The sequence below is a fragment of the Astatotilapia calliptera genome, chromosome 9 (assembly GCF_964374335.1).
Source record: "Astatotilapia calliptera chromosome 9, fAstCal68.1, whole genome shotgun sequence".
Taxonomy (NCBI): domain Eukaryota; kingdom Metazoa; phylum Chordata; class Actinopteri; order Cichliformes; family Cichlidae; genus Astatotilapia; species Astatotilapia calliptera.
The window spans coordinates 22,508,179-22,760,161 of NC_137430.1; the positions used below are offsets into that span (position 1 = coordinate 22,508,179).

At 40.9% G+C, this 251,983-nt stretch overlaps 10 protein-coding genes and 1 long non-coding RNA gene across 15 annotated transcripts; 7 read left to right on the plus strand and 4 right to left on the minus strand.

The window, feature by feature from the left end:
- The first annotated feature begins 34,357 nt into the window (after window positions 1-34,357).
- LOC113029217 (regulator of G-protein signaling 20-like) lies at window positions 34,358-44,367 on the plus strand. Of its 2 annotated transcripts, XM_026179971.2 has the most exons (5): window positions 34,358-34,390; window positions 34,480-34,640; window positions 39,691-39,774; window positions 39,859-40,093; window positions 42,197-44,367. In XM_026179971.2, exons 1-5 carry the CDS (start codon window positions 34,373-34,375, stop codon window positions 42,389-42,391), a joined length of 693 nt encoding a protein of 230 aa, XP_026035756.1. In that variant the 5' UTR covers window positions 34,358-34,372; the 3' UTR covers window positions 42,392-44,367. The 2 variants fall into 2 exon arrangements, with proteins under 2 accessions (XP_026035756.1, XP_080162205.1); XM_080306079.1 differs by lacking the exons at window positions 34,358-34,390; window positions 34,480-34,640 and adding an exon at window positions 37,336-37,436.
- On the minus strand, window positions 44,034-48,160 carry LOC113029216 (lysophospholipase 1). Its single transcript, XM_026179970.2, has 9 exons — window positions 47,795-48,160; window positions 47,645-47,676; window positions 47,475-47,540; window positions 47,249-47,296; window positions 47,089-47,159; window positions 46,929-47,002; window positions 45,101-45,202; window positions 44,567-44,743; window positions 44,034-44,478 (listed from the first exon to the last, which is right to left on the minus strand). Exons 1-9 carry the CDS (start codon window positions 47,861-47,863, stop codon window positions 44,419-44,421), a joined length of 699 nt encoding a protein of 232 aa, XP_026035755.1. The 5' UTR covers window positions 47,864-48,160; the 3' UTR covers window positions 44,034-44,418.
- Window positions 48,161-49,314: 1,154 nt separating this feature from the next.
- Window positions 49,315-52,140, plus strand: mrpl15 (mitochondrial ribosomal protein L15). Its single transcript, XM_026180837.2, has 5 exons — window positions 49,315-49,495; window positions 49,639-49,796; window positions 50,641-50,806; window positions 51,446-51,569; window positions 51,688-52,140. Exons 1-5 carry the CDS (start codon window positions 49,391-49,393, stop codon window positions 52,023-52,025), a joined length of 891 nt encoding a protein of 296 aa, XP_026036622.1. The 5' UTR covers window positions 49,315-49,390; the 3' UTR covers window positions 52,026-52,140.
- A 5,816-nt stretch (window positions 52,141-57,956) lies between these two features.
- Window positions 57,957-59,427, plus strand: sox32 (SRY-box transcription factor 32). Its single transcript, XM_026180161.2, has 2 exons — window positions 57,957-58,318; window positions 58,466-59,427. Exons 1-2 carry the CDS (start codon window positions 58,018-58,020, stop codon window positions 59,101-59,103), a joined length of 939 nt encoding a protein of 312 aa, XP_026035946.2. The 5' UTR covers window positions 57,957-58,017; the 3' UTR covers window positions 59,104-59,427.
- A 25,902-nt stretch (window positions 59,428-85,329) lies between these two features.
- On the plus strand, window positions 85,330-87,397 carry sox17 (SRY-box transcription factor 17). The gene is made up of 2 exons (XM_026179673.2): window positions 85,330-85,846; window positions 86,171-87,397. The coding sequence occupies exons 1-2, from the start codon at window positions 85,549-85,551 to the stop codon at window positions 87,064-87,066; spliced, it is 1,194 nt and encodes a 397-aa protein (XP_026035458.1). The 5' UTR covers window positions 85,330-85,548; the 3' UTR covers window positions 87,067-87,397.
- A 6,219-nt stretch (window positions 87,398-93,616) lies between these two features.
- On the minus strand, window positions 93,617-103,215 carry LOC145430962 (uncharacterized). Its single transcript, XR_013911320.1, has 2 exons — window positions 102,920-103,215; window positions 93,617-93,883 (listed from the first exon to the last, which is right to left on the minus strand). It is a non-coding gene; the product is annotated as an uncharacterized LOC145430962 (long non-coding RNA).
- A 937-nt stretch (window positions 103,216-104,152) lies between these two features.
- Window positions 104,153-115,039, plus strand: LOC113029763 (uncharacterized). Its single transcript, XM_026180759.2, has 4 exons — window positions 104,153-104,258; window positions 106,289-106,943; window positions 107,341-107,497; window positions 107,909-115,039. The coding sequence occupies exons 2-4, from the start codon at window positions 106,299-106,301 to the stop codon at window positions 114,343-114,345; spliced, it is 7,239 nt and encodes a 2,412-aa protein (XP_026036544.2). The 5' UTR covers window positions 104,153-104,258; window positions 106,289-106,298; the 3' UTR covers window positions 114,346-115,039.
- A 1,593-nt stretch (window positions 115,040-116,632) lies between these two features.
- Window positions 116,633-133,134, minus strand: LOC113029175 (uncharacterized). The gene is made up of 10 exons (XM_026179868.2): window positions 133,016-133,134; window positions 124,352-132,383; window positions 124,206-124,272; window positions 123,005-123,062; window positions 122,796-122,904; window positions 122,500-122,631; window positions 121,853-121,942; window positions 118,731-118,874; window positions 118,264-118,448; window positions 116,633-118,101 (listed from the first exon to the last, which is right to left on the minus strand). Exons 2-10 carry the CDS (start codon window positions 132,380-132,382, stop codon window positions 117,933-117,935), a joined length of 8,985 nt encoding a protein of 2,994 aa, XP_026035653.2. The 5' UTR covers window position 132,383; window positions 133,016-133,134; the 3' UTR covers window positions 116,633-117,932.
- Window positions 133,135-134,262: 1,128 nt separating this feature from the next.
- Window positions 134,263-156,232, minus strand: vps41 (VPS41 subunit of HOPS complex). 2 transcript variants are annotated; one of them, XM_026179871.2, is made up of 28 exons: window positions 156,020-156,232; window positions 155,694-155,732; window positions 150,096-150,203; window positions 148,550-148,627; window positions 145,923-145,997; window positions 144,861-144,923; window positions 144,706-144,771; window positions 142,872-142,991; window positions 142,640-142,786; window positions 142,486-142,552; window positions 141,233-141,330; window positions 139,830-139,959; window positions 139,579-139,694; window positions 139,359-139,477; window positions 138,923-139,004; window positions 138,700-138,792; window positions 138,489-138,616; window positions 137,717-137,861; window positions 137,575-137,616; window positions 137,435-137,485; window positions 137,213-137,350; window positions 137,080-137,134; window positions 136,859-136,999; window positions 136,623-136,759; window positions 134,965-135,064; window positions 134,832-134,876; window positions 134,659-134,738; window positions 134,263-134,547 (listed from the first exon to the last, which is right to left on the minus strand). In XM_026179871.2, exons 1-28 carry the CDS (start codon window positions 156,038-156,040, stop codon window positions 134,467-134,469), a joined length of 2,565 nt encoding a protein of 854 aa, XP_026035656.1. In that variant the 5' UTR covers window positions 156,041-156,232; the 3' UTR covers window positions 134,263-134,466. The 2 variants fall into 2 exon arrangements, with proteins under 2 accessions (XP_026035656.1, XP_026035657.1); XM_026179872.2 differs by lacking the exon at window positions 155,694-155,732.
- A 6,337-nt stretch (window positions 156,233-162,569) lies between these two features.
- pou6f2 (POU class 6 homeobox 2) lies at window positions 162,570-232,016 on the plus strand. 3 transcript variants are annotated; one of them, XM_026179875.2, is made up of 10 exons: window positions 162,570-162,738; window positions 163,565-163,752; window positions 179,563-179,660; window positions 185,426-185,645; window positions 201,944-202,290; window positions 215,032-215,169; window positions 220,390-220,599; window positions 222,353-222,506; window positions 226,402-226,570; window positions 230,892-232,016. In XM_026179875.2, exons 2-10 carry the CDS (start codon window positions 163,581-163,583, stop codon window positions 231,397-231,399), a joined length of 2,016 nt encoding a protein of 671 aa, XP_026035660.1. In that variant the 5' UTR covers window positions 162,570-162,738; window positions 163,565-163,580; the 3' UTR covers window positions 231,400-232,016. The 3 variants fall into 3 exon arrangements, with proteins under 3 accessions (XP_026035660.1, XP_080162207.1, XP_080162206.1); XM_080306081.1 differs by having other exon boundaries at window positions 231,000-232,016; XM_080306080.1 differs by lacking the exon at window positions 162,570-162,738 and having other exon boundaries at window positions 163,438-163,752.
- Window positions 232,017-248,794: 16,778 nt separating this feature from the next.
- otulina (OTU deubiquitinase with linear linkage specificity a) lies at window positions 248,795-251,342 on the plus strand. Its single transcript, XM_026179861.2, has 3 exons — window positions 248,795-249,059; window positions 249,194-249,315; window positions 250,778-251,342. Exons 1-3 carry the CDS (start codon window positions 248,946-248,948, stop codon window positions 251,178-251,180), a joined length of 639 nt encoding a protein of 212 aa, XP_026035646.2. The 5' UTR covers window positions 248,795-248,945; the 3' UTR covers window positions 251,181-251,342.
- The last annotated feature ends 641 nt before the right edge of the window (window positions 251,343-251,983 follow it).

Here is a 251,983-nt window from a genome sequence, read left to right on the forward strand (position 1 = left end):
ATGAAAGTAAAGCTGCTGCACATTTTATTGTTTCCTGTGTCTGCATGTCTCTGATAGTACTCTATTTATGTTATAACACAAAATCTTGTTCCTGAACAATGTTGGCTGGCTTGAATGCCTCTTGCTGCTGCTCTACAGATAAATATTGTAAATCTGTGACCAAGTTTGTGGAGTACTTTGAGGAGGATTTGTATGCCACCAGAATTTGAAATGTTAGATGTCGAGTTTGCTCCTGTGCAACATTACAAAAGGCCCCTGAAAAAATATCTGGCCCAGGACATAATGCAGAGTTGCTATACCTAAGGGATAGTATTAATCCCACGATCTATTTATTAATTTATCAATTCATTCCTTTGTTTTCTTCACACTTTCCACTGCCTTTCTTCCTTTCGAGGTTGGGCTATCTCTCAGGTCTGCAGCATGAGGCCAGCAACATTCAGACTAAAAAACATTATTCAAGGGCAGAGTCCATATTGGATGAAAATTCAGACTCCAGTTACTGTAGCATCAAACTTAAAAGGCTGCTCAAATTCATCAGAAGAGTGAGATCTTGAAAGAATGAGAGATATGCTATTTATGGAAGTGTGTGTCAAGACTGGCTGTGTGGCAGGCTGAGTAGGACACAAATGCAGGACTCAGGAACAAGGGAGTTAAACTAAAAAACAGCTTTATTAACTTTAAATTGAGTACAAAATAATACAGATGTAAACATCTGAAAAAATAAAATAAAAAACAAGAAAACCAAGTTATATATTCCAGGAAACCGTACTGTGAGAGAGGACACATGACGGTACAGCTGGGGTAAATAAAACACATGTGAGCAGAATCTAACTAACGAGACAAGGACACAAAATTAAACAACACACACACACATAAGATGAGGCACTATCAAAATAAAACAGGAAGTACAAACACTGAGACCAGGAGCCAGACACAGAAACACGAGGGAGGCAGGAATAACCAGGGATTCATAAACCAGACTGAAACCAAGAAATGCTACTGCCAGAAAGTATGAAACCAGAACACAAAACACTCCAAGAAAACCCTTAAGTCATGAAACAAAGATTATGAAAAAACAAAGCTAAAGAAAACTCAAAATCCTGTGTTCGACACCCAGGGACCATGACAATGTGCTGCAGAGTATCAGGTATCCCTTTCAACAAATAGATTTCTAAATCATAACAGATGCCCATTAATTCTCTACAAACAGGACTTAATGCAAATACAGATTTTAGTCATTTGTTTGCCAGAGGAATGATTTGTTGTACATCTGGGAATGGGAATAATCAGACAGTTTAAAGTAATTATCCTATAACATATACCAGCTTTTTCTCAGCTAAAATTAACCTTATAAATCTCACACCTGGCAGTTAATTCAATTCAATTCAATTTTATTTATATAGCGCCAAATCACAACAAAAGTCGCCTCAAGGCGCTTCATAGATACAGAGAAAAACCCAACAATCATATGACCCCCTATGAGCAAGCACTTTGGCGACAGTGGGAAGGAAAAACTCCCTTTTAACAGGAAGAAACCTCCGGCAGAACCAGGCTCAGGGAGGGGCGACCATCTGCTGCGACCGGTTGGGGTGAGAGAAGGAAGACAGGATAAAAGACATGCTGTGGAAGAGAGACAGAGGTTAATAACAGATATGATTCACTGCAGAGAGGTCTGTTAATACATAGTGAGTGAGAAAGGTGACTGGAAAGGAAAAACTCAATGCATCATGGGAATCCCCCGGCAGCCTATGTCTATTGCAGCATAACTAAGGGAGGATTCAGGGTCACCTGGTCCAGCCCTAACTATATGCTTTAGCAAAAAGGAAAATTTTGAGCCTAATCTTAAAAGTAGAGATAGTGTCTGTCTCCCGAATCCAAACTGGAAGCTGGTTCCACAGAAGAGGGGCCTGAAAACTGAAGGCTCTCCCTCCCATTCTACTTTTAAATACTCTAAGAACAACAAGTAGGCCTGTTAGTGCCTACAGTTAGTGAAATATTAAAAGCTACAAAGAAGTTTAACTTGGTTGCAGGAAAACTTCTGCAGTGGTGTCCAGTTAAAAGTAATCATCTATGCAAAATTAAGTCACTGTAGCATCACAAACTGTAGTATAAAAAATAGCAGCTTTAGGAAACACGGTATTACACTGAGAGGTTAATTAAAGCTGGTTAGGTTAAATATAATGGCCGGTGTCATGGAGACAGGTAAGTCACCACATTATTCTTCCTGCACCCTCTGCAAGATCATGTGTTCACTTCAACATGCAACTAGTGCTACAGAAGAGGAGGCAGTTGAAACAGAGTGCCTGTTTTAAACTGGCAAGTCATTTTGAATGCAATGTTTCAAACAGGCAAATGTGCCTGCTAAGCTAAAGCTGCAGTTGCTGTATTTTGCAGGGGAATGAAGTGTTAATGTGCGACACTCTCACAGATGCAAAAACGATGTAAGCATGAGAGGACAGACGAGGAAGAGAGATTCTTTCCTCGGGTAAGGACTGCTCACTAAGAGACATTTGATGAACTGGAAATTTCAATTTATAATTTAAAACGTGACGTGTAATGTCCATTTTTGGTTTAGATGTTTGTTTTAAATCAGCTGCAGATCTGTGCATAATGTATCGGCTTAGTTATGTGGTTGTTTGATACTGAGAAATGTTCCATCTTATTCAAAGGTTACACAGAAAGTAGGCGGTTTGCAGCATTGTGGTTCAGTTTGTAGTGATGGAAGCGGCACTGGTACGGTGCAGATTGTGGTATCTGAAGCTTTTTTTCACTAGCACCCACTCAGCTTCACTCAACTATACTTACTCAGTTTTGGTCATTATCCAATTCAGCACAAAGTCAATTTGTGTGGGAACGTTATGGCAAGGCTGCCTGAAAGTCCTGTGACATCATTAGTATGCAATGCAAATGCAACACAACAATGGAAGACATCAAGGCGACAGTACATCTGCTGCTCAGTCTATGGCTTTTCATCAGATTAAGGTACATCTGATACTCACTGTTGGAGCACTGTGTGGGGTGTTGTGTTCCTTGTTGCTGGGTTTCACACATACAGTGCTTTTGGCAAACATTAACATGCCGATGGATCCATGAGACATGCAGACTAGATGACCCTGGGATCGAACCACGGACCTTCTAATTAGCAGATGACCCGCTCTACCTCCTGAGTGGTGACTGTAGCAGGTTTGATAGAATATTCTCTACATGAAATTTGATGATCCTGTTTACCATTGAAATGATTGGTAAATTAAATAATGCTTCATAATAGCTGTCCATGTGTTAACATGGCAGCTGAGGAACAAGACCTGCTCCTGTTGGTTCTAATTTTAGCTTCTTCTTTTTTTAACATGCGGAAAAAAATGGGTTCAAATGGGTTTGACACAGCTCAACCTCAAGTTACTGTATAATTTAGTAAGTAGGCTATAACTTTGATATTTTTAGGATAGGTTACTAGAATTAATGTCGTAGTTGCACTTGTATGTAATTATTAAGTAATCGTGCCACATGTTTCATTTAATGATGTTTGAGCCTCTGATTTTCTGAAGTTCGAGCTTACAAACAGCTCATGCTCGAGACTTAGAGGACTTGTGTTGTCATATAAACCTTTAAAATTACATGAGAATCTTTATTAATTCATTCTTGCACTTTCTCCTGCGAGCTGCAGCAACTCTGTCTTTTACATCACTGTCAGATTTTCTGTTTTTTGAAGTATGGACAGCACAAAGTAAGAAACCTAATTATTCAGATATTCAAAGCCTGAATTATTCAAGGCTGATTCGCTCTCTGCTGGTCTGATTGTAAATGGATCCACCAGACAAAATCAATCAGTAAACAGCGTAAAAAGCATTTATTAGCCTGTGTTGACACAGATGTGTAACCTCCAGTGAAATTGCTTTTTTTTGTCTCTGCACGGTGTGCTTTTACCTTTGCTGACATAGAATCTTGTGGCCGGTGTACAGAAAAATCCTATTTTTATGTTTTATGTTTATCTCTTCCAGCATGTTATACCTCAAGGCCAGAGTGTGGTGGGACACTGGCTAGCCTTTTACTCTGCAATTGTTTTCTTCTTTCAGAAAAGAAAAACAATGTGCAGCCAATCTACCAAGAAAAGTTCCTTTGAAAAGTAAAAGCCATTTTTCCACAGTACAAACAGTGAAGAGAGTTCAGATCAGCTCAATAGACACAGCATTTTGGCCTTTCTTCTCCTTTGGTTTAATTATACCCGATACTCTGCTCCGTCTTACGGTCCACAGGATCACAGTCAGCTCATGTCAGTTATGTCATGTCAGCTCATTTGGAAGTGATTGAAGCTGACATCCTAGGTGTGTTAGACCAATTGCCCTTTCCCCTTCCTCAGCTGAGAAGAAACGCAAAGTGGTGGTGCAGTACTGGACGAAAGAGCGACTTTAATAAAAAAAAGATCTGATAGTTGTTGCTGAGGAGCGCCTTCCAGTAGAGCGCTTCCTCCCATCAGAAGAAGAAGAAGAAAGTGTACTTTATTGGTCCCCGTGGGGAAAATCACGCACCAAAAGTGGTTACACAAAGATTAACTAGATGCGCTAATTGCTAATCAACGTTAAACTACCAGCTACATTGTACAGATGGACATAAACTGATGGCCTCTTTCAAAACAAACACTTCAAATGTCTCCCAGAAATTGAAATTCAGCTGTGCTTCTCTGCCTCAAAGTTTCAAAAATGATTCCCTCTTGTTGGATCAAATGTCCAAAGTTCTCTCGTAAATGCAATCACACTGGCAGCTCTGGGCTCTCTGGTGTCCCAAAGGTTGATTTCCTTTAGGTGAGACTGATCGCTGCGGTGCTACGAGGTTAACCTGCCGGAGGTAGAGTTCAGTGGATCAAAAATAATATGAAAAAAGGGCTGTCTACTCAAAATTCACTCTCTGAAAAATGGGCCCACCTTTCACTTATTGACCTTCATTTGATTTTCTTTTTATTCATACTTTGACTGATGCTTTCACCCTCGTAAAGATTGCTATACATATTTATATCCAATAACGCTGGTGTTTTACTTTTCCCGTGGATCCTAAGAAAAGGTTCACAGCTAGGCTGTGCGCTAATAAATGCCCTGTTCAGGAGAATAAAACAGCATATAAATGTGTGCAAATAAATATCAAACAATCAGAATCTCTATGTGAATCACAACAGCTGAAGGTTTATTTGGAAGGAAATAAATAAAATATTTTTTATGAGCTGGGTCATATCAGAGCATGTCAGTGATGCTGAAGAGCACAGCCTAAAGAAAACAAACAGTGAAAAATTATTGACCTGCATTAATTGAATTTAATTGATTTAATCTTTTATTTGGGCCACTGCCAATTCGACACCAGACATTATTTCTATTTCTGCTTGAGGATGCATTTGAATTCATCTGAAGTATCAAAATCTGCAACACTGTTTTATCCTTGGACTCTACTACAGTAGCTATATGAGAATCACAGCTTTTTTTAGACAGGGCCTCGATGTAGCAGCAGCTCTATTCCTCCTGATGAAATGAGCTGGATGAGCAACCTAAGCTTCACGAGGGGGGCATTTGGTTCAACTCTCTTTGCTATTTCATTTTTTCAAAAAGTGCATTTATGCAGGTGCAGGTGTACTTGGAGTCACATGTCACAAAATAGAGGTTATAAGCTAAGATGCATGGTTAATTTAAAACAAAAAAGTGAATGTACATTTAAAATAGTACTGCAAGAGGCAATCATGTACTGTATAATTATAACCTATACACTGGGTTACCTTCACAGGTACACAACTAATTTCATCATAAACAACCTACTTTAAGTCCCACCGTGCACTGAGTATGCATAATTGCAACCAGTCACACAGCACACTCAAAGGGAAATGTAACCACAGTTATAAAAGTTCAAAGTTATCTGTCTTTGATGGTATAATGTGCAAAACAGGAAAGATATTATCTCTATGTGCAGAAGTAAATGTGAACTCCCCACACAGTTTGGGTCACTGACTGTGACATATTTCCATTTGCTTTGCAATTTTCGAGCGAGATCAGGCTGCTCAAGCTGAACAGTGAACTCTTTTTAAGTTCCAAAGAGACATATGAGGGGGAACTTCCCAAAGTCTGACATACATAAACTCACGTGATCCAAAGTTAGTGTCCTCCTCAGTTATCCTGCTGCAATCGCTACAGATGCACTAAGCTACAATTAATCCGATAGTTAGTGCAGCAACAATTATACTCATGCTAACTTATTGCTACTCACACCTTGGTTTTGGTGTTTAAGCTTTTCATTACCAAATTGCAGGATTTAATTTTACCAATTTGTTACTAAGGAGTGTTGCACTTTAAACAGGTCCTATTATGCTTTTTCTTCTCTCAGATATACTCCGAGGATTGGTAGTGTGGGCGACAGGAAGTAACCTAACACAATGATGAAGACCACGCAAGACAGCACAATCAAACAATTATATGTGACAAATGATCAAAGTAACAAATAATACAAAAAACCAAAAGGAGTCATAAATCCACAAAACTAAAAACCATAACAGCGAGGTTCTGGCTCCAAAAAGCAGGGGTGCGTCTAGAAAGGGGGTATGGGGAGGCATAGAATTAGAACAGAATTCAACTTTATTGTCATTGCACATGCACAGGTACAGGGCAACGAAATGCAGTTTGCATCCATCCAGAAGTGCTTTAGTGATATAGATATATTACAATATATATTAGCAATAGTATAGATATGTAAGTATATTACAGAAATGGGTCTATTATGGTATGTTATAATGTACACGGTATGAAGTACGTTGTGAATATTCTATAACTATAAGCAGTGTTGGGAAGGTTGCTTTTAAAATGTATTCCATTACAGAATACAGAATACATGCCCCAAAATGTATTCTGTAACGTATTCCGTTACGTTACTCAATGACAGTAACGTATTCTGAATACTTTGGATTACTTAATATCTTATCATGCTTTTTACAACAACGTGAATGTACTATTGCTGTGTGATTTATTACTATTACTGAAGGTCCGCGACTCCGAACTGTAGTAAAGGGACCTCTGACTAATACGGCGGGGTCCCTGTCGGCTCGTAGCCGAAAACTAGCTTTACTTTGTTGTGTGGGTCAACTTTTCTTGCGAGAGACAGAGAGAGGCGTTGAAAGACTGCTCCAACGGAACTTATTGTTTTCGGAGGAAAACACGAACACGGTGTACAGTCGAGTCTTAATAGCTTGGCTGAAGTGGTTATTATTATATTTACATGCTTCCAGCTCCCGTTTTTCCTTGATGACAACTCCTACCTTTCCACTCCCCTTTTTCTCTCTCCCTCCTCGCGCTCACAGACCCATAACGTGTATGGCAGTCCATTCTCTCTGCAACACGGACTACACTGCCCATGATGCTACATTCTTTAGAGCTATGCTTGTAGCATTCTGCCTGTTAGCTTAGCACAACAACAACAACAACGAAAAGGCGCTCTCTCACCTAGGAAACACACAGTCGCAGAGAGAGAGAGAGCGTCGCCCTGTAACCATGGCAACCGTAGCGCTGCCGCCTGGAACAACAGAACGTAGCTGTCAAACAAACCCAAACAGTCCTGACCCGCGACAAAATGAAACAGGAAAGTACCGCAGTGTAATCCATTTATTTCAACAAAGTAACTGTATTCTGAATACCACCTTTTTAAACGGTAACTGTAACGGAATACAGTTACTCATATTTTGTATTTTAAATACGTAACGGCGGTACATGTATTCCGTTACTCCCCAACACTGACTATAAGTCTGTGAAGGTTCTCAGTCATCCAGGTCATCATAGTCAAAGGAGCTTGCAAAGAAAAGCGTCTGGACTTCTTTAAGTTACTTCAAGACGTTTCGCCTCTCATCCGAGAAGCTTCTTCAGTTCTAAGGTCAAATGGTGGAGAGTCCCAGATATAAACCTAGTGGGAGTGACCCCCCACAGAGGGACAAAAGGACCCCCTGATGATCCTCTAATCGCCTGAGCCAAGGTGTGAAACTGGGTGTGGGTCCCAATCAGCCAGAGTTTCGGGTGAGTTCATTGTGAAACCTGGCCCCACCTTATCATGCGAATTCCTGAGATCAGATGGCCCAGGATGTGAGTGGGCGTTAAGGAGTCTGGGAAGGGATCTCAAAACTGGATTATAGATGGCAGAGAGTTGGTGTTGTAAACCACCGCCTCTGTTCAAAGATGGTCGCTCACAGTGGACATAGATGGCTTCTTTCACTCCTCTTTCAAACCATCTGTCCTCTCTGTCCAAAATGTGAACATTGGCATCCTCGAAGGAGTGTCCTTTATCCTTAAGATGCAGATGGACTGCTGAGTCTTGTCCTGTGGAGGTGGCTCTTCTGTGTTGTGCCATGCACTTGTGAAGTGGCTGTTTGGTCTCTCCAATGTAGAGGTCTGGGCATTCCTCGCTGCACTGTACAGCATACACCACATTGTTAAGTCTGTGTTTTGGCGTTTTGTCTTTCGGGTGAACCAGTTTTTGTCTGAGTGTGTTGCTGGGTCTGAAATGCACCGGGATGTCATGCTTGGAGAAAACTCTCCTGATAACTCCTATAACTATAAGTATGTACAGGCTGTAGTGAGTACAAGCTATGTGCAGGCTATGAACAGGATATAAATATGAAATAAATAACTTTACAGAAATCTGAGATATACAGCTATACAGAAATGGGAACTATGCAAGTTGTAAACAGTTGTAGGATTAAAAATTATCGAATGTACAGAATGATTATTTACACAGAGCTATACAGTAGTGCAGTTAAGATAAGTGAGGGTGTAGATAGTTTCATCCACCCCATCTGGCCTTTTTCCAAATGACAGAGACATGACTCAGCTCGATATCATCTTTCTTCGTGGTACGAACAAAGTTCTAAACATGTGAACTGGGATGTTCTTGTTTTTCTGTATTGCAAAGTAAAGCCTCTCAGTTGCTCATAAAGGTAAGCTCCAAAGAAGCTCATCCTGTAATTTTGAAGAATAAAGGCACAATTTCTTGGACCTTAAGATGCAGACTGGTACTGTCAGTGGTACTGTGGTCATGGAGCAACAACGAGATTCAGTGAGTTCTGACAGACATTAACTCACTGGCTCAGTAAAGGAACTGTTCACTTCTAAGGTAATTTTCAACTCTGTAGTTATTTCTGATTACCGGTGTGGCCACCATTGCTGATTCTTTGTATCCCCCCAACCTCACCACCACCTCATTAAATATAATTAAAACAACCAAGAAGCTCCCCTGCCAATAAGTCTCTGACTCTCATTCAAAATCTACTCAGATATTTGTATCATTAAATAGCTGGTTAGCTCCATCCTTCTGAACACTCCTGCTTTAGGTTACTTTGAAATTACCTAATTTGCTAATATAACATAATTAAATAAATATTAGTCCTCAAACAGATGTATGGAGTGATTCACAAGCCATGTGAATGAGGCAGACCGGCAAGGTTTAGGGAGATGAATTAAAGCTACATCTTTATTGTTTTGATATGATGACCTCTTATTTCCTCATCATTTATTACAGAAAATGTACAGCCTGCTCCTCATATTGGCTTATTCTTTGTAAGTATTTGTGAATGCCGTCCAGTTTTAATGCATCCTGGCCATTATAAAATATATTGCTAATTCTGTACACGTTTTCTACCCTTCATTCAGGTTCTCTCTTTCTCATATCACCCTGTTTTCCCATATTTCGAAGAGCCTCCCTCAACAACAATAGACGGGGGTTAACCACAAAGCTTTTAAGGTTTCAGTTTGGCTCCATTGTAAACCACTGACAGGCTTTATGTATGGAGTATAGTCTATTTACTTTCTGGTGCTGCACAAGCAGTGGATTGTGGGTTATTTGCTGAATACAGCTGTCTGCTGAAGCTTAAAGTACTGGAAATAGAAATGAAATGGAACCAAAAGAGTGTGTAAAAGAAAAATACATAATGGGAGAGTCAGATGATGACTGACTTGTTTTGTCTCTACTAGAAAGATTCAAACCTCTGCTTAATCAGTAGAAAACTTCAGATTTATATCATTTGCCCAGTCTAGATTGGACAGTTGGATGCTTTTTTAAGCAATAGATACAGTTTCTAAATGTCCAAACAGGAAGTGTCAAAACGTTTTAGGCTGTCACGAGCTGAGAAGCCATGATTGGAAATAATGAAGTCTGGCTTTTCCCATGCAGTGTTCAGCAGATTACCAAAAGACTGTGCAGGTGGTCACAGATCTTATTATTTTGGATTTGAGATCAATAGTCGGGCAGTAATCAGTTGGTTTGAACAGTTATAAGTTTCTCTTCTGTTCCTCACAGCCCTCATCAGCTGTCTCCTCTTCTTTGCTTTGGCGAGGAGACTTTATGTCAGTCCTACTGTACACCTGTTCATTTTATCTCAAGCTTCTCTCTTAGCCTGCCTCTACACACCCACATAACTGATCCATGTTGAGACTCCAAAATAAAATTTAAATGACCTCCCACATGTGTCATCACTGTGTACGAGACTTGACATGTATTTTTAATTTAGTATAAGAATAACACATTTCCTCACAAATCTAGTTTTTGCATTGCGGTGCATTACATGTAGACTGCACGCCGTTACAAGATGCAACAAAGCTGGAGTGGTCTTTGGTCCTGAGCCATGGCTGTCACGTAATTTCCATCCTGTCCATTTACTTTCAAAGATGTAATCCCAACACGGCAGCAATTTTTCTACTTTGATGTAAAATGTCCCAGCCAGCCGATGTGTTGACTGAAAGGCGGCAGTAAGAGTGATTTTAAATAACACAGTATGCTTAAACCAGGTAGATGCTCTGGGAGAGGAAGGGTAATTTTCATGTGACTCACTGTCATGAATTGATGCAGGAAAAAATTCAACCCATCACAGTCAAAAGAGGGGCCTGATATAGCTCATCAGAGCACAGCTCATCAGGTCGATTCAGCTGACGGAAAGGGCTCAGAATCGCAAAGAAAACACAAGATCAAAGACAACCTGATTACAGGTTTATGATACCAGAGATTAGAGAATGATACTGGAGATATTTTTGTGCTGCTAAAACACGTGTTAGATATCAGAAGAAAATTCAAATAGTGATTAACAAAGAGAAGTAAAAATAGGAACACCACAGTATGAAAATCACCTCAAAGTAAAACTGTGTATCAACAGTACAACTACTCATTATGTTGAAAAATCACTTTGACATGCTCTTTGGAGCTGATGTTCACTCTTCATGATCACACATGATGGTGATTTGCAAGAGAAAACTTGCTTGCTGAGATAAATTCCTGGGTAATTTCTTTTTTTATTCATCAGTACTACCTCTGTTTCCACAGCATTGGCACTTGAAGCACTAGAAGCACTTTGAGCAGCAATAACTTTAATTAATTGTTTTCTGTGTGACATTATCACTCCCTCACATCAATGTGAAGGAACACAGCTGTCTTAAGGTCCCACCACTGCATTTCAATCAGGTTGAGGTCTGGACCTTGATTCTTTTCTTTTTCAGCCATTTATTTTAAGATTTGCTGCTGTGCTTGTGATCATTGTTCTGTTGCATGACTCAGTGTCAGGCAACTTTTCGTTATTGAGCAGAAAAATTTGACTCAAGAATATTTTTAATAAACAGAGGAGTTCATGGTCAGTTCAATGACTGCAAGGTGCCCAGGTCCCCTGGCTGCAAAACAAGCCCAAATCATCATCCCTCCACCATCATGTTTGACAGTTTGGCTTCATGTATTCAAATGATATTGTTCCAGAAGTCTTGTAGTTTACTCAGATGCAACTTTGCAAAACTAACCTGTCATGTTATCTTAGCAAAGAAAATACTTTGCGATACAAACCAAAACCAGAGATTGTTCAACTTGAATTCAAAGGACTCAAAGCAATCACAAGGAAGTTGTTGGTATAATACTAATTTATTTCACCCATCAACAGCCAGATTCTTTTTCTCAAGCAACAAGGATTTGCCTTGGGTCACAGACCAGTCCCTCGGCCTAAGAGGTCACCCAAGTTAGGAAATCATCAAAACTCTTTTCAGTTATAAATGTCTTATTCAAAGAAATCTGTCTGCTACTTGCCGAGATATCTTATACATTCAGTGTTGAACCAATGACTCCATGGACTCCAGGAGAAATCTATCAATTTAACTTTTAAATTCACTTTTTCCTTATTGGAGTTTATGCACAACACTCTTCAAAAACTAATTACTTTAACTTGGAACAAACTAACCTTCTACTCTGTTGCAATGATCATTATTCATTTTGGCATTGGAGTTTCTTTGCCTTGTCTTGATTGATGTTTTCATATTGTATTTCGGCTAGTGCATATTGGCGAGGGCGTGCATGGAGGTGGTCTTAATGACATTTTCCTTAATAGATGATTAAATATAATATTATTTATGCACACCTTTCTGTGCTCTGGTCTCACTGGGTATCTTGACTGAGACTCATAAAGGGTCATTTTAATTGATAGTTCCAATATGAATTATAAACTTTATCATGTTGCTTTGACTCTTTTTTATTTTACCTTTTCAGCATTTTGTTGCTTTTTTCAATTTGCTTTCATAAGTGGAAGAAAATGAAAATGCTAATAGATTATGTTTGTTTTCCGTTTGTTAGCTTTTTTTCAGTCTAACTCACCCAAGTCTACCCACACCATTTCTCCAAGGATGTATGAAACCAGCTTGCCTTTATAGATGAGGCTCATTAAGGTAGATTATACTCCTAATCTTTTTTATAGTTTACAATAAACCAAGAGCAGTAAAAAATCAGTGGGTGGAAACAGTAATTTGACTTCCAACACTAACATCCCCGTGGCTTTTGCAGTATTTGCGGACCATGTGCACTCACTCCTGACAGGTGTACAGTAACACAGTGCTCAGATCCACTCTGACAGCTTCTCAGTCTCTGCCAGATGAGTTATTATAGGGAGATTCGACTCATCTCCTTTGTTGCAGCATTTAGAGGATTGCCTAAAAACAGTGATTCTCTGTGACAAACACATTTTCCTTTATAAAAATTATTTCAGGGAGTATGAATGCCAGAGCGAAATGTCATGTCAATTTTTGTTTGCTATCAATTAGAGATGGAGCGATTTGATATTACGTATCGGTATCGGTCCGATACTGACGTAAATTACTGGATCGGATATCGGAGAGAAATAAAAAATGTAATCGATCCATTAGATATCAAAAAAGCACCTCACAAAACTTGCGACACGGCGTAACTCTCCTCTTAACCGTAGCACGTTGGAGCAGTATGCTCACGTGATAGAGCGGCTGTGTGTATTTGTAGTTTCGCTACCAAACCAGCATTTCATCTCCGAGGAAGTGATCCCAGAGAGAAGTAAAGCAAGTGTGTAAGTTGATCTCTGAATGTTTGTAAAGCATTCCCACGTTAAGCTTAACAACCGATATATGGAGCGACTGCCTCTTCTCTCCCCCTCCCTCTCCTGCTGCTACTTCAATCATGAAACTGATCAGTGATCAGCTGATCGGCTTTTCTGTCGCGAGTCCGTCTCTCTTGTTTGTTTATCTTTGTTTTATTTATTTAATATTACTTTTTACACCAGGATCCTTTTCTATGTAGCTGACGGCTGGTAACTGTGCAGGGGCGGATCTAGCAAAGTTTAGCCAGGGGGGCCGATAGGGCATGAACAGGGAGAAGGGGGCACAAAGACATACTTTTCTTTCTTATTCTCATTTAAAATGTCTAGCTTTTATTAAATAATTATCTGAATCTTACACCCAAAGTTTTAATCTGATGTAAAATGAATAGAAGTCCATTACTGTATATAGTAACTATTAAGTCTAATATACCCTAGTAAGCTATACTACTTTTTCCTTTGGGAAGGTACCATCTGTGCAGTCTGCCGTTCTGTTGAAGAAAGATGTTGAATCTATTTAATTATTCTTGAAAAATAATTTATTTCTGTGCATTTTTTTTTCACACTCCATCAAATTAAAGTTGATTACGTCGATTAAGCATCATGAGGTGGAGGGTGGTTCCTTATTTTTTCTTTTTTCTTTTTTTTTTGCTGGGAGTTTTAGAGCCCTATTAGTTAGGTTGCTTACTCTTTAAAATACCAGAATAGGGAAGATGGAGTAGGTTTAAGTTTATTAGATTGATCAGTATTGCTGAACTATGAAATATTTTGGGTGCAATGCATTTTTTGCATACAGGTATAACAGAATAGCTTTAGTTTTTTTGTTTTGTTTTGTTTTTTTAACTTGAGTATGAACTTATACAAAAAGCAGCAAGATATTAAAAAACAGTTTTATTGATTAAAAAACACACTATATCGGAAGTTTAATTCATATCGGTATCGGCCGATATCCAAATTTATGATATCGGTATCGATATCAGACATAAAAAAGTGGTATAGTGCCATCTCTACTATCAATAGAAAGGCACCACAGAAACACTAGGAAGACTAAGAAAGAAGAAAACAAAAAAAATGTTCTGTTTGCATCTATATAATTGTTACTACTGAACATGTATAATATAGATAAATCCATTATAATATCAATGGACATGTTTTGGTTTAGCAACAGCCAAAGGGCGTCAAGTTTGGCATCTCTGATGTTGTCATCTTGTTTTGTGAAATCAAACAGGACATTTAGGGTGCTAATGCTATTGCTAGCACAGACTAGCTAGCTTGGTTATGAAGAACAGATTGTCCACTCCTGGTGAAGTGTGAATTTCCAAGCTCCCAGTTGGAATTTTCAATTGGAAAATCCACTTGAGTTGGACTTCCAACTCAAGAAGTCAAAGTAGTCCCACGTAAAAATCCAAGATGGCGGCAGTCAATTGTTGTCTATTAGCCATACACAGAGCACTGACCAGGCTCTATTTGTGAATATGTGGTGATGGTATTTTTAAGTGCCAAAAAAAGAGAACTCCCCAAAAAGCAAAGCATTATGCTGTATTGCTGGTGATGCATAATGCTCCGGCTTGCTAAGGAGCAAAACAAATCCTGTTTTTTGTTGCTTTTTCAACTTTGCTACTGAAGCGCCTTTAACTTTACTGAATGCAGAATTACTAAAGAAACTGATCTTAGTTCAACTAAATTGTAGAACAACAAAAAGGACTCCACCTCTTGCTAAAAGTAGCATGCAAAACTTTACACATTAATGCAATTTAAATTAGTGGGCTGGTTAAAAATTATGTTTTTTGTCTTGTGGGGGAAAATTAGACCAAAAGCCGAAATCCGTTTATTCCAGGCTGTTTATCTCTGCTGTACAGGTGAACATTTCACTGTGGAGGATTTACGGGGATTGAATCACAGTCAGCAGACTGACCACTTTTTCTGTAGCACCAAAAGTTGCCACTTTGTATTTGCACAGTTACTATCTTTGTTTCCAGGTTGCTGTATTATCCCCTATTTCCTCGTGTTTTAGTCTTGAAACTGTAGAACACAGCTGTTGAAGTTTAATCTTCTCGTGGTGTTAACAGAAACTGATTTATTTTTGCCTTAGCGTTCATGGATTTTTCATTGACATCAGTGACTTTTTTTGAAGGCTTTTGCAAATGTGAAAGTACCCAAAGTCTGTGCATGCTTATTATATAGACTTAGCGGTCCAGAATTTAAACAGACAAAAAATCCCATCTTTTTATGTCTTTTAACACTGTTATGTTAATACTACAGCTCTCTCATGTATCTGTTATTAGGGCTGCATGAAAAAGATTTGATCTAACAAGGGGGAAAGTGAAGGGAAAAACACAGTAGTACCTTATTTATGAATATCTACCAACAATTTCTCATTGTTTATATCACACCAAAAGTCAAAATGTGTTTTTGTGACAATATTCATTTGCTGTGCATGAAATAGAGCCACATCCTAATGAAATGAGAGAAAACAGCTGAAAGATTTTCACTCATGGTGCTTGAGAAATTAGCATTGCGGGGGACACTGTCACTGCATTTTCACTGGTTTAGTCAGAGCGGGCACATTTTTCTTGACAGGGGTGTCGCTTGTTCTTGTGCAAATTATCACAGCTTTATCACACTGTGCATGCTGTAAACACACAAAGAGTTTAAACGGGCAGAAATCGTGACACCTTGGACATAAAAATATTGGCAACATTGTTTGAAAATTACCCAACATTCTTATCTATCTGTGTGTTAACGAAACATAAACTGCATGCTTATTCTCTTCCCGCACATCACAGCTCTGCGTTTCAACAAGAAACTCTGTTTTATCTAACAGAAAACTCTAGAGCTCCTCTCATTTTAACATGTAAGACAGACATGGACCTATAGGGATTCTGCATTATTGCACTAATGAAAGACATAGCTCACAATGGGTCACATTCATCTAGCTGCTTTGAATAGTGGTCATTGAAAGCCAAAGGCCAACATTAGATTAGTGACCCCCTTTACTTTCTATCAAACAAAAAACTATTTGAAGTATCTACTTGAACCACTTCCTCTGGCTCTAAGGTGCATTTATTCCTACCTCTGACTCATCGCCATGTCACAGATTCTCCTTAAATGACTTCAGCATACACCACGCTGCCCAAGCTCTCACTCACAGTAAAATCACAAAGTTATTCATCTAAGCCAGGCAAACAGAGGACAGGAAACTTAAATAAACCTATGGATTATTTCTCCTAACACCTGATATGAGCATGAGGTCATAAGGAAAAGTGCATTGTTTAAAATAATTAAAGATGTACTTTTATTTATGAATCAAGGCTGCAATAATAAAATACAGTTAAAGGCTGAAGCAATGATGGCAACCAATTTAAAGTTGAATGTTTTGTTGACCCATCGTTCCACCTCAATTATTTTCCTTTGTGAGTTTTTCCATTTTCAGTCACTTTCATCATAATAAATTCTGTAACTAGAGAGCTCTGTCACTTGGGCACGAGGAAAGCTTGCTAAGATTTGTACACTTCATATCTTCTCTACAGAAACCTCACAGGGATTAGTTCAGCATTAAGTAACTTTTGGCTGTTAAAATGAAAGAGTGGACCCACTTTGCAGACCTCAGCATCAGTCCGAGGAACTCCTTGAAGTCACGTCACTGAATGTCCTCATTGAATTAAACTAAATTTGTGTTAAAGAATAATTTTCAACTATCATTTTATTGAATCGAGCAAAGTGAAGAAATGTAACACATATCATCTCAGGCTTTCGTGCCTATTTCTAATTGACTTTAAGCTCAACTGGTCCATCCCCGGGCTTATGACACTGACATCAGGGCCAGAGAAGTGATGGCTGTTTCAGTCAAAAACGTTCAGTTTATCATGTAAAATATGTGTAATGGCTTAATAGAGATATTTATTGTTTTAAAAAACACACTACAGTTTGTGTATGTGGAGACCAGAGACATTGTGTGGCCATCTGTTCACAACTATATTTAAAAAAAAGATTGTAATCTTCCTGACGTGAAGATGTATATTACCTCTTTGTGAACCATCTTTCTTCTCAGAGGGGACGGGCATTTTGAGAGGAAATTTGAGTCTACAAGTCCTTGAATGTCTGCATCCAAAAAAAAACTTGTGCCTTTAGAAATAAGCAGCCAATTTCACCAGTTAGAGTAAAAAAATTAAAAGGACTGAACATGAATCACTGTGAGTCACTCAAGGATAAAAACAATAACAAATAATTAAGACACTGGGCTGCTGCATGTCACAAAAGTCTAAACACAGACCCTGCATCCATTAGCAGTTTTGAAGTTATTCAGGAAGTCACAGCTCTGGCTTACCATAAAACACTGCAGCAACTTTTTACACGCCATAACTTTCAGCCATTTGCATGTTTTGGTCTTCCAACTCTCTTCAAGTGCAGGTAGGGTTGGACAGATGAGGGGCCGCCTTGGATTCCCGCTGTTCGGCTGACTCCCAGTCTCATTTTCAGCCAGTCCTTAGGACCAGCTCCAACACCAAGTTTCCACCACATGCTCTGCTTCATTAGTGGGAATCGGGCTCTTCCATAGATTTGCAAACTTTCAAGTTTAACATCTCTATTTCTCTGTTTCCCAGTGTTACCTCTGTAGCCAAAGAGCGGCTAGCTCTTCAGCGTAAGCTACCTGTTCCCATCAAGCTTGTCCTGTCCCTTTGACATCCCTCATCTGAAAACCTTTCAATTTAATTTTTTTATATACTGCCATATCATTATAACATCTTAGGCACAAAGAAAACCTCTCCCTCCTCCAGACATAAATCAGACTAGCGGTCCCCCCTCTATGCATTCTTCCCAGACAAACCAAGTGAGCCACCTCACCCACGTCAAACATAATCCTCTGGAATATTTCTGTGGAACTCCTCACCTGGACTAACCTCTCCTCTCTCTCAGTCTGCCCTGGGTTTTGCTTCAGTCCACTTTCCTTTATTGCCATCTTGGCATGTGACATTCTGATTAATAATAAAATAACTAAAAAGTTAAGAGTTACAGTTCCTGAACAAAAAGCTCGTAAATATTTTTAAAATGTGCTATTTTTTGTTTCACAGACACCCTTTTTAGATTATAGAAAATTTGTGTTTGTGTCATTTGAGGCACGCTTCTCTGTTGTGATTTCACTTCATTACTTAAATCACGCTGCTGTTAATGTGTATATGCTGCTGTTATTGTGTATATATTTATTTATATTTCTTCATACATTCTTATATAGTTCTATATTGTGTATTGTGTATTTTGTTGTACAGTTATTTTATTTTCAACTTTAATTTATATATTTTATCTTATTCTCCCAGTTAAATTTACCCTTCATTCTAATTTGTGTTGTACAGTTATTTGATTTTTAACCTTAATTTATATTTTATTCCTTCCTAGTTAAATTTACCCTTTTTAATTTTTCATATTTATTTCCTATCTTATTCATAGCCTTTTCCTTTTTTGTTTTCTTTAGGTCACGAGCAGTTGTCCAAGCATTTCACTACATATCGTACTGTGTATGACTGTGTACGTGACAAATAAAATTTGAATTTGAATTTGAATTTGAATAATAAAGGATTATGGGCCGCCAGCCTAGTAAAGGAACTGATGCATGTGAGTGGGCATGTATCTGCCACCCAGAGTCCTCCTGCTACATTTGTCATAAACAGACTGCTGAAAATAACAGGAAAATGCCAATGGTGTTAACTGTGAATTACCTACTGTTTTGTGGGCGCTCATGATGATGCAACAAGGCATTTTTCCAGGCAGTAAAGTAAAATAAGGAAAGATCTGCATCCAGCAATATAGAAGAGATTATATACTGTACTATGATGCAAAATATTAACTAAAACAAAATAAAAACAGCAGTAAGTAATAAATTTTAAAAAATGGTTTAATAGGACCATGAACAAATTCATATAAATTCAGTTTTATTTATATAATGCCAAATCACAACAACAGTTACCCTAAGTTGCTTTATAATGTAGGGTAAAGACCCTAACAATCAGATGACCGCCTATGAGCAAACACTTGGCGACAGTGGGAAAGAAACTCCTTTTTAACAGGAAGAAACCTCCAGCAGACTCGGGCTCAGGGATGGGAGGGAGACAGGATAAAAGACACACTGTGGAAGAGACCCAGAGATTAACAATACCTAATGGTTAAATGGAGAGTGGTGTGTTAGTGCACAGAGTGAAACGAGGTGAGTGAAGACGAAACACTCAGACTCAAACACAGAAGCAGAGACTACGTCTGTCATGCAAGAGGAGAACATAACAGAAGTCTTAACAAATAACTTGGAGAGGCTGAGCTACAGTACTGTGCAAAAGTCTTGACTTCTTTATATTTGTCTTCCAAGGTCTTGAGCAATAGTTCTCCAGGTTTTCTGAAAGACTTTTATGACCATTAACACTGAACATGAATCAGTCAGTGAACTATTGTGTCATAAAGCATAAAGCTCTTATTCAAAAACAAATTTTCTACAAAAAAACCACCAAAGACAACACAGATAGACAAGCATGAAATAATGTTTTTGCACTAACAACATTAATTCCCAAAGAGATATTGGCTTAAAAGTGAGATATAAGAGTCTGACTGGCCACTACTTCATTTTACAGCATGACAATGATCCTAAACACCCAAAACAGTTAAACGATACCTAGATAGAAAAACACACATAGACTGGTAATGGATTGGCCTCCCCAGGACCTAAACTTCAGCAAACACCCAAAGAAGACTTTGAATGTCCTTCAAGAAGCCTGGAGATCTATTCCAGAAGACTACTTAACCTCCTAAGACCCGAACTCTTCCACAGCATGCATTTTTAATTTCTCTTTGATATTTGGGCATATTGGGGCCCGATGAATGTACAAACAAAAATTACCAGATTTTTTTTTTACCTTATTTTTGTTTTTAAGAAAAATAAGAGCCACATATGAGGGTATTCATTTAAAATTTTGATAGAACAGTAGCAGTATGATGTCCTCGTAAGTGGATATCAGGCACATGTAGAGGAAAATTTGGTATTTTGGTCTAAATAACCCAAAATGTGATGTCCACATATGTGAACGCCAAGTCCTAGGAGGTTAAAGAAACTACAAGAAAGCTTGCCTAAGAGACACCAGGCTATGTTCAAGGATAAAGGTGGTCAAACCAAATATTGACTTTAAAGCTCATTAGATTTGTACAAATTCCATTTTTTCCCTTATATATGCTGTATTTCCATGTATCTCTGTGTATTTTTCCGATAAATCGCACAGTACTATATATATACACAATAATGAGATATAGGTGCACACAATCATCAACAGATGAAAACAATCAGGGAGTAAGAGGAGGGAGCAAAATTAATGTAAAGCACAAGAAGATCAACCTTCAATATAAATAATGTAAGAATCCAAAAGGCAGTAATCACAGAGACAAGAAGACTCACACTGAACATGAAGACAGAGACAAAGCAAAACTGGAAAATAAACACAAAGTCAGAGAGGAAAGAATTAGTAGGGAAACACTAAACCAAGAGTTTGAAAAACTTCACGAAAAATAGACATGAAACAACAAAATGACAATAACTAAGCATTCCTAGTGTGAGTACAAGAAAATAATTATTATAATATGATGTGTTAAATTTGTTTAGATCAGAGGAATAAGGAAGGATTTGTCTGTGTTTTAAGTTGGCTTAGCTGTAGCCCTGAGAGTGTGTGTAATTGTTTTGAGAGAAAGGAATTTATGGACACTGGGGGTCTGCCTGCCATAGAAGGAGACAGGAAGCTACAGTTGGGGGTTGCTGATGCTGATGCTTGTACTTTTATTAAAACTCATAATTGTTATAAACTTAGAAGTAGGTTTGTAGGAGACTCTCCACCATATCTGTAAATGTAAGACAACAAGAGGCCAATGGCCCAGTGGATGCAGAGTGGGGGTCTCAGTGTTTGTAATATGTTAGCTCTGTTTTGTATGTTGTCTAAAGGAATTTGGTGTAGCTTGGGTGAGGAGATTACTTTTATGACCCCCAGAAAGTCACGTATACAAAGACACATACACACACAGTGCTTTGACTGTTACGACACGCCCACACCTACACGCACACTCACTCACGTGCACTCACATAGACATACGGGTACGCGCAAATACAGGCACTCACATGGTCGTGCATACACACAGACACAGAGTTTGCAGCACACCATGGGGTTTTATGATGGGGTCACTTCTACAAAACTGTGTTTCACAGACAAAGCAGTGAAGATCTGCAGAGGGACACCGGCCTTGCACGTCTTCCCTTCTAGAAGATGCATGCTTAAATGAAGATGAATAAAGGTTTTGTGAAATGACTACTGAGTTCCGGTGCCGTCTCTGGATGCTTCGAGGAATAAAAAGAACCGGGGTGAAACTGATTTCGCAACACTAGCCCTAAGGTCCTTTCAAAGTTAGGTGGTGTGTTTTTCCCTGCAAGCTGTTGTCTGTAAATATAAAAGGTAATTTTGTTTAACAGGCTGGATATTCGGCTTGTTATTCTATAAATATGAATGAGGCTTCTGATAAATTTAATCAAAGCAGAGAAAACGCCCTTGCTCACTCACTCACACCCTCATCCATTGTGCACAGTTTGCTACAGAGTGGACTCGGTGCACTGCTCAGTGCAGCGCAGACCACTGATGATGCATTATTAACACTACAGCATGTAACACTGCTCCACAATAATGTGTCGAGTATTCACGATTGTCTTTGTTACATAAACAAACCAAGAACATCTGCACCACATTTGAGTCCATGGACACAACAACAAGGGCTTTTTTGTATAAGAACGTGTCATTTTATTTACACCCCTCCACCTACACAAGTGGCATGTTACTGGAGCTGCAACTACACAATTGTATTCTGTTTGACAGTTTATTAAATGTAACCAGTTTAAATGTGGTGGATACACTTATGAGTTATGCTTTTTTTTTAAATATATGTATGTAAGGTTAAACAACATGCATACATTATGTGACAAAACCTTGAGTGAAAACAACATTTCTGGGACTCTTTACGATTTAATTAAAACGTTTTAACACTCTGAAGAAAGCTTTTTATCAATATGACTTCACATTTTATCACAATAATGCTTTGTTGTTACAGCATTATAGAAACACAATAACTGGAATTGTTCAACAGGAGTAATTGAAGTGAAGGACGAAAATCTATTAGCATATTTAGGTTGACTTTGAAACAGTAACTCTGGAGCTATTAAAGCAATTTTGTGAACTTAATGTGTTTGTACAAATGAAACAGTTTCCATTAATATTTAGCAAAGAGTAACAAATCCATGTCCTGTTAAATTCTTTATTGTCAGCCACAGTTAGTGTTTTTTTTGCCATTTAGACTCCATAGTTTAGGGAAATAGAAATATATGTGTGCTTTTATCACTGTTTGTGCTAATCACTGCTACCACTACTTGGACTGAGCAAGATTAAGAGGCATAGGGTGACAGCGGCTATGATGCAGATGCCTCATTTCTTTAAATTTTGCTAGGAAGAGGAAAAATATGTGGAGCAATTTATTGAAACATGCAGAAACATACATGGAAATACAGCATATATAAGGGAAACAACTGAATTTGAACAAATCTAGTTCTCCAGGTTTCTTGAAGGCCTTTCAAAGTTTTTCCTCGATGCCGGCTGGTTTTTGTTCTTTTCTAATCGCACACTCCTTCAGTAATGTTGAGGTCTGAGATCTAGGGAGCGCAATCCATGGCTGAGAGGGTTTTCGAGTAAAGAAATTTTGATTCAACAAAAGGAAGTGTGATAAATTATGTGTTTTTGCAACAGGTGGAGGAGATAGCAGAGGCTGATTGGCCCAAAGAAGGCAAGCAACAAGATGACTGGACAGTATTAAGATTGTGGGTGATGTAAGGAACAAGAAACATCCTAACACCCAGGAAAGCAGGCAAACGAGTGATTATAGATCTTCCTTATTGAACTTACACATAAACTTAATTTGTCTGATACATGTAGAAACAGTGTTGGTTCATTCCTTAAATCAGGTGACTGAATGACTCATAGATGAATGTTAAGTGACTTAAAAAATTGTCTTTTTTGATCTACTTGAGCATTCAAAGCTCTTTATGTAAATGCCACACTCACCTGTTCACACCCATTCATTCAAGCAGTGTTTTCTGCACCTATCTATCTAACACTCTCACAAATTCATACACTGATGAATGCAATGGAGAGCGACTTGAAGTGTAGTATCTTGCCTAAAAACACGTAGACATGCAGACTGGTGGTTGGATCCCTGGCTGCTCCAGTGTCCAATCTTCTGGCTGGTAGATGACCTGCTCTGCCTCCTGAGCTACAGCCATCCCAAAATAAAGAAATAAGTGGTGGCTCAAGACTTTTCCACAGGATTGTATTGAAGTAAATAAATATATATAAAAATAAATATTTTTTAAAAATTCAGTTCATTTCCATATTCACATTCATCTCGTTTCTTTGTCAAAGCCACAGGGGCCCACAGTGGACACGGGCAAAAGAGCCACAGGTTCAAGACCCCTGAGGCAGACAATCATTTGCACCACCACACCTTCCCAACATTTGAACTTGGTGTCCAGTCCACAGCATGTGTATGGCAGCACCAAAGCAACTCCGAGATGCAAGTGACTGTGACAAAACAGCATATTTGACAACCTGGGAGAGAGAACAGCTGGCTTTTAGTCAAGAAGACGAGGCTTAAAGAGGCACGAACTAAAAAGGCTTTTTTCAGACGGATAATGAACCGAGGGGCTTTTTTGCCATGAATAAAATTACAAAGCTCTTGTGGAGTCTTGGAATATAAATAAAGGGTAGAATTGAGCATAATGAGCCCCCCCTTTAAGTTAACAACTGCTGCCAGTTTTGTTTTTTGGTTTTTTTGGTACCTACTGATTTCCTCTTGCATTTTATGCAGATTGTGTAGAAGTGCCTTGCAATTCCAGGCAAAAAGCTTTCAGGGAATCATTTCTGTGACCCGAAATGCACAAAAATGAACATAGTCAAATTTTACATTAGATAATTTAAAGTCTTGCCTGAAAAACTTCACTTTAATATTTCGTCACTGCTTTCATTTGCAATGATTTTCAGGGGGTAGAGCCAATCATACTGCTGCAGCAGAAATAAGAGTCATTTCTGGAGCCTGTTTTAAATGTACAGTACTATATATAATACATCTATATAGTACTGTGTATATATTTTTTTTTCATGAGAACAAATACAATGGATCCTCGACAAATCCTACCAACCAAAAAGGTGGAAGCCGAGTTGCTGACTTTATTTTTTTCTATGTCAGTGCAGCAAGCCATCACTTTCTCAGTCCAATTATTTTGGAGGAACATATTCCATTTCTCCCGACCTTCATTTTAACTGAGAGGGATCCCTAATTAGTTGCCATATTTTTCAAGTCGCTGTCCGCAGCAGATGAGGTGAGCCTTGTAATAGAGTAATAGCTGTGGCAGAACATTAAACCTTAACAGGCTTCCAGAAAGATGTTAAAAACAGCCCGAGTCCACATGACTGCCCGACTTTGAAGAAAACACCAAAATGTATGGTGTCACTACAGTCCTCTGCACAAGATGTGTGAGCATAGGAGACAGAGAGCAGGAGGAGAAGGATGGGGGGTGGAGAGGAAGGAGGAGGTATACACTCAGTTTATAATGGAAGCCAGATTAGAAATCAGAGAATGATGCAGTGAATCATTTTAGTTTGCAGAGAAAAAATACACAAAAATACACCAAGGAATCAGCGCCAAACGCAAAAGAGCTGCAGTTTTGGGGGTTCTTTTTGGGAGGGGGGTTGTCTGCTGTTGCCTTTTCATGTGTTTGCCTTCCTCCACCTTCTGCTGGAAACTGTTCCTCTTTGGCAGCGAATGAGGCGTGAATATGAAGTACCTTGGTACTTGTCACTCCATTACCTGCTCTCTGTGCTTCTCATTACAACTCCTTCCCCTGGGAATGCATTCTCACTGCAGGGCGAGTGTATTCAAAAGCTTTGTGTTATGCTAGGTGTTCCTGTTGTTCTTTGCCTATGAGTGTATATATAAGCAACAAGCACTTTTAAAGGAGAAAAGAAGCACAAACCAGAGCTTTTACAACTATATTATATAATGTATATTTAACACTGTGGCTGTATTGTGTCATTAGAGGACTAAGGAAAGTGTATTTGTTGGTGTAAGTGCTGAAAAATGTCAAATTCTGTTTGTAACTGTAACTAGACTTGCAAGAAGCAGTGGCAAAAATGCAAATGCAATGGTGTGAAAAAATGTTTGCCCCCTAAACCTAATAACTGGTTGGGCCACCCTTAACAGCAACAAATGCAATCAAGTGTTTGCAGTGACTGGCTGTGAGTCTTTCACAGTGTTGTGGAGATATTTTGAACTAGTCATCTTTGCAGAATTGTTGTAATTCAGCTGCATTGGAGGGTTTTCACCTTTTTAAGGTCATGCCACAGCATCTCGATCAGTTTCAAGTCAGGAGTTTGACTGAGCTACTCCAAAGTCTTCAAGAATTAGTATACTGGGACATTTATACTTGTCTTTAATGTGTGGTTTTATTCAAACTGTGAAGCACTTTGTCACTGTATGTTTTAAAAAGTAAAGTCAGAGTAGCCTTGTGCTGCACAAGTTGAACAACAGGGTATAACAAGAAAAGTGTCCTGTTGAAATTAGAACTTTTTCTAATTAAAACAAGAAGAATATCTCTTTTCATTCTGCACCTTTTTTGTTAATAACAAGGCAGTTTCCCTGATTTATATGTGAGCATCGTATTTTAACCAATGGACATTTCCACCAGCCCAGAACTGGTTCTATTCTGGTTTAATAGCTGAAATCTTGTTTCATGGAGAGTCTACGGTGGCTCTGAGAGGTCAAATGCACTGCACCTTAAGAAATCACCACCAAATAGAAAACCGCTGCAAAATTAATGGAAGCCAAATAAAACACCACAGAAATAAAAAAAAAAAAAAACAATGCAAAAGTAAAATGAAAAAATTATTGTCACGTTACTGGACGCAAGAAAATGACAAAACAGCGACAGAAGTGACAAAGTAACTGTAAATGGCTCATAACAAGTATTATATCAGTCATGAAATTAAAACTCACATTGCCTGCATCTTCTTCTTATTCACAACACGAGTTAATACGTGTCTCAGTGCAATCATTCGTTTTGGTTTCTGTCACTGCTTTTCTGTCACCTTATTGTTTCCCCAAAAAACATTGTGTTTTGTGAGATTTTCATATTTCTATTTCCACTGTGCTTTATTCCACTTTCTGTTGTGTTTTGCATGCTTTCGCAGCGTGTGTTTGACCTCTCAGGGCCACTGTACAGTACAAGGCTTTGACAGAAGTTACTTAAAAGGAAAGAACAAGACATTTTAGGTATCTGTAATATCAGTTCACCTGACTCAACTAAACCAAACTAAAGGATATATACCAGAAACTTGCAGTCAAACGATACAAACTACCACCTTGCTTGGTTTTCACTGTTTGCTGTAAAAAAAAAAAGTCTCTTATCATGTCGGAACGATGGATCTGCTACGGCTTGGTGGTAATGAGGTGACACCCTGGTTCACTAACTCCAGAAAAGAAAACTTTCTTTCTTTAAGTCTTAACTCTGATAGTAAGCCAGTCCTTATCTCTGAACATCAGTGTCCAGCATCACTAATGCCGGCTAACAGAGCAAATCCCTGCAGCCGAGGCTCCAAAATCTTCTGCAAAGCCTTCACAGAAGAGTGGAAGCTTTTAGAGGAGCAGATCTATGCCCGTGGCTTTAATGTGAGATTTTTACAACTCTCATTTGTGTTTAGTTTTAGTATTCACATATACTTGTCACCACAGTGCTATAGGTGTCATCAGATGTGTCAAAATAAGTCAAGCAAGTCATAATATCACACAGATACAGGAGGAATATAGCACAGTCTTCCACACGGGGATCTGGAAGGTGGATGAAGCATTAATCAGCATGCCTGCACTGTCAGTAAACATACATTTTTAATTCAGGTCCTGAATAAAAAATAAAAGTGTTACGCTCTACTGGAAGCCCTCCAAAGGTAATATTCATCATTATGATTCCACCTCCCTGCTGCAAAGAGTCATATAGCGGATGTTCATTGTGAGCATCTGTCACAGGGTATTGCTTTCCGCAACAACAAAGAAAATGACAGCGGCAACCAAAACTTTAAATATCTATGAAGGGCTCAGAGGGAAAACAAATTAAGACACTTCTGAAGTTTTCATTTCATCGAAATGAAAGTGTCTGCCGACTGATGACGCCCCTCCTTTAAGCTGTATGCAGTCGGAGGTCTTCTGCTCCTTCTGTTCTTCTGATCCCTGTAGTTGCCTGTGGCTGGTTAACATTGTGGCAAACCAATTTCCTCCAGTAAGAACAGTTTGCCGGAAACCAGCTGCAGTTCTCTGACAGAGGGAAATGTGTTTCTATAAATGCACTGAAGTTCAAAGAAGAGAGGAAAAACTTTCACTCATCTGTAAGTGGACTATTTTGTACACTAAAGACCAGATTTATAATGCAGAAGATGTGATGTTAGCCTAAAAGACGTTGTCTCTTTGATGCGAATGGTGAGTTTTTAATGTCCCCAAGTGGCCAAAACATCAGTGTCATCGTATCTTATCCGGCCCACAGTTCAGCACAATTCACAGGTTACTGTAACATGTGAAGTACTGAGAAGTCAAGGAGCTCACAAGCGGTCACACCCCTAAATGAAAGTGTTTGAGTGATATTATGTAATATGAGTAGTGACCTTGGCTGTAAAAGACATAAAATCTTCTAAAACATCACCATATCATGGCACTGACAATATTTATTGATGTCAGTGTAAGGCCCAAGGCACACAGGCCTAAAGACCAACTGGTACCCACCAGTCACTGTGGACAAATTTATAATTCTGACCAGCTGTGAGCGGTTGTTAGAGGTTGCTGGCAGTTCCTGTAAAAATTGATTGCTTGAGCCCCTATTACACAAACCTAGAGACCTCAAGATGTTTAAACATGACGGTTTCAACTGTAAAAAGGTGCAACTTCTACTTCAAAGTCTGATGTTCTCCATTTGCAGTTTGCACTCTTTCAAGTTTCACTACAGTTTGTTGGATAGTTAACAAATGTCAGTCAGTATCTTCCACGCAATCTGTGGGTGACTCTGGCAATGTGGTGGAAACCAAAGATAGCAAGACAGCCACAAAAGATCTCGTTAGTCCTTGGTTACTTATAGTTTAATAATACAATATTAACAATCGATCCGTTCTTTTTCTTCTACTTATCCATGTCAGGGTGACAGGGATGCTAGAGCACGTCCCAGCTGTCATAGAGTGAGTGGTGGAGTAACCAATAGCAACCTGTCCTAGAACTCATGCAGATGCAGAAATTCACACCTATGGCCAATTTAAAATCACCAGCTAACTTAACATGTGCATCTTTGGACTGTGGAAGGAAGCTGGAACACCCGAAGGAAGCCCACATGGGGCCTGAAGAACATGCAAATTACACACAAAGGCCCCTGCTGGCTGGTGGATTGAAACCCAGGAACCTCCTTGCTGTGAGGAAACGGCGCTAACCAGCCTTTCCCTATGCTGCCGAAAAGATTAAATACACGTTTATTATAGATTAAGGCGGGACATTCCTGATCCCAGGGGGAACATTAATGTGCGATAAAGTTAATCAAATTTGCTCAACCTTTAGCAGCTGCAACATTAAAGTTATATATGAGAAAATCCACAAGTAATTCCCATCCAGTAATATATGAGCAAGGCTTTCATGTGCTACTAAGTACTCTGCTTCTGCATGTCTACTTTCACTTAGAGTCCCAGGATTAAGCCACATCCGTCAGCTGTGTGGATGTGATTCACCCGAGGACACATTCAGGTATATTCTTCAAAAAAACATACTGTGCAGCAGTGCCCTGCAGGGGCCTTCGGGATATTTCTGGCTCCCACTCACTCAGATATGCAACAGCCCAACATGGCCAGTCAAGCTGCAGAGCTGATAATAAAAAAAAAGGAAGTGAAGTCATTATAGTGGAAACTTCTGCAACTCTGAGATAAACTCTGGCGAGGAGTTCGCAGTGTGTAACTCTATTTTAAATCACTGAGGAAAAAATGAGAGAAAAACAATTACTTTCAACTCATTTGAAGATTTTTTACTCACTGCCAAAGCAGGAGTAATGACTTTTAATGAAGATGGTGAAATGAGAGACATAATAACGGGAGCGAGTGTAGCTGCACATTTCGTGCGTTCCACTCTGCTGGAAACTGCCTCGACAGACAGCTGGGTGGGTGATTTACTGAATGTCTTTTGGAAGGCTGGATCATTTTGTACAGGGCTGCAAGCTTTGAGACTGATACCATACTGAATTGAAAATGATACCCATATCGGAGAGCCCTATTGGCTGTCAGGTTACAGGCGCTTGCATCCATGTGATAAGATTAAAAGATTCACACATGTGCTTATAACTGCATGTTCCAGCAGTAGATCACAGTAACAGTTATCTCACCGGAGAGCAGGCGGCATTAAAGAGGCAATTCCTCTTAAAGATTACTAGAGCGACGAGATGTTTGATTTATTGCGAACCTTAGGGCGAGAGACTCTGTGTGTATTGAATATGTTTTATAGCTGAGTCACACATACAAAGTGGAAAGGCATGGGCATTCCCCCTCTGCTGCCAGCCAAGCAGCTAGCATATTTCCACAGCTGCATATGCCAGTTCAGCTGAAGTGCATAATCTCATTTCACAAAATGTGCTGCACAGTGAAAAAATAAGCATATTCAGTGTGATTAGTTTTCCTCCCCTTTGCATGTACCAGGGCATAAACATGGTTGACTCTCATTTACAGTCAGGTATTTTAACATGGCAGTCTATGGAAATTGACTGCCAGCTTCAAGTGGCCATTCAGGGACAGCATTTTTTTTGCACTTGTGGTTTGGCTTCATTTTTGCAGCCTTGCGACGTCACTGCAGGATAGGACTCTACTGCAGGAAAACATTCTCTTTTGGTTAGATTACGCAACACTTCAGAATAATACAGCATGAAAAGCTGCTGTCTCCGGAATAGATTTTATCTTTTAAATTGGTGTCCACAAGTTCAAAGACTACAACTGCAGACAACAAAACTGTGTTTTCTATATTACCTTTTGCAGTCTGTTTTGTGTTCTTTTTTGTGACCCAGGGTGTTTTGCACTCTGCAAATAACACAAAATTTTATTTAAGGCTTACTTTGAAATTATTTTTGAACTCTGCCTTTAAACTTTGAATTACAGTGTTGAAAGAGCCACTAAGATCCTTCACAGGTATAAACACAGCATTTTATAGGAGTTGGAGCTGATTTTAACTGTATGCAGTTTGGTCATTTCACCCAATGGTTCACAACTTGAGGGCAATATTCATACAAATGGTCACCATGAGATGATAAATGTGGCAGGAAATGCTATTTCTGAAGTTTGTATTTACCTGTGAAGCTTTAGCTCCAAAATAGTTAATTGCATGTTTGCTCTACATGCAATAGATCCCTGGTTCAAAAGCAAAAGAAGACACAACCCCAACCTGAAATGGTCATGAGCCAGCGTACAACTAGAGTTGGTCCAGACCCTGGATAAATGTGACAGTTGTGTTAAGAAAGACTAGAATGAATGTCTCTATTTGCTAAAACTACTGATAAATAACATACATTTACAGTCCTGATTTCTTCCTGCATATTTTCTATGTACACATAAAACCGTACCAAGACGTCAGACATGGTGGTGGTGGTGTGGTGGTCTGGGGCTGCTTCAGGACATGGGTGATTTGTTGTAATTAATGGAACCATGAATTTTGCTCTCTAATAGAAGCTCTACCTGAAGGCAAAAGTCCAGCCATCATTGTGTGTCACGGTCCCTGGGTCTCATGCCCTTGGTTTTGCGTTTTCTGTTAGTTCATTATTCCTTTTGAGTTTTGAGAAATAATTTATGTTCATGTTCTGTGTTATTTTATACTTCTTTATTAATGGTGTTATTTTGTATTTTCTTGTGTTAGTTATAGATGACTTCAGATGTATTAGTTCCCTTTAGTGTTCCTGTTCTGTTCTTTCAGTCTTGTGTTTGGTTAGTTTTCTACAGCTGTGCGCCTGTTTTCTCTTCCTTCATTACCTTCTGTGTATTTTGTCTGAGTCTCCATGTGTCCTTTGTCAAGTCATCCCTCTAAGCTGGGGGTTTCCTAGTCCCATATTTATATGTTTAATGATTTCTGGAAACCTTGGATTCCCAGGCTTGCTTTGTTTATTACTAACACAGCATAACATGACAGTTTGGCCCCAAAGCTCAAGCACACTTGGGTTATGCAGAAAAGTAATGATCCAATATACACCACCAAGTCCACCTCTGAAAGGCTCGAAAAGTAAAAAGGAAGGTTTTAGAGTGTAATTAAGTCAAAGTCCAGACTTAAACCAGATTGAGATGCTTTGGCGTGACCTAGAACAGGTCGTTCATGCTCAAAAACCCTCCAATGTGGCTGAATTCAAACAATTCTGCAAAGAAGACTGGGACAAAATTCCTCCACAGTGAAGTGAAAGACTCGCTGCCAGCTACCAAAAAGGCTTAATTGCAGTATTTGCTGCTGAGCGTTGCACAATCAGTTATTAGATTTGGGGGACAATTACTTTTTCACACGGCGCCATGTAGGTTTTGGATAACTAAAAAAATCCTTAATACATGAAATCATCCTTTAAAAGCTGCATTTTGGATTTACTCTGGTTATTTTTGTCTAATTTTCTAATTTGTTTGATAACGTGAAATATTTAAATGTGAGAAATATGCAAAAAAAGTCAAATACTTTTTACAGGGCTGTAAAAAATGATTTGAGATGTTCTATATTCTTTAGCAATTTATAATCCAGTCACACTATTAAGCATTAGTGAGGTGATGTCATTTAGAAATACACCTATGTTTACCCATCTGTTACTGTGACACCATGTACACCTATCACTGCAGTACATGGTGTTACCACCCGACTCAAAAGCTGCAACAAAAGTATGGAGACTGACACCAGAGTTTCAAAAAAAATAGGTTTGATTTTAAATTATTTTAAATTACGTAGATTTACATGGATTGACGCACAATAAAAAGTAGCATTCATCTAAAAAGCTCCAGCGCATTTTCTTAACTGCAGCATTATATGTGACTCTGTTTTAGTTTTATGCACAAAAGCCTATTGCATATTCTGAAAAGACAAATAACTGAGTGGTTAAATGAACTGTGTAGAATAAATGGTTAATAAAAGCCAGAGATTTTTAGAGATAAAAACTGATCTAAAATCCTGGCTTCAGCCCAGCATGAGGACAGATGGGTTTATGCAGCCTGCTCTCTACATAAAGCAGAATCTTGTCATGGCTGAAGAAGTGCAGTGATTGCTTTTTATCATTTAGATTCAGTTTAGTTAACAGTCACTTAATCGAATTTTACTTCTCCTGATTTGCCCTCCATTGGGCTCAGCATCCCCTGGGGGTCTGCTGCTAGGCCCCGGCGTTTTTAAATAGAGCGCCGCTGCCCTCTGGTGGATTCAAGTGGTGCTGACCACACTGGGAGCACACTAGGTGCAGATGTTGATTTGGATCTTCCAGATGTTTGATTAAATTAGTCAGGGTTGTGACGTCTACAGCGTCTTAATATCTGCCACCACTGACTCCAGAATCCAAAAATGCACCCAGTAAAATAAATGCATTACCAACCAGATTATGAGTGATACAGGCAACGATTTAAGAATATATTACGTTTCTTCATAATTCAATTCAACAGAAATTGACCCAATCGCAGAAACTTTATTGATTATATACCAGCAGCATTTCATTGCCTCCAAAAACAAAACCCCCCATGAATAATAATTTACAAGAATCTCTGTTTATTATCTGTGCCACGCAATAGACTTCCTGCCCCATCTGTCAAGAAGAAGCCATTGCTGTAACAGACAGCGCACATTGTGTTCTGGCAGTTAATGCATGGACGCAGAAAAATCTTTTCACACTTGCAGGAAACGCATGCGCATAGAGGAAACCAACTGGTTTGTGTCAAGCCGAGGCAGACGGACGTGATCGAGCCAAAAATCACCTGTATTCTGGCATTCATGGTGACACAGTGAGTACACATTTATATTTTTATAACAGAGAGGGCGTCTTAAAAACGACTGAAAGCACGACTGGTTGTGCAGTTTTTCTTCTTCTTCTTCTTTTCTTTTTTGGAAAATAAGGCGGGTAGTTACAGGGTCCAGTGAGGCTGAAGCATTCTTATCTGGATGTTCCTCCAGCAACCAGGAATATTAGAATTAATTTCTAGACAATTTGTGCACACTGTCATCCGTGCTAAAATAAAATCATCGATCATTAAACGAACCTAGATATTAGCAGATCTGCTGCTTCTTTTTGCCTCTAAAGGGAGAGAGAATAATGTGAGTGGACGCGAAATTATCAGTATTTCTGATCATAATGATTGCATTATGTTCCTATAAATGGCTGCTTGCTGTAGGGAGACTGTTTTCCTTGTATCGTGTATCCTCCCGAGGATGCGATTGCTGCGGTCCAGGAGTAACGCCTTGTCGCTATCATTACTGCTCATCCCTCACAGACGGAGAGGGGAGATGAGGGAGAGAGGAGGGGGGGGACAGGGGGGCGGGGGTTGTTGCTCATCACATTGGGTTTTGTTACATTCAGCATAATCCAGCAAACCCTTGATTAAAAAAATCCACTGGCTTCTCGAGCTGTTTGCATTCATATATTTATATATTTCATGTCGATCGCTGTTGCATTGTGCAAAAGTTGATCGTGAAGTGTTCGCGCATTCCGCAAGACACGTTTATTCACCTCAGGTAGTTTCAATTTAGCAAGCACGGATTTCAGCACGAGATTTCCGTATCATTTAGGCTTGAGTCGCTTTTTTTCCTCCTCTCAATCCTCCTTAGAACTGCGCGCCGGCTGTCAGATCTCTAATCTCTTGCGATTTCTTGGACTGTGATGTTTTGCGTGTGATGCTTCCGCTTAATGCGGTAATGATCTTCCAGTGAAACCTCTCCTACCACCATCACCACCACCCTGCTTTCCGCGCAGCTCTCTCACTGTAGTCTTCTGCTTTCAGCCCATGGGCTCAGAGCGGGAGGAGATGCGTAAGACACAGGTGCAGGTTCATCAAGAAGCAGCTGCCAGTGTCCTCCAAGCGCGCACCAGAATGGGAAACACCCCCACCAACGCCTCAAATGCCTGCTGCTTCTGCTGGTGCTGCTGCTGTAGCTGTTCCTGGTAAGGAGAAACACTCCACTGAATCCCACACATCCACACACAGATTTATACACTGATGACTTAAGTCCTCTCATTAATTACATTTCCTTAAATTTCACGGGTTCATGAGTTTTGCATGAGTTGCTAGCTGTTGTTGTGTGGCCGAGATGAATCCTGAACTCACTCAAATTTGGTCCAGCAGGACTGATTGGTGTCAGCTGTAGCTAATTTCACAGCTAATAAGACTGTGGGACTTAAGCAAGCAGCGGGCATATGGCATGCGTGTGTACAAGGAGCAAGATGTCAAATGGTGTGGCTACGTACAATTCGGGAGGGAGGGTGTCGTTTGCAGCTGGTTGGGGGCTGCATGCAGTGAAAGAAGATAGTGAAGGGGAGGGTAGTTGCCTTCTTCAGCTAGTGTAGGGCTGGGCATAGGAATGCAAGGTGCTGTTGTTGCTCCTGAGTGAGCTGCTGCTTTGAGTGCCATTGTCTTCACGCATTATTCTATGTCTCTGCCACAGCCCCACTCAAGTGGATCTTGTTTTTGAGCAATTTTAGTATCTCTGTTTTGCTTTCATGTCTCCCACTGATCACCAATTGTTATTTTTACTTCCAAAACACGTGTTTAAGGCACCAAAGTGGCCTTAAACTAAATCACTTTAGTTGCCACAGAAAGGAGTGCGCCACGCTCGAAAAACGCTGAACAACCCTGCCCAGTGAACTGCACTAAAGCGTAGCCAGAATGTACAGTGTTGTATTTTATCTACACCTAAGTAAAACTAAAGAAGAAAAAATACAATTAGAAAACTAAAACAGAATGCAAGCACAACTACACAACTATAGCAATGCATAATAGATAGCAATAAGACTAAAAGGACAGTTCTTTTAAAAGCAATGAAATATGCACAGGAAATGAAACCGGTCTTAAAAAGAAATAAAAATATGCAGCAGTTTCCTTGAATTTCCTGTTCAAGTTAAAAACAAGAATATGACAAACAAAATAAAGCACTCATGCTCTATAATAAGATGGCGAGTATGACAAAATGTGTTACATATAGCCTGTCAAGAGGCATGAGAGAAGGGAGAGGTTCAGCTGATAAGCACCTGATGGGGAAAAAAACACCCAAACCTTAAAGTGTTCTGGTTTTGTGACTTCACAATGCCAATGTTTACGGTTTTTGGCAATGCTATCACATAGATTTCACAGACTATAATAGCATTTTTGTCATTTATGATCGATTAAACAGAAAAATCTACCGATGTAACACTGAGTTTATTGATTGCTGAGTAAGTGGCCCATGAAAACAACCAGTCATTACAATTATCCAGTGTTTTCACAACTCATTTCCCAACAGAGCTGCAGGATTCTCGAAATGCGATTCAGGATCCCTAGAGCTCTGCAACCAATAAGATTGTTGTATTACTAAAATGGGTATATCTACAGATAGGGACAGTACTGTGCAAAGTCTTGAGCCAGCCCTCATGGCTGTATAGCTTCCTCGGAAAATGGGAATTGGGTGCATGTGTTACTGAAATATGTGCAAACATACATGGAAACACAGTATATAAGACAAAAACTGAGTTTGTACAATTTTGATGAGCTTGACAGTTATTATTTGGTATGAACACCTTTATTCTTCAACACAGCCTGAACTATTTAGACAAGCTTCCTTGTAATTTCTTTAAGTAGTCTTCAGAATAGTTCTCCAGGCTTCTTGAAGGCCATTCAAACCCCACCCTGCTTCAGTAATGTTATGGTCCAGGCTACTGGGAGGCCAATCCATGACTCACAGACAACCACTTTGTGTTTTTTGTTTTGTCCAGGTATGCTTTTACTGCATTAGGAGTGTGTTTGTGATCATTTTAATACTGAAAAATCAAGCCATTGCCATTCAAATGTGATTCAGATGGTGGATCAAATCTGATGGTAATGTTTGGTGTTCATATTTCCATCAGCCTCGATGCCAACACCTGATGTTCTAAAAGAGGACTTTTTGTGCAGTAGCATGAGCTTAATGTTTTTAACTCTGAAGCTATGGAAACTCCCATATGATTTTGAGCCATCACATCACATGTCTGGAGTATTTTGCTTGAAAAGTTTTAGAATGGAAATAGTGCTGAGCATAAGAGTACAAATGGTAGTGAAGGTGTATATTCAGTTTGTTATTAGGACTATTTTGTCCTCTGTAAGTGGTCCCTGCTCCCAAAAAAGCTTCCACAAACAGCAAATCATGAAGAAAGTGGTCATTACAAGTTCCCAGAGCAAAAGTTTACACCGCCAACTGTCTTGGTTTGTCCAAACAATGATTTTTAATTTGCAGAGACATAAACCAGAAAACGTTAAATCAAATAAAAATCTAATAGTTTCCGTCTGGAATAAAATGAGACGTATGTTGTAGTAACAGCTCAACAACAGATGCACCTCACTTTTGACTCCAACCTCTCATTCATTTACCAGCACCATCCACACAGCAACCCAGAAAAACATAAACTCAGTGGCCCCGTGACCGGCGCCGGCTCTCGTCGGATGGAGGCCTCAGGGGGGGTTAAACCTGTTTTGGAATTATCAGCTATTTGCTTTTGCTTCCTCTGAGGACAGCCGACCTGTTGTATGCAGAACGTGGTCGCGATAATTCACTCCGCTGGGGATGAGTAATACGTTTTTTATTCTACATCTGTATGACTTTAATTTAATTGTTGCACAGCTTCAAACACCACATTCCCAGGTGGGATGGCTCACAATGGACTCTCACCTGAACCAATTAGCCGACAGCCAGCTGCTACTTCAGGCAGAGAGAAGGTTTTAATTCCACACAGGTGAGACTCACAGGATGAGCTGGACAGTTGACACACTATACTTTTTACAGAAACGTTCCCAGTGGATCAGCCTGAACGTGCTGTAAATGTTCTCTCATTTCAAATGAAGAAGAAACTATAGAATGCATAGTGCTCCTGCTACACTACACTGTAGGAAATCAGTGTTTGCAATAGACTTTTTGACTGAGGATTGCATGAAATTTAAAGTATTTCTGGGTTTTGATATTATCTCAGTCTAGTGTCTACATATAGGGTATGTAGACACCAGCCCATTTTTAATGTGTACCATTTGGGATTGGCTTCTTAGTTTTATTTAAGGGAAGTCATGAGGCTAGACTGTATAATATTAAACCAATGGTTCCTGAGGTTTTTGATTGTTTGCTGCTGGAGAAATTTTAAAGTCCATATAATGCATTTGGGGTATGTCACTTTCCCTATGAATGTAAAGAGTTAGCAGAGTTATAATGTAATATCGAAAGGAGTTATACAAAGAAAAACACTGCTCTTGAGCGCACACCATAAAAACGTGGCCATCACAACCATCACATTGCTTTTGGCCTGTGCATTTTGAGGCCTTAAGGTTAGTGTATTGGTCACCACCATGGTGGCTTTTTGGGAGCCAGAAGTAACTGTATCTGGACAAGAGGGTGGAGTGTTAAGTGATCAGCTAGTTCTAGCAAGCCTGGTTACAAGGCTCTAGCTATATGTGAAAAAGAAGATTTTCACAGGACTACATAGAGTCCTGTTGCTCCTGTGCTTGTGATCGTTGTCCTGTTGGATGAACCAAACGTGGGCCAAGCTTTAGCTGCTCAACAGATGGCCTCACATTTGACTCTAGAATACTTTTGGTATGCAGGGGAGATTGCGGTCAAACCAATGACTGCATAGTGCATAGAGTTGTGTGAAAAGTTTGGATCTACTAATAAGCGGTTTGAATGTCACAGATCCATTGCATACATTGTTTAACTGTCTTCATGATGTGAGAACCTGGCTATCTCAAAACTCTTTAACCTTGAATGACAGTAAAACTGAAGTTATTGTCTTTGACAGCCATATTCCATTGAACCAACTAACTGTTACCCTTTGACCCACTTCCTAGCTACCTCTCCCACGTTGTAAGACTCCCTATTGCCATTCGCTCTTCTGAGACTGTTCAGTCTTTTAAATCTCATTTAAAGACCCATCTTTTTACTCTGGCTTTGATGTAAGATAGTTTGATTATCATTTGGTTGGTTTCTATGTTTGTCTCGTCTTGCGTTGTATTTGTCTTATTTTTATTTCCTAATTTGTGAAGCATTTTGATCAAAACTGTTGTTTTTAAATGTGCTATATAAATACATTTTGATTTGATTTGAAGCCCAAAGTAAAAGGAAAAAAATACTACAGTTTAACTCAGCAAAGCTGAAGCACAAACATCTTGGATGGCTACACCTCACAGACATGACATTAGTGACATTAGTCATCATGACATTAGTCAGATAATCTATTTTCCACAAAAGTACAACCGCGGTGCAGTGCATTGACTTTTGGACAGCTGTGAATCTGCACAGCTAGGCTGCTAATGCCAGTATCCTGAACAATGAGTTTTACATATTAAAAAATACCATATTATAAACGTGCTCTAAATTTGGGCATTTTAACACGGAAGTCTGTGGGTGTTGACTCTATTATGGAGCCAGCCTCAAGTGGCCACTAGAGGAAATGCAGTTTTCGGCTCCAGAGGTTGCTACTTGCATCATCATGTAACATATTTACACAATGTCTGCTTTGAGGCTAGCTGGTACACCTGCAAACAAATTATGAGCAGTCGGCCCTTATTTCTAAATTGTTTAGCCACAAGCAAAATGTTAAAAATGTTCTCTTATTGGCTGTAAGGACAAATACAGTCGTGATGCACGTCACAGCGACTGAGGAACAAATGCATTACTTTTAATCCTGATGGTAATGTCAGCACACTGCATGGCTAATGTAGCTACGGATCCCATTAGTTCTGATCGTAGGCCCAGTGTGACACAAACTCAAACAACAGCAGGTGTTTTCATGTCTCCTTAAGGGCCTCCACATGTATTTTGCCATGCATTGAATTATAACATGTATTTATTCTGTCTGATAACAAATGGTCACATTAGAAGATTTTCCAATTTTGAATGTCTAGCTCAAGCTGCAGGGTGAAAAACTGAAAACCGGGTGACAAACTGCTTTAAAAACATTCATGATCAAAACGTCAAAGCTCTCCGTGTTATTTGTCTTTCAGTTTGACTGTTAGAAACGAAGACGAAACAATACAAAGGTCCACGTTTGAGAGCAGGACGGACAAAACCACTAATTGCGAAGAAAGGTGAGTTCAGCGATACAGAATCTGTGACATTGCTGTGGAAATTCGGTGACATGCCAACGCATCCATTATTCTTTTATTTTCCAGCCCAAAGCCTACTCTGGAAGACACTCGCTCCTGGGCGATGTCATTTGAAAGGGTGATGAAAAGTGCAGCCGGGCGAAGCTGCTTCAGGCAGTTCCTGAGAACAGAGTTCAGCGAGGAGAACATGATGTTCTGGCTCGCCTGCGAGGAGCTCAAAAAGGAGACGAACAAGACTGTGGTGGAGGAGAAAGTCCGCCAGATCTATGAGGACTTCATCTCCATCCTTTCCCCTAAAGAGGTGAGTAAATAATACTTAGAATGATCATATCTAAGTTTATCAACAGAACATCATAAATGTGTTCTCTAGCCTTGATCTTCTCAGATATGTTATGATAAGTTATCATTTTTAAAATATCAAAACATTTTTCATAATCTGCAGATTAGCTTATTGTAAATAAATTTTGGATGAAAGAATAATCAGCTCAGTTTCTTTGTCCCAAGTAGCAACCATATTATCACATATGTTTACTACAGTTCAAATGCTGACAAACAACACATTCTCACTCCTGAGGTGTAATATTGCAGATTGCTTTTGCCGCATTGCAGGCAGCTTTTATGTTCCTTTTTTTTAGCTCTAAGATCGACTTCACCAAAAGTCTCACAGTGGCTGTTTTAGGGTGTAGAGTGTATATAGAGTCAGGGTGTCAAAGTATAACAGCACTGACAACAAGTGGAGTATTATAAATATCATGTTAATGACAGGCTGCAAGAACAGTATTGTTAATAACCCACCAACAGCAAGTGTAGCTACCAGTAACATAAACCAGCCAACAGTCATAAAAAAGGAAAAAAGACTAGCTAGAGACCACTAAACAACATATAAAAGGCATGTGAACTGACAGGTTGAAGTCGCCTTACTAATTTATGGATTATGTCAAAAGAAGGCATGTAAGTAGATATTTTTGAGTCAAAAGTGGTTAAAGCAGTAATTTTACATTTTCAAGCTGGTAGCAGGAAGCCTCGTTGATATATACTCACTGGCTACTCCATTAGTTACATGTTGCTAGTACCAGGCTGGACCCCTTATGCCTTCAGAACTGCCTTCATTCATCATAGCACAGACTCAACAAGGTGCTGGAATCATTCCTCTGAGATTTTTTACATAATGACACAACAGCATCAAACAGTTGCTGTATTGTATTGAGATCTGGTCACCTTGGAATCTATTGCCATGTTCAAAAGACCAGTTTCTAATTTGAACACTGTGGTCATGAAGAGATGGGCGTGGTCAGCATCAATACCCAGGTAGGCTGTGGTGTTTACACGACACTCAGTTGGTATTAAGAGACTGAAAGTGTGCCATGAAAATATCCCACACATTATTAAACCAGAAGCCTGAACTGCTGATAGAAGGCAACAGAAATCTAAATCTTCTTTTGTCCAGTCTTGGTGAGCCTGTGTGAACTGTAGTATCAGTTTCCTGTTCTTAACGGACATCAGATCACTCGGAGTGGTCTTCAGCTGGTGTAGGCCATCTGCTTCAAGATTCAGCATGTTGTTTATTCACTCTTCTGTATATCTTTCTTATAACAAGCAGTTATTTGAGCTTCTGTCGCCTTCTTGCCAGCTTAAAGCAGGCTGACCGTTCTCTGAGCTCTGGCATCAACAAGGCTTTTTCACCCAGAGAACTGAGGCTCACAGGATATTTCCTCTTTTTCTCTTTTCCACTCTGCTTAAACTCTAGAGATGGTTGCGTGGAGAAATCTCAGTAGATTGGGGCGATCGTGGCTCAAGAGTTGGGAGTTCGCCTTGTAATCGGAAGGTTGCCGGTTCGAGCCCCGGCTCGGACAGTCTCGGTCGTTGTGTCCTTGGGCAAGACACTTCACCCGTTGCCTACTGGTGGTGGTCAGAGGGCCCGGTGGCGCCAGTGTTCGGCAGCCTCGCCTCTGTCAGTGTGCCCCAGGGTGGCTGTGGCTACAATGTAGCTTGCCATCACCAGTGTGTGAATGGGTGGATGACTGGATATGTAAAGCGCTTTGGGGTCCTTAGGGACTAGTAAAGCGCTATATAAATACAGGCCATTTACCATTTTTAGATCTGCAGTTAAAATATTTAGACCAGTCCAACTGGAACATTCACTTAAATCACATTGTGTTCTGATGCTCAGTTTGAACTTCAGCAGGTCATCTCGACCACGTCGACATGCCTAAATGTATTGAGTTGGTGCTGTGTGATTGGCTAATAAGGCATTTGCAGTAACGAGCAGTTAAACAAGCATCTGAAAGTGTCACGCAGAGTATAAAATCCTCGTGTGGAAGTTGTTTTGTCCTTTTATATGTGCATTTTTTTAAATCCATCATCCGTGCTATTGAACATTCTTCTGTCTCCTCGTCCTCTCCAGGTCAGTCTGGATTCACGCGTCCGAGAAGTGATAAACCGCAATATGCTTGAGCCGACCTCGCACACGTTCGACGATGCTCAGCAGCAGATCTACACGCTGATGCAGAGAGACTCGTACCCCCGCTTTATAAACTCATCTGCGTACGCAGATCTGCTGAAGAGCCTGGAGGAGTCTCAGTCTCCCTCTGAGCCATAGACTCTCCACTGCCACACAATGCTTTCTAGCGCATGCGTCCCACCCGAAGGAGTTTCGTGTTCATGTTGGAGTCCTGCTATTTAAAGAAAGACAGACGTGAAAATGAACACTACTTATCCAGCTGTAACTGCTGTTTATTTACCCACGATTAGCTTACCAAAACCTTTGGAGCAAACAAGAACAAATGCTCGGTTCAGCATCAGTTACTTGTCTAAAACATATCTATATTTTTATATACTCCCTAACGCTTGACATTGCACTTTTCTACCTTGTTTAATGAGGGAACGCATGTATCTGTGAGCACTGCATTTGTATTTAGGTATATTGTGAGCCTTAATGCATATCCAGTTCTTGTAGAAAGTAGTAGTTTTTATTTAACGGTAAAATTAAGAAGAAGGAAAGTGCCTTGGAATAAGATCTTCTACACTAGCACCTTTGGTCTAAAACGAATGGTGCGACAATGACTTCACACGTTGGTGCTTTTAGCTCTTCTCAAAGATCAAAGTTTTTACAACTTGATGAGCTGATACCCAGAAATAGATCTTGTCTTTGTGTTTCAATACTGTGATACTAGTCTATATTTAATTTAAGCAAAACAGGGAAAAACAAACTGAATACATGACCATGACCACTGATATATTTGTGTATTTAAAAATTTGTGTGAAATAACTATATGAATTCTCACATAAATAAAGCACAATCATACGTTGCGTTTCCTGTCATGTGTCATGAACATTCACAGTAGAGTCTATGCTTTCACCTCATTATGTATCGCACATGTAGTACTGTAGTTTTTGCAGTGTGTTAAGAACAGTTTTCAGAAACGACTTACACTTTAGGACAGCCAACAACATATTGGCTGTCCTACTTAATCAGGTAAGAAGGCTGATGAAATCCCAGGTGCTAATATTGTATCTACAATTATGTAAACCCAAATGCAGGAGGAGAGGAATGAAAGAAAGCAGAAGAGAAACTACATGTGTTTAAATGCGAGGGGGCAGGTGGAAAAGTGAAGGGGGGTGATTTTAAATGCCTGGGATCAACCATCCAAAGCAATAAACAGTGCACGAGAGAAGTGAAAGAGAGTAAAGTCTGGGTGGAACGGGTGGAGACCAGAGTCAGGGGTAATTTGTAAAAGATGGCTAGAGATAAGAGTCAAAGGGAAGGTTTATAATATGCTAGTGCTATGATGGTTTGGAGATTGTGGCTCTGATAAAAAGACGAGAGGCCGAGCTAAAGATTTTCACTGGGAGTGGCCAGAGTGGACAGGAGTAGAAATGAGTATATCAGAGGGAGTTTGGAGACAAAGTCTAGGAGGCAATGCTGAGATGGTTCGGTCATGTGCAGAGGAAGGATAGTGGATATGCTTGACCAAGAATGCTGAATATGCTAGACAGGAGGAAAAGACCTCAGAGAAGATTCATGGATGAGGGGAAAGAGGACATGCAGGGGGTTGGTGTGACAGAGGACGCTGGGATAGGGGGAGATGGAGGCAGATGATTCAATGTGGTGACCACTAAAGGGAGGAAAAAAGAAATCTGAGAAGCTGGCAGCAATAAATATTTGACCTTTTAGCTTGGCGATGTGCCTTAATTAATAATTCATCACCAGACCAGAGCTACATTAATGAAAAAGAAAAACATTTAACAACAGGCCATTTATTGTGAGAGAGTAGGTATTAAACCATGAAATGTAGCCCTAGTTGTTATAATACATACAATTCCTGCAAGAAATGGCTCGTCTCAATGAAAAGTAGCTTCACAATCAAGCAACTACTGTTAGTTACTCTACTGTAACACTGAGGGTTGTGTGTGGCTCCAGGTCAGTATGCAGCATCAGTACAGTCATGCCTCTTGCAGGCTGACAGCCCCGTTCTTATCTATGAGTAGCAGCAGGTTTCTTTTTTTTTTTCCTTTCTTTTATTTTTTAATTAAGTAAGTCAGTGGTCCTCGAGTCCGTGTAGTCTCACGGGAGTCAAGCTCAAAGGACTCTGTTGATGTTGATCAGGTGAGCGGACACACTCGTGTTCATTCGTCGCTGATAGGAGGAAGCTGCTTTTCTATGAATCGCTTGACATCCACCATTTCCTGTAAATACACAAAAAGATGCAAAAAGCATTTCAGACGGAACTCCACGGTCAAATGTGCCTTTTTTTTTTCTTATTCCCACCCTCACCTCTGGACACGCGCTGTGAGGTAGACCACGGTATGACTTGAAGGTAATGTTGGCAGGATTGATGAGACCTTTCATCTTCTCTGCTGTCTGGATGCCGAATGCGTAGGGAACCAGGGGATCGGCATCCCCGTGGCACTGCAGGACATGCATGTCCTTGTTAGCACTGTTGGCAGCCGCCTGAGAATAGAACAGATTAGGATTATTTTTATTATCTGATTATGAGTGAATGTGAGCTGGCTGTGGGATATCCTGGTAGTGTAATCCAATTGAAGGAGTAGTTTGCTAAAAAAATAAATAAATAAATTAAAAATTTGAAGCATTACATGTATATATACAGTGCTTACTAAATGTATTAGACATCAACCCAAAGTAAAATAAAACCCCACTCATATATGTGCTTATTATTAACCGGTCCAAAAGAAAATACTTGCATTCACAACTTTATGAAGTGTCAATTATCAAAAATTTTAAGAACTACAAATTTCAGGTGGATCTGTCTAAAAGCGTAGGTTGCACCCTCAGAAATGTTTCTACCTGAGGGAAGGATTTGTGGAGAGGAAGCCAGCAGCTGAGAGCGACCACACCGGCAAGTTTCTGTTGAGTCGTCAGAGCCGTGTAAAGAGACAACGCTCCACCCTGGGGGGAAAAAAAAACCACACACAAAAAAAAACATCATTCTCACAAAGATACTAAGCCTAACACCAACAGATTACAACTACACATCAACACAACCTCAGCTTGAGGACAGCACTTGATTAATCCACACTTGATTGATTTAAACAGTCCAGTTTTTATAGCAAAACCTAAGTGTGTGTCAGTTTTCATTGGATAAACGACTGAACAGACTTTTAAATCTATGGGATAATTCACAGGTGGGAGCTAACGGCCACATACCCAACTAAATAAAGAATAAACAACTCCCAGTGCAAGTATGACAGCTCCAAGAAAACACAAGTAACTCATCTAAGTCAGAACGTTTGTGACACTACAGGCCTTTCTCACTGTTAGAGGATACAAATACAAAGAATGCGGTTGTAGAGGAAACATGACAAATACACTTCTTCATTAATACACATTTGTCAGTCAAATAAAGGGAATTCACATTTACATACAAGGCTCATTTAGCAGTGTCAAAACATGAGTATGTTTGCATGATTAAAGGCTCTAGTCCTCTTTTGTTCTTTTAAAATAATTTATTTGGAAATAAATTATTTGTATTTTAAGTGCCTAAAGTACATGAAAACAGTGCCTAGTTGTTTTTTCTGCTTTTCTTGCCTAAATTTAAGATGTGCCTGGACACAAAATACATCCATAATTTAAATCAAGTTAATCTTTTCAGTTATCGTGCTGTTTGATATCAAATGAAAGAAACAGATTAGCAAAAAAATAGTCCTGCGCATAAGCATAAGAACAAATTGTTCAATTTTTAGTTCGTTTTTGTATAGATTACACAAACAGTTATTAAGCTTTAGATACGGTACATGTGTTTAACCTATTTTCAGTCTATGTTAGATGGCTGCTGTTGTATTAACTGCTTACAGCATAATAATACACTATATAATAACTGCCTCCTACTATGGCTCCATGGCTTAGTTATGTACACATTCAACTAAAAGGAGACACAAATCCCTTTGGGGTTGCATCAGGAAGGGCATCCGGTGTAAAATATCAGCCAAATCAAACATAAGGAGTGACCCAATGTGGCGACCTTGTGCATGAGGGAGCAACCAAAAGTAGCTTTAATATTTCCTTGATAAGTGCTTACTATTAACGGACCCAAAGACGTGGTTCGTATGATTATACTCACCTTCCTCACTGCACATTTGCAGTTGAAAGAAAACATCACCTAGCATCAAGCGTTTTTTCAAGATTAAAGTTGTACGCAGCGACTGGTGCTGTTACTCCAGGTCGAAGGAGTACATATTTTATTAGAACTGAGTGTAGCTTTTTGTCTGCCTGGATAAATATGACTGAAAAGGAAGTGCTGTTCATATTCTTTTAGTGTTTCTCATGGCTGTGAATTTCTTTCCAACTTAACTTTAAAAATCTGTAAATATCTTGTACTTGAAACAAAAAAAATTAAATGCACAACTTTTCCACGTTTTTTCTCATCAATTTGACACATTTCTCTGGTAAATCTGCTGTTTTCTTCCTATGAAATCACCAGTTTTTCTCTCAATTTTCTCTTATGTAAGTAAACTTAAAAGAAAAATAATTTTCCGCAAGATGTTACCAGCCCTCACCCAGTGATTTTTTTTTTTACTTTCAGTGGCAGTAATGCGCCATCATAACACTGCCTGTAAATCACACAAAAAAAAAACAAGGTTATATAACATATCATTCCTGCACATCCCACACTTACCTGCGAAAATCCGCCCAGGATAATCCTGTGTGAAGGTATCCCATTCTTCACTTCTTGGTCTATCAAAGCTTTAACTGAAATGAAATTAAGGAAACCCCTTATGTTTGAATATGACTAAAGAAAAGGCCTGAAAAGGATCAAAATCCTTCTTTCAACATACTGTTCTCTGACGCTCTCTTAATTCCAGCCTCGTCTTCATTTGCATTCGGGCTCAGCCCATAGATATCAAACCTGTAGAAAGGGAGCAGATACATGTGAGGCTCATCCGACATGCAACAGCCACACTCAATTGAAAAATGCTCCTTAACTGCGAGGCTTACCAAGAAGGCATGTTCATCCTCATGTTCAAAGTAACAGGCATGATGGGACTGTAATCAGTGGAAAAGAGTAACATTATGGCTTGCCCTAACTGCCCTACATGTGTCAACAGGTTTATACATTTTCACAGCCTTTAATACAGCATTCAAGTCTACTTAAAGCGCTTACGGACTTTCTGAAACTTTCCCAAAACCTGCTTTTCCTGTTATAACTGCTCTAAATACTTACGCATGTGGACAAATGTATTTCACATGTGGTATCCTGATGCCTGCGAAAGCTTCTGCCCAGCCATGTCTGTCATTTTGGACACAGTTATAGTTAAGGTGAAAGCAAAAGTGTCTTGGGTCCTAATGAACACCAATATTACACACAAGACGTAAACAAATCTCTCTACATACCCAGTGTCGCCAAGGCCATGCAGAAATATAACCTGTCAAAACAAACAACACCTATTCGCACATGCTGGTACAAACTAGGCTCTTTATTGTCTAATAACAGCTGCTTTTTTCACTAACATGTGAATGACCTGTGTCGCCTTGTTAACTCACCGCTGCAGTGGCTTTACGGGCAGCAGGCACAATGGCAGGTAAGGGCGCTGACATGTTATTGCCGCACATGCAGCGCTGAGGCAGCTGTTATGTCGGGAGAAGTTAGCTGTTCTTAGCTAATAACGGTGCCCTCCCCTTTGTTGTCAATCCGTGTCGAGATTTGTCCAACTCTGCCGTTCAAATATAAAACAGCTGAAGGACAAAATACCGACCGACCATGGAGGTCAAAGTATCGCTGCCCCCTGCCCCTGCTGGCAGTCGTCAATTTCTTCTTAGAAGTTGAAATGTGATGTTAAAAACAACCACACCGACGGTTAGGGTTCTACTCGCTAAAGACAGGCACGCTTCGTAGTCCCGCCCCCTCCGCGTTTTGATTGGATGTCGTTAGCGGCCCGATAACAAATGCACATCAGCCATTGGGTGAGCGAAATGTCGATGAGCGACTCTTTGAGGGCTGTTAAATCCTCCACAGCCCACTTCTGTATTTGAAAATTACAGATAATGTGACTGCACAGCTGAAGAAATACAATTCAAAATTTTATAAATAATGCTAATAAAAAAAGAAGAACCTTTACATATTTAAACATAAGCTACTTCCAAGAACAATGATGATCTGCAGAGCTGTGGTAACTAGATTGGATTGTTCCAGAAAACATCCAAAAGAGCCAATACAGATCTGGAAAAAAAATGTTTTTGAGCGATGAAACCGAGGTGAATTTGTACCAGGATGATCACAACACAAAGTGTACCACATTATCTGCCAAGAATGGTGGGGGCAGTGTTATGTGTGGATATGTATGGCTGCCAGTGGAAATGGATCACTAGCGTTTATTGATGATGTAACTGCTGATAGAAGCAGCAGGATGAATTATGAAGTGTACAAATACTCTCTTCGCAGATTCAGCCAAATGCCGCAAAAGTGATTACTGATAACCCAAAGCAAGCTACAAAGGCAACTCAAGAGTTTTGTTTAGGTTTGAGTTTTAAGCAAAGAATACTCTTCGATAGTTAAGTCAGTCAACTGATCTCAACCCAACAGAGCATGCTTTTTGGCTATGAAATGGAACAACTGGATGCAGAAACATCCACAAACAAGTAGCAACTGAAAGTGGCTCTACATGTTTTGACTTGGAAGACTTTTTTTTCACACTGGATGCTATTCCTGATGCAACCCCAAGGTAATTTTTTCCTCCTCCCCAAGTCATTTTTCACTTTTTAGTCGTTGCACATATTGATTGTTTGATTTAAAATCCACAGTGGTGGTGTGCAGAGACAATACTACGGGAAAAGTTGTAAAAAAAAAAATAATGGTGAATGTTGAATATTAGTAAGAATTCTGGCAACGTTTGGCTTTTGCTTGGGACATTTTCAAAATATGTTAATTAATGTTATCGTGAGCCAGACCATTTTGGCTGTTTTCTAAATAATAAAAATTGCATATTAACACGGATTATTTTGGAAAACAGGAGCGCCAAACCTCCCAAATCTTTTATTTTGGAACGTAACAGCGTCAACGAGAAATACTTCCGCTGCCGTCTTTGTCACGTGACCTCTATGCCCTTGGTTTGCTACCTTTGACATGTGAGCGACCGAAACATGTCTTTCCCTAAGAAACCAGGCGGTAAAGCACTGGATGTTTTGCAGAACCTCCCGCGGATAACCTTAGCGAACCTACGGCCTGAACCAGGAGCCCGGCAAACGGTAAGTTTTAATCTCTCGTAAATTTTGTAGCTATCTGTGGCTAACGCAGCTAATGTCAGCTAAAGTAATCCAGCGGAGATAGTTGTTCTCATGAGGTTATGTGCAAGCAAGAGGAGATGGTCCTAAATGTTCCTGTGTCGCAGGAGAAACGCCGGGGCAGAGGGCAGTATGGTGGCAACAGGAGCGGCAGAGGACACAAAGGAGAGCGGCAGAGAGGGAACCGACCTCGGCTGGGCTTCGAGGGGGGGCAGACCCCCTTTTACCTGGCCATACCAAAATACGGATTCAATGAAGGGCACAGGTAAAGGCGTCAAATGCCTTTTATCTGTGAAGCTAATCGATGAGTGCTTGCTTGAGTAAGAGGCACGCCGAATTTGCATAAATGACAGATGCACTTGGTTGCCATCAAGCTCGGATCAGAAAACACAAAGCTTTATTTATAACCTGTTTTATCTGTCAGTCAGTACACCTTATCTACACAGCACTACCCACACTGATCTCTTAATACCAGCATTAGAGTCATGCTGTGGTAGGTGGACTGCCATTTGTGAGTGCACACCTGGAGTGACTGGTCTGCCACTGGCACCTTGTTCTGTTCATAGATGAGAGCACAGACTCCACTGAAGAACATCAGGCCCTCATGCCACATTCATGGAGTCTGACAGCCAGAAATGTGCCTGAGCACCCTGCAGGAGGTCATTTTGTAGAGCATGGGCAATGCTGCTCCTCTCCTTCTTGCACAAAAGATCAAATTCTGCCCCATGTAATGTCCCATCCCCTTGTATGTCCTCCACAGTTTTGAAGGGAGGAGATATAAGGAGACTGTGGCGAGTGGCAGAGGAAACCTTCTCGCGATGTCACTTGCATATCTGTCATCTTGGAAGAGCTGGACTACCTGTGCAGCCTGAATGGACTGCAGTTACCATCTCATGCTGCCAGTAGCATTAAACAAAAGTTAGTCATGAGGGATAAGGAGAGAGCAAAGATGCAGGTGCACCTCGAATGAATTCACAGTGGTTTCCACTTCCTAACTAGACAGATTGATATCCCTGAAGTTTAACTCAGTTTGTGTTACGCTGCTATGATCGAGCGTTCCCTTCATTTTTCTGAGCAGTGCATATCGATTTGTACTTCTTCCTCCTCAGTCGCCGTCCGCAGTACCACCCTCTGACGCTAAAACGGCTGCAGTACCTGATCGATCTGGGCCGAGTCGACCCGACTCAGCCTATAGACCTGACCCAGCTCGTCAACGCCAGAGGAGTCACAATCCAGCCCCTGAAGCGCGACTATGGAGTCCAGCTTGTTGACGAGGTTTTTGATCTGTTCATCTGTTTCATAGAGATCAAATTTGGCAAAATTAGGAAGCTTGATTTGTCATCACAGCTGATTTTAAAATCATTTAACAATCATCTGAGGACAAACAGCTACTTCCTGGCGTATTTAGTGTCAACACAGAAACAAGACTTGAGAGACGTGATTATTGATGTTAAATAAATTATAAATGCTATGCTACAAACACCAGAGGATCTCCTTTCCATGGAAATTGAAAGTATAAGGTTTCTTAATGGATAACCTGTTCATTTCCTTTATCTGTTTTATGAGCAGAACATCTTAAATATTGATGAAATGTATTTTCTCTGTCATCAGTAGAGCCTGTGAGCTGAAGACTTTATGCATAGCTGCTGCAAGACAAATAAAACAATTTAAACAGCTTATAGTTTGACCAGCAAAGGTTTTATTCTTTAAGAATGGCTTCAAAATCACTGTGAGGTTATCCAATTGGTTAGAACTGAAGAATTTTAGTAGACATACCAGTAGGTGGCACCACATGACAGTGTTGTCACTGTGACAGTAACAGATTAAGATGCTGGTCTTGACTCCTCAGTATTTTTATTTAGGTTATTATTTTAGCCAGTTCTGACTAAAGCTCACGTGTTTGTCCTGTTCCAGGGCGCTGAGATTTTTGCTGCAAAAATCAACATTGAGGTTCAGAGAGCGACTGAAGGAGCCATAGCTGCTATTGAAAGGAACGGAGGGGTCATCACAACCAGTTTCTACGATCCCATAAGTCTCGGTAACTCATTAATGACTGATCTTATCCACTTGCCCAAGTCGATGTATTTTATTTATTATTTATTTTTAAAAAAAATTTTAAAGTAAAAGGCCTGAAAATGTGCTCTCACTTTTTGCAGATATCCTCATCAAGCCTGTCCCATTTTTTGTCCGTGGGCAGCCGATCCCAAAGCGAATGTTGCCCGGGGAGAATATGCTCCCTTATTACACAAGTGCTGACAACCGGGGTTATTTGGCAGACCCGGACAAAATCCAGCAGGCCCGGCTAGCCCTGGCACAGAAGTATGGTTACATTCTGCCAGATATTTCAAAGGATGAACTGTATCACATGCTGGCCATGAGGAAGGATATACGACAGATCTTCTTTGGCCTTTCTCCAGGCTGGGTTGTTAACATGCCTGAGAAGAAGATCCTGAAACCAACTGATGAAAAACTGATGAAATATTACAGTTCGTAGGTGTTAGGAGAAAAATACTGTTTATTTACAGGGAGCTGGGGGTGTTGAAAGCGTTTTCATTTTGTATGGAAAACTGTAGTCTGTGTGTTGCCATTAAACTTTATGTTGAAAAATATATTTTTCACTGTATTATCTTTTATTAATACAGTTAAATGTAGTCGATTTTATGCCACAAACCGTATGAGGAGTACTACTCGGTGGCCAACATCTGACGGCCTCGTGTCCAAGCACGACCGTGGCCCGTGCTGCATGATGGAAGGAACGTGAACTGTAACAGGTGAGGGGGAAATAAGGAAAATAAGATAACTCAAAGAATGAAAACAGGAAACAGATGCCTGGTGATGTGTGTTACTTGTGAAATGGGTTGCCTAGGCCCTAGAAGGGGAGTTTGAAATTAGTCACAGGCAGCTGTATCCTGGTGTGGACGTTCAAAAGATCCCTCCCCCTCCCCCCTGTTTTGGAACACAATCACAGGCAAAAAACATACATACAACCTTGCCTCTGTATGCTTTGGAGACATGAAAGCCGAATCAAGACATCATTCATATCTAATAAAACTCAAATGCATCCTGATGAGATTTCTATTTTGCCCCCTGTTCGCACTATAAATTAAGCCTGTGCCGGAGTGTAACCTCACTGGTTACAGCTTCATCGCATCTCTCCTGAGCTCACGATTACGCTCATGTTTATTTTTTTGGAGTCGAAATGGCACACTCCCTATAAATAACTTGGTATTTTGCACAGATATTGTCTTGAGGGAGGCTGCCATAGAATTTTTGCTGTTATAAAAACACTTTATCAAAGGAAGCATATGCCTGTGCGTGTGTGCACCACCACGAGCTTTGTGTTTGTCTTAAACCCACCCCCCACCCCCACTGCCACCTTAGTAAATGCAGGCAGATCTTAATTATGCAAGAATAGAAAAAGGACTGATGCAAAGTTTTCGTTAAGCGTTTAAAAAAAAAAAAGATAATTTTTCAGGTGAGCTTCAGTGAAATAGTAAATTTTCACCCCACGAGCCAAAGGTTTCACTTTGATGACTTTCCTTGTGGTTCCCTGAGTGTTTTCCTGAATCCTCAAGTATCCAATACGGCCGGTGGATACATACACAGCCGGCCCTGCCAGGAAAACCTGCCCAAATCCTTAAAGCATAATACTTTAAATAAATCACGCCACAGGAAAGAAACAGCACAATCATTGTTTATGGCAGAACTACAGCTCTTATCTTCAAAGCAGCAGATCCTTTTGAATTTGTATCAGGTCTCAGACGAGCAACAGAGAGAAAAGGAGCGAGCTAAACAATTTTTTTTTGTTATGTGCAAAGAGGCACAAACATCAGCCCTGTGAGCGTGTGGCTGCCTGAAGGTTTGCACAGAAGAATGACAAAGTGGAATCAAGTATTTTCCTCAATCAGCTGGCTAAAAAGATTTGTTTCAGACTGGCGTTTTGTGTCTGGTTTCTGCTCCAAATAATCTAATGTCTGAGTCTAACCATTTCACACTGTTTAATTAAACATTCAGACATTGTTGTCGGTGCTGAGCACGGCAGATCGATTTGATTATCTGCTGCCTTGAATGAGCCGTTTAAGACAGACGCTGTGCATGGCTGTGTCTCGCAAGTCTCAGGCCAGTGTCAGATAATAATCAGGGCTAATTACAGTTAAATGCACGACTCCTTCTCCGCTGTGTGCCGGGCACAGGTGTGAGGCGGAGGTCTGGGATCAAGTTTGGTTTCAAACTGTGGGACCGAGGACATCCAATGTCCAAAGCTCAGCTCTCTGGAAAGTAAAAGATGTCAACTCAGTTGTGCAATTAAGGCTCTTATCAGTGTAGGATACAATTCCTAATTTACAAAGAATGGAGCTGCTTCTGTGACGAGATCATAGCTTCGCCTCATTAGCCAGTCTCAGTCTGAGCAGCTCTGAATGACAGACAAATGAAATGAAGTTAGAAAGCAGTTTAAGGAGGAAGGAGATAGACAGAGGAATTGGAGGCTGTGATTTAATACTGTGAACACAAGAGCACTGTTTAATTTACTCATTAGTGATTTTTTCTTACATTAATTAGTCACTTAGTGCAGAAAATAAAATAAGATTCGAAAATGCCACACACACACACATACACACAAGTCAACTGACAAGCAGAAGGCCTTTAAAAAGGCTTCCTCTAAAACATTAAATAATTTCCTCCTTTGCACTTTTTACAAGACAGTTTGTCTCATAAAAAATTATATTACTGGATTTTTATTCATGCTGTTTGTGCTTTTGCCGTACTCTCAGTTACACGGTGAAGTGCATGTCCTCTTTCATTAAAATCTTCACATTTCTAGATGCTGAAATAGCACTTTTTCTCCTTTTTCGGCACACTTGGGCGACAAAGTCTGCAGTTGCTACTTAAAGTAGTGCAGAAATTCTTCAACTTCCGTGGCCTCGCCTGGACACTCTGAACCACCCGGGCTCCCGAGTTTGTCTGAGCTGTGTTTGAAGTCTGGATGAGCTCTGCTTATTATCTCTGCTCAGAGGTGGGGGCATCATTGTGCTCTGTTAATGAGGCCACATTAAGCCTGTCTACACCAGGGGGCATGTAATCCTCTCAGCTGGCTTGACGTTGGGCCAGCCGGGCAGGGCGCTGTTTACACGGGGAGTGTGGAGGCTGACGCTCGGGACCCTGCAGGCCTCATCTGCTGTTGAATTTGCTCAAACATGCGATTGAGAAGTGAAGCTGGAGGCGGGGGAACCAGACCACTGCATAGAATGGTGTCTGAGACTTGACAGAGTATATCTCAAGCTGGCCTGCTGTGCCCATACAATACTTCAACAATGCAATATAGCTTCTCGCCGCGAAGATCACGGTCACCTGAGACAACACTATCATATCCTCTTCACACCTTCCAGCTATAAAACAATGCAGCTCTTTATGAATGAGGCACTGTAAGGAAAGTCAATGGGATGACAGTGAAGCCGAGGCAGAATACAGTGCTGCAGTGTCAGAGGTCAAGACACGGGCCTCCTGCATTGCACCTCTGTGGCTTTGATCAGATTTCTCCTTTGGACAGAAGCCCGAAGAAAGCGTCTCCATGTCAGCAAACTTAAATCACTTTATATCCATAGTACAAGAAGAGCATGGGTGTTGGAGCACCTTCAGAGACGGAAAACTAGAGCCCACAAGCGGAAAACCACAAAACCAAATGAGTGCATGCTCCACATCTAGTAAATATCCAACCAAGGCATTGTCCAGCGTTTCCAAGAGCCTGCTGGCCTGTCCCTTCATAAGGTAGCCCTCTGGTATTCCTACAGGTCCTGACTGCACAGCTCTACCTGTGCCAGCCTGATCATCACTGATCCAAAGTGGAGAAGGAGAGGAGTGTCCCATATATGAGTTCTGTCCAATACAATGGCACATTGTGATCAGAAAGCCACAGAGAACAATCCCTATTCAGAAAGCATAGTGCCCATTCAGTGGCAGCTCGCTGCTTGTTTGGCTATGATACAATGCACTGATACCCTACTGTCACCTCATAGATTAGGATTCATTAATAAAGCCAAACATAAAGGACTTTTAACACGTTTTCAAACATTTTTCAGCAAAGGAAAGCCCTGCTGGTGGTGGAGTTTGGAGTGGGTTATACAATAAAAGGACACACACACACACAGAGAGGTTGTCTAATATTTAGCCCTCTCAGTTCGCGCTGATAGTCAGCCGAAACTAACATTATTGTATTCACGCTGCGCCATTCAAGGTAATTGATTAAATCCATTAGCGCATTTCACAGCACGTTGGAGCATGCGTCCCGCTCTACCCCGCGGATGTGGATTCAACCTATAATTCTGACAAGCTGTGAAACAAGGACACCCCCACCTCCCCCACCACCAAATCACCAGTTATTCTGACGAGTAATTCGACTTTAAATCTGACATATAACCTCCACATTTGTCATGGGTTTTTTTTTTTTTTTTAGTTTTTTTATTGGTTTCTTTACCAAAGCTACATACCAGCTTATCAGTTTCGACTCTTAGTTTTATATTTGGTCGCCAATAGTGGGAACACGGTTGAAACAACTCACCTTAATTACGTCTATTATTGAGTTTGCCTGCGTGACACATTATTGATTTTCTTAAAGATCTCCATTTCACCTGATTGACTGCGACGTTAAAACAAAGTCCAAAGCAAAAGCAAATAAAAAACCTCCTATTATGGGCTCATTTCGAGGCTCACTGGAAAGCCCTTTAAACTGGGGACTTGTGTTTTCAATATGTGTATTCTAGCAGAACTCGCCTTAAGATCAGTGCAAACCCTTGTGTATTAACCCTCTGTACTTTAAACAGCACCGTAGAACATTTACACTTTAAAGTTGCGCGTAAGTGACTCTGCTAAGTAGATAATGCAGAGCAGGTGCAGGTCTCACGGATGCACAATATATTGCAGACTGGTCAAAGGAGCTTGCAAAGAAAAGCGTCTGGACTTCTTTAAGTTACTTGAAGACGTTTCACCTCTCATCCGAGAAGCTTCTTCAGTTCAAATGGTGGAGAGTCAGGACCGCAGACAGACATATATTGCAGACTCAAAGTTGCAAATGTCTGCATAATGCACCTATTGTCTGTCTAATGCATGCCGTCAGTTGCAAAGACAGACATTCATGGAAACCGTAAAGGGGAAGCTAGCACCTGTAATGGCATCCAATTGCATTACAGAGGGAGCGCGAGCCTCCCGGGTTTCTGGGCTGGTCATTTCTATTCATTTAAAGTCACTTTTATCCCATTGTGTTTGTAAATGACTGCTGCTATCACTATAATGTCATTGCGTGGACTTAATTGGTGGCTATTTCCTTTTTTGTGTGTTATTGTAAAGAAACTGCGGTCCTGACAGTTTTCTTCGTTTACAAACTGTATAAAGTGTGAAGGAAAGCTTTAATATTCGCAGCAAATTAAATAAAATCTGTTCGTGTGTGTGTGTTGGAATTAAATTAGGATAAAACTTTGTAAAGAAGGTGGCACAGACAGTTTGAGCTGGAATTGGAGAGCGATGCGCCAACTGCAGTTTCTGTGCGTCTGAATGTCTGAGGATTTCAATCCACTTTTTTTCGGGGAGCCAGTCAGCCTGTCCCACTGTTTATTTCATCTTTTTGCTGAGACCGATAAGGTCGGGCAATTTCTCCTTCTTGCTGTCCCGCATAATGGCTCATCATGGGTCTTTGTGTGGGCCTATCAACGCTTTTCTCTGTGTGCGTGTTCGCAAACATTTGCGAGCAGTAATCGCGTTATAAACGCGCCTTGATCACGTTTGATTCAGTTGTGTAAAATGAACTTTGATAAAGACAGTGGATGGCCGATAAGAGCTGAAAGACACAGTGTAATTAGTAACCAGCCTTGCCTCCTGAAAACTTTTGATGTGGGCTCCTTCCCTGGCCCTCAGGCACTATTGATCAAAAGGCGTGATTTGGTTTTACTAATGGGGGTTTAATAGGTGGGTCAGAGGTAAAAACAACAAGGTGTGTGTGTGTGTGTGTGTGTGTGTGTGTGTGTGTTTGTGTGTCTGTTTTGTCCATTTAAAGAGCGCAAAGCTCACGTGTTTGTATCTGAGTATGTTAACAAGTCTTAAACCTTTTTTGATTATGTAGAAGATATAAAAGTGTCACGTTTTCACCTCACAAACATAAATCCTGTCCCAGTGCAGAACCTCCATTGTGTCATCTACACGTGGATAAAGACACAAATTACGTTGACTTTGAGTTTATTCCGTTTGACAATAAAACGGGTGAAACTTTATTTTTCTAATTAGATTAAAAAAACTGTGGGGTATAGACAGACTCTACACGGACCCCAATCTGAAGTTTCGTAAAATCGTTGATTGGGTCGCCGGGTCACAGACCTGAGAACACACCTGGAATTCACACCTTAAATCCACTCCTCCTGGCCTCCCATTGGAGGAGCGCCCACATATATAACTCTTCATCATCAGGAGGATGACAGCCAGCAACAGAGCCATCTGCAAACATGTACTTCGGTCAGGACCCCGCAGATTTCCAGTTCTGCAGCTCCGTTTCGTGCAGCGAAGAGTTGCCAATCGCAGACGGAGACCAGATGGCCCAGGTGTGTTCCCCGAGTTCAGGGCCTTCCAGCCCGCTTTCGGCGAACTCGGACTCCAGCTGCACCAGCCCCGAACCCAAATCTGCTGCGGCACAGCAGAGGGTCAGGAGGCCCCTGAACGCCTTCATTATCTGGACCAAAGAGGAGCGCCGGCGACTGGCACAGCTCAACCCAGACCTGGAAAACACCGACCTGAGCAAAATACTAGGTAAAATAATAATCTGTGTCTTTTGTTTCTTAAATAACACAACATGTTTCAGATATGGCCTCAAACCAGGATTTTATTTTATTAGTCAAAGGTCAGTTTTATCAAGCTAGTCAATGTATAGAGCTCTACTGCTGTGTTATTCTGCAGGGAAAGCCTGGAAAGCCATGTCCTTGGCTGAAAAACGTCCCTACATGAAGGAAGCTGAGCGTCTAAGAGTGCAGCACACCATTGACTATCCTAACTACAAGTACAAGCCACGCAGGAGGAAGCAGTTTAAGAAAAGCCCAAAGACTCCAGAAGCATCGACACCTTCATTATGCAGCTCAGGCTTCAGACCTCCCTACAACCTCACCTACCTGCTCCAGAATCACCAGCAGCCTTTCCAAAATGCACACACCTTCCCAAACTCCTCAGCTAACTACACCTCTTGTCACAGCAGCTATGCAAACACCCCTGACTTCCCAGACCAAGGAAAAGAAGCCACAGCCCCAAATAATCCTATCATATACTCAAACCCTCCTGTGTACGCTGCACAGGCTAAAGGGTATTTTGACCCTCAGCAGGGCCACATCCAGGAAGGTTTCTCCAGTCCTGCAGCTCCCATTGGGAATCAGAGGGAGTTCAGGGTCTATGGAGGCCCCCAGTGCCTTCCTGGGCCATCCCTGGAGTTCTACTTAGAAAGGGTTAAGGCTGATATGCTGTATGATCTGGATCGCAGCGAGTTTGAACAGTACCTGGGTCCAAGCCCCCAGAGGCCCGAGTCAGTGGATCCCGGCAGTTACTAAGAGCAAAGCAGCCACATACCCAGACGCTTGCTCTCATGAAACAGTTCAGAATGGCATATTTATTTAAATTATATTATATATCGTAGATCTTGAGTGTGTTGTCCTTCCATGTCATGTCATTAAAAATATAATGGAAATAATAATTAACAAATTCATTTTAATGATCATGTTGTTGTTGAGATCTTAAATTGAAAACGGTGATAGAAAACTATGATTATTTTTAATTAATTTAAACTAAAATAATCAATGTCAGTAACTTGAGGAATGAATCCTGCAGATTTTGTTAAAATCCATGCTGGTAAATAAACTTTGTGCTTTTTGGCATTTTTTAATGTCTTTATTTTATTAAATAAACACAAACATTTTTGGCTTGTACATATTCTCCACTGAGCCTTTTATAATGAAGATCAAATGGTTCAATCAATCAATCTTTATTTATAAAGCACTTTTCATACAAAAATGTAGCACAAAGTGCTTTACATGGTTAAAAGCAGCCCATCCCACCCCACCCTCCAACTCACTCCCCACACTCTCATTAACATAAACGATCATGGATACATCCCCCCCCCCCCCCCCCCCCCACACACACACACACACACACACACAAACACACTTAAAGAGTAAAATTGGGCTGGGCACACATGAGCCAGGTGAGGAAACGGTTCAATGATAGTATTATTTGTCCGAGGTTTTAAAGTGGCCACGGTGTTGTTTTGCAACCTTGCAACTTTTTACTGTGAGTTTTCCTCTTTATAATTCTTAATCAGCATTTAAAGGTTAATTAAATGATTAATAATGGTTTATAAAGCACATGTAAGCGTTAGTCACAGCAGAAACTGGTGTACAAGCAGATAACAAACTATTTTAAATATCTGTAACATTAAACTGTGTCAGAGCTAGCCTCTGGCAGTCTGTTGACACACTGTTTTATCTCTCTCCACATGTCTTTCATGGCTGAGCGAAGGAAGTAGGGTGGGCGGCGGGGCCATAAACTTCCCAACTTCCTGTTTCATTTTAAAACATTTCACAAAGGCTCTAAAAATATGCCCCAAAAATCGACATATCTCCAAACTCATATGACTTTGGCTGCCAAATGTTTACCCATTTAGGAAAATGTTTACTTCCCGTCCCATATTTTGTGTGTCAGAGCCTCGAGGTTGAACTCTGTGCTGGATGAATGTGAGGGGACAGAGGCCTGAAGTCTCCAACAAACAAACAAAAACATGTCCGAGACCACACGATTGAAACCTGAAATCTCCAGAAACTAAAAGTACTTCAATAAGGAGAGCTCTTTAAAAGGAATGGGCCAATAAGGGATGTCTAGACCCCCCAGAGTCTAGACAATGGTGGTGGAGATGAAGATGGAGGCTTAAATGGAGACTGACTGATGAGGGAGAGGCAGAGATGGGGAGGAGGTGGGTTGCATGAAGGCGTCTGCAAGAGAGAATGACAGATGTACAGTGAGATTTAATGTACGGGAAGTGAAGGCTGATTGCTTCGAAGAAGAAAGATGATACCAGTGATGTCACAATCAGCTTGACAGCATGAGAAAGTGGAAGTGATGTAAAGTTAGATTAGACTTATGCATAAGCTTCATCTGTACGCATGTTACTACTTAGCACTTCTTTTCAGTGTTTCAAAACAATTATCCAACCAAAAATTATGTGTAAACTCTTGTGCTGCACCGCTTTCACATAATAAACATGTAATAGGTCACGAGGCGTCACGTGAGCCTGGTTTGGAGGGAAGAGGGATGAAAATGTTGTGTGGTTGCAGCCGTGGTTCCTCATTAAGCTTGCTACCTGGTCGCTGTAGTTGTTAGACTATTGGATCACTGGCAAAACTTATTATAAGACTTTGACAGATTCTCAAGTGTTAATCATCGTGATTTGACAGGTAACTACTCACTTTGAAGACATTGAAAACATTTATTTACACGTGAAAATAGTCAACTTTTGCAAAATATTATTGCAAAAATAATATAAAGGTATCTATTTATTTTCTGCTGCCTGTAAAGGTCATTGTTGCAGAACGGATTGGAGCCTCTTCCAGCTGTGACAGGAGTGAGACACGTGTAACACGCTGGATGGACTCCCAGTTTATTTATAAAATGCTCCTCGACTCCACTGAAACTGAACTCCAAAGCAAATATATTCTTACCTGCTCCTTGAAAATGTCCTGGCTCTGAAACCTATAGTGTATTTGAGGATGTTTTTGCAGCAAAAAGCTTCAACATAGTACTAAAGGTGGCCCTAACAAGCTAAGTACAACCAATACTTCCTTACTTAAATGTGCCTGGCTAAAAGGGATCTGCATAAGGAAACATCATGAGTCAGTGAAAAGGACAAGAAATCTTAAAAGAGTTGGAAGGAAATGGATGAGCACAGAGGTCGAGGGAAGGACGACCCGTTCTGGAGGAGAGAGCAGAAGAGCTGATTAGGAAAATGAAGATCTAGTGCTAGAGTCCACCCGCCACCTGAATGAGAGGAAGAAATCTGACGTCAGTTCAACTCCCATGACAATATTACAAAACAACACGGCAAGGCGAAATGCAGAAAAACACGGTAGCGCACAAACATTCGGTGCAAGAACGGTCCATTAATGCAACAATAAAATCTACCCTCAGCCCCTATTTTCCCTCTTAAGTTAACTTGAACTTGGAGCTGGTGGTGCAGCTTGTTTTTCTCAAACTTTGGCCCCTCAGCAACAATTAATGAGCAGTTGCAGGAACTTCCTGAAGGAAAAACAACTGGATGATATCAGTGTTTCAGGTGAAAATATCATCAACAATAAACAGCGGTGGAAATGTCAGATGGGCAATTCAGATATCTTTGTTAGTTTTATGAAACTTAAATATTTACAGGCCTCTGTTTTATCAGGTTTCTGATTTATTAGAGTGAAAGTATTTTTTTTTAATCATCTTTAAACCTGAATTAAAGTGAGATCATCACCTACATCGAGCTTTAATTCTCACATGTGACAAAGACCGCAACGAATATGTGAAGTATTCACAGATTACAAAAGTCTCAGGTCTGAATTTCTGGACCATCTGCAAAATATTTTATGTCATCTTCTTCCCCGGGTATTTTTGCATCTGGATTGCGCCGGTAGGCTTACAGAAGCGTACTGGGAGTTTATCACCGGTGAAAAATGTGAGGAATCTCGAAATGTCAAACATGCTGTAATTCAGCAAAAGCATTCCTCGACCATAAAATAGTATCCGCGTCAGAGATTAAATATGTAATCTCTGCATGTTCAATATTGACACAGAAATAGCTGGGGTTTATATTAAACCTAAAAAGAGATCTGTGTTCACGAACGCGTGGAATTCTTGAGATTTTGTGAGCTATGATTAGCTTTTTTTCTCGTCTCACCTTCTACACGGGGGTCGTCAATAGTTTCCTGCCCTCGGTGCAGTTTGGATTAAGTTGAGGCTGCTTTCTGCAGATAATGCTCATCCGAGTATTATCCTGCAGGGACGTCTGCTCTGTGCGGAGCAGAGTGAGGAAACTCAAACAGGAAGAGCCGTGAAGTGAGACACTCAACAGTTTTTTTTAAATCCTAAAGAAATAATAAAGGCTTCGTCATTTCCCCCCTCTGCAACTGCAACAACATGTAGTCCAATAACATGACATTTCAGGCAGTACAGAAGAGTTTCCAGCTGAATTTAATGTGTTTGTCTGTTCACCTCATTATGATCCAGTCTAATAAAGCCTAACTGGGCCCATCAGATAACCTCACCAGAGCAGTCCTGATAGAAGGGCTTTTCACCAGCATGTCTAACAGGTTTGCATCCTCAGTAGTTGTGCTCACAGGCAGGATCAAGACCCTGGTCACCTTCAAGTAGACCAGCACACGAGCGGGATTTACTGCAGGCCGGAAGCTGAATGCAAAAATAAAACAATAACGCTACACCTCTAACTATGCCCCTATTGTATTATACTGACAAACGACAAACAACAGAGAGAACATGTTTAAAATATGTCTACATAAAACCAAAACGATCCTCATGAGAGGATATATACTCACCTCCCAGCTTAGTTGGAAGTCCTTTTTCCTACAGAACTAATGGCACAGATTCAGCAAGGTGCTGGAAACACTGTTAATGATGATGATAGCGTCGCACAGATGCTGCAGATTTGTCCACTCCACAGTCATGACAATAATCTGCTGTTCTACTGCATTATGCATTGAGATCTGGTGACTTTGGAGGCTATTTGAGTACGCTGAACTCATTTTCATGTTCAAGAATGAGATCCTTTAAGCTTTGTGACATGGTGTTTTATCCTGCAGGAGGCAGCCATCAGAAGATGGGTACACATTTGTCCAGTTCACTGCTGTCCAGTTTTGGAGAGCCCATGAGTTTTCTGTTCTTGGGCTGACAGGAGTGGCACTCAGTGTGGTCTTCTGCAGCAAGTTGAAATGTGTTATAAACCCATACCTTAATTTTAACAAGTAAATATTTGAGTTACTGTTACCTTCATATCAATTCAAAGTAGTCTGGCCACTTTCTTCTGACATCTGGCATCAAAAAGCAGCTGCAACAAGACATTTTCACCCACAGATATTCTGCTCACTGGATATTTTCTCTTTTTTGGATCTTTCTCTTTAAACCTTCGAAATGGTTGTGTCTCAAAAACCCCAGTAGATCAGCAGTTTCTGCAATACCAACATGCCACATTCAAAGTGTCTTCAATCTTTTTTTTTTCCCATTCTTATGGCTTGTTTCACCTTCAGCGGGTCACCTTGACCGTGTCTATATGACTGAATTTACAAAGCTTCTCCCTTATCTGCCTTTAAATCCCTTGACTGATCCGATATTTGCATTAACACGTGGTTGAACAGGTGTGCTTAATGAAGGGGCTGATGCAAGAAGTAAGTCCGAAGATACCTTTCTGTGGAAAACGGGCCCATATTTGGTTATAATGACCTCCGCCCTGTTTCCAGCCAAGATTCAGACAGCTGACTGGAAAGGCTCAAGCAGACTGAGAAGGGAGCTGCTGGGTGTGGCACTGTAACCTGCTGTGCAGATACAATACACTTAGCAAAGAAACTAATGCCTGTCAACAACACTCAGAGGATGATTAGCACAATCCTCAAACTGACCAGAAGCACGTGTGTTTATTTGTGTCTGGACTGATTTTTATATTTCTGTTAAGGTTTAACACCTCAGATGTGCATCTACTGTTCCTTCCAACTTAAAAACACATCAGATAATGTCATCAGAATGCCATGTACGTCATTTATACCATTTATTTTTTCATGAGAAAATAGCGTCACACCTTCTTCCTCAGTGTCTCCTGATGCTCCATGACTCACTGTGCAAGTATGTCCAGAGGCTTGGTTGCCAAATACACGTGCATGTTTGTGTGCGATGAGAGCGAGACACCAATTAAATGACGCAGAGCTGCCTAATGTCATGCTTTTAATTTTTCTTTTCCTATGCACATTTCATTTTTTGCATTTCCTATTATTTAATACTTTTTTTTTCTCTGGAATAATAACAGAGCTGTGAGGAAGAATTACTCTACTTATATTTCCCCTTTTTTTAAGGTCATTTACATTTTGCACATCCATAAACCTTAGTGCTACTACACCAGTCAAACTTCCACAGACCATATATGTAGTTTAGGAGTATGACTGTAACAGGCTTATTGCTGAAACATTACAGTTTTTGTTTTAAACATGAACATGATGACAAAAATGTGCATTATCAAGGCTGAAATGTAAAGCTGCACATGTCTGCATCCCCTCCTGGAAATGAGCCATTGGAAAATAACATCATTGTTCTTGAGCTATAATTACAGTGCAAACTTTGCTAGCTAGACAAATGTAATATCAGAACGTTAACTGGTTGGATTTATAATTTGCGTTATTGTTTGTTTAAGCATAAAGGAAGTAAAAAAGCATTTTTTTTCATGAGAAGACTTTTATTAGCATTATCCTGCAGAGGTTTTAGCCTTGGAAGTAAAGACTGTTTACTTGTGCACTGTTAGTTAGAAGCCGGTTAGCTGAACATGCTAGGTTGGGGCAGATAAACAGACTTTTCCATTATTTCCACTTTCATTGTTGTTTGTTTATTTTTATTTCGCTGATATGGGCATGTCGTGTTTTAGTTGTTTTAAATGTGACATATTTTTCTAACATATGTGCTCCGTGCAAGTGTGTTAAACGTCTAGAAAAATCCTGGTTTGTTCACTTATAGCACTAATATAACACGATTAGCATAATAGATACTAGTGTAGCATTGATCATGTTGTAGTAAAGTAAGATGGCAAATGCTTATGTTTATGTTTTATGCACAAAAAAGCTGCAGAGGGTTGTTGTTTCACATTTACATGTGTTTTGTTTGCAAGCTTTTTTGCACCTGCGTAGTATTTCCACACACTGATAACGCTGTATTGAACCCACTTTAAATCCACCACCTCTGTGCACTTCCTCCACCTCTCTCCAGCTTGTCAAAGGGAACCTGTAAGTTTGTGTTGTGGTGGCGTCTTTAACACCTCCGCTGATTGACTTAGCAGGGTCTAAATCCTAAGAGCTCACCAGGCCCCTCAGCAGGTCGCGGACTGTGTGCACGAGGCAAGTTGGTGGCACCTGACAGCAAAGCATTGTGTGCTAAGCTGCTGCTGTAAAACTGCTTTGGTTATAATGCACTGATATCGCAGTTACAGTGGAGGGAAAGCCTCATTGTCTTCATGGCCAGAACCCCCACAAAGGGTCACAAGGCATATCTGAGAGGTCACGATTAGCAGGAAAGCAAAACATAAACAGTCATTGTAAAAAGAAAGTGCAGTCTCAGTTCTACAGTTTTACATATCAGGACATAATAAAAAGTCTTTACTGCCACATAAAAAAAACTAACCCAAAACGCTGAAGAAGTGTGTGAAAAGCTAAGAACAGCTCATTATTTAATAGCTTGTCGAACCAACTTTAGCAGCAATAAAAAAAAAAAATTTAGCAGCAATAACACAAAGTAATGGTTTTCTTCATTGGTGTCTCACATCTACTTGGAGGAATTTTAACCCACTTTTCATTGCAACATTGCTTCAGTTCATTGAAGTTAAAGTAGTCATCATTGGGCTGCTCTGTGATCCAGTTTCAGCCACTTGACTCTAGAAATCTTTGGTATTCAGAGGAGTTCATGGTGGATTCGATGACAGCAAGGTTCCCAGGTCTTGCGGTGGCAAAACAAGCCCTAATCATCACCCCTCCACCACTCAGTTTGATAGTTGCTATGAGGTGTTTGTGCTGATATGCTGTGTTTGGTTTTCTCAAAACGTGGTGCTGTGGCTTATGATCAAAGATTTCAACTTTGCTCTTGCTTGTCCAAAGGACTTCTATAAATCACCATTTATAACCCTTCGCAGATTGATGGGTAGCAACAATTAGTTTTCTAAGATCTTTGCTGGTATCTTTCCTCCTTGTCATTGTGTTAACACACACCTGAATGCTCAGGCAATGACCACACTAATACTTTTTCTCTCCGTTTTGGCCGTCAAGGAAAACGCAGCGTTTTGAAAACGCTCTCGGAAAAGCAGATACATTTAAAAACAGCGTTTTCGTGTCGCGGTGTGGACAGCAAACCTGAAACTTTTCGAAAACCATGACACATCTTAGTCATGTGATGCAGTCATGTGACCAATTAAACTAAGCTAGCGGAGGGCATTATACAGCAGTTGTTTGTTTGCTCTCAATTTTGACTCCCTTAAAGATTAATATCAGTCTGTACATGATCAGATAGCTTTTCTTCAAATTCTTTCATTCTCACTTGCTTTTGCAACTTTGTACTTTTGTGTTACTCGCAGCAACAACTCCACCTCATTGTTAGTCCATTTAAAAAACTCGGTGCTTTTCCACGACATTTTGCCGCTTTTGAGCTGGAAAGTAAATAAACGGCAGACAGAAATGAGGCAGGTCGAATCGTCTTGCGTTTCACACATTTGCAGGACTGGAACATAAGCGTTTTTGGACGTTTCAATGTGGACGCACAACTCTATGAAAACAACTGAAAACGCTAGTGTGGACACGGATTTATCCGGGCTAGTGTGGACATGGCCTCAGAGACCTGCAAGTGCATCTTATTAACAGCACCTGGCTGCTACACACCCTCTTAAACCAGTAAGGCTGTAATTAGTTTTCAAACGCTGCTTATGAATTTTGGTTTTATTTTGTTGAAAATAAATAACAACAGGGTATAAAATGTCATGTGTTGTTGTTCATCTGAAGTTGTATTTACCTTATTTTAAAAACTGCTAGTGCTAGCTCACTACATCAAGGTATGTAAAACCTTAGACGTGACAGAGGGCGTACTCTCTTTTCAACATGACTGTAGAGTTGATTAGCTTTATAATCTGGTCAGAAACAAAAGGCATGAATCTGGGCTGCAAAATCAGTGTTAATGCTAGTAAATGCAATATTTTCTGCTTTGATCACAACTTTGCTTGACTAATCTGACCACGTAGGTGTCAGAATAACTGCAAAGTGTGGAAAGTTTTCTTTGCAAATATTAGCAGGAAAAAGCTGATTCAACACCCAGAGGCTGGTGAGATGAAGATAAGTCTGAGACAAAATACGTACAAGACAAGCCCAGCATGTCAGAAAAGTGGTCTTGATTCGGGCTTCAGCTCTGGCAGGTAACTCCGAGTAAACAGTTTTCGGTTTGATTGGCAGGTTATTGTTGAGTCTGCGGGGGTGCTGAGGAAGGCCGAGCCTTCTCTCAGGACGTAGCCTCACTTCCCTCGCTCAGAGGCGCTCAGGAGGAGAGCAGCACGCCTTTTAACTTTTTTTTAAATTTGTGCTGTGTTTGTAAAGGCCACATTCCCTGTGCTGGGCTGTGACTTGTGTTATTCTTCCTGTGCTGTTTGCCCTACTCTCAGCTGGAAGGACAGGAAAACCTGATCTGGAAAACTACTTCATGTATGTCATCGGTGATTACAGGACGGCAGCATCCGCCTGTGCCTGGTACTGGCAGCCTCATGCCCAGGTCTTCGGGACCGGGTCAGGCCTGAATAATACCGTCCCATGGGGACGATACTGCGCAACCTTCCTTGCTCAAGGCCTCACTTGTCCTTTCATGCAAGGAACTCTATGTGACCATGCAGCCCTGTTGGCGCTCTTCCTGTGGAGAAACTGGAAAGGAAGCTCCACCAGGCCACCTGAGGTGGCAAGAAACCTCTCCAACTTTCAATTTCTTGCTTTTTTCCGTTTAGTTAAAGCAAGCAGTTACACAAGATAACAGACTCTGCTCAAGCACAAGTCGTGCATTTATAACCTGACTTTGTCAGAGCATTTAACTTCTAAGTAGCAGATCATTTAGGTGCAAATGGCAGCTATGCAAGCAACCAAAACTTAAAAATGACAATTTAATTTCAACAGTAAATTTCATAAAAGCTGATGACTGCAACTAAAAGCAAAGACTGGTTGCTTTACCCCGTTATGCATCATAGCTATCACCATGTGTGCTAATGCTAGCTACCGTGGTTAGCAAAGTGAATCCACACGTGCTACTTCAGTGGTAAAAAAGTCTACAATAGTACTCATTAACTCACTCAAATAAACTAAACCACAGAATTTTCTGGAAAGCGTTAGCACTGTTAGCACAACAAACTGTACAAAAAGCCACTAACTTTGCATACAGCATTAAGAGGTTCCTTTTAGTGACTCACATCAGTCAAAGTTACCATTCCTCTGTTTAATGTCAAAGGGATGACTGTTAAAGAAAAAATAGCCTTCATATAATGAAGAGCTAATAGAGCTCAAAATATTTTTTAAAAATGCACTGTTAAAATAATTAATTTCTACCAGTTTCTAAAAGGTCTTCTTTGCTTATTTTATCCTTCTAGCACGCACTGCCCAAACATACAAGAGTGTTTGCTATCAGATTGGGGCAGTGTCCAAAGCATTTGACACAACTGGTGTATGGATTAATGAGTCAGCTGCAGACAAAAGTGAAGTGAACATAAAAACCCGTGTCGTTCATTGCCTGACAGTGAAACTGCCAACAAGTCATTAGTCAGCAAGTGGAAAATATGTCTGCTAATTCTTTGTCTTGAGACAGCACAACCAAAATGTATAAAATACATTATTTAGTCTAAATGACCCAAAACTCAACAGCAAAGTGTTTACAGAGGTCAGAGGAGAAAGTTTCATATAGATTTCTACAGCACCACAAGTCTTTTTGCACCCAGAGTTATTTCCATCTGGAAAGCTGTCAGACAAACTAATTCTTACTATCACATTGAGAATGTTAACATTGGAGTCTATGGCGTTTGACCCCCTTTGGAGATGGCCTCGACTGGACACTATAATGAAGGTTAACACTTGATTAAACCAAGTGAAATTTATGTGATATTTTTTAGGGTTAACCCTAAAACCTAACCCCCCTAACCTAACCTCTAAAACCATGTTAATGAAAGAGAGGATTGCTTGATAGCTGATAAAATACAATAAAACATGTAACACTCGCTTAAAAAAATATCAGACGTCAACACCTACCTCAAAACTGTACTTAGGAGCATTGCTTTAGTCAACATGCTTACTTATGTTGCATGAAAAACAACAATAGGATAATGCTTTTAGTTCGTATTACTTTTCACATGAGATCAGGTGGTGTTTCCTTTGATGTTGCAGGGTAAAAAAAAGGAAAAGCACCTTTAGATCAGCCTTATTTCTGGCATGAGACACATATTCTAATGTCTGATCCCCTTTTCATTGCTTCCTCTTTCCTCCGCTGCCGCTTTCCCAGGCAGCGGACCCAGAAGAGCAATGCAGGGGGGATCAGGAATGACAAGGCAGTCCGGCCTCCCATTGTACATGAGCGTTTACTCAGCATGGGAGAGCAAGGACAGTGAGCCTACAGGAATACAATAGCCTCATATTTATTTACTGCTTAGTGGCAGCCTGGGAGACTCCTCCCAACCCCCACAAGTTGCTGATAGCAACTTTACAGTAATAGACCACTAATAAATACATCAGAGGGCAAGTAGAGGCTAGACTCTCTGGCTCTGCCCTGAATGTGGAAGACTTCAGAGTTATAAAATACAGAGTTGTGAAGAAAACTGAGGCATATTTCTCATTGAATTATCTTCTCATTGAATAAATTGTGACTCAAAAAAAGCATGTGTTGGTCTTTGTACTTTTGGAAAGATGATGATGCTGCCGCCTCCACCGCCTTTGTGCGCTTTTTACTGCTGAAAATATGGTAATATAGTCTTAACTTGATTAACCAGTTTATCGTTTGAGGAAGTTTCTTATTTATGCACTTAAACGGACAAAAGGCCTCTGCATGTGCATTTTACTGCAATAGATAGAGAGATATATAGATAGATGTCTTTTATGTATTTAGTTATGTGCATTTGAAAAAAAGAAGAAAGATTAAAAGGGTTTAAGCTCAATCTAACCTGAAGTGTAATGCATGTGAGTTCCAGGAGAGGGCTCCCCTCTGTTGTGCTGACCTTCCCAATAGGACTCAACAAACCAAATGTAAAACAGAGAAGCAGAGCTGCTGATCTCAGAGAACAAAAAGACATTTTACTTAAATGTGTTTTCCATGAAAACTCTGCATAATTGTGCTGATGTGAATCCAATCCATCATCTTTGGACCGAAGGTGAAAAATCAAAGATCACATTCAGCCGAGCTGCTGTTTTCAAACACAGCCTGACAGATGCTTGACCCTCGCTTACATTTGTCTCTTCCCGTGTTTTAATCTGACTGAAAAATGCCTGTAAATCGACCAAACCGGCTTCCACTATCTGACCTACATGACCGCGACCCGAGCCTAAAAAAAAATTAATTTTGTGAGAGGCATTATGAGAGTGTGATTTATTGGTTGCCTTGTGGGTGTAATTGTGAGAGCAGAGCTGATGCTGAGTGGCTTTGATGCCACGTCCGCTCCCCTCCTCCAATCCCTTAGCTTCAGAGATTAACTCAGTCACTGGATTAAAATCTCAAAATAGAGAAATCCTTTTTAGATGAACAGGTTGATTAAAAATGAGAAAAGATGAGCGCGTGGTTGACCTGTACGGCCGATATTCTCACCTGGGAGTTCTCAAATTAAAGCTTAGCAAGTTTGCTGATTTAAAACCCAAACGTTTCAAGACGCGTCGTTTTTACTTGCAGGTGAAATCCTGTTTGACCTGAAGGCAAATGAAAGGTTTTCTCTTTATCTTTAGGTTAGCCTTATTTATCTCTCACTCAGAGCTGATAATGAATTATGTGCAGAGTTCTGTGGTATCACAACTTTTACTCAAAATAACCGTTTAACCTTTTGAGAAATACACTGGTGAGCTTTCTTTCTAAGAGTAAAATGAACACAAAGCTACATTCACCAGTAGCTTAGCACCAAGGCCAGAAACAAGCAGAAAATTCTTGTCTCTGTCCAAAGGTAGTAAAATGCACCTACGAGCACCTCTAAAGCTCTCGAACAGTGAAAACCATATTTAAAAAAATAGAAGTGAAAGATGAAGTCACGCATTGCTTTGTGAAATCCTGTTTTAATGATATGGCCTTTGAAATTTCACTTTTTCTGGTGCTACAGTGCTGTCTTGAAGTCTTGAACTACCTCTTATGTCTTTATATTTTGCAAAGAAAATGGGAAATAATTGCAATTTATAGAAATATGTGCAAACATTCATGGAAATACAATATAACAGGCAAAAGCTGTGTTTGTACAATTCTAATTAGCTGGAAAGTTAATATGTGGTATGACCAGCTTTATTCTTCAACACAGTCTGAACTCTCTTAGTCAGCTTTCTTGTTATTTATTTAGGTAGTCTTCAGGAATAGTTCTCCAGGCTTTTTAAAGGACATTCAAAGCTCTTCTTTGGATGTTGGCTCCTTTTTGTTCTGTTCTCTGTCAAGATGATTCCAGACTACTGCTTCAATAATGTTGAGGTCTGGAGTCTGAGTCTTTTTTTAATCCAGGTATGCTTTTACTGCAGGGTCAGTTTGTTTGGGATCATTGTCATGCTGAAAAATGACACTGATATTGCATAGCAGATCAAAATCTAACTATTTTCACAAAATCTGCAACACTGCTGGCTTAAATACAGACGTAAACCATGACAGAGCCTCCTCCGTGTTCTGCAGACGGCTGTACAGACTCATGTTGTGCCTCTCTCCTGACCTCCTTCTTGCATTTTAATGGTGGTTTAAAACTAACAAAAATTCAAATTTGGATTCATCACGCCATAACCTGCTGCAGCTGATTTTCAGTCCAGTTCTTGTGTAATTTGGCATACCTCAGCCTTTTCTTCCTGTTTCCTTTCTTAAGAATGGGCTTCTTGACAGCCACCCTTCCACTGAAGGGTGTAGAGAAATCCACCAAAGTGCCAGATGCGTCTCACGTGGCCCGCTCTTTTCTGAATTTTTTTCATATTTCTCCAGAGCATGACATTCAGATACTGTTCATATGCTGTAAATAGTTTTTATGCCTACCACTTTTTCCTTCCTTGGTCCTCTTCTTGTCCAGTTTCCACAATTTTCTTAACACCAGACTTGACACCATTCTGAGATATGTCAAGTGTTCGACTCTCAGCTCTTTGAGAATCATTTGTTTGTACAAAAATACAGTTTTATGCCTCTCAAACTGGGTTATCTTTGGCATTTTTCATAGAGTCAACTAAAGAAATTTTTCTTTGCTAAGTTGTGTTAAAATGAAATGAAAAAAAAGAGTGATTACAGTAAAAGGACATGTTCATGCTGCACATATTTTGAAGCATGATCATGCATATAATACAAACTGCATGCCTGCTCAAGCACATTTCAGTTTCAGAAACACTTGAGAGCTCTGATTTTAGGAAAAGCTGCAGGATAACATTGTATGTTTTCATATTGCTGGGTCTGGTGCTAACAGACAAAAGCCTGATGCTTGATATCGTCATCATTGTGTGGCCTGTTTGATTGCGGGAAGCAGGTGTATGTTAACGTGGCCTTTCAGACCAAATTTAGTCATCCACTCACTTCCCCCTGGACCCCAGGTTCCCTTTGCATTTCCTAGCAGAGCACAGCTCAGAGAAACAGTGCAGAGAAAATACACCACATAGCACTGTTTCTTTTTCTTTCTTTACTTTTTCCCCACTGCTCTGCTCCCTTTTCCTACATCTCTCATTGCCCTCATCCTCCATCTCCACAGCTCCCCTCTCTCCTTCCAGACCTAAGCTCTCTTCCTTCCTGCCCTCTCACAGCTTCCTGCTCCGGCTCTTATCACTCCAGAAAACGTGACACAGTCTCAGCCCAGTCAAACCAACGCTAACCTCTGTAATCCCCCTTTTTCCTTGGCCATCACTGCCTTAAATGGAAGTGATCCAGCCCTGGTGGGGACTAGCTGCTTACAAGGGGGTGATAGGATGTCATAGAGGCCCCTTTCACCCACCTGGGCCAAATCTGTTAATGGACTTAATTACTATAAACAATATAGTCCCTACTTCACAGCCTACAGAGGAACAATAAATCTGAAGTGGCCAGGCGTGTTTTTATTTATGTATTTATTTATCTGAGAGGAAGCCGTGGGCACGCAGGGACATTATCAACTCATTCTCCTCCAAGGGGTTTTCCTCTGAGCTGAGGAAATTCTCCGCTTTGATTTACTTTGAGACAAAATCTGGGACGTGGAAGTCAGGGACAGAAGATCTTCCAAGGCCATGGAGTCCACTTTTGGAGGGAAAAATACGAAAAAACATATTTGAGATGACGCATATTTAAATTTGTTTGAAAAACAACATTAATTCGTAGCATTCATCAAAGTAAAAGATTGCACTAACTAACCTATGTATCAGACTAGGTTTGGTATATTTCCTGCATTAAATCTCAGATTCAAGCAGCCTATCCCAGTTTATAGGAGCATCTTGAGTAATCTTATGTGAATTGCTGCATTTGTTATTATTCTGTGACAGTGCTGCCAGATAGGGGCCTGCTAAGGCATGATAGAGTCCTTGTTTTTGTAAGGCCACAAGGCCATCTGATAAGCCTTCATGCTGCACAGCCTGCGACGATAACACATGTTTTGGATGGTATCAGGCCAAAAGAGCTGAACCTGCTGCTGCACAGAATGCAACAATAACTGCAAAGTTCAAAGTCCACTTCATGAGTACTGATCAGAATATGTGGATGCAATTTTTCAACTGCAAATAGAGTCCTCTTGGGTCTCCATTGTTCCACGCGCTGCAGCATGTCAGCGCAGGTAGCAGGCTTTTGTTCGAATGCAGTCAGTGATGATATCAGGAGGGACTTTCCCCGAGTTTCCTGATGCAACTTTTTCCCAGGTTATCTAATCGAAGTATTCACAGGGAGGCTAATCGGCTGACATGCAATGCTAAAATGTGCTTTAGCTTTGTTTTTATGTAACAGCATCTACCACATAGCATCACTGTTAACCTTATGGCGAGTCTTAGCTTACAGATGACGCACATCGGGGCGGTAAATATGACGCTGGTGCATGCAACCGGTTAGCTTAGCTATGCAACTATAAACAAGTGGAACCAGCTAGCCCGATGCTGTATAAAGGTAATAAAATGCATAGTGTGTTTATATGATGTTTCCTTCGCCCACACCAAACCACAGCAAGCTGTGGTTTTAAGTTGACTGGCTGCTGGCTGTGCATGTTACAAATCAATGTGAAGTGTTCACAGGTTGCTCTTCAGTAGGCTACGTAACCCACCGCAAAACCTCGCATTGTGCACACTATCATGTTAAGTTACTGATCTTTAGAGGTCCTAACAGGTGGGTTGTGTTACCTTTGGACCAAGCTAGGGTAGCTGTTTTCTGCCACCAGATGCTGCCAGTGGTTTCATACTCTCTGCACAAGTCTAACCTTTTAACATTCACCAATTTAGGATAGAAAGTGAAGTTTTCAAAGGCTCGCCCAACTGGATGAGTGAACTGGATAGTCAAGGCCAATGTCCACTCCTGTGTTTCCCTCAAATGTTTAAATAAGAGATTAAGAACGTCTGACTCATAGGTTCAAAGTCTAAGATTAAAATGTAGAAAACAGTTTTAGCATCAACTGTTTTTTGGGTTGGTTTTTTTTTTTTACTTGAGAATAACTCCTAATCCTCTGGTTTGGCTGTAAATCCAGTTTGATTTGGGTTTAAGCATTTAAATCAAGTGGTTAGAGTTAGGATAATCCAGTGGCTCATATTTGGGTCTAATTTTGAGTGAATTTTGCTTAAAGATGACATTCGAGTTAAGTGTTTGGCACAAAGACGGCTAGTCCTTTGAAATCATTGGTCGAGAGTAGAACAGTTCACTTGGGGTGAGGTTAAAGTCAGATTTTGATAGTCATTTTAAACTCCAGGTTGTCAGGTTTAGCCATTAAAACATAACTTTAGGTTCAGGTTAACTTTCACCCTTTTACATAATTAGGCATAACCAAATTAAAAAGTTAAGAAAGGGTGTTATCTTTTATTTAAAAGATAAGATCTTGTAATTTCTGAAAACAGTGTTTATTTAGTGTGTGGCTAAAGCTTAACTTAACCTCAAATGGGTCAGAGGGCAAACTGGGGCTGCAGCTCCTCTTTGGTGCCTTATAACCTCAGTGAGCAGATATTGATGATCCAGACCATTGTGTGTAAATGAACAGAGGAGATAATCTTGATCAGGTGATTTCAGACTCTGAGAGGTTTAGTCAAACACCGGAGCTCCTTGAAGTTTAAGATAGGCCAGATATGTGAGATAATGAGCTGGTAAAGTGATCTCATGACGTAGTTTTCACAGTGACGTGCGTGGGTAAAACAGACAGGTTTCACTGTGAAGATGCGTTCCTGGAACATGTTAATATCAGCCCTCTCGATAAGGAACATTTTTAAAAAGGTGAAGGCAAAGTTTTCACACCTGAGGCTGATTTTTATTCCACTGACACCCATCCATCTGCCTCGTGATTGTTAATTAGGAAGACAGGGCATTAATTTGACAGGAGGATTGAGCTTGAGAAGAGAGGGTGGGTGGGTACGCTTTCAACCCGAAGAAACAATTTCACAGAAAATATGTGTGAATCCGATTAAAAGGTGGGCAGACTCTTCCTCTCAGTGACACTTGTTTCTATACAGCGTTAGTGTAAAGGGAACAACGCAGGGAGGAAGCACTCACACACACAGTGCATTTCCTCCATAAAACCACAGCTGTGCAAAAACAACACGAGGCGCATTCCTCTGCCATTTCTGTCGCTTTTGCACAATAAAACACAACAAGGTCTGCACATTATTGTAGCTTCTGGTATGTCTGAAGTAAAGCTGATTGGGAGCTCATTTCTGTGCATAAAATCTGCATCATTGACCGTTCAGCGACAGCATGCTTACATCAGTAACGGACATTTAAAGATCAAAGCTGATGTGGGAAAGCAGTTTCAAGGAGCTCTCAACCGCGGTCCATTAAAGGAGAAGTTGCAAAGTCTGTGAGGAAGTTCCAGGCATGACTTTTGGAGTATTTGTTCTGTAATCTCCAGAAATGTCATTATTATTTCACAGCAAGAGACACACTATGAAAAGTCCCCCATTAAAAAAAAAGTCTTATGATTTTGTTTCCACCACAGCTCAGGATTTTCTCTTATCTTCTGTTTCTGAAGTTCCCTGCATACCTCTATTGATCCAGATTCCTACTGGCTGCGATGCCACTGATCACACATGCTATTATTGATTGACTTTGGCCACGCTGGACCAACATGGCGTCCTGTTAGCACCTCGGGGGTATCAGCATTGTTGTTCCGCGGTGACGCTTTAGCGCCTCAACAAGGCAAAGGCCACACATGAAAGGATCGGGAGTGTTTGAGCGACTGAGGAATCAATTCACGCTCTGATTGTCATGTACAAAGGCCTCACTGTCTCCTTTCTTCCCTCATTTCCAAAATCTGGAGAGTCTAGAGAGTCCGATCAGTAATTAACTAATCAGCTTTCATTATAAAGACGCTGATTTCAGAGTTTCGATGATATTCTTATTTAGATTTATCGGAGAATGAAAGAGCAGCGTCTTCAAACTGCATCGTCACGTCTCTGCAAAACAGATTAGATGAATTGAGGGACTTCTACTGGCGGTGGGGTCAAATGCAGGTCAAGTTGCAGGGAGTAGTATTTATGTGGCCGGTGGCTGTCAGGAAAACAATAATGTGGCCTGAACATAATCTATCATTTGTTTTTTCACCAATAGTTACAAAGCAGTTCCTTATTTTGCCACACAAAGACTACAGTCAGTGTGGGGTTTATGTAAGTGTTGAAAATGACAAACAGCTCTTTGGGTGTTTGGGTATTGTTGGCACAGGAGTGGACTAGTTATTGTTTCGGAGCATTTCTAGATTCAATTAATCCGGAAAAATTCTTTATTATACAGCTAAACTTCTTTTTATCGTGTGGTTCAAGTTTGTAATAAGTGGATGAAAAATAAAGGTTATTTCAGGTACACGGTCATGTGCCAAGGACAAAAAGAAAAGACGGACCCAAAATAGACGAATCTTATCAGTTTGGGAATGGTCATAGCACCAGTGGAAACAATGCAGTGGCAAGATGGGAGCTGAGCTTGACCCTAATAATGCGACTGGTCTGTCATGAAAACCTGGAGAACAGGAAGCCCGCCGTACCCCCTGTCTTCTTGGATAAAGTCATAAAAATGATAAACACTGGTTTCAATTAGACTCGGTCGGGACAATGAGCTGCACCGCTGGTGGGGAGGATTTGGGCTGGGCCAGTAAAAGTGAAGAGATGAAAGCGTCCGCTCTCCCGTGTGCCTGACCCAGCTTTTTCGTCTCAGTGAGGAAACCTGGGTTTTCCCTTTCCCCTCTTGCTAATTGTAATTCATCCATCAATCATGACATTTTATTAATAGATTTTTCTGGGATAACAAAGTGGGAATGCAGTACTTTAAAAATAAGGAAACGTCACCCGGAGAGCAAAGGGTGCCTTGAAGTTAAATGTATGTAAGTACAATAAACTGCTTGCTAGGGCATGCTTAAGTGTCTGGTTTTAATAGAAAATACAGGAGAACTTTATAATAATCAGCTCGCCGGGTTAATGATGTGTCGATCTTCAGATAAAAGTGTTTCTTCAAGAGCTGTAACATCAGTTACAGCTTTTATATTTGTACTGTTCACATGTTGGAAACCAGTTAGATCGTCATGCTGTGCATTACAGCAATGAATCGCTGTGGCTTCCTAAGATGTCGGCATGGAGATTCACCTTAGCATCCTGACTTTTTGGTGTTAGTAGTGTGGATGAGGTCATCACTGACACGTTCTTGTCTGCAGTTAAGGCTCTGTCCACAAGTACATGGCGCAGGTATTTCTGAAAACTCTGTGTTTTTTGGCCTTTCGTCCACATTTTCAGAAACTCACAGAAAACAAGAGGGTTTTCTCTCACAATGTCAACGGTTTGTGCTATGTTTAAGGAGTTCTCTTTCCAACATGTATTTGTTTCAAGCGATGGATGGATGAACCACGATTAAAACACTATAAATGAACTGCAAGTATTTCTAGATGCAGTTCAACAAGATGTTTTTATTCCTGGGGAGAAGATCAGGTAAGGAGACCAAATATGAAACTAACAATACAATTAACAATATATGTAAGGGTGTGTCTTGGTTAAAAGAGCAATAATTAAGGAAATGTTGTTGATAAATTGTAAGAAAATGGACTGTAGTTTAGCTTAGCTTCTATGTTTGAACAGAGAAGCTAGTTCAGAAGCAAAGGATAACTCCTCTGGTTACAGAAATATTTTTTAGAAGCCAACAGGAAACTGAGTCTTTGGCTTCTTTTACTTGTGTCTTTGGTAAACATTTTCCTGGTGCATTTATGGTCTCAAGTCTTTTGAAACAACGCATGATGTTTATTTTGTCAAATTACAGTTAAACTGAAGATTTAGAAGATAAACCGTCCACTACGTGATTGACAAGTCACTCCATTATGACTGTGCAGTGTCCCTCAGTCCCTTGCTTGTCAAATTTGATGACAGCCAACATGAAACCCATTGATATAAAGTTCATCAACCTTGATGCTAAAGGATATCCAGTGAGTTAAAGTGATGCACGGGTCTGCGTGTGGTAAGAGTTACAGTATTTTTCCCTTTTCTTTGCGTGTAAAGGTACCATGTAGAAAGGTGAATTTTACCACTTTTGCCAGGATGATGCATTCATTTACTAGTCTTCCCACGTTTGCAGCCCCTCCTCCAAAGACTCATAAAATATCCTTGATATTACAGCGTTGCATTGCTGCATCCTCTAAGTGGCCTGAGTGAAACTTCAGCTCTATGGATGTTCTCAGGAAAGAGACTTTGATTATTTTACTTGTTGCTTCCGCTTTATTGTTGGCTGACCCCTGGCAGTGCGCAAACCCAGAGGTCACCTCAACTTGTGGCGAACAGTTTCCAAACATCCTCGTGTTAGCATGACTAAAAGCATATTTAAGATTTGTCTTGGACGCAGACTTCAGTTTTGTAAAACATACAGAGAAAGAGGGCGAGACGAGAAGATAAGGCGGATGTGCTCATCTCCAAACTGAGCGGCAGAGACAAACAAGAAATAGTTTTATCATTAGAGCATCTTCATGAGGCAGGAGGTGGGTGGAGGCAGGGTGGCGAAGATATCAAAATGTCCCCTTTTCTAAACGTGGAATGAACTGGCCAATAAACACAAAAAGGGGCTGAGTAGATTCCCACCTGATTCCCAGCAGATCCCTGACAGATTAACGCCTCCAGAACAATGAGACGAGAGCGTAGACGGCTTCCTCTGTGTCCCCCCTCTTGTCTGGGGCAGACAACATCCCTGCGCTACCCTTTCAGTGTGGTTAGAGTGTGTGCTCACGGGCAAGGAAACTTTCCCAGCAATCCCCAGAGGGAGGGGGAAGACTATACCACCAATAACACACAAAACATCTGTGTGTGCATGTGACAGAGACGCAACATTTAAGACAACGTGATCGTTTTCTCTCTCTCTCTTTTTTTGCGTCATTTGCCATAATTTCAAGTCCCCAATTTCTGTAACCAACAGTCTTGCTTAGCGGATTCTGGAAAAAACATGAACCAACACAGACTCTCACATCCTTCATGTGCGCATAATTTAACCACCATAGCCTGTGGATGATCTCTCATATCTACTATCTCACATGCGGGGTGATTTTCAGGCTACTACAGAGCAACCAGCAGCACAGCACGAGCTTTGAATAAGTGGAACTGCGCTTTTTATTGACACAGTCCCGTGTCTGGTCCTCAGCAGGCTTCTGTAGTTTGACAGGTGACAAGAGGAAGGACTAAAGTTGAAATGTTCCAGCTTCAGGAAAAAGTGTGATTTCTATTTACAGATTCAATCTCTGACTTTTGTCTCCACCTTTCTCCCTCACACACCTGTTACGTGCTTGCTTCCTTAACCCCCACACTCCCTCTTTAGCTAAAGAGCTCTTCCCCCCCCCCATCCTGAAACACCTCCTGCACCCCCGAGCAGGTGTTGGAGGAAGTCATAGCCTAATCAGACAATCTAAACAGTCGCTATCACGCAGCTGATAACAACAGGTGTCTGTACACTAGTGAAGAGGTCCAACGCTGAATGGCTTCCAATTTATTTTCTATCTTTAACAAAGCTTCAATAACCAGACACTAAACATTTACAGCCCGAAAGTGTGATACACGATCGAAACCAACTCTAATTTCAGTATTATTTATTTCCTGTTACATGATCTATTACATTGTTTAATCACTGGACAGAAATTTAAATTAGAACAACATTTTTAAAGCCGGTCCACAATAATGAAAATAATTTGTTGTTTTGCTGGTGGAGACTAAACTCCTGAGTGTAAAGGACTGCTTTTCCCTTAAACTCACACTTTATTACATCCCAATAAAGTAATGCATAATTCCTGAAACCAAAGAAAATCTAAAAAATTAAAATAAAGAATATAAACAGATTAGAGGCATAGACTGTATATAAAAGATGGCCATATCCACCTACACTACCAGCTGGTTAGTGAAATAATTTCTGTGATTTCTTGAATATTTTGGCCATGACCATCTTTCTCGTTTGTGACACTGTATGGTAGTACTCACATTAAACACACCCTCCATTATCATCTATTTTAGATGGGATTCTAACCCTAACCATAATTTACAACCTCAACATCATGTGGTGATTAATAAGACTTGAAACTAGTGGTTGAAACCATTAGCACATCAGGACAGTGTTTACTGGTGCCCAATTTTTTTCTTTCTTTTGTCTCACCCAACTTAGCCATTAAGCTCAATCCAAGTCCACATGCATAAGGGTATTTTATAAAATACCTTATGATATTTATAAAATATCTTTGTCTAAATGAAAACACAAAACATCATGTTAACTGCCCAGAGCATGCTAACGCAACAGGTGGTGATACATACCTAACAACATAAAAAAGTCTACACTGTTTTATGCAGTTAGGCCAAAATGTATATAAAACGCTATGACTACCAAAATAGCTGTGTACGTGTGAACAGGGAATCAGTCCCAAAAGCTACTGCCATCTTTTCTATACAGTCTGTGATAAAATACAAACTTCACAAGCAGCATGTCAGTTGTTTGTTTCGTTGTTGTTTTTTTAAGAAAGCACATTCATTATGATAACTTCCATTCATCCATCCGTTGTCTTCCACTCATAAGTGTTGCAGTGGGCTGGACCCTATCCCAGGTACCACAGGGCAAGAGGCAGTGTACACCCTGGACAGGTGGCCAGGTAACTTTAAAAAAGGTAATGATTCCTCCTTCGTACATTCATCCAACACTCTGCGCATGGATGAATGGATTTAAAACTCCCATTTCAGGGATTTTTTTTAGTTATATTATATTCTTATAAACTTTTAGGCGTAAGCTATGAGTTGTGAATATCTCCAGTCCCCGAGCAACAAGACAGCATCCCAGCTTTACAAACCAGCTCGAGTTTCCCACTCTTTCTAAGTACAAAATAGGTAACCAATAATCCCGTCTCCTCTTTGCTTGCTTCTCCCTGTTAATTTAAGTATCATAGCATGCTGCTAATACATATGCTAAACATACAGCTGTGGTGACTCTGAAACAGACCCTAAGAAGCAGCTCCACACAGGGGTATACAGGTAAGGCGGAGAAGATCATCTGTATTTTGAGGTCAGACTTAATATATGGTACACTCTGGAGATGTGTGACGTGTGAGACTAGCATATGTCTTAAAGTAAAACATCTGATTCAAAAGAGTTTGCATAATGATCTGAATTGCCTGGTAAAACTGCCCTCTATGTAACTATCTATCTATATAATTAGTTAAGTTAAGTTAAGTTAATTAAGTGGTAATGTGGTTTTATACGGAGGCAATATGTCCTTCTTTTTTTACAGCTTTTTGCCTTTATTTGCTAAAAATGTTTTTTTGTTTTTTTTAAGTTAATGCAAGTTTAAGTTTACATATGCAACAATGGATGACAAGCCATATATATATGTCTATGTTCTTAGGCATCATAAATGAATGATTTAATTGTATTCATCCCACTAGTGGAATAGGCAGAACCCGGACAAAGCTGTTTTTTCTTTCTTTATAAACTTTCTTGTAGGCAGACATTTTTCACATTTGAAGAGCTTAAAGTAGTCAATGTTTGGCACATTTTGTGCAATATGTGTGTTAAGCAGGTTTCAAAACCATTGTCAATCAGTTGATGTAGTTTTCCAGTCCACTCACCCATTTATGGCCATATTCTTTATAAGGATAGGGCAGAATATCTAGAACACTTGCTGCTAATTACCAGAGCATTGTTTAAACTTTGTGGCCTGTGCAGCTCCAGCGGCTCAGGGGATCAGCGTGGAGTGCTAACATATATATACCTTCCGTTCCTGTGATTTAAACTAACACTCCTGCCTCGCCGCTCAGCACAAAGGAGCCAGCAAACACATTGTGCAATTCCCAAGAAAGCCACCCACAGACATTTATACAGCAAGACTGGCGACCAGCAGCTCAACTGCGTTTCAGAACTCACTTGGAAGGCGGACAGTTTGTGCTGCTACGCCAAGGACAGGAAGTGCTTGCAGAGGGACAGGAAGTGCTCACCGCTGCAGTAGCCGAGGCTGGAACTGAGATAATGCCATTGTGTAAGCAAGCCAAGTGACCTCTCCCTGAGCGCAGAGTCCAGAGGCTGGCGTCGAGAGCCCTGGCCCCCACCCAGCCCCAGACTCCCCAGGCACGGGGTGGGGGACTTGGTGGAGGGACTGGGGGAGGAATGGAAGGAGGAGGGGGGGTATGAGGCGTGTCACCTCCACATTCCCCCCCCCCACCATCCCAACACCGACAACACCACCTCCCCTCCTCTGGGTTGACTCTGAACCTCACCTTGTAGAGGAAATGTGGCTACGACTCCAGACTTTATGACTTCTCCCATCAAAAGCCAGGGTTTTTCACTCCCACACAGAGAGAGAGGCCATCAGGGCACACTCATACCCCACGCCCATATCAACACACGCATTCACAGAGACACACAGGCAACCACCACACACACAGCGTCCCTCTTTCTCTTTTCTCTTAGGAACGGAGGGGGAAAACCCTATCAGGTCATCAGCGGTAAAATAGACGATGACAGTATTATAGTCCAGATCCTGTCCCATGCAGCTCCCAGCTGGACCTCCATCCAAAACACCCTCCTACTAACCCCTAGAGGGTCACCCAGCATGCTCCGGAGTACTACTGGTGTCTGCTCGGGGCATGAAAAGGTTGCATAAGCATCTGTCATATTTCTGTCAGCCCCTTTTGACATGTCAGAGAGGCCGTAGACCACAACAAGATGGGAATGGTCTGAGAAAAGACGGAGCTGACAGTTTGGGGTCTGCTGGCTCTGATAAGAAATCCCGTGGCCTGGGGGTGATGTTTGGATTTCTGACCACAAACATGGGCTTCATTCTCTGAGAGATAAACACACCATGTCTGGATATTTCAGGTGCAACAGGTTGCTTTAACCTTTGCCTCTGCACCATTACCCAGGTCTGAGTCGGTTGCACCAAAAAACAACAAAAAAACATTTTTGCACAATTCAATAGCGTGTGTGTGTGTGTGTGTGTGTGTGTGTGTGTGTGTGTGTGTGTGTGTGTGTGTGTGTGTGTGTGTGTGTGTGTGTGTGTGTGCATGTCATGCGAGTTTATAAAGTTTATATTTGACTACTGGCTGATGTCATCTCCATATCCGAAGAGAAGCTTGCCAAAGGTTTAACCTCCAGCTCAGTATGAGACTTCAAGTCACAAGGAAAGGGCAAATATAGAAAGCAAAAATATTCTTTGCATAGTAAAATCAGGTTTATCTTTAATTTTAAAACTCATACAAAGTATAATAGAGAGCAAAATGACAGGAATGAGCACCTAATGAGATGAAAGTAATTATTAGACGTGATATTTGAGATATTGCAGATTAAAAGTTCCTTGCGATGTTGAAAAGGGTGCAGTATAATCGCTGGGAATGAAATTAAAAAGCCCTTTAATAAGGCTGCCAAGCAAGCACGTTCTCAAGTGGATGGATCGAAGGGATGTGATTAAGAGAGTTTTGAGACCTCAGTTTAATCAATCAGCTGTTTGCTGACATCGAAGCCCAGACCCTCGGTGTGTCTACAGCAGGAGAAACTTGACTTTTTGAACATCGGGGTGCTGAGAGAGAAGCTGCAGCGCTCCAGTATCACAACACTTTGTGGTTTTAATGTTTATTTCATCCCCCCCCCCCCCCCCCCCCCCCGTCTTTTGTCCAGCGCGTCTTATTATGCTGCTCTCAAAGAAAGTTTGCATCGAGACAGCCGCGCGTAAAAGTTGCTAATGACGGAGCTATTAAGTCCATTAGATTGCAAGAGCCTCTAACGCAGTTTGGGAGCCAATACACAGATTGGTGATGAGGTATTGGTGTCTGACGCAAGAGCGAGGTGAGAATAACAACGCGACCGGCGCGCGTGGCTCTGCCTCTCCGTTTATTGTGGATTTAAAAGTTTTTTTGTTTAGTTTCAAGTCTTTTTAATCCAAACGCATAAATCCAAATGCAAAGTCTGACAATGTTGCACTAATGGCAGGATACGTGTTTAAATTCATTGCAGAATTCAACATCTAGCTGCACATGACTTTCTGCACCTATTTGAAATACCGCTGCTTCCCCCCTCCTCCCCCTTTGAAGGATGTCACCACACCAAACAAGGGTCGTGGGCGTGCTCTGAACTTTTTTACACCTTTGTAGTAGTGGGCACTCCCTCCACACGGCGATTGGCTGCTTCTGCGTTTATAGCGCACCGACATTCACGCTCACTGCTGAGTAGTCGGTATCTTTCGGTCCATGCGGCTTCTAAGAGACGCTAATGGATGTGACTAATTATTTTTCTTTCCACTCTGAAAGCAAGGCGCATTTGATTTTTCTTTGATTTGTTAAAAAAAACAAAAACTTATTATTAAGAATTTATTACTTGTCGTGTGTTGTCGCCTCTGCGAGCTGTCCGGTGGCTCTCTCCAATCCTCCCAGCTGGACAGAGATGAGTAGTCCCGATGCGGGTTACGCCAGCGACGATCAGACCCAGGGAAGGTGTACGCTGTCAGTCATGATGCCTGGAATGGGACACTGCCAGTGGGCCGACCCTCTCAGTCCTCTTGGGGACTCAAAAGTGAAAAACGAGCCGTGCGCGTCCAGCTCCGGCAGCCAGAATCGCGGGAAAAGCGAACCTCGGATCCGACGGCCCATGAATGCGTTTATGGTCTGGGCAAAGGATGAGCGCAAGAGACTGGCGCAGCAAAACCCGGACCTGCACAACGCAGAGCTGAGCAAAATGCTGGGTAAGGGCGTTCATACTTTTCTAAACAACTGTATTTGTCACATCTGTGCAGTCACGCTTTTATTTTCCACTGATTTTCAGTCTTTACGTGATTGCATTTTTACTGTTATGTCAATTTTATTCTCAGATAAATGTAAATAGTCCTTTCCCAGCAGATGACGTGACGTTTTTAAAAGTTACTCTTGTCTGAGTTGGCTGTAGGTGTAACCTCAAAAACCTGTCCCAGTCCCCTAAAATGGCAACAGGCTATTTTTGTGTGCATCACCAGACTGCACACGATATCTGCTGACATATCACTGATGTGTACTCTCTTCTTGACCTGCAGGAAAATCATGGAAATCGCTTCCTATAACAGAAAAGCAGCCTTTTGTGGAAGAGGCAGAGCGGCTGCGGGTCCAGCACATGCAGGACCACCCCAACTACAAGTACCGGCCCCGGCGGCGGAAGCAGGTGAAGAGGATTAAGAGGCTGGACTCTGGCTTTCTGGTCCATGGCGTGTCAGATCACACGGCCTCATTGATGCCCGGGGAGAACAGGGTGGGTGTGGATAGCCTTGGCATTGGCTACCATGAGCACGGCTTCCAGGTTCCTCCACAGCCGCTCAGTCACTACCGTGATGCTCAGGCTCTTGGAGGCCCCTCTTATGAAACCTACAGCCTGCCCACACCTGACACCTCTCCCCTGGACGCTGTGGAGTCAGAGTCCATGTTCTTTCCCCCCCAATCACAAGAGGATTGTCACATGATGCCTGCATACTCTTACCAGTCACAAGCTGCAGAATTTCAGCCCCAGGACCCCCTCTCCAACCACCACAGCAACGCCATCGTGCACCGACACCCAGCCTCGGCTCAAGAGCAGCCCCCTCAGCTCCCCCCTTCGTACATGGGGTGCCCCAACCCTTTAGCCATGTATTACCCTCACCACTGCAATCCCAGTCACACCAAACGGCACCCCGGTGGAGCAGGACAGCTCTCCCCACCTCCTGACGCTCACCCTCACTCAGCAGACAGCGTGGAGCAGATGCACCACTCTGACCTGATCGGTGAGGTAGACCGCAGCGAGTTCGAGCAGTATTTGAGTTCCTCTTCAGCGCGTGCGGACATGACAGGCTTGCCGTACGGGTCACACGAGGCAGGCATGCAAGGACCTGAAAGCCTCATATCATCGGTGCTGTCAGACGCCAGCACAGCTGTGTATTACTGTAGCTACAACAACTCCTAACCTCCTGCCCGGCCTGTTACCCTGCAACAAGGACACATGCTCTGACCTCAAATCTCTGTAGCTAAATCTGAACAAAAAATGTTTGGTTTTTTTTACTGAAGCAGGAGGTTTAGGAGATTTAAACCCAGCTTTGTACTGTACAAGAACAGTTAATAAAGCCATTGAGGATTTTAGTAGGAACACTGGCTTGAACTTTTCTCTTCCTCTCTCGCAGGGATATGAAGTCATTTTGTGATGATAAATATTGTACAGTCACTATTTTAAAGTTTATGTATATACTGAATGTTTTTTTTATACTTTTGCACTTTTGAGAAATAAATGTTTGCAAATAGTCTTGTTCTCTCGCGTATTATTTTGTCTATATTCTTAAATTCAGAATGACATTTGATGAAATGCATCGGATTTCATATTTTAATTTTATATTGGGGTATGTTTTATTTCATAAATATGTCAATATTTAGTTATAAAAATATTATAGCACAAATTCACCTTTTTATGCAGCCCAGCCTTATTCCTTATTATGTGGTTGTTTGTTTTTCCGACTTCCACACGGAGCTGAACGCGTTCCCAGCAGAAACGGTTGCTCACCTGGAAGCAGGGCAGCGGAGGGCTGCGACCCGGCTTCCTGGCCCGGACACAGTGGAGGCAATCTCAGTGCCTGTGTTACACATGGCGCCTTGTTTTCGCAGCATGGGAGAGCAGTTTATGCTCCGGATATCCTGTCTGTAAATGATTTAGTCTTTTCTGATTAATGGTAGGGGCCATTAAAATTACGTGTGGACAACTACACGTCTTTTGAACAATGGTGACCATTTATTTTTGCGTGTTTAACAACAGAGCATTAGGTATACGCTTCAATATCCATCCTCCAGCTATGCTTAATAACATGGCAGTGACATCAGGCGTTATTTCTGTGGGTATACCGAACGGCGATGATATATTTATCCACTAATGCCCGTCTGTCGCTTTGACATGAATCAAACTTATCGGGCTAAAATCTTTAAGAGATCAACCCAGACCTTGAGGGTAATTTGATGTATTTATAACACAGCAAGAGTCCCATTTTATAAATAGAGGTTTTTCCTATTTTAAAAGGAAGAGGTTCTTCTCTCAGGGGTCAATCACCCTGACCTCACGAGCCATTTTTAGCACTTCAGAGGAAACATGGTCCTGAGGTGTGTATATGTATTCGTACACTTTGTTCCCTCTGAATGTTCTAAGTATTCTCTTATGCAGAAACAGATGTTGGGCTCAGGGTAAATACTGACGCTCTTCCCACAGTTCGCTACGTGTTTTGCTTTCCCTTCTGTCACCCAAACCCGACGTATCTACCTCCAGGCCGTGCAGGAGAATCCAGCGTAATGGCTCTGAATGTGTTTAAATTCAGTCTGCAGCTGAGTGGCAGGTTTATCCTCCCTGTCGTTACCGCTAATAGGTGCATAACAACAGGCTCAGGCCACGATCCCCGAGGCATCAGCACAGTGGGTGGGGGTCACCTGCGCGGACTTAGGGAGAGGCAGACCCCCCACGTCAACCGTGATATTATCTCATTACGATAATTGACCCGGGCTAATTGACGAGGAAGAGCTCAACAAGGAAATCTGACAATTCAGACAGATGTGGGAGGTGTTGGATAAAATTATGTACATGTTGGAGATATGATGGAAACTTTTAATCAGTTATTTGATTGATTTCTTTTGTTTATATTTCTTTTTCATTTATAATTGAATCAAATTCACTTAAAAACAGCTTGAAAAACATTCTGCTTTTTATATAAAAAAAACAACATTTATAAAAACGTAAAATTTCTCAGCAGTAGAATGTAGATGTTGTAATTTTATTTCTGGTCTTATGTTTTTTGTTTTGTTGGTTTTATTGGATGTGACACAGGTGGTGATTGGTATCCTGAAAAGCACTGTATAAGTACATGTAATTACTTACTAATGTAAAAGACTTAATTATTATTTGCTTTTGTATTTAACAAGCTAGATACAGTTTATGGTGTTAAGAGGCCATTCAGTTCAAATTTATTTATATAGCCCCAAATCACAACAACAGTCACCAAAGGCATTTTATATTGTGAGGTAGACCCCACAATAACACAAACATGCATTTCTTAATATAATATTTTATACTATACAACTGGTTGTTTTCATATTGTCCCACATATAAGAAAGAAGAGCATCTATTTAATGTTTTTCAGCCTATTTATAACAGTGATGTTTGTACCTGAAATGTTTTCAGGTAAAAGCAAGAAATTCTGTCAGAGCAAAGAGAGCACAGCTCAAAGCTCAGGAAATCAGGGCTTTCATGATGTTCCCACTGCAGCAGTAGTGTGCACGTGTGTGTGTGTGTGTGTGTGTGTGTGTGTGTGTGTGTGTGTGTGTGTGTGTGTGTGTGTGTGTGTGTGTGTGTGTGTGAGGTTTTTTGTGTACCCGTGTGTCCTGGGGCTTCGCTGCCAGGCACTGCGCAGGGAGCCACTCAGAGATTACAGCAGCACGACGGGCTGCATTAACACAGCAGCACTTAATCATGGCACTGCCCTAATCTCATCTCAGGTAGCTGCCTTTCGCAAACACACAGACAAATACGGCCTCGTGTAGCCGCAAAGGAGACAGCTGCAGTTTGATTCAACAAACCGGCACCGTCGGCTGTATTTGACCTCCGAGAGGTTTTAGCAGATATTATTATGTCACCACAGCAGTGCGTGATTATGCTCAATAAACAGCAAACGCACAGTATAGATAATACAGCTCACCTGAGGAGCTGGCTCCAGGTGCAAGCACTTATCCCTAATTGAGTTCTCGCTCTTAACATTATACCATTCAGTAACAAGGAGAGCAAATAAAAAGCCATGTCACGTGAATGTCCCGAATATGATTTTACTATAAAGAAAAAATAAAAAGCTAATAGTTTATCAACTATTATATAAAAGTATTTTTTCCATAAAGTTATTTTATTAAGGTTGGTAACACCTTATTTATAGTGAGAAATAATCCATTCATTGTATTTATTTTAAAACAATTTCACTGCAGCTTGGTTTGACTTTTTTCAGCAGCTTATAGAATAGACTAGAATACCTTTTATAGTAACTATACAAATATACAATGAGATTTATGCAAAAAGGCTGCAGAAGACCTGGACTTTCTGATATTTTACCAGCATTTGCAGCATAAGCATTGCCCAAGGAGACTTTTCACAACCTGCCAAATTGGTTCTCATTAAGACCTTACAAACCACCTAAAATAAATAAGTATTTGATCTTGATTTGACTGTTGTAATAGGTTTAATTCAGGTGTCAATCATCCCAAACGCTGCGACTCGGTGCTTAACAACTGCATATCCCCCATGTTGGTTTCTTTACACTGGCTACCAGGCAGTTTTAGAATTGATTTTAAGATTTCACTGTTTGCTTTTAGGGCATTGCATAGGTTGGCGCCTCCTTACTTCTCTGATCTCTTAACTTTGTACACTCCCACTAGATCCCTGAAGTCTGCTGAGCCAAAAAACATAAAGGAGATCAGGCCTTTAGGTACACCTGAACTAACTCTTCACATCAGCTTTTAAGCCAGGCACGACTTTACGTGTGTGGTTTTACTGAAGTTTTCTCGTTTTGTGCTTTGATTTTTAAAATCTCTCTCATTGTTTTGTATGAATTTATTGTTTTAGCTGTACAACACCGACAACAATAGATGCTGCTTTTTTTAAAATGCTTGTAAACAATAAAGTAATCAAGTAATTAAAGTTATTATATTCAAGTTGTGTACTAAAATACTGTCCTATTAGGTCTTAATACCATTCATACAGAAAAAAACGAAACTGTGGCTCAAAATAACGTGAGGATCTGCTGTGTTTCGCTGACATTTTTCAACGTTGGTCCAACAAAACAAGGAATTTGATTACATCAATTTGTGCTACAACTCACAATGGTACAGTCTCACTATTTCCTGGCATTTTCTATTCTAAACAGTTAATCGGTCAATTGTATGAAGACTGATCAGCATGAAAATGACGCACAAATAAATTAAATCATATATGCATATGACACGAGGTTAGATTTCAACATGGTTTTACATCTGTAACTGACTTTGAAATGGGTTCAGTTTCAACACAAGTGTGACGCAGTAACGCACATAAATCAAAACTCTGTGTGCAAACTATTGAAAGTCTGGGTTTCAGAGAGAGCGACAGATAGGGGCTGCAAACTGATTAAGTCATTGATAGTAGATTGCAAATACAGCATGCGAGACAGCTGCAGGAGAGGGTGTGTCCTTTGTCTAAAGCAGGGCTGGTTGTTCATAATCCCAGGCATATGCTATCCCTCTCAGGCCTGATCGCTTTTATGGTCTCTGCCTGTCACACCATCGTCCAGTTGTGTTCCCACTATATATAGTTTCACAGATACAGTCAATCTCCACTCAATGCTGTGACCTAAAAAGCTTTCTTTTTTTTCTCTATGACGACAAAGTCAGATGTAAGCAATTTGTTTGTGATTTAATTAATTGAACAGGTATTCTGTGATAAATAATTACTGACTTGAAGTCTTTTTAATTGCATGGTTGCAAGGCAATGTTAACATGTTTCACAGGAAGGTGTTTTGTTTTATATAAATTAGTTAAAAGTTCAACTGCATGATTTTTGCTTCGTGCAAAAAAAGCTGGACATTTAGAGAAATTAAAACAATCACAAAATGTGATGCATAATACATTCATTCATTTTATATTACATACATTATGTAATTTCAAACACCAACAGGCCAATAGAAGGAGTATAGTAATATTTACGAGACATGAAGATGCTGCATGCAGGTATAAAAGTATTGGTGCTCAACCTAGCTTCAAAGCAGAGGTGGCCTACATACGTAAAGTGTTTTGTTTTGGTTCGTTTCTTAAAAAGGTGTTTCAAAAGAGAGTAAAAAATATGCAGAAATGATAAAGTGTTGCAGCAGAAATAAGTAAGATAAGGCCAACAGAAGCTAGGTCTGATAGTGCTGATTATAAAGTTGTGGTTTGGTGCCAGAGAACATTTTTCAAACTGGCTAGCACATTTGTTTCACAGTCAGGAATTGACTCAGGGAGCTGAATCAACTCCAGGCCTCTCCTGATCAGCTCAGCACTCACTGTTCTTTTGTCTGAATCCCCTTGTGGCATTCAGGACAATTTTTAGCTCATGTCCAGGCGGGTAGTGAGTATAAGATGACTACATCAGCAGTCAGTTTCCTCTCGGCTGTGTTTTTTCTTTGGGAGGCTAAAAGGTGTTGGCAGAGTGTTCAGCCACACTTTGCTTTCTTTAAGTTTTGTGTCCTCTTGTTACAGGATTCCCTGCTGGCTCCTTTCTTGAGAAACAAGTAAGGAAAGTGAGCAATGATGAACAAAGAACATTGTGTAATATGATTAGTCATTAATGAGTAACTTCAATTTGATGCCAGCGTTGAGAAGAAGTGAATGCAAAATCCAAATAATGTGGAAAATTACAACATGAATTTCAAATACACTTTAAAAGCAAAGTGAAAAGTTGAAAGGGCAAAAATGTATGAAATGTAGATAAAATACAATGGATATCCTAAAATATCGTCATGGAAAAGCTAAATAGTGTCAGTCTTATTTATATCGTACAGTTCATTAAATGTAAACTCAATGTGCTTACCATAAAAGATAAAAACACTTAAAAAAAACTGTGTAGCTCTACAAGAGCTTAAAGCTTTGAAAACAATAAAATAAAATACAAGTTAACTGACATACGCAAACTTACACTTCTTGGCCATTCGTTTTTGCTTAAAAGCCCAGATAAAAATCATAAAGTTATGTAGCTGAAATGTACTCAGTGAACAATTTACTGAAATCATTTGCTTAATTTAAGTGGTTTAATAGCTAAAAGTATTTAACAGACAAATACTAACAAATTAGATAATTATTTGGTTAGCTTAATTAGCTAGCTACAACTAACATGTTTATGGTAAAACAGATTTTTTTTAAAACATTTAATGTAATTGCTAGCTTATGGCAATTAACAAGTGACTGAAACAATTAGCAAAAGGTAATCATAAAGTACAACATTTAATGAAATATAATTAAAAGCAGCAGGCTATGTAAATGCAGATTAATAGTTCAGGAAAAGTAACCGAAAAATGAGGACTAAATGTTTGAAACAGAATCTAAAAACTGCTGAAATAAATAATAATTTCTGAAAGAAAAACCTGAAAAAATACAAAAACTTTCAGTTGCAGATGAAATAGCAAACCTAACAGCAGAAATACTTACTTAAATATAAGAAATTAGCCCTTAGCTAAAAACAACAGAAATGGTTTAAAAATAACTTAGCTAAGGATTAATAATAGTTAGGCCTTAGCTAAACAGTTTAAGCAGATAGCTAAAAGACAATGAAGAAGTAAATAAGTAAATAAAGAAAAACTGATGAAATAGGTTAAGTAACTGATTTATAGTTAAAACCAACAGAAGCTAGGTCATGGATTGTGAGTATGAAAAGACACTTGAGTAAAAATTGAGTAAACAGCTAAAAGAAACTGAAATAAACAGTGACATGAATCTTTCAGATCCTACAACAAACTGATTTAATAACATCCAAAATACTGCAGCTCAAGATAAACGTGGGTCATTGTCTGTAGCTCTGTTTTTTTTCTTTCTTTCTTTCAATCATTGAATCTTCAGAGAGCACCTGTCCCCACTTCCTCGTTCCGATGACTTCTGTTTGCTCCATCCATGAAAGATTGGCTGGGAACATCCTCTATCCGAGAGGAAACCATGCTCTGTGAAATTCACACCACTGGACCCATTTTGGGAATCACCGGTAGGACTTCCTAAAAAATAAAAATACATAAAAATATAGTCTAAATAAAGGGAGGAGAGGGCAGAGTGTCATGACCCAGGTCACCTGCCTTTGTTGTCGCATTGTTTTTGTGTGTGAATGAGTGTGTCTTTGAGTGTATGTCTGAGCTGCTGAAACTGGGGTGTTGTACAATTTATGAGATGTTTTTGTTGTTTGTGCATTTATCTTAGATTTTACCCACATTCAAGTCAACTTTACCTTCCTAGAAAACTGAAACTTGAGCTCAGTATCTCTTTTAATCAGTTGTTTCAGTTTGATAAGTGATTACAGGACAGTTTTAATGCTAACCTCTCGATATGAAATAAAAATACTGCATTCAGAATAAGGCAGCCTGCTAAATTAGGTAATTATTTTTGATGGCTTTCCAATAGTTTTCATTATAAAGACCTAACGTCTCAAGTGAGGCCTTGGGAAACTTTTGGAAAAAAGTTTTGATATTATATTTTGAGATAAACATTTTAATAAACTGCAGCACAACATTGTCTAGACATTGTTTGGTGTTTTTCTTTCAATAACACTGTGAGTCTGAAGGTTGTCTCTTACACAGGAAGCGTATTTGCGCTAGTGATATTGGATTATGAACTTCAAACAAACATCAAACACATTTCCACTGAAATAGCAAACAGCCCACTTCCAGTTCCTCAGGAGCTCATTCCTCCACCTGAAGGCCCTGTCTCCTCCACAGCAGGCCCCATCTGTTAGTGACGATGTGCTGCGTTCATATATTTTAACATATTTTGGTATTTAAAATCTTTTTTAAAATTCAACAGGTTTTTAATATTTGAATGCTGTTAGAGAGTGGTTGGCGTTTTCTGGAGGCTGTAAAGAAGCCATCTGTGTTGTTGGTTGTAGCCACCAGGGGTCAGCTGAGTGCTGGGCTACGTGAAGCTCACTGTTCAGCCTTTACCAAGTGTGTGTCTTTAAAACACATACTCTTACAATAATGTGGCAAGTTCAATATCCAAGCACAAAAACATCTAAGATAACATTATATGATTAAAGTTTAATATTAATGTTGTGATGTAATTAGGCAGGTATAACACTGTATGTATGTAAACTAAAAATAAATGTAAAACACATTGGCATATTGATTAAAATACTATATAAAGACGCTGTATATATAGTGGGGAAAGTTTTTTTGTTATATACTATATAACAAAATACTTCAAAATACTTATCTTGCATTTATACTGATTGTTACTAAACATATATGTAATATTTTTAAAAAAAACACCATTCCTTCAAAAGACATTTACCCATGTAAGGCCTGAATGATGGTATTGGTCGTCCCATAAGAATGTAACTGGTGATAGTAGATACCAAAGCATATGATTCACATAACTTTTTTATATCCATCAAAACACTCAGTGACCCTCTGTGACTCATGTAAGCGGTCATCCTGGAATAAACCACTCCTATCCGGATAGAAGTGTTTCATAGGATAAAGTTGATCACAATTTCCAAAGCTCTTAACGCTAGGGCTAAATAATGCCGTTTTTCTTTTAATTTATCCTGTCTCTTTAAATGTATCTGATGTACTTTAAACAGTAAGTTTAACTGCACAGTATACCTGATCAAAAATGTTGTAACTCGTGAAAAAATCAAACATTTAGCGATTTCTCTGTTAACATTGTTGTAAATGCAGAACATTGTAAAGCAGGGGTCTCAACTTGTGGCCCGGGGGCCACTTGTGGCCCACTTCACCCCTACTTGGCCTGTGTATTAACGGGAATAAATATAATGCAGTTACTTTTTGTGTTAGGAAGGATTTGTTTGTTGTTGAGTGCAATTTTAAAATAAGTTCTAAAGCATTTAATATAAGGGCAGTATGTGCAGAGAGCACAAACGTGTTGAGGGATTGGCTGTGTTAGTTCAGTCAGTTATTTGTAAAGAAAACAAGTTTCACTAGCAGTCAAAAGCTAATGTGTATAGTTATGTCTGCATTTTTATTTTGTTAAATATGAACAAAATTATAGCAGAAGTGCTGCCACGTGTCTGGCCTGGAAGAGAGAGCACCAGTTTGTTTATTTGGTAGTTCAGTGAAAGGCTTCAGTTAGAAAAAAATTGTGTTCATGTTTGCAGTTTTGCCTTTTCATACAATGTTTTAAATTTTCAAAAAACAAACAAAACACTACAGTTTTGGACATGTTTGTGGGTGTTTTCTTGTTTGTTTGTTTTTGTACTACTTAAAGACTAAAGTGGCCCTCACATAAGATGACAGTGCCAGCAGTGGTCCACAGCACATTTAAGTTTGAGACCCCTGTTGTAAAGTAAAAGGCTGATAATTTAGCCAGTCAGTGTGAGATTACCGCAGAGTGCGTGGGAAAAAGCATAGTGTGTGGTTAGTTGGGAGCACGTGAGCCTGCAGTGGATGCAGGTGAGGTGGGATAGCCGGGTAATCCCGGACAGAAGCCCTGCAGTGATGATGCACGGCCTGGTATGTTAAGCTCCAGCTCTGCGTTTGCTTTCAGCATTTCTTGCAACACACCATTGAAATAACTTATTTTAACACCACGAGTCAAAATAAACGTGACAACATAAATTATAATTACATAACTACGATATCTAGCATGCACACGATCACACGCTAAAATGTTTTGCTGCACATAAATTTTAAGTTAGAGCAAATATTTTAAATTCATGAAGACACAAAGGTTACTTGAATGTTTTGATTATAGTGTAATTTTTAATATACAGATAATGTGCTGATTTTTAAAATAGATTTTTTTATGCATGCTAAACAAACAAACAATAATATAATATAATATAATATAATATAATATAATATAATATAATATAATATAATATAATAAATAATATATTCATAAAAATACATTATTTTAAAATCTTTAAAACACAAGGACCAGAACCTGGACATCTCAGCCTACCTGCCCACCCCATATTTTAAAAAGAAAAAAATAGACTCTGAAAATAAAAATTAAAAAAAGGCAGCATGATGTTAAACAAATGGCTTTAGTGAGTCTGCATATGTGCCCCCCTCCTGATTTCTTTGTTATTTGCATACTTGTCCATATTTTATGTTTCAGATCATCAAGCAAATTTTAACCAAATATAACAAGCGAAAATGCAAAATTCAGTTATTAATGGAGAAAAACGCTATCTATAGCTACCTGATCTTATGTGAAAAAGTAAAATCCCAATCATGAATCAAGAAATCACTTAAGTAGACCCTGTCTGACAAAGTGAAGCAGGCTAAAAGATTCAAAAACCAACACATCGTGGCACATCACCGACTCATCCAGGAGGTCCCAAAAGACCTCAGAGCAACATCTAAAGACCTGCAGGCCTCTCTTGCTTCAGTTAAGGTCAGAGTTCATGATTCGACAATCAGAAAGAGACTGGGGGGAAATGGCATGACTCATCTCACATTTACCAGAAAACATCTGGATGATCCGCAAGACTTTTAGGAAAATATTCTGTGACCTGATGAGACAAAAACACATTTTTTTTTGGAAGGTTTGAGTCCCGTTACATCTGGTGTAAAACTAACAGAGCATTTCATAAAAAGAACATCAAGCCAACAGTCAGACATAGTGGTGGTAAGGTAATGGTCTGGGACTGCTTTGCTGCTTCATGAATTCTGCTTATTCCCAGAAAATGCTGAAGAAGAAGTTCAGGACTCGAAGCTCAAGCACACTTTGGTTATGAACATACCAGCAAGTCCACTTCTCAATCATACACACGCACACACAAAAAATGTAATAAAAAAAAAAGGTTTCAGTGTGGCCCAGTCAAAGTCTGGACTTAAATCAGATTGGGATGCTTTGGCACAACCTTAAACAGGCTGTTCATGCTGGAAAACCCTCCAGTGTGGCTGAATTACACGCAAAATTCCCCCACAGTGAAGTGAAAAACAGGGCCAGATAAATTTGGGAAACATTTTCTTCCTTTAATAAATAAAATCACCATTTAAAAACGGCATTTTGTATTTAATTATTTATTCAGTTAGCTGGTCAGTTTGACTGTCTGAAAGGCATGATGAGGACATCTGATAAAATCTTCACATTGTATTGTGTTACATTAAATGCAATGTTGTCTGTTTCCTGTGTTCTGAAAGTATAGATTTAACGACTTGCACAATAAAATCATTCTGCATTAAATATAAAACATTTTAATTTCTGATCATACTAGAGTCAGTAATTATTTGAGAAGTCTTACCTGATTAATCATTATTCATCTTTTTTGTTACAGAGGTCTTATCGAGTGATCATAATTAGCTTTTTATAGCAACTCAGAAACATGCAGCGATGTACGTGTGTGTGTTTGTGTGCACACATGTCCAGGCTGCTTCTATTTACTACCTCATGACATACTGTGCTGGCCGCACCATGTTTTGTACAGCTAAAAGGAGGAATTAATAGGGATCTCTGACTGCATACATGGCATCACACTCTTTATTTAGTGCTACAAACAGCTCGGGCCATCTGGATGTGCTGGTCTGAGCAAATAGTTGATGGAAATGTGGAGCAAAGCCTTTTGAATATTGCATAATTTCTATATCTGACATCACCATTTCCTGGTTTTGTCCTGTTTCCTTGAGCATTGGGAAGATTGTAAAAATCAGATGGGGGGCTGCGGCTGTAAACATATGGAAAAGCAGAGGATTGTTGTATAGTGTATTGTTTCAAGTTTCAAACTGCAGTGATAATCATTTAGAGTTTCCTCTGGCAACTGTTATCTGCCTATTTGTTGTGTGAAAATGTCTGCTGCACGTTCAGATAAAAAAGACCACTGATCATTAAAAAGAAAATCTGTTAGCTCAGATTTATGTGTTTAGATTGACTAAACTCCACAATAAGACAGAGCATTTTAAACCAGCCTGACTGTCAGAGAGGACGAACCGATGGCACGCCTTGTTCTTTTGGAAATTCTGACTATGAGAACAAGCCTGTAATTTCTTTCAGTTCACCATTCAGCAGCTGAAATGAAAAGAGAAGTTGAGTTTCACGCTCAAGCAGAAGTACAGTGTGTGATTTAAATATGAGTTAACCAAATTCTGCTCAACAGCTGCTTATTTACAAGTATTCAGGGTGAAAGGACCCACAACAACCACAACATAGAAAAGGGAAACTGTCAATAGCAATGCAGAACAACCCAACTGTATAGAGGAAGATGGGCCTACTTAAGTTGCTTAGATTTAAAGATATACAGATGAAATAATGTTTCCAATTAGCACCCAATTTACTGCTTTCATACAAGAGCTTAAGAGAGAAAAACCTCATACAAATACAAATATTAAAATAATCCCCAAGTGAAGGCAAGAGCTGATTTCAAGAAACAATGAGTGCATGAAAAAGTATTTTGGGTCATTTTTCTCTCACACGCACACAATAGACACGATCTCGGCTGAAATTGATTGAGGCGGTAACCTGTTTGTGAACCCTGAACATCAGGAGCACTGATCTTTAACAGTCCACAGAGACAAGTCAAACAGTGGGCGACTTGGATTCACCACATCCTTTTGTTGTCAGGTTCAGAGAAAGTCAAGGCCAACTCAATAAGTCTTTATCTTGGCTTTGGTGTGTGTGTGTGGGTTAAAGTGTGTGTAAGTCATGCATAAAAGAGTAGAAATAATGACTACGTGCACATTCCTGTGTATATGCCCGCTGGTAATAATGTGCATAAGTGCACGTGTGTCTATTGTAGGCGTGCAGTACATGTGCCGCTCGCAGCGTCTGGAAACTCCATTTGAGTGGCGGTCAGGATGCCAGTGTCTCAAACAGGGAGGCCGCCTGTCTCGCCCTCTCCACTCAGCCCTGCCGCTCAGTGACTGACCCTTAATCAGAGGAAGGTTGTCCGATGCGAGCACAGACGGATAAATCACTCCTCACCCTGGGCTGCTATCTGGGTCGTGTGTAGCCAGGGTGTCCCGTCAGCGGACTGGCCCTCAGCCCGGGCCCTCCAAAGCTAATAGCCATGCGGCACTGAGCCCTTTGGTGAGGAGGACCCTGCCTGCCACTGTCCTCCGGGGAATAATAGTCCACATTCTGTGCATATCAGTGTTTATATTTCTGTTGAAAGGCTTGGATGCTGATATAGTGTAGCCTCACAATCTGGGGACACTGCAAAGACACTGTCTACTGAACATTTTCTTATCCGCCATTGTATATTGTCTTTATTTCCTTATTTAATACTTTTTCCCTTCACACTGGCTCCCTCTTTGTAATACTGGAAAGAAACTTTGTTTATATAGTTATATTTACACTCTGCTGCTCAGATGAAAGATAAAGTCTGAGCTATTTATGTGCTGAACCAGTGTACGTAAATTTCCCCATTCAAGTAATGTGCACCCACTGGACACTTCATTAGGTACAACTGTTTCATTTATGGAAATAGTCCAATAGATTAATCAGCTGATCACATGGCAGCAACTCAGTGTATTTAGGCATTTAGACATGCTTAAGACGAACTTCTGAAGTTCAAACTGAGCATCAGAATAGGGAAGAAAGATAATTTAGGTGATTTTGAATGTGAAATGGTTGTTGGTGCCAGACAGGCTGGTCTGAGTATCAGCCGAGATGTACCGGGATTTTCTCGCACCACCAGCTTCACGGTTTACAGAGAATGGGTTGAAAACCCAAAAATATCCAGTGAGCGGCAGTTCTCTGGATGAAAATGCCTTGTTGATGTCAGATTAGAGGCGAATGGTTAGACTGCTTTGAGCTCACAGGGAGGCAACAGTAACTCAGATAGCCACTTGTTACAACCAAGCATGCAGAAGGGCATCTTTGGACATGGAGCACATCAAACCTTGAAGCAGCAGAAGACCTCATCACTCCTGTCAGCTAATAACAGGAAACATTTTCTGGTCTGATCTATCTCAGTTTCTACTGCATCATGTGGATGGTCCGAATTGGGTGTAAACAGCAGGATACATCCTGCCTTTTGTCAGTGGTTTAGGCTGGTGGTGGTGATACAATGGTATGGGAGATATTTCTTGGCACACTTTGGGGTCCTTAATGCCAGCCAAGCATCATTTAAATGCCAAAGCCTACCTGAACACTGTTGCTGATCGTGTCCGTCCCTTTATCTCAACAGTGCGCCCATCCTCTGATGGGTGCTTCCAGGTTTCTTGAACATGACAGTGAGTTCACTGCAAAGATGTACCTAATATAGTGTCCAGTGAGCTATAAGGCTAATGCTAATCCAAAGAGCTAATCCCCTAGTTTAACAGTTAACAAGATAGGCTGTTGCATAGCACCAGTACACGCCCATATCAGCCTTATTAACTGTTATTGGCCTTTTGAATAATAAGATGAGGTTTACATGAGAGATAGAGATGCTTTGCATTAAGTCAGTTTTCCACTGGTCATGATTTCAGACCACACTGATGAAAAACTGGAAGATATAACAAGACAAAGATTTCTGCTTTCTTGTCACAATAAAAGGAAAGTAGAATTATGATGAACTGTAATATAAAAATGCACATTTTCAGTTAATAGAAACAACCTGTGCTTTTGATTTCTTACAGAAAAGCAGTGTGTTAAAAAAAATGCGTAGTTACCGCTAAATAGGATTTTTGTTTGTTTTTATAATTAAAGGTGATGCTGTTGAAAGGAAAGAAAAAGATTCCAGCCATGAAATTATCGTGCACACCCTGCAAGCTTTTTACTGTAATTACCAAGAATGTTGGTGAGTTTGAGTACAACCTAATTGAATAATGGTGATATCAGTGAACGAGGGGGGTGCGGAGTGATTTACCGCACCGAAGAGTGTGCTTATCTCTCCCTCTGTCCTATGCAGGAAACACTGGGATGTCACCAGGCAGATTAAAAGCTTGGCACAGCTGATAGGGAGTGCTCAAAATGGACGGGGTGGGGACCTCTGACTGCTGTGCGAGGGGTTTCGGAGGGGTCGGGACGGGCGGTGGTGTGACCTTACGAGTCCTGTTTGGCACGGATTCATTCAAAATCTGGGAATTCCACTGGAAGTTGGGAGGGGGGAAATAGATATAACATCATGCGGCTTGAATGGAATTTTGAATAGTAAGCACATTTTTCTGTAAACGTCTGCCAAGCCACATTTTTTTAGTTAAACCAATCGACGCCAAGAGGAGGAAAATGGAATTCATCAACTTTGTCACACATGTTTAAAACTTCTGTAGGAATAGCGCGCCCGCATGGATGCAAGAAAAGTTAAAAGAGGTCATAGTTGCGGGTTCGGTTGCACGACTTTAATTTGGAGCGAATGTTTCTGGTTAGAGTGCAGCTGTATCATTGTTAATTGAATTTCTGACAGCTGCAGTGCCGGCAGGAGTTCCACAACTTACAAAGGCTAAACAGAGAGCATCGCATTTTATTTTAAGTCATAACACAAAGCCCAAATGTGGCTCAACATCAGAGGAAAACTATTATTATTTTCTGTGTAGCAGGGCCTGATGGAGGCTGGCAGAGGCTCTTGAATTGAGGCAATATAGGCAGACTGAAGAGAGGTGTTTGATGGAAACACGGGGAGACAGATCTGGAGGAACAGCTGCACGAGAGACGCTGGGCCAAATATAGAAAGGGGACAAGGGCCAAAACATATCCCACATTTTTTCCCATTAACAGCATAGGTTTGAATCTAACTTGGCGCCAATTAGTTGCAGTATAGGCGCACGGGCTTTAAATATAGAGCATGGCAAAGGGTGGCAATACACCCGGAACGCAGAGACAGATGTCTTCGTCATGGCAGCCTGTGATTTCACGTGAAGGAAAAACAACAGTATTCATGTCACCAGCTGGTTTGTTCTGACTGTGACGTGGAAGGTTATGTGACAAATGGAGCTTCAGAGAACTGTTGCTATTACCTGCCGCGCTCCGTTAAGTGCAGAGCTTCGGCTCAAGACTATTTTCAGTCCGATTCGTGCGTGTTTGGCGGGATCCGCACTGCTCTATCAGTGTAACCAGACTGTTTTTAACCCTCGCTCTCCGTTTCAGCCTATGCTTGTCTCTTATCTCTCTGCAGTGAAGGGCTGGAATGAGGGGCATGCAGGCTTCGGGCCTACCTGTTTACGCTGAGGGCTTCCTCCATTGTTCGCCCCCTGCTTCCTTTGAAGGATTTTTCACATTTTTGTGCTCGTTGTTGTTTTGGGAACAGGTCATGGGCTGAGATCATGGGAGCCTCCTGTGGCATTCCTGAATCCCTGTCTGGTCGGGGCTCGGCAGGAATTCTTTCCTACAGCACATATCGTGTGTTTCGTACACACCTGAGATATTTTTACAGCAGTAAAGTAAACAGTGCGACAGAGTGTCATCACTTTATCCTTTTGTACTAAGCTGAAACCCGATAACTTTTGTGTATTCCTTTGATTCCTTCACTTCAGCCCCAGGTTTACTGTGGAATTAAGTCATCCTTGCACACTAATCCCTTTCACTACAGAAATAGATTCAGTTCAGCCCATTTTTGGTAACTGTTATGCAACTCGTGATCGTTCATGGTTAAGGATATTCGTGACTGGCTAATGCCTGCAGTAATACCTTTTAACCTGATCTACAACTGGAGTCCATTACCCTTCTAAACCTAATTGTATTTCTGGAACAAACACTATTTTTGTTTAGTAAAGTCCTAAAAGTCTGCGAGTGTTTGTCATTGTACTTTTATGTGTCATGTAGTGCATTTGTTCTGCTCAGAAAGGCTCAAAACAAAGACAAAACTAACCTCTATTATAAATTATAAAGCAGTCATGAGATTTCTCAAGGAAAAAAGGTGCATGTTTACCCATTTCATTAAAAACAAGTGATCGTCTCTGTGGGTCCTGAGAATGGAGAGTCCCTTAATCCTTATTACTTAAAGAGGTCTTCAATGAGATTACAACCCTGCACAAATATTGTGGACATCAGTGGACCATCTGTTGCCACTTGTGAAGAAAACCAAACATTTTAACCTGTCTAACCTCATAATTCAACTTCAAATATGAGTACAAACACTCTGAATGTTGAAATGGTGGTGGGGAAAACCAAAGTTTTTCAGATTTTCTTCAGCCGCTTGCAAAATTTTCCCAGGTGAAGACGCACATGCATGACGTGTAATTACATTTCAACTTAAAACACATAGTTAATAAACCTGAGATCTTTCTGACTACTTCTTTAACCTGTTGTGACACCCCCACGTTTCTCTGTGACACACCTTTCTGGAGAGGATTTTCGAGCGCTGCACCTGCACCTGCAGCGCAGATTAACTCTGAGCAAAGATTAAGCAAATTAACTATGATGGAGTCTCCCGAAATACACTGTTACTGTGCAGTCAGTTGAACAGCAGTTGAACAGCAGTCACAATGTAGAGCACGGAATAACATTTCATGGATCCTCTTAAAAACATTTGGGACTTTTGTGATGCCAAAGAAGGTGAGTTCCCACTGAAATCATACAATTGTTTATTTGTTTTTACTTACTGAGCTATTGTTTAACCTATTTACTTACTCAGGTGTAGTGTGTTTATACTTGTAGTGTTTGTAACACCATAAAAATCCTAACAGATTATGTACCAATAGCATATATATACTTTGTCCATTCTGAAAATGCTTTTTTAAAAATCTATTTATAGTCTGCTCCAACTAACTTTACTATCAATAATAAATTAAATAGCTTAAATGGCACCGTAAATTTTTTAAAAAGGAAACTTGAACATTACATGTAACTGTGGCATGTTTACGTATATGCTCAAAGTAAAACTGGTAAGAGGGAATTTATTGTGAAATATTTCTGTCACTTATGCGCCGCTAAGCCAGGTAATCAGAAGCAGACGCCACGCAACTGGCTGGTTTCCCAAAAGTTAGATCATGTTACCTGATGGCAGCAGTTGAGCAAAGTAAACAACATATGCTCAGAAGACGTCATTCAGCTGTTTGCCTCGAACATGGTGTTAAGTTGTTTGTGTCGTTGCAAAAATCCCACGAGGTACAGTCATCTTTAATACAAATTCATGAAGCAGCTTTATAAAATACACCCTGAATGCAGGATAGCTGTATTTAAGATTCAGAGAAGAAAAAGGTCAAGTAGGTGTTCGCAAAGTACGAGAAAACCTGTCTAAATGGACAAAAAGCATTTGATTGTCAACGAACAATAGCTCCCAAAATTAGAGGAAGAATAATTATTAATATACTTAAATGTTAATTTAATGTACATCTGATATAAATAACTGGAAATGGTTAATTCAATGAAAAGAAAAAAAGACATATGAAGTTGATTCACAAAGAAGACCGAGTGTTGTTTGTTTGCGCGAAGATGCTTTTGACACATCAGCAGGAAACTACAGTGGGGCCTCACTCCCAGTGTCTCACATTTAGATGTGTGTTCAGGACGTATTGGAGTCATGGGTACTTAATGGTGTCATTTTTTAATGTGCAGGGTTAACTTTGTAATTGATTGTATATTAACTCTGACTGCAAACAGTCACACAGGCCTAGAGACCAGTTGGAGACCATCTGGTAACCTCCGGTCAGGAGGAGAAAATGTGTATTCACCAAATGGTTGGGAGTTGTAGACAGAGTTCATGGCAGTAAGTGGGAAATCAATTCAGGAAACCCTTTTTTCACATAGGCTTAGAGAACACTCGGTGTCCCTCCAGTAATCACTGGCTACGAGGGAAAACCAGTTGGCAAGTGGTTGCTGGGTGTCATGAAACTGGTTGCAAAGAGTTATAATCTGATTAGCTCAGAGACTAAGAGCGTTTGCAGACAAGTCAGTGTCTTCCATTCAAACTGCCAGCAACTGGGACAATTTTTCACCAACCACTCACTAAATACATATTTTTGTCTAGCACCGTAGATTGTCAGGGGGTCAATGTGGGTCTTGAGGTCTGTGTGACTGAGGTCTAACTTAACCAAGTAGTTCTGGTCCCAAAACCTAAAGAAACAGCAAGCACAAAAAAAAAGAAACCAACAAAACAAGTGAAAATTAATTAAATGCAAAAACAAAGACCAGCATCCTGTTGGCTGGCAGTTATATCCCCGCAGCCAATCCTGCTTTCATATATCGACATTGTTGCTGTATGACTATGGCAAGTGTGTCACAGCACCAGCAAAATGAATACCTTATGTCTATCTCAGAAACAGCAGCAGTGCAGTGTTTGACACCACAGAAACCACTTTAAAGAGTCCAATGGATGTTCAACATACATGGACTTTATATAGAAACTCTGAGCGGGGAGAGCCAAGGGAAGAATTCCAGTCACACTCTGCCAACATCAAAATCTAAGGTGTTTCATATTTTCATATTTCATGTGTAGTAGATTTGGGCTGCTTCTGAGCAATAACTCAACACTAGAGGAGCTTTTTGTACCAAAAGGCAACAATCAAAACCAGTCAAACACAACAGTAAAGGAAAATCCGTTGTTCTTGCTGAACTTCTGTTCCTCTCTTTCTCTCCTCTCACAGCCAATCAGCGATGATGAATGAGGCAGGACTTCGGAACGCCCTCCCTGACCAGTCATCGGGGAGTGGGCAAACTTTTGCCACCTCACGCCACCCAAGCGTCATTGACCCTGTCTTATCAAAGAGGGTCTGTTTCTACAAGAGCGGAGATCCTCAGTTCAATGGTTTGCGCCTTGTCATCAACAACCGCACCTTTAAGACCTTTGATGCACTCTTGGACAGTCTCTCCAAGAAGGTGCCCCTGCCGTTTGGGGTGAGGAACATCACCACTCCTCGGGGGATTCATGCAGTCAAATCTTTGGATGAACTTAAGGATGGGAAATCCTACATTTGCTCCGATAGCCGTAAGGTAAAGCCCATCAATCTGGCACTGGCCAGGAAGAAGCTGCCACCCTGGTACCACGCCAGACCGGTTAGCTCTCACCGTCGGACTATTCAGCAGGGTCGGTTTTTCCCAGGCCAGAGCATCCACAAACAGGAGCCAGTGCTTATTCGCACACCCAAGAGCCTACTGGTTTTCCGCAATGGGGACCCCTCTGTAAAACACACTGTGGTGCTTCACAAGAAGACTTCTCCAAGTTACGAGGCTATCCTGGAATATATCTCAGAGCTCATGCAGTTCCATGTGGTGAAATTACACACTCCTGATGGCAGACGTGTGAGTGTTCTCCTCTGTCAGTGCAACACATAGAAAAAGGATTTAAAAATTAATGAATATTCACAAAACATTTCCTCTAATTGGAAACAAATTAGTATCATTGTTGAATAGATTACACTTCCCATAAGAGACTGATTTAACCTTGGCATAAAATACCTGTCGCATGAGGAGAGAAAGTGTTAAGCTTCTTTGGCCACTCACCCTAATACCCAGAAAGGCCTTCTGGGATACTGCACTGTAAGGCTTTAGGTCAAGGAGCTAATACAATCAGAACCTGAGGGTGATTCACAAATAATAATTAGAAAATAATACTTTTTTCTAGTTATGCATGCAATTTGTGTTATTAAAATCAAGATTATTTGAAAGGACTAACTTCTTTATCTCTTGTCTGCTGCAGGTTGACGGTGTTCCAGGCTTGATATTGTGCTCTGGAACTGTGGTAGCTGTGGGCAGGGAGCCATTCAGGCCTGCAAACTACAGTGCACAGAAATCTCCATCTCCAACATGGCGGCGTACCAAGCAAATGAGTCTCAAGAGGCAAAAGGCTTTGAATCGTAAGTTTATATTCCAATAAACATTTTTTAATTAATTTTTTAAAGGTTTTTAAGACTAAATTATCGTATTTACATGAGGAGAATACATTGCAGGCACGATTCGAAGAGTAGCGTCAGTTCAGCAGACCTCTTTTCATATGACATAATCAGTGCGTCTGGAGTAATCTACCTGGCCTCATGGGATAAAGTTTGGAGAAGTGCTGAGGCAACGCTATGTACATAATACTGTAGATGACCTACATACACAGTCACTGGGTTGGCTGGCTAGTCTGCTTGATGAGCAGCACTCATATCATCTTTCTAATTTTCCTTTTGCTCTTTCTCTTCTCCCTTCATGCTTCTCGGGTGTCCTCTCGTCTTCAATCCTTGGATATTTCGACTCTTTTTTTTTTTGCCTGACTCCTTGAAAAGGTAAAAAGAAGTCAAGGAATTTTTCCTCGTCATCTGAGAGGTACATCGTTCATCAGATCCACAACACCATCGCAGAGAGTTCCTGTGATATACGCAGCAACCCCACAAACTCTGTTGAGTTGGAGTCAAATCGCATCCTGGAGTCTGTAGCAGAGACAGATGGCAATGAAGCTGAAGGGCAGGACTACATGCTGCCCAGCGACGACAATATTGAGAAGTCCTTCCAGGTGAATCAGGACGGCAGCATGACGGTGGAGATGAAGGTGAGGTTGACAATTAAGGAAGAGGAAGCCATCCACTGGACCACCACCCTGACACGCTCAAGCATGACCAGCCAGCATAATGCGAGCTCTTTACCGGAGACTGAGGCAGAGCTGGACATCTGCTCGCCTAAATCAAACTCACTGGATTTACAGAGTCTTGCTGCCACTGTCGACACCAAGTGGAACAAGGACAAAACTCAAGACAACAATGACGATGATCCACCATCGCTCGGTAATGGAGCTTTAAGTGAGAGCGGTAAGGAAGAGGAGATCGTCAAAAACCACTCAGATGCATTGTCCTCTGGGAGAGCTCCAACACCAGGATACAAGAAAATTAGCAAAAAGCAAGCCTCTGTGGAGAGTATCATATCAGTTACAGAAGATGGGATTCAGCAAGGAACTATTGGCTCTTATTCCTACAGTGAGCAGACAGGAAATGGAACAATGACAGAGCAGTATTGCATGGCCAAGCAGAGCAGCACTAGACCGGTGCCCAAACCAAGAAGACTCAGCTCTGTTGATGTCAACAGTAAAAATGTTTCTGGATTTAAATCTGCAGAAATGAGTGAGATCGTGCAGAGTGAATCCAGCGGAGAGGAGGTGACTGAGACAGTCATGCACATATATGAACAGCAAACATGCCAGGACAATTTCCTTGCAAATGTTTGTGCACACACTACTACGACTGTTGGAAGGCCACCTACTTCAGAAACAGGGCAGATGTCATCGAATAATAAATTTGAATCAGAACTCTGCAGACCGTCAACTGCATCCGAGTCCATTAGTATCTGGAAGAGTGAAAGTATGTCAGTAAAGTTGCAGCACAATGGTGGAGGAAAAAATAGACAGCAGCAGTTCCAAAATCCCAGAAAAATCCAAACAAAGACCCATCAAAAAGGCGCCAGCATGGATAAGAGGGCATCCTCAAAGCCCAAGGTGGTTCGGAGGCTCGCAACACCACGAAAAAGACTAAAACAGAATACTGCAGAGGCAACGGAAGCACATAAAAAAGTAAAAGCTTTCTCCAGTGCCGGATACATTAGGAGGATTTATGGAAACAAAATGAAGTCATCGAAAAACCTTAAAAAGAGACCAGCACAAAACAGGGACAGAGGTGTTACAGCAAAGAGCTCAGAAGTGTCAGATGAGACAACAAGAAGCACGGACAAAGATTCAAATGTGCAATCAGTATTAAAAAAATCCATAGAGAGAGTTTCTTTTGATACAAGCCAGATGAATGTTTCTCCCAATGAAGTCAGCCAGATACGGGGAATACTAACACGGCAGACATCGATGCATGTGGAGAAAAGGAGCGAAAACGAGCCCGATGATATTAATGGAAGCGTGTTGCCTGCTTTTAACACCTCCAGCGCTGTTACAAATGAATATGTAGAAAGCTGGCTGCAGAAAGCCCACCTCAACCACCCGTCTCACCTGCATGAGGAACGTCAAAAACTGGAAGCAGAAAATGGCAAGTATAAAGAGCCTAAAAATAAGCATGACCTGATCGATGTGGCAGAAGATGTAAAGTGTTCGGAAATACAAATGTGTCAAACTTCAGAACCTCCACCAGAGAGTTCACTGGCAACATCTGTCAAACTTAGAGTCCAGTCTTTTGAAAACAAATCGAGTCCACCCGTCGAGAAAGCTACAGCCAGGCAGCAACTTCATCATTCTCCAAGCACAAAAAACACAGGAAACCAGAAGAACGAATCCCAAAAAGAAGAAATAAACCATCCTGTGCCACCAAGTGATAAGATCTCAACAGAAACACTGTTAGACAGTGAAGTGGAAAATAAATCAAGCTCAGTCCGGATCTCGTTCCAAAAAGCAACGCCACTTAATACGCTTTCAATGGAGCTACCACCGCCACCTCCTCCTGCTGAAAGCACAGAGCTATCAAACACTGAATACTGCACGGAAGATGCGTTATTAGTGAACAGCAGCCCATTATACAGGCTCTCATCAGTGAGCAGTGAAGGGACAGATAATAATCCATTACCCATCAGTCCTACGTCATTTAAAGATGACACAACAGCATTGCTCTCAAGAACACCCTCTATTAAAAGGGCCCCTTTGGTCAGTAATCTGTCTCTTGAAAGGAAAATGTCAGTGAGAAAGGCTTCTGTTGATAAATATGCTTTAAGCAGTGAGGCCACTCCAGAGAAGACCACATCATTTACTGAGAACAACACTGTGGGAGGTGATGGCATCTGTTCAACACCATCGCAGCGATCAATCGAAGCCCAACTAGAACCGGCACACTGGTCAGGTCTGACGAGCTGCCCGTCGTGTGGTAATTCTGTGTCCCCATCTAGTTTAACATCTGATGAGAGGCTGTCATCGCCCAGTATCTCATCAAATGATGCATCAGTGCCAAGTAATACCCCATTTAAAGTGAGAGAAATGAGTAAAGAAACTCAAAAAGAGACATCAACACCTAAGATCCTGGTGAAAAAAGCAAAAGCAAAAACCAGCCCATCTCCAGAGAGGAAGTTCGAAAACCACCCCGTGGATAAAACTCTGTCTCCAAACATCAGACCACAAAAACATGCAGCTTCAGATGGCAGCCCCTCCACTGAGAGAAAGCAGACTAATAAACCAAAACTGCAAAAGAGACTCTCTCCATATTCCCAGTCTCTGGACATGGCGTCGCCGCCTGTCAAACACAAGTCAGGTAGAAAGTTGCTCTCCAAAGATCTCTCCTCTGACAACCCATCAGAGCAAACAACTATAAGACAAACGACAACATCAATCCTAAGAAAAAATCACCAGACACCACAGTCACTAAATTCAAAAGCCGAACTGGATAAAATGCTGACCTCTGTCACTTTCATGCCACTGGAAGCGGACCAGTGTATTGAAAAGAACGAGACAGAAGGTGAAGCAGCAGATCAAGAGAACCCTGTGACAAACATGCAAATAATAAAGCCATCAAACACTGCAAAGCAGCCAAGCATGAAACCAGTCCTTGAAAAGATTTGCTACTCAATCAAGTCAATAAGACAGATGACTCAAAACAAACGTCCATCCTGTCTGGAAAAGTCCAACAGCTTGCCAGACTTCTCCTCCCACGTAGCGTCTACGTTTGGCTCCTCATCTAAAGCTCTCCTCGCTTTCTTGGCTGTCATGACCCTCCAGGAAGGGCTTACAAACTTGAATAGGAATGAGCTGAACGCAAACAGCGTCAGCTGTGCGGAGGCTTTAAAAATGATCGATTCGCTCAGAGAAATTGCCGGAATCGAGGATTCCCACAGATTACAGACGAGTTTGTCAAATTTGCAAAAAACGGCCTCAAAGCAGCTCCTGCAGAGCTGGAAGGGCTTTCAGGAACTCAGTGACAAATGCAAAAGCCACAGCTCAACGCCAAATGGTTCAGAGGCAGAACTCCTAACTGGAGAGAACCCCGAACAAGAGCGTGTCGCTGAAGAAAACATTATTGACGAGATCATGGATAACCTCGATGTACCGGAGAAGCTGAAGGAGGAACTGGCTTCTCTTTCATTAAGTCCAAAAAGTGAATCTGACATTACAGAGTCGTCACCTAAAGATAGCAGTAAAGAAATTGCTGATCATTTCTTCAAAGAGAAAGCCGCCACTGTTTTGGATTCCACACCAGATGATAAAGTGGATGTGGATGTAAGGTCCATCATTAAGCAAACACAACAATCTGGAGCAGACAAATCTCACCTGATGGCAGAGGAAGCAAAGGACAAACCGACAATCCCAACCACTAAAGACAATGATCCACCAGCTAACCCTACTGTTACTGAAGAAAAGTGGCTTCACAGTAAAGCATCGATGCTACAAGAGAACAAGGAGGACTTGCAGTCATGTCAGGACACATCAAGGGAGAATATCATCAAAGTAGAAGTCGGGAGTAAGAAAAATTTCAAGAAGGACTCAGGTGCAGATGATGAAGGGCAGAAAAAGAACTCAAGTGCCAGTAAAGAATTAGCAGAAAGAGGGAGTTGTAAGCAAAGTGTGATCAGTTCAGATGCAGGTGAGCTGAAGAGCTCAGGGGACGAGTCGGAAACTTCATGTGAGGAGATCAAACACGAGAGTATCGAGGGTGAAGACCTGTCCAAACCTGAAAGTCCCTCTGAAGAGGAAGATAGCAAGCTACCAAGCCCCAGCCAATACGTGGAACTAAATGTAAGAGAGGAGAAAAGCATAACCAGCCAAGACAGAGAAAATCGGACAAAGGTCACGTGTACCGAGATGAGCAAAGGTGACTCGTCTGCCCCTGTGTGTCAGCCCAGCTCTGAGAAGGAACACCCGAGCCAAACATACAGCATGGGACTGACGGATGAAAGCACCGGAAACTCAGACATGGATGAGCCATCTTCAGAGGAAGAGCAGCCAGAGGTTGATAGCAAGAAGCTGCAAGTTATTGTTGAAGAAAGCACTGAGGAAGAGCAGGAGGACATGGAGGCGAAACAGCTTTGTGACCTTCCAGATGATCGCGAGCAAAAGAAAAGAGCTTCATCGTCTTTAACAGCTTTGATTGAAGAGCCAAATGAAGACAAGGTTAGCTCAGAAGATGAGGACCCTTACATTGAGGAGACATATATTTATGACAGGACAAACAGTGAGAGCACGCATAGCAATTTAATAGAAAATCAGACTTTAGAAAAAGAGAGTTGTGGGTTTAATGCAGACGATGATAGCGGGAACGATCACAACAGCTTTGAAGAGCACGCAGATGAAGAGGAGCCGAAGGTCCAAGAGGAAAAAATCACCAGCTCAATTGAAGAGTTAAGTTACTATGAAAAAGAGTCCAGCTCAGAGGAGGAAAAAGCTCATGTGGACAGATATAAAGGAGAAACTGTAACCGACCAAGCAGCTCCTGCACTGGCAACACAGTCTGAAGGCACTACCTCTGAAAAGTCTGTGGAGAAGGTCCAGTCTGAAGAAATGATTTCCCAGTCAGTTGCAGAGAGAGTAATTCTTCTAGAAAAGCGAGTTGCTGATGCAGAGAAAAGAAAAAGCACAACAAAAAGTTCTGCAGTCAGATTTTACTCGCAAAAAGAGGCCCCTCAGGACTCAGGCGACGAGGATTCACCCTGTGAATCACCCACATCTCAGGTGACTCTCTGCACCCGATCAGCTCCCCAGTCGTCATTATCCTTCAGCTACGACTCCAGTGGCGTTATAACCACCGAGCCCGAAGGCAGCAGGGTCAGATCCATCAGGGAGATGTTCTTAGCCAGGAGCGCCACCAACATCCAGCAAACTCGTTTCCCAATTCCTCACACATCAGAGCTGGCTGAGCTAAGAGCCGAGACCTCCGTCAGTGGTGGATATCAATCTCAGACTTCAAGCGAACTGTCGAGTGGGGAAGATGATTCGGCGCGGAAATCCATCACTAAAGGCTTTGTGAGGAGGACAATCGAAAGGCTTTACGGCAAGAAGGATGCTAATACTGCTGAGGAAGCAAGTGAAAGGCCCCCATCTGAGCCAAAGCAGGAGAAAAATGGACAGTCGGGCATCCTCGCTTCCTTCCACACAGCCCGATCCAAAGCAATGTCTGAGCTCTCATACTTCTACTCCACAAATGCCCTCGACACCTTAAGCGAAGCGACGAGATGCATCGCTTTTAATGCACAGGTCGGGCCCGGCGACAGCATTCCCATTGATAACGGACGCTGGCTGCTTAGAGACAACACCCTCATCCGAAAGTCTGTTTCAGATCCAATTGGAATCAACAAATCTTTTACAAACACTCCTGAAGGCAAAGGAGCGTTTGAGGACACAGAGGAGAAAAGTCCCTATTCTCTGTTCACCACAAAACCTGAACCAGAAGAAGACAAGACCAAACTGCTTTCCGGGAAGTGCACCTACTTTTCTTTGCCCCACGGCAGCGAGTCGGACATATATCAGGACGAGCTGAGCACGGTGAGCAAAAGCAGCGCATATGACGACAGCATCACAGAGGAAAAGGACAGCTCAGAAGACACCAAGACGTGGGCCGAGAGGAACGGCATGCTGCCTGCTGACTTTAAGATGATGGACAACAAAGTGCACCCAATGATGGAGCCTCAACCTGAAGGCGAAGTTGTAGTGGTGGTGCAGCCTGGAAAAGCTCAGGGTGTCGTTAATAGAAGGCTCCCGGAGCAGGACGTATTAGATGTACTGTACAATTTTTGTGGACAGCATTGTCCTTTACTGTAAAAGGGGCAGCTTTTTTTCACATAATCACAGAATATGGACGAAACAAGTGTTCATTATTAGGCCACAGTGAGAAATATTTTCTTTGGTGCCTACTTTTTTGCTGTTGCCATAGCTTTGGCATAATACACTATCATATGTCAAGTCTTTTGAGCCAATGCCAAGTGTGTAACAATGCGTCACAGATGCACAAGCTAGCGGATTAACCCTTTTCAACCCTTGCATTTGCCCGTGTGTAACAAGACCTTGTGCTTCGACTTGTCTTTTTATATTGCTTGTTCAGTACACAGAAAAAACAGTTTGATACATCAAGTGTATATTTGCCATTTTACACTCCAGAGCAGCTCTTCTCACCCTATAGGTTGCCTGTCAAAACAAGCACTCAGAGCATTACTGTAATCTCGTTTTAAAACTCTAAACACTTTAAGTCCCAAGCAGATGTCAGGCAACCCCGCAGAGTGAACAGGTCAGTTTGTGGCCTGGAACTCAAATTCTGTACTATACATATTGTATCAGTTGACTACAGTGTAAATAGGACCTTTCCTGGTTTTCGCTTAGTATCCATAGCTTAATGCATATTTGCAATAACCTGGTTTCTATCATTAGGACAAACTGTGTTATGGTTTACGATGTGGCAGCTGTGATGTTTCTGTCTTTTAAAATTGACATTTAAGAATTAAAAGTATGTGTTTCCAAATGTTCGTCTTCTATTTTTCACTTCTTTTACACTAAACTGAGTCCAGATTATTTTTATAGATCCTGGGTGATTAATGTCTTGGAGATTAGCCTTTTTTGGTGAGTAAAAGTGTAAAGGCCGAGGTGGGCGTCGTGTTACAGACACCTCAAGAAGCTCAGCTCGCTTGTTTTCTCTTGCTGATTAGCATCAGCAGATTTCTGAAGAGGAGCGGAGACCTCTGTTTTCTCACTCTGTTTGAGGAAGCATTTGTGTTGTTCTAAGGCTGTTTTTTTTCTCAGAAGTTGCCATCGAGCTGGCCCGTGTTGTGACAGGAGCGTCTAGGAATGCGCTAAGAGGGGAGTGTTTACATGTGCAACTACAAAGAGAAAACACGGCAGCCAAACATTTCCCACAATTTGAGACGATTTAAGACTATCTTTTCTGCTGAAGTTGATTTTTACATCAAAGCAAAGAAGGGTAAAAATCCTTCGACTATCACCGAACACAGATGCACCAGGACGATGATCACTAGATGGCATTACTCATAAAAAAAAAAACAGGGTCACGGGCAATTAAAGCAGACCTAGTATGCTGATTTACAGCTACGTATATTTATTTTCAATCTTAGTATAGTAGCTTTGCATGATTCACTATTGAAAATAATCCTTGTTTATCTTATACTAAGCTCAGATCACGGTCTGTACCTCCTTAAACTTTATGTTTGAACAGCAAGTGGGTGGGGCTTCTGTGCCTGAGATGACCACATTAGGGACATCCACACTCGCTGACATCGCTGAGAGTCGAGTCAGAAAAAAACGGTCTAAAACTGAGTGATTACGACATTAAGCCTAAACTGTTGGTTCAAAGCGAGTATTTGCACATACAATCAATCAACTTGAACATGCTGTTCAACTGTTTGTTAAGCTAAATGTCTGTTAGAGGTCAGAGGAGAATGGCCAGACTGCTCTGAGCTGACAGGAAGGAAACAATAACTCAAATACTTATTACAAGCAAGTTATGCAGAAGAGCATCTCAGAAGGACTGCAGCGGCAGAAGACCACACTCTGGAAACTGACTATACAAACAGTCTAACCAAAATCAGAAAAAGGGTTTCTGGTCTTAGGAGTTTTCATTAGGATCAGAATTTGACATAAAAATAAAAGCATGGATCCACCCCGCCTTCCAGTAACATTTCAGGCTGCTGATGGTGTGAGGATGTGGGACTTTTAATAGCAACTGGGCATCACCGAATCACCACAGAATTGCTGCTGACCATGTCCATTTGACCACAGTGTTCCCATCTTCTCATGGCTGCTTCCATGTCACAAAATTCAAATGATCACAAACATATTTCTTGAACATGACTCTTAATCAAGAGCTTGCTGAATTAAAATGGACCAAAATCTCTGAGGAATGTCGTTGATTCTAAGCCACAAAGAATTGAGGCAAAAGACTGGTAAGATGTACCCAATAAAATGGCCAGCGAGTGTATACTGACCTCGTTATTTGAAACTCTTTTAATATCAGAAGCCATGACTATAACAGCATTTACATGACAGAAAATTAGGAAAAATCCATACAAGGTCAAAAGCAGCTAATCAGAAACACCAAAAATGTTTTACATTTTACTTTTATTTAAATAAATATTTACATAACAGCTTCGTATAAATCAAATGTCTTTTTCTTACACAACCACATCGTTCTAAAATCAACCGCTTTAACAAGGAGGAAGAAGAAAATAAGAGGTGGATTACGATGATACTGTTAATCTGAAGAGAGGCGGGTTAATCTAAACCCCTCATGTTGATCACTGAGCAAATATCCCTGTTTTCAATCATAAAGGCTGAACCTGGTTGATATTTACCTTCACTCAAACACCATTTAACACGTGACACTTAAGAACTTGCCCATCTTTCATTATAAATCTTGTTATACTATGCATAAATCTACATGATAATTTGATATACATTTTAATTCATTGTTACTAAGGAATAGGAAGATGATAATCTACACTATTGGAATAAAAAAACAAAGCCAGATGCTACTTAAGAAGAACATGTGGCTAAAAAAGTAAAGAAAATAAATCAACAACTTAAGTCACACATGATTCATTCAGGCACAAACAAAGCAAAAGACAGCCTTGGTGAAATTTAAAGACACCACTCATACAGTTTAGGCTATAACGCCTCGCTAAACGGTGTACAGTATATGGCTCGGCTTGAGGGAAAAAAAGTCAGGTAATGTGATCTCAGAAGATCGGAGCACACAAATAATGCCCAAGCTACAGTTCTAACCCACATCTCTCTAATCAAGGTGTCGAAATTGTTTCTGAAATACTACAATAAAAACATGACAGTGAAATCAAAGTGTAGGAAACACAGCTTAACCCCTCAAAAGAAATTGTGCAGTTGTGCCCTTCAGGGATTATCGACGTCGCTTAAACACATCTGGAGACAACGGCAGCTTAACACACTCCACTACAGGAAACGGGTGTAAAAATGACAAAAACCGACTGAGGAACAAACTTGCAAATAACCATTTGTTTAATGCAGCAGGTTGATGGTTACGCTTCACGAGGATTCAAAAGATAAAACGATAAAATGCTCTTTGTTTTCTATTGCTGTCAGGTCATGCATGTAAACTCTATTCTCCTAATAAAACCAATTGTTTACTTAAAAATGTATAAAGAAAATACTCTTTTTCTTCAAAATACTATGCGGGGAAGGATTAAAGGGTGAAATATCATGTTTCAACAACACCTCGTTGTTTTCATCCTGAGATTTGAACCAATGTGTAACCCCTCCGAGGAGGTTTTTCTTTTTAAAACACACGTGAAGATTCAGTGTTTGGTGAGGATGTCCCACTGGTCGGTGAGTGTCTCAGATGAAGCCATCGTTACGGTATCCGAAGACCGTCATACTGCTTGGGTTTTGGGTTGGTGCGAGCGTGTCCCGCTCACAAAGTTATAAACCAAAAACTGGGAAGTGCCAAAATAATGCGTGGCGAAGAGTTTCCCGTCGGGAGTGGGGTCGGAGAAGGCGATCTCATCTTTGCTCAGGTATGAACCGTATATGAAATTATTCCTGTGCAGAAAAACAAACAAATACGAGTTGCATTAATATGACTTTGATTGTGTGTGTGTGTGTGTGTGTGTGTGTGTGTGTGTGTGTGTGTGTGTGTGTGTGTGTGTGTGTGTGTGTGTGATGATGACGATGAAATGACTGGCGGTTTGCAGCCGTACTGACCGGAGGCACTCGAGCATGCGCGAAGCGATGCCCTGACGTCTCATCACGCTGACCACCCAGATGCGACTGATGCCGCAGATGGCAGGCTCTGGCGTTGTGGAGCAGCACCAAGCTCTCTGACGTTCAAACATCAACTTCTCTCCCTCCGAACCCTCTGGCATGGGCTCTTCAATCACCCTGTACCCCTGTGAGCATGCACAATCCTCAGTAAACGTCACAGAATAAACGGACACTTACTGATAGCAGCGGTCGAACATCTGTTTATTGTATTATATCCATTTGGTCTGTCTAAATGCTCAGATACCTTAAAACTGTTACATGAGGAAGAAAGAAAGATTAGAAACACAAAACGCAATATTTTAGTTCATATTTTAAGCTATTTTAAACATCTGTATCAGCCAAGAATTTCATTTATCCCAATTTTTACATGATGATCATTCACAAATGTGCTCATCATCATCTCTTACCTCTTGTATGTGCTCAGCTATGAGACACCCAGCCACTTTCTTGTCATTAGAGATAAAGAGGAAGGTTTTGGTCTTTGAGGGACACTTGGTCTCCACCTGCTGGAAGCCGAGGTCATTGTCCACCATCTCCCGGATCTCCTCAACCTGAGGAACAGATTATTGTACATCCAAGAATCAGTATGCTAATGCAGGGATGATAAATATTGGAGCATATCTAAGGATACAGTCCAAGTGAGACTTGAGCACTTTTTTTTTTTTTTTCAAAGGCAGGGCAGACTTGGAGTATTGGTGTCACATTTACAAATGCAAGCTGAAAAACTGAGATACCCGGTTTTAAATTTCAGGAAAATATAACGAGCTAATCCAGATCCAGGCATTCTTGTGATGTGCTTTTCAGCCTTAGCAGAGGTTATGCAGTCTGTCTGCTCACATTTCAGCTGTTTACAGCTCTTTAAATTATTAAGTGCATAAGGGTGAATTCTCTGCTCAGACTCAGACAAACGCAGCAAAGTTGGCTGCTTACGTCACACAGAGACCCACAAACATGAATGAGCATTTTACTTGCTGAAGACAAAAACTGAGCGATGAAAGACCCTACAACAGTAAATAGCTTCAGTAAAAGCTTTGAGTTTCAGACCTTAGGCCCGAGCCACACAGGCCTAGAGACTGGCAAGGGATTCCCAGGTAACTGCTCGTTGCTAGCGGAAAAAAATTACCCAATCAGTTGGCGAGTTGTTGAAGGCTATTGGTGAATGAAATGCAAACACTCACCAAAAACTCACTAAAAAAGAAAAGAAAACATCCACCTTCAAAGCAAAGCCTTCACCCTTTAAAATATATTGGTTGCACCTCGACCCAACTAGAAAGAATGGCCCAGGACAGAAATCTCTTGAGATCTACCTGTGGCACCCCATACCCTGGGAGGGGTGGCGGGCAATAGTAGTAGTAGTAAATTACGACTTTTACTTTGAAGGGGAACATTCTCTGTTTCTGGTTTGTGTCCCACTTTCTCAAGTTTAACTTCAGCTTAGTGCTCAGTTATCAATTTGCAGGCAAGTCAACGTCTTCCTGTGTGATACTGCAAATGTTGGTATTGAACCAATACTAAGTAAATACAGAGCCAATACTAGCGATACCAATACTAATACTATTAACTTAAAAAAGCAGCTTATGTAAGGAACAGCAATGTGTCGCGATTTATGAGTCGAATCATCACTAATTTATAAATTCTGAACACATTTTAATGGCCACTAAATTGCTGTGATTTTTACTTTCCAAAGTACAAGCCACTTAGTAATACACACCTTTCAGTTTTTCATGCATTTTGAAACAGTTTGGTGTTTTTTTAGAAATGTAGAATTTAAATGCCTTCTGTTCTTTAAATGTGCTATAGGCTAGGGATGGGTATCGAAAACCGGTTCTTGTTGAGAACCGGTTCCACTGTTTCAATTCCTTGCAATTTTTTGCCATTTTTGCAAACGATTCCCTTATCGATTCCAGTCGCCCCAAATGACGTCACCACATTGCGGAGCGTCATTTACCTGGCAGGAAACATGGCGGCTCAAACGCTAAAAAGTTTGGTTATACTTTACGAGAACGGATTACAACAGGGCGCCTTGCAATACTTGCAAAGTAGATATTTCATTTAAGGGAGGAAACACTACGAATATGCAAAAGCATTTCCTCACAAAACACGTGATGACCTTAAATGAATGTCATGTTTTTAATTCCGCTCCGGACTCGTGAATCTCAACCCAGCAGCAGCGGTAACGTTTGCACGTCCTCTCCCTTTAATGCAGCAGGTAAATCATCAACTAACAGTGCATATTATGTTAGCGCGATCTGCCTTATTACAAAACCTGCCATTACTGTGCATTTAGGTGACCATGATGAGAGAGACAGAGTCTGGCTGGCTCAGATGCTGGCAGTTCTCGCTGCAGTCTGCCGGTAGCGTCTCCTTTCAGGCCAGGATAGACGAATGTCACCGAGCAGTGACTAAGTTTGTGGTAAAAGGCTTGCACCCATTTGCCACAGCAGATGCCCCCGATTTTCGGTAAGTGAATGTGTTTAATTGTAGGCAGGGACATTACTGGATATTCTTGTGTAATTGTTACAGAATAATTTATGTTATACTTTGTTATTGCTACAGAAGAATATTTATTTTATTATTTTACATTTACAACTTTTTTTCATGGGGACCCTGTGACACCCCATTGAAGAGCCATAGGCTGGATCTCTTAAGACCTCACTGTTGGGTTTGTAAGGCCATGCTACTCCTAAATTTCTATCTTGTTCAAAGAGAAGATATAAAACAAAGTTCTAAGCTAATCGACCTTAGTCGATTAGCTTAGAACTTTGTCTGAAACTCCTTTTTAAAAAAAAGAATCGATAAAGAATCGAATCGTTAAACAGAATCGAAAATGGAATCGGAATCGTGTAAATCTTGTCAATACCCATCCCTACTATAGGCTATAAATAAAATTTTAGTGCATGCTTGAGGTTTGTGTTTTTTCCATTTCCCCCAAAAATAATTTAACGCAATGCAGTGTGACACATACTGAACTTAGAGAGTGGAAACAAAATATCGATCATATCGTGCTAGTATCGATCTGATACCAATACCAGTGTTGGGATCGACACTATCAACACATTTGGATTGACCTGCCCACCTCTAGTGATCATGGGAATCTACTAGCAAGCAAAGCAATTGCAAGATTTTTGGTGCAGTACCTTCTTTGCAACACAAAGCAACCACTTGGCAACATGTCAGGGAATACACATTTTTCCCTAGTAGAGAAAAGTACCTATTGTTACCTTTTGCTAGGCCCGTGTGACTGCTACCTCAGACAGTCACTCCCTGCAAAGGATTCTCAAAAGAGTATTTTATTTAAATGTATTTATACTTATTATTCTGTTACACTTGAGGAGGTTGTTGCAACCTGTAGAATTACAGCAGTCTGTAATTCAACTGCATGCTGGCTATTTCATGTTAACTCGGTGGCAGTAAAAGACGGAGCCAAAAAATATAAAAACTGGGAACTTCTTGTTTTGGGGACCTAACTATCAATCCAGACATATAAGCCCTGAAGAGTTCACGCTAGCAAACGCTGGTGTAAACATACCTTCTTCAGAGCATATTTGGGATCATCTGGCAGGACGAGAATGATCTTGCCATCTGGAAACTCAGACAAAATCCTCTCCTTTTTCCAACCCTGACAAAAAAAAGGAAAGCAAAAAGAATAGAAAATATTTAATTATGTCATCTAAATGTCCTAAGTAGGTATTAATCCATTTTCTATATGCAGTCACTCCCAATCTTGGACAATTTTGGCAAATAGGCGCAAAACATTCCAGGTAATAAATCTTCTTATAAGCCGACAGAATCATTTGACGTAAACCAAATAAAATTACATTTTCAATTTAACTTTATTTACTGTCTCTTCTGCCACCAGAAAAGTCAGTAAGAATAAATCACACTTGAACTGAATAAACAAAGAGCTGTGCTGACCTACTTTTCTAGAGGTGGGAAGTTAGAAAATGTCCAACGGGCAATCCTAAGGAGGAATCTTATCAAATACCTGCAGTCTTGCTCACTGTAGTGCAGCATAGAGTGGAAGACGAGGGTCAAGACTCCCTTTATCAAGAATCCTCAGTTGTCCCTGCACTGCATTGTATATTTTTTGTAAACCATATCTATAAATTTGTTGGCATTTATTGCTCTGATCCAGGGAGTCAGTTTAACAGGCATAGGCATGTGACTTTCCCTCACCACATATTTGACGGCGCTGATGAACTGGTTGTGAAACAGCAAATGCTGAGATTCATCCTCGGGGTTGGCAGCAGAGTAGAGCATCCCACACACACTGCAGGCCACTGCTCCAAAATGCTTCTGTCCTGCATCCTGCGAGAACAAAGCAAAGCAATAAGCTCACTCTCAAGAATTCAATTTCACTTAGTTTTCCAGAGTGACAGAACACAGAAAGAACCCAACTTATGATCCATGTTTTCCATTGCAAAAGCGCAGGATTTAAAATGAGGTCAGAGGAAACTATCTCGTTCACTCACAATAACTGTTTGGGTGCCATCTTTGTCAGCCTCCTTTAGCTTCTTGACTTCTTTTTGCAGGCAAGCTTCGGAGAGAGGAGCCCCGCCATCCTGTGGCTTCACAGCTTTGCTGCGATTCAAAAACACATCGGGTTACTGAAGGTTTCAACCGCTAAGAAGCAAAAAACCCAAAATAAAACATGTCAAACAACTTTAGAAAAGCTTCTTACTCTTGACAAGGCTTTCCTGGTGTCTGCTCTGCTTCCTTCAAGCTTTCTGCTTTACTCTCTGGAGAAAGATCAACGTATAAAAGAAAGGATTTTACACAGCAACATAATTATACACACATTTAAGAAGGTTGTTGACAAAATACAATAAAAATAAAAAAAACTTAAAATATAAATTCCTAATTTACTTAAACAACATATTGAGAGTAAAATAAATAAATAAATAACATTTAGCGCTGATCTTGGAAAAGTTAATGCTTTGAAACATTAGTCAAAGATCCAAGACTGGACTTATATGACAACATGTGCTGCACTCGCGGTTAACTGATGAAAGAAGCTGAAATCTGAGGTGGACATAGTTTTATTGCCGTTTTTACCCTTTAAAGGAACGTGACCTTGTGGGTAACCTGTTCAGGTCCAGTGTTCGGCGATGTGAGACATAACACTACCAGCACAAAGCTGCAGACGCAACTAAGTGCACGCTGACAGGGGTGCTTACCTTAATGTAATCAGTATTTAGAGGCCTGAATTTCAACCTAACAGCTATCCAAACACTGCATGTTGTGTTTGCTGTCCTATAAGCAGGCAGATAAGAACCACGTTTATGCAACAGTGTCGGCCTGCCAGGAAGAATAAGCTGGTTAAAGATGAGAGATGTGAATTTCACTTTTTTAAAACATTTCTATGCATTTATTTTGATTAAGGTGAAGTAAGAAACAACCTAAAAGAGCAGGATTTAAAATGTGTGTTGCTTGCCTCATTATTTTGATAAATTATTCTAGTCTATGGCCTAATTCAAATCTGAATGATAAAAATTAACTTTTTTTTCTCATAAAAAATTGTGGATCGTACACTGGTAGTGCAGCCCTCTACCATAACTGAAAATACAGACTCTCTGGATGCTTGATCCAGATTAACTGGAGGTATTTTCAAGAAACCAAGATGATGCCTCCCAACTTTTCTTTTTTCCATTTCACATGTATTTGTGAAGCTTATGTTTTCTATTTTTCCTCAAAATAATAAAGAGTCTGAATCTGAATTAATCACGTCTACGTTGGGACACTTCTGGTAGCACTTTCAGGCAAACCTCTCCATGACTTTTTGAGTAATCCTGCTAGCAGACACTGGCACAGACAGGTAGACAATCTGGACGAGCTGATGGAGGTAAATCTGAGTCAGGATTGCAATTAATATACACAGATACCTGTAAGCTTGTCAGACACTTTGGCGCTCTCTTCAGGTGGAGCTGATGAAAGTGGATGAGCTGCATTCTGTGTATGAAAGAAAAAAGGTAAGTAACATGTACAGCGCCTGTGACACTGATCATAGAATAATTTATTTCTGACTTACCTTGCACTTGTCGTTTTCTTTACATGCGGGATCTGTGGGTCTCTGAGGCACTGAAATTGCACCAGCCTTAGAGGCAGCAGGCTTCATCCCAGATGTGGCTGCAACAGCAGGCCGAGCTGCAGGTGAAGCAGATGGTTTCAGCTGTGTTAGATTTGCATCGGCACCTGCAGTCTTCAGCTGAGGTGAAACAGAAGCTGCAGGCTTGGACTGAGCTGGAGCTGAAACAACTTTAGACTGAGTTGCAGTCGGGACTGGAGACTTTAACGGAGCATTCGCTGAAGAAGCAAGTTTGGATGAAGCTGCAGTTGCAGCTGTGGCCTTAGACTGTGTTGCTGGTGCAACAGCTGGGTTTAACTGTGCGGGCTTTAACTGAGCTGGAGCTGCAACAGAGGGCTTTGACTGACCTGAGATCTGCCCAGCAGGCTTGGTCTGAGCTTTGAGTTTTGCCTGGTTGGCAAGTTGCGCTGTGAGCGTGGGCTTTGATAGTAGAGTGGGTTTAGGCTGAGCCGAAGGGTTTGACTGGAGGCCGGGTGGTTTCGGCTTTGCTGGTAATGGGTCATCATCCAGCTCAAAATCGTCAGGAGAATATTTCGGCCTGGGTCTGTATGGCTTGTACTCAACTTCCATTTTCAGTTTCTGAGCATTAAGTCCGTTGGGCATGGGAGGTGGTATTGCTGGGAGGGTTCTCTTGGTTCCTGATCTTGTGACTTTTGGCGCGGGCTCTGGAGTAGCTGCTGCTTTAGTAGTCTGAGCCTTGCTTTGCCGTGTAGTTCTACGGTTTTCAGTACTAGGAGGCTCCGTTTTAGAGGCTTCAGGTTTGCCAGTTTCAGTTTTAGGGGGTTCAGTTTTAGGAGTTTCAGTTATCGTTGGTTGTTTTTTGGAGGTTTCAGCTTTAGTGGGTTCAGTTTTAGTGGGTTCAGTTTTAGATGGTTCAGTTTTAGCCAGCTCAGCCTTAGGCTCATTCTTGGGAGCTTCTGCCTTCGGTGTAGCAGGTTTGCTAGATGCAGAAGGACTCAGTTGGGAGGTTGCTGGACTGGCTGCAGGTTGAGGAGGAGGTGTGGTAACAGGGCTCACTGGAAAAAGAGAGGCAGCAGAAAAAGGTGCCTGCCAATCCATGTCTGAGAACATCTGATTTGCTTGGTCAGACTTTAGTTTCTTCACACGTGCCCACGACATTTTCTCTCTCTGCAGCTCGACCTGTCTGAGTCTTTGATATCGAGTCAGCTTCTTTTTCTCGTGGACTTTCAGCGGCACTGAAATCTGCGTGATGAAGAAACGTCTCTTTGGAGGCTCGGCGGAAGGCTGAGTTTCGGCTGAATCAGCCGTTGAGGGCTGGGCTGGGGGGGCCTCAGGAGCAGGGGTCACCGAAGGAGGGGCGCATCCCTCTGGTCCAGCAGGAGTTGCGACATTAACCGTGTTGGCATCTTGCGTGTTAACAGGCAGGCGTTCCTTCTTGCTGGCTTCACTCTTGGCTGCTGCTGCTGCCGCTTGTTTTTCTTCTTCTATCCTCTTCAGCAGCATGCTGTCTGTGGCAATGTCCTCTGCGATCTCCTGACACAGGGCTAAGAGATTCAGCTGCTGCCTATTTGCACTTCTCTTAGCTGCCGCAGCCTTCTGCTCAGCCAGAGCTGCGAGGCGAGCTTTGGTTCTCGCTTGCGTGTTCATTTCTTGTTTCTTGGGTTTTTCTGGCTCTTGAGCTTTCTTTTCCTCTTCGGTCTTTTCAGCTGTGCTGTTTTGCTTCATGTCAGGCCCACTAGTGTTACATATGTACTTCTCATTCACCTTTTCCTCAGGCAGGCCTGCCTCGGCTGTTTCTTGTGGCTTTTCTACTACTGCAATGTCACTGTCTTCATCATTCTCTTCCTCCACCACTATAATCTCATGTCCGATCTCGATGTCCTCTAGAATCTGCACTTCTTGTATGTCCAGGTTATCTTGAGCATCCTCTATCACCACTACATTAATGTCTTCAATCAGGCTTTGGGGTTCAGAGTCATGGGAGGTATTCATGTCCACCATGTGAGATGACTGGTGGTCAGAAGGCTGAATAACCTGAACGTCTTCCTCCACAGGTGAAATGTTTGTCTCCTGCTCTGCTACCTCCCCTGAACTAGCCGCCGCTTCAGTAAACACAGTTTGCTCGGAACCATTTAAAGTCCTCTCACTCTCCGCCTTCTCCTCCATCGACTCACTTTCTGGATTCACCTGCTCTGAAAGAGAGGCCGCCAGACCTGATTCGGTTGCAGCTTGAGTGACGATATCAAAGTGAATTTCACTCTGTGGGACTGGCTCTAAAATCACATATTCCTCAGATGCACCACCTGGTACCTCAAATTCAGTGGAGGATGTAGTCGTTGTTGGTGGAGTTGTTGTTGTTACCGTGACGCCCGCAGCTTCCTGAACGCCAGCATCGTGCTGCACCTGCTCAGAAAACTCAGTGGCTCTGATGCACTCTGAAATGCCATTTCCTTCACTTTTCACTGTCATTTCACTCTTCACTTCTGCAGCATCTCCTGACCCTCCATCTGCCACGCTCATGTCACTGCCAGAACTGATCGGTGCAACTTCTTTCACATCCACGGTAGCGTTAATCTGCTCCAACTGTGCTGGCTGCGCTTGTACTTCCATTTCAACCCCTGCCTGGCTGTCTGGGACACAAATTTCCTCCTTAGCAACCTCATTTACCAGCTGCATGCCACCAATTTCTCTGTTGTCTTCATTACTGGAAAAGTTTGTTTCCATCTGTTGAGCCTCTGTGCATTGTATATCTAATATAGAAACGGCATCGTGCTTCTCTGCTGCCGCTGCAGACACATCACGATCATCATTACTCTCTGGGCTACTAATGGGCTCGTACACTATCTGGTTTTCATGGGGCCCGACCGCTGACTGATTAACCATCTCAATCTGCTCCTCAGAAGGCTGAATTACGACATTGTTGTTGTCGGTTTGCCCACAAACAAAAAGCATTACTTCGCTGCTATCCGCTCCTCCTCCTTCAATGTTACCAACAGATCCGTCAGCCTTGACCTCATTAAACATTTGGCTCCCCGTTTCCTCTTCTAACACTGAAGCTTCCCTTTCTGTTGATTCACTTGTTATATCCACGTCAGCACGAGGCCCTCTCTGTTTCTGAATTTCTAATAAGGCTGTAGTGTCTTCATTTATTTCCTCAGTAACATTACTTTGCTGTTTTGTTAGATAAGGACTCCCTTCTGCAGTAGTTTCTAAAATGTTAACACATTCAGAAGCAGGCTCTTCCTCATTTCTAGTCTCACAGCGTGCAGACATAAGATCTTCCTGAACGTCACCGACCTCCTGATTTCCATCGTTGTGTACTTCAACGTCAGATCTTTCTTCTCCTGATTCTGTTGTCTGCACTTCCATTTCTCCTTGATTCTCAACAGCGCTTAAGCTTTCCTCGTTAACCTCGACATCCTTTTCCTCGCACTCTGTCCCGGTCAAATCTTTTTCCACTTCAGTGTCTGTAGTGAGTTCGCTGACCTCTTGACCTCTCTGATTTTGTTTATTTGTCAGATAAGTAATCTTCTCTGGTGCTTCTACTGTCTGTATTTCCATTTCTCCTGGACTCTCAGTAACACTGACACATTCAGCATCGACCTTGTCATCCTTTTCTTCAGTATTAATGAAATCTTTACCTGCCTCAGTGTCTGTTTTGAGCTCAGTGGTCTCCCGATCTTTCTTACTTTGTGTTTCTGGCACATTCTTTAGATCAGAAACCTCCTCCAGTGTTTCTGTTGTCTGCACTTCCACTTTTCTTTGACTCTCAGCAGCAATGACACAGTCGGCCTTAACCTTATCATCCTCCTCTTCACTCAGAGCATTAATAAAGTCTTTCTCTACTGTAGTGTTTATAGTCAGTTCACTGACCTCCTGACCTTTCTGGCTTGGGTTATTTGTTGGCTCAGATGTCTCCTTTGGTGCTTCTGTTGCCTCCATTTCCACCTGACTCTCAGCAGCAGTGACACAATGTGCTTTGTTGGGGTGATTTGTGGGATTCCTTAATCCTTTGTGGACTTCTTTAGATATGTCTCCCGTAGGTTCAGCGGCTTCCTGTATCTCCTGGCTGTGTGCTGAAATAGAAATATCTGCTATTAATGTATCCTGCTTTTTGTTTTCATTCTCTGCACCAGTAACAGGCTCTGTATGTACGTCTGTGCTCCGTTCACAGACATCTTTGCTCGTCTGATTTTGTATTTCCGCTGCAGGTGTGCTAGAAATCTCCTCTGATGCAGCTGCAGACTCCATGTCGACTTCATTTAGGCTGTTCTCACTTTGTATTTCCACTGAAATCTCTTGTGTCGATTTAGCCTGCTCTTCCATTTCAATTTCTCTCTCTGGGACAGCGACGGGCTGCGTATATGAATCTTCTGTGTGTTCACTGACATCCTGACTCTTCTGCTTATGCGTTTCTGCTGCTGGTGGGATACAAAGCTCTTCTGATGTTGTTGTGGTCTCCATCTCCACTTCAGATAGACTTTTGCCGCATTGTACTTCCACTGAAATCTCTGCCTCTGATATCGATGGAGCCTGTTTTTCCATTTCATTTTCATTCTCCGAGACACTGATGGGCTGCATGAGTATGTCTGTGTTATGTTCAATGACATCCTGGCCCTTTATTTCCAATGCAGGTATGCTAGCAACCTCCTCTGGTGTTTTCTGCTCCGCATCCACTTCATTTTGACTTTGCACCAGCTGGATTTCCACTGAGGTGGATTCTTTAGGGGAGTCTGGTGTTGATGTCACTGACTGTGTATGTACATCTGTGCTATATTCTGTGATAACCTTGCTTATCTGACTTTGGATTTCCACTGCAGGTATCTTAGAAACCTCCTCTGAAGGTGCTGCAGACTCCATACCCACTTCACTCTGAATTTTCTCACTTTGTGCTTCCACTGAAGGGACCACTTCGGAAATCTCTGGTGTGGTTTTAGCCTTTTCTTCTTTTTTGTTTTCATTTTCTGCAACAGTCACAGAGTCGATCTGCATGCCTGCACCATCTTCACAGACATCCTGACTCGTCTGGGTTTCTGTTTCCACTGCAGATGTGTCAGAAACCTCCTCTGATGTTGTTGCAGTTTCCATCTCAACTTCATTTTGACTTTTCTCACTCTGTAATTCCATCATAGAGGCATGTCCGGTAAATTCTATTGGCGATTTAGGCTGATCTTCTGTTTTGTTTTCGTTCTTAGGGACAGTCACAGACTCTGTATAAACTGTGTCTGTAATATGTGCACCAACATCCTGATTCTCCTGGTTTTGTATTTGCGCTGCAGGTATGTTAGAAACCTCCTCTGATGTTGCTGCAGACTCCATCTCCACTACTTCTGGACTTTTCTCACTGTGCACTTCCACTGAATGAGCTGCTTCAGAAATCTCTGGAGTTAGTGTCACACATTTATCTTCATTCTGCACAGTTTGGAAATTTTCAATCATTGAGTCTTCTGTAATCTCTTTAGGGATGTCGTCTGTATTGCATTCATTGATTTCATGATTTTTGTGACTTTGTATTCCTGCTCCAGGTGCAATGTCAGAACTCGTCCCCAATGTGGTCTGTAGCTCCACTTCTGTTTGACTTCTCTGGATTTCCACTGAAGCGGATGGATATGAAACCTCCATTGTTAATTTTGTCTGCATTTCCACAGATTGCACATTTTCAACAATTTGATCCATGTGTGATTCAGCTGTGGTAGATTCACTGTCCACCTGGCTCATCTGATGCGTTTGCTCAATGTTACAGATCTCCACTGATGTGGTTTCAGCCTCTACATCGTCTGGTGTTTCCATTCGTTTTTCCACAGCAGCAACACATTCAGCTTCTTTGCTGCTCTCATAGTTTGCAGTCCTCAGATCTTCCTGAACTTTGTCACTCGTGGCTTCGCCGTCTGGCCTCTCCTGGTTTTGTACTTCCACTTTAGCTGCTGGATTACTAACCTCCAAAGCTGATAAGCTCTGTGTTTGTATTTTCTCTTGGCTCTCAGACCCATCAGCACATTCAAAGGTTTTAATGTTGTCAGATTTATCATCCATAACATGAACCTCTGTGGATTCGGCTGTAGTAGCGTTGCAGATTTCCTGGGTCTCAAGAATTTGCACTTCTGTATTAGAAACTTCTGAAATCACTATGTTCTGTGTTTCTATTTTAGTTTCAGTCTCAGCTCCACTACTATGTCCAAAGCTCACAGAGTGTTTGTCTTCCATAATTCTACAGTTTTCTCCCACATGATCCTCATGAAAGTTTGTAGATATGTCTGCAATAGGTTCAGGAGCATCCTGTTTTTCCTGTCTTTGTATTTCCACTACAGAAATCTCCTCTGATGCTGCTGCAGTCAGTATATCCATGTTGATCTGGCTGCTTGCTGCAGTGACACAAATCATGCTCGTGTCTCCTTCTGTGCTCTCAGAATCTTCTTTAACTCCATCATCAGGCTTTTCTGCAGTGTTGTCAAAAAGTCTGTGGTTCTCCTGATTTTGCAGATCTACGCTAGGTGCTATCTGACCGTCTGGAACTGTAAAACATTCGGAAATCACTTCTCTTTGAACAGCCTCGCAATCAGGAGTCAATATTTCAGTGCAGCTGTCAGTCATCACACAGTCATGGCTCAGTTGTCTCTCAACCAAACCTCCAGGACAAGAGACGACCTGAGTCAACTGGAAGTCAGCTTCTTTTCCATCGCTTTCTTGAAGATCTTCCTCAGACCTTATGACTATTGTTTCCACATCAACACACGTGTCGGTAACTGCAATTGGCACGTCATCCTGCGTGTCTACAAGATTTGATTCCCCGTCGGAAGTAGCGAGAGCTCTGACAATGTCTGCTTGAGTCTCATTCTCTGGAATACCACTTTCCACAAGCAGCTGTTCTGATGCAGAGTTGAATTCGTTACTAAGGGCTGCAGATATGGTGGCAGATTCAGTTGATCCCTTAGCTGTACACTGAACACTCAATTTATTCTCTCCAGAAACAAACTGTGTGGTTTCATTTGTTTTAGTTTCAGTTCTCAGACTCTCTGACATGCAAGACTGTTTTTCATCTTTACACTTTGGATCCACCTCTCCAGCAGCCAAACTTAGTGTTTCCATTGATGATGGTAGTGTTTTATCATCTAAATCCTTTTGAACGAACTCTTCCTCATCCTTCTTTTCAGCCTCGGATATGAGATGGTCTGAAATGTCTCTTGATGATGCTGGTGTTTCATTATCTACACCCTTTTGGCTTTCTACATTTTGTAATTCTTTATGTTTACTTTCATTAGCTGAAGACTCAAATTTGGTGTCTGTTACAGAGACCGTAGTTTCCTTTGACACCTCCTGTGGTGCAATAGCTGATATTTGTGGTCTCTCTTGCTCAGTAAAAGATTCTGCAGATTCTTTTTTAATGTTCTCATTTGCCTCATCTGTAGTTTCAAGACATGGTGAATCTGTGAATATACCATAATTGTGGTCCATCTGTATGGGGTCCTTAGGTGGAGAAGATAAACCTTGACTCGTATCCTCGGAGACAGAAGGAGACTCTTCCGTCTTTCGCTTGGCTTTGACTCGATTTGAGTATTTTCTGATGCAGCGGGCCTTGTCTTCATCATCCCTTTCTCTGAAGAAGTCAGCCTTACTACCATCACTACTCAACTCGTCAGAGTCCATGGAGGCAGTTCGCTTCAGGGAGGTTTTGGAGTTCGCTTTCGGTGAGGGAGCTTCTCCACAGGAGGCACTTGTGGCTTTCTGGAGCTTGGCTTTTTTGACAGGTGGGTCAGGGGAAGTTTTGCTGGAATCCTTCAGAGGCGAGCTCTGTTTGGGGGACTTGGCTAGTTTATGTCCCCCTTCCGGTGAAGCACAGAGTTTTTTCTTAGTCCGTGGGGCTGCTGTCTTTTCTTTCATATTTCCTGTGTTGTTATGTGACTGATTATTGGCGGCTGGTACAGTTTTGGATGGCGCAGCCTCTCCGTCCTCATCCAACTTCCTTATCTTGGACTGCGAGTCTGGAGGAGCCGATCCTCTCTTTGAGGCCGGCATTCTGCAAAATATTTCACAAAAACATGATAAAGCTGAGGCGAGGACTTACAAGGAAAATAATCCTGTAGTTACAAAGTAATTCACTTTTTTTCCAGCATCATGGATTTTCTCAGTAAAATGGGAACACCTCCTTTCTTGGAAATGATAAGCAATGATAAGGTAATTATAAGCAAATCCATCAACTATTACCTATTTCTTCCACAAGCAACAAAGCTGGCTAACGTTTGACATAAACAGTGATAAATCGTAAACTAGGAGGCTAACGAGTCACACAATGTACGATCTACTTTCACGCACTAATTCCCCATCTACGCGCCTTATTTCATTAGCTGTCTGGCAGCCAGCAGGTTTTACTGTCACTCGGAGTTCATCAGACACTCAGAAATGGTCAGTTAGCTAGCTGAGCGTGGCTAGCGTGCTAGCTGGAAGTCCACAGTGATGGAAGCTAACAGCTAACAGCTAACAGCTAGCAGCAGCAGCAGCCAACTCGCAACAAATGAGCGAACCGAGCCTCGCTGCTCCAAATCAGCCTAAAGAGCGGCGGGACACACCGAACACAGCCCCCACACAGTAGTCCTCACGATACTAAAGTCAGCGAACAGGTAAAGCACGGCATTCGTCCATGAAACTCACTTTGATGTTTTCTTTTTCAACAACAGCTGTTTTTTTCTTTTTTTTTCCGTGAATAAAAATTAACTGTACTTCCGGAGGGAAACGGCGGATATGACGTAGAAGCACTCATTGCGCCCGCAAAATCGAGATTTGTAGTTTTTGAAGAGGAAAATTTAATCACCCAATTCAGTCACAGCTTTAAAACGGTTTCTACTGATACTGATAATTACAGTCTAATTATTATTATTATTATTATTATTATTATTATTATTATTATTATTATTATTATTATTTACCGAACGTACACACAACATAAATAATGACTCAAGTGCACACATATATATTTACATATATATATTTATACTGTTTACACTGTATTTGAAACTCTATTTTTGTGTTTTGCGAATATTCTTTTCGTTGGACTGAACGGGAGAGCATAATGGGAGAGCATATTCTGATGCTTGTTCAGAAATTCTTATAATGAATGATGATTTAAAAAATCTCTACTGTGGCATATAATTTCTTGAAATACTTATTTAATTCTAATGATCATTTAAATGAGACTGGATACTAAAGAAGAAGAAAGGGACTTGTATCAATTCGAAAGGATGTGCAGCATGTTCGTGTTATTAAGGACAGAAATGGAAATATACAAACATATGAAGAAAGTGTGCAGAGAAGTAGGAAGTATTACTTTGAGGAGCTAATGAAGGAAGAAAATCAAAGAGAGAGAAGAATGGCTTGAGGACAGTTTGTGAAACAGGAAGTGCAGAAGATTAGTAGGGAGGAAGTTAGGACAGCTGAGAGGATGAAAAGTGGAAAGGCAGTTGGTCCAGATGACAAACCTGTGGCGGTATCAAGATGTCTGGGAGATAGCCCGGTGCATTTTTAATTCAGTTGTTTAATGCAATCTTGAAGAGTGAGATGAGAATTGAGAACACCTTTAGTGTGCTGGTACTGGTTTTTAAGAACAAAAGTGAAGTGCTGAAGTTTGCTAAAGTTTATGAGCCGATAACATTTTAAACTCTACTTTTCAATTCAACTCTATTTATATAGTGCCAAATCACAAAAGCACTCAGCTCAAGGCCTTTCAGCAAGCACTTGGTGACAGTGGGAAATAAAAACTCCCTTTTAATAGGAAGAAACCTCCTGTAGAATCAGGCTCGGGGAGTGGCAGCCATCTTCTACCTTTGAATACATTTCTACCCAATTAGCTTGAAGTGGATTTTAACAAAGATGTGTATAATTATCAGACACAAACCACAAACTGCTTTAATTCCATTTTAATTTTCATACAGGTTATCACACACACAACAGAAGCAAGCAGACGTAAATGTACAGAGACAGTCAAACATAAATATTTATGATTTTTGCAAGTTTAGAGTAGAGTGACTGAAGGGAAGTAATATTTATTGACCAATGCGCTGAGTTGACATGAGAGTTCAGTAATAAGACTCTAAGTACACCGTTTATTACTTTTTCATCTCAAGTATTCCGCTTCCCGGCCCTCGTCTCTTCGCACTGCAGATGTTACAAAACTGCAACCCAGGAATCTGAGACAGGAAAGAGCGAAAAGTTACAGGAAGTCATATTTGAGCTTCTCAGATAAAATACCCCAGCACCAATGTGTAAAGAGTGATACAGCATATAGAGATGTCACTTACTGTTCCTGAAGATGGCAAACACTCCTTATGAAACATGTGCCTGCAGTGGAACACCACCACGTTGAAGGTTTTGGCCATGTCTGAAACACACGTTGCAAAAATTGGCAAAGAAGAGTTTTCAAATGCAATACAACATTAAAAACAGATGAATACACCTACATTACATGACTCACCTGAGGGTAAAATTGTAGCATGACATGACTCACAAATGTTCTCCTCTGAAAAGAAAAGCAGCAACGTTCTTAAGAGTCCAGTTTAATATAGCTAATCTCAAAAGGAGCTGCACGAACACCAAAGCGCACCCACCATCAACCCTGACGCCTCTCATCTGTGTTCGATGCATCTTCTGGAGCAGGGAGAGGGAGTCGGCCACCAGGATCTTTTTGCAGCCTTCCCTTAAAAGAATCTTAGAAACAAGAAATCAAACGAGCTGTCAACAAACAGGATAAGAGGTACAGAAATCGGTGAATTGAGCAATTTAAAACCACCCTCGAATGAGGTCAAATTAAATTCTAACAGTATAGTCATATGAAAAAGAACATACATCTTTACTGAATTAAGAAGATGAGAGAGCAGCCAGGTGCTGTTAATCAAACTCACTTGATTAACTGATCATCAGTGAGTGTGAGCATATCTATAGAAGCAGAAGTTTGAGCAGTTTGCCGGTCTGGAGCATTCAGGTGTGTTAATGCTTAATGTAAGTTAATGCCAAGGAGGAAAGACATCAACAATCATGACCTTAAAGTTCAGTGTTGGAAAGTTTATAAACCAATTTCCAAAAGATTTGAGATTCATCATTCTACTGTTAGTGGAAAACATTCATCACAGCTGCTAATCTCCCCAGGACTGGACGTCCCAGCAAATTCGCTCCACAGAGCACATAGAAATAGCAAAAAACCCAATATCTACATCTTAGACTCTACAGGCCTCTGTTAGCGTGTTAAATGGGCACGCCACATGGGCACACCACATGGGCACCTTGCAGTCATTGTTTGACCATGAACTAATCTGTAAACCAAAGTATTCCAGAGTCAAATGTGAGGCCAACTGTCTGACAGCTGAAGCTCAACTGGAACTGGGTCATGCAACACGACAATAACCCAAGCACAGCAGCAAATCTACAAGAGAATGGCTGAAAAAGAAGAGGATCAAGGTGTTGCATTGGCCCACTCAAAGCCCAGACCTCAAGCTGACTGACATGCTGCAGTGAGTCCCTAAAAGAGCTCTACATAAACAAATGCCCACAAAATTTAATGAACTGAACAGCGCTGTAAAGAAGAGTGGGTCAAAATTCAAGCACAATGATGTGAGAGACTGGTAAAGTTAAACAGAAAACAATTACTTCAACTTATTGATGTTAAAGGTGGTTCTACAGGCTGTACTTATTCACAGCACTGCAGTCAGACAGTTTATTAAAACCTCCAATGACTACGCCTGCAACTTAACTCAAACATATTTAAAATGTCTCTCTGGTTTTATATCTCTTTATACTCTGTATATGTCCCTTGATCTTAGAACCAACTATATTATTGAAAAGAACTGTCTTTTAAGCTTTAAATGATCGATAGGATCTTAAATCACGATTGCCCTACCAAGGGGGTCTAATCCGGACTAGTGATTGGCTTTTGCAGAGTTTAAAGTTGAGGAGGACATACTGTAGTTTGCACCAAGAAGCATTGTGATGCGAGTTGTCAAGAATAGATTGCATTCTTTTCAGAACTACTTTCAGCTTTCCATACCACACCAAAGTAAGATGGTTAAGCCAAGGAGTTGTGGCAATGTATTTCTTTGAGAAAGCAGACTGACAAAATGTGGACAAACAGAAGAACTGTTGAAATTTCCTTCACTTATTTCTTAAGATATTAAAGCATATGTCCTTTATCTTATAAACGGCCCAGTAAATTTGAAATGGGCTGAAGGGTGTGGAAAAAATTTCAAGATAATCTCCGGGACGCATGTCTGACCTGTAGATTGTAGTCATGAAGGATTTTCACGAGGGAATCTCTGAGGTTTGGGATCTCCATGCCTTCCTTTATGCGTCGGATGAGCAGAATAGGATCAACATGAGTGCCGATATTATTGAGGAGACCGGTGATGAATGCTGGAGTAAATAAAGTAAAAAGCAAGAGATAACTAAAGTTCAGATTTATTGATGCACAGGTTTACCATGACTGACTCGATAGGAGATTTGGTGACATACGTGGTTTGTCAATAGAGTAAGAGATGAGATCATCCCACAGCTCTGCGTCATCCTGGTCTTTAGCAAACTCTATGGCTTTGTCAACATCTGCCAGCTCCTCCATGATCATCTGCAAGGCTCGTCTACAGTTTCCCATCCTGCCTGAGAGAAACATGTCTGATTAGCTTCTTCCTTATCTTTTCAAATGAGAGTACGAATCTTAATCCTTAATCAACACTTACTGAGCAGGAAAACTGTCTCCTCCACAAAGTTTCTCTGCTGGCAAATCTCAAGAGCCTAAGGAGGTCAACAAAATGACTTATGTTACCCAACTTCACTTCTAAAGACGAGAATTTATGATTGGATGACATGTACCTTTTCAAGAGGGCAGTGGGTGCTATCTCTCAGGAAAGGTAGCAGATTTGGCCGGTCGTATTCGGCATATAGGCCTATCTGTCTCTCGTGGTACTTCTGGCCTTTGTGGTGGTCCCGTTTGAACAGTTTGTGGAGGTACTGTGGGCAAAAGGCTGGTCAAACTCCCTGCATTATAACATCTGTTTTGAATTCAGTAACCTAAGGTGCTCAAATATAACTCACCACATGCAGAAGTTCAGGTCTGTCTGCTAGTTCTTCCACCACCTTGTCTATCTGTTGGAGTCAAAACAAAATCCATCACTTAGAATCATCTGTTTAAATCAGGAAGATAAAGAAGATTCAAAGAATTCAGGGGTACTTACTGATATCTTGTCTTCATTATCGAGAAGCATGTCAACAGCTTTCTGACAACATGAAGTCATACAGTTTAAATGGTTTAAATGTATAAGAACAACATCTATAAGTAACAAATGAAGGGGAAATCAGTCGGTGATGACTTTTTACCTCTTTGTCAAAGTCCATGAGGAGTACGATCTTGTCCTCGATGGAAGAGAAAAGGTTGTGTTTGTGGATCAGCTGGTAAACATCTTTGTGCCTCAGTCTCAGGTAGATTTCTAAGGCTCTGTCGTATCGCTGGTCGTAGGTGTACCTGAAACAGCATCGAACACCAGCAACTCACAACAAATTTAACATGATATTTGAAATCCCCATATACCAGTATCATTTCCTAAATGTTGCCAATATAAACAAAGGCAGTCGAAATTTAAGCAAAGTGTTAAAGATGAAAGACATTTTTTTTTAAATTTCACCTTATTTGACCTTGAAGAAGAGGTCAGAGGTCCAAATATATCATTCTATATACTATATGTTATTAATACAAAAAGTAAGAAATATAGAATATAGTTTTAAATAGCTCTGTATAGCCTTATGATCACTTTGACCTTCAGATCAACCTTGAAGAACAGGTCAGAGGTCAAAAGTGATGTTTTAAAGACGTTTTTAAGATTTAAAATATCATGTCATGTCAAATCTTCATATGGTACTTTGTATATGTTGAGAAAACACAGCACAGGTGTAACCATAGCAGTTTCTAAGTTATATTAATGGATTGTTGACATTACCGCAATCTACACCCTTACAAAGTTTTATGAGAATTCATTGTGTTTACAGACTGAATGACACGCATGGAATCGCTCCTAAAAACTTAGCCTCCGTGCCGTAATATTCAATATTCAATATTCAATATTCAAGTAATATTCAAGTTAAGACCACTCACAACTCAGCCAACGTGGTGAGCAGCGTGCTGTTGGTGGGATCCCTCTTCAGGTGATCGGTGACAGCCTGAACGATGGCCATGTTATTATAAAGATCTCCCGGCCATTCCCGGATCAGGGTGGCAAAACCCTTTACAGAAAAAAGCAGCACGCACTATCAGCCGTCGTACGTTCATCACGCCAAGACTGCACACGGGTGGGGGTGTAACTTACCTCATAGTCAGTTTTCAGGAATTCATGAAGGATCATTTCATAAATGGCCGGCCTGAGACGCAGATCTCCTCTTGGCAAATACTGACTGATGGCCTGAAACATGACAGAAGTGGCACCACATACAGCATAAGAGACACAACTTTCCACAGGGCAAGCGTCGCACTTCATTGCAACGTTATAACCACTTTAGTGATGCCTTCAAAGCACAGCCGTTAAAACCTACCTTGAGCTGTCCAATGGTCTTGAACCTGTACACTTCATTCTCCCACAGTTCCATGTTTTTCCCCAGGACCTTTTGACACTTTCTGAATAAAAGTAAATAAATAAATACATTTAAATTAAAAACAAAACACTTGAATCATTTAAATGATAAAAAGAAGATTCTGATTTTTACATTTGGTCTTTTGAAGAGAAAGCATAAGTGGTCCAATTATATGAATAAAGATACAACATTTTAGTTTGTAATACTTCAAGCTCTAAGTCAAAGGTCAGGGTCACACAAATTAGGAAAAAGCGTTATGTTCTATGGGATCACCTCCAAATTTTAGAGCAGTCACTGAGGGACTTAAGCACTTTCTTTGGTTGAGCTCCTAAAACATTATCTTGTTCTTTACATATCTCATGCCAACACTGCTCACCTGCAAACATGCAGGACTTACCTCGCAGCGCTGTCATAGTCTCTCGTGTTCACCAAGTGGTTGATGTATTCCATTCCAATCTTCTGAACGTCGTGCCTCTTAATGTTTTTGAAGCTAATCTCCGCGGCCATCAGTGCCTCCTGATGTCATGGTTAAAAGCGCAGTAACAGGACACAAAATCAAACTCTGACCTTGCAGCCGTTAACCTTTAGCAACCCTCATGAAATTCAACAACACAAACCTCGTATTTCTTCTTTTGGACCAGCCAATCAATATGGTCGTCCTGGTCTCGCTCCTTTGCCACAACGATGTCTTTGGGACTGATGATATAGAAGAGTGACTCTCCCTCTGAATGCTCTGTTGATGAAAATACATTTATTCCTCTGCGTACTCCCACATTACAGCTGACATTTGATAATCGATGCATAATGAAATCAGGCTGCAGTAAAAGGCAGCGTGACATTTCTCTGGGAGCAGATTTTACAGTCTCACCGAGGCGGTAGTCTCTGCACTCATTGTCCTGGAAGTTGCGCACCGTCAGCGCGTCTGAAGAGATCTCCTCACAGCTCTCGGGGAGAGGCTGGATGATGTCGAGACGAGGCCGCGCACATAACTCCTCATCCTGCGAACATATGTAATGATTTTATATCTGACTTAGGTTTTTGAACACCTACACATTTGTTGTGCACACTTTTGCAGACTTTCAGCTTTAATTTAAGGGTTTAACAAAAACTTTTGCATTAATTGTTTAGAAATTACAGCTATTCTTATACAATCAACAGTAATTGTAAAACAAAAATTATAATTTTAAAAATTTGGATTGTTTTTAACACCTGGGTAAAAATCCTTTGTAGTCAAAGACTAAAAAAAAAAGAAGGGTTACTTTTGCAGTTTGCTTTGGACCGCTGTCCATTTTCAATATGAAGTTCTCTCCAATCAGTTTTGCAGCATTTGAATGAATCTGAGTATAGAGTGTTGTCCTGCACACCTCACAATTCATCCTGCTACTTCTATCAGCAGTCACATCATCAATAAACACTAGTGCCCTGGTTCCACTGGCAGTCATACATGCCTATGCCATAACACCGCCTCCACCGTGTTGGACAGATGATCTGGTATGCTTCAGATCATGAGTTGTTTCTCTTCCCATCATTCTGGTAAAAGTTCATTTTGATTTCATACCTCCATTTCTTTTTCATGACTCTTTTAGATATTTTCCAAAAAGTCTAATCTGGCCTTCTTCTTGAGTGTAACCAGTGGTTTGCACCTTGTTGTAAACACACTATATTTACATTCATGAAGGCATCTCTTGATGGTAGACCATGACAACGACACATTCATTGCCTTGAGAGTGTTTCCGACATGGTTACATGTCGCAAAGTTCTTTTTCATAACCATAGAAATAACTTATCATCAACGTCTTCTTTGGTCTCTCAGCCTTTTGGTGCTGCTCAGCCGGACAGTGGATTCCTTCTTTTTAAGAATGAACCAGATTGAATTTAGTTATTCCTAAGGTTTTTGCTTTTTAGCCTAATGATGACCACTTTGGCACATCTTTGGACTTCATATTGAGAATTTCACTAAAAAGATACCACATAAAAGTTCAACGCTTGGAATCAACTACAGATCTTTTATCTGCTTAATTTCTCATGGAGTGATGAGGGGTACAGGCCTCACCTGGCAATGAAACTCGCTGTCACTCTGAAAATTAGGTACTATGAATAAAACAGTAATACAACCTTTCTGGAAAACCCACTGATTTAAAGCTTAAAGTATGCACTTCCATCTTGACTGTTGAATTTACAATCCAGTGTCATAGACAGATGCAAAGATGCACAAAAAATGCCTAACACCTTATTGACTTTCTTGTATGTTAAAAGAAAAAATATTGTTACCATTTGATCAGAGTTTTCCTTCACAAAGAACAGAGTGACCAGCTGATCTGCCAGTGGTGCCAACCCACAGATGAAAAACTCGGTCTCAAAAGCAGAAACTAAAAGAAACAAAATATCAACAATCCACATTTAAAGAAAGTGAGTGAGAACAAGGTGAAATATTTCTTCCCTTTAATGCCTCACATTTTTGTGTAGTTATACGCAAGTGTCCTTCTGTTTTCATACATCGATTGAACTTAAAAGGATACGTGCATAACGCAGCCTTTAGCTTTACAACTACTAAAGTAAGCAACTATTAAACTTTTTTGTTTCTCAGTTAAAGACTTTAGAAAGCAGAAAAAGGAGATGAAATGCATTTATTTCATTTAATTGTTTTTCCATCTTAAAAGTATGCACAGACTGAACCTGAGCGCCATTTCAATTTATCTAAAGCCGTCTGAACAACAGGACCCTTTCTTCTTGCAGCACTGCCTTCTTCTGCAGTTGACGTGGTAGAAATTTCCCATAATATCATATTTACATCTATACTTTGTGCCCCGATCAGCCCCAAGCTTTAAAACCAAGCCACTCCCAAAAAGTTTTTGCAGTGTGAGCCTTTGTCTTGCCAGAGGAGCATGAACTGCAATTTAAGTTTTCAGGCCTTGGGAAACAACGTCATTCACATTCCCTGAATTTTTACAATCATCACTATATAAACTGAAACAAAAAGCCCCACAGAAGTACCTAAAATTCCATTTTCAATTCAATTAAGTTTAATTTATATAACGCTAATTCACTGCAGTCATCTCAAGGCGCTTAACATTACCAAGGACGCCAAGAGAGGGCTCTTTAATTCAGCATTTGGGCCATGTTAATAAAAAAAATTGATTTACAAAGAGATGACAAAAGAACCGAGAAGATAAAACTGAAGAGAGGCTGCTGCCATCGGAGAAGTATTGCCATGAGAGTGTTTTTGGTCTGCAACAACGCTGAGCTGAGAGGTATGTGTTAAAGTACGATGCACATAAATGCCAGAAGTTTTCCTCAGAAGCACAATCAATAATATAGGATTAACTAGGATGATCAATATCGTAACCACACGATTTCAACGATATGTAAAATTAGAGCTAAATTACGAGGCACAGAGGACGTTTGCAATCTCTAACTTATGTAAAAATATTACTCAGTGCACAGATTTCATTAACTCTGTGACTCAGAGTGTGCACATTTTTCAGTGGTCTCATATGTGGAAGACGAAATGGGGTGCTCTGTACCTATTTCCACATAGCGGCTGGGCAGGTCTCTCATTTCAGTTGGATTTCGCTCTTTCACAACACAAATCTGAAGAGAAATAAGAAGATTAGACTGAACGCACGCCACAGCCGGCGCCTGTGATTAATATTAACACGAGCAGGAAACAAAGCAAACCTTAATGGAAGAACCCCAGCCGACAATGAGAGTGGTGTTGTCCTTCCAGCACAGGCTGCACGGGTACATGTCGGGCCTCAAACTCACATTATCCCTCAACACATTGGTGATCCTCTGCTTTGTGCTGATGTCATATATTTTTACTCCCTGAAGGTAAACAAGCAGCATTTTTACATACGAAGCTGTGCATACAGAAGGATCGGGGTTTGCTTAACTGTCACGGAGATCTCACCACATTGTTGGCCCATGCAATCAGGTTAGCTCTCCATTTGATATTAGTGATTGTTCCCTCGCCCTCATGTAGAACTGAAGTCTTCCAGCGATTCAGCCAGTTTCTCTCATACAGAAGGAGCTTGAAGGGGGGAAAAAAGTAAGGACATTTAATTCAAGGGTGCAATATTACACCCCAGCCTACAGAGGGCAGTAGATGAACAGTGTATTATACTGGAACAAGCAGTTAGGAAGCTATGTCTGATAAAATCATGAAGTAAAGCCCTATTTTCCTCCACATGTGCAGACTTAATCCCACTTTGGAGCATTTAAGCACAAAGAAAATAAAGATGGATGGCTCAACGTGAGTCAACCTGAGGGAGAAGCTTCACCAGCTCCACTGGTGGACGAAAACATTAAACATCCACATGGCCGAGATCATTTGTGAAGATGGTGTTGAAAATATGAGGCATTACAGTTTTGATTTAATACATAAGTTTTCTTCGTCCCACTCCTTTTTCAGGCAATTTTTGTTTTTTGTTTTGTACATTTTATGTTCAATATAGGTATTTGTTGTGCCTGAAAATGAACAAATAACCAAATGAATGAATGAATCCTTCTCATCATAACATGGATACACGGTATTAACATAAGGTGCCGTGGATAACAATTTAAGATACACGAATAAGTAAGTTCATTACTTTTTGCGTGCACCATCTTTACTCTTGTGCCGTCTCGAAAAAGCTGTGAAAGCTCCGAGAGAGCTTTGAGTGATGTGCGTGGCTTGTGTGCTTTTAACCACAATGCAATGTGGCATTGACAGCCCTGAGAGCTATTTCATGAATTAAAGCTTAAGTTAAGTTTTCAGGCCTTGCACCGCACCTTCTGTGGAGGACAAAGTCGTTCACATTCCCTGCATTGTTGCGGTTCTCACTATATAAAGTGATACAAAAAGCCCCCCAAAAGTGCATATTATTACCAAGGCGGCCGGGAGAAATTTGTATAGGCTCTTTAATTCAACATTTGGCCTATGTTAATAAACAGTTTGCTCGACAAAAAGATGATATGACAAAAGAACTGGGGAAACAAAATTGAATTTCCTTTGACAGAATGTGGCTCCCGTTGAGGGGTATTGATTTTCATCACAGGCAACTTGTGGAGGCCTTCACAACTTGGAACTGAGAGAAATCAGTGCCAATTGAAAGAAAATAGCAAAGTAACAATAACAATGGAGTTTTGTGGTAAAAGTTTTTCCTCGCCCCTGTTGTATAAATGTCAGCACACTTTATTTATAGGTGGTTTGTGCAATGGCGCCACATCGGTGCAGCTTGTAGTAGTGTAATAGGCAAGCGCTAGTAGGTAGCTGTTTTTACCTCAAAGATGAAGAAAAAAAAACAGAAAATGACAAATCTAATGTCTAATATGCTTTTCACCTTCCGCGATGACATACCCAGCGGAGGCAACTTCCAGAGAGAGATCACCATATGTGCCTGGAAATCCTAAGACTATGTACCCTCTTGATAATGACATCTATTTGCTGTGCTTGTGAAGCATTGCCTTTCAAACACTGTTGAGCGAACAGCACTTTGTGAAAATGGGCAGCTCTCCCGAGAGCACTCCAGCGAAAAGACAGAAAAGTAAGAGCCTTTCACACCAGACAAAGGCCTGCGCGTCGCCCTCAGCCGAGCCAAAGCGAGACAGTGTGCAGGATTCGGTTTCACCCGGACACAATCAGGACGCATTATTGCGGCAGGAAATGTCTTGAAAATGGCGGTTTTAAAAAAATAAAACCCCAAAAAAACAAAACAAAAGTGGGTGTAACAAGCGCACAAGTAAAAAGTACTACTCAAACCTACCTTGTTGCCCCCGGTGACAAACTGCTTATAGTTGGATCTGGTGAACTGAGGGTGTAATGCGACCACCTGTGAAGAACGTTTAACAGTTTAGAAGAGCGAAATCTATTCATTCTATTTTCCATCCTATAACACTGCAAGTCTGCAGAAAAACTTACTTTGATGGGACAGTCAAAGTTCTCGTGGAAGCCCTCTCTTGTGTAGAGGCCGAATACTTGAACCTGGAACAGAGACGGTGCAGCAGAACAGCAAGCAAAGGTGAATAACTCAAAATTTCTCCTTTAATTGCTGCCTCTGCAACTATCTGAGGCCAGCGGGGGGAAGTGTGGTCAGAAAAGACTTTTGATTGGCTCCCTACTTCTCCGCTGGGTCACCAATTAGTGGGGCCAGTTGATTCTTCAAACCCTGCAGGGTTTACAGCAGAAATCCTAATCGTGGACTGACCACAGCCTCAGTTGGCTACAGTAGCCTTTAATGTACCATTAGAGTACATGACGCCCACTTTTCCTCTACCTGAAGCCCCCCCACCACCACCAAAAAAAGATGGGGAAATAATATAAAACTCTGACGCTATCTCATCTCTTGAACCGCAGCAGTGGTTAAGGATTAAGTTAGATTTCAAAGGATTATCAGCCAGCTGAATTGGTGAGGGCAAACAATTGCTATAGCATTGATTTTAATTGTCTGCTCCACTTTTTTTGCGCGACAAGATCTTGTTTTTGCCACCAGAGTGCTGGAAGCAGGGGGAGGGCGATATCAGAAAGCATATCTTGACTGCAAAATCCATGAAGGATGGTGGTAATGATGAGAAGAGACAAGATAACAGCAAGGTGGAGAACATGGAGAGGGTATCCATAGATGGGCTGATGGCTGACTGACAGCTCAACGGATCTGAGTGCAATCCTTCCCTCCCACCCCTCCCCACGCTTCAAAATTGTTACAAGCTTTTTATAAATTCCCGCATCATGAAAAAAATATGGGGCTTATGTGTAGATATGGAGAAGATAAAACTCCAGGTTAATGCACCGAGTGCGGAGGAAGTGCCGTCTAAAAATTCGCTGCTAGTTCCAAATCATTATGATAAAGTTTCAGGCTGATAAGGCGAGTTTATATGAATCAGAGGATGAATTATGAAAGATGAGAAGCACTGATTGGTGATTTCATTTTTTGCTGCAGGCCCAGAGATCACTAGCCAGCGGTGATGAGTGGAGAGATCTCACCTTCCCATCCTCGGAGCAGATGCCCACATGCTCTCCACTTTCATCCAGACTGATCTGGTTGATCTTCACTGAACTCTGCGGAGACACAATATCACGGCATCGTTTTTTTAAAGAGGTGGGCGAGTATCATAGTGGATGGCCAAATGTTGCTAGCTGACATTTTACCCCAACTAAGTGAAATGCCAGGAAAAAGAAAAAAAGGCAATGGATGCATGGTCCCATATGTGTCAATGCATAGAGAGTGCATTAATACTGAAAATGTTAGGGGTCCCTCTGCTGCAGATGCTTTTAAATTTAGGGCTCTTAAGATAAAAGGATCAACTAAATGGCATAAATTACAGCAAATGTTACTTTAAAAACGTCCCTAAAGTGAGGACGGTGCCTCAGTGTAGACTTGAAGAGGAAAGAAGTTGTTTTGCTTATCATAGATTTCCAATTTTTCCAAAGCAGTTGCTTCAGCTATTTGGTAATCATATTAAATCCAACAGCTAGAGCACAGCTGTGTCTCTCCTGTTCTGTGAAACAACCTCACTGTTTCGGGTTATGATTTTTTTTAAAAACTGGCAGTAAGTTTCTCTGGTAAGTAGCACTTGAATCAACATGCTCAGCAGGCGCACGACATTTGGAAACACGAGTGCAGGTACAGTAATGTAAACCCACTCCTCCCTGCCTACCAAATCAGCCCTGATTACTGAGTTTTTGTTTTTTGTTTTGTTTGGGGGGGTTTTTTTGGTTTTGTTTTTTTGACTTGTAAATGAAATTATTGTTCAGAGTTCATTCCCTCCAGATCAGTGGAAGTAATGTAGTAAAATAGTAGGAGTAAATTAGAGAGAGGCAAGCTCATTTCTGGGTGTGAAATCTTCCTTCAGGGTACTACGTGAAATCTCAAAATATCTCCTTTTGCTTCCACATGGGATCTAAACTGTATTATTTTGTCTGCAGGGCCCGAGTTAACACTGTTGACTGTTAGGTATTTTTTTCAGGAATATAAAAGTTTCATCAGCCAGGAGGAGAATTGCATTTTTACAATGAAAAAAAAAAAACAAAAACACCTCTTTGGGTATCTGATCAGCCAGTTGTGGTTTTCGACTCAGTGTTTACCTTTATTATGATTCCATACATACTCCACTTAGACCTTTAATGATTTAACAGCAGTATCAGTCTTGACCACAGCACTGTCTGTCTCACTACTAAAGCTTTCTGCGTCATTCATATAACAAAATACAGTTTCTGAAGACAGCAGAACTAAAAACAATGGCTAAAAATGGGGTTGCAAAAATCTATGTTATCCAGTCGTAAGCTTCCTCGAGCTGTGACCTCAGTAAACACTTTCTTGATGAGTTTGTGGTCTAATTTGTCAGTTTCCTATCTTATTTGTGTAGCTTGCCATCACCAGTGTGTGAATGTGTGTGTGAGTGGGTGGATGACTGGTTGTGTAAAGCGCTTTGGGGTCCTTAGGGACTAGTAAAGCGCTATACAAATACAGGCCATTTACCATTTATTTATTAGCTAATGATGTTCTTTGGTAAACTCTGGCTCCTTTTAGAGTCAAGAATGATAACAAAGCATGACGTGCTTATTTTGTTATTAACAAGTGTGCAGGGTACTTGATTGCTCTGGAATATCCATGTTTCTTTCATGTTTTAAAAAGCTAAAGGAAAATTTATAGTGCTGCTTTGAATTACTAATGCTGATGTCTCTTACATATTGATGTGTGCTGGTGTGCATGACTCAGGAGTGAAACTGAACTGAGCATGTTGGAGCTAATACATCTTAAACAGCAGCTACTAAAATGTTGGAGCTCCAACAGGTTAGGAAATGCATGGAGGAATGAAGACTTCAGTCTAAACACATACTCTCAGAGCTCGTAATAAAACAACTGTCTACACTGGCAGGAAAGTAGCTATTTTATTAATAATAATAATGATAATAATGGATTGGATTTATATAGCACTTTTCAAGGCACCTTACAATGCCACTATTCATTCACTCTCACATTCACACACTGGTGGAGGCAGCTACGGTTGTAGCCACAGCTGCCCTGGGGCAGACTGACAGAAGCGAGGCTGCCATTTTGCGCCATCGGCCCCTCTGGCCAACACCAGTAGGCGGTAGGGTAAAGTGTCTTGCCCAAGGACACAACGACCAGGACAGAGAGCCCGGGAATCGAACCGGCGACCTTCCGGTTACAGATACGCTTCCCAACCCCCTGAGCCACGGTCGCCCCTAGTTTTTTTTAACTTTATTTTAACATGTTTGTTTTTTGGATCAATTCTTTATTTCATGTGTTTAATATGTCTTGGAGTAAAAGTAGAATTGAATTCCAAGTACAGCAGATGAGTATCACTTTGATTTTACAGGTATTTAGTTACACAAGAAAGTAAATTCAGATTTCTAACTGATGACATCACTGGATGAAAGGTTAAAGTTACAGAAATCTCAGCGTTATTAAAACGTTTCCTCTCGGGACCATGACTGCCAACTGATAAACAAATAGAACAACAATATAATGTAGTTAGTAACATAAACAGCAGACTCTCATTGTATCCACTGAGCTAACAAGGCTAAAAAGTGTTTTAAATTAAAGTAATTGGTTAATGTAACCCAAAGCATTTTAATGTACTCACAATCTCAAACTTCTGAGTAATATTTCCTTGGATGTCCAACAGGAAGACCTTTCCAAAATGAGTACCTAAGGCAAGAAACTGAAAGGAGACAAATGTAATGTAAATTAAACCAGAAGACACCTGAAATCAATTCCAGATTTTCCAGAAAAAAAAAAAAATCTTGTGTTTATGACGGCTGTGGGAGAGGATAAAAAAAATATTTCCTGGATCTGCAGTGGCATGGGCAAAGTGGGGATTGGGTGGGCTTGGAGGCAAAACTGTGAAATTGCAGGGGGTGGAAAAGCCCTATTTATTAAAGCAGACAGTGTGAAATGGCATTTTTTTCCCCTCAAATTAAAATGCTTAAGCATAATAAATGCACTGTACATCTGACTTCTTCCCATGCAACCCAATCACCTCCCTGCCCAGCACAAGGCTATTATTTCTACTGAGCAGCAACTGGTTTCCGTGTCTTGTGCTTCGGCAGAAGCGCACGTGTGCATATGTATGTGTGCGTGCGAGTGTGTACACGAGTCCACTGGGACAAAAAAATTATAGAAACCGGGGGCTTTGGCATTAGATTAAGTGTGTGTTCTTCCACCCCAGCCCCTGCTCCATGCCCTCCTCCTAATCCCCCTCCCTTCTAGACCAGCATGTGGATGTGCGGCGAGGCCAGCATGCTTCAGTGCAGTCTATAATGAAATGCTTATATTTACAGGCACAGCTGAGCATGTCAGACAGAGCCCCTGCAATCTCCCCAAATAAAATAACCAAAAATAAATAAATAAAGGGTTCAACCTTGTGAGGCGGAGCGACTTTTAAAGGGATTTATCAGAATGGAATTGTTCAAATGAAATTCCGATTCAGACACTTAAAATATGAGGCAACATAAGGCAGTATGTGCTGTCGGTGGCTTTTAGGGTTGTGGGAGTTTGCCACAGAAGAGGAGGGGTGGGGAGGGTAGTGGTGGTGTGACCACACAGGTAGCTGGATGGCAAAAAGTACATAAGCATAGAAATCCCAAGAAGAAAGACAAGTCAGATCAAATTTTAATTTTCAGCAAAGCAGTCTCTCTCTCTGTGGCACAGTTGCTGTTTTTAGGTTAAAAGAAGGAAAAAAGGGGGAACAGAATCCTCAAAGTACAAACAAATACACGAACATCAATAGTGGTTAATAAAACATCAGGTGAGGAGACATAACTGGGTATGACTTTTGCTCTGCTCAGGCGTGCAAGTGTGCCGCTGGTGCCACGATGATTAACCATCTCGCCGAGAGTGGCCCTCTTAAAAAACAAAGGGAGACGAGGAGCAAAAAATATGTAAGAGTGGGAATAAAAAGAGGAGAAGACAATGGTGCCTGATGCCTTCTGATTCACCTCCCTGAGAGGGAAAAGCAGGGGAAGGTGAGAAAATAATGGGTCTGCCTTTACAGATTCAACAGAAGGGAAGAAATCCACCTTTGAAGCTGACGTCTCTCAAATGTGTACCTAAACAATGTGAAATGTCTGCGCGAGATGGGTGAACCTGACACGGAAATGCCCCTGCGGGTGGTGGATCATAACCTCTACCTTGTCATGGACGGTCATACAGCTGGCTGCATCGTTCTGGAGAATTTCTGTCATCCCGTTGGAGAGCCTCTCATACTTCAGCTTGGGCTCCTCCTCACTGTCCTCCTCCTGGTGAAGAAAGCAGTCTCTTAATGATATTTTCCAACCGCTATTCTTGTTCCCTAAAACCCCCCAAATCATCACTGCAGTGAAAAGAAATATGCAAAATCTCCACCCAACCTGATGTTGTATATTAAAATCAGATTTTTATGAAACACGTGCTACAAAATATGACAAAAATCACTATTTGTCCAACGTTACATCTTAAAGGTGCCTTATTTAGTTTTTGACCACTAGGGGCTCTATGGAGCAACATTTTTACACGCGAGTCCCTGATTTGCATCTTTTTTTATGCAAGCACACAAAAGGGTATAAAAAGATGTGCACCACAATACCAACAGACATAAAGACCATTTTACACCATTTTTGACAGAAAACAAATGCAGTGATGTGTGAACTAAGATAACAGAGGAGAAACACATCATTACTCTAGAAGACAAATTGAGCTTGTTTTTATGAGAAACAGTGAATGTCACTGTTACAAAAACAATCAAGAGGGCACCAAAAATGGTTAAATACTTGTTTTGGTTATAGTGATATGACTAATGTAAGCAAAATCACTTGAAGGTCAGTGAATTTACCTGTGCTTCTCAGAAGATACAAATAAAATAATAGATATCATAGTCTGTACATAGGCTGCAAGTCACCTGCCAACACAATTTGAAATGAATTTTATAAAGCAGTTTATGTTTAAGTAAATGAAATAATAATTTTGTTTTTATTTTCACCACGGTATTTAAATGGGCATTGAGAATCATTTAATACATTTGGTATTGGAACTACTCAATTTCTGGTATTGTGACATCCCTGCTTAATGTTTTTCTAAACTGATTAGAATTGGAGTTTATCACTTATCACACTTATCATAATGAAGTACTAACAGCCGATCAACAAATTGCTGCAAATTATTAGTTTTTGCATGAATTCCTAATAGCTGAACGAGACGATGATTACGTGGAAACACATTCATCTTCATTCAATTTGAAAATAATAAAATATTCATTTAAAATAGAGATGCACCGATATTCTTTCCCACACATCATTATCTCACTATAATCACATAATCATCTTATTATCATTATATGCCACTTCAAGCCAAATAGGGTTATATTAACCTAACCCTTAAAAGACACTGAGATAAAGAGTTGAATGATGTTTTTTTTTAGTTATTATAAAGAGCATTTCCTTTTATTCCTTTTCCCTTGGTACAATTGGAGGAATAAATAACAACAAAATGACACAAACACCCAAAATTTCTATTGTAGCCCAATCAGGTTTTTTTTTTTTACTTTGAATTATTATTCTGTTCATCAAAAGTGAGAAAACAGTTAAAAATATGACAACACTATAACAACAGCTATTTCAATCACTGAATTACATTATACTTAATGATGAAATGATGAATAAGATCCTCACATTGGAGAACCTAAAAGCAGACAAAATTGTCAAATGTTTGGCAGTTTTGCTTTAACCGATCTAATTTAATTCACTGCTATTTATCCATTTCTAATATGCAGGTAATGCACAAATTTACTGTATAAGCATAACTGGGATTCCTTTCAGCAGCATTTATTGCAGCTTTCAGTCTCCAATAACTGTGATTAATCCATTTTTGAAGCCTGTGTACATGAACATATGTGTATAGAGGGATGTATGCACAAAGACAAAATTTCCATCACCTTGCATGAAATGCTTGATAAAACAATAAAAGCAACATCTTTTCATGACACTGTTCATCCCCAGTGAAATACATGAATTTATAGTCTTTTCATAAAGCAAACTTAAGGTATTATACTGTGTTACACTTTCCAGCCTGAGTCAACATTTGCGGCCAGTCACAGCCTGAATATTACTCATAATTCAGTTTATAACCAATGCTGCACAGTCTGTGGCTGCCCAGAGGGTGCATCAACTCAAAACATTGTCTGCCATTATGTGCTACTGGGTTGGAGGTGGGGGACAATAGCGTGGAAAAAATGTTATTTTCAAAAACAATCCTTTCCCACTCAACAACGCCATATCTAGGCTATTTCCTGTGTATTCTGGTTGTGAGATTTCTGATGCGAGGGCATTTGTCACGGGTTTCAAAGGCGTATCAAACAACAAAGGCAAACTTCATCCCCACAGAGAAACTACCCATTTTAAAACTTTTGCCATCTCTTGTAAGTTGCTCTTTGTTTTGTCAACTACTCAGCTGGCCTTGATGTTGTAACCATTTTTGCCATTTTCTTTTAGTATTGGCTGTTAAAATAGAGCATGAAGGGAAACATTCAGCTTTAAATATACTGCACAGCGAGGACCACACTAGTTGGAGAAACGAAGGCGTGTACCCAGTATTATTAAGACAAACAACAAATCATCATGTGTCATAAACACAGTTTACACACAGGTGGCAAAGTAAGGGAAAGATCAACACATAGTATATATAAAAATTATATTAATCACATGCTGCAGCCTTTAAAGTCAACTCAACACAGCAGGCCATACACAGTGCTCTCCACCAAGATTGTCAAACCACCTCACTGAGTATTTCTGCTTCTAGGCATTGTGCTTGATCATAAATTATGATAGAAAAGACGCACTGCTACAGGTTTTTCGTTATCATTTTTTGCATGTTAACAACAATAAATAATTAATAACAGTAATCAACTGGGTATATTAAAAGATTACGTAACATATCGCTCACTTCCCACATTTCTTATTGCGAGGACTGACCTTTAATACAAAACAAATTCAATCCATTATTACAGAAAACAGCCACATGCATTATTAACACGGCTGGTTATTAGGTTCACACTGATCCACTGAATGATTCAGTTTATTTAAAATAATGCAAACAATATTCAAACCGAAGTCACTCATTTGCTGTTTGTTTTGTTTCTTTCCGGTTGATTAAGAAGGGAACGAATATCACTAAAAGAAGATTTTTGACCAAACAGTTTCAGGACAAGGTGCTTATGACACACTGTTACACAGTAATAACAGTTTTACAACTGTCATATATAAACTATCAATTTACATTTAAAAATATGATCTTCGATGAATTATGGCATTCAGAAACGTAGCATTTAGACACAAACTAATGAGCTATACATGTCACACCTGGGCATGTACAGGATAAAATACACAAAGTTAACATTATCATGTACCCTAGTTAAGCACACCTTGTATGTTTCAGTGCTTGCGTGGGTTCCTGCCTATATCAAACAAAATCAAGAGTCTGGTAATAATTTTTTTCCATCATTATATTTGCTTGTTTCAGTCCACTTGGGTGGATTAAAGCCATTTCTTTACAGCTCTGAAACCAATGTTTTCTAACTTTGCCCATTTGTTTGCAGGACTGTTCTTGTTTTTAAATAACTGGAGATCATACCTTTATCCTGATCATAACATCAGTGGCAGCTTTATACTGCCCACGATCCCAAATTCAGTAATAGACTTGTCAAATTCATACATCATCATTTCCTGTCAGTCTCACAACCTGCAGTATATTAACAGTGGCTGTCTTGATGTCATTATCAACATCTATATTGAACTTAACTGCATTTATGAATTTCAATCCAAGCACGCATGCTGGTGGCACTCCCACCAAACTCCTGATTTGCATGGGTCGTGTCCAAAGACCTACGTTTATGAAACCAGCATATAACATGCTATAAAAACTTTGCTTAAACTGTTTTCCCAGCTGACATCAGCTTGGTCCTTTGTCCATAAAATGAAAGTGTGTTCATAATGCTGTTTAACAAATTAGCTTTTAGATTTTGGTACTCAAAGTGAACTTCTAGTGTTGAGGTTAAATTATTGAAAATTGCTAAAATGAATTTAATTAATTTGCTTTTTCTTTTCCAACAGTAGCACAAAGACATCATCAATTATTGACACTTGAGGGTGTGAATGATTATGTTGTTCCCATTTATTCTTTCTGGAATTAAAAGATCGCAGTCTAGGCTTACAGAAGCGTTGCTTCTGCCTGATTCTGTTCAGTCACTACATGGTGCAGAGATCCTGATTTATTGTGTGCTGTTTACACTGTCTGTGCAATATGTGATGACTGAATAAAACTAAACTAAGCTAAAATATGCATTAAACCATTTCATTTGCTTCTAAAGGAGTGGCAGAATCATGTAGAGCACTTAGAGCCTTATAGTGGTCCAGCAAGTTGCTAAAAATACAATGCATGATGTCTTTTCTTCCATTTATTACCCTTCATTCTCTACCTTTTATGTGCTTTCGGGACCACAAAAGTACATTTTTTGACAGGCTTTTATGGAACTCACCCTTTCGTTTTTCAGCTGCTGGGGTTTCTTTTGATTTGTAACCATTTTTGCCATATTCTCCATCTACTGACAGCTGAGCTAAATGAGACTCCTCGTGTCATCATCTAGCTTAATGTTCAAGGTTCAAGCAAGACTCGCCCATTTGTCTGCTTTTAAGGGGAACGCTGTAGCTGTTAAATCTAACCATGTTAGTCTGTTTGAGGCAGAAAGAGGGGGAAATTGGTGCAATCAGTCAACTAATATGTTGCTTAAATCTATCGTTTTAAGGGTTTGATCCGCTGAGCATACTAAAAAGCACTTACAAATCAGACTTATTATTGTATTATGTTATTACAAATTAGACTAATCTAACCAAATCATGACGTTGATGAAGAGAATGCCTCTGACTTTCCAGAGCCACTGCTCAGACAGATTGTTACCCTGCTCATCTCTTCTGTTAGTAGAGTGTAGAGCAAACAGCCCCTCACTGCCTTCATCTAGCGAGGCTGCTGTCAAGCTGGTAACAACAGCAGCCAGCTACAGTATATTGCAATATTGTAAGCAAATAATCACCTGTTTGCAGCAGCCACTCAGAGGAGACTTGCAATCCCACAGTCCAGTGAGTGTTTGTCCATGACTACTGAACACATGGTGCACAGACAGACCACTATTTACAAGTCTGGTTTATTTTCTTGAGAAAAAAAGTAGTAGCTTGAGAAAGGTGCAGGTGTCCAAAATGCAGCATATATCTTATATATGATTCCATCCTCTGCTACCGATGAAGAAAAATTCTCCTTCCTGTCAGCGTGATGTGTAATGTTATATTTTATTCAGCCCATGTGAGATCCTCCGAAGCACAGGTGTACTGTAACATGCCAGAGTTCAGTCATAATATTGATGGATCTGGAAAGCTATATGTAATTCATGAGTGTTTGACACCTCTCAGAACCTGACAAAGATCCTTTAGGGATCAAGCTGTGCTGATAAAGGCTATGTTATGTATTACAGCCCCTTCAGTAGGCAGAGATTTCAAAAAGCATCCAAACCTGACAGAAATATGAACACTTCTGTCACTGACAGTATATTATTGGTGATGCATGTCTACACTGACATACTGGTGCAACTGCATGACACATTCAAGTCCATTTTTTCCAGTTATTATTTTTTTTAAATATATATCAAGATTTCTTAAAATAAATTCATCTTAGATGAGCTAAAATGATGAGGTATTTTTGATTCTTACCTCAGACTCATCTGTGGTTTCCTCACTTGGATGTCTGACCTAAAAGCAGAAAAATGTTGGGTTGCTTTAAAAAAATATATTAATGTTAAAGCTTGGTTTCAAAGGCCATGACTATTTATTTAGAGATTAAATATATACCAAACAACTGCAAAGCTAAATTAGCACCTAAAATGTTAGCTTTCCAAGCAGAGAATGGCTTGATGAGAAGCTAAATCAAATGAAACCACAGCAGACAGCTCTCACAGGCACACTTTGAATGCATTTTTGATGTAAGTGCGTTTAAAACAGAAACATTTAGCTAGCTAGCTTTAGCATTTTGAGCTTACCTGCTCCTCCACTTCCGCCATTGTGATATTATTTAGCGATATATCCAAAGGTAACAGCTATAATACTTTAACAAATATTTTTTAAAATATCCGTTAAATCTCCGCTAAAGGTTCGTTTCGTCTCAGAAACACCCGCTGTTACGTGACAGCAAAGTGATGTTTGTTGTCGAAACCTGCTTCCAGTCATAAGCTAAATCACATGACTTGAATTCGAGTATCAAGGCGTTATGGGTAATGAAGTCATTCAGATAGAGAAACGACAACGCGGATACTCCGACAGAATAAAAGGAGACGATTATTTAAAAAACGATGCCAGGTGACAGTTCATATGTTTTTCGTGGCAAATACTTGTAGCAAGTTTTATTGGGTTTTAACAATCCAAGTGTCTCTTTTCTTAAGTGTCAGACGGCAAACTTGTGAAGAAAATGTCTTTTTTTTCAGTTGAAGCTAACAGTCTTGAAACTGCAGCCAAATAACCCGCAGTAAAGCTAGGTATAACCATAAAGCACATCTTCACTGACAACATTAATAGACCAACCTTAAAAATTTGAACGGTCGCCAGATACAATAAATTAACCTGGACTAAAAGTCCTCCAAACTTTCCCCAAGGGGGATGATAAAAAGGCTGATTTCTGCTGTCATTAAAAGGTATTCAAATAAGAGGCTAAAAGGAGCCAGCTAAATCCACCCCCTTGTATACAGCTGAGTATTTTAATTTGTTGTATTAATTGTCTGAAACATATCAGTGGCAAATAGTGTAGTTTACTGCCACTAGCCAGATATACAGAAGAATGTGAGGTAAAATACACAAAATGTTCTTCTAATAATTGAGCACTAAATGAAGCAATAATCTCAAAATGATAACTTACAAGACTTTAAATTCATTCACAATCTCTCTTTGTCTTAATTAAGACAATTTGAATAAAACAGGACAAACAACACTAACTGAAATGATTAAGACTATTCGATTTAAGTATGTCCAGATTTGTCTGAACGTAGTGGCTAAATTAACCCTTCAGCTATTGTTTGAGTCCCCTGGTTTCAGAAGAATATTAAATTATAATTATATATATTTTGATACTTTAAATATGCATTTTACTGCCAAGACTGCATTGAAGATTCAAGATACTTTATTATCATTAAGCAAACATAACGAAATCAGGTAATACTTGCTAAGATGGTGAAAAAAAGCTTAGATAAAATAAACATTTTACATAAATACATAATATAAATATTATAAATATAAAATACAACATTTACTGACAAGCATTAAAGAGTAAAAAGTATTGGGACTTAATATTGCATGGTTGGACTGAACATGAGTTATTTATTTACAGGCTGTGCATCTGTCTGTGTAATGTATATGCCTTAGGGTTGTAATTGTGTGAAGCTGAGCAGTACAAAAGTGCACTTTACATGAGTTATTTTACATATTATAAAATGTACACAGTGAGGTATGTCCCGAGTTATGGGATGTGGAATTGGGTAGTGGAATATTGCACATGAGGGTTGTACATAATTACTGTCACATGGTGTTTAGCAGTGTTACAGTTGTAGGAAGGAAGCTAAATATGTATATGGGTGCATCTTTACTCTTGATGGTAAAGAATATGAATACTTTGTCCACTTGGTAATAAGCAGTAATTGCATCCAGATTGTGCGTTATTATGATGAGAAATAGCAGCTGAAAGTATTTATTGTGCCTCTTTTTGAAGTAAAATCTGTGGTAGATTTATATACAATTAAAAGTACAGTACTTTTCTGAGGTTGTTTCCTATGCCTGCCTTAATAAAGGAATGTGCATTCACTAATAAAGCAAACACAGTCAGCAAGACTTCCAGTAATAATTAGGCTATTTGTTTTATATATTTGCAGACTTCTCTGAACATGGTGGCTTCGGATATTGGTCGACTCGCCCAGTCCTCCGTCACTCTGCTGACAGCTGCTTGCCTGAGTCCAGATGAATGCCAAAGGTATGATTTGCCTCTTCTTTATTGAGATTGTCTCACACCCCTGTCTTGCCTCATCCATCCTCAGGAGAATCCTAATGCACTGATACCAAGGGGGAATAATTTTTTTTTCTTTACAATCTGCTTAGCAATGATTTATTGATTGCGGCTTCCACCCTCACAGAGAATTACCGATCCTTTTTGGGAAATCAGATTTTCACACCTTTCATGAGTGTGTATGTGGCGCAGGTCTCCAGAGACAGTGTGAGGGGAAACTGACTTTGAGGAGCAGCAGTGTGTGAATCTCTGCGGTGTCGCTCCTCTGCTGCTGCCAGTGGTACGCCCAATGGATGGCCCTGTGATTCTCTGTTTCTCTCTCCATCTCTCTCTCTATAGTTTTGCATTATTTATCACTCGATAAATACAGTATCCAAGCTTGATTTGTTTTCATTCCCTTTCAAACCTCCAAAACATATGCTTTGCCCGCTCTCCCATCATGCAACATGCAAGAGCCCCATCTAAAGTTTAAGCACCTCATGGACAAAAAAGTAAAATAGTAAAAACAACCCTCGCCCTCATAGGAGGAGTCAGATTAGTGCACCGAAAGCTTTGATGCTCCAGAATGTCAGCTCGGTGGATCGATCCAGCAGAAAACACACACACACACACACACACCTGACCAATCAGAGGCGTCTATCTGTTGTGGACCTGCTGGGCACTGTGGTTTACAAGCTTCAAAGAGCTCCTTTTAATACACTGCTTTGATAGCCCTCAGCCTTCACTGACCCGCCGACCGTCCGCTGGGGAGCGTTTTAGCTTTAGTGGAGGAGAGAGGGATAACTGTTGATCATATTAACGAGCGCGAAAAGAAAAATCATCTCAAGTCTCAGATATTTACACCCCTGACCCCACGAGTCCCGATAACAGTCTGTTAGATCAGCTGCAGATAAAATAATACAAATTGGCTGCATTTTTCCGAGAGTAATTTAACACTATTAACAGCACTTGTTGAGATTTAGATGCACAAAGGCATGAAGTGAAAGCATAGACAGAAGAACAGTTTGGTTAATAACCCTAAGGGGGAGACAAATCATCACCTAACAAACCACATTACACATCTCCATATGCTCGGCCATCACAGCACATCCACATATTCATAAAATATATAATGATCGCTTCAAAAAGTGTCGATACATTATTTCAGTGTAGACATTATATGTTTCATTTAAGGTGGAAAATAAAATGATTTACAAAATGTTAAAGAAACCTTATTTTAATCTTAAAGCAGATGAATACTCGCCGATATCAGGCGTTATTAATCTGAGCGTATGTGTCTGTTTGCATTACACAGGTCCAAAGAAAAATCAGATACTTAAAGTATTTACGTGCCTTTTACGTCACTCATAGCAGCAAATGAAGCTGTTGTGTGTGATTTCTCAGAGATTGGAGAACATTTGTCACCTCGGAAAGTCGTGTTAACTTACAGAGCGAGCTGATGGTTTGACGTTACATTAATGTTTAAGGACAAAGAAAGCATGAAAGAGAATTTTGTCTTTCGGGTGGATTATAAACCTCATTCTGTCGTGCGTTTTTCAGAGCAGGCTGGTGTGCTGCAGCCTGTCCCAGGTTGAAATCACCCTGCATATGCCTCCAGTATGTTGGAGATCATTTGAAGCTATTGAACTGTGCTTTAATTCCACACCTAATAATTACTCTAAACATGTTTTAACCTCTTGAATATTCTTCGTAATGCTGCTCAATAAAGTGTTTTGTAATTTTTTAAGTAGCGTGTGCCCATTGTTCAAACATAATATTTAGATTTTATACTTTTCTGGTTCAACTAATCCCAAATAGCTAGGAGAAATTAAAAATGCATCCCAAACAAGAGCTCGGGTCTCAGGAGGTTAAATATTTATATATGTACAAAATTAACCATAGTTGTTAAAGTTTCAACAGACTGTGTGGTTCTTTTGCACTTTTCTTCCACAATGCAACTTTTAAAAAAACAAAGAAGCTTCAGAAGATTACAGAATATTTAATCTCCAGGGTTTTTTCAGTCTCACTTCATAAGGCTGGTTTTGTGAGAGAAAAGTTTGTTTTGAGACATGTGGCTGCCACTAATGATCATTTTCATCATCAGTTTATCTCTAATATCTCTAACTTATTTCCTTTAATATTAAAATAATCACTAATTGCAAGGAAATACTGAGTGGTCCCACAGTGGGGTATATTACACGTTCACCTAATAAGTGAAAGAGACCCAGTTTAATCCCAGGAGGAGACACAAACCTCTTTGGTGTTGTGACAGGAAGAGCATCCGGCGTAAAAAGGAGCTACCTGCTGTGGTGACCCCTAGCTTTTTAAATACATGCACATGTTGAACATTTGAAATGTCTCAGAATCTGTGTATAGCAAACAAAAGGATACAATTCTTACATTTAAAAATTCTGATCAGCAAATTTTTGCTGAACTAATCAAACTAATCTACCATCAGACAGCTGCTTTTCAAATGGACTTTCTACCTTTGTTTATGTCATTACACAGTAACTATGTAACATCTTTTTTGTTCAGTTTTAATTTGACACTATTCCTGTTTCTGAAACATCTTCATTTGTTGCTTTTTTCCGCTGTTGATAAGAAAATAATGCGGTTTTGGAGTCACATATAATTTGGTATACTTTAAAACTACCGGAGATCATTTATTAATATAAAATGATGCCATGACAGTTACACAGGGTGTTATTTATTTATCTTTTCTTTCTTTGTGAACCAGGAGTGTTCACCTTGAGTGTTCGATCACATGCTGAAGACCGCCACCCAGTGACGTCTCACACTGGAACGGCACTGGTAAAACCACCAGCTCTAAGCTTGGATATCTGATGACACTCGGGACGCTCTGCTAACCACCGATTCTCCACCCACTGAGGGCTTTTGGTGAGCGTGAGGCGAAGAGCAGGGCATCAAGTGCTTTTTCTTGTTTCTGCGACCTGTTCCCGAGCCGAGGCCAGACTGGGTGAGGAGACAAACCTTCTCCAGTCTGTCCATGTCTGCTCTTGCCATCAGTAGCTCACGTTATTGCTAATCACAGGTCTCAGAGCTACTTATAATAATGAAGATAATCCGTTACATCCTTAGAAGCAGCAATGCAATTTCTGATGTCAACTTTTTAAATATCCCTTTTTTTATTACGTATTATTGTAACAAGATTAGCGTTATCTCATTACTCACTCAGCTTAAACGAGTCAAAAACATGCACTTTGGTTGGAGTGACTGCAATAAAGCAAAGCTGGCTGTTTTGAAGTAATTAACAGCTGTGTGAGATGGTGAGAGATGTGTTGCCCCCTTATCCTGGAGCCTCAGAGGCCAGGGGAAGATTAGAGCTCTGATCTCATTCCCAGCACTTGTTTGGAGTCTGTCAGGAAGAGAAATGCCAGCATTAGAGAGGTAGCGCCACACTCCTGATATGATGAAATAAGGAGAAAAAGGGAAAGGGAAAAAGATGGAGGGATGGACAGAAAGGACCCTGCCCTTCTCTGAAGTGTCAGTAGCTTGTTTATTCTATTTTTCATCGTAGCTGCTGGGGCAAAGATTCCCATTTTTCCTTTTATTCCCCCCCCCCCCCCCCCCCACCTCCTAACAAAAACCACTGCTCTCATTTTTTATAGGTCTTGCAAACTCTCATGCCCCAGTGAAAATTACATTGTGAAACGGTAGAAATTTCAGGGCTGCCTGTGCTCTCCGCTGTCCCTCTGAGCTTTCAAACAGTCAACAGACTGTGAAGAATAAATAATAAAAAACTATTGATTATTTTGATGACTGCAAGATTCAATTAGGTATTAATTTTGCCCTCCAGTGGACCTATCAAGCAACTCAAAGGAGAGGAGCTAGGAGGTGGAGGTTGGGGGGGTGGACCCACATGCATGCAGAGTGTGGCCAAGCTCAGACAGAGGGGAAAATGTGTTTACCTCGGCGGGCCGAGAGGTGCATTGATGCGCAGTGTCCCACATTTAAGTGCTGCACAAATGAAGCCCTGATGACTAGTGACATTGTTACCGGGGATATGAGTATTGACCAGTCGGCTCACGTTTTTTTAACAGCCTAAACTACCCCTATTGATTAACATTTTCATAGATTATCATGTGTCATATCAAAGAGGGCAGATTCTCGTGATGAGCACATTAAAAAGGCCCCTCTGGGTAGGAATTCATTGACCACCCTAATAGACGTTGTGGGGGTTGCTGATGGGTGCAGGGGGCGAGATAAGGCTCACCCTTCTTTTTCTTTTTTTCCTTTTCTGCGCCTGTATGAGCCGCATGGTCACCTGTCCTTTGCTCAGACGTATTTAGGTTGTACTCGATTCATAAATAAGAAAGAAGGCCGTAGTCCTGCTGCTCCGTGTCTGCGCCTCAGAGCCTGAGGTGGGATGAACGCTGTCTGAGGAGCTTTCCAGTGCGAAGACACAAGGAGGAAGGGACAGAGAGGGAGGGAGAGAGTGTGTGTGTGTGTGTGAACAAGAGAGGGAGAGAGAGGGAGGGAGGAGGTGACATCTCCAGGGTTTGTCTTAGGAAGCTACCTCAGGCTTGAACCTGTGGTGGCCATTCAAATGCAGGAAGGTTGAGGAGGCTGCTTCTGGTTCAGTAGAAAGCATGCAATAGCCAGTCCCTGTGCTGTGGTGGTTTTAGCAGGTTTTAGCTGCTGCTTTGACTCTTTTCAACATTTGGACTTTCATTAAACACTTTTTCCCATCTTTTCTGCTGGAGCTTTGTCTTGGTAAGAGAAGTTTTTCCTTTTTAAGAAAGTTTTCCATAAAATGAAAACAAAAAACAGACTTAAATAGGCGCAAGTGCTGCTGCTAAATTATGTATTTTTAGCACACTGTGTATTTTCCTCAGTTTAGGCTAATACTTTAATCGCGTCACGTTGATGCTTCTCATTCTTGTTTTGAAGTGTTGACAAAAGAAAAAGAAAAGATAATAATTGGGATAAAAATTTGGGAACATCGGCGACTTCATCTCTTGTTTAGATCAGGCCTTAAGTTCACGTTGTCCCACTCTGCTGCGCGGTGTCACCCTTAATCTCATCTGTTGTCGCAAACTATGTGAAAATTGATATAATCAGCGGTGTGTACTGTCGCTCATATGTTCCTTTTAGATGTAGAATTAGATTTATTTCATTTATTTATCAGCGCACAGTCCATGGACCTCTTTGTAGACTGCTGTCAGCTTAGTGTTTGCTGAAGATGAGGCACATGTCAGGTAGTAATGAGCCCTTGGAGATGGATGTATCACTGTTTTAGGACTGCAGGGTATAATGGCAAAGCCACGCGATCCGTAACAGTTCTTCACCAGGCAGCAGCCGGCAGTATCAGCGGGGTAGCACCAGCCTCAGATAAAAGAGAGAGCTGGAGAGGGAGGGAGCAGGAGAGAGAGGGAGAGTGATGAGTGAGCCATAGAAAGGAGAAGCTGGGTAGAGAGAGAGTGAGTAGAGGCATAGAGAAGGAGCCGGTGAGGGTGAGACCACGAAGCACATCTAACCAGGGGCATTTTCTCTTTTTTTCCCCCCCCCTCTCCTCCCTGTTTCCCACCTGGGCTTTCAGCTCCCTCCAGGATCCGATGATTACAGGGCAGCTGAGCAAGCCGCTGCTCTCCCTGCGCAGCGACATGAGCGTGGCAGAACTCCGGGCGGACGACAAAGCGGCCACCCCAGACAGCGATCTGAACGACGAGCCCCTGCTCCTGCCCTCCGAGGCCACGGACAGAGAGGGCACTCCCAACAAGCTTTACGGTAAGTCAACTTACACCTCACGTCCGTCCGTTCTCCTCCACAAAGCTGCTGGATGAGGTCTGGGTGAGAACTGGTACAAGCAGAGGGCTTCCAGTGCTGGGACAGGTGTCAGCAGCGGCAAACTAAGTGCAGCAACGAGCAAGTGCTTAGATTTGTTAATGGTTAAATTAGTGTTAATAGAATTCATTCACCTACAGACTTCAGAAAATGTGCACAAGTATTTAAGCTGCAGTATATTTTTATTTTATTGCATGTTAGTCCTGAATAAGTTATGATTGGAGGGAAAAAGTATTTAATATTGTTGTGTATTTTATGAAAGCAGCATTTTATGGGTCTCTTCTATTATAAAGTCAATTAAAAAGTTGATCTCAAACTGACTAATTTTTTCCAGTTAGAATATTTTTTGCTTTCACTCCAACTTCACATCTCTGAGAGTGTCTGATAATGTAATACAGTTCATCTTTAATCTAAATGGAGAAACTCTTGATTATTTATAATTTAAACAATGATGAATTTTATGCAACTGATCCTAATTATAACATGCATTCTTCCCAAAATTATTGTATTAATTCTTAGCACATCACATATAAAATCTAGCATCTGCATAATTGCTGAGACCTCTATTTTTTTTAATGCTGCTTGTTTTTAGTCTAGAAGTTGGGAATTGTGTTCAAAATTAGACAATTTCTCAGTCAGCATGCTCATTATTTCTGCAGTTATCTCATTAATTGAGTGTTGAGACTGTTTGGGCTGTGTTTAGATAAGTGTGTGCTTTTAAAAAAAAAACTCAATCACCAAGCCTCGTCATAAATCAATAAGCATAATGACAGAAATAATCATTTTAGCTAGTTTTCTAATTATAATTTGTAATGAAAAAATGAAAATTAGCTCTAAACGTTTGTTTTTCATCATTGCTTTTATTATCTGAATATTTGAAGATCTATTATTATTTTTTCTGTCACACAGAGGCAAATTGAGATTACAGAATTCAATGAGAATTATGTACTTTTATCCATATTTGTGAGTTTTATCCATCTTCACATATTAAATTATTATATTATGGAGTTTATTTATTCTGCTTGATTCTTTTTTTGCAAAAGACCTTTTAAAATGTTCTAGAAAGACATCTGAAGGATTTAAAAAGCTGATTATGTCATCATCTTAGCATTTGACCTTTTTATCTTTATTTTAATATTAGTTTATTATATTCTTTCTTTTTCCTTTTTCTTGATGTGGAAGAAAGCAAGTGACAAAATTCTCCTCTAATGGCTTCAGATGTTGGCACTGAATATGTATTCAAACTTCTCCTCAGCTTTTGATGGTCTGGAAGTTAGGCTGTCTCTGTATTTGTGGAAGTGGGTTTTGTGTGTGAGTGATTTTGATATGTAATTGCTTTTTCTGGTGCAGTAAACAGTGCAACTTTTTTTAATAAGAGGCGTTAATATGTTGAATATGTGCGTCTCTATCTGAATGTGTGTGTGTGAGTGTTGGAGGGGGGTGTGGAAGAAAGTATAGCAGCATGCCTATAGAGTGATGTGGCCAAATATTTGTGAATGAAGCAAAATATGAATTTAGAGGAGGGCGAGCCAAATTTTACTCTCAGACCCAATCTGAGAGAGTTCGGTTGTCTTTTAAATCCTTATTTCAAGAATAACCCGAGGCTAGTCTTCTAAACAAGGACTGCGTTCTGCAGGATTTGTCTCAAAAGTGTTGCAATTTGGTTTAATAAGCATCAAGTTTCTCCTTTTTTCTTCCTTTCTGATCAGTTCTGAGTCCTCTCACTGCTTTTTATTTGTCTTTTTCTCTCACGTGTGTACACCAAAATATAAGCAGATGCATTGCTAGTTTTTTTTTTTTTATATTTATTTGATGCTATTAATTTGCTTTGTTAATGGAGCAAATGCTTAGAAAAACATGCATAGATCCAGTAATTCCTGGAGCACTGCTTGATGTTTGCTGACGGTCTGTCATCATCGGACATGTGTCTAGTCGGAGCCGCTCTTCTTTAACTTGTGAATTTCGAGGAGACGTTTCCTCTCTGCCCGGTGGCAGAGCCCTGGGCTGTGCCAGCAGCAGGTTGAGTTTGGGAACCGCTGCCCACACGACCTGTCAGGGAATGGCGAGGAGAAGTGGCGTAGTCATGTCCTCTGCTGTGAGGGAGAAAGTGGAAAGAGTGGGGGTGAGGGTAGGGGTGAGGGGTTGGAGAGGAAGAAGAGAATCAGCATCTTTCTTTCTTGAAACGCTTCAGGACTGAAAAGGAAAGGCATGGTGTGGTGGTAATTTATGCTCCTGCAAATGTAACTTTTTGGTATTTTTTAGTTTTTAAGTAATTCTTTTTTGGTATTTGCCATTAAGATTCATAACAACATCTCTGATGCTTCTCCCAAGTCATCTTAGTCTAACACGTGTGCCCAGAAAGGTTTAAATAAACTAGACTGTTTAACTTAATTCCTTAAAAGGTGACAAATTTGACCAATTTTGAGTGGATGAATAGTTTAAAGAGAGAAAGATCTTCACCAGTAATTAACAACTACAGCTTTTGTTGTCATTATGAGCTACATTTGCTTATACCCGTGTTTGCAGGGAACTCTCGTGGCTGCAGAGAGATTGTATTATGTATTATGTATTATGATTATAAATGCTCCAACCTTGAGACAGGCCTTTAAACTCAGCCTTATATTTTCCAATGCTTTTCTTTATGTGTTTCAACTCTGTGTGGCGAGGAAGCGAGATAATGGCATACTTTCATTCCTCACATTCACAAGAAGAAAATACGACTTTGTTCTGTTTTACGCCTCTTATTTTGAAAAAATCCCTGACAGAATTGCTCCAGTTTTTTGATTGACAGACGTGCACGAATAGACGGCGCACTAATAGTTTCAAGGGAATGTAAATCATGTTGAGACTTCATTTGTTCCCCTGTAATTTAACCGAGTCTTTCGATTCATGATTCAAACAGTTTGAAATATAGTGACAGACTCCAGGTTATACAAGATATTTTTTTTTGTTTGTTTGCTGTTTTTTGGGGGGGTGGGGGTGGGGGGAGGACTGTTGATAGCAAACAGCTTTTGCTGAGTATCAATATTAATGAGCGTCTGCACTGAGATGTGGTTACATGTGCCATTTATGTGTTTTTATATTTGTAAGGACGACAAAAAGCTAACTTTTCTTTCCCGTAGGCCTCGTGTATGACTTTTTCATTGTAGCCTTAATAGTGTTTAAAAGAGTTTGTGCCAGAAGAAGTCAGGGGGAGACAATGACAGTAGCGGTCATGTTTGTCTACAGTAAATTGTCCATCTTCTACACCCACCACATGCTTACTGCAGTTGTGAAAGGGTCGTTCTCCTCCTAAAAGCTTGCCTGTGCAAATAGTCTTCCACTTCAGGTAACAGGGGCTACGAGGCACCACAAACATCCTGCTGCCTTGTATTTATTCCAAGTAGAAGTGGACATTAGGTGGGAAAGCTGTGGTTAGTAGGGCAAGCAATCTTTTTTTTTTTTCCAGAGGACGAGATGGTGTTGGATGCGTACAGTTTCTGTCTTCTCTTCTCAAGCAAATCTCCCCCTTTCAGACATCAACAGACAAGATAATAAGACACTCAGAGCACAATTCGGTATTATATTCAGCAACCAAAGGCTCATCTCTTGTCAGTTTGCATTTACTCTCCCAAGGATGTGACGCTTCTATCATCATGCTGTCAAAGAGAGCCAGGCTGGAACGACAGGAGCACTCATTTCATACACTTACTGTCTACATGAAATGGTCTGCACTTATACGGATTCTGGCAAAATGGTGGAACATTTTCACAAAGGTCACCTAGAGGCACGCCCCCCTCCCCAAAAGAACAAAACGAATCTTCATTGATTCCCAGCGCTGGAGGTCATTCGGAACAGAAAGTCCAACCCGAACGGTACGTCTGCTGTAACGCTCCAGCGTGCTGTTGGGTGTTTTCGTTCCCATCTATAATCAGATTGGACTCTGGATTACTGATGCTAATTTCATCTGGACTAAAGTCCGACCACTAGTGGACTTTTGAAAAATGTGATTTTCATAGAAACATTTCTTTAAATGTATATTGAGAAAGGAAAATCATAGTATACTTCAGTATACTTTAGTTAGACAGTGGCATTGTTGGATAACTAGAATCAGCAAATCTGTGATAAATCACTTGGGCTCTATTCTGTACAGTTTAACACTTATACTCAAAAACATCAACCAAAACAAAACAGTCTCAGCTAACTGAAAGAGGTCCAATCTGCTCGATTAACAACACTGGCCATCATAACTGAGGGTAACCTTCTTATGTTAAAAAAGACTTTAATAAGGTCAGTGTGAAGCAGCCTATAGTCAAGTGTTGATCCCAGCAAGGGATGATTTAGGAATAATCCCAAACTAGAGTAGGGAATTCACATCCAGCTTGGTTATGGTTGCAGCTGTTGCTGCTACTTGCAGACACAGGAAACACAGGAAGCTGTTACTTTGTCTTATAAAACATACTGAACGGTGCCATTTCTGATATGTTCACTTTTAAAGTAAAAAGGAAGAACATCGTAATTTCTCCTTGAGATGTTTTCCCATTCTAGTCGCTGAGCTGTAATTTGGACGCCTATTTCCAAAAATAACATTTACACTTTTAAAAAAAAATGAAGCCACACTCGAAGCTTCTTTGACAGGGCGTCAAGTCAGGTAGGAGGCAAATATGAGTAAACATTTAGTAAATGCAATGAAATTAAATTAAGCATGAAAATATTTTAAAAAGGATGTTTTTCTTCCGGAACACTTTTTCTGCTTATTTACAGCATCACAGGTAAACATATCGATTTGATGTAATTTCATTTTAACTACTTTTTAAAGAATTTTAATGTATCTGTTATCTCCAAGAAACTCAAAGAAAGCATCTCACAGTTCTCTGATTCATGTTTTCCATCCATAGAGCCCCTCAGACAAATCTAATTTGAATCCAGGAAAGAAATCATATCCACTGATTATTGATTTGTGTCATTACAGATATTGTAGTACTCCTATTTTAATCACATTTTGCAAACCAAAGGTTTCATCAGATTTTCTCTTTAACCTTTTCATGATGTTAGCTTCACATATTTTGAGTTTGACGATATTTTACCCCAAATTCATAATTTTACTTGATTGTTAAATGCTTGTAATTGTCACTGAAATTGAAGTTGGCATTTTGAAATGTATTTTAGGTCCTTTTGATGGAAAAGTGTTTCTCAGTGTAGTGGACATGTGAAAATATGACAATTAAAACGAATAAATAGCGAGCAGAGGTGAATCCTCTTCAAGAATTCTTAGAAAACAACCCAGAATAATGTTTTCAACTGGATTTGTAGATTGGACCTTGTTTCTCTGAATGCTTCCATGCTTGGTGATAGATATATTTTGCAGCTATGAGACAAAACAACTGTGTTGTGTAAAAAAATCTCTTTCATGCACACATATAATCACACAAAGGGGCGTGCACAAGCGCACACTGCTCGAGGCACGGGTTCTTATTATTTTTGTGTAATCAGCTTAGCGAGCGGGATGCATGGTGTGAAAGGCAGCTTGCTGATGCAGAGAGCCTCGTAACGTTGTGTGGTGAGGTTAAGTAATAAAGTGGCGCAAACCCGCCGTTGAATGGGCCACGCTGAGTAAATAAGAGTGGATAAAGGAGGCCGACAGGGAACAAGTCTCTCCCCGGGAGGTGGATCTCATTATGGGGATTTCAGCTGTCTGCGCAAACTCTAAAACAAGCTTAATGCATGCCTGTAAAGCAGGTGTAATACATTGGCTAATGTGCCCGCAGAGCCCGTGGCTAGCGCAACACAATCAGTGCATGGCGAGGAGGACAGGGAGGGAGGATGAGCGCAAGGCGGACTTCTTGTTTTTGCTACGAGCAGCAGCAAAGGTCATCACGTTTCTGATGCTTGTTTATGCAGAAATGACTTTGAGCAAAATGTAGAACTTCAAAATATCTGCCAGTTTAATTCTTCCCCATTCTTTGTTGGCTTAAAGTTGAGAAGATTGACTAGATTACAAGATCTATAGGTGGGCATCTGGGGAGAAAACAAATTGAATTTGAGTATGCATTTATTTTAGTTATCCACGTTCTTTAAGTTGGCAAATAATTTTCAAAAAAACAAAACAAACCATGCATGTGTTGCATCCACTCCATAACCAATATCTCTAAGCCTTTCATGTAGAGCTAACAAAGAGGCATCACATCTCCTGGCACGGACACGGTTTGTGTTGTTGAGATGTAATTGAAGCTGCAAGGGTCACATTTTCGGAATAGAAATTACAGTCTTGTCTTTGACTTGTGTGGCGTGAACTAGAGATGCATCCCAGAGCCCCTGTGTCCTTCACAAGCCTTTATTATTTATAACGCTCGCTCTTTGAGCAATGACCAGTACTAATGCATAACCTTCTGTCCTTCTGGCTGATTCGCTTCCTTTGAAACCAAAGATTGAGGCAGGAGAAGTGGGTGTATGGTGGATGAGGCAGGGGTGTGGGCGGGCGAAGGGGGAGAGCTAGTATAGGGCAGTGGAGATCCAGGCTATCGAGAAGTTATTATGTTTTTTTTCCTTTATATCTGAGGATGAGGAATAACACTGTGATGCTTCTTTCCTCCAGAACAGAGTTATGGACTTCAAAGCAATACTATTTCCTGACGTCCCTCCTTCCACTATTTGTCTGCTCCACCAGAATAATGTGCTGGGAGTGGTGGGCTGGGGTGGGGTGCCTTTTAGCTGTATGATTATTTGCTTGTTTCCACCTGTACCCACTCAGCTCTGTAAATATGGCCACAACAGGGCAATACAGTAAGAACTAATACTTTGGCCAGATAAACTCATTTCTAGATAAACTCCGTTTAGCTCAGGTTCAGTGGAGGTAAGATATACTTTTGTGCAGCCCGTATCACCTGATGTTATCCTGTGGTGATTGAGCCTGTGCTGCAGCGCTGCTGTGATCCATTGTTATTATACCTCTATGACAGAAGAAACGGGTGAGGAGTGGGGGAGGAGGAGAGGAGGCATTGAGGGGCAAGGGGTAGAAAGTGGGACATAGGCAGCATTAGCGCCAGATAGCCTGGGGGGCCGAGGCTGATGTGTCAGGCATGACATGTGGGTGTCTAGCCCCCCACACGTGCACACACAACTCATACACACCACGCTGGATTGGGCTCGCACCCCACCGGCTACTTCTATATGTCCTGCAGTTTACCAGATGCAGGTTTAAAAAAACAAAAGCCTCCTCTTAACCCGATCGTAGTGTGAAGATACAAGTTTGAAGCTCTTTAAGTGGGATGCATCAAAGTTTTTGTTATTTACTGCCCTCAGTTTACTTTAAAGTCAAAGACAAGGCTGCAGCTAAAAGTTGCTTCCAGTTGCTAATTTATTGGTGTAAAATCATCAGCAAATAGTAAAAAAGGAGTCATCACAGAAATTAAGGTTTAAATCTCTTGTTTTGTTCAACCAGTGACTTAAAATCCAGATTTATTCGTTTCACATGATAAAAAAAACAAAGAGAAGCTGAAATAGTTCGCAATAAACAGCTCAAGTCTCTATTTATTTATTGCAATTTTTTTGCTTTAAAATGTTTTTAGCTTTACTTTAAGAGCTGTAGGTTTACTATGTGGGTTTGTCTATAAAAACAAAGTAGAGTGGTATGATACTGAGTGCAAGGAAGGCCTTTTTTCATCACTGGCTTGCAGGCTGCAGGCGGGAGAATCCTATTTACAGCAAATATCATTTAAGTAATTTAAGAGGAGGAGCAATAGTGAAGCAGGCATCTCCTAAAAGGCTTACAGCTCTCTAAGACTAGTCTTCATCGCAGCGTCCCTCCTTTACTGATGGCCTTAAAAGGATGAAGAATAATTTAGATTGTTATTTGCCTCTTTCAACCCTGAGCTAATCAGGTTGACATTGCTTTGGGAATGAGGAGGACGCTCCATAACAGATGTGCTCATGTGCAAAGTGTCCCAAGTCCCCTGTGAGGATGCAACACAAAAGCCCTCTTTTCCCCTTCTTTTTCTTCTCCTCCTCCTCCTCCTCTTCCCTTCTCCTGCTTCCTCTCGTCATCACACCATCTCTCCTTCTTGACCTTTGAAATGGGCATTGCCTCTTCTCACCAATTTACCTCCCTCTGGTCCCTCTTGTGCTTGTGCCGCTTCCATCCCCACTCCAGCATCAAGGAAGAGACAGGTAAGAGCCGAAGCAGAGCACTCTCATGTCAGAGAGCCTTTTGGTGAAGACCTGTGGCCATGAGTGAGAGCGTAAGTGTTGGCGCACATGACCCTCGCTGCTTTAAGCATTGTTTACATGCATATTCCTCACCCGTTCATCACAAACTGCAGGCTTTCTTCTACAAACTGAAGTGCACTGTTTTCTGTTGTTTTCATACATAACCTGTCGCCTTCGTTTTTCATCCACTTCCTCTTTGTCTGTCCTTCGAGATCTTCCTCATCTGCTTCTGGCTTAAACATGGCCTCAGAACAAGTCGCAGAACTGCTGAGGTGTAAAATCCTTTCTGTTTGGCACCACCTCCGACGTAATTCCCTAACTCCATAATTCCACTTTGTGCCAGAATAACGAATGAGGTAGATTTTTTTTCTCCCCTGTAAGGTCTCCGCCCTTGCGCGATGAGGAATCAGGCTTTAATGCGGGAGGCCCGGAGAGATTGCCGTGGCCTCTTCTCCCTCTTGCCCCTCGCTGTGCTCTTAATTAAGGAAATGACAGCTCTCCTAGCGGCAGCAGTAGCCATAATGTAGCTAATAGTGTTACCGGCAGACACTCAAAAGTCAGTCCCTGGTGATTTTCTATCCCCAGAAACACTATTGACCTATCCCTTGCAGCTTCTCCACCCCAGCCTCTAAACAGAGTATTACTTCCCTGCAGGTCCAGAGGGAGCCATCTGACTAAGAGCACCTGGAGTTATTGGCAGAAGATTATGCCCTGTGTTATTGTTGAGGGCTTTGGTGGGAGTAATGAAACACTGAGCTAAATCACTGGTGATTTTGGCTCTCTTGCATTCTACAAGGAGTTAAGTAAATCACTATAAAGCTCGCACTGCATATTACAGGCTGCTCTCTTCTATAAAGCACTGTGCCTTGGGTGTAACATTACTTTTTAGACTTTATTCCACGCTGCTTGAGATAGAAAAATGAAAGTGAAATGGTCTGTCTCTCTCGGCTCTCAGCGCAATGCCACATCAACTTTCCAAGTGGTATTAACAAAATCAATGGTCAAACAATCTGGGACAATTGGTTGTGTATTGATGGAATTAAACCTTGTGTATGATGTGGCTTGTTGTCTATTCGCGCTCATCCTTTACGCTCCGACAGCCCGCATATCCCCGTCCAACATAAATGCTCCAAGTCAGCAGCGCAACACACTTTTGATGATGAAAACCGTATTATAGTGTCGCGTGTTGTCGCAGCGCCGCAGCAGCTCCGCTCAGCAAACAATTAAGGACATAATTAACTTTTAATCTTCACTCTTTTTTTTTTTTTTTTTTTTAAATGTGAAATTATTTTCCATGGATTAGATTTCAGTGGAAAAATGATTGACAACATCTTAATAGCAAACACACGCACTCAGCCAGACATTTTCAAAAGGACCATTATAAAAATGGGGGCCGGCTATTCATTCTGAAGAGCCTGAATCGTTACCGGGCCTCTCGTACATTTGACAACTTACATAATGCATTTCCACTAAAATAGCTTAAGTGTTAAAGCTTCTTTTATGGGCAAAAATTGATTCATAAATGCACTGAGGCGAAAGCTAACGTGAACACAAAGCTTTCAATAACACCCACTTTATACAGACTGTCAATGTGTGAAGCGGTTGCATTAGACAAGGTGGCGTGCTGATTGCTTTATGAAATCCAGGCTAATTGTTTTGTGGTGCAGTCCTTGGGGCTCGCTGCATTAAGACAGGCCGAATGAAGTCAAATAAATATAGCTCTTTGCCCCCCTGCCACCCTCCCTCCCTCAGCACCCACGTAGCCCTGAGAGGCCTTCTGCCTTGTGTGGCATTGAAAGTCACTCTCCAGTGGCCACTTTGGTGATCAATGAGAGAGAATTTATATAGTGGTGGATATTGGCAATATTTCCATGGCATAACTCACATCCAGCTGCACTCAGTGCTCTGTAAGAAACATAATTATTCCGCTTACATTTTTTTAAAAGAGCGAATTTGCTCTGATGTTCCCGTCATGTCACCGTCAGAAAGAGTTTGAATTTAATAAAGACTGCTTCGTGTAAGCAGTCAAGGCCACGAAGCCATGCATGTATGTACATTTGTGGGCTAAAGGGTGCTTTTGTTCCTCCAGATGAAGCTGTATTTTAAAGGCACTTTGCGCAGTTACAACGGCAATTAAAGCTGCTTAGGAATTCATAAAGTAAAAAAGGAGATGTACCCTGAATGTCCTAGATAAATGTAAAGCTATGCTGAATGCACGACGCTTGTTCTTTCATCCGTTTGGCCTCTTCTTTCATCTCTCCTCACATCAATACATCCATTCATTCCATTTTATCCATTGTGTGACCTGTGTATAATCACGGCATCAAAGGCGTTTCTTTTCAGTAAAGGTTTGATCGAGATATACTCTATTTTTCCTCTTCTGTATGCAGCATTAGTCTCCATCTGGAAATACATTTAAGAATCATTCACGTTGGACAAGAAGATTTTTTAAATTTATTTATTTATTTATTTTAGGGAAAGAAAAGCCAAACGTGTACGTGAGATTTTAGTAATAAAGAAGAATTGAAGATTGACTCCCCGGGTATTTCTTCTGTCAGCTATTTAATTTAGTTAAAGAAATTACACAAATCCTTTGGGGGGAGATGTGCATGTGTATTTATTTATTATCGATTTCTTCCCCAGCGATAAACATGTTAACGTTACAGATATTTGCAAGGGGGATGAAGCTTTCTAAGTTATTGTGAAATGATGCAATGAAAGGCATCAACGAATCGTTATTCATTAAGTCTCCCGCACTGTTTATCAGATAGAATCTATTATTCACAACCAGTATCTTAACTACAGTCATCAGCCCCACTCTCTGGAGCTTATAGGTGATTTTATAAAGTGTTGTTCTTTCATTATTAGATGAATATCCTCATTTTGCTAATTGACTTTGTTATGATGGTAATTGGATAATTCACTGGCGGAGAAGTTGCTCAGTAGCACTACTGGGTGTGTTATTGTTATCACAGCGTGGCAGCTGCATTTAGAGAATTGCTTTGAGATGCTTGGAAAGTTTGAGTTGCAGTAAATGAAAATAAGGCCGTTTCAAGTCTAGAGGAAGGAAAATTGCTTTCATTTGATAAGGTTCAAACTGAGAATTAACTGCTTGGAGACAATACGGCTAATGACATCCAGTGCAACAATTTATGGTCCTGTAATATTTATTCTCTGCTTTTCCAAATAAATAACAGCAGATTATGACGGCTTTTGTAGTATCTCTGCTTTTTATTGACTGTAATACAGCCACAAAGTATTTCCTGTATGTTCAGACTGATCTTAATTCCAGATACTGAGTGCACAGGGTGGGGCCGGGCACGGCATGATCTGTAATGGGTGAAATAATTGGTGAAAAGAGACTGGCTTGTCAAAAAAGCCACTGCGTCGCGAGGTTGATAAGCGAGAGGATGTGGACCTTTATCGGGAAGCAGGGCCAGCCAGCCAGAGGTAGAAACCAGCTAGAAAAGCAGGCTCCCCCTTGGGCTTTCACATCAACCATCAAATGCTTGAGGTTCATTTGTTGGGTCATGCCATTCACCAATTATTTGGATTTTATGCAAAGATGAAATGATTTTAGTTGGCGGAGGAGAGTTTTAAAATGTACTGCATAAATATACTTGACAGGCAATAAGATCTTGCTGGCAAGGCTATTGAATAGTACGTTTTGTATGAGGCTTTTATAAAAGTACTAGAAACCACTGCATGCCCAGTATATTTAACAAAAAACGAAAGGCCGTGAATAAAAAGACACAATGCATCAGGGATGTATTCTTTATTTAAAAGCTGTGATATTCCATTGAAGAAAATCAATTTTTGGAGTGGAAATGTGATTAATTTTTTTTTTTCAATTCATTGCCGACATTGTGCAGTTTAGCAAGGTTTTGTGGCCTTCAAAACCATTTCCACATGATTGGTTTGATTTCATCTACCATTATATTCAGGGGAAGACTTGTTTTATGAGGAATAAAGTGCATTTAAAGAGATGTGTTAACTTTTTGGGAGGCCTTTTGTATCTTACATTCAAAACATGGTCGGGTTTATTAAATTCCACATGACATGTAACCTCTTTTTGTGTACATCTGAAATAAGTAAGTCAGTTTTATTGTGCCTGTAAATTTACTTGGTAACTATGAGTAATAGAAGTATGAAAACCTTTCAATTTTAAAGCTCATCAAAAAAACAGGAACATTTTAGTCTATTGAGAGTCTACAAAAAAAAGTATTTTTCTTTCTTTCCACCACAGGTTGTCCAGTCCAGTAGCATTGCAACATATTCAACACATAGTTCAGCTTTCAGATGTTGGTTAAATTATGCAGACACACAGCTCTTAAGTCTGTTTAAGGATCAGCAGAATAGCAAGACTCATTCAGTTTTCTCATAACAAACAACAGCTGCTAGCAGGGCAATATCAGAATATCAGATTTTCTCTTGTAGCCAAAAGACTGCATGAAAACAACATTTTCCTCAGATGAGTCACCTTTAATGTTGTTTATTGTCTATTTGCTTTCATTTCTGCAAGTGATTCACACTCATAATACGAGTGTAGGGAGAGATTCTGTGAGTATAACAGTGCATAAGAGCAATAATTATCATAACTGTATTGTTAACATCAAATCACCATTTAATTTTCTAATATCATGGTTATTGTCACTTCTGGTATAACACAAGCCCGCTGACTGATGCCTGTCCAGAGAAATATGACACATTTGTGGACAAATTGACAAAGTGTCTACGACCCTCAAAGTTAAACGGTCTCTTTTGGGGTGGAGATACAAGTTTTATATTGTCTAGCCAATAAAAAGAGGCAAAACTGGAAGTGACAGATTTTAAAATGTTTAGATTTTCTTTGGGAGAGGATTAGATGCTCAGGTTAAGTGTTTTGGAGACAAAGTTAGAGACAGAGGATTCATGGATGTAGGGAAGGAGTACATGCAGAGAGTTGATGTGACCGAAGGCGATGCTTGGGATATAGAGAGATGGAGGCAAAGGGAAAGGGAGCAGCCAAATGAAGAAGAAGATCCAATGAGATGTCAAGATGAGGAAAAATATCATTTTCACAGGAAACATGAAGCAGGTGGTCAATGTTTGGTTTGCGGGGCTCTAAATGACCTTCAAACCAGCCAGCTAGCAAAACCTGGTTGCTTTGGAAGCATGGTAACTGTCTCTCATGGTACCATGGCTGCTGGCTCGGTCCAGGATTTGTTCAAAAAACAGCAGTTTACCCGCAACATCCTGAGTGCAAATGAAATATATAAAATCAAAAGTTTATTTATTCAAAAGATTATTCTTTAAGAAAAATATACTTCCATATACTTCCAGATTCCATATTTTTGGCATAAATATGTTTTTGAGTGTAGAAAAATAAAGTACTGCTTATACAAAGTAAATATTTTCTTCATGCTCAGCATATAATTGTAAGCACAAGACTGGATTTTATTATGAATTAGCCACAAAACTTAAAATGCATAGCGTTAGCGAGCACTTACACCTAAGTTCATCCAAAAAGAAAACATCAAACATAACATCAACATTATCTTTTTTTGTATTTCTCCACTGTGGACAATGTGAAATATTGCAGGAAGTGACACAGCCACAGTGCAACAAAGGGCAATTATTGCCACATGTCTTTATTTTTAAAAAAAAAGACACCGTCTTTGACATAATGTGACATATTTGTGACTAAAAATAAGCAGCTGTCAGTTCACGGTGAAGCTTTTTCAGGCCTTTATTTAGAAAAATCAGACTTGAAAAGAAGTGAGCCATTTCGCCTCATTGAGATAGGGTGGGTACAGTTGTTCAGATCTAATGAGAAACCTAAGCAGACATCAGTTTTGAATCAAATATTGCTGAACCCTAACTGATGCATGATAGCATGAGGCATCTAGTTTGTCCCAAAAGTGTCTGCTTCAACTCAAAAAGATGAGCAGAAAAAAATAATATGAATCTCTCAGGTGAAATCCACAGAGCTGATTTAACTTTGGCAGAGAAAGGAAGTTCTCACATACACTCCAACCCGTAAGTTGCAAAATAAGAAAATTCATGACATGGTTTTCATGACCTGTAGACTAATTTATAAGACACTTTTAATTTTAAAAAATCATGTATTAATTATCTGCACACATGGTACTCAGAGGAAGCGCGCACATTTTCCATAGTTTTTAGAAACTACTAAACTAAACTTTGTAAAAAGAGACAAAAAAAAATGTCCTTTACATACAAATCAATCAGAGCTGAAAAGGAAAGGACAGGATGTCACGCTGATGACATTTTTTTCTTCAAATTATTATACAATGTAAAAAAGAAAAAGAAAAATCCTCTAAGAAACCATCACTTGATCACTCTCCAAATAGAACTCGCAAATACCTCGAATAAGAGCTTGAAGGTCAATCAGAGGCAGCTTTGTTCACTCAGGTTAAGGTTAATATAATAAAACGTGCCATCAATAAGATTAATCTATGAGTAGAAATCTACTGTATTGACAGGAAGACTGTAAAAAAGTGAGGGACCTTGTTTGTAATAGTTTTGCAAGATTACATTTCTGCAGCGCTACACGTTCACTTTAACCAACTTATTCAAAACACATTAATCCTCTGAACCATGAAACTGCTTCTTTTCAACTCTCATATTTGAAGTCTTCTCATGAAAATCAATAGAAGGTTACTGTGTGTGTTGGGCCTTGTTTATCAGGTGTTTGTCAGCTTCTTTGATGTTGTTTTTAAGATCGTGTAATTGTAAAATCCGCACTTCTTGCTGCACTTTATCCTGATTTTTACTGCAGAGTCTTTCGTTTGTTTTTTTTTCTTTTTAAATCGCCAGAGTCGGATAGTAAATATTTAGGATCATTTAAGATTTTTCAAGAAGTGCCCTTAAGTCTTTGTGTCAATATTAAGGCATCACATGATCTCCATATCATCAGGGTCAAAGGGTGAGGGTCAAATCAGCCTTTTGGACCTTTTAGAGCAGTCCACACTCAGAGGACTGCTGGGAGATTCTCTCAGATAGGGATTGCTTTGATAACCAATCATCGGTGCCCTTTATTTTCCCTGCAGCCATCAGCAAGCTTATTATCATGTCCCTGTCTGCTCCGCTCCACTCTGCCCTCATAGCAAACAGGTCTAATTGTGTCTCATGGCTGCAGGCCCAGAGCAGGGGGGGTGGTGGTGGGTTTAGATGAGTGATACTCAGTGATGTAAATGGCTGAATAATGTGGCCCCTGCATTTGTGGTGGAGCTCTATCTCTCAGCGGTAATCTAGGCCATCGGGGACCCGCCAGTATGCATCATCCCCCATCAATGAGCCTCTCCGCTGGTTGGTAATTTATTCAGTGCTACAGCGGTTATTGATAAAGCACTTAAATACAAATTCCACCCCCCCTCTTTCCCCAGCTGCCCTCTTCTGTTCTGTACGAGACTCTATGTTGTAACATCGCAGTGCACCGTGTGCTGTGCATTTATCTACTTATCCAGCCTGCCTCTATCTCAGGTGGATTTCATTTTTGTTTCTTTGTTTTGTTCCCTTTTTCTTTGGACTCTGCTACATGGCTCTCTCTGCCTGTTGCTCTTTCAGGAGCTCGTGACGGATCGGTTCAATCTGACGCCAGCAGCAGTCCCTCCGAGCAGAGTCAGCTGGGCCAGACTCACCCAGCATACCCAATGGGTCCACAGGTGAGTGAGAAGATACACAAAAATCTGAACACAGGCTTGATGAAAACCTTTATTATCTTAAAAGTTAAAGACATTTACACAGTGCAAGCTGGGATACTCAGCTAAAAAAGTTGGATTTCTCATAAAGCTGACAGACTGTAGGTAAGATTTAATTAAAGGAAAACTAATAAGATATTAGACAAATAAAAGTAAAGGCATTTGCACTTTTCTGGCATTTGGTGAAGTAGTATCAGGAAATACGCTGACAAAAATAAAGGTAAACGAGGCTCTTCAAATGCACAAAGAACATATAACCCCCCCCCCCGAGAACCTTCCTTCAAATGTTAATTGTTCTTGAAATCATCCAGTTTAATTAAATAATCCAGACACAATGCCTTAAAAAAATAGAGATCTTTACTCCCCATTTCTTCTAGTTAGATGCTGAAGGCTTTATTTTTGCTGTATTTACAACTGCGGTGCCAAATTTCCAACCAGTTCTATACATTTCCACTCATTTTTTTTTTGCCACTGGTGCTGATGATGTCAGAGGCTGTAGGAGGAGCTGCTGCAAGAAATTCATTAACAGTTTGAAAGATGAAGCCTAAAACTTCTGCTACATAATGCTGTGTACTGTTCAGTTCTCAAGCCTGTTCTCAAAAGGAACCATCTCAGTGGATAAGAGATAACTCTACGTCCTTGACAGCTTTAATTAGACTCAGAGTCTCTAAAAATGATCCTTTTTTAAATTAATTGATCTATTTTCTTTGTATTTTTAGTAAGCGGGACAATTTCCGTGGCCAATAATGTCTTTCTATCTATTTTATAAGGCACGCTTTTATTTTCTTAAGTATACCAACTTTCATCAGAGTCACGGGTCTTCTAGTTATGTGTACTCGGATTACACACCCAGATTGAGATTGAGTCTTAGGCTACGTTCACACTGCAGGTCTTAATGCTCAATTCCGATTTTTTGATCAAATCCGATTTTTTTGTCTGCTCGTTCACACTACAAATAAAATGCGACAGCAAACGCGCTCTAGTGTGAACGCTCAAAGCGGCCCGCATGCGCAAAAGAAGATGTCACACACAACGCGCTCTGTTTAGACCCAGAGCAAACTATATTGTTTGACTGATGGCCCTTAATATAAAGACTTTGGACTTTACGTTTCCCAATTTTTGCTTTAAGTTATTTTGTTATCTACATAATAATGTAGATAACCTAATAATTATCCTTATTGCTGTTTTAGAGAGGAGCGGTGCTTCAAAGGATAGTTGCAGATTTCTGTAAGAGTCTGCAGATTATGCAGTACAAATAAAATGTTCACGTTTCTCCAACGTTGTCTTCCCAACAGTTTCACTGACATCTACACGGGATGGCCAGGAAGCGTTCGCGATGTCTTCTCAGGCGCTTCTCCAGCGCTGATAATTGACGTCTGTCTTGTATCAGTGACGTAAAAGACGGATTTAATGCGACTTGACCATTCACACAGCAGTCGCTTTCTGAAACATCGGATATATATCGGATTCAGTACCACATACAAAAGTGACCCAGATCGGATTTGAAAATATCGAATTTGTGCCGTTCACACTGTCATAGCATGATCGGATATGGGTCGCATAGGGTCAAAAAAATCGGATTTGATGCGCTTTCGCCTGCAGTGTGAACGTAGCCTTATTATCTCAGTGCATGTGATGACTGAAACACGCCTGAGCTGAATCCTCTGAATTCTTTTCAGCAAAATTATGAAATTGTGAAGTATTTAATCAGCACACATCATCTTCAAATGTTATTGAGTTGTGGCACTAATGAGCTGACAATACAGGGCCTGTCAAAACAACGTTGGGAGCAAAGAGCCTGCAGCCTTGTTAATAGCTCAATCAGGCATTGTCCTATTTGATTGGATTTATTGGCCTGGTGGCTCTGCGATGTTTAATGAACATCTATCTCATTAGCGTTGCTCAATGTCACCGCTCAACACACATGCACACTCGCAGAGTGTCAGGTTTCCTCCACCAGCTTTAATAAGGCCATTCTCCCTGCACTCAGTGTTAGTCAATGACAGTCAGTCCTCATCAGGAGAGACAAAAGAGGAAACATGAGACGTTGGGAGAGCAATTCAGGTCTGTTGGGAAGGTTTGCAGGGTGAGGAATCTCGAGTGAAAGACTCAGTCTGCGTAAGTGGCGATAAAAAATGTCCTTAATTAAAAGCGCTGTTCTGATAACATACCCTCCCTGGTCAAATCTGCTGTTTTACTATTAGATAAGAAATAAACAGAAGAATAAACAGGGGAAAGAAAGCTTCTCAAGCAGGCAGCAGTTACAGTCTGAGCCTCAGCAGGCGGCTCTCAACAGTCACCATCTAATATATTAATGCTGTCAGTACAGTCTCTGTGAAGCTAACACTTTTCAGAAACAAAGGCGCTCCGCATGCCATACCCAATTCTCTTGTTCCAGGATCAATATGTTTTGATAGATTCTCGCTCCAGAGCCGGATATTGTTCGAACAACCATTATCCGATGGTAGTTTACCCAACATGAATCTACCTTCCTTCTGTTTCCCACTCGCAGTTAGGATGACAAAAGTCTGCTATCTGGGTGATTATGGGCAATTTCTCAGTGCCAGAGCTGCCAAGCAGATAGAAGGGCCTATTCTCCCCTGATGGGCAGAGAGGCTGGGTACCACATCGAGTCCTGAGTGGGGCTGCTTCCCCTTCCAGAGCCGAACACACACACCCGGTCCGTGCGCCTGTGCGGCCCCTGGGAGACCACTTCTCAACACTCAGCTGTCAGGTCTGCCAAGCACTGTACAGCAGCTTTCCAGCAGCACCTATGGAGAAGACGAGTGAGAGGATCAGGTGAAAAGGCAGAGGGTGAACTGCCTGTAAAATCCGGATAAGCGACGCAGGGGATTCGCTCGCTGCGTGGCTGCAAAGCTGAGCTAATTATGTTCTCGCTAACTTCTTTCTCATCTCAGATTTTGACACGCACATATGCAGCCCTCGCACGGCAGATGAAGATCATAATCAGGCTTAAACTGGCGCAACAAACAGCCTAAACACCCAGAGCTCACTCGTGCTTTAAAGAATCTCCACAGTGCTTTCTCTTCAGCGCTGCCTCTGTGCCTAACAGCTGTCTGCTTCTCCAGAGCTGCCAGTAATGATAAATAAATCAGGGCTACATCTGATAATTGCAGAATTGTCTTTTAATGTTATTCCCTTCCATGTGAGGCTGTCTTTACTGTCAAGCCTGGCAATCTCATTTTGTTTGATTCAGAGATGAAATGTTCAAAGAGCGTCTTTGATTATGCGCCGCTTCGATTTGAGATTAAATTGAGTTAAAAAACTGAGATTAAACACGTGTCACTTGCAGCTAACAAACGCGTCGCCTTTGTTAGTGTCCTTTGAGGATTCTTTGAGCTCCCGAATTATTAATTCATTTTTTAAAGTTAATGGCAAATGTCATTTCGAATGCTGTCAGAAGCGTCAGTTTGTCATATGCTATGCACTGTTGCTGCGTATCAAAGCAAATGTTGAGAAAGAGGAATCCTTTACAGCGTGCGTGTGAAAACTCCTGCCAGCAGCGTTCACCTCTACAAGCTTTTCTCTTTTTTTTTTATCCTTTTAACGGCTCAGAAACACAAACTGGTGTTCATTTGTCTCTTAGTGCGGATATTTTAGCCATGCTTTTTGGCTTTAAACCAACGTGACCTTGTACCTCTTAAACTGCGATCACATGTACGTCGGAGTGGGAGCGGGCGTTATGCACCACACAAGGTTATCACAGTGACACGCCTGTCACCTATGAGCACCAGGCTCGAGAGCAGGGTGGGCCCGCTTCACACCAGTCAGCTCGTTCTGCATCCTGTGCAAGCTGCAGACACACCATGCAAAACACAAGCAGATAGCTGACAATTGGAGTTAAAGCTTTGTGAACTTAAAGTCGCACCACAGCGCGCCCAGACTCACCTACTAATGTCCAAAGCAGCCTGCTTTGTTGGGGACACAACACAAAGTGACAACGCGCTTTTATTATTTGACTCCCAAACAACTCAAATTCCACGTTTAAATGTTCTCAGTCCAATTTTAATCAATGATTAATGACAATAAATGCAAATTAATGTGTAATTTTGTGTGTATTCGTAGAGCCATGGCACAAACCTTCCTACTTTGGGCTCAAAACTCTCAACGATAAATGTGTAGGTGTATTTTTCCCAGCCCCACTTCCTCGGAAAATACATGAAGAGAGCTTCAAGTGTGCAAAATATCTCAGAGCGATACTTGTGATAACTTATCTTTTCTTCTATGGGTATGACTGCAGCGATTCCACTTTAACTAATATGAATGAATGGATACATGAAGAGACGAGAGTGATGTGTTATAGCACTCATCAAAAGGGCAAAGTACTGCTACGTTATAAAAAAAAAAGACTGTGTATTTCAAGCACATTATTCCGTGGTACCAGGGATTTGTTCAGTGGGATGAAACATGAATCACTGCATTTCTGTGAAAGGAAAAAAATCACAGCTCTTTCACAAAGATGGGGTTTGATTTCTGTCAGTACCAACAGCAGTGTGTTTTGACTGTCAGTCTGTGACACAGCAGAGCAGCACAGCTTTCAGCTGCAAAACAGCTGCATTCATCAGAACACACTGATTGGTTATGAAGTCAAGAAACATCTGCTGCACTTGTCTCCATTAAGCATGTCAGGATTTTAAAATAGCCCGTATGTTCAGCACTTAATATGCAGAGTCTTTATTTTCTGGGAAATAGGTGCAGTAATATATTGAAACACCTTCAAATATACATGGAAAAGTCGCATATAAGGTAAAAACAGAGTCAAGCTTAAAACTGCATATTTGGTGTGACCTACACAGTCTGAACTCTCTTAGGCAGCTGTTATTGTAATTTCTAAATAGGCTTCAAAGCTCTACTTGGGATTTTAGCTCCAGTTTGTTCTCTGTAAAGATCCCACGCTGCTTCAATAACCTTAAAGTCCGAGCTCTGGGGAGGCCGGTCCATGACTCTTTGGGGTCATTGTCGTGCTGAAAAACAAATTTGTTGCCAATCAGATGCTTTCCAGATAGTACTGGATAGTATATCAAAATGAGATGATACTTTTCATTGTTCATAATTCTATCGGTTTAGACAAGATCTCCAACACCACCGCAGCCTCAAACCATGACAGAGCCTCCACCATGTTTTACAGATAGCTATAGACACTCTGTGCTTTTCTCCTGACATCCTTTCATTGATTTCAAAGGATGACATGATGACATGGAAGTCTGACACCTTGAAAGCGAAATCTAAAGAAACAAGGGCCTCAAGATTTTAGCACAGTCCTGTGTCTTAACAATACGTTTAACCATATCACACTAAATGTTTTACTGTTTGCTTTATGAAATCATTTTTGGCATTAGTGTCTTCTAAAGTGGGTCTAAATAAAAAACTATAGCTTAAAGTTGCAACTTTAATCAAAATACTGATGTAAATTTATAATATTCATGCAGACTTTGATTGGTGTGTGTGTGTGTGTGTGTGTGTGTGTGTGTGTGTGTGTGTGTGTGTGTGTGTGTGTGTGTGTCGGTGTGGGTGTGTGTGTGTAAAATCTGAAATAACTGCAAGTAATAAGATCATAAACACAATTTATTTCGCACAAACATAGAAATATATCGAATGATGTATTAAACCTTACTTTTATAACATTTTAAAGAAAAGCATCCGCAATTATCTGACCTATGATGTTATGCGTGTGTGTGTGTGTGTGTTTTTATGTGTGCCCTCTTCAGTCTCTCCTGGTGGCGCAGCAACTGGCTAACGCGGTAGGTGGCGTGATGTCCGGGGCGGCGCCAGGCCTGAACCAGCCCATCCTCATTCCTTTCAACGCAGGCGGGCACCTGGGCGGGCAGCAGGGCCTGGTGCTCTCCCTGCCCACCGCCAACATCCAGAGCCTGGTGGCTGCTGCTGCTGCGGGGGGCATCATGACGCTCCCCCTCCAGAACCTGCAAGGTGAGAAAAAGGGAGCTGTAGACAAGAAGCTGCAGAAAAATGACCCAGCTACTCTCAGGAATTGTTATTGCCTCGTATTCGTGTAGAGCAGACGATTCGGGAATTATTAGTAATACATAAAACAAGTAAGAGTTTTGTGCGCATTCATTTTAAGCCACTGAACAATGTTTTTTCCCCAACAAAATGCTTTAGAGGTCTCGGCCAGGTAAGAGTCCTTGAGGGGTTTAGATCCCAAAAAGCAGCTATCCTCGACTTGCCCAGAGGAACCAACCATATTAATTACAGGTCAGCGTTTTGCAGTGCAGCACAGAAGCACTTTATGCCTCTTTCCTGTGCATAAGAGTGCACTGTACTTCACTTTTTTATCTCTTTTCCACCTCATCTGTCCATCCACATGGCTGTACTTATCCTTGCCTTTTAAACTTTAATGCCCAAGTGTTCTCTTTTGATCATAGTTGTAAATGGTTTTCATTTTAATGTTTAAAACATTGTCTCTTTTATACCATTAGATTGAGGGATGGATGGGGAAACCGTCAGCCATAAATCTTAGATGAGAGAGCCGCACTAATGTAAAAAGATGCCAGGCTACATGTAAAGCAGTGTGTTTTTAGGAGGGAGATTACAATAATGCCAGTGCAGCACAAAGTGCAGGGAAGTCTCCCTTCATGTGGGGGAAATGGATGGACAGATGCCCTGAGTGAGGAAATGTGGAGGTAGAGGCCTAATGGACACAAACATGCATAAATAACAGCAGCCATCGCTGTGGGCAGAGCTTTTAATAAACCCGCATCTATCCAGCGAGCCCTTCAATGTATCCGTCAGTAGTGGACGATAATGGGCCCAGCAGGCCCGTCTGACTCACACTTCAACACATCTTCCTCGTGGTGCGTGAGGGACAACCCAGAGGCTTCAGCGATCCGATGAACTGATCGACAAACACATTGTCAGGGTGTCAGAACACCAAAACAAACACCTCTCAGTCATCCATATTGTCCACTGCCAAACAAACCAACAAAGAATCTGAGTCCAATGTCCTGATAAAATTCTACAGCCATCAGAGACACAAAGAGAGAGACAGAGGGGAAAAAACTGTTGTGGAGAAATGCCTCTGTGGCAGATCTTTTTTTAAGCGTGCAGACTGACAGACTGCCTGTTCGCACGTCCTCTTATCTGAAGGGGATTCATTGAAGGGACCTCCGTGGAGAGAAAGTGACACAAGTCACGAGTGAAGCTAAATGTCTTGACTGTGTCCGGGCCCCTCTAGCCACGCTGCGCTCCTCCACTCTCCCCTGTCTGAGTTCATCACAGCTCCGCTGAATGAGGCCTGCTGGCACAGCACCTCTGTCAGACAACTGCAGCTCTGGCCTCTGCCCCCGTGTCCCCCTCGCTCGCCCTCCCAGACCCTCCAGGCCTGATTAATCACACATATAATACGATGCCGCACTGTCGCCAGGGAGCAGTCAGCTCATTTCACGACTTTGGGAGCGAGTGTAGTTTACAGCGTTCACACTGCTCGCTAATTAGTGTCAGATCAGACAGAAGACAACAGTGAGGCACAGTAATGAGACTCTGGGAGGAGCCCAGCCAATGGCTGTATTTAAATGTAATGAGGCAGCTAATGACCAACTAATAAGGCTGTTTGTCTTGTGGAGTGGGCGGTGTAGGACAGAGGATATTAGATACATTAAATCTCTGTACATTGTCAGGATGTCATGTTTCACTAGCTATATTAGATGAAATGAGGGATTTCAGTGCATGCACTTTTTGCATTTTTATATTAACCTTTAATGAGGGAAATGAAGTAAAAAGAGAAACAGTAACCGCAGCGTTTTTGATCAGGCTAATCAAAGCTGGCTCTGTGAGAATAAATGTTGACAGAAGGGAACCGACTGGACTTGTACTAGCTTTAGGAGGGCAGCTCTCTCAGACTGTGATGAATAACTATCACTGTAATGGGGTTGTGCTATAAAGTTGGAGCAGTTGCTTAAATAAAACTGAGCAGCATCTTGTGGCAGACTCAGTAAACACAAGCACCAGTGTAACTGGTTATTTGTCAGAATGATTTATGCCTGCAAACATGCAGTAAAAACAAATCCCCAATGAAACTAAACAAGGGAGAAAGTTATCTTTTGTGACAGAGTGCACACAATTCTAGCTGACTTCACAGAGGCAAAAACTAGGTTGGGTCATGCTAGAGGTCTGTAAATATGACGGCTGATAGGAATAAAAATAAAAGAAAATCATACATGATTTTCACAATTTCAGATCTAAGTATGCACGACTGATGCAGACATCTGCAGATTTCTGGTCTTGAATATGACGCTACCTTTCTGCTGCATTTTTAATAGGCCTTTACTTCATAACAAGCAAAGCATGATTACCATACTTGTAAAACTAGTTGTTTCAAAGCTCTATACATGTAATGCTCATTGGGAGGAAGCAGAACAAAGTCTCATCTGTCTACTCCTCTCCTCTACGACTCACTCAAAGGTAATGCAAGAAGCTAGTTTACCGGAGCGCTTTCATATTAATAAGCATATCCCATCTTATTTGCTCTCAGCAGAAAGCCAGGGAGCACATCACATCAGAGAGCCGAGTTCTAATGGTGAGGTGAGAGCATTGTTCCTCTGTACTCGTCCGCAGGAAACACAAAACAGCACTCAAGCTTCCTGATAAAGGTCGGCATCCCACTCACCTGCAGTAATGAGACCCCGTGTCAGTGCCAATCAAAGGCATGTCTGCCGTTTTGATGAAAACGCTCAGCGGTGTCGTTCGCAGGTTGTGGGTTTTGCCGTGATACAAATTAGGGAAATCACTCTGCTCATTACACCACCAAAGGGTGGGCTCCTGGGGGGGAAGAGCCAAATGTTTCCACACTAGTTAGACATGTCAGATTGCATCTCTTCTGCCTCAGCTGACTGCTGCTCCTTTAAGAGGTTAGCTCACCGGGCCAGGCCGCTGACTACCTCTGCCTCCTCTGTCCTCTGTGGGAATGCCTCCGTGTCCCTTTAGCCATTACATTAGCAGAGCCGGAGAGTTTCAGATATTCTTTTTGGGCTTGTTACAAACACAGCAGCCGTTCATTGTGCGGCTGCTTTTCTCTTGTGTATGTTTCAAATCATTTTGGGGGGTAGAAGAGAAAAGAAACGAGCCGCTGCTGTTTGTGGGCACATTCAGCCAGTAGAAGAGTGCATTAGGAAGCGCCACGCGCAAGCGGTTCACACTTCCTCACCCGCATCTGCCATCTTAACACAATAGAGGCTAAACCCATCCCTTCTCCCTTATCACTGTTTAATTTGAAGTGTTCTCGAGCAGTATGTATTCCACGTCGTCCTTTAATGATTTAACTTTGCTGTGGTTGTAAGATGACTCGCAGGGGAGAGAGCCGCATTAAATAAATAACAGTGATAAAATGTAGACCTCATACATTTCAAAGCTAATGCAACTAGCGGTGCAATAGGAGCAGCTGCACACAGTCCTGGAGCGGTAATTTGATTGATTTGTTGTGACAGCAGCCAAATAATTGAGAGTGAGAGGTGCTGCTGGAGATGAAGCGCAGGCAGAGGCAGGTTCGCCAGCCAGTCCCAGCAGATATGGCACCCGAGTTCTCATCTCTGCCATTGATATCTGCCAGTGGTTTATTGTTTGTCTTCAATAAGAAGCTCCGAAACGTGCCGGGTTAGTGCCTTCGTGACAGTTTGGCGACAGAAAGGAGAAAAGAGGGGGAAAAATCGCCAATCAGAACAAACAGCAGAGCATTAAGAGGGTTAGGATCAACCACACGGGTTTGATGCACATATAAACACACACACTCGCTCTCTCCCATGAGGCTCATTTATACTCTGATGTCTGTTTTCAAGCTGAGATGTAAGTAAATTTCACCTCCTGCTGCTTCACTTGTTGCAGCCATGCTAATCATTTGTTCTGTATTCAAGTTACATATTTTCCATAATTGCTTAAAAAAACAACGATCCTCTGTGTTTCTTGAATATACAGTATGATTTTTTTTTATGTATGCATCCCCAGACATTTCTGTGTTTTGTGTCTGGTAAGAAACCGTTGTTTTGTGTGTGTGTGTGTGTGTGTGTGTGTGTGTGTGTGTGTGTGTGTGTGTGTGTGTGTGTGTGTGTATATGTGTGTGTGTGTGTGTCTGTTAACCTTCTGGCTCTTGGCTCGTTTTTTGTTTCTATGGATGGTGGCGGTGTCACTCTGGTTCAGCCATGCCACAGGACAGCACGCTGCCAGAGCCCGAAATAGAAAGAAAGGAAAGAAAAAAGGGGGAGGCTTGGAGAGGAGGGGAGAGGGGAGGGGATGAGTCTTTATGGCGGTGTGGAGGAGGACAATAATATTGTTAATCAGATGTGGCTGTGTCTGCTCCTCCACAGCAAACCCTGACATCTGCCCTCACTGGTAAACACTGAGGGAGGCTCTTTGCAAAACCACCTGCCATAAACACACAGTCTACAAGGCGGTCGCTCACCATCGCACAGTGTCCGTCTGCGCTGTGTGTGCAGGCAGTGTGATGCATTCATTTTAATGGATTTTACTCAGGGTGGCAATAAAGCAGCGTGGATTAGGAGAGGATCGTTTTCCGAATTAGGAGGCGGAATTTCTAGATGGCAAATTCTGAAATTAGCTTCCAGTTATGTGAATAATCAAAAACACGTGGAGCAATCCGGCTATACGCTATTCCCCGAGCTCCGGAGCTAAAAGAGATTACCCTCTAGCTGCTGTAATTAAGTGTCTAAATGTGAAACAGCCACACTGCTGGCTTCATTTAGCCAAATTAACCGTTTTTGAATAAAATCTCAATTATCTAATCCTAACACTCTCAATGAAATCATCTTACACCATGATAGCTGTGCATGTTGATTAATATTCTAAACAATTATGCACAATCAATAGAGTTCATCTGTTTTAATCGTTCCCGTCGAGTGGACCAGTTAAATGAGGGAATATTGAATGGGGTATAAATTACAATACATTGTTTTCGTGGCATTTCAGCACTTGTAAAGTCTTTCCAGTAAATGCCTTGACCACTCGGCCCCAGAGTTGTTTTGTGGAAATTACATCTCACTTTTAGCCTCCCTCCTCTGACCACACCGCTTCCGAAAGATTTGCTAAAGGTCTGCCATATTGCTGAGGCGCAATTCAGGAGCTTTCAGCAACAATCTGTAGTCAAGCATTTTAAATGAAAATTGATTTGTGATTTACATGGTCAGTGAGGGGAAAATGAACTTATGAAATGTTGTAAATGAAATATTAGACAAGGTGCAGTGGGAGAGAGCAGACAGAGATGGTAATCTTGTGGAACTGGAAGTCCTGCCTGGCAGAACTGGGTGACATTTTACATTTATCTGTGTTCTGCATGAGTTGTAATGTTAATGGTAATTTTATGGGACTGAACTGGAATGAAAATGGTGTTATCACCGATTGCTTCAAATGTGGAATTGTGTAAAGCAGCACAGCGGCATCCTTTATTTCCCATTCCCCAATAATGTGAGTTATTGCGTGATGTGTCCTCTGAGGTTGAACTTGTGTGTTCAGCCTGTTTTTTATCAGTCAGGGTGCCTTATATCACATACCTGTGCCACCGGATGAAGCGTGCACGCTGCTGTGTTTTGATATTAGTAGAAAGGGCACAAATGTTTCTCCCAGATTTATTCAGCAGGTCTATTCTGCTTTTTCTTAATGATTTCCAAAGGTATTTGTGTTGTCACTGTTATGTTTTATACCTATCTGCATAATTGACTCACAGTAAGTACATATGTACATAACATTATAATATAAAGTAAAATGTTATCAAAACAGATCTATAATGGACTTAATAATACTAGCAAATCAATGTAGCATTACGCGCTGATCAATACTCCTTACACTGGGCCCAGACGTTTTAATTTTGTTCAATAACTTGTGCAGTGAACGTTTCCTGTTCCCGCTCTGACCGTGTACAACATGTATGGATTTTCATAGAGCTCGCTCTTTCGTGTTTGAAAGAGAAAAGAAGCAAAAAACCTGAGAGAAGAACAAACAAAGTGATCCTGCAGCAGCGGCGGCGGCAGTAGAGGAGCTGTGGGAGTCTGGATCACACAGAGGTCACTTTTAAACACAGCTCTCCGGTTCCCCGCGTGTGAAACCAAAGAGTCCGTGGTGACATTTGTCAGCAGATGGTGTGGAACCAAACCCCTCACCAGCTAAAAGCTATCTGTGGTTACTAATTGCTGACCAGGGCCTAATTACCTTAATTAATGGCTGAGGTATCTTGGGGCCAGATTTGTGGGGGCTTTTATCAGTATCAATGCAGCTTAAAAGGTCCCGCAGGAGGCCTGAGGAGTGCGCAAGTCCCGCGGGTGCTATTCCTGGACTAACTGCAGACACATCACAGATGGATCCCGTGGCATCAGTACAGGACGGCATGTTTGGAGAGAGGTATCTGATACTTACAGATCATAAGAAAGACTCACTAAGTACATGTGAGGGTATAGAGGGGAGGGGAAAAAAAGGCTTTTCTTGCATTTTTTTTCTTTTTCCTCTGGACATTTTTTCCTACTCTTGTCTGTCATACACAAGGCTGTTTCCTGAATTACACTGCCGTAATTCACAATGACAAAGTAGACTTAGCACCTTTTGCCACAGACCGTGGGGGGTTTTGTTCAGTGAGCTCTCACTGTGAAATTAGCCCTGGTACTTTCATTTTCCAGCTGCAGTGAAATGGTTAAAAGACACAGATCAGCCAGTATGGAAATAGAACTGATTCAACAAAATCTGCTGCTGCTGCTTCCCATTGCTTTGCTCTTCACCCATCCAGGAAAAAAAGAAGAAGGAAAAAAAAAGGAAAACCCTCCCCTCTTTTCTCTCCAGCCACCCCCCTCTCTTTTTCTCCTTACTATCCCCTCCGCCTCTCCCTTCCCCCAACCCCGTCAGGCACCTTGTCCGCATCCGAAGAAGGCTTGTAAGTTTCGGGTGCATACATTTCTTTTGATGATATATTGTCCTGGTGCGGAATTTCATTTACTGCCGCTGCCCTTTGCTGAACCTGTTGCTAGTCAGTGAGCACGATAAGCGTATAAGTAGCATGCTACTTCATTCATCATACATCGTTCTGGGCTCTCAAATATCTCATATGCGATTCAGGAAGAAACTACTAAACCGGCACAAAGGATCCCACCAGGATCAGCTGTGGTTCCATTAAATGCTGTGTGCAAAAATAAAGCACACTGGGCCGCTTGTTATCGTTGCATCTACAAAACATTAGCCTTCATTTTGCGGTGTACACATTGTTTATGTAGCAAGGAAAAGACAAAAAAAGGGGGGGGGGTGTATCTCAAGTGCTCAGTGCTCATGTAGTACATAATTCCATTCACATTGCATTTTGAATGCATGCATTTTGAAATCTGTTTTTTCCCTCAGTCATAGTGGCTGCTCTGTGTTGTATTAAACAGCATTAATAATCACAAGAGGCTCAGTGTCACTCAGAAGTCTCCACATCACTAAGGCAGACAGTGTTGTGCTGCTGGGCATGTTGTGCTGTGTGAAAGTGCTTACACGCTCCCTCAGACAACCAAAGGGAATAATTAAAGACAGAAGATGGAGGCAGAAGAATGGAAAGCAAATCCCATTGTTTGGGGTTATTTCATCCCACTGAATTTCTTTTTCTCACTTTCTTTTCGCTCTCTTCTCACATTCCTCCCCAAATGCACTGTGGGTATGCGGCACGTTATCAAAAGCATATGTAAGCGAAGCAGCGCAGAACAAAAGCCCTGTGATGTCCTCCTCATACCCACATTGTCTTTTGATTATTCTACAATCATTTTTATATCTGTGTAAGTTGGGAAGGAAGGGAAGGCTTAATAACCCCGTAATATACAATACTGTAGCTGCTCAGAAGTCACAATGCAAGATGTGCTCGAGACGATTTGGAAACAATCCTGCTTAGTCCTCTTTTTAATCTAATGGAGTAATTCTTCAACCCCTCAGTATTCAAGTTGTTACCAAAATAATCCACAATGAAATTCAAATTTAAGGTGAACTAGACTATTAGGGCGACTCTACTCCACTCCATTTCTGGAGCAGTAAATGCAGCCCCTCAATCTCTCTCAGCTTTTACTGTCAGTCAGAGAGCACTCAGTCATCTCCGTGCATCAGGCCCGCAATATTGATTTTTCCACCCACTGAAACAGCCGCATGAACATAAATTTTGCATGAGGCTTTTACTCGCGGCCTCCGCTTTGGTCTGACGACACATGATGGGACCATGAACACGCTGTAATAACCCGGTCTGTCCTGCCAGGCAGACAGGCTCTTTTCAGGAAGGGGGAGCGCGGGTGGGGGGGGCTCAACACCTTCTGGACTTTGAAGGACAAAAGCAGGAGACCCCATACTGGGTTTCACTGCATTACATACTGTTTATGTGGAGTGTGTTTGAATGGAGCCTGAAAATATCTCAGAATGTGAAGGTTTGGTCATAAATGAAGCCGTTGTAGTTGCTTTAGACAAAATAAAGTATTTCTTTTATTTATTCAAAGAGATTTTAATGAGACAGCTATAAAAAATGTTTGAAACCAGGATTAGTGCAGAAAGTTTGCCACTTAATTTAAGAAACTTTCAAGCAAAGCGAGATAAACTAATTAGTCGCTTTGGTTTAATCTTTAAAAGCCCTCACCTGTAAGATCACTGCACAAAAATGAAAAAATAAAAATCTTAAGGATTGAAATCAGAGGGAAAATAAACTCGGTCTCTCTCTTTTTGCTTGGGACCTCCTGGAACTTTATCGGGACCCCCCCCCCCCCCCCCCCTCCCCTCCCCAGAGGTTCCCGGACCACACTTTGGAAATCAATAACAAAGCGTAAGCAACACCAAAAGGGCAACGTTATCGAGCACACGGGGATTTTCTTGTATGTGTAACAACTCCATGGAGAGGATTTGATTCTTTGAAATGCTTCCCCCAGAGTGAGAATCCTGCAACACTGCTTGATATTGCCTTGCATCACAAAGTGAAAGCATTATCTCTGGATCCCTACAAGCGATGTGGTTTACTCTCCAAAATCCTGTAACTGCGACTCCGCTCAAATCTTAACTACCTATATTTTTTTTCTCTCTCTTTCTTTTTTGTAGTCGCTGAGTTCCTCCTGCAGCTGAAATGCTGATATTGACTGCTGTGGCTCTCTGAGTAATGTTTTTATTCAGTAGTTCTCCAGCTCCTTTAACGTTTCATTTTCCACGTGTTCATTCCAGCCATTGCCAACGCAGGTATCTATTCTCCATCCCCTTAACGTGATTACCAGCTGTATGCACTCGCCGGTGAAGGAATGTAACACAAATATGTTGCAAGCTGTAAAAAAAAGAAGCTCTGAGTGAGAACGTGTGTTTGTTTTTCTAAGCCTTTTTCTTTCTAACTCTAGCTAAACTTTTATTTCAGGGATTTAGGCACAAATATGAGATACTTCACTTGATTATTTGCATTTTTTTGCCAAAATACCAAACTAGATTGTTGCGTTTCATGGCCTTTAAGACTAAATGGGCCACTCGATGATTCGTAATTTCTTTACTCAAGGAAAGAGACGTTATTAATGCCAGCTGGTTGCTGCATGGAAAAATCGTAGTGTTTTCTGAAAGAAAAACCTTCACTTTAGCAGCAACATGTACAAACGCACTGAACAACTTTGACAAGCAGTTTGCAGCAAATAGATCAAACTAAATAGAAGCAAGCCTGAACAGGTGGGTCTAAAGTTTATTATTAAAGGTATCAACGGTGTCCACCGGGATCCGCAAACTCAAAAGCACCATCACCTTTGTCTTTAAGTTGGATCTAAGTACAGCCAACAAGTATTGATCAGCAGACATTAGAGATGTAGACAACAACAATGAATTAATATATAAAACTTTAATTAGCATTGTTATCATAGTTTCCACTGTATGAGGTGTAAACTATGAAGTATTAAGTATTTCATACTTTTACTTTTTAATACAGAGCTAGTATTGAAGTATTTTCAGTATTGCTGCCTTTATTTGACAGTCTAAATCAAGGGTATCAAACATAAAGTCCAGGGGCCAGAACTGGCCTTCCTAAGACTCTAATTCAGCCCACTGGATGTGCTTTAGAACAAGTGAAGGAAGGTACTGAATGAATTTTTGAAGTTTTAACTGTATTTTCATAAGTTTTACAGCTTTTCCCACCAATAAAGACCTTCCCAATGGTCGTTCATACTAAACCAAAGCAATTAAATGATTGATAAATAATTCAATGACATAAAAATTCATTTTCACTATTTACTATATACATTTCATATTTTTACAATGAGACTACAGTGGGAAAAAGAAATAGGAGGTTTTATGGCTAATGAACTCTTCCTGTAATTTTACATGTGGATTTCTAACTATTTAAGTCCAAAGAGTCATGCTGGCAGATTTCTTTCTTTACTACAGCAGCATTTCTTGATCATGTAGAAAAACGGAGACACACTGCTGAAAGTGCACTGCTAAACTAAACGTTTACCTAAACATCTATACACAAAGGGGAGTTTAGCTGGTTCGGCACATTTAAGATCAGAGTTTATGGGTGTATGTGGCCCACGGTTTAAACACTGACACTCCTGGTCTAAGTGTTTCTACCAAAACTGAACCAGATATGCTGCAAACCACACACGGGCAAAATACAGCCTGCGGGCCATCTCAGTCCAGCCTGCAGTGTCTTAAAAAACTGATTAAAACCAACCATTGTGTTAATAAATTTTAAGGTGAATGATTGTAATGAGTCTGTGCTACTTATTAAAAAAGGAAGCAATGATCCTCAGAAATGATCCATTATTCCTTTATTCATAAATAGTAAATGTAAGTCTAATTTCTACTTGATTCAGCGATGCAGGTCTGTATATTAAAGCTCAAGTCAGAGTAAAACAGTTGACGCAATATTTATAATGTATCGTGTTTCATGCAAGCAGTGGTCCATTGTCAGAAAATTAGATAGATGTAGGTGAATTTAAATGTTAGTATGATAGTTATGATAAGTGGATTGTTTTATGCAAGTCAGATTTTCATTTTGAACTCAGTGGGCACCAAATGAATGCTTTATGAAACATAAAGTATTTCCAGACTCTGAAAAAGCTATAAAATATTCTAGCATTTGTATTAAATGCAGGAAGTTTAAGATAACTGACCTCTATTGTTTGCTTATCTCACCAGTATGGCCTTTAGGAAACAAAAATAAATGTTTCCTGTGCTAAACTGTGTCAATTTACACAAATTCATGCCTTTTGTCATTTATCAGGTTAATACTAAATGCTCCACCTCTGATGCCACTTTCTTTCTTTCTTTTCATCTTTCTGTGTTTTAATAAATCACTTTTGAATTAAAAAAAAAGACAGACAGAATGACCAGTGATAGAAATAATTACCTTGAGCGTAATCAGTGTTATGAAAGTGAACTAAAAGTTAACATTTCACAAAGGAAATGAGAGCAGAAACAGTGATGTTATCCCCTTCATCAGTGTGCGAGCGCGCCGATCTAATCCACAGAGTAAAAAATGACCTTCCCTTGACCACCTTCATAATTACCAGATCTCATAGAGTCTAAATCTCCTTACCTCCAGTGGAGTAATTATCAGTGTGACTCACTGAAAAGGCAATTGAGACAGTGGTTTATGGACTCCCATAGAGGAACGTGAGGCAGAGCAGTAATGGGGAGCTTGTTTGTCCCCCCCTCACCTCTCTCGTCGGAGAATGACAGCCGTGTTTAGAGACGAGAGCAGTTCCTAAAGATACAGGGTGGGTCACATAGGACAATTTCATCAACCTGGAAAGGCTCCTCTGTAGCTTCTGATTAGCTCTTAATTTACTGCACTCCTCTCCTAAGTGAGGCTAAAGACATCCAGATAGTGCAGCAGTGTATAAGCAGCTAGATGAAAAACTTTTTCTTGGCTTTAAAGGAAGAGATGCATATGAAAGCCAGTGTGCATGCATGAATATACAAAAGGTACCATTAGATTTTATTCAGTCCTGAAACTCAGTACATTCTGTCCAAGCTTTGTGAACTATCGTTTCCTTTTTAACGGCTAGAAATACTGAATGCCTCCAACATGAGATCATCGTCTCCGACTCCTGTCCATACTTTATGCAACACAGATCACGTGCGGTTTGATAGAATGAATGATAGTCAAAGTCCCTTTGTGTAGATGTGATTGCTATGACCCTGCAATCACTCTTCATGCTGGCCTTGCCCGGGTCTTTTCTAAGCGCTATAACATGACGACCACCTATTTTTTGCTTTTCAGAAAGGCTAAATGCATCAACAGATGTTTTCATATTTCATTTAACTCGAAAAATGCACTGTGGATGTTAGGATGACACGATACCAACAGGTAGCCAGACTCATTTACATATGCACAAACAAGCACACAGGCAAAGGGTGTATAAGGCAATTCAAGGGAAATAGTTACAAAGGCAGGTGTTGTACATCGGGAGGAAAACAAGGCGCTTGAATCAGCCCCAGAGAGAAAAGTGCTGTAATAGGTGGGTTGGCAGTGACTACTGAGATAGCGCTGGTAATGAGAGAGCAGACTGCCCGCCCTCCCACCCCACTACTCAACCGCACAGGAAACAAAAATAGCATTTTGTCTGACGAACGAGCCGGCTTTGACCTAGCCTTTCGACCTCTGACAATCAGTCTCGCTTCGTCCTCCACTACTTCACAAGCCTGGGCCAGGACAGTCAGAGATAACAGTTGATTTCTACTGTGGCACTAAAGCGAAAAAAAAGAAAAAGAAGAAGAAGCTCTGAAAGAGAGATGGCAGACAGTTTCTCAAAGCGCTGAGGTTGAAGGCCTGAGACTTCTCAGCGCTGGTGTCTCGGAGTCCCAAATGATTGTTGTTAAAAGTTTAAAATTGAGTTTCGTTTGCATCTGATCATTGCGCCGCATGATCTGGCTCATTCCTCATTAGAAACATTAACATAGGCAAGTTGTGACAACACTGAAAGTGAGACCCTTGCTCTTCCACCCCTCAGGCGCGATGACTAAGTGGGAGCGCTGACTGCATCGCAGCAGACGAGAACTAGTGAATATGAAACACAACAAAGAGACAGTGGGAGATATAATGAGCTCTATAGGATCCCGGCACCCTTTTGCCCTCTCTCCATCACAAGTGAAGCTCCCGCTCTCATCCTCGGCCCTGTGTCTGCTGGAGGAAGGAGCACAAACAATTAGCTGAGACAAGCTGTTTGGATTATGTGCTCAACCAAAGCAATCAGACAGCTGTGGTTAAAAGAATGAGCTTCAAAATGCCAGTTGCCCAGTTAGAGAGGAAGGGAGGGTCAGTGGTCCTGACAGTCTTAACAAGATGACAGAATTTATAAAGCACTGCTGTTAAAGAATATAGTTACCTGCAGTGTAGCCCTTATAATAAGGCCACATGGGGCTTCTTCCATATTCCCTCTGTATTTGTTTTCTTCTGCTTCATATTCTTTTGTTGTGCCTCGTGTTCCTTGGCGTAATGGTTGGCGCTGGAGGAAATTCTTCAATCGTCTTTGATCTTCGCCTGGTTTCGATAATTTTTTGACAGAAATCTCATTTTGCCCCCCTTTTGTTTTCTCCGTCTTTGTTCCCTTTTATTCCATCTTTAAATGGGGCTCAACATTTTGTCGTTGTGAAGTTGCAAAGGAAAAGAGCCGGTCCTGTCAGGGGCTCAGCGCTTGCTAGACAACTTGCCCCAACATTTCAAGTGCGAATTGGACTCTTGCCGTTTGCACAGATGATATATAATTCATGGTGGGGGTGTGAGAGAGGTGTCAATGTGTCAGGAGGTAGAAGAAATGTAAAAGTGTGCTGTTTACTGGCCGAGAGATGCCGGCTCTCTTTGGCTGGGCTTCTGCAGAGTGAGGAAAGAGGAGGATGATCTGATCTTCATCAAATGTTCATCTGTGCCTGTCCTGGAGACGAAGTGACCATGCTAATCAAAGACTTGTCTGCCCTGATGTTTTATTCATCTTTTATGAGACAAGCATACTTAAATAATTTAAGTGCATTGATTCGGTGTGTGTACAAGCTTGTCTACGATGTGTTCACAATTGCTGGGCCGTATTATCAATAGATGTTCACAAGTCATTTTCCAGTGTTTGTTATCAGGGCCTTTGTGTTATAGACACTGTAAATATTTAGCTTAGCTTAGTTCGGCCGTGTATGTTAATATAGTATAAATACATTATCTGCGACACTTTATATGTTTTTCAGAATGACATCACAGTTTACACCCTAGTTTGTGGATTTTTAGTTTTAAAGCATGAACATTTGACTTAAAAGAGGCAAACGTAGTTAATTTAGTTATTAATAGAAGTTTAATTGAAGTATTTATTTAGTCTTTACTTTCCTAATTCTAAAAACAGGAAGTGTATTTTTCGCAAAACTTGTTAATTTAGCTTGTTTAGACAGCATATGCTTTACTCAGCATAATTACCTTGCTTTTTAGTATATGAGATTTTAAAGACCGATACCGATATTTGCTGATTTAAAAATCCGAAATTTTTTTAATTCAGACACACAACGCAGAATTATATGGAGTAATTTAATAGTGTAGTCTAAGATAACGAAAGTGATGTTTAAAAAGTAATTTTGCTGTTACAACAACTCGTGGATTATTCGTTTACCACCGCCCGATAGTTCTTGAATCAACTGCCTGTTGTGGTTGTTGCAACCCAGAGACATATTGTAGAGTGCCCTCTGGTGGGCAAACTATGCAACATCAACACTCATAGCATGATTGAAGGGTGTTTTTCTGTGTTTACATTTTCATTTTTCTGGATGTTTTAAGCACTTTGAGGCGACTGTTGATGGGATTTGTAAATAAACTGAATTGAATGGAATTGAAATGCTAGTACTGAAAGATCAGAGTCTACTTTCCATCCAAAGAAGTTGTAGGTTTTAAGATTATTTTTTGACTTTTTTTAAGAACTGAAGCGGCTCTATAGTGCAGTAGTTTACACCTTTGCCTAACAAGCAAATGAGGCTGAATTCAATTTTAGGAGGAGAAACAAACTCTTTTGTGGGTTGTGTTAAGAAGGGCAAATCAAACATGCAGAGCTACCTGCTGTGGTCACCCTCTTCTGAATAAGTGAGCAGTTGAAAGTAACTTTAACTGTGGAAACAATTACATAGGGCAGAAATGTCTTTTTATTGTGCACTACACTGTAAAAAGCTAGATGAAATATCTCCATACAGATCAGTCCTGTCTCCACTAAACCCAAATTATCTTTTGCAGCACAGAAACAGTCAAATGTTGATTTCACTCTTTTCTTTTCTGTCTAAGGCTGTGTAGCATCACCGAGCAGTCCACAGCAGTCTGCTGGAAGTCAAGCGTAGCAATGATATGTTCTGATATGTAAAGTTGTTTTTAAGCGGTTGAACTGTCAACATGTTAAGACATACACCGGTTTTAAAAAGTCTCTTCTATCCATCACATCTGTGTGTAAACTCAGTTTGTCCTTTCTTCTGTTTAGGGTGTGAAGGTCAGCTTAGATGTTGTTGTTTTTAGCCCATTTCGCACATATGGTGTTACGGTTGATTCCTTTAGTAGAAATCATTCGTTGTCTGTGTTGTGCTGTGGCTTTCGTCTGACATTCAAACATAAAGTGTGTGTTTGTGTGTGTGAAATGACAGAAGATCCACCAAGTTGTGTATTCGGGTGTTTGGAGTGAACTGCACAGCGGTCACACCAACATGTTTTTACATTTGTTTTATGTCAGGTGTGCTCTCTGGGTACTTGGTAGTATCTGCATGTCTGGTGTGGCTGCAGCTTGAGTGTTAACTGATTTTTTTTTTAAACAGCATAAAAATTTATAAGCATTTAAATGTTGGAATTACTTTCTAATGGCACGCTATTATTGGATCCAATTAGTTAATGGGTTTATTTCTGAACTCTTACAGAGAAGATGGATGTCTCTTTCTTATGAGATTTTGAGCCATTAAACCAAAGATTCTTTCTTTCTCCGAGTGACAATGACGACTTTTGGCTCCGGAGAGCAATTATATCAGTCAGGCTTGATAGCTTTGTCCTCCAACTAGCTAAATTGAATTCAGTGACTCCATCATGCAGGCTAAAAACCCAGGAGGACCTTGTTGTGGCTCCATGCAATTTACATCTGTCTTTCACTGTTTACCCTATGCATCCCACACTCTATGTGTGCATGTGTTTCTGTCTTTGGTGTGAAAATATTCTTCAGATAATGAAGGCCTCTTGTTTATGTGCTGAAACACTTCTGCAGCGTGTGGCTCAGACACTACGAAGAATCAAACTCCTATCCTTTCATCAACAGCTACCTCATCACTGAACTCCCAGCTCCAGCACCTGCAGCAGCTCCAACAGATGCAGCAGCACCACCAGCAGCAGCAGCAACAACAGCAGCAGCAGCAACAGCAACATCAGCAGCAGCAACAGCAGCACCACCATCACCAACAGTCTCACTCCCATAACCAGAACCAGCTGTCATCCCAGCATCACATGACCCCACCCAGCCAGCAGCAGCAGCAGACCTCCGTCCCGTCTCCAGCCTCCACCTGCTCCTCCACCTCCGGGCAGCCGCAGCAGTCCCCGCCGCACCGACCCAACCAGTCTCCAGCCCGCAGCCTCCCGTCACCCGTCACTCCACCCATGCCTTTGCCCGTGAGTCCACAAACTAACATGTATTTGTAGATAAGCACAGGTCCAGCTTCTCCTCTCTCTAAAACAACTTCTAATTCAGCACACTCTATTTGGATTTTTGGCTGGAGGTTGCTGGAAAATTAATTGCTAAGCCCCAGATACGTAAAAAATGTGTACTCCCTGACAAGTTAATGAGTGATTGGTGGAGGCCACTTGGTGTCACTAGGCAAAATCGGTCTTAAAGACATATGCAGTGTCAAAGACATAGGCGAGTGATTGGTGTCGTTAGATTAAATAAATCGCAAAGAAGGTGCAGCACCAAAATCCTCCTTGTGATTGCTTTGGCTGCTAGCAGATTCACATGTAAGATGATGACTTGTCTGCAAAGTCTCTCTAACAAACTGGAAATGGAAAACCACTTAAACTAGCATGTTTTAAAAAACCGAGCTTTTACTTTGAAGGCGAAGTTGGCAAGTTGGCATCTTCCTTGCAAACTACATCAATCTTCTAGTAACCAAAACAATCATGAGGAGGTTTTTGGTGCCGCACACTTTGAGATCTATCTATTCCAGCAACAGCAACCACTTGCCAACCATTCAGGGAATATACATTTGTCCTTGTCTCTAGAGGTTGCCAGGGGGTTGCCAACTGGTATGAGTGAGGGTAGATCTAAAGAGGATTTGGCACTTCTGATTGGTTTTAATCCAACCTGTTCACCTACATCAGTACTCTTATATTTACGTGGATTGAGGTTTCATTTTTGGTCTTTATTAGTTCTGTTTTGGTTTAGAATGTAAATATTTAAAGGCTATTTTAAATTACATCAGAACAGAGTTAAAACGTATTTATCATCATGTCACTGCCGTTGCCCATTAATTTGTTCTTTTTATTAATACAGATTATCTACGTCAACCATAGTAACAATAGCTCTGCTCACTGATCTTGCAGTAAGGCCAAGAAGTGTTTCTTTTTAAAAAGAAAAGTGCTTCATGAGCTGACATGTGGATGGGAATCGCATCATTGTGGCCTTTACCAGCAGCTGTATACTCTGCGCTCGATTGTTTGTCTGCAGATGATCTTTATCAAGTGGTGTCCATGTGGACCTATTAGAATATGCATGTTTTTATTGAAGCCTTGACGCACTTGAGCACATCCAACCTCACAGCCAGGCGAGACGCATTAATCGTATCCTGCTGCTGCAGATCGAGGAGGGATTCTGAGGTTATCTATCCTTAGGCTTTCCAGTCGTAATCAGTCCTTTAATCTTTGCTGCTCTTCCCACTCAACCTCCTTTTTAGTCACTTTGTCTGTCCATCCATCTCTGCCCTTCTGTCCGTCTGCCTGTCACTGTGTGACGATAATAACCTATTTTATATCCCTGTGGTTTCATTTCTGGTGGAGACTGGCCAGGGTCGCCTTTCTGTCCCTGGTCACATTCATCAGCGTCAGACCCTTATTGGGTTGTGGTGCAAGCTTCTTTATGGCCAGGATGAGTTGGGCTATTTGTTTCCCCTCGCAGCCCTCTCCGGCCCTGTCACGGCCTAGTGAGACTCAGCAGGAAAAACAGCCTCTGGATTTAATGGGCTCCAAAGGCTGGCCGCTACATCGCGCCAAACAGGCTGTCCGGTCTGACTGTGGATACAAGAGCTCCTGACCAACATACAGATCCACACATTAAGCTTGCATCAGACAGTGTGTAAATACCTTAAGTAACAGATACTCTCTTAAGCTTTAATATGCTAGGAAACCACCACTTGGTTAAATTTCCAAGAATCTAAACAAAAGCAGCAGAACCATTGTTATTTCGAAACAAGCTCACTGCGTGTCTGAGTTCCCGAGCTTTATCGAGGTGGTGTTTCTGTGAAGGAAGCAGGGTTGCTGATTACGATGGCTGAGGACAGACCTTCTTTGAGGGGGCCAGAGGGGCCACATCGGGTATCATTAAGATATTGCCTCATCAAATAGGATTATAGTGTGTGTGTGTGTGTGTGTGTGTGTGTGTGTGTGTGTGTGTGTGTGTGTGTGTGTGTGTGTAGAAGAAGAAGCAAAATGGCCATAAAAGGTTTAGTTTCTCTGGGTCATTGCTGGGATTTTCAAGGGGTGAGTTACACAGGGAGGGGCTCTCTGAAGGACAGGCCGCGGCCTCAGCACCCTCTCATGGCTGCAATAGGATTTAAACAGCAGCTCCGCCTCCCTCCGCCGCTTGGGTCAGTGATTGGATTTTCAGTCCCACGTCTCTGGTTCATTTACAGAAGTTTTTAAATTCAAAGCACTTCCCCGAGTGGAGACTTTCTCGTGCGCACGTGAGCACCGTCACCCCGATCGTGCTTTTGTATGTTTTAATGAACAGCACAGAAGGGCATTTCTGGTGTTTCTGTGTTTTACCCAGAGGAACCAGTGTGTGCAGTAAAGTGGAGTCATAATTACCATAATACAATGAGCATTTTGCAGATAACACCCCTATTTCCTACCGTCATTATTCAAACAAGTAGAATCACTCAGCCATTCAACTATTTGCAGAAAAGACTGCACAGCGCCGCAGAGAGACAAACACTCATTATGTTCCAATTAATGTCCCATTGTAATTCTCTTCTCATGGGAGGTGTGTGATATTCTTTGTAAACTCACAGAGAAGAAATCCTAAGCCTTCATTACATCCCTGGTGTTTTTGAGGGTTTGGCATTTTTTAATTTGTGAGTCAAATTTCATTAATTAGCTCATTAATACTCGTATTAGACTACAAATCGTACGGCAGCAGACCGAACCCCCTCGAGTCGGTGTTTTAAACTTATATTAGTGAAGCTAATGTGGTTAAATGAAGGGAGAATTTACCTTCCTACACCTTTCACACACTCTGTCTGCAGCTCCCCAACATGCAGAGTGCAGTCAGAGGCAGCCTGGAGCTGCCTGAAATAGCCACCACAGTGATGACAAATAGACAGAGGAAGATTATGAAATTTGCTTAAGTGCGTTAATGGGCTGATTGTGGGAGCCCGCTGGATTTTGCTGGAAGTTGATTGATTAGAGCTGCGGGTTTTCTCCACGCCCGGAGAGCTCAGGGATTTGACGGGGTAAAGGCGCGCCAAGTCTGTTACACCGGAATTGATCTTAATTAGATCTGAAAGACCTGCCACAGCAGAATGGTCTCGGCGATTAAAATGAAAAACAGGAGAAATTACTGATCAAATTAATCATAATGTCGGGCTACAGCTGTAGGTCTGGTGTAATTTGCCACTCCAGTGAGTTACATCAGCCCAGGCAGGGGAAAGGAGAGGCAGTACATACTGATCCATGGCAGCGGGAAGCTTAGGCCAGCCTATCAAATGTCTTATTCCAGTTCGTCTGCCCGGACCCTCCTGACCCTGCTGCGCCATCCAGCGGAGGCCCGGCATCCGTCTCTTTGTGCCTCTAATCTAATTAGTTGCTTTTTATTGCCCCTTTTTTCCCCCTTCTACATTATGTCTTCCTCCATCCAGAAACTGCACCCTTTACAGTGCTGCTGTTCTTGTCATGGCTGTCTTGTCACCAGCGTGTTGTGTGTTCACTAATAGCTTCTGACCTTGGTCCAGTGTCTGGCTGGCTGGTTTTCGGGGGGCCTGGCGGAGGTGGAGGCGTCCTGTCTTCCTCCTCCGTCAGACTCCCGCCGTCTGTCTCTCTCCCCTTCGTAGTCGTCTCCTTGATCGCTGTCAGAGCCCCACACTGGGCCTGTCCACTCTCCATCCACACACTCATAGGGGTAATTACAGCCTAGGGGCCTGCCTCCTATCCCTGTGCTCCACAATTTACCACCAAAGCGTCCACAGACATCTCTCTTCTTCCCCACTGCACCCCGACATCACAAGACTGCAGGGCCTCAACCCACAAGTGCTGCAATTACCTGAGTCTCTCCTCAATCCTTTTCTCTCTCCCTCTCCTCTCTCTCTCCCCCCTCCACGCTCTCCTCTCCACCCCTTTGGCTCCCTCACTATTCCCTGGCAATCAGCCTTCATTAGAAGCCTCTGGTGAAAACCCATCGTCACCAAGGTCAGCCGCTGCCAACCACAACGGCCTTTCAGAGGCCTGGCTGTCTGCACTCTCCATCTTTCCTCACCTCCTTGCCATCCTCCCATTCCTCCTCCTCCTCCTTTTCCTCCCCATTCCTGCTCACTCCACCATCCTCCTCAAATCTCGGGCCCATCACTGCTGCTTTTGTCTCCAGCTGAGGCCCCTTCAGACACTCATGTCACTGTTTTCCGCTGCAGTGCACTTTTACTTATGTCAACCACTGTTAAAATCACCACTGTCCAATTTGCTCCAAATGTCTCCCTTTTTTTTTTTGGGGGGGGGGGGGGGGGGGGGGGGGGGACATTTTTCCCATTATATTATCATGTGTATTAAATGAGTCTTGCACATCGATTAATTGATTTTCCAGATCAGCTCCGTGCTCATTGAATTTAGCAAAGAGGGAGCCGCCGTCATTCTGCAGGATATTAACTCAAAATTAAAATGACATGCTTAAATGTGGGCCCAGTGGCGCACGCTGGGCAGCGTTTACGTTAAAAGGGAAAAGTCGCTCTTAAATGTTGAAATAAAAAGAATTACAAAAACACATTATTTGAAATGATTTCTTCCAGTAAAAAGTGTTTTGAGTGTCTTTTTTCTGCCAGTTTTGGCGAGGAAGATACAATTAATGGAAATGACAATTAAAAAGACCATTTAAAAATATTTATGCATGAGAATAAAAGTTGGGCGTTCTTCTCTTATAATTTTACTTTCATGTAGAAGCTTTAAAGTGTCCTCACGTCCTGGCATTATCCGCAATAACACCTGCTTTAAATCCCCAGATTTCAAATAAAACTTTTAAATATATACTCGCGTTATATGATGGCAGGCTGTGTGTTTAAATGGCTGCTGGTAGCTGCGTGGTTTTAGAGCATGAGCGGGCCCTCGGCTCTCCAGCAGCTCAGCCTAGCCTCTTATTAATGCACAGGAGATCCGGCTCTTAAGAAGGCAGAAAATTGCCTTACATAACAAGCGCTCCACAATTTAGAAATACAAATGTGCACTGTTGACTGAAGCAGAAAATAAGACTGTTGCCCATCAACAGCACCACATTTCATATGAATAATTATAAAGCATGGGAGCTAGATGAGGAAAACAACCTGACCATGACAGCTCTACTACTTTTATTTACTTCAAATGAGGGATTAGGCAGGGAGAAAATCTAGAGACTTAAGGAGCGACGATGAGCCTTGAATTTCTAAATAAGGCGAAAGTTAAATTTATCATATTTCGCAAGGATCCTCTGGAAAACTGTGAGGGCACTTTCACTTTTAAAACTGCACCCACATTGCACCTTGCACTTACTTTTTGGCTTTTCTGGTTTTGTTGAGTTTTCAGAGCTCGCCAAGTTGATATTTCCGTCACTTTTTCTTTTTTTTCTTTTTTTAAATCTGCAATCCTTCTAAGCCTGGCCCCATTACTCTCGAGGTGGGCAGAGGGCTTGCAGCTCAGACACCCAGCAGAAAGGCACAGCTCCCTGATCAGCCCACATGGACACTGGGGGCAACACGCATTAGACGCCCACAGGGGAGCCCTCAGATGGAGCACCGAGCTAGGGCTCACCTAACAGTGGAAAAGGAATAGGGTTTCTTTAATTATGAGGCAGGGCTGTGACATTGAGTTCCCCCCTTTCTCCTCCAGCAGCCTCCCAGACACCGTCTAAGTGCTCCGCTCTGCTGAGGAGGCCAGTCCCCCCGCGGGGCGCGATTCCACTGCCTGTAATTTCTGATGCCCATTAGTGACCGCAAACAGAGCACCGGGCTCGCACGAGGAATACAGCTGCGCGGCTCTGCCACGCTGTAAAAAGGCCCTTTTAATGCAATGTTATTGCATTATACCCTCCTCATAGACCAAGTCAAAAGTCCCATTTGTGGTCTCTGCAGAATATTATCAGAAATTCTTCTCTGCAGTGTTTCCAGTCGTAGTAAGCCGAGGCTGGATTTGGTGTATATTTTTGTAATATGAAGTGGGCTGTGTGGGTTTAAATTCCTTTCATTTGCACCTGCACTCTCTGAGGAGCTTTTTTGCATTTTCTCCCAACCCCAACCCCCACCTCCTCTGTCTACCTGCCCTTTTTCATTATTAGCGGGAATGTACAATTGATGGGTTTTGTAAATAGACTCAACTGGAATCCAAGAAAAGTGCACTTCCTTGAGTCAACTCCTCAAAGGTGGGGGGAAACCTTTGAAGTCGAAACTGAGATAATCAATACAAATACGGCGGCATATTTCATCAATTCACTTCTCCACTTATGCTGATTTAGCTCATGCCAACAACTCTGTATTTGTTTCTTTTTCTTTTTTTTCTTTTTTGGGGGGGAGGGATGCGGGGGGAGCGAAGGAGACATGGACGGAGGGGAGGGAGGGTGGTGGATTTATTGATCAAGAGTGACCACATCTTAGCCACAGAGCTCCTCTCTTGTGATTAATCTTAGGGCTCAGAGTTGGCCAATGACACATGACAGGCCTCCTCCTCAAACTCCTCCATTTCTCTTCATTACTGGCCGTATTTTTGGACACCACTGTGGAGAGTAATCATTTACCTTTATTGTGTTTATAAAGCTGCGGCATGGATGACCCTTCCTATATTGAATTGAGGACATCAAAAGATCACTGGACATTGATTAGGAAGATATTAAAGTCATTCAAATGCTATATTTATATGTCAAACAACAGCAGAGTGAAAAGAGATGCCATTTCCACCTAAACGAAAAGCAATGGGATGTAATCAGTCCAGTGGAAATACAACTCAAGAATCAAGAAATATGGTTTATTAAACATTGAATATTTGAGGTAATGCTCATCTAAAGGCTGCAAAGAGTCTTTGTTGATTCTCCACAGTCGGATCGCCTAATGATTTGATTTTTCATTTTCTCCCGTGGCCAGGTACCCACTTTAAGAAATCATAGCCGGAGCAGCAGTATATTTTCCCGCAACGCTGGTCGCGGCTGTGATTTCCAGCCCAGCGCTAGTATGGTACAGAAATAACTGCACCAAATATGTCACATCATGAGCTGAAATGGTCAGCACTTTCCTGTAGATACTTAATCACCAAGTAGTTTCAAATTTAATACATCTGGAAACAGCTAAATATTATAGATCATTCTCCAGGAAGAGGAATAGTGTTGGAGGACTGTAGTATAACTTATATTTTTACTCTCCGAGTGTCCCCTAACCAGTGGAAATATACTGCTGCGGTGATTAATGACAAGGAACCCGCTCTGAACCGCCGTGCCTCACAATTATCAACAAATGGGCTGGAGCAGATTTTATGTAATGATTAAAGCTGCTGTTAATTTCACATGAAGGTAATGAGCGGGGAGATTGACGGCCACTGTCCGACACTCCATCATCCCTTTATAGTTAGTTTAAACGTTTTCACGACTCTTTTCCTCCCTCATTTGCATTTCGCCTCATTAGATATGGCCATTTCTGAGACCGCCCGCGATATCCATTTCCTGGAGTTAATGCATTTTATTTGATCAGCCAAACCGCCTCAGTTAACTAGCTGTCATTCTGGTCTTCCATATGACATCACTCCATTAGCACCCGCCATGCCACCTCGGCCACCTCCACGTCCACACCCGCTGCCACCACCATCCCTACGCTGCCTTAAGCAATTACAATGCCCGACTGTCACCGGATGCAGCGTTATTGTATTTTGCCGGGTGTTATCTGCCCCAGTTGTTCTATCTGTCTTTCACGTTCCAATATTTCTCCTCAAAAATGGCTCTTTTTGGGGTTTATTTTTCACAACGGCTGGAGCTGAGGCCCAGTGGTGAGCAATATTTGGCGCTGGGAGGGCTCAGAGTGCACAACCACGGTGCGAGGCCCCCGCCAACCAAGGGACTAGAGGTGTTTTGGAGGGCCTAATGGCATTTTGATGTTCATAAGCACAGCAGATGTGAGGAAGGGGAGACAGGGAGGTGGGCGAGAGGCTTTTTTGGGGGAGGAGGGGAGTCAGCAGAGGACTGTCAGCGGAAGACTTGCAGAGTCCTGACAGACACAGAACGTGTTTTCTCATGTCACAGCTGATTACATTCACTCCGGAGTGGGAAAAGAGGAGGGAGGAGACAGAGATGTGGGGCGAGGACGGACGAGGGAAGCTTCCATGTTGCTCCAGATAAAGGACATTCTCCTCATACAGAAACAATAGTGGTATTGACTGATGATTTACCCTGCTGGGTCCACTTTGATTCAGCTGTGGCTGGATGATTGAGGGTAAAACTTTCCGATATTTTTGTAGATGATTGTTTCTACCTGTAAAAAGTTTGTATGTAACCACTTTCAGCATCAGGTCAATTCTCTTTGAAATTTCCCTGTTAGGTTAAACGCACGTTTGATTCTTTTCTTGACTCACAGATGAGCAGAAAATACGCTTCGCACAAATCCCCGAGCCCGAGCGTAGACAAATCTGCCCCCCCTTCTTGCTTGCACCTCCACCACTTGTCCATTTATCTTTGCTCTTTTTTTGTCTAGTGCAGGCCCCGAAAAGGGGGGGGGAAAGCAATTAAGTTTAAAACGGCCACATGAAAAGAGCAAAAACCAAGAATAAACTCCAGTTGTTCGTGTCAGACGATTTTATTTTCAGGGGTCTCTCCACGGTTTGCGGGGACACTATTTTTCCCTCTATTCCTGAGATTACACGGGTTGCTGCACCAGGTGACCCTCATGGTCAAACAAGGCGACGGAGAGCCCGGCGGAGTTTAAAGACTCCCCCCTTCATACCGAGAAAGATGCATTTTTAACAATTTGCAGGCTTTTTTTTTCCTCCCCGCCAGACACATTTATTTTGTGTGTGTTTATCCCCGTGTATCCTTGCAAGTTTGCCTATATTAAACCAGGACAGCGAAGCAGCTAGAGGGGGCTAAAGGTGACAAAATGTTGTCACATGATATAATGGAGGCTTTGAATTTGCTGGCTTGAATTTTACCTTAAAACTGTTAGTTGTTTTTTTTTTTTAAATAAACACACCGACGTGAGCTTATTTCAACACTTGCGTTAAACCGGAGCATCCCGATCTGCCAAAAATCTTCTCAGACGCCCTTTTTCGTAGCGAATGAAAAGAATAAACCACAATGGTTAACATGCAGGCTCTACAAACTGGATGATCACTGTTTATCTCTTCCAACACATGCAATCAGTACAAATGCTAGGCCAGCTCTGTCATTTTGTGCCTCCCGCCGAGGTGTTGAGAGGAGTCACCGTGGCGGAAAATCACCTGTTTAGGTGTTGAACACAGCCTTGCCTCTCCTTATTCCTTGCTCTCCTTCCAACTGCTATCCATATTATCCCGTGCCAGAGACGCGGCAATAAAGCCTGCTCTCTTTTCACCTAGATTTACCCGAATAACATAGCATCTGAAAGGCCTATCATCGAATGAGGCTCAATGATAATATTTCAGATAAATCTGAAAGCTTCTCCAACAACCCATCACTCACACAATGACGCCGAGCGCAGCAGATTTTCAGGCAGACTCTGGGCGTGCTCGCCTGAGCAGATCACATTATCTGTGTGTTGATCTGTAGCCTCTGTTTAACTCTGTTTAACTGACCGTGTTGGCTCTTCTCTGTGTCCCCATTCACAATCGCAGCACCCTCAGTGCTGTGTTTTCACCCAAACGGCTCAAAGAACTCTCAAGTCAGCATTTTACATTCACAGCCTGTCTCACCTGGGCTACCACAGCGGCCGGAGCAGCTTTTATTTCTTCTTCAGGTAGACGAGGGGAGTAGATCGTCTGCCTCTCAGTTTCTCAGTCTCGCTACAAGTCGCTTCATACTTGTGGTATTTTTCAGGATTAGCAGTTTTTAGGCTTTGCTGCTGATGATAACGTGGGCGATAATGCTGCTTTATGTGCGTTCTGTGTGAAAGACAAAGCTGGTCAAATAGATCACGCCCTGTGATCTCCATTTCTTTTCTTTTTTTTTTTGCTTTTCTTTTTTTGTTTTTGTTTTTGAAAAGACATTTTAAAAGCCAAGAAAGCACTACTGGGAGCAGCATGCCAGAGGAGGATGTGGAGCCGTTTCAGCTTTCATGTGTCACCGACTTTTCAAAACATTCTCGACTGATTCTCAAAGTTTTTCCACAACAATCATCAATTCACATTCGCCTTTGAGCGTATACGAAGTCAGCGGTGATGACTCCTTTTTATCCCTCTTCCAGGAAAGCATTACTGCTGTTATTTTTTCATCACAATAAAGGTACTTTTGCTACGAATCTCTCTACAATTTTTGCTTTTGTATAATGATAGTAATAAAGGTAAAAGTATAATCAAAGCTTTTCCAGACACAAAATTGGGCTCCATACGGCACAGTTATTTTTTTGGCTATATAATTAATAAAATTTCATCTTATCCTATCGAGACTCTTCATCCTCTTATGGGAACATTACATTTTGGCTTTTCTGCCTCTTATACTTCCTTCTAATCAATAAATACAGTTTTTAAACAACGGTGACAGAGCTGTGCTATGCTGTAAAATAAACCCACTGTCCCCATCTGTGTCTGTTTAAATTTGATGCTCAGTTTTTATCTTTATATGGTCCAACTAATGCCAAATAGCTAGAGGAAATTATAAATGCACCCCAAACAAGAGCTCAGGCCTCCGGAGGATAAGCTTGAGTAAATTAAACCCCACTTAAAAGTTGCATCTGGAAAGCCAAAACCTGTTTAGTGGGAGCCAAAGTTTTCTGTACGTAGAAAAAAATCCATGTGTAATATAACCACTTACACTTTTATCAGGATATGCCATTTGTCAGTACAGTCACCGTTATAAATCAGGTTTTTCCTGGGTTATGTAGGAGCCTCTGGGGGGCTACTTTGTACCTAAGCACAATCGGTGTGTATGCAGTAAAGGCAGTGAGTCTGTGTTACTTGAAAGAAAACTGTGTTTCCCTGTTATTTATGACTGTCTGACAAAATGAAACCCAATTAACAAAGCTGGTTAAATAACAATAATGTTGGTTTTATTTAAAACCGCTGCAAAAAATTAAACATTTTTGCATGAAAAATCCTTTAAATATGTCACTGATAAGTAGTCACGTATAAAACCTAATTAATTGCTTACAGTGCCAAATGCTTCCAGCCCCTTGAGATTATTAATGTGCACATGAAATTTGAATTATAATTTATCAGTGTTTAGCAAGGATGTGGGTCAAAGGGCAGTTTAGTAAAAGCAAATGCATCTTTTAGAGAAAATATAAGAGTAAAGTCTTACTCTTGTTTTTTATCTTCTAATGGGGACATAATGGAGATTCAAACATACTAAAAATGACACATTGTGTAAGAAATACTGGCTGCCATATGATACGTACATGCATCTCCCATTGTTGCTTCTGTACATTGATGCTCTTTAATGTAGCAGCACTGTAAACTCAGATAATCCTGCCTGTAGTCGATGTGCTGTAGCTGTGCTGCTTAGGTTAGTCTTTATTTCAGCTTGAATTCTCTTATGCTACATATATACAGCTAAAAGTAGGCGCGCAGTTTTTCAGCGTTTTGAGATGTTCAGATATCCAAAGGACAACTGCTGGACACATAAAAGACAATCTTGCGATTATCGAGGAAAAACTGGATGACTTTCAGACGAGAGGAGGCAATATCAATCACGGCCAATTTGAGGCCACCAACATGAAATATGATTTCATAAGACAAATGCAGTGTCATTCTTAATGTGCTTAACCTTTACTGTCAATGAAAAAGTATCGATCGCTCGGTGGCATTTTTTCATCATTTGATTTCGAAAAGTGTAATAATATATATATGGTGGTGGGGTACGGTAAAAGATGAATGGCGACTGGGTGATCTCAGATGAACAGAGCTGAATTCGCTGCAGAGAAAGTGTGGAAAAGTTGATGTTTCTGGGGAGACTTTTTGTCGCAGCATGCTGTATTTTAAATCTTGTAAATAAACCCTGCTTTTAATTTAAGCATGTACCCGACCAGCATTAGCAGCGGGGAGCGGGCAGCCTGCTTCTTAAGCAGTGTTTCTATTATTTCTCTATTCTGTTGAGTAATTGGGAGGTCTCCTATCTCTTCTTGGTCTTTGATCTACTTACTCAACCTAATAAGACTTTGCTCTGCTGCACTACAACCAAATCAGCAGTGCATTTTCAGCCCCCTAATAAGTGGTTAGCTTGATTTATATGGGTAATCTCAGCAATGTGGCAGAGCTCTACAACCTCTCCCTGATGCACCGAGCCTCTTTTCACAACCACAGGCCAGACCAGATGAGTCCATTACAGCGAGGGCAAAGGCGGTCATTTTAACCCTCCTTTGCTTCAGCTGTAACAGTGAGTCAGAGGATTTCTGAGTCGAAGCATATTGAAGCGGTTTTACGATACAGTGATGCATGGCCACGCCGCCTGGCTCTATTGTGAGAGCGGGAAGCTGTTGGGTCATTGCTGCGGGTGGAAAGACTCGGCTCGGCCCGTGGGGAGCCCCGGGGGCCAGAGAAAGCACTTAGAGTGGTAAAATGGCCACTTATTCACAGCCGCCCTCCTGTTTTCGCTGCTCCTCCCTACCCTCGAGCCTCCCACTGGGTCCAGGAGCACAGACCTCTGGGAACTATATGATGGACTGTGCAGCCCTCACTGCAGTTGGCCTATTCTGGCCCCACAAACAATAAACAAAAGTGTGACGCTTGTAAACCTGCATCTGTAGGAATCTGTATTGTGCTGTAAACATCTGCACTGGTGCCATCAAACAATGTCTTCGCCCTCTCCAGATGAATCCTCTGGCCAGCCAGGCGGCGGTAGCGGCAGCAGCAGCCATGGGATCCATCGCCGGCTCACAGGTGTTTGGCAACGCCCTGTCAAACCTGCAAGGGGCCACCGGGCAGCTGGTCACCAACGCACAAGGACAGGTGAGTGCAACGAGCTTAAATATAGGGCTGAATAAAAACTCCAGAGAGCTCTAGAAGATGCTGGGAGTTCATCTATCACGTATAAAAAAGTGCAGCTCAGAATAAACAGTCTGATCTTTCCACGCAGACTTCTAGTTGCTAGTCTTAAAGTTGTTTGTCTACAATCCAGTAGCCGCCCCACATCATGTTAAGCATTTTGGGAATAAACAAAGCCCTTCCTTCTTTTATCCTCACGCGCAGCAAAACGCTGACCTTGTCATATTCACACGGTGGCTGCAGAATTGTTCCATCAGTAGCCAGAGGCTTGAACGATGATGCTTGTCATTGCAGGGCCTTATCTAATGAATCATCTTATCTCAGGTGCACACAGCACATATTAAAGGAAGATTGTATGGACCGCGTGCCCTTTCGTGCCACATCGTGTTATTTACTTTAACCCCTGTTTAATCGCTGTTTCACACTTGCACTGTATGCTGATGTTGAAGCATTTCTTAGCACAAAAACATGCTGGATTTTAAAATTAACCGACTGCAGGAGCATTTCAGAGCCACCAGTTCGACCGCGCTTCACTGCGTATAGTAAAGTGTGTCCGAACTCTTGATGCTAAACGTTGCTAATGAGACAGTATGGACTTCCCTGGCTCACAAGGTGCCTGGAGCACTGGGAACAGATCACTGTGGATATGGACTTGACGGGATGCTCTGTGCTTTTGTAGTGTCTTGGTGGCTGACACTCCCTGACATAATCAGGTCACAGAGACGGTCAAAGCCTTAGGCTACATCCTTTGCTCCCCACCTCATTATTCCTCAGCATTATTCAGACGGAGGGCTCTGAAACATGCACTGCCCTATCAGAAGGTCCTGCCCCTCCTCCCCCCAACCACAGAAAATATTATACAGGCTAATGCGTACCTCAAACAAGGCTGGAGGTCTAACAAACACACACAGTGGCTTTATTTTGTCTTTACTAGAGAGCAGCTATTATCTTTAAGATGTGTCTTAAACTGAATTTAGGGACAAGTTATGTGTCATGTCTGTAATACATGAGTAAAAAGTTACCTTTCCTTGAATTTAAATTGTGCCTCTGTGCCGCTTCCTCTGCCAACTCTCCCAAAAGACCTTTTCATAAGCAAGCGTTCTGAGAACCTTGAGAAGTGTCAGACCTGGTGGATGTTTGGAGTTCAGTATGTTTTTAAATCTTAATTATATTGGCCCAAGCTTTTTTTTATTCTCCAAGGGAAATCAATGAGGCTCTTTTATCCTCACTGCCTCTGCAACAGTGATTAACAGTTGCGGATAAAAGGCACAATTATTAAGTCACTGTCACTCCTGAGATCTTTTTTTTCTTTTTAAACAAATCTCTGGCCGTTTTTGAACCTCTTCTCTTCGGTGCAAATTCTTTTCTCACTGTTTTAAAATGCAGTTAAAACTGCATTGAGCACTGGGGACATTAAGGGCTGTTTCCTGACTTAAATCCCTGAAACGATCCTGGTATGGTTAGGACAGATTCCTTGGCTTTGTGCATGAACATCACATCTCTCCCAGCATCTTCTACCTTTCACGACATGTGCTGACGCAACAGGTAAGAGTTGCACTTGCTGTTAACCTGCAAAGTTAGTTAAAACAGGTGAAGCTGAGCCACAATACCATATAGGGTTAATTGTATATGAATACAGGAAATAGTGATAGAATAGAGGCAGATAGGAAACAGGAAATATCTTCTGTGGTGCACCATTATTAGTCTGCTGTTTGAAGCTTTAATTTGCTGTAAGCGCTAGCTTTCTTTAGACTTGTATGTTGACACAAGTCCAAACTTCCCAAACATTTTCCTTCCCGAGTTTCAATTCACTGCATGAACAGTGGTGGAGAGAAAATGGGCAGAGATATTGCCTGGCCACCATGGCTAAAGACACAGATTGCCCTGGCCGGAGAGATGAGATGGCATTTCTGCGGAAACAAGAGCAGCATAATCTTAATGAGTTCTGCTGGGTGGATAGAGGCACGTTTCTCACATGTCATTCCACGAACTGGAAAGGGAAGCAAACATGGGAAGCCAAATAAAGGCGAGAAAACGGAAAGGCATGCGAGGAGAGGGAGTTAGCAGTGAATGGGAGGAGTACCTGAAGGCTGCGTATTTATGTCTGTGAAGGTTCTCAGTCATCCAGGTCATCATAGTCAAAGGAGCTTGCAAAGAAAAGCGTCTGGACTTCTTTAAGTTGCTTGAAGACGTTTCACCTCTCATCCGAGAAGCTTCTTCAGTTCTAAGGTCAAATGGTGGAGAGTCCCAGATATAAACCTAGTGGGAGAGACCCCCCACAGGCGATTAGAGGATCATCAGGGGGTCCTTTTGTCCCTCTGTGGGGGGTCACTCCCACTAGGTTTATATCTGGGACTCTCCACCATTTGACCTTAGAACTGAAGAAGCTTCTCGGATGAGAGGTGAAACGTCTTCAAGCAACTTAAAGAAGTCCAGACGCTTTTCTTTGCAAGCTCCTTTGACTGCGTATTTGTGAAATGGTTGTGTGATGAAAGAAACCGACAGCTGGACATTTTCAAATAGGAAATGATTTTATTTATCCATGAAATTCAGGCTAGCTGTAGAGTAAGAGAATTCACTTCTGGTTGCTTCAGGGGACTGCAGGTTTGGAAGTACACAGTCAGAAAACATGAGCAGAGTAGCTTCATATATAAATATATTATCATAATAGCTTTAGCAATTGCTAAAAAAGACTCAAAAACAGGACTTTAACTGTGCTGTTAACTAGATAAATTAGTTTGTCACATAAAAACATTTTCTAGCTTCACTACTAGAGTACCTTTGGTTGAATCATAGTTCAGCTCCCTCCCCCTGCTCTTTAAGCCGCCTTTCTTCTGATTGGCTGTCCCTTACAAACAGAAGATCTGAAGTGCTGGTGGGTGGGGCTTCTATGCTCACTGCCAGAGATAACGTCATTCACTCATTCACTAACTCGTGTGTAGAAGTATGTTTTGGAAAAATGTAGCTTTCAATTTGTAAAACGTGCACCACTCAGTTTTGTTCACAACCAATTAACTTATGCTTGCTACCTGCAGTCTGCACGATGCCATCCCCACATTTTGTTATATATGGAAAAAGTTGTTCCAATAACCAAGCCTAAGGCAAAAACGCAGGAGAACTGAAGAAACGAAAACAACTGTGTCTGAGGAGAAAGACAGAAAAGGTGCATATTTTCCAGGTGTTTCCTGAGGAGTGATAATGATTAGAAGGAAAAAAGTTGCTTTGACTGACAGAGATCACTCACACATAAACTGACCTAATTGTTTGGGACTCTTGTTTTTTAAGGTAAATAAGGAAAAAGAGAGGTTCCTTTTCCTCTACTACAACAAAGTGTCTCTTGCATTACGGTTAAATGATGGCCTTTGACCAAAGCGTTCTGCTCAACACTCACTGCTAAAAGATTAATTGTGGTCATAAAAAAATCATTGAGGCTCAGTGCTCAGAAATGAAAAATAAATAGGATTAGTTGATTCAGGACTTCCCATAAGCTTATACAACAAAGCCCTCCCTCCTGACCATAAGTTAACACCGAGGTACTTCACTACACTGTCACATCCCTGCCCTGCCCTTCCAGCCTGAGTGAAGAGTTGTGACAGCGCCACGAAACATCTGCCTGAGATATGCAGATGGTGAAGGATGGCATAGCGGGACGGGGATGAGAGCTAAGCTGTCAGTCGCCTGCTCTTTTATTATGCTTATAGAACAACCACTTAGTCCAATGACGATGAATAATTGAGCGGAACAAGTTCCCTGCCACCGTGGCATGCAAAGCGGGATCAGTGGGACTCAGGAGACACAAGCGTCAGGCAGGGCAATAAAATATGCTAAGTGGCAGAAGAGCATTGCAGAGAATTTGTAAAGCCAGCGCAGAGAGAGAGATAAATTATCTCTCCCCTAATGCGAAGCAACGTAAGCAAATGAGCCGTGGCAGGGATGAATTACAGATTGTCGGCCCACCTTTCTCTCGCTGATCCCTCCCTATTATGTCAAAGAGACGGGGGTAGGGGGAAGGGGGAGGCGGACCGTGCGCTAAAACACATTAGCGGTGGTGGAAACAGGAGCTAGGGACCAGAGAAGCCTGTGCCTCTGCTTTGCTCTGGGCTGAGGTGCAGAAGCTCGGACTGAAATATAAACATAAAAAGAAAGCGTCCAAGACAGTGCAATCTTAGCAAAAGTAGCTCTTTGCCCGGTTGCCAAATAACAGAATTTAGAATGATGGGCGTCTCATCCGTGTTGAGCTGCTCTCTGGTGTAATGAGGCTTGGTGGAGGAGGGCGGCCAGCGGGGGGGCCAGGGCGACTGCTGCTCAGGAGCTGCCCAGAACCAGTCCCCAGATGACATTAACCTTCATCATGGTGAAGAGGCGCTAAGTCCCCCCTAAAGCGCCACTCTTGGCCACACTCTGGCAGCTCTGAGAGCTAAAATGTTGCAGTGACACTCTGCTGCCCCCTTTGATCTGCCCTTCCTGATTACAGCCACAGAGGAGAGGAGAGCAGGGGATGGAGGGAGGGAGGAGGAGGGGTGAAGTACCCCTGGGACCCTGAGAGTTGAATTAGAGACACGGGGTCCTGTCTCACTCTCTGCTGCTCCTCTTCTCTCCTCTTATTGTTTCTTTTCTTACTTGTTCTCTCCACTTCTTCCTCCCTGGCCTGGTGTGTGTGTGAGTGGGTGAAATGGGGGTCTCTGTCTCTCAGCAGCCTCACTGCTTCTCACCAGAGACAGACAAAGACACTTAAGCACAAACACACACACACACACACACTCACAATCATCCCAGTCTTGGCCTGGTGATGGATAATACACTCAGTGGTGTGCACCATCACACACACAGGTATTCAGCGCTGACCTTTGCAGTGCGCTCCCAGCAGTCTGCTTTGGCTTCACTTGCTCTAGGCTGTAAAACCACCTCAGTGACAGATGATCAGTGGACACTTCTGCATGTTTTTTCCTCCCCGAATCACAAACAGACCAGCTCAAAAGCAGAGCGCTCTCATTAACCACAGAACATGAGATATGACCAGTTTAAACTTCATTTCCAATCAGAAACACATTAAAAAAAAGCCTAAAGACTCACAGCAGTAGATATCATTACAACTGATACCTCCAGTAGCATTTAGCCTCTCCGCTCTTTCTACTTTTTAAAACCACCCAGCTGATTTTGTCTCCTCTCTTACCCCCTTTGTAGATAATTGGAACAATCCCACTGATGCCCAACTCTGCAGGGCCCTCCAGCCAATCAGGGGGTGGCAACCCAGCACTGCAGGTACAGCCAATTACACCTCAGCTTCTGACCAACGCTCAAGGCCAGATCATCGCCACAGTGATCGGCAATCAGATCCTGCCTGTCATCAACACCCAGGGAATCACGCTGTCACCAATCAAGCCTGGACAGCAGGTAACATATATGCTCATGTACAAACACACTCTCACACACACGTATAAAAAGGAGGAAGGCTTGCAGAGCAGCTTATTACATTCTTAAACTCGTACTCCTCAAGTGATCACGAGCTGTGTTTTAAAAACTGTCGAATGAGCAACACCTAGTGGAGTCAAACTAGAGTTAGCCTGTTTATTCATGAAAGCAAAAGCCAAGGCAGCTCTGTTTTATGATAAACACCTCATATTTTCCCGCTTCAACACTCATAATGCTCATTTGCATCACTCCACTTGGAAAATTGTAGCTCCTGGTACAATTTTCACAATGCATGCATGTGTGTGTGTGTGTGTGTGCTTGTCAACCAACCTTTCAGCTTCAGTCTCAGCGAGACTGCTAAACCCCTGCAGAGCCCAACATAAGAAAAAAAAACACACCACTTTTCATCACCCCACTTAAAACTGAAACACTCCTCGCTCTGTTTTCCACCTGCTTTCCGTTTCACTCACCCTCCTCCTCCTGCCTCAGTCACACTCTCCATCCTTACGATTTGTCCTTTCTGACCTGAACATGAAACATTTTGTTTTATTTAAAGAGAGACACACAAAAAACCCCAGCTCTGTTTTTTCCTTTTTGTTTGAGTTCACACTGTAAGTAGGAACACTCGAGCAAACACCTCCTCCCATTTTCGGCGAACGCGTGCAGCACCAGATGCATTCACGCCGACAGTGAAAAGTTATTGACTTGATAATGATGATGTCAGGGCTGAATTATAGGGTAAAAGTTCACATTGAAGGCCTCTACAGTCCAGGATGGATGAACTCTTAGCGGGCGGACACCTAATTGTGGGTCCCTCCCCCCCCCCCGAGAACGGCAGATCATACTCTTGAATGAATTAATGCATTTGTAATAATGTTTATGCTTTTGTCTCCACTTCAAAGCCCCGCATGTACACATTGTTCCGCGGGCATAATTTACGGTTGTCACAGCCTGCAGTCTCGAATATTTCCAGTGAAGCTAGATAATTCTCTGAGCCTGTCAACAGTCCTGACAGTGTGTGCATTGCTGTTGACACCCCCCACCATCCAAACAAACACATGCCACAGAGAAAATAATTAATAGCACAGAAGGAGAAGAAGAAGCCTGCCCAGTTTATGGCGGAGACAGCTTTTAAGAGTGGAGACACACCATCTTGATCTTGTAAAAGCAATTCAAATGTGCATAAAACATGAAAATACACTGTTTCTTTTTTTTTTTCATCAGAGCACGTAGCCTGCAGATCATGAATTATGTTTGATATGGGGACTGCTGTGTCCACATGTTTTTATTTAGGATTCAGGCTGCCGTTATTAGTATCAAGATACAGAGCAGAAGAAGATTCTTAATTGTTTTTCTGCAGATAGGCGATTATAAAGCTCACAGAGACAGTGGAGTGCCTGAGCTGAACAAGCTTCCTTTTAGACCCTCACTGCCAAATACAGTGGTAAACTACTGCTCTAGTCTATTGAGCAGACTATTGGCACTATAGTCTGCTCTGTCAGTGCAAATACTGCAGGCAGTAATCATCAGGTACAAGGTAAATCTAATTATATTCACCTTCTAAGTGGCTAATTTAATAGCTGCTGATTAATTGATTAGATTTGATATTGTGGCCCAATCACCATAATGACATGATTACTGTAAATTCTGATTATTGTGACGATGTGCACAGAGAGTAAAACATGCTGTCAGTATATCGTGTCAGCTCTCTCTCTCTCTGTGTGTTTGTGTCCAGCTGCCTCAGGCTCAGCAGGGTCAGACAGGCCCCGCATCATCTCAGCCCAACCTGCTCCACATGCCCCACAGACAGAGTCCTCTCCACCAGGCCTCTTCTTCCTCCTCCACCTCCTCCTCTTCCTCGGCTCTCAGCGTGGGGCAGCTGGTCAGCAGTAAGTGTCCAACACAGCTCAGCTCACAGCATTTTATAATGTGATTTATAACGAGAGGAATTACACAACTAGCAGAACGTAGCCATGGAAATATTTTTCTGTCATTCAATACAGCCGAGGTGGAAGGTTGTCGATCGCTGAAAGAGCAATGTGTTGTCATTATCCCCGGTGTTTCATGCCACATAACACTGCGGATTTCTCCAATTGTCAGAGATGTTTTTATTTCAAGTTGAGGCATGCTCTTATTTTCTTAAAGAATAAAAGTAACAACATTCCGTGTGTTAGTTCACATCTCAGCACTTTGTGACAAAGGTCTCTACAAAGGTCTATATCAAATGCTTTGTGTGGTTGCATTACATTATTGCATCGTTCTATACCTACAATCTTTATTTATTATATGTTTATTTAACTTTTTTGCTCAATATAAGTCCATTTATAAGGAAATAAAAGTAGAAATAATATATTTAGATGTCGACAGAATTTAGTGAAACTGAGAGAAGATAAGCACGTCACAATGATAAAATGAAATAAAGAAAAACAGAAAATGAAGTCAGCATCTAAGCGAAGGCAAGAACTAAAAAACAACCTTAAATATGCATAAATATGATTAAAAACAGGGAATAGTGCCATTATTGAACTATATATAAAAAAGTTAACCATAAGAGTTTGACTATGCTCTGAACTTGCAGTTTAAGAAATACCAACCGTAACGTACTGTAATACACAAAATCTCTGTCTGCAAACTAAGCAACCTGATGTGGTAAACAGGTACATCTGAAGGTTCTCATCTATACTATACATCAATACTATGGCAGTACATTGCCTAGCAACACAGCCTATGAACTACCTAACAACAGGCTAACATGACTCATTTTTAGCATTTATGCACATATAATACCTATAAACATTGTAGAGTTTTCATTTTGTTACAGTAAAATCAAAAACAACTACCTAACAATAGGCTAAAAACACAGGGCAAACAAAACCATAAAGTGGGCGTGTACCAGTCGCAATAACACACAACTACTGAAAACTGATCTAAAGCAGCATTTTTAAACAATCAAAACCAAACCAAAACAAGGAAATCCAACACAGAAACCAAAATTGAGGACCAAATTTAAAGCTGCAGATTAAAACATTTGGTGTTCTAGTTGGAATTTAAAGCAGCTGGATTTATATATGAATAACCAATAATAAAAAGATTTAACGATCAGGAGTTAACATAAGCTGACACAAACTCAAACTTGTAAACTGTTGCAATCTAATATGAACAGAATAAATATATATAATAGAAAACTATTTAACAAATAGTCCCTTTCAAATAAATAGAATCACTGAAAGAGATGTTAATTTAAATTTTTTGCCCAATACTGCAACATCAATGACAGAAATCTCAGAAACAAATATATTAAAACCAGAGAAAATAAAAACAAAATCTGCGTTGCTGCATTAACTACATGTTTCTCCTTTTTTTCTAATTCTAATAAACAAACCTTTAGCATCGCTACTTCACATCTTCATTACTCTCAGTGTAGACAGCTTTTGACTGATCCCTGCCTGCTAGGATTGTTTTATTTTTTCCTTTACTGTCATTTCTTTGGTTTATTAGACAATCTAAACTGGCGTCTGTTATGTAAAATGAGCATAAGTTTCATTCTGCCAGCGCGTGGGCTTTGGCAGGGCCTTATAAATCACTGGTCCACAGCCTGTCAGCGTGCAGCTATTGCCTTTAAAAACTCTGTTTTATTCAGATAAATTTCATTTGTCAGAGTCGATTCTCTTAAGCTCCATGTAAACTCATTTCAAAGGCAGCTACAATGCCACTGAATCTAATTTAAAAAAAAAGTCGCCATTGATCAACTTGTTGTGGACTTTGTGTTTAGTTTATGTTTACTTGCAGCTCAGAAAATATCTTATGAGGACAAAAATCATAGCGGGCCACTTGTATGGTAAATGAAATTAATGTTTTATGCTGAGTGCGAGCCATATCACTTCCTCTCAATATCACTTACAGCATTCATAGGCAAAGCAAAATCCCGTGACAGAATCAGAGCGACAGAAGCATTCGCTGGCCAAAAACAAAGTGCCAGAAACAGATTGAAAACCTCAGGATTTCTGTTAATAGAAGGACTAACGCCAGCAATATTTTTTATTGAGTTTGTTTTAATTTTTTTTATTTGGAGTGGAGAAGGACAGCTAAGCTATTGAAGCAGAAAAAAGTGCTCTCCTTAATATAATCTGGAAGAGTGTTAGGATTCATTTAAGCTAATGCAGGTGTGGATGCATATATTGCGATCAGACAGCTATTTGGAGGAGTAATGATCATTGATCACCTTCCTAATTTGAAGTAGACATTATTGGGTTTTGTGAACAAGAAACAGTTAATCAGAGTACTATTAAGCAGATACTGTAGATTCATCATCGTAAGCAACAACAATAACATTGTTTTTACATCATATCCATACAGCTGCTTCCAGAACAAAGATGCTTAAATAGCTTAAACCTTTTTGCGATTGCAGAGCCCCGTGGGATCAAATCACGTGTTCGGATAAATAGGATGTCTGATCATCAGGTTTGCCTGGTGTTTGCACTTTTCTGAGTCATGTTTTCCAAATTTCTACACTACAAACTTCATCATCAGTTATTAGCACTTCAAGTAAAAATAAAAGCATAAAAGAAGTATTTTTCTGCTAAACTGAAAGACAAACATTGGCACATAATAGCACAAGTCTAGCCTGTAATTTATGGAGGCAGCATTTTCTTCCTAATTTTCCTTTCAAGCAGATACATTGATTGCTTCACTTGTTTTTGTCCTGTCGTAATTATTAAGAGTAAAAAGTGTATTACTGTTGTAAAGAAAAGTCAGCCTCCTTTTCTTTGTTTCAGTGCTTTTAAAACTGAGCCTTTTGTCCACTAATCTGTCTGTTTTTGTGAGGCCTCTCATTATTGCGAGGTAAATGAGAAGGTCTTTAATCTTAAATCGTGTTTGGGTAAAGAAAAATATGGATCCGGCTGCCGCTAGTCTTTCAAACCGCTACGCAAATAGGCTCCAGTGGGAATGATGGGAGGATGCTCATCACTGTGAAGATGATAGGAAGCTGCGAGTCCTCTGTGTGTTCACACGTATGGAGCACGGCGCATACGCTACACGTCACTTATGAGGCACAGCGAGATGGCAGGCCCATAGATTTTTGCTTAAATACGCTTGGAGGATTCCTTTAATAATTCATTGATAATGACCAGGATGAATAATTCAGAGGCACAAACTTTGCTTTAGTAAGCAGGATGCCAGGGCACCTGACATTGATGTACAACGTGAAATCACTTTTTATTAGCGGAGAAATTCTTCAGTGAAGTTTTCAAATGTGGAGCTTCGCAAACAGCCTCTCTTTGTGTAAAAGCAGGGTATCGTTTGTGAGCGAGGCTCGCCGCTGCTTTGTAGGCTTGAACTGTGTTGACTTGGGGGGTCAGATGGGTGAAATAATTTCTTTATACATTCTTTAATGTTTTTCTGAGAAAGCCAGCTTCAAAATATATGTGTATTCATACAGAGAGCTATAGTAGCACAGCACCTATCTGTCTTTCCTTTGAATTAACAAGCCATGTGTCGTCTGTTTTTTGTCCATATGCTTTTATATGTGAGATTAAAGATTTACACTTGCCAAAGCCGAAGCCACAACACGCCTGTATTCAAACCTCAGATGAGTTTATTCTTCAAAACATTTCTCAGATATGTGTAGAGAGAAATAATAAGTTCTGACCCAGAGCAGGACTATTTTTTTTAAAGTTGTTTAGAGGCATCATGATCGCATATGGTTGGATGTTTGCCTCATTCACTCTGAAAAATAAGGTGAGCAGAGGGCTAATAAAATGAGATGTGTGTGCTGTATTGTAGACCCGCAAACCGCCCCCAGCGAGGTGGACGGGGTCAACCTGGAGGAGATTCGTGAATTTGCCAAAGCATTCAAGATCCGCCGGCTGTCCCTGGGCCTGACACAGACTCAGGTGGGCCAGGCGCTCAGCGCAGCCGAGGGGCCGGCTTACAGCCAGTCTGCCATCTGCAGGTAAGGACAAACGCAGGGGGAAAAAATAAAAACAACTCAACTACTATTGTCTACCTGTATTTCTAATCAGTGAAAGCAGCGCAGCTGCAATGAGCTGTCGGGTGCTCTCATCCGTGTTTTAACAGGCATCGTTAACATATTAAAATATATAATTGGCTGACAAACGAAGCTCTCATGTCTCTACTTAAACTCCTTCCCCTGACATGACAGCTGGCCGTCACTTATGCAAAATACATACACAAGTATTACACGGAGCACTTAAAGCATTTAATAATTACTAAGGCCCGGTGCTGTTCGCTCTGGCTGAACATGAGGGAGCTTGACGGCGATGATGTATTAATAAGACTGCCGTGTCTTACTGCTTCCACGAGGACAGTTTAGTCATAAATGGGACATTATACATTCATGAGACTATCAGACAATCAGTGTTTCATTCCTCCTGTTGTTCCACTTGACTAACGTTTTGCATGCAGATACCAAATGAGCCACGTTTCCATTTCGAGACAGAATAATTGGGCCACATGGTGTCCAAATATTGCTTTTAAAAGAGAACTAAACGGTGTAAAATAGAAAACAAAAGTATTTTAAGTGTCCAGATTAGATATGGAAGTTAACGCTAACTGGGTTTTGTTTTCCTCAAATCTAATCTTCTCTTGTTTTGCATCCATCTCTTTCAATAAAAGTCCCTAATCTTGTTTCTGTATTAAATTTAATGTCCCTTCAAAGTGCATGTGCATTTGCTGATGACCTGTACTGTTTATGTGACACGGCACTGCCACGCACCTTTAAAAATTTCATCACATCAACATCAAACAGCCGATAAAATGTGAAACACTACAGGAGCGGGGGGTTCTTATGAGGCCCGCACTAATGTTTAAAGTCGTCAAATCACACATGAAATATTTACAGCCAGACATAATTCAAATATTTATAACACACATTAAAAGCCATTAGCTTCAAAAATAAACACTCTGTGGGCTGTTATTCATGCCGTTAAGACAATTTTTTTGTTGTTTGTATGACACTGGACATGATGTCCTGATGTTTTAAGTAGTGGGGCTAACTTCACATGCTTTAGTTTAGTTAACATCAACATAGACATGAAGTTTGAGGAGGAAACGGGACGTCACAGTAGCTCTGGGGCTGCGGCTCCCGACGTAGACAGTGAACAGACACTGACAGATGCTTCCATCTTGTCTGCTTTCATTGCTCACAATGTTTCCAGGCACTTTATTAGTTTATCTAAACAGGCACAGGCTTTACATGAGGGTAACATCAAGCCAGGGATGTGCCTGAGTGGCCCCTTTTGGGAAAATACGCTAAATGAAAACTTAAAGTAAATAAAATCGCTATCTTTTGTTTTTATTACAGGGTTTAAGATGGATATTTTGAATTGTTTCAAACTGCTGAGCTCAGGTTTAAAATATTTGATGGTTTAAACATATTTTTTATCCAGATATGAACAAACAGTTAATAAAAATAACAAGCTTAGGAAAGAAGAACACCAGTCATATATATAGTTTTATATGGCTCATATGAGAGCTATAAACTAAATTCAGATTTCCGTAATGGTTCAACAAACGTAGCCAAACATTTTAACATCAACATAATGCAGCCTTAACAACGACACAATCGAAATCAATCTAAACAAGCCGAGCAACATGAGCAGTGTTAGTCTTTGAATAATTATGACGGTAACTGTCAAGATACATCATTTTGCAACAATTTTGCATTTAGAGTTTAAAAAGAAACAAGAACACAAAGTCTGGACTTGTAATAAACCTGACGTAAAATGAGAGTAGAGTGAGGCGAGCCTGATTGTATGTATGTCCCACTCAGATAGCTCTCTGTGGGTATTGAATGTAAACCCTGCAGCAAACGGTAACTCAGTCCAAACATGCAGCATGTCTAAGCAGAGCTCCTTAGGTACTTTTAAGAAGAGCCAGAGAGGCTCGCTCCCTCGTGCTGATGCACTAGAGGAGGGGAGTGCATACCCCAGCTGAGCAGCTCTCAACTCATTTTAGTATCCGCGGTTCCTGTTGATCCATGAAATGTCCTGTCTCTGGTGACTCTTCATATTTACTAATGTATTCCCCTCAGTATGGAGCCCTCCTCTTTTTCCTGTGTTTAGGAGGAGGACGGGGTTATAAATAATACCGCCTGTCGACAAAGAGGAATGCACCAACGAGGTGTAGAAACAGAGAAAGTTCATGCATGCATGGGCATCTGGGCCTCTGTTTCCCTCGCTTTTAAAAACCGTCTCTTTTTGCATTGTTTGCTCCACAGAGAGCAGTGCTTCAGTGTAGCTTTCTTTCTAGAGTTATTTCACTGAAAAACATTTGAAACCAACACTTTCTGTCCCCATTTATCCAATAATGTTTGGAAGTGATGCTTTTAAGAGTTGATGTTGTTAGTACCAAATCATCTGTAGACCTTATTTATTGGGTATGTAGTTAAATTTAAGGTTAACTAAAACCATAACCACAGCATCTCTGGTTTGAGACTAAATTTTGGTATGTTTCATCTTGCTACCTAAATTTTTGCTGCTTTCTGTAATCTGCTATCAAATAAAAGCAAAAATCCTGAGATAATCCAGAGAATGCTCAAATCACCAGTGCAAAGATTAATGGAAAGAGGTAAAAGTGATAAAGATTTTTATTTTCCTGGAACAGAGAAATAAAAATATTGTAATTAAACATCCTGATTTTCTCCTTGAATAAAAACTGCTGATACTGGACTACTTTAAATGGACATGCATTTGGAAACATGGTGAAAGTGTCGTGTCCGTGACTTTCTTTCTTGTCAAAATGAGAAATAGCCACAAAACCGCACTACAACTTTTTTGGTACAGTTAACCTTTGTAGGTTTTTAGACTAAAAAACATTTGAAAATAACACTTGTGTCTATCATGTTCCCATAATGTTTGGGAATAAGGCCTTTAAGAGTAACTGTTATTAGAACTGAATCATGTGTCGTTATGTCTCATCTCACTATCTAAATTTCTGCCACTTTCCATAACCTGCTATTAAAAAAATTATGACATACTTTGAAGAAATAAATGGAAATTACCATGCTAATATCACTAGTGCAAGGAACTGCTCATAGCGGTGTACTGTAATTGGACACTTGTTGGAAACTTATTAAAACTGCAGCGTCTGCCGTTTCTTCTCATGTTTTTTTGTCAACGTGACAAATAGCCACAAAACATTGTCACTTCAGCTTTGTTGATCAAGTTTTTATGTCCAAATAATATCTTCGGCAAATATTAGCCGCCCGGTTTGTGGTTTCTTTTATTAGAAATATGTACATTTTCGTACGATCACCTTTGTAATGATTACAGAACACAAACTGTCGTAAGGCTCGCAAAGTCCACAGTCATGGATATTTCTTTCAAAAACTTGTTAAAGTACTAGTGTCTTTAACAAAAAGGCAAATGTGCTGTTAGTTTATTAACAGATTTTCCAAACTCTGTCATGTCTTTCTTATCAAATACTTACCTCAAACTGCACTGTTGTTATTCAGTTCCATACAAGGAAAAAAGCAGTGAACACACTGATATTTGGGCTGTTGCCATTCAAACTCCTGAACAAAATGACATGATGTTGAATCCTAAATAGTTGTTCTTCCATTCTTAGTAAACATCATCTAATTCAGACTTCATATCATGTCCAAACTGCACCCGACAGTCGCTGAGCTGCCAGCTAGCATTGCTTTTTAAAACTCTGCCTTCCTCTCGTCTTACTTCCTGTGACTTGAGAAATGCAGAGAAATGGCTGAATTATGAGTAAAGTTGCAGGACTTGTAAATGTATTCTTATTAAATATAAAATGAGAGGTTGTTAGAAGATGAAAGAAAGGTTAAAAATGTATTAAATGTACATTTTGATGAATAATTCAAGCTCTTTTTGTAAATAAATGATGGTGCCATATTTAACTGCATGCATAAGTGGATTTTTGGGGGGAAGATGGGGTGGGGGTTTATTTCACCTGAGCAGAAGATTTTTGTGATTTTGGTTCATGAGAAATATTTAAAAGAGCAAATATTTCGATTGCTAGCCATTGGCAATATCTCCTTGTTCCACTATTGCCAGTTTGGGACAGAGAACCAGAGCCTCGTCCAGAAAATTAACACATCACTGGCAAAGCATCGCCTCGAGCTGCTGCAGCTCAGGTGTGTCCAGGTGCAGGATGCAGAGTTTGTTCACCTGGATGTTAGTCTCAGTCCCTGTGGCATTCTGGTTGAGGAGACTTAAAGGCAGGCAGCTTATCCCTTGTTCTGGCAGGGCACCTAAGTAAGATTGTTTTTTCTCAATTCTCCCCAGACACACCATCCTGAGAAGCCACTTTTTCCTACCACAGGAAGCCCAAGAGAACACTATAGGTAACAGTCTTACAGGCAAACTGAACCCTGGCCTTTTATATCCTGCCAGGTTTGAGAAGTTGGACATCACCCCTAAAAGCGCCCAGAAGATTAAGCCCGTTCTGGAGCGCTGGATGGCCGAGGCTGAAGCCCGCCACCGATCCGGCATGCAGAACCTGACTGAGTTTATCGGCAGCGAACCTTCGAAAAAACGCAAGCGGAGGACCTCTTTCACCCCACAGGCGCTCGAGATCCTCAACAGCCACTTTGAGAAGAACACGCACCCCTCCGGACAGGAAATGACGGAAATAGCGGAGAAACTGAACTATGACAGGGAGGTGGTGCGTGTCTGGTTCTGCAACAAGAGGCAAGCCTTGAAAAACACAATAAAGCGTTTGAAACAGCCCGACCTCGGCGCTGCCGCACCAATGGACCCTCTCACTGATTCTCTAGAGGAGCTCCCGAAATGAACGAGCTCTCTGACCAAACAGTGGAGTGGAAAAGTGGCAGCCATTAAAAACAACAAAAGGTGGATGAACTCCTCTCGAAATGAGAACTGACAAAATGTTGCCCAAGTCACCCGGATGGACAGTCATGAGTTTGCAAACGAAAAACTATGTGTTGTCAGTGTGATTACCACAATTATGTAAATTACCTTGGCGAAACCAAAAACATGAAAAAAGAGATTAATATCTGAGAATTATGTAAAAAACATACGGTGTGCTGTTTCAAAGAGTTTTTAGATTCTGGCCTTACAGACCAGACTGTCGCCCAAATTTTGGTTCCCACCAGGAGGGATTTAGTAGAGAGATCATACCAAATCGAAACACTATTTACCAAAGTCTGTTGCATCTGAATAATTTTGTAATGTAAATGTGCTCTAAATTTTTACATTTGTACTGGCAGAATCTAAGCTATATCTGTGAGGTTGAGTATACATTTTATCTTTGTCTCGCTTACTTTTTTCTTCATTGTTTGTATGTAAATACTTAAAAAAGGGAAAAAAGAAAAATGCTGTCTTCAAATTGAAATCACGCTGATTAAAAAAAAAAATCTCTTTTTGGACATAAAAAAAATTTAACCGTTGCTGTTAAACAATTGCATAATAATGTTGTTTGCCTCCGACTTGTGTTTCATCTGCAAATATTTTCAGTCACGGTGTAACTTTGTACAACTTTTACAGGTATTTATTAATAAGTTAATGAGATGGATTCGAAGGATGGACTTAAGAAACTATGGATTGTCACATGATAACTATGACGATGATGAGGAGGAGGGGTTTCGGTGTCTGTCAAGTCTACTGCAGCTTTGTTTCGAGCTACTGTGTCATTCTATTGCCAAAGCCTGATAGCCAAAGAACACACACAACTTCAGCTCAAGGACTGGGGGAAAATGTTACCTTTTTATTTATCTGTTCCCACGACTTTCTCTCCCCTTTTTCTAAAGTGTTTTATTCTGTGGGTCAAGTTGAACGAAACAACAAAAAAAGAGTCAAAACTGTCATGTCAAACAGCTCCAAAAAGTGTCTGCCGTGATGAAAATGTATTTTCTTTTTGAGCCGATTTGCTACTGCATGCTTCAAATCGCACCACATGATAAGATAGTGTATATGAATTTCACCAGGAAGGCCAAAATTAACATTAAAAATCGGAATTTTCATAATTATTTTACATGAAATGAGCCAAACGTGTGGTTGAAGCATTTTTTGTTGCCACTGACTAAACATCAGTGTGTTCTTTTGCAAAGATAAATTGCTCTTTTTCCACTGTATTTTGCATTCCTTTCAACTAAGTCAATGTCATGCTCATAAAATCAAAAAATACACCATCCTTTATCTTACACCTTTTAATTTAAGAGGTTAACTTGAAGAGTTCAATTTCAGTCCACTGATTTTTTGAGTAATTCACACTCCATTCCTGCGCGCTCTTACTTTGTCAGAAACGTCAATAATCCAGGGGGGAAAAAAGAAAAGAGAAAGAAAACCCTCTTAAACCGTCACTGCAAATATTTGGCTCCTGCAAAAACCCTCATATGAAAAAAAAAATAGGTGAATGCTGAGAATAAGTGTCACATGTCAGAGTGAGTGAACTTAATTTGAAGTGAGGTGAAATTTGATGCAATTTATTCAGAATCATGTGTCTGCTCGATATATGTCCTTTCATGTCACATTGGTTATCTCAGTTTTTCACTCCTTTTTGTGAACTGCCAGGTTCTTCTGCGCTGCCTGGAAAACACACACCCACTGTAAATGGTAGAAAAACACTTGAAAAAGCTTTACATGTCTGTGTTTTTAAAGAAATCACTGAGGTTGTCTTGAAAAGGCAGAAAAGGCAATTGCAGACTGTGGAGAATTTCACTAAATTTTCATCTGCACATCCACAGCAGCTCCTGCTGTACTTCTTTTCACAGATATTTGTTTTGTTTTTCTTTTCGATGCATTCACACTTACAGATTTTGTGCATTTTTATTTTGCTTCTAGAAGAAGAAAAAACACTTAACTTCAGGCAAACCTTTGGCCGAGAAATAAACCTCTGCACAGATGTTAGAAAGCAGCAGTGGATCCGTTGTGACGCTTAACAATAAAAGCTGTAACCAAAACAAAAAAAATAAAGGACGACACAGAAAGGAGTCATGCCTTTGCTCAACTTTTCAATGCTGGACCAAAGCTCTATAGTTATGCACATTGTACAGAGAAATAGATTCATGATGTTGACAATCTTTAAAATCTGAGAAGAAAAGGATTGAAGAGTAGAATTGTACATTAGTTCATCCAAGGTTTACCTCAGTACTGTTCTTGTGAGAATCATAAAAATGCCATACAAGCATCCGCAGGTCAGTAGAAAAGATGAAAAAGATGACAACTCTGCACTGTGTGTGTCCATGTTCACCTTCAATGGGAAGGAGACGCTTGTGGGTTTTCTTTTTATTACGTGACACATGATTGTTTTATTTTTGTGAAGTGGTCTCCTGAGCCACATGTGACTCATCTTTTATATTGTTGTAGTATTATTTCTTTTTTTTTGTGCCATACGTTCACCTCTCAGTTTCCACAGCTCTGTAGACCTACATAGAGGGAAAAGGAGATTACAGTAATGTTGCTCTTAGCTCAATTAGGATTATTTGTTTACCACCCTTAAATACGTTTGTGAAATTTTACTAACACAGACAAACTGGCTTGAAATTTTGTTCATAGTCAAAGAACTAGAAACCAAAGCTGAAGAGCCTGCAGAGGTTGATTTATTTTATTTTCGTTTTTATATATAGACTGAAAACTGTAATCTATAGAGCAATATCTGTTTGGTCAGTTAAGCAGCACTTTGTGTATTTCTAAAAAACAAAAATAAAAAAAAAAGCTTCAAGTCTGTCACATTGATTTGTACCATAATTAGTAATAAACAATTGTTTGACATGACTTTTGTGTTTGTGTGTTATGATAGAATCTGTCATTTAAGGCCAGAACATAGTAACGTGTGGGAACCTGTGATTGTTTTAGCTAATATAGTTATGCTTTTTCTATGAAACGACGTCCAAAATAGCCACTAGAAATATGATTGGCAGGAACTGACATTGCTAATGTGCTCAATTAATTCATAAAAATTTATTTTGCGCCACACTCTAACTTCTCTACATCACATTTTGACCAAGGTCGTTAGTAAGAGAAAACTCATCTGTTGAGATGATGATGCTGTTTGCACACAAAGCAGAGATGCTAACAGATCTCAGAACAGTGAAAGCAGCTAGTGGCAGCTTGCCAAGCAGCTAGTGGCAGCTTGGCTAGCATGCTGGTCTCTCATCAGTTTCCAATCAAATACAAGAGGTTTATCCACAATGCATATGTGCAAACAAGCCTCTCAGCTTGAATAGCTCAAGCCTTTTTTAACAGGACTCAGACACTAACATAAGATTTCTGTTGTTGGATGTCAAACAGAGTCAATCCTGCTTCCAGAGACCACAGGCAACAGCAGCCACAAGGTGACAGGAAAAACACCCAATAAGCACTATAACAGAACAATGTTTGAGAACAAAGGAGAGAGAACATGTTCACAGTGGTAAAATTGTCTACTTTTAGATTTCACTAGGCAAGTGCCTTGCTTGCCTCAATGGAAATTGCACTGATGTTTTTAAAATGTGCCTTTCTGACTAGAGAAATGTTTTCAATTTCACAAAACAGCTATCCGACGCACAATTATGTGCAAACCCTGCCTGTAATAAATCTGTAGTAGGACAGGAGGCTGAGCATGAGCCTGAAAATTATGCTCAGTGGTTTTTTTTATGGGAATTTTCTTTTGTATACATACTGTAATTTCCTGTCACCACCTGTTTTGTTCTTGGTCTCCCCCTGTGCCATACTATTAAAAAACACCCTGGAAGTCCCCCTTATGGCAGATAAATTTTCTTATGATGTAGAAAAAAAACGTTCACCTAACTAGCTTAGTAATGCTGATTATGCCAGCTCTAAATATTGCTTTATATTTAAATTGGCTGGGGATTAAAATAGAAATAGGACAGCAATATTGAAGTTTAATGCATTATTTAGTTCAGTCTAGGCAAGTAAGTGTTTTATTACACATTAATACAAAACATACCACTTTCTTTAAAAGCACTTTAAAAACCAACAACGAGACTGTTCAAAGAGCTATGCAGTGAAACCAAACATTAAGGACAAACACAGGCCAAGATAAAAGATATGGGGCCGCAAAGAAGCTAAATAAAAGAGTACATAAAAACTGAATTAAATTCACAGTCAGCACTGGGTCAAAAGTCAGGAAGTAATTTATAACTTTATTTAATACACTATTATATCTACATGGCAGAAACTCAATTCATTTAGGCTTGTAAAAACGGTAAATAAGATCTGCTGAAGTTCACACTGTGTATCAGAAATGTTCAGGGGATGAAAGGTGATTTAAGCGAGTTGGTTGTTGGTGCTGGCCGTTCTGACTATTCCCACACAACCATCTCAGGGTTTAAAGAGGATGGTATAAGAGAAAATATCCAGTGAGCGTAGGTTCTCTGGACAAAAACCTTTCACTGACATCACAGGTCAATTTCAATTTCACAACCTTAAAACAGCTGCTAAATTATCTGCGGGGGGGCGGGGCTGGAGCCTATCATATCGCTACCATAGGGCGAGAGGCAGGGTACACCCTGAACAGGTCACCAGTCTGTCGCAGGGCTAACACAGAGAGGCAGACAACCATTTGCACTCACATTCACACCTACGGGCAATTTAGAATCACCAGCTAACCTAACCCCACTTACTGCATGTCTTTTGGACTGTACCAGGAGAAAACCCACGCAAACACATGCAAAGTCCACATAAAACAGCTCAGGCCTGATGGTGGAATTAAATTCAGGAGCTTCTTGCTGTAAGGCAACAGTATTAACCACCGTGGCACTGTGCTGCTCTGCTGCTAAATTAAAAATTCTAGCTAACCTCCAGCTAACGGCAACTAGCATAGGCGAGTAGCAGTTATAAGCCACATTAGCTTATGTCTCTAGTGCAATTTATGCAGTTTAGATTGATTTTGATAGATTGCCTATTTATTTCCCTGTTGGTTAACCTGTTTGTTATTGTACATCTTTTAATTGAAATTAGGTCATTATGGAGGAAAAAATGTAACAAGCTAGCAGAGGGTAGTAACATCAGCAACCATTTTGGCTTTGTAGCTACAGTTTGCTCTATTTATACACAAAATATTTAAACGATACCAATCATTGACAGTAAATACTCTGAATAAATGTAATCAAGTTGAAACAAATTTTTTTGTTACACTATATTTTCTCCCAAATACCGTTGAGCTATTTTGTGTTTCAGGGCACAAGGTGCTGTCGAGTTCAAAGTTTTGAGCAACATACAAATATTTTTTTTAAAAACATCTCTGATTCTCCTTTCATCTTTTCAAAGTCGGAGTTATTGAGAGTGCCAAATAAAATCACTTGTCCTGACTCTCTCTCTTTGGGAGGTCATGGTCAAGTGCATCTTGAATCACCCCGAACAAACTTCCACATCAGAGGTGATGTAGAGTTATTTGACCCGTTTGACCTATTGTTAATGGAAGGGTGGGTGAATGCATGTAACTGGCCATTTAAAGTGTTTTGATGAGAGAAGACGCTGTAAAAAAAAAAAAAAGAGGCGCGTATTTTAATACTTACCTCTTTATTTGCATTTGCTTGGGGTCACCAGAGAAGAATACGTGTCAGGTTTGCTTCTCATCAAAGCTTCATGTGTTCGCCTCACCAAATAACAACAAGACAAGTGTAAAGAAGGAGAAATATATAAATAAACAGGGAGAAAGCCTTTTGAAACTAAACTCAAAAGTTTGATACAGCTTCCCTGTCCATGATGCCTTTGAAAAATGGGCAGGCTGCTGAAAAGAAAGTAGTAAATAAATAAATAATAATAATAAAAAGCACAGACAACATAAATTATTAACATTAGACTGAAAACTGATGTTCAAGATGCTTTTTCGTCTTCCTTTCAGCCCTCTCTCTCACTCCCTCTCCGCCCTTCATTTCAAAACGCTGGATGTATTTTTGAGTAGCGATGGCTGAGGTGTACGCAGCTCGAGCGAGTTATTTGATATTCTTTTGTTTTCCATCCGCGCCATTTTCATTGTCTTTGCCATTAACAATGTAATTGTGCAGATGCAGCTCCTGACCCATATCTGTTTTCTCGAGCTGTTTGTATTCTGCTGCTGATAAAAGTTTACTTTCCATCCTCTCTCTGCAGCAGTACCGCACGGCTTTTGATTGAAGTCTAACGGCTCAGTTAAAAGGAGCTCTCATCATATATTATGGAGTAAATGTCGAGCTTTTTATCAGTCATGAATCGGTCGTGAATAGGGTATGAATGTGTCACGCTGACAGGTTTTGTTCGTATTTGTGCGCAATTTTTAAGTTTTAACCACTTAAATCTTGTTGAATCAAGAACGCTGAATCCTATTGCTAAAGCCTGTCTGTTGTTGATGCTCTTCATCCTTTTTGTAAAGGGACTCAAACTATGTTGAGACATCACAAACATTTGAAAGCGTTTTTTTTTATTTATTAGCTGATCAAAGGAATGTATACAAAGGAATCTCCTCACACTCACAAAACTTTTCAAAAAATGATACGAATGCACTTAGAGCACCTTTATTAATGCTCTTTCAGTTTCAGCTTAGGATACTGTATGTCAGAATAAGACAAAACAGACGATAAAAAGAAAAAGAAAAGAGCAAAATCAAAGGTTAAAATGTACAAAGCTGATCATCTTCACAAGACAACCTCTTCTTCTACGCTTGCCAGCCAATTTTACCTGTTCAACTGCTCATTTATGTAAAAATTTAATCAGCCAGTCACATGGCATCAGTTAAATGCATTTAGGCATGTGGACATGATCAAGATGACTTGCTAAATTTCAAACTGAGCATCAGAAAGGGAAGGAAAGGTCATTTAAGTGCTTTTGAACGTGATGTGCTCCAGTGAAAAATATCCAGTGAGTTGCATCTCTCTGGATGAACATGCCTGTTGATGTCAGAGGAGAAGAGGTCAAACTGTTTCAAGCTGATAGGTTGGTAGGTCAAATTACCACTCTTTGTAACCAGAGTAACAAATAGCTATTTGAGTTTGTTACAAAAGTAACAAGTGGCATCTGGTGTGGTGTTCTGCAGCAGCAGCAGAACACCACACCAGATGACACTCCAGTTAACTAAGAACAGGAAACTGAGGTTACAATTCATTATGGGTCACCAAACTGGAGAGTAACACATTGGAAAATCTTTCCTGGCGTAATGAGTCTTGATTTCTGCTGTCACATTCAGATGGTAGGGAATTTAGTGTAAGCACGAAAGCATGGATGCATCCTGCTTTATATCATCGGTGTAGGGGATATTTTCTTGGCACATTTTGGGCCCCTTAGCACCAACTAAGCATTTTTAAAACTCTACGGCACATTGGATATGAAGCCAACCTATCTGCAGCAACTGTGTGATGCTCTAATGTCAATATGGACCAAAATCTCTGACAAATGTTGTCCAGCACCTTGTTGAATCTAAACAAGGTTTAGAAATTAAGACAGATCTAAAAAAACAAAAAACAAAAGTGCCTGACCAGGTACTAGAATGGTGAAAAATAAGGTAGGTTTGTTGCCCCTGGTAACTGAGTATGCAATAAAGCTGAAACAGTTAGTCAAAAAACTAATAAATAAGTTATTGTAAAATGATTTTTGTAGATTTTTAAAAAACAAAAACTCCCATAATCTAACCTTTTTTTCCAGCTTCCTTTCTAACTTTAGATTTTAGAAAAAGACCAAAGACCTAACTGATTACATGGATTAGTAATGTCTTCATTAAAAGTATATTAAAATAATACTTAAAAATTAAATTTGAACATGCTTACTTTAGTGTGGGTCAAGATTCTGACATCTTTTATATTTTAAACTTCCCAAACCTAACAAATATAATTCTGTACTGTATTTATGTTTTTCATCAACAAACACTTCTGAGCGTTTAGGATTTTATAGTAGATTGAGTTATAAGCGAACTCCTCTGAGTGTCTAATGAAGGATATTACGCATAATAAGTGAAAATACTTTTACAGTGTTTCACAAACTCTCTCTCACATGCCCAAATTCATAAGCCAAAAAAAGTTCACACTCTCCAATTTTTAGCATTTGTTAACAATAAAAAAATCAAATAAGTTGTGTTTTTTGGTGAAATATCATTTTGTTTTCTCTTCGTGTTTTACCCCCCCGGTCATCCACGCCCCACCAGTGGGGCCCCTGCACCCCACAGTTTGAGAACCACTGGCTTGGAGAAATACACAGTAAAACAAAAGGAAGACTCAACACGTATTTTGAAGAAAACTCTTGGAAAACCTACATTTGATTCTTTTCTTCTTTCTTTGCTAAGATCTAAGTGCAGAATACAGTAGTCAGAGGCCTTTGTGGTGTGTGATGTTTCTAGTAAAGACAGTCGCCCAGTAAAGACGAGTTTTGATCTCGGAATCTTTGTGAATGATTGTTTTTTATATATAAATATATATATATATATTTATTTCTGAACCTGCAGAAGCTAGCAGGAGCAGCTGAGGTCTCCTTAAGAAGAATTTAAAGTAAAACTGTAAGTCCTGTTTTTGTATCTCAGTTTTTTGGGGAGTTTCTTTTTTTTGTCTTCTGAGCAGATTCAAAGTGAAGACTCTTGACTGTCTGACTGGTTGAAATAAAACATTCCTGTTCAACCTGCAGCCACCTGAAATTGTCCTGAATGGGGAGAGGGAGCAGAAATATAATGACACGTCGGCGCTCCAAATGGATTATGTTTCAATATCAGTCAGGACACAGAAACAGAAAGGTGGAGGGAGAGAGTGCATGTGTTGGATGCAGATGGTTTTAAATTGCTGCCTTTGTTTTCCATCAGGCATGATGCATTCACTTTCCTTATCTTTCAGACAATGCGCGGTGGGCTGATGTTCTGGGTAAATGAACTGTCTGTATATCCCTCACCCTCCGCTCCTCCGCCTTCTTGTTTTCACTTCCTCCTCGGGGTTGAGATGTTGGTACACTGACTGTGAAGCCCGAGCTGCTCAGGCGTCTCCCACTTTGCTACTCTGCACACCCAGATGCCTCTGGGGGTGCAATTACCAATCCTCACATGCAATCGAGGTTGGCCATGCATATGATCCCTTTTGCTTTCACTCTTGTTTCTGTTTTGGGTTTTTTTCCCCCTGCCCTTTTTTTCAGCATTATTAGCAATGACACAATGCAAGGTATTTGCAGGTAGAGGAGTTAATAGCCTGGTCTTTACAGAGACACCTGTCTGACTTGAGCAGCTGATTGCATCGGCCCATTTAACTTTCTAGCAGCCCGGGTTTTGAATGCATGTCTATAGGCTGTGATGTCTCTGTTTTAGAGCGGGAGCGTGTTTGCAAAGTACCACGAGCAAACCTGGGGAGAAGCTGCAGCTGCGCGCCTGCTCACTCTGCTTCCCACCTGCTTCACACAAACACGATCTATAAAGAAAATGGTCAATAACGCTTCAATGAATAGTTCACATCCAGCTCTTTAATACAAGCTTTTAGCCGTAAAAATACAAATACTGAATGCATCACTTTGAACAGAGTAAGCAGCCAGACACTTGGATATTTGGCAAAAATAAAATAAAATAAAACCTTTATGTGTAATATAGCTAAAGGCCCCATCACGAACTCGTTTTTGCTCCTGATTAAATACATAATGTTACTTTGACCTTGCGTTATATTTTATTATACCTTTACAAACATTTGTGAAAGAATAGGTTAGTGTAAAGAGCTCACAATTCAAGTGTGGAGCTGTAACAGGATGCTGCTCTTGGAACAAGTCAGTTTGTGAAATTTCTTCCCTTCAGCTGTAAGTGGTGTTATTGCAAAGTGGAAGTGTTTAGGAACCACAGCAAATGGACACGAAACTGCAGATCACATAAAGTTACACAGCGGGATATGAGAGTGCTGAGGTGCATAGTGCATAAGTTTTTGTGCATTAACATCAGCACAAAAACTGTGTGCAGCGAGCTTCATGGCGTGGTCAGGCAGCTCCTGTAGGTGTAACAAGTAGGTGATGCAGTACTTTTGAAAACAGAGTAATACATTTAACAGTGTGCAACAAAAAGAAAGTGGACTTACACCAATCAGGCATAAGATTATGAAGCGAGTAGGATATATTAGGGAGCAAGTGATCGATGAAAAGTGGTCCAAGAAGGAAAAGTGATTAACCAGAGACAAAGGTCATGGGCAGTCGAAGCTTAGTGGTGCAAGTGGTGAGCGAAGGATGGCCCGTCCGGTCCGATCCAACAAATTGTTCTGATAGAAACAATAGAAAGGTGTCAGAATAGACAGTGCATCAAAGTTTTTTGTGTATGAGGATGCACAGCTGGAGACCAGTCAGAGCGCCCATGCTGACCGCTGGGCAGCGCCAAAAATACCAACAATGGTCATGTGAGCATTAGAATTGGAACAGGGAGTAATCCGGTCGTTAAGTCTGACGTCACTAGCCATGTCTGGACCTAAACTCCGCTGCAGGTCCATATATCAAACGATCACTATGGTATTACTGCGTGTTGAAAAACTGTCTAAAGTCTTTCATCTTTAATAAAATGATCAGCGTTCTGCTCTACCAGGTGTAACAATTGAGTTTAACATCCAGGCATCCATGAAAACGGAATTTATGACATTTAACGGAGTTAGAAGTTAGCAGGAAGTTAGCTCGCTAGCTTCTATCTAAATACAATATAGCATGTCCTGACTGCGGGGTTTTGGAAACAAATTAAAACGTACAGCTCTGTTATCACTTCCAACATAAATGAAGACAGAAAACTAAACAGCAGTGACGTTTGTAGGGTTACTGAAGTTGGGCTAGCTGGTATATAATGATGTGCTACGTGACCGCTAGCGACACAGCTATGTTAGCATAATATAAACAAGCTAACTTTTTTTCCACTCGATAAGCGTTAACGTGAGTGTTCTCGGTGGTCAGGAACAAATGTAATCGCATGGCAGGATGCTGTAAAAGGACCAAACTTCAGCCAGGAGAACAACTGAGATAATCCATCCACCAGTGGCGGCTGGCCCATAGGGGGCGCTCGGGCTCCGCCCCCCCAAATGTGGAGGAGTAAAAATATATATTTTTAAAAAATTCATCAATGATAGTTTTACTATGTGTGTGCCCATATACAGCCAGGCGTATTTTAACATTTTCACCAGCTGACTCATTAAAGTTCAACCAACAAACGGTGTTTTTCTTCTTCTGGGGCGCTCGTCAAAGCGCCCTTGATATGCAGCGAAATAGCCTATCATTAAATGGTTGCCAGGGGAAAATAATAAATATTTGACCTATCAGCGTCGCTGAATTAAATGGTTTGGGGGCGCTTAAAATTGCGCCCCTGCAGAAAACGCGCGAAGATTTGCTGTTCTAGAATTTTACCTCAGTCAGTAGCCTAAGTGAGCTATAAGGTCAGAGAGAGACGATGGCAGCGGTATTGTTAACGGTTGAGGCACAGCCTCCCCCAAATTCGGTTAGATCGCTTCTAACCTACCCTTTTGCCAGAAGGACAATGGCAGAAAAACTGCAAGTTAAAGAGTTGGGACCTGACAAGCCCGAAATTCAACTAACCCAGGCAACGAAGGAGAAGTCAAAAGCATACAACAGGACTTTTTGTCGGAGTTGGTTCCAGCGCAAGTCGTGGCTGACAGGCTGTGGAACAGCTAATGCACTTTTTTGTTTCCCGTGCATACTGTTCAAAAGTGACAAGTGTGATTTGACGTGGACACAATCTGGACAAACCGACTTAAAGCACCTCTCCGAACGAATCAAGAAACATGAAAGCTCACGAGTTCATATGGACAACAGTGTAAAGCTAGCTGTGCTAGGGAAAACTAGCATAGCGGCGCAGCTAGATGATGGACATCGGATTGCTTTAAGAAGGCACAACGAAGAGGTAGATAAAAACCGTCATATTTTATCTAAAATCATCGATTGTATTAAGTTTTGTGGTGCTTTTGAGCTAGCAATGCGGGGACGCATTTAGCCCACCCCCCCAATCAGTTTACAGTTGTTGTTTTCAATAGTTATTTTTCATTCATTCAAAAAAAAAAAAAAAAAATCTGTTCATGTTCATTTTTACAAATCTATACAAATGGCCAGAATATGGTTGTTCATTTTAAATTTAAATTAAAATTGTGTTGTTTGATGTACTCATTAAATGGGTCATTTTAGTCGATATCATAAAAATTGCCCCCCCTGAGATTTTTTTCAGGAGCCGCCACTGCCATCCACAATACGAGGTTAGTCATTCATATACTGCTGCATGGGCTGGGCTGTAGTTACATCCTAAGGTTTTAAAAACTGAGCTTAAATAAATGATTAGCGGTAATAAAAGCCGAGGGAGGTCAACAGTGATCACTGACTGTTTTTGGAGCTTTTTGAGATTAAATAGAAGAAAATACATAACATTAAACATGTTAACAACACAAAAGCCATATTAAACGCAGACTACTTTAGGCCCGGAAGTAGGATTCGTCGTGTCATCCCTGAACAACCGGATGACACGGTTGTTCAGCAGGTCAGTGCTGTTCTGGCAGCAAAAGGGGCACCAACACAATACAATACACAACACAATATTTGGCAGGTGGTCAAAATGTTGTGCCTGATTGATTAAATCCTCCAAACTTCAAACAAATATATCCAATTTTCTTTGTTTGAAAAGTGAAGTTAATGTGCCAGCAGGGGACGACTTCTGTAGGTGCAAAAAGAAGTTTGATTGATGAGAAGACACACTCGGCTTATGACTTTAGTAAATACTAGTTTCACGTCTTTCAGAACATAACATGTTATCTATTTTTTTTTAAATATGGACCCCACCAGAGTCTAAAAAAACAATAAAAACAATAAAGTTGGCTATGCTTTAAGATGAGACTACAAAACAAAAGGTGAGTCTAAGGCTTCATGACATGACTTCACTAACTGGCGGATGATGTCACAGTGGCCATGTCCATCTCTCGTATACAGACTGTAGCTCATATGCTTTGCTTCAAAAAATTCACTCATAATTTTACAGTTTTAATGACACAGGTGATGTCTTTGAAAATGCTGTTACTCTGAATCCGGTGGCATTCATTTAGAAGTTGCTGGCATAAGTAGTAAGACCGATATTAAAGTGGACAAGTAACACTTTTTCTGAGCAGGTTTAATTGTGTAATAAGTCAAAATCAAATGAAATAAAACATTTTGTCACAAATTTAAATTGCTGTATCAGTATATCTCTTATCTCAATGGGTTAGGATTATTTATATATATACTGTATGTAAATAAAACACTTAAGAACTTTGCACCTTAATTATGTCTGTACAATCTCTTAGAGCAGAAGCCATAGCAACGCTGAGGAAACACTGGTGATTTGGATAACACGTATACCATATTTATGCATAAAGAGTTTGGGGACTCATCGTATCCATTTAGCACTAGGAAATGTGCTGCAAACTTGTGACCTAATCTCATGACCAAACAGAAACGCCGCTCCATATGTTGCTTGAAATGGACGACCATGAGCTACACGCGGCAGATTAAAAAGTGAAACAGTTTCCCTTCTGTCAGGTAGTTTATACGCAGCACGTGAAAAGGCCCTCTGGCAAAGTGCAACTCTTCTGCGCATGGGTCATCGCAGCTTTAAGAGCTAGAGGAAAATGACTGGCCCTGCCCTCCATCATCCTCTCATCCCACTGACCTCTACGTAGGGTATAGTATACTTACAGCACACACAGAGGGGGAGAGGGAGAGAAAAGAGAATGATTGCATATCTAAAGGCATCAAGAGAGCGGATATGGATGGGAGAGGAGTGTGACATGGTCGGACACGTCTTTGCTTTCTTATTAGTGAAGGCCTGCGCGGACACTTTGGGCCTTTTTTATGGGGCCATGATGAAACCCCTCTTCGTGCATCTGCAGAAAATGACCAGGGGAAATCACAGATGAGAATCACTCAAAGACAGGCAGATGTCAACAGGCCCATAATGATAGCTGATGGCCCCAGAACACTTTCCCTTCTTCCCCTCTCAGCCTCACCTGCCCAAGTTGCACTATCCTAGAAAACATAATTAGAGGTAAAACAGAGAGACGGAAGCTTTAGCTCTCTGTTTTCTGTAACCAGTGCTCTTTGTTTTATACATCAGGGAGTCCTTTTTTTTCTCCCCCATTCCCAATCTCTCTTTCACTTCGTGGAGAAAAGGAGGAGGAGGAGGAGGAGGAGGAGGAGAGCTCCCTCTGTGAGACGCCAAGGTGCTCCCAGTCCATTGTGCTGCTGGCTGTCAGGTTAAATTAGGGAGTACAGGCTCTGTGAGTGTAAAAAAATCAATACTTGATGGAAGATTGCTCCCCGGAAAATCTGTTTTGATTCCAGGATTAATTCTTGACCAAAGGCTCCTGCAAAATGACATGCCATTAGCCTGAAAATGAACACATTCTGCAGTGGAAATTGGATGGAAATGTGTCAGGTGATTGCCCCGGCTGGTTGTTTTGACTCTTTGAGCGAGGGGGACTGAAGGTGTGGCTGCCGCGAATGAGGCCTCCGGGCCGACTCCATTTCCAGAACAGAGACAACTCCACCGTGGCCTCAGAGTATTCTCAAGGCCATTGTTGTCCACGGCTGCAAATGCACTCCACCAAGGTGAAATGCATTTACCCGCTGTCCACTCTCTCCTGTGTTTTCCATAAAGCGTGGCATGAAGAATGAGAAAATCTGAAAATAAAACAAGGGGCTTGTTTTATTTTTTCCCCATTTCTCCCACTCTCTCTTCTCAACAGTGGGAAAAAGGGAGGTGAGATGCATTATGGATGAGTGAATAATGTGTTTGTCATGACGGATGACATTTCTTTCTTTGAAAACTTAAACAGGAAGCTGTAAAGATGCACCAGACTGTGATTCAAGCAGCAGCGTCTGAGCAGTTTCTCGCACTGAAATTATGTTTTATTGTGAAATACACAAGATTCATTTATTTTGCATTTATATTGTTCCACATTTTGCTAATCAGCTGTTTTTTAAATGAAAAAAAAGAATAAGAGGTGGGCAGATCAATACAAATAATGATAGTATCGATACCAGTGCTGATATTGGTATTAGTTCGATACTAACATGATAAGATCGATACTTTGTTTCTATCCTTGAAGATCTTTTTTAATAAAAATAAACCTTAAACAGACACTATGAAAAATGTCTGAACCGTTTTGTGTTGAATGTCAGGTCTACTTTATTTATAGTATGTAGCACATTTACATTCACAGTTTTAAAAAGCATGGATGGCTGAAAGGTGTGTTTGTGTTAAATAATTATTGTGAAAATTTTAAATCACAGGGAATTAGTGGTCAATCAAATGTGTTCACAATTTGCAAATGAATGATGATTCATCTGATAAATCATAACACACTGCTCTCACCTACATAAGCTGGTTTCCTAAGTCAAAAGTGTCAATATTGGTACTGGTATTGGCAATAGTGCTCGGTATCAGATCGATACCAAAATTTGCAGTAATGCACAGCACTAATAAAAAGTCCTTTACAACATGTCCTAAAGAGCTACATGGAAAATTACATTATTGTTTATTTTTCCTTCTTTGTGTTGTTCTGGTTTTTATATGATCTTGCTATATGCCACATATAAGCATATGCCACACCCAAGCCATGTTTTGACTTATTATTTGATTTAATTGGGATGCTGTAAGAATTTTCGCTAATCACTGCCTCTCCAAATAATCCTCTCGACAGTGCATAATTACAAACACTAAAGAAACGCCCAAACCCATATTTTTAATCCTTCCATTTTATCTTAAAAACCTTGCAATCAAACGTGATGATGGTTTACATACTCAAGTATGTATAAGTATGTTGCAGTTATTAAGTAATAAAACAAAATAAGCAGTACTGACAGATGAAGCATCCTCTGTGTAATTATGATGATTTAAAAAAAACCACACAGATAAAATATAAAAAGAATTAGAAGACGAGAATAAAGCAAACAGACTGCAGGAAACCTTCTGAGCTGAACCACAGTGATGATGGTGATGATGATGGTGTTGATGTAGCGTGTGGACCACACTCAGTTTTAAAGTAGGTCTTCAGCGCCCTCTGCAGGCTCAAACTGTCAGTGCCTGCTGGGTAAAATAACTAGGTGGCAGTGCGCAGCCTAGGATGTCATTTTACACATCAATACCACCGAAGAAGAGTGTTCTTTAAAGGGAAATTCCTCCCTTAAAATAAGACCTTCCTGAATTGACTTTTGGTTCTGGTGTATGCATACAAACCATCACAGACAGGCTGTCAGTGAAGCAGAAGCTCAGAATGTTCCTTTGCACAAATTGTTTACTTCAAGTAAAGCAAAGATGTAACTATGCAGAGCGTGAATGTGAGATCAGAATAATTCATCTTATCTGTAATTTGGCTCGGGATAGACTGGTGACCTATCCAAGGTGTGGAAGCTGTACTTTTCCTTTCTTTGTTTTTTGTTTACATTTATTAATTATTAGTTTTCATTATCTTGGAATTTTGTGTGTTTTGTTGTTTTTGTTTTTTTAACTTTTAGTTCTTAATTTTAAGATCACGCCCAGTTTGATCAATATACTTTAACTTTTTACTTTATGTCACAATCACCTGTGTCACTTTCTGACATGACATTTTATTGCAAGATGGACAAATAAACTTTTTCCTATTAATACATATACAAAGACTTCTTTTTTTATTGTTTTCTTACAGGTTATTGTGGTGTTTTTTGTTTTTGTTTTTTTTTTATTTCCTCCCGCAGCTCCTGAATTTGGACACACATTGGCCCATGAACTAAAATTAGTTTGGCACTCCCAGAAGAGGCGGGCGGATTAATCCAGATATTGATAGCATTGATACCAACACTGGTATTGGTATTAGATTAGTGTGAAAGGATTGATATTTTGTTTCTATCCTGTAAGCTTACTATTTAGCTCATTGAATTATGTTAAATTATTTCTTTTGGAAAAATATACATATACCGCAAAGACAAACTATGAAAGTTGTCTGAACCTTTCTATGTTGATTTTCATGTGTATTTTGTTTATAGCCTATAGTAGATAATCTATACAAGCTGAACCAAGGTGCTTCAGGGATGGGTACATTTATATTCTAGGTCTCCAAATAACCCAGCTTCAAGATACACGAAAATCTGACAAGTGTGTTTTACTATGTTAAGTAAGTACTGTAGAAAGTAAAAATCACAATGATTTAGCAGTCATTAAAATGATGATGATTATCTCATCATAAATCATGACACACTGCTCTCCCATAAGCCGCTTTTATAGATTAAAAGTATCGGCATTGGTATCGGTAGCACTGCCGTTGACTAACGGCTTTTTGTACTCCAGGCCAGAGGGTGGCGCGCACGCACATACAGTTTTCCATCGAGGATAAAGCGCGCTTGCCGTAGAAGAAGAAGCAGGAGATAGCTTCCATGCTAGTGCGTTTAAAACGGTGTTTTTGCTTTTAAATCGTCATGTCCTGGGTTAAAGCTCTGCCTGTGAGCGGAGACGATGTCTTCGACGAGAGTGCGGACGAGCTTAGCTTACAGAGTAAGGAGTGGACCTCCAACATGAAAAAGCGACTGAGGGTAAAGTTAGCTCACATCAAAAACGGATCCTGAAATGTTAACTCACACCGGCTCTGCGTGCTAAACGTCCTGTGTGTTTGTTTTTGTGATGTGGTGTGCTGTCCTGTGTTTAACTCGCTCATGTTTTCTCTCAGGACGGGTATGTGGACGGAGTTGATACCGCTGAGGATGCCTCGCTTTCGGTGGGATTCAGCCTGGGCTTCAAGGAGGGAGCAGCTCAGACTGTGGCTGTGGGACGACTCAGAGGAATCGTCAGGTAAACCATCAATAACGTCATACATCTGCCCCGCACGTGACTTGTCACCCTTACAATAACATGATAACATCTAATAAGATGTCACATATTAAAGTGACATCATTTTAAAGGGGTTATACACATGTCTATTTAAAACTTCATGATATACATGGTTTGGGCTCCTTGATTGCACATGTATCTCATCCAGCCATTGTCTTCTTCTTATCCGAAGTTGAGTTGCAATGAGAGTAGGTAGGTAGGCTAAGCAGGGTATCCCAGAGCTCCTAGTCCCCAGCCACAATTCACAGATCCTCCTGGGGGAATCTAAGGCATTCCTAGGTCAGACAGATATGTAATCTGTCCAGCCCAATGTATTCTGGGTCTACCCTGAAGTCTGCAGACTTTAAATTTTTTTTTTTTTTTTTAAATTTGTTGCCTTATTTTATAATTCGTGGAAACGAATTATACTTTGGTTAAAAGTTTGATTAACTGTATTGTCCCATACACAGTGGCTTGAAGTTGTGATCATATGTCACTGTCACACCACTTACTGGTGACCTCCTGAAGTCAAGTATCGGTATCAGTAGCTGTCCACACACAATTAAAAAGGATTTCTTTTTTTTCTTTTTTTTAATAATTGGGTGGTTTACACACCTGATCAAACGATAGAGACCATACCTCCAGGTTCTCTTCCACCATCTCCCTCCTCTCATTACAGAGACTCCTGCCTGACCTCATCTATCAGTCCATCCACCAGTATTGCACAAATAAACATTAAATTAAAATGACAAAAATTGGCAGAGACTGGCTTGACGATCTCACGAAAATATCAAAAGAACAGGGACTCAATTCATGAATTCTGTGGAGGGAATTTTCACCCTAAACTCACTGTTACATTCAAGAAAAAAAAAGAGTTGAGGTGATTTGAGCTTTGTGGCATGGTGTGTTATCCTGCTGGGTAAACACAACAATTTAAATGTTGCTGGTATTAAGAGGCCCAAAGTGTGCCAAGAAACTGACCCACGCTGTTACACCAGCAGCAGCCTGAACACTTGATAAAAGGTGGGCTTGACTCAAATAGGATGTGTATAAAGTAGCCAATAAGGCATCAACAGGAATGGACTCTGCCTATAATCATGTAGTTTAGAGTCAGTCATTGTCCCTGTCAATAGAAACTGTCCAATGAGAAATTTTTACAAAGTGTTATTTATGTTTTTCCCCCTCAGTTTCTAAAAAATCACGAGATTGTAATAATTGCTCAATGAAGGATATATTAAGGATAAACAATCAAATATAACAGACAGCATCCACAGTGAAATCTCTGTAATTGAGAAGTCCTCGTTCATGCCACATGGAAATCCTCTCAGAGGTTTCAGCCTCATTCTTGCACAGAAACATCCCGAGTCTCTTTTGTACCAACTGTCATTGAAGTGTCCTTTGTGTGCCATTGAATGTGACTCTGTTGTTTCTTTGTGTCTCGCAGCGCTATATGGTGCTGGTGCCAGATCCAGCATCCGGAAAAGCCCGTCCCATCCTCTGTGACTGACCTTCTGCACAGGGTCACGCAGCATGAAGACAGAATAGCGAACGGTATCAAGAACGCTCTGGAGAATCCTCCGCCCAGTGTGAGCGACGTCTCCGAGAGCATGGAGGACCTGGAGGTGGAACGGGCAGACCGGGGCTGCTGCGAGCAGCACTGTGAAGAGTCGGACTGCTGTAGGAAGGGAGAGACAATGGACTCGGACTTTCCTCACAGGCCACAAAGGATCTGCTCGGGGTCCACTGAGGAGCTGCACCTCCTCCTGCAGTGCTGCGTTGACGTGGTGTCAGAACTGGGAATGCCACAGGAGCTCATCGGCCACATAGAGGAACTGAGGAAGCTGTAGTGACTGAAAGGGTTCGAGTGATGACTGAAACTGTGACGCTAAATAGGCTTGGTGTGAAGATCTTTCTCACAAAAAAACCATGAAGATGTATATAATGTTTTATATACTTATGGATTTTTGTATTTTAAAGTGTTTGGAAATAAACTGAAATTTCCTGCTGCATGTTTGGATCGTTGCCTCTAAAATGAGAATAGTCTATAGCAGTAGTCCCCAACCTTTTTTGCACCACGGACCGGTTTATGCCCGACAATATTTTCATGGACCGGCCTTTAAGGTGTTGCGGATAAATACAACAAAATAAAACTAGTACCGGTACCGAAAAAATGAAGATTTATTCATAACACGCGTGAAAAGACCCAGGAAAACCGAGTTAACGATAAAAACGATGACAAAATAATGCTGAAAACCGATAAAAACCATGCATTTCACACCTGAGCCTTAACTCTCGTGGCCCGGTACCGGTCCGAGGCCCGGGGGTTGGGGACCGCTGGTCTATAGAACTCAGTTTTTAGGAAATAATTCAGTTAACTTTCAGTATCCTAAAATGTCTTAGCAAATGAAATGACAGCGATAGAGCCATCAGTATTGACTTCCATTTTTGTTGGAGGTCTACATATATATATGTATATGTGTATATGTGTGTGTATATATATATATATGTGTGTGTGTGTGTCTGTATGTATGAGTTAAAAAAAAGGTTTTTGTCTTATAAAACGTTTTCAAACAATTAAAGACTGAAGTGAAATTTAAATCAATTAAAAACAAAAAGCCAAAAGGAAATAAACATAAAAACTAATAAGATA

Bases quoted from the DNA above. Each gene is read 5' to 3' on its own strand.
- LOC113029217 (XM_026179971.2), top strand. The intron at 34,641-39,690 runs GTAAGGAGAAAC...TTTGTCTTTCAG, and splicing joins TGCTGCTGTAGCTGTTCCTG to TTTGACTGTTAGAAACGAAG. The intron at 39,775-39,858 runs GTGAGTTCAGCG...TTTATTTTCCAG, and splicing joins ACCACTAATTGCGAAGAAAG to CCCAAAGCCTACTCTGGAAG.
- LOC113029216 (XM_026179970.2), bottom strand. From the start codon at position 47,863: ATGTGCGGCAATAACATGTCAGCGCCCTTACCTGCCATTGTGCCTGCT. The intron at 47,541-47,644 runs GTATGTAGAGAG...CCAAAATGACAG, and splicing joins CATGGCCTTGGCGACACTGG to ACATGGCTGGGCAGAAGCTT. The intron at 47,160-47,248 runs GTAAGCCTCGCA...CCCTTTCTACAG, and splicing joins AGGATGAACATGCCTTCTTG to GTTTGATATCTATGGGCTGA.
- mrpl15 (XM_026180837.2), top strand. From the start codon at position 49,391: ATGTCTTTCCCTAAGAAACCAGGCGGTAAAGCACTGGATGTTTTGCAG. The intron at 49,496-49,638 runs GTAAGTTTTAAT...CCTGTGTCGCAG, and splicing joins AACCAGGAGCCCGGCAAACG to GAGAAACGCCGGGGCAGAGG. The intron at 49,797-50,640 runs GTAAAGGCGTCA...CTTCCTCCTCAG, and splicing joins GGATTCAATGAAGGGCACAG to TCGCCGTCCGCAGTACCACC.
- sox32 (XM_026180161.2), top strand. From the start codon at position 58,018: ATGTACTTCGGTCAGGACCCCGCAGATTTCCAGTTCTGCAGCTCCGTT. The intron at 58,319-58,465 runs GTAAAATAATAA...GTTATTCTGCAG, and splicing joins CGACCTGAGCAAAATACTAG to GGAAAGCCTGGAAAGCCATG.
- sox17 (XM_026179673.2), top strand. From the start codon at position 85,549: ATGAGTAGTCCCGATGCGGGTTACGCCAGCGACGATCAGACCCAGGGA. The intron at 85,847-86,170 runs GTAAGGGCGTTC...CTTGACCTGCAG, and splicing joins AGAGCTGAGCAAAATGCTGG to GAAAATCATGGAAATCGCTT.
- LOC113029763 (XM_026180759.2), top strand. From the start codon at position 106,299: ATGATGAATGAGGCAGGACTTCGGAACGCCCTCCCTGACCAGTCATCG. The intron at 106,944-107,340 runs GTGAGTGTTCTC...TGTCTGCTGCAG, and splicing joins ACACTCCTGATGGCAGACGT to GTTGACGGTGTTCCAGGCTT. The intron at 107,498-107,908 runs GTAAGTTTATAT...CTCCTTGAAAAG, and splicing joins GAGGCAAAAGGCTTTGAATC to GTAAAAAGAAGTCAAGGAAT.
- LOC113029175 (XM_026179868.2), bottom strand. From the start codon at position 132,382: ATGCCGGCCTCAAAGAGAGGATCGGCTCCTCCAGACTCGCAGTCCAAG. The intron at 121,943-122,499 runs GTGAGGGAAAGT...TTTTTTTGTCAG, and splicing joins TCAGCGCCGTCAAATATGTG to GGTTGGAAAAAGGAGAGGAT. The intron at 118,102-118,263 runs GTCAGTACGGCT...TTTTCTGCACAG, and splicing joins CGCATGCTCGAGTGCCTCCG to GAATAATTTCATATACGGTT.
- vps41 (XM_026179871.2), bottom strand. From the start codon at position 156,040: ATGGCGGAAGTGGAGGAGCAG. The intron at 142,553-142,639 runs GTTTGCTTTGTT...ATTTCTCTTCAG, and splicing joins GCTGGGGTTCTTCCATTAAG to ATTTGTGTTGTGAAAGAGCG. The intron at 139,960-141,232 runs GTAACAATATTT...ATATGTTCGCAG, and splicing joins AGGAAAACTCTGATCAAATG to GATGAGGAGTTATGTGCGCG.
- pou6f2 (XM_026179875.2), top strand. From the start codon at position 163,581: ATGATTACAGGGCAGCTGAGCAAGCCGCTGCTCTCCCTGCGCAGCGAC. The intron at 185,646-201,943 runs GTGAGAAAAAGG...TTTCATCAACAG, and splicing joins CCCCCTCCAGAACCTGCAAG to CTACCTCATCACTGAACTCC. The intron at 226,571-230,891 runs GTAAGGACAAAC...AATTCTCCCCAG, and splicing joins AGCCAGTCTGCCATCTGCAG to ACACACCATCCTGAGAAGCC.
- otulina (XM_026179861.2), top strand. From the start codon at position 248,946: ATGTCCTGGGTTAAAGCTCTGCCTGTGAGCGGAGACGATGTCTTCGAC. The intron at 249,060-249,193 runs GTAAAGTTAGCT...GTTTTCTCTCAG, and splicing joins ACATGAAAAAGCGACTGAGG to GACGGGTATGTGGACGGAGT. The intron at 249,316-250,777 runs GTAAACCATCAA...TGTGTCTCGCAG, and splicing joins CGACTCAGAGGAATCGTCAG to CGCTATATGGTGCTGGTGCC.